General features: G+C 37.4%; 19 protein-coding genes and 3 long non-coding RNA genes across 52 annotated transcripts; 5 read left to right on the top strand and 17 right to left on the bottom strand.

The window, feature by feature from the left end:
* Positions 1–6,852: 6,852 nt before the first annotated feature.
* On the top strand, positions 6,853–9,198 carry LOC131311775 (uncharacterized). Of its 5 annotated transcripts, XM_058339348.1 has the most exons (4): positions 7,507–7,658; positions 7,758–7,827; positions 7,951–8,068; positions 9,130–9,198. In XM_058339348.1, the coding sequence occupies exons 1-4, from the start codon at positions 7,548–7,550 to the stop codon at positions 9,173–9,175; spliced, it is 345 nt and encodes a 114-aa protein (XP_058195331.1). In that variant the 5' UTR covers positions 7,507–7,547; the 3' UTR covers positions 9,176–9,198. The 5 variants fall into 5 exon arrangements, 2 of the variants coding, with proteins under 2 accessions (XP_058195331.1, XP_058195330.1); XR_009195574.1 differs by lacking the exons at positions 7,507–7,658; positions 7,758–7,827 and adding an exon at positions 6,853–7,496; XM_058339347.1 differs by having other exon boundaries at positions 7,533–7,827.
* A 3-nt stretch (positions 9,199–9,201) lies between these two features.
* Positions 9,202–12,779, top strand: LOC131311776 (uncharacterized). Of its 3 annotated transcripts, XR_009195577.1 has the most exons (4): positions 9,526–9,553; positions 9,639–9,734; positions 9,824–9,920; positions 12,181–12,779. It is a non-coding gene; the product is annotated as an uncharacterized LOC131311776 (long non-coding RNA). The 3 variants fall into 3 exon arrangements; XR_009195575.1 differs by having other exon boundaries at positions 9,202–9,734; XR_009195576.1 differs by having other exon boundaries at positions 9,523–9,553; positions 9,639–9,920.
* Positions 12,780–15,865: 3,086 nt separating this feature from the next.
* LOC131309921 (probable WRKY transcription factor 3) lies at positions 15,866–24,464 on the bottom strand. Of its 2 annotated transcripts, none has more exons than XM_058336634.1 (4): positions 23,797–24,464; positions 20,344–21,059; positions 20,072–20,230; positions 15,866–16,482 (listed from the first exon to the last, which is right to left on the bottom strand). In XM_058336634.1, exons 1-4 carry the CDS (start codon positions 24,256–24,258, stop codon positions 16,413–16,415), a joined length of 1,407 nt encoding a protein of 468 aa, XP_058192617.1. In that variant the 5' UTR covers positions 24,259–24,464; the 3' UTR covers positions 15,866–16,412. The 2 variants fall into 2 exon arrangements, with proteins under 2 accessions (XP_058192617.1, XP_058192616.1); XM_058336633.1 differs by having other exon boundaries at positions 15,866–16,462; positions 23,797–24,462.
* A 6,273-nt stretch (positions 24,465–30,737) lies between these two features.
* Positions 30,738–34,777, bottom strand: LOC131309922 (cell division topological specificity factor homolog, chloroplastic). The gene is made up of 2 exons (XM_058336635.1): positions 34,598–34,777; positions 30,738–31,549 (listed from the first exon to the last, which is right to left on the bottom strand). The coding sequence occupies exons 1-2, from the start codon at positions 34,682–34,684 to the stop codon at positions 30,956–30,958; spliced, it is 681 nt and encodes a 226-aa protein (XP_058192618.1). The 5' UTR covers positions 34,685–34,777; the 3' UTR covers positions 30,738–30,955.
* Positions 34,778–48,781: 14,004 nt separating this feature from the next.
* LOC131311385 (uncharacterized protein At5g01610) lies at positions 48,782–53,541 on the bottom strand. The gene is made up of 3 exons (XM_058338824.1): positions 53,272–53,541; positions 50,613–50,667; positions 48,782–49,398 (listed from the first exon to the last, which is right to left on the bottom strand). Exons 1-3 carry the CDS (start codon positions 53,371–53,373, stop codon positions 49,019–49,021), a joined length of 537 nt encoding a protein of 178 aa, XP_058194807.1. The 5' UTR covers positions 53,374–53,541; the 3' UTR covers positions 48,782–49,018.
* A 2,588-nt stretch (positions 53,542–56,129) lies between these two features.
* On the bottom strand, positions 56,130–61,237 carry LOC131311727 (chorismate mutase 1, chloroplastic). Its single transcript, XM_058339289.1, has 6 exons — positions 60,944–61,237; positions 60,217–60,439; positions 60,019–60,105; positions 58,488–58,631; positions 56,712–56,804; positions 56,130–56,625 (listed from the first exon to the last, which is right to left on the bottom strand). The coding sequence occupies exons 1-6, from the start codon at positions 61,129–61,131 to the stop codon at positions 56,389–56,391; spliced, it is 972 nt and encodes a 323-aa protein (XP_058195272.1). The 5' UTR covers positions 61,132–61,237; the 3' UTR covers positions 56,130–56,388.
* A 1,675-nt stretch (positions 61,238–62,912) lies between these two features.
* LOC131310972 (uncharacterized) lies at positions 62,913–76,816 on the top strand. Of its 11 annotated transcripts, none has more exons than XM_058338266.1 (4): positions 62,913–63,175; positions 64,612–64,786; positions 67,129–67,568; positions 76,324–76,816. In XM_058338266.1, the coding sequence occupies exons 2-3, from the start codon at positions 64,646–64,648 to the stop codon at positions 67,516–67,518; spliced, it is 531 nt and encodes a 176-aa protein (XP_058194249.1). In that variant the 5' UTR covers positions 62,913–63,175; positions 64,612–64,645; the 3' UTR covers positions 67,519–67,568; positions 76,324–76,816. The 11 variants fall into 11 exon arrangements, with proteins under 11 accessions (XP_058194249.1, XP_058194247.1, XP_058194246.1 ...); XM_058338264.1 differs by lacking the exon at positions 76,324–76,816 and adding an exon at positions 68,425–68,954 and having other exon boundaries at positions 62,937–63,175; XM_058338263.1 differs by lacking the exon at positions 76,324–76,816 and adding an exon at positions 68,381–68,954 and having other exon boundaries at positions 62,937–63,175.
* LOC131310971 (xylan glycosyltransferase MUCI21-like) lies at positions 69,427–72,829 on the bottom strand. Its single transcript, XM_058338257.1, has 2 exons — positions 72,124–72,829; positions 69,427–72,085 (listed from the first exon to the last, which is right to left on the bottom strand). The coding sequence occupies exon 2, from the start codon at positions 70,588–70,590 to the stop codon at positions 69,601–69,603; it is 990 nt and encodes a 329-aa protein (XP_058194240.1). The 5' UTR covers positions 70,591–72,085; positions 72,124–72,829; the 3' UTR covers positions 69,427–69,600.
* Positions 76,777–77,753, bottom strand: LOC131309407 (xylan glycosyltransferase MUCI21-like). Its single transcript, XM_058336049.1, has 2 exons — positions 77,716–77,753; positions 76,777–77,662 (listed from the first exon to the last, which is right to left on the bottom strand). The coding sequence occupies exons 1-2, from the start codon at positions 77,751–77,753 to the stop codon at positions 76,777–76,779; spliced, it is 924 nt and encodes a 307-aa protein (XP_058192032.1).
* A 151-nt stretch (positions 77,754–77,904) lies between these two features.
* On the bottom strand, positions 77,905–80,081 carry LOC131310974 (uncharacterized). The gene is made up of 3 exons (XR_009195356.1): positions 79,872–80,081; positions 78,970–79,189; positions 77,905–78,086 (listed from the first exon to the last, which is right to left on the bottom strand). It is a non-coding gene; the product is annotated as an uncharacterized LOC131310974 (long non-coding RNA).
* Positions 80,082–82,215: 2,134 nt separating this feature from the next.
* LOC131311572 (xylan glycosyltransferase MUCI21-like) lies at positions 82,216–84,742 on the bottom strand. The gene is made up of 2 exons (XM_058339065.1): positions 84,349–84,742; positions 82,216–83,445 (listed from the first exon to the last, which is right to left on the bottom strand). The coding sequence occupies exons 1-2, from the start codon at positions 84,506–84,508 to the stop codon at positions 82,238–82,240; spliced, it is 1,368 nt and encodes a 455-aa protein (XP_058195048.1). The 5' UTR covers positions 84,509–84,742; the 3' UTR covers positions 82,216–82,237.
* Positions 84,743–108,367: 23,625 nt separating this feature from the next.
* On the top strand, positions 108,368–116,619 carry LOC131310581 (uncharacterized). 2 transcript variants are annotated; one of them, XM_058337678.1, is made up of 5 exons: positions 108,368–109,026; positions 111,758–112,009; positions 112,416–112,651; positions 112,852–113,674; positions 114,247–116,619. In XM_058337678.1, the coding sequence occupies exons 2-5, from the start codon at positions 111,808–111,810 to the stop codon at positions 116,364–116,366; spliced, it is 3,381 nt and encodes a 1,126-aa protein (XP_058193661.1). In that variant the 5' UTR covers positions 108,368–109,026; positions 111,758–111,807; the 3' UTR covers positions 116,367–116,619. The 2 variants fall into 2 exon arrangements, with proteins under 2 accessions (XP_058193661.1, XP_058193662.1); XM_058337679.1 differs by lacking the exons at positions 108,368–109,026; positions 111,758–112,009 and adding an exon at positions 109,065–110,812.
* A 1,700-nt stretch (positions 116,620–118,319) lies between these two features.
* LOC131310580 (pentatricopeptide repeat-containing protein At2g03380, mitochondrial) lies at positions 118,320–120,773 on the top strand. The gene has a single exon (XM_058337677.1). It carries the CDS (start codon positions 118,455–118,457, stop codon positions 120,573–120,575), a length of 2,121 nt encoding a protein of 706 aa, XP_058193660.1. The 5' UTR covers positions 118,320–118,454; the 3' UTR covers positions 120,576–120,773.
* A 2,364-nt stretch (positions 120,774–123,137) lies between these two features.
* Positions 123,138–127,437, bottom strand: LOC131310579 (putative pentatricopeptide repeat-containing protein At1g69350, mitochondrial). Its single transcript, XM_058337676.1, has one exon. The coding sequence runs from the start codon at positions 127,103–127,105 to the stop codon at positions 124,757–124,759; it is 2,349 nt and encodes a 782-aa protein (XP_058193659.1). The 5' UTR covers positions 127,106–127,437; the 3' UTR covers positions 123,138–124,756.
* Positions 127,438–128,863: 1,426 nt separating this feature from the next.
* LOC131310578 (clp protease adapter protein ClpF, chloroplastic) lies at positions 128,864–135,779 on the bottom strand. 2 transcript variants are annotated; one of them, XM_058337675.1, is made up of 9 exons: positions 135,618–135,779; positions 133,951–134,397; positions 133,765–133,824; positions 132,953–133,047; positions 132,627–132,799; positions 131,393–131,505; positions 129,958–130,003; positions 129,707–129,747; positions 128,864–129,335 (listed from the first exon to the last, which is right to left on the bottom strand). In XM_058337675.1, exons 2-9 carry the CDS (start codon positions 134,302–134,304, stop codon positions 129,183–129,185), a joined length of 1,035 nt encoding a protein of 344 aa, XP_058193658.1. In that variant the 5' UTR covers positions 134,305–134,397; positions 135,618–135,779; the 3' UTR covers positions 128,864–129,182. The 2 variants fall into 2 exon arrangements, 1 of the variants encoding a protein (XP_058193658.1); XR_009195266.1 differs by having other exon boundaries at positions 129,271–129,335; positions 129,842–130,003.
* Positions 135,780–150,179: 14,400 nt separating this feature from the next.
* On the bottom strand, positions 150,180–160,323 carry LOC131310577 (uncharacterized). 5 transcript variants are annotated; one of them, XM_058337671.1, is made up of 15 exons: positions 160,129–160,323; positions 156,956–157,347; positions 156,129–156,206; positions 155,702–155,757; positions 154,885–155,004; positions 154,710–154,780; positions 154,360–154,453; positions 154,012–154,221; positions 153,410–153,661; positions 152,831–152,939; positions 152,575–152,642; positions 151,670–151,757; positions 151,513–151,587; positions 151,329–151,420; positions 150,180–150,506 (listed from the first exon to the last, which is right to left on the bottom strand). In XM_058337671.1, exons 2-15 carry the CDS (start codon positions 157,265–157,267, stop codon positions 150,431–150,433), a joined length of 1,701 nt encoding a protein of 566 aa, XP_058193654.1. In that variant the 5' UTR covers positions 157,268–157,347; positions 160,129–160,323; the 3' UTR covers positions 150,180–150,430. The 5 variants fall into 5 exon arrangements, with proteins under 5 accessions (XP_058193654.1, XP_058193655.1, XP_058193653.1 ...); XM_058337672.1 differs by having other exon boundaries at positions 156,956–157,319; XM_058337670.1 differs by having other exon boundaries at positions 156,956–157,299.
* Positions 160,324–170,145: 9,822 nt separating this feature from the next.
* Positions 170,146–172,900, bottom strand: LOC131310576 (uncharacterized). The gene is made up of 4 exons (XM_058337669.1): positions 172,580–172,900; positions 171,289–171,378; positions 171,088–171,184; positions 170,146–170,477 (listed from the first exon to the last, which is right to left on the bottom strand). Exons 1-4 carry the CDS (start codon positions 172,791–172,793, stop codon positions 170,339–170,341), a joined length of 540 nt encoding a protein of 179 aa, XP_058193652.1. The 5' UTR covers positions 172,794–172,900; the 3' UTR covers positions 170,146–170,338.
* Positions 172,901–178,548: 5,648 nt separating this feature from the next.
* LOC131310575 (remorin 1.4) lies at positions 178,549–182,167 on the bottom strand. 2 transcript variants are annotated; one of them, XM_058337668.1, is made up of 6 exons: positions 181,707–182,167; positions 180,765–180,862; positions 179,834–180,103; positions 179,219–179,582; positions 179,041–179,122; positions 178,549–178,944 (listed from the first exon to the last, which is right to left on the bottom strand). In XM_058337668.1, the coding sequence occupies exons 1-6, from the start codon at positions 181,730–181,732 to the stop codon at positions 178,753–178,755; spliced, it is 1,032 nt and encodes a 343-aa protein (XP_058193651.1). In that variant the 5' UTR covers positions 181,733–182,167; the 3' UTR covers positions 178,549–178,752. The 2 variants fall into 2 exon arrangements, with proteins under 2 accessions (XP_058193651.1, XP_058193650.1); XM_058337667.1 differs by having other exon boundaries at positions 179,219–179,615; positions 181,707–182,143.
* A 4,340-nt stretch (positions 182,168–186,507) lies between these two features.
* Positions 186,508–192,113, bottom strand: LOC131310574 (uncharacterized). Of its 2 annotated transcripts, XM_058337666.1 has the most exons (9): positions 191,748–192,113; positions 191,501–191,566; positions 191,281–191,386; positions 190,578–190,620; positions 190,247–190,319; positions 187,747–187,834; positions 186,966–187,022; positions 186,801–186,879; positions 186,508–186,688 (listed from the first exon to the last, which is right to left on the bottom strand). In XM_058337666.1, exons 1-9 carry the CDS (start codon positions 191,816–191,818, stop codon positions 186,675–186,677), a joined length of 597 nt encoding a protein of 198 aa, XP_058193649.1. In that variant the 5' UTR covers positions 191,819–192,113; the 3' UTR covers positions 186,508–186,674. The 2 variants fall into 2 exon arrangements, with proteins under 2 accessions (XP_058193649.1, XP_058193648.1); XM_058337665.1 differs by lacking the exon at positions 186,508–186,688 and having other exon boundaries at positions 186,699–186,879.
* A 10,138-nt stretch (positions 192,114–202,251) lies between these two features.
* On the bottom strand, positions 202,252–208,232 carry LOC131310573 (putative SNAP25 homologous protein SNAP30). 4 transcript variants are annotated; one of them, XM_058337663.1, is made up of 7 exons: positions 207,885–208,232; positions 206,883–207,060; positions 205,406–205,950; positions 203,752–203,845; positions 203,426–203,553; positions 203,222–203,319; positions 202,278–202,581 (listed from the first exon to the last, which is right to left on the bottom strand). In XM_058337663.1, exons 3-7 carry the CDS (start codon positions 205,838–205,840, stop codon positions 202,485–202,487), a joined length of 852 nt encoding a protein of 283 aa, XP_058193646.1. In that variant the 5' UTR covers positions 205,841–205,950; positions 206,883–207,060; positions 207,885–208,232; the 3' UTR covers positions 202,278–202,484. The 4 variants fall into 4 exon arrangements, with proteins under 4 accessions (XP_058193644.1, XP_058193646.1, XP_058193645.1 ...); XM_058337662.1 differs by having other exon boundaries at positions 206,883–207,057; XM_058337664.1 differs by lacking the exon at positions 207,885–208,232 and adding an exon at positions 207,734–207,752 and having other exon boundaries at positions 206,883–207,057.
* Positions 208,233–208,926: 694 nt separating this feature from the next.
* On the bottom strand, positions 208,927–212,737 carry LOC131310572 (UDP-glucose 6-dehydrogenase 5-like). 3 transcript variants are annotated; one of them, XM_058337658.1, is made up of 3 exons: positions 212,522–212,737; positions 212,370–212,418; positions 208,927–210,628 (listed from the first exon to the last, which is right to left on the bottom strand). In XM_058337658.1, the coding sequence occupies exon 3, from the start codon at positions 210,615–210,617 to the stop codon at positions 209,175–209,177; it is 1,443 nt and encodes a 480-aa protein (XP_058193641.1). In that variant the 5' UTR covers positions 210,618–210,628; positions 212,370–212,418; positions 212,522–212,737; the 3' UTR covers positions 208,927–209,174. The 3 variants fall into 3 exon arrangements, with proteins under 3 accessions (XP_058193641.1, XP_058193640.1, XP_058193643.1); XM_058337657.1 differs by having other exon boundaries at positions 212,370–212,737; XM_058337660.1 differs by lacking the exons at positions 212,370–212,418; positions 212,522–212,737 and adding an exon at positions 211,616–212,363.
* Positions 212,738–219,828: 7,091 nt separating this feature from the next.
* Positions 219,829–237,509, bottom strand: LOC131310571 (uncharacterized). Its single transcript, XR_009195263.1, has 3 exons — positions 235,675–237,509; positions 220,351–220,412; positions 219,829–220,050 (listed from the first exon to the last, which is right to left on the bottom strand). It is a non-coding gene; the product is annotated as an uncharacterized LOC131310571 (long non-coding RNA).
* Positions 237,510–238,493: the final 984 nt, after the last annotated feature.

The following is a 238,493-nucleotide window of genomic DNA, read 5'->3' as shown; positions in this document are numbered from 1 at the left end:
CAAGATGTTGATTCGCTTGCAGCGGTAGAGGATTTTATTTAGTAAAATTTGTAATTCTTTATTTTATCGATTTTTATTTAGTTGCTTTGCCAACTTTGCACTCATTGTGGGAAGCATACACCAGTTATTATTAATTATCTCGTTTATGCCAAGAAAATCATTGAGATGGTAGTCAAATTGGCAGCTGTACTTGTAATTTAAATCATATTGTTGGCCATTAGGACCTTTTAAGGAATATGATTGTTGCTCCTTGTCATGTATTCTTCTTATTACCCATCTGATTCTCTCTCAAAACATTGTTATGGGGAATTTTTTTTTTGTGCTATTATAAATGTTTTTCTTGCCCTATTTCTTCTGCGTTTATTTTCTATGTTTGCTTGCCTGATAAAAAAAGGTGCAATTGACGTCATCGATGCAGATTTTAATTACCATATGGTTTTACAATTTGACGATGGCTATCTTGTCAATATTCAGGACAGTGAAATAAAATAATACTGAAGGGTAGCATCATTAGATTGGTGGTAATGAAGTGGTATGTTTTCATGGTGACGATTCCTCGTGGAGGCGGGGGGCTTCGGGACAGCAGCGAGCTACTGGGCTCAGTTTCTGAGTCCACTCCAGTCTCGCTCCGATGATCGGAATCGTTTACTTTGTAGAACTCGTCGAGTAGAACAACTATGCAAAAAATCAGCTTAATTGGATATCGTTAAGTGCCTGATTGGAACCTTTTTATCTTGAAAAGAATGGATCCGAAACATATATAGGGATTGATTTGGCACTCCCCATTGGGAGTGCGGTTATCAATTTGGGGAGTGCCAAAATCACTCTCCTAAGAGCATCCGTAGTGGACTAATCAAAATTGAATAATCAAAAGCTGCCACATCACTTTTTGATTATCCATTTAAGGGGTTGCTAAAAATTAACAATATAGAGGTCCACAATGGTATAATCAAAATTTGGTACATCACTTTTTCAAACTACAAAAAACTAAAACTGTTAATATAGAAAACTTTTATTTTAATCGTTTTCAAATTAATAATTATTTATTAGAAATACAAAGTAATTTTTTCAAAACAATTTTTCGAAATCATTTTCTGGAAAAAAAAATTTCAAAATAGTTTTTGAAAAAAAAATTTGAAAACTTTTTTGTTTGAGAGAGAGAGAGAGTGAAAATGAAGGAGAGAAAGTTCTTGTTTAATGATGAGTATACTTGATTGGAAAAATGTGTGGTTTACTAAATTTGATTATTAACAAAAAGTTACTAGTGTTAGTTATCCAATGGCCAAAATTTGATTAGTTGTTAAGAGGTTGCTAAGTTTGGTTATTTTAATGTGAGCACTTTTATGAGCAAGCATTCTAACCTTAATAACATTTTGATTTTAATTAGTCCACTGTGGATGCTCTTATTATTAGCAAACTGCTCGGATGAAGTCCTTCCCGATCATTTTTATTGCTGATTTCTCGCGGGTACCGTTAAAATCACGTTTTGAACACATTAATTTTAACATTTGATTATTAGCAAACTGCTCGGTTGAAGCCATTTCCGGTCATTTTTTTTGCTGATTTCTCGCGGGTACCCTTAAAATCATGTTCTGAACACATTGAGCCGCTCGGATCATCGAAATTCAATCGAAAAAGGGAGGTCCGCATTTTATTAAAATGAGGTGGTCCTTACGGGAGACGGACTATACATATAGATAATTTTCAATACAGTTAATTATTTTTTTATACCAATTATAGTGAATAATGGGATATGATGTAGGTCTACGCAAAACCTATGGGGTAAAGTGTAATTCTTTATAATGGGATAAGTAACTATAGTTTAAGTAGTTCTTAACTTCTTTTCCTAATTTATATTTTTCCTAGTTCATAAGCTGTTGTTGCACCGCTATTCGCCTCCTCCTCCTCTCTCTCTCTCTCTCTCCAGTCCACTCTCCACATCGATCATCTGTTTGTCTCTCTTGCTCGCACACCGGTAGGCCTCTCTCTCTCTCTCTCTTACAGCTCTGTGGCCTCCGTCGTTGTGGTATGAGTTATTAACGAGTAGCTTCAGCCTCTAGAAACAAACCCCCCCCCCCCCCCCAACCCAAAATATATATATATATATATATATATATATATATAAAATAAAAAAAGAAGAAGAAGAAGCTTCACGAGTGAGAATATTACTAAATAGGAGTGATATCAATCCCAAAACATTTATGCTTTGTTTGGAACTTAAGAAAAACTAAATGGAAATTGTTATAACGCTTCTAATTTTGGGTACGTTAAATAGACAATTTTATTGAAACTTCAAAATAGAGTCTGACTCATTATTACATCACAACCTCCATAAGAGTGCTTTCATTACAAAAGGGGAGGGAAACTAGGGTTCCTAACTACAGCTCCGCCTGCTCCTCCATACTAGCCAGCTCTTCAGCTCCAAAGGCCTCCAAGGTGTACAGCTCACTGATAAGCACTTAAGATTGCTTGATCGTGGTGCTTAAGTTCGTTAGTTAGAAGTGTTTTTAGTTATTATTTGTCGCTTTTATTCAATATTGCTCGTAAGGTAGTTTGTTAAGTGTTTCAGGCAAAACGCCCTTAAAAGGCGTATTTTGATTGCAAAGCCAACCCCCAAGTTAGTTCAAGTATCATCGCTCGGTGGAACTTGTGCCAAAGTGACCAAAGAACGAAGGCAAGAAGCCTCGGGCAAGCCATTGATCGTCGGGTGTCAAGTTCTGGAGGCTAGCTTTCCTTTCTGAAGATAAGCTACGCGTATCGATACAGATTAAGGGCCGTATCGATACGCGTTGGTTAATTGGGCAGGCAGAGAGTTCCGTATCGATTCGGTCATAAACTGTATCGATACGGGCGTGTTACGGAGAAATTGGTCTTCTCAGCTTTGCGATGTGATATTGATACTTTGCATAATCTGTATCGATACAGGGAGCTTTCGGCCAGATATTTTGTTACTTTTTGGACTTTCTATTTATGAAATACTTGCCTTTAATAGTATGTTTTTAGATATTTGATAAGCGAGAAACCCATTGTGTATAAATAGGGGCTTCATCTCTCTCTCTTGGGATCTAGCTCATTATTAACTTTAGTTTTTCCTCAATTAATGTTCTTTTAAGCTTTTCAAGAGTAATTTCCATAGAACTCAAGTAAATTTGTTCTCGTTTGTTAATTTCTCGTTAATTAAAGTTGTTCATACGACTTGGATCTTTTACAATATCAAGTTTGTTTTCATTTTTATCAGTTAAAAATCATGTCTCGTTTTTATGCTTTCTTTTATGTTTTAGCTATGTGTGAGTAGTCGATAGGACAAGTCTCGGGGTAATCTTTCCCGAGTACTTAGGTGGTTACTTGGTTCTCAAGTCCTCGAGCTTAAAATCATGATTTTCGGAATTTCATTAACCTAGTCATTTTGGTCTAAACAAGGGGTGTTAACTCCTTAGTATGTCATTTAGTCAAGCGGTCTTGGCAAGTGGCATATTGAGGGCTCGTGGCCTCCTATGTGTTAGATACATTAGCAAAATAGGTTGTTTTAATTTCGATTTATCAGATCTTTCTATAAACGTAGTCTTTTAAAGCTAAATTCTCCGGGCGTGAGCACGCGGTCGTGACTCTTGCCTAAGTTAAATTGAGGACCGGTAGCATCCTTTGTTAAGGGTTAGACGATCCCTAGACTTGCCTCTTTTAAGTTAATTAAGCATTTTCCTAGTCTTTTGCCTTGGCAATTTTCACCGTTTCAAAGCATCGCTAAGTTGGTCGTCTTGAACGCTGCATTCTACCATTTTAACCTACAATTCGATTAAGCTATCAAGCTATCTTGCGAATTCCCTGTGGTACGATCCCGGTCTTACCGGTTTATTATGCTACCGACGATCTAGCCCTACGCTTGGGGTTTTTCTCAACTTTATTTAAAGGCGAGGTTTGAAGGCTAAGCACTCACCTTGATCATCTACAAAGTCTGACACATTATACCAGCATTGCCACCAGTATAATATGTCAAGGTCACCAAAGGTAACACCATGAGCTACGAGAGCTCAATAGAATTATCCATACCCACTAACCCTTAATTTACAAATAATAGATCATAAAATTAACGATTTCCACATAATGCATGCATATTCGACAAAATAGCTAACAATGCCACATCCACATTCACTTATCTATACTAACGTTGGTGTCCTTGATTTTTTGAGTTTCTCCTATGTGACTTCTCGTGGACCGTGTCACCATTTTTATACCAAATCAACATTTCTAAAATCGTTTTTAACACACCCAATCTCGGCTCCGCCGTTCCGGTCTTCCGAGTATCCTCACAATGGTTCTGCCGCACCGAATTCCCATTGGCACACAAAAACATTGAATTTGGCATTGGCTCCTCTCCATGGATAACCAATCCACAATTCAAAACCCTCGGTTTCGCTGCTCCGGGTTTCCGAGTATCCTCACAATGGTTTCATCACTCCGGGTTCCCATGTGGGTTTTCGAAAATCATTAAACCAATTGCGTTGGCTCCTCTCCGCTGATAACCAAATCACAATTCATCTCTCGGTTCTGCCGCTCCGGGTTCCCGAGTATACCACAATGGTTCCGCCGCTCCGGGTTCCCATTGATTTTTCGAAAATACATTACACGCTCACTCCTCACAATGGGCTACCAAGTCCGGCCACATTGCAGTTTTCAAAACATTTCTCTTTTGCAAATCACATCATTTTATTAACCACACCCTAGGTGTCATATTTCTACTTTCTCGATTTCCGTGTCTCGTTTTCATGTAATGACTCCGCAGTAGGACTTTTCATGTACGTAATCATAAATCATTCATTGTAATCTTGAAACTAAACTAGCAAGATCATCCAACTCTATATTACTAATCATGCTCAAATCCCTACTTAAAGCATAACGCCATATGTACGGACACCTTTGGAGTGAAAATCACTTATGCTTTACCACAAGACAAGTAATACAAGCAATTCATACAAGTTTCTATTTATACTTAGAATTAGAGAGTGAGGATAAACTACATATACTTAGAGATAATGAGGATGGAGAAATCTACCATTCTTCTTGGCGATAGGTACGGCTACGGAAAAAGTAAGTACGTTGGACGGAGTAACTTCTTATGGTGAGCTTCCGGTAGCTTCGAAAGAAAAAGGTTTCTCTCGAAACTAGATCTTGACTAAACTACTTAAATTTTATGGATCGAAAGGGTGGTCGAGTGAGGTTTGGTGGTGGTCTTGGATGAGTTTCTTGAAGAATTCAAGAATAACTCAAGAACTAAGTAAGAACAAAGTAAGAACACAAGCTTTTCTAAAGAGAGAAGTTGAATGAGTGAAGGTGTGAGTTGAATGGCAAATATGGGATGCTATTTATAGCCAAACTAACTTCTATTACCCAATGAATAAATTTTTTTCTATCAATTATTGTCCAATGGTTAAAAAGGCAATTATGATAGATATGGTCTTATCTTGTCATAGGAGAGGTTGCTTTCAAGAAAAAACAAAGGAAAGTCTAGTAATGGGTTGTCAAATAGTACTTAGGCTTGAGTGTGAAGATGGTAAAAGAGGTAGCTTGCTTGAGTGATCAAACACATGAACACACTTCACACACACACACACACTCACTCTCTCTCTCTCTCTCTCTCTCTCTCTCTCTCTCTCTCTCTCTATGTATAAATATAGACACACACACACACACACACACACACACACAAATATATATATATATATATATATATGTGTGTGTGTGTGTGTGTACTTAGAGAATTTAGGAAAGTAACTTTGGTGGATAATTTAGGGATAGGGCTATAAGTCTTAGGTTTGTATGCATGATAAGGCTAAGGTTGCTTCTTTTAGAAGCAAAACAATGACTTCTTTTAGTATGACTTGTCTTGTCAAATATATATACACTTTGGTAAGTCTAGTCTCCATTATCCAATGGTTAAAGAGATAAGTAAGGTTGATATGACTAGGTTTACTTCTTTTAGAAGCAAAGTAATGGCTTCCTATGGTCCAAGATTCCTTTATGACTTGTCTTGTCAGATATATATACATAATGACAAGTCTAGTTGCTATTATCCAAGGGATAATATTTTTTCTAGCATTTATTAACCAATGGTTAAAGGATAATGATGATAGGTATGGCTTTGATATGTCTAATCAAATCTAGGTTCTTATTATGGCAAGTCCTTCTCCTATTACTCAAAGGACAAAGATTACCCTAACAACTATTGTTCAATGGGCAAAGAGAGAAATGATGGAAAGGAATATATTTTTGGAAGAAATAATCTTTTGAAAGTGATCTTTTAATGGAGAGAAAAGACAAAACACTTTCTAGGAAAGTGATTTGACCAAGTAAGCATAATGATGACCTTTCTAGGCCAAAAAGGTTCACAAGGGTTGGAGGGGTTCATAAGGCTCAAAGATGGTCAAAAAGATCCATCTAAGGTTAGGAGAATGTAACTAGGTTAAATGGTAACTAGGTTTCTCTAACCAATTGGTTGGAAACTAATTCTATTAGCCAAGTAGGATTTCTAGCCAAGAAATATAATTTAAAGATTTTATTTAACTCGTTAGGAAAATATACAAGTGTTTTTATAAGCATACTTGTCTTTAGAAAATGATTAAATTGTTCGGTGCGAAAAGATAAAATTTTATAAGTCTCAAATCTAATTATGACGGATTATTAAAGTTAAAAGAAAATTTTAAGAGCAAAAATTCAAGTAATTAAAATAAAATTCAAATATATAACGAAATTTTTATTTACCAAAAATCAGGGTCGTTACAATTGTGCTGTGCACAATTCTAAATATTTCTCTCCTCTTTCTTTTCAAACCAAATAATGGAAGACAAATTTTTTCACTACTACAATAATAGATAAATACCACACTAAGGAGGTTCACAAAGATCACAGTTTTCAGTGAAAGCGTGATAAAAAATTGTATGCTAACTTTTTTATCTCAGTTTAAATCAAAAGCTGAGATAAAAAGTGGTATTTGGCCACAGAAAAGAGCAAGATAATAGATCTCACTCTTGCGATGAGATAAAAGAAAAAAGACCTCATTCTTACAGTGTGATAGAAGAACTTAGCGTGGAATAGCCGCGGAAAAGAGAGAGACAAAGACCTCGCTCGTGCTGTGAGATATAAAAAAAAAAAGACCTCACTCTTGCAGCGTGATAAAAAACTTTGGTGCGAAGAAAGGGCGAGATAAAAGATCTCGCTCTTGTGGCGTGATAAAAGACTATGGAAAAACTCAGGAACTTCTGAATTTTTTTGGCTCATTTAGGCGCGCTTGGAAAAGGAAAAGAAATTGAAAGGGTGCTCAAAACGACGTCGTTTCACGTTAGCCCAAAATAAGCCCTAGTTCCTCTCCACTCACCCGTTGAAGCTCTCCAGTACACGTTGAAGCTTCATCCTCCCACGCTGCCGCCGCCTCTTTGCCCCCATCCTCACACGCCGCTGCCGCCGCCTGTTCTCTCTCCACCACCACCGTGAAGGAAGAAACGGTGCGCTCCCTCTCTGTGATTTCTTGTATTCCTCCATTATCCTTCTCCAAAATGTCTTTTGATTTAATCATCGTCCGTCTTCCTTTTCGTTCGTGCCCGCCTGATCTTCTTTTCACCCTGTTTTTGGTGAAGGACGCTTCTCCGAGGCCGGTCTCGGGTCTGGTACCAACTTTCGGTTACAATATAGTTGGCCTCTCCCAGGTATCTCTCAACGAGGGTTCGAATATCACCTATTTATTTGTTACACTGCGTTTTTTGCAGAAGAATAATGCAGGTGTCGCCGACACTTCTCCCGTCAAGCCCCTTGTCGGTATGCTCCACTCCGACTCGGGTGAGGCCACCGAGTCAATGCTTATTGGGTGTGTGTGTGTGTGTATTTTTTTTTATTTACGTATTCCTTAATTAGGATGCTAAACGGGGCCATATTGCATTTTTTTACGTATTCCTTAATTAGGAAATTGGGGCTTTCTGGAAAGAGTGAAACGATTTCAAGAAGTGAAGGAGAAGAACCAGACCTCGTTGGATGCTTGTGCTTGGTTTCACACAATTGCAATTCGACGCCATTTTTTAAGGTTCTGCCTTTAGCTTGTGATCGATTTTCCCCTTTCTTAATTCTGTTTTTATCAGATTTGGTTGAAATAAGATTGTGGAAGAACAGTTATGACGAAAGGTCTTTCATGACTGACCGAATTTTTTGGGCAATTCATGGAGATTCTTGTTTGCGATTCAATTTGCTACTTTCATCTAATTTTCCAATTTGGGTAATTTAGGGCATGACCCTTCTTGTGTTGAATCATTTCTGCCTTCATTTTTTTAAGGAAAGTTTGAAATTGATTGAAGGATTTACCAAAAGACATATCCTTGTTAAGAGAAATCTAACTGGTATTTGTTTGTTATTTTAAGGACGAGTACTAGTGTTTGAAGAATATACTGCCTAATAATACTAATCGAGCACATAGATTTTTTGTCTTTGTTATCGTGGAGGGGGCTGTAATGGGGAAGAAAAGGAAAAATGGTTGGTTTTGCTGCCTTTTGGTTTGATACTAATCAAGCACGTAGATTTTAAGGGGAATGCAACTGGAGGGCTTTTGATGGGGTGGAAGAGCTAGTGTCCTTAAAATTGCATAGTCGAATTTTGTCTTGTTCATGTAGTATGTTCTTGGGTGTTGACGTGGTGTTCATCTGTCCTTGAACCAATTGTCAGACTTCTTTAAGAGTCTTTAGAGTAAAGAACAAATATGTGCTAGTAAGGGCATTAAAAAATGTCCTAGTTTATGTTATTGAAGTTTGATTTCCTTTGAACGAGTTTTGGTTTAATTTGTTTTGTAATCCATGTGCATGAGAAATAGAAAACGCATTTCCGTCCTTTTCTTTGGTGTTTTTTTGGTTCTCTTTTAGTTTGTTTTTTGGCCATCCTTTGTTTGACAATCCATGTGCGTGAGAAGAGTACTCTCATCTCATCCACATTCCCCAACATCAAACCGTCATTTCTATTGCTCACACCCTTTACTTGCCAAAAGTTCATACAATATGCTTGTATGAACTCTTCAGGTTCCTCCCTCTCTTTCTCAAACAAGTACATAGTTTGTTTGTTTTTTAGCATGTGTATTGATTGTTTCTTTTGGCATTGAAGGTTTGGCATGGTCGGTGGACAAGAAGAGATTGTAGGATTGCTTTAGATTCTTGAGGGATGTCACTAAAGTTGTTGAAAATAGTATTTGATATCAAAATGGGCCTTTATGCTAGTTCATGGGCTTATGTCTAGGGGGAAGGTTGGCCCTTTGTTGCAAGTTTGTAATGATTCTTAGGTGGAAAGGGAAGCCCATAACTGCAATGGACACAATTGTCATGTCTAAATGGTTTCTGTTAATAAGTTAGCAACCACAAATCTCTTTGATTGAGGCTGAAGTTTTGGAATAGTTGCAGTGGCAGATCAGTCTGATGAAATACTTAACCTAGCCTTATATCAGTTTTTTTGCTCATTTGGTATTATATTTTGCTGCAAAATCTCCTTTATTCTTACTTATAGTCGAATTATTAATTGGAAAACAGTTGAGGTATCAATGCAATCTCTCTCTTTTTGGCTTTTTTTGGAATTGTTTTTATGTTTTTTCTGATTGAAATTATCGTATTTGTCTACAGTGCCCGAAACAACCTACAAACGTGGAATGTGGGTTCTATGTAATGAAATACATGAAAGTTTTGATTAGAGATGAGAGGATCTTAAGCAAAGGAAATGTGAGACTTATTTTTAACTTGTATTTCTTTATATTGCTTTATGAATAGAACTGTTAACTTGTAAGTATTTTTTTTTCAATCTATTGTAGTTCAATGGAAAAAAAACTTACACGAAAGCCGAAATTGATGAAGTGGGAGCCGAGTGGATGAAGTCCGTCATGAACGAAGTATAATCAGCTTATACATGTAAGTTAGCTCTTCGTTTGTTTAGATGGCTTTGATCATGAATGTAGGTTTTAGCTTGTTAATTGTGTTGCATTGGGAGTGTTGAGATTAGTTTCAAGCTTTGGAAATGTTGGTCATTTGCTTTGAGCTATTTTATGAGCTACTATGTGTTTGCAAAACATGTTATATATTCTCTTTATTCTTTAACATGTCTATATGAAGGCCTCATGTGGCAAAACTATGGACTTCACGTTCCGTAAATGCTCACTTCTATTTCTTGGTACTTGCGTAGTTGCATGAAACCCTGAAGTCTCATGTGTGAATCAATTTTCATAGGATGGTGTTTAGCTATTTGAGTTTATTGTTGGTTGAACCACCAACTGTCATTCTCTCATCCTTGAATTCAGTTCTGGATTGTAACGCCTTTATGTGTTTGGATCAAATAGCTTGGAAGTTGCGTCTATTGGATTCTGAATGTGGTCTGAACATTCATTTGTCTATTTTCCAATCAGATCGCGCAGAAATTGCAAATTTGCATAAGGAGTTTAAGTCTTTTGAAGATAGGCTGGAATTGTGTTTCTCTTTGTTTGTAGATGTAGCTTTCTGACCACGATACTTTCAGTTGATACCGTGCCCTCATGGACCATTTCGTTGTTCTCTGCTACTTGTTTTCGTTTCCAGTATCGTGTTGAACTAACACACTTGGTTGATTGGATATAAACCAACCGATATTATACTTTTTTGGATAATTCAGATGTCTGGGCCAACTTGCGCCATATGCCAGTCATTAATAGCATCACGTGTTACAATTTCCTGCACTGTTAACTAATGGGTGTTATGATACGGCATTGCCATTTTATGCGGCATCACGTTCAGGGGACCAAATCAATCAATGAACAGATTATTATCGTGAATGCGTCCCATTTATTGTCCATCAATTGATGATTTGGTATCCCACTTGAGAACACTCAATTGATTCCAACCCCAAATCCACTTAACATGGCATACAGATATTCGAAGGAACCCTAAAAAAATAGGAAGAAAGTGTATGCAGAGCTTTCCAATCTTGACCTTACTCAGGGGCAAAGGTTTAAGGCATGTGTGCATATAGTTTGCGCGGAGGAAAGGCTAGACAACTTTTATGGCATTCCCCCACATGAAAAGCTAAACTGGGTTCTATGCCGCTTGGAAGGGGACCTCTATCCACTAGTGTGCTAGTGTTTGTTGAATGGGAAACAAAAGAACTTGTATATTTTGTATATGTTGTAGTTGGGTTATGTTTTTGTATTATTAGTTCACCCCCCACCCCTGCCCTGCTCTTGGGTTATAGCCCTTGTGCATGGTTAATTGGCATAGTCTTTGCCAATTTTTTTGACTTTTAATTAACTCCATGATGGAAGTATGATAAAACTTATGCAGCCGGTGATGCATTTGTGATGAAACTTGTAACCAAATATGAAATCCAGACTTAGCTGTTGTGATGGACACGGATCCAAACTATGTATTTTGTGTTATCAGATTTTCTTCTTAGAAACTGCTGCTGTTTACTGCTGTTGTCTTCTTTTTTTGTTAAGCACTGCTATTTTCTTCTTAGTATTCTGTTTCGTCGTTTGATTTGATTGTAGGCACCATCTACTGGTAACATCTGTGTTTTCTGGCTAAGGAATGCAGCCTTTGTATGAAATAGATATTCCCATGATTGTGTATCGACTTCGACCCTAATCTGGATTAGATTTTGGTTCTAGCAAATGCATGCTTTTGAACATTTTTACCTGGAAGAGTTGATGATGTGGTTCTAATTTCGGCCGTTGCTTATTGTATCGGTTACTATCTAATGTGACGGGCAATACTTCGCAGGCAATTTCTAGTTCACCAGTATATCGGCCATCTCGGATTATTGGCAATAGCACTTCGTCTACTTGTTTTCATTTGAGCTTAAACCAGTCGTATCTGTGGTTAGTATTCATGGTAGCCATGCCTTGTCCTTTGGTTCTTCAGTTGTTGTTTTCACTTTCTCTGCCGTGGTCCATTATGTTTCTTGTTGACAACTGGGTAGCATTTTGGATATGGCACATTCTCTGAAAAAGGAGATGATTTTTTATTATGTTGATTTTGCTGTTGCCATGATGTTGATGTGAAGTGCTCTATTAGCCTGCTACTCTATTTGCCTACTGCTGGTTCTACTTCTCTAATTGATGCTGCTACTTTTTGCTTGGAGTTCTTGATCTTATATATGCCTGAGTTTGGTTCTAAAGATATGTTTTCTGCTGGATTAATTTAGGCATGCTTTGAGAATGACGAAGTGCTTGAAATTGGCTTTTGAGAATGACAAAGTGCTTGAAATTGGCTTCAGAGAATGACGAAGTGTTATTCGTTGTAGCATAGGACATAACTTCATGCTTGTGGTTCAAGTGTTCTTTGTCATTTTTTTGTTGAAGCTTTTGTTCTGTATTTTTTATGCATTTTCAGAAATTTGATTGATCTTATATTGAAAGTAGGCTTTCTGGCACGATGTTTCTATCTATGATATGTTTTGGGCAAGATGCAATATCATTTATGCATATTTCGTATGGCAAAATCTTTTGTTTTGGAGAAGATAGCTATGGGCTGAATACATATTTTACATGTATTTATTATTGGTTAGAGATTCGGGCATTTGTTAAAAGCAAAAAAAAAAAAAAAAAGATGTATCTTTCAATCACGTTTCTAGACTGTGATGATAAGAACATTTAATCACGCTTTTGGACGAAAACCGTGATCGAAAAATCATAAAAGATCATGCCTAACTATTTTCCATCTCATTTTTTAGACATGAAAGATCACAGTATTTGGTGGTGATTGTATCTACATATAATCACGGTTTTTCAAGAAAAGTGTGATAAAAAAACCCAGGATGGAACACGCCAATGAGTTTCCATCTCGGTTTTGGGTAGAAACGATCACACCTTGTGGGTGTGATTGTTTCTATCTTTCAATCACGGCTTATAACAGTGATAAAAAAGTGTGACTTACAATCACACTCAGATCTATCACGGTAGCGCGAGTGTGATGGAAAACTAACAATCACTGCCAATAGCTGTGATTGTTATGCTTTATTGTAGCAGTGTTTTAATTTTTCCTTCATTTATTTTCTTTTCCACAAGTTCCAATTACACCAGAAGTTGTAACGTACTTTGAAGACGTCTTTAAATTAAACATGGTTTTATTTGACATGTAATTGTTGAGTAATAGTGGTAGAGTTTTGAATTAACTACTACGTGAGAGTTTAAGAGATACCTAATTTTAAACTACCATTCACCTGTTGTGTTAGTTGTAAAGACTACACTGGTTTTGTTTACGACTGATGAGGAATTCGACCAATTATGTATTTCCAAACCAATAAATTGCACCAAACCAAACCGCCTAAATACAGAGTGGTTCGGTGCATTTTTTTTTGATAGTATCGGTTGGTTTTGGTACCCAATAAGTAAAAATCGATTAAATCGGTTCGGTATATTTTTTCCATAAAACCCAGCCAAACCTAACCGCACGGTTTTCATCCCTAATACTTAACCCGGGCTGTGCTGAGGTTATAGATGCAAATTCTTAGGGAGAAGAAGTATTATTACCCTAATACCCTCATTTGAATGATTTGGGTGGGAGTTGTGACTTGTGATGGTACTCCTAGATATCTGACATGTTTAAAGAAATGCACACCTGCAAGTAGTTAACGGCATTTATTTATTTAAAGCTACTAGTTTTCATTCTCATATATTTTTCTGATATTTGTGTAAAAACAAGACAAAAGTGTAGTGGTCGAGTTTGCATTGAAAACAAAAGTTTCTGACCACAAAAACTTTGCAGGCCCATTCTGTTTAATTGTTCATAAATAAAAATTCAGAAACTATTAAATGGGTCATCGACATGGATAGATATCTCAACTAATAAAGTGTGACACAATCAGTGAAGAGGCTGAAAAAAAAAAAAAACAATTAGTGAAGAAATTGGAAAAGGTGGGGACACTACCGCTTGGATTTTTTTGTACTCTGTTTTTAAGTTTTTAATTTTAAAGTCACGAGGCCTTATGATATTGCATACAAAATGCTCTACAATGTGCTGCTATAGGTACATACACTCATGCACACTTTAAACCCGTCTTGAGTTCTACAAAAAAGATTCGAGCCGCTCATTTTATTCAAAATAGTTTGTTTAAGAAATTAACTCAATCTGACATTGGTAAAGGCGTTTATGAAACATCCACTTTTGCTACACAATCTAGGCCTTAATTCTAAAGCAAAGTTGGATGTTTCGTAAACGTCTTTACGGACTTTGGGTTGAGTTGATTTTTTACAAGAACCATAAACAAACTATTTTGAACAAAATGAGCGGCTCAGATCATTTTTATAAGACCCAAGACGGATCTAAAGTGCGTATGTACGTAGTGTATGTACATGAATGTATGTACCCATAGACTTTCCGTTCTACAATAAGGTATACATCGGTGTATATAAAAAAAAAAATCATAAAATGAGAAAGAAAGGCCTCCGAGAAATAAATAAGAGGTTTGTGGGGTTTGCCTTTGGTGGTTTGTTTAGGTTTGTGGGTATTTTTTGTTAGGTTTTCCTCGGATTTTTTCTTGCTAGTTTGGTTGGCTTTTTCTTGTTATTTTGTTTGGCATCTTTTTGTTCTTCTTCGATCTTGGATGGTATATGTCGATGTTTCCTGACTCCGTTTAATCTTTGTACTATTCTTTATAAAGATTAATAAAATTCTTTTTGCTAAAAAAAAAAAATGGTGGACACAAACCTCTATGCAAGCGGATTATAACAAACAAAAGCAACAAAGAAAACCTCCAAATGAGAGGTCGGAGAATGAACAGAAGGGGGGGGGGGGGGGGAAAGTCCTCTATCTTCATTTCTTTGGTTTGCATAGCTCCACAAATCCGCAGTTATACCAAGACAAAAGATGGTAGCCTCCACCACCAATGTAGATTGAACTCCTCTTGAGTGGTGGTGGTCTCTCGACGTGCATAAAACGTGATCAATGGTGTCTAGGACTGGCCGCGGAACAGATCTGAGAAAAATAACGATAATGTGGCGAAAAGAGGACGGAAGGAGGGGAGGAGCATGGAAACCATAATCGCGAAGGAGAGCGATTAGTTAGGGAGAAATTGCTACTTTCTAGAGACATCTTTTTGAGAAATCTTCAAAATAATATTTTTACTAAAAGTTTTCAAAACTCACTAAAAAGGAAGTTTATTTTCATCCTTTCAATAGAAAAGTTTTAACACACTTTTTTTTTGTTTTAAAGAAATGCAAGAAACTCATGCAGTACATGTTTAGAGAGTTACAGAAAGCCAAGGCAGAAGAGAATAGAAACCCGTTACTTTGGATCAACTTAGCCAAGCATCTAAATAATTGCACCATCCAGCAAATTTTCGGAGAAAAGTTCCGTTGAAAAATGAGAACTTAAAAAAAGACGTCCTATCTTTCTGTTGAATGGTCACTTTATTGTGCGAATTTAAACATATTTAGTTAAATAAATGGATACAAATGGAACTTTTTAAATCTTCATTTGCCTTTAATTTCACCTGCCCCAAACACAAACAGTTGGATTTAGCATTGAACTGACAGACAAGGAAGAAAAAGGAGTGTGCGAATTTGTGTAAACCTTGGTTTAAGAGCCTATATAATTGAGCCAAGCAAATGACCCTGCTGCACTCCACGAGGGAAAGGAACATGCTACTCCCCATAATTTTGAGGATTTTTTGTTTTTGGAAATTTTATAACTTTCCAAGTAATATATAGTCAAAATTTGAATTTTTTTTCAGTTCAAATTGAAATTAGGAGGCATAATTTCCAAGGGAAGTTTTCGCTTTCCAATACATGGAACCAAGGGGCAGATAAAGAAAAATTTACGAACACTCCCCCTAAACTAAAAAACAGGGGGAAAAAAATAAAATAAAATAAAATTGAAAGAGAAAGAAAGAAAGCTAAACCCCAAATGCCTATTCTCAATAGCAGTACAAATAATCATTACCACATCTTTTCCATACAACAAATTTATATCTGTTGAATTCGACCTTTGCTAGTCTAAGCTGACAACGTTTTCGTGTAACCTATCTTCTCATCTCTATTTCTTTCTTTCTTTCTTTCTTTCCACTTTTACATCCTTCCCTTTGTTTTTCTGCAATTCCAGACTATAACTGTATCCACAAGCATAAACACAGAGCTAACAAAAGAAACTTAGAGCTTCGGCATGGATTCATGCGAAGCTTTTGTTCCCCGTGTTCTCACGACTCTTTCCCAAGACTCTAAGTTAACTCTTCTTTAAACTGTAGGACTGCTATAGGCTGCGATCCGTTGTTTCCGGATATTGTTTTTCTTACTGAAGAATTATTGTCCGATCTCACTGCATTGTGTGGCATACTAGTGTTGCCCGTGTTGTGGCTGCTGTTTCTAGCTGCCGGAACATCGTGACTATGTTTGCCCTCGTATGTGGTTATGACAGCTTTAGGGTCGGTTGCAGCTCTTTCTACGTGCTTGCGGACATTGCACCCTGGGCTTGTGCACTTGTAATAGCTCCTGCAGATAGCAATAAGGTGCTTCAGAAAAAATAAAGGAACCATGAGCAGAATGCAGTGGCAGTTGACAAAACACAGCAAATATAGAGCTATGATCACGAGGCTGTTTCTAAGGACCAATACGAGTTCTGAGAAAAGAAAAGGTTTCAGTTTACAACCCGTATCAATTAGGCCCCATTCCACTAACCTTCTTAAAAAATAAGTACTTTTTTTACAATTTTCAAACTTAAAAATAATGGGCTTACGAAAATAATTTGCCCATTATTTTTAAGCTTGAAAATTTAAAAAAAAAAGTACTTATTTGGGTTTCTGGAATGGGGCCTTATTCTACTATTGGACTTGAAACATAGCCTTGAAAGTTCACTGCCATGATAAGAGAAAGCATCCAAAGCTGTAACTTTACGGAAACTAGGACTATGCAACAGAAGACGGTTAGAAGATAGAACTATTTTGTGAACCGAAGCAAAGAAACTGGGAACCCTTTTCCCGGATGATATTTTGGGAAACTAGATAGGATGAAACACCAAAGATATATTATTCAAGAAGAAGCCATAGAAATGCAGCCAGGCTTGGATTAAAATCTAGTGTGAAGTAAGAAAGCACCTAAAGCTATTAGCATTCAGCCCGAATCACCAGATACAATGATATCACATATGGGAGCACATTTGATCTGAATGAATAATTGAATTCAGACAGAAATTGAGAAATAGAGAGAAATATCTGACAAGTAGAACACGATTTAAGAAGAGATGGAAGGATATCAGGAAAAAGAACAAAAAAAGAGAGATGGAAATTTACCCAAAAAAAAAAACGAGAGATGGAAGGATATGATCTATTATCAGCATCAGATAAGGTAATTAAAAACCCACAACACTACCACACAATGTAGTTCCAGAAGGCAACCGCAATGCATTCAGTGTAGAACTGCCGAAAAGGTGCTCACATGAGGGAAGCATCAAGAAGGAACCAATTCCAAAATTTGAACTACACTGTGGTCTCTTTTGAATCCTGGGTGACGAACAAAATTGATTGGACCAAAAACATTTGGCCGCATCCACAGGCATAGTTGTCAGAATCACACGATTCACAACTAGATTTGTCATTTGATTCACGATTCATGCAAAAACGATAAGAATCTATATTGAATCAAGGGTTAGACAAAAACAGTGATAAATTGTACAATTCACGGTTTTACGATTCGATTCGTGCAAATATAACAATTGTTGCTTTCGACGAATATGAAACCACTTTTACCTTTACTTTCCTAATGGAAAAGCAAGGATAAAAGATCATAGTGTGTTAAGTACGAAAAACCTGTATTCCCACGCAAAATCTGTCAATCATCTGTTGATTAGTGTTTCTGTATTTATTCTGATTCGGAACATATTGTCATTTGTTAACATAACCATTCTTTTTCTCATTCTTCCCAACCACTAAAATAATCATTCCAAAGATATTTAAGGCTAAGATACCTTATACCCGTGAATTATCTATTTTTATTATGGTGAAATTTTCGTTATTCCTTAGATGGTAATTATACAAGTAGTAGTGCATATTGTTGAGGATAATATCCTACAGGAATGCGAATTTTGAGGAATTGATGATTTTAATTCTTGTATCCTCTAAATATAGACTGTGGCAGGACTCAGACGACAAACCCACCTATGTTGCCATATAAGCCAGTTTCTTACCCACTAAGCAACATTGCTCCTAATTGAGAAAGAACCCCACTCTTGAAAATGCATGTGTGAGACACTATGTTGGGCACAATAGGTTAAATGTCGACACTTGCCAACACGAACACATAGGCAAGCAAAATGAAATACATTGTTTGGACACACGTGCATAGATTTCCATCCATCACTTGGTTTTTTAAGGTATGGAATACTTGATTAATTTTACCTCATTTTTACAGAGTTTTTTCTGTAATCCACGACTCATGTATCTGGCACCAAAGATTCATAGATATTTTGCCTCATGTTATACAGTATTTTCTATAATCCATGACTCATATATCTGGCACCAATGATTCATAGTTGTTTCAAATGTGTGTCACGTGCCTAGGTCCATGCTACTTGGGTGTTAATAAGCCAAACAGGGTTACCAAGGCAATTAAGGCATAAAGCTTTGTAGATGGGAGAGGTCTTGACTTGAACGGATAAAAGCAAAGGGTAATTGAAGGGATCTCCTAGAAGCTCTTCTAGAAATGCTATGAAGTGGAAGTTAAAAGTCTGACTAAAGAGATGAACACCCACTAGAAGCACTGTGCGGAAATTCCAAGTTGTAAAACAGTAACTTCCCCTAGAAGCTGCTCCAAGCAGATTCAAACGCCACTATTAGTGCTCATCACCAAAAATTTAAGGAACTGTGCAGTGTGCACGTAAGCACGCGTAAAGGTCTCAATCCGGACCAAAGCAATTCCTTAAGTAGAGCACTTGCATAAATATCCTTTCAGTTCCAATTAGGGATCCTAGTGCTTTAACCATCATCCCCCACTTCTTTCCTCTAGTTTTCCTTCTGATTTAGAGATAGTTTTCCTTCTGATTTAGAGATTGCAGAAAAACTTGGCAGGGCCAGATGTGATACCACAACCAATCTATGATGTTTGTTAGATGAATCTTCAAGGTTTTAAAGTAAGATCTTATAGTTTTGTTTGATTAAAGTATTATGCAAGGTTTTGGTTCTGTACAATTTAATGACTTCTCATTAACTCGTGAACGGTAAATGCTTTAATTCCGTAATTATCTAACTGGTTTTGTCACATTTTGAATCAACCAGTTAGGAAGACCATTAGATTGAGTCGAAAGCCTACCAACGCATAAATGTTCTAATACGAGGAGAGAAAATCTTTATCAAATCACAAAGTACATTGTATCATCTTATGATTAAGATTACCATTTTCCTGATCTCACACCGGTTATATAGAAAATAGATCATCAGCACATGTCATAGGCATGTTGTGGGTGGATCCTTGATGCCCTAGCATCCTCCAAACAGGGTTTCAAACACACCAATTCTCAGCATACAAACAACCACATTATTCTCTAGTCGCCATGGCATATCATAATTACCAATTCTAGGCTTCTTACATTACTTTGAATCACAAAACACTCGCTTATCACACAAGTAAACCATTTGCTGTGATATCTCCTATATTTATTCGTATTTTGAGATATATCAGCATTTAGCACTAAGCAGAAAACATTTCTTGTTATCTATCCAAACATAAAATTTGGAGACGCAACTCCCTCGCTCCCCTGCCCTCACTTCTTGAAACTATGTCTTATGAACATAACTACTAAGATGGGGAGATGAAAATTGAGTTGATTATGGTCTACCAACAAATACATGGATAAATACATGGCTATGGTTAACTACGTGGAAACCAAAAGGTTAACAATGAAGCATATGGTTAACTACATGGATTAAGATATGGAAACATGGATTTGTTGTCGATGGGTACAATTCTATGAAGTGGTATAAGGAGATGTGGACCTAGAATCAACTTGTATGATGATGTGAAGAAGACAGTACTAGAAGATTATCACATTCACAAGAACACTTTCCCCATTACAATGTATGAAAAGACCCAGCTGGGTAAAAGTATTACCTTGGATAAGGATTCCCTTTAACAACTTTCTGTCCATACTTCCGCCACCTGTAGCCGTCATCCAAAAGGTCCACTTCACTGGTTGTCTGAACAATGATTCTTGGTTCTGCAAGTGCACGGTGTGATAAAGCTGGCTCTGAATCCCTCATCTCTGTATTCCTAAAGAAATCGCGGGGGGGGGGGGGGGAGAGGAAATGCAGCAATCAAGATAACATGACAAATTAAAACGATTCCCATATGAATAGCTCGATAAATAAAAGAACAGAGTTTACCTTCTCTTTGCTTCAGGCTCAACTTCATCCCTTTCATCGACTCTAGTTTCAGCATCACCCACTTCCTCATCGTCACTTGATCCCGACACATGTTCAGGTGTGGCTTGGCTGGATTCCTCATCCTTCATAGAGAATGAAACAGCAGGTACCCCCTCTCTCAATCTATTCGCAGTCTGGCCTTCCATGACCAATTCGGAATCTCCCTGGTTATTTGCATTTCTAATTAGATTTCCAGTATCTTTTGCACCCTTCCTACTTTGAGGTGGCTGATGGTTGTGCTGTCCCTTGTATATAATCTCAGTTATTTGGCCATCAAGAGAACGCTCAACCTTCTTCTTGACTGGACATTTTGGATGCGTACATTTGTAATAACTTCGAGGATACTCGCTGCCTTTGACCTGCTTCTGTCCGTATTTCCGCCAGTTGAAACCATCATCGGCAGGTTTATCAACAGTGAAGGAAGAAGGTTGGGATCTATGATCAGAATAAGAGAGGTCAGATGATTCCTTTGTGATGCTATGGTCAGGCATAGAGGGAGGCATATGCTGGAGTGTTGTCGCAGCAGAAGTGAAGGATGAATTTTGTGGCAATGATGCAGCTGGAGCTGCTGACGAAGAAGAACAAAATTCTGTGTGGTTGTGCATCTGGGATTGAGCTTGTGCAGCTTGAGCTGTGAGTTGCGCCAGGACCTGCTGGTGGGATACTCCAAAGGGACCCTACGCACCTCACACATAGCAATAATAAATAGCTGAAAGCGGTCTCAAATAGGGAATTGAAGAAGTAAATTACAAGTCTAGCCAGCACAACTAACAAGCCTCCATGAGTATAAGTCATGAAACAACCTCCAACGTATAACAAATTAACAACCAACTAAATATTGTTTTATCACTGGATTAAGTTTGATTCCGGTTTGACTACAAGTACTATTTAAAAAAAAAAAGGGGGTCATGCTAACCAAGGCAGTGACTAAAGTAAGAATAATGCTAAAATATTTATGGCTTTATGCTTTGTTCGGTTCACAATTTGGGAAAATTTGGAAAAGATTTTTGGCGTAATAAGTGGAGAGAGAAATTAGGATAATAATGGGAGACAGGGGTAATGGGTGGAGAAAGATAGATAGAGAAATGAGAGTAATGATTGGAAGGAGAAATGAGAGTAATAATTGGAGATAGGGGTAATGAGTGGATTTGGAATAAGAATTTTTTTTCCAAATTTTGAACTGAACAAGGGCTTTGCATTTCAATGCACTTTTTACTTATCTCAAAGCACTTCTACAAATTACTTGTATACTTTTCACACACGTCAAGGTGCTTTTTACACATTTATTGTGGTTATCCACCACCCCTTGGGCAGTGGTTAGCATATCCTTCAAAAAGAACCAGTATCAGCTGGACGCAAAATCATACGGAGTATATATCCACCTAAGGTCGAATTTTCATTAAATTTTGCCCGAAATTCCTATATTTATTTCGTCCCAAACCTTTCACTTACACATCATCGTCCTTGTGTTCTTACTTGCTGGTCACTTGTAACACAACTGGATTGTCAAGTACGGTAAAGAAATTTTGAAGCTGGATGGATACCTTCCCTATGATCATTAAAACCGGATACGGCAACTTACACAAGGTGGTCGATGGAAGGTCCAAGTTCGCTTTTCAGCAAGTTTCGTCCCCTTCTAATCAATCAAAATGGCAATTCATATGTTCCTAGAGGGTATCTGCAAAAGGGGGTCAATCTAAGGCCCATTTAACCTTTCAGCAAGTTACATCACCTTTTATCAAGCTAATATATTCCTGGTCCCTGGAGGATATCCAACAAAAAGCAATACGCATTCAAGAGATTGGCTGCTCCAAGAACGGTAAACCCAAAATGTACTCATCTTAACTTCTAAGCAAAATGACTGAAAAGAAACAATACACTGGATCTCAAAAATTCTACCATCCTTTGCCGAATGACAGAGATCCCCAGCAAAGGATGGACATACAATCTATTCTAATTAGGTAGATGAAAAAATAGAAATAAAACCCTTTGTGCTGCTAGATGTTACTTGTTAGAGCAGCACTCTCTCTAGATTAAATACGATCCAAAGGCCATTATTAACTAGATATTTGAACCATTCCATTTGTGTAACCACTCTCCAAAAGGAGATCAGTCAAAGGAGATTTGGTTTCTAAGTCAAGTTACATGTCATTGATACCTCATTAATCATATGCCTATAGAACTAAACCTTTTCTAGGCACATGGGTGTTGCGCAAGCCGTAAATTCGCTCGGGTGTCAAATTGTCGCAATTCTTGTTTCAGTCTCTAGTTCTATACGTTTTGAGGTTCGTATTTCTGAAATGGGATAAAACAACATCCAAAACCAATGGTAGATGCGGTAAAGTACAAAATAGTTCTCTTTTATCAACCCATTCAAGAATTCTATGCACGTATATATCATCAGGATTACAATAACAAGACATTACATCAATCATGTCAGGGGTCACAACAACCAACCAAGTTCAATAGCCAACAATTCAAGAAACAGTCACACGATGGAGAAGAAACCACCCCTATCGCGAACTGGGATTGCTCGCCAGCTAATGAAGATACCAAAGAGTCTACTTAAGAAGTGGATGAGAGCGCAGCAAAGGAGGTTTTGTTAAAAAAGAACGATCCCATTAAGTGGACAGAAGAATGACCTTTGAATGGAGAGTGAACAAGGTGGGCTAGCCCTAATTGTTTAGCTTTAACTTACTTAGAACACTACAAATCGGTACTTGCGCTAAACTAAACATCTCTATCTCTCCCTCTCTCCTTGTTAGATGGAAGAGAGGTACACCAAAACAACAAAAACAAGAAGAAAGAGAGAGAGAGATTTAATTGTGCTTCAAACAATTGAACTCTTTCACACATCAAACCAATTCAAAAGTACTAATTGGTTAGGCTAACCGTAATTGACTATGTTAAACTTACTTAGAACACTGCAAATGGGTAAATGTTACTCCTATTTGAACAATTGAACTCTTCACCCAGCAAACCAATTCATAACCACGTAAACACATCCGAAAATACAAATACAAATACATATACACATCCACTTATCCACATCCTCAATTGTTTCCCAATATCCTCAATTGTTCTAATCCAAACAAACAAATTAAACAAAACAAGCAAGGTTGAATCTCACAAGACCAAACAACACTGGAGGTTTGCCTTATCATTAACTTCATGCCCTGGGATTATTACTCGGGGTGCACACAAGCTGGCCGAACATTGCAATTATCAAACACAAATTAAACCAAAAAAGCCAGGTCGAATCTCGCAAGGGCCAAATTTTCTAAACCTTGGCGCCACATGAGGTTTGCCTTGCTCGTTAACTTCATTCCCCGGGATTATTACTCGAGGTGCACGCAAGCTGGCCAAACATCGCAATTGTCAAAAACTAATTAAACAAAAACACACAATAAATACCTGAGCGGACGAGAACCACCCCGGTGAATCAAGCAAGCTCGCCGGGCTCAACCCGAGCGGGACAGTAAACATCGCCGGCTGAGAAACCGCCAGTTGTCCCGGCCGGTTCACCTTGAACCGGAAATCCGCATCAGAATCCTTATTACCCTCCGCCGGGGCCGTCGACGGAGGAGGAGGGAAGCTAGGTTTACGGCCGCCTCCGGCGTCGGCTGGGGAGGAGATGGCGCCGGCGAGGAGCTGGGAGAAGGAGCGGCAGTCGGAGTCCGGGTCGTTATCGGCGAAGAAGTTGGATACGAGGGTCATCGGGCCGGGGCTGGCGCCCGGCCCGCCGCCCGAGAAGAGGCTCTCGATGGAGCTGCGAGGGGGCAGGGTGATCGTCGGGCGAAGGAGGGGAGCTCCTCCTCCGCCCGACGACGATGACGACGAAGGTCTTGAATACGATGACCCTTGGTTCTCCGCCATTGGTTTTGAAAATTTCACTTCAAGTTATATGGATTGTTGGCTTCATAATCTCTCTCTCTCTCTCTCTCTCTCTCTCTACACTTTAGTCTGGTTTTGAGGATCTGGAAATTTTCGCAGTAGAAAGTCCACGCAGAGGATACGGGAGATGGAGGAGGTCGTGAATTTCTTTTCTTTCGGTTGCCGTGGAATTGAAAATTGAAACCCCAATTATTATATTATAATCTTAGGTGTAAACTATAGTTATGGTCCTTTGGTTTTGGTATTTTTTCGTTGGTTCTTGTAGATTTTGTAATTTTATACTAGGGAGCCCTACCATTTTGATAAATTTAGTGTGTGTTCCCCTAATAAGTTCTTTTTTTTAAAGGAGTTGTATTGCGAGAGAACTATCTGTCTTGTAAATCGATAAATAAGTACTTAAAAAAATAAGAATCTTACCGAAACAGGTCCTTAAACCTCTCACAAGTGTTTTTTGTTTTCCAGATAGAAAAATTTCAACAAGCCCATCATATCACTCAAATTGCTAATTGCACCGACGGTTTGTGCACCGATGGTGCATAGATCAGTATACAGGATTCACTTTGGATCCCGCACGGCTAATCCGAACCTTTCAATAATTTTAAATAACTTTTCTAACGACCCCATGAAAAATCAACTTAATCGGATAAGTGTATGTGTTTGATCTAATCTTCTAATTTTTTCATTCAGATTATAGGAACGGTAAAAACCATCAGTTCCCATAGAAGGGTTCGATAAAAGGATCCTTATAATAAGTTTGAGTGTTTGTTTATTTATAATATTTACATGCAAGACCTCCTCAATATTTACATGTGAGACCTTCACAAATTACCTATGGTGGAGATTTCGTGCCCAACTTCTTAGGTGGTGTTCCACTTTTAGAAAAAGTTTTTTTTTTTTCAAACAAATGTAATTTCAAACTCATATATAATGAAAATGAAAAATATTTTTTCAATTTTTTTTACACCGTTTAAAAGATCTTAATGAGATTTATCAAACAAGATCCATATTGGTAGGAAAATTATTTGCATAAACACATGATTTTTGAGCTTGAAATTACCTTCTTTTTCTAAAAGTTCTTTTTCCAAAAAATCGGAACACCTTAAACTTACCAGGAATCAAGTGGGTCGAACATTCATTTCATTCAACATAATACTTCCACATTTTTCATCAAGATTCCAAATTCAGAGAACACGCATATTTTAGACTAGAGGAATTAAAATAAAATCTAAGTAAAAGCATAACAACCATTAGTGTAGTCCATGATTTATCTTTTATTGGAGTTGATTTGAAAATATTGGAATACCCTCAAGTTGGTCACATGAGTTGCCTTTGTTACTACGTATGCTCAAGTTGGTCACGCACATCACTTGTTCTATTTCTCCAACTATATTCCATGACACTGTGTGGTCATGATTTCAATCATCAAAGGAGAATTGAGAACTAAAGATAAGCAAATGAAGTGATACTGAAGATTATTTGGCTAGCCAAGATTTCTTAAGTACATTTAGGTAAAAATGAATTACAAAACTTATTGAGGTATCAAAAAATGCCTATTTCTGGAGTCCTATGTAAGGATCAAAGACTTTCAAATTAATAATGTCAAACCATCTCACCCTTTATCCTGCGCTTTGCCATTCTTGACAAATCCTATTAATAAATGTTCCTTGTTTTAATTACCAAAAATACAAAGTAAAATTTTAGTAAGACTACAAGGACTAACAATGTAGTTTTCCCCCAAAATGATCTGTATTTAAATTATCCGGACAGTTATCTACTCGACGACTTCCAGAATTACGGGGTTGCCACTGCCGTGTTCCCGGAGTATTGGGCTACTACCGGACAGGACAAGAAAAAGGATCATTTACAGTTAACCACTTAAACATAATTACAGGCTTTTCTCCGGGTCCATTTGATCAGGAAGAAAAATAAAATGAAAAGTAAAATTGATAGAAAATGAAGTGAAAGATTTTTTCTCACATCCGTTTGATTAGAATGAAAGTTTTATAATAAAATAATAGAGAAAAAAAGATATTTTTGTTTGGGGGGAATAAAATTGTTGAAATTAGAAGAGAAAATGTGGAGGGAAGAGGATAAAGAAGGAAGTTAGGGTAATTGTTACTGATTTTCTAATATGTGGAGGGAAGAGGATAAAGAAGGAAGTTAGAGTAATTGTTACTGATTGTGGAGGGAAGAGGATAAAGAAGGAAGTTAGAGTAATTGTTACTGATTTTCTAATTAGAAGAGAAAATGTGGAGGGAAGAGGATAAAGAAGGAAGTTAGAGTAATTGTTACTGATTTTCTCGAGAAAATAAAATTTTCTTGCACATTTTGTGAGAAAAAACAAAGCAAAATCTCACGCTTTAGAGGGTTGTACATGAAAGTTTACTTTCTAACACTTTTCTAGGATATTCTTGCTAGATCTCTCCAGAGACCAACCTTAACTCAGGTTGCCGTTTAGGTTGGTGCGCGCGGGGGGGGGGGGGGTTGGTTTATTGCCTCCTCTCCTCCCACCCGCTCTCCTTGCCTCTCCTCTCTTTTTTCGTCGTGTTCTCCATGACCACTAGGTTGCGGGGGGCGGTTCGTTAGGACGACGAGGGTTCCTTATGTCGGCTCCGCAGGCGGATGGTGGCTCCTCTGTCCCGTTCATCTTCCTTCGTCTCCAAATTTGTTGTTCTTGGTCCGACAGCGAGTTTAATAAGGTGCGTGGTTGGTGTAAGGGGGTTTTCCTTTTTTCATCTGCTTTTTTCCGTTTTCTTTTCTACTGGCGAGTTTCCCCCGTTCGATTCTGTACCAGTCTAGATGCTCCAGATCTGGTGAGTGATGATGGCGGGCAAATAATCCGGTGCCTATTGAGGAATGGTTCGGTGTTGGTGGTCTTTGTGTAGCTGGATGCCTGTTTTTGGAGCTGGTGGGTTTCGGTGGTGGTGTTGTTGGGGTTGGTGGTGATCTGGTGGTGTTTGTTTGGGTTGCGCAGCAGTTTTGGCTAGAAGAAGACATGTCTTCGGTCATCGTGGTCTGGTGGTGTTCGTTTCTCTTCCTGTTCAGGCTGGTAACCCTTATGGTTTGTCCAGGAGACCTATTAGATTTTAGTTGATTTGTTATTTTTTTGCTTTCAGATTTCAGTGATGCTTAATTGTTTACGGGTTTGAACTGTGGATCTCTTTAGGTCATCTGTTATCTAGATCGAGATCGGTTCTTATATACCGGCGTTATCGCTGGGCCTGCTTCGGCAGTAGGTACCTGAGATCGACGTTTAGGTTGCTTTGGTTCTTTCTTGTATCTATTCTGGAATCTGTTTGCCCCGGTGGGCTTGTGATGAACGAGCAAAAAATGATATTCTTGCTAAGTGAACTAAAAAAAAGTATATATTTTTTCTCTTTCTTGCATTTTTTATCATTATCTCGCTAATTCAACGAACCATTAGGAGTACTACTTATATTTGGAAAATGATAAAAAGAGCCCGTGGGCTTTTGTTAAGGTTGAAAAATTATATTAAAATTGTTGAAAAAGTACAGGAGTTACGAAAGTGTGTAAAAAAGTGTAAAAAATGCTTTGAATTCGTGTGTTTTTTTTTGGTCATTTTGAGTGCACATTTCTATAGTTTCTCATCAAAGGAAAATAATTTAAGATTTATCTTCGTGATGGATGTACTCCTCCTATTCATACAAAAAGGGAATTCAGCTCCTCAATAATTTTGTGATTGGAATAAATTTTGCTAATTCACTTTACTTAAACTTCATTCTATCTTTTTGATTTACAGGTTCTTTCGCAATTCTGGAATCCAAACACAGCCCACAAAAAGGAATTGAATGTATTGTGATTAACTAGTTTTCCTTTTTCCTAATCATTTTCAAACATAACTTTGGTATTTATGGTGTGGGGTAGGGGGAATTTAGCTTCATCACCACCCAAAACAAAATAAATAAATAAAAATTGGCAATTGGGTAGTGGGTAGTTTTCGTGGGTGCAATGGCAAATAAATGTCAACGATTTAAAATTTTGGCATAATGTGCTGGTCTTTTGGGTGCTGGCCACTTGTCACTTGTTTTATTCAAGTGTTTTTATCCCCACGCAAAGCATAAAGTTCGTTCAGGGCACGTAGTAGGGCCATATTTGAGAGAGAGAGAGAGAGAGAGAGAGTAACTTCTTTCTAATAAATATTGGCCAAATGAGCAAGATATAACACATTAAATAATTGTTCTCCGTGACGTCATCCGTTTCAATTTCGCGGAGATCAAAATATTTTATCCGACTGTTAACTTCAGAACTAGTCGAGATATCCGTAAGCTAAGCTGAACATTTGGTTATTTAAAAAAAAAAATTCAGGGCTGAAAAAAAAACACAGTGATATTGGGAAACTACAATGAACCCTCTCACGTATAGCTATTTTGCACTTTCTTCAAGTGTTAAAATTCTAAACGGGATGATCTGTTCGATTACCATCATTTAGTGGAACGCAACCCCTCCCGTCACCCCACCATCATTTAGTGGAACGCAACCCCTCCCGCCACCCCACCATTAGATTTTTAGAGTGAAATAAAGGTCGGATAAAGAGACAGACTTATTTATGACCGCTCAATAAGAAAGAGATAATAATTCATATGGGAAACTGGCTAATATCATCCTCCCATGTGCATTACATAATTCCTTTGATGGCTCCTAAATGAACAACCAGTCCACATCACCGTCCAATTCGATTCTTAATTGAAATGCGTACCTACACCAAATTTTTGAATGCCCACAAGTTGGACAGAACTGCACACGACTAGACAATCACGATTCATAAAGGGTGGAAATAGAATCAAGCATGTCCCGTTCAGGTGGAATGAGAGAGATCTCTTAACTCTTTAGTCTCACGATGACACTAACCCATCAGCTCGAACTCACAACTTTGCCCTTAGAATCCAATCGCAAGGGGTCAAGCACTTTCAGAAGTCGGCCAACCTGGTGCAATTAGCATCGTCAAAACAACTGGATTTCATTTCAACACCTGCCTTTGGTCTAGCATGCCCACTCATTTCCCTTTCCTAAAGAACACTAAAAATAGCCCATATTCATGCACATACTCTGCCTCAGTTATTTTCCTGTTGACAAATGACAAGAGCGTTCGGGAACTTGTTTCGATAATCTCCGGACAAATGTAGATTTCCATCCCATATATACCAAGTAATGAAGGGGCTATTTATGGCAAGATATGGAATTTGTTTTAGGAAACGGAAACACATAACCATAACCAAAAAGTACAAATGACCCAAAAGGTCCAAACAACAAGAAAAACAACAAAATACAAATTCGCCAAAACTATTAGCTGCAAATTGGAGACCACTGATCTGCTCGTGGATGTTTTTAACGACCAGTCCACTGTTAATGCTAGGTTTCTTGACCTCTTAATCGAGAGTCCAGTCAAGTCAAGTCAGTCCCAGTCCATGGTTTATGTTAAGACTCCTTGCAAGACCGCAAAGCTCAAGTCAATAAAGTCAGTCCATGGTTTATGTTAAGACTCCTTGCAAGACCGCAAAGCTCAAGTCAAGATGTTAGTCAAGCCAACCACACAACACCAAGAATGTGGGCCACAAAGTTGGAGCAAAGCAACCCAATGACAAGTCAATACCAAGTAGTTTGCACAATGCTTGAATGCCAGAAGGAATCAACCAGTTTCATTACCAGCAGGGAATAAGGTTACAAGCAATAACAAGCCAATAACAGAAGGCCTATGAGCTAACAACGCTGACGCAAGAAAACATCACACGCCTCACCCCCTTCCTTATATATAGCACTCTAAGCCACTTCAAATCTAACAGGAGAAAACATGGGATACGCTTGAGGAGACATAATGAATCTGCAGAAATTCTACAAAATTCGATAAGTTACAAGACTTAACCCTAATTAACCAACTGGAGTTAGCTCAATTGGCCAGGACTCTTGCATCTGACTAGGAGGTCAGGAGTTCCGAGTCTTCCCACTCGTGTGTCGGTGTTCTTCTGTTGGGATTATTTCTTCCCCTAGTGGGGGCTTGTAGTTAGGTTGAGTTTATAGTGGTTGAGTTGTTGGGCTTATCTCGTGGACTCTTACACAATTGATGTAGTGTCTTGTTATATGTACTTTGTAATTCATACATGATGTAATGATCTTTCCTATCGATTGACAACAAAACAAAAAAAAAACCATAAAAGCATGCACATACCATGCTTAAATCTGTGTGCTCTTTGAGCATGCACACATTGATGTAAACTCGGTTTGTTTATGAAAGCATATGAGTGTGAACCAATGAACAAGTACGTATTTTACATACATGATTGGAGAAGGGCATGCCATGCAGCACATACCATATAGTAACAAGATTACAAAATAGTACTATATTAAACCAGAAAAGCAAATTTAGTAGCCTTTGTCCGCATAAGAAAGATATATGTTTGTGTGCAATTATATCAGTATATGCATGTATGTATCGGCTATCCATATTATCTAAGCATCATATATGTCGATATAATCACCATTTTGAGTAAATGTCAGTGCTAGCAAATTCATCAATCACCTAACAGCAAAAACATATACAACCCTAGTACTTTGCCAGAATGGCTAAAAGCCTGAATATCTGTCCAACACAATAAGTAATTTCATGCTTTTCCAGATGAGGATCAGGCATCACCATATTTCGCACATCAAAATCACTGAAATTTTAATCCGGAACATAGAAATCAAACTTGACATCAACAGAACCAGACGTTTCACCACTATCTTTGTACTCTATATTCGTTATGGATCCAATCTCATCATCACCTTGATACTCTGGTTTTACCCGCCGGACGGGAACTGAGACAGAATAAATAGTTCCAACGTCTGATTCAGTAGAGACACTAAGCTGAACTTTATCTTGTGACTCTATCTCCACAAAATCTGATAGAACATTCACAATGTTGCTCACTATCTTCTGCTTTGCTTCCTCACTAACTGCACACCGGTCAGAGAAGAGAATCATCTTCAATCGTTGCTTGGCAACATTTGCATTAGACTTCCTTCTAGATGTTGGTGTTGGGAACATTATTTTCCAGGCCAAGTTTAAGCGTTCAAAGAAACTCATGCTTACGACATTAAGGAGAAAGCTTTCCGTTTCTGGGCTAACGGAATTGGGGGACAGCTTATACTCGCCAGTGATCCCAAAAGGTCGTTTAGAATTACAGCGCATGCTATGGCTATCAAGTACCACATGGGAACATTTTGGTGTGATATCAGAGACACCGGATGCTCCACGAAGGAAACCAGAAAAGTCTACCTGAATACATCAGAACTATTATTTCGTAAGAATAATATGAACTACAATGCAATGTCATCGTAACCTTAAGTGAAACTTGAAAGCTCTTGATTATGTTTCAACAGATCATCTTGATAAATCTGGCTGTATTTCTGCACATTGGAAATGCACTCACCCTACCAGTATATGGTCAACTTTCAATATCACACGAACTGCAGTTATTTCATTTTTCATCATCCTATATAAGTTGCTTTTTCTTAAGCATTTGCATGAGAGACCTTCTTGTGAACACAACTGATGGTATCTTACTTTTTGTGAGTGAAAACAGCATTTTCCGAATCATAACTATTAGTTTTACATGCATAAGAGAAGAATCAAACCCCATTAAAGCCACTCAAATGTTTCAACCAGAGTTCATAAGTGAAAACCGTGTCAATTGGTACTTGCCTCTACATCACTTCCTTTCTCTGATTCTATATCAAATCCCAGGTCCATATACTCAAAAAATAGCAATTACCATACTGCTATAGCCTATAAGGCCTGCCATGTTATACAGAACGAAGTGTTGGGTTACAAATAAATAGTGCACAAGCAAGATGAGTGTATCTAAAATGAGAAATTTGAGATAGATACAAGAACATTCGCGGAATGGTAGGGGGCCTGATAGAAGATAAGATGAGAGAAAGTAGATTAAGATTGTTTGGACGTGTCTATCGCAGATCGACCAATAGGGTGGTTAGGAGCAGTGATATGGCTACAGTTGAGGGCAACAGTGCATGGGTAGAATGAATTGGCATTAGCGATGGTAGTTTTAGCTGACACAGCCATCGGTTCATATAGCTGACCGTAATTGAGTGGGACTCAAGGCTCTATTTGGTCTGGTTTGGTTTAGCAAACTATTTGGCAAAAGGGAGCTAAGAGGAGCAACTTGGCAAGAGCAAGGCTAATCAAATCCGATTCCGCGTGCTATTCTATCAGCCCTCACCCTGTCTTTACTTGATAAGGCTCCTTCAATAGTACAAATAGCCCAGCTACACTACTGCCATCCATGCGATTGAAATCTCGAACTTAGACCCTTCATGCATCTCACTCTTCTTTGCACTTCTATTTCGTTGTCTTATCTAATCCTTTCTTTCTTTTGTTATATTCCCAAACAAACTATGAATGTTGCATATATTATTTCCTTTCTTTTGTTAATCTTTTCTTTCTTTTGTCTTACCATGTGACCATTTTTAGACAGCTCCGGCCTCTATCCTACTATTTCAGGAAGCTCCTTTAAAACCTTGGAAGAATGAACACCGATAAGTGCTGTGGTAAGGAGGAAAAACGGTAACCTTTACCATTTTTTGGCAAGGAACGACTACAATCCTTACTCAAAATTCCAACCAAATTTATGACAATCTGAGTGGAAGGTATGAATTGAGTAAATTCGTAAACGGTAGAAGCAGAAAATTAAAATATGACAAGTTTCATGTTTGGGAAGTCTGGAATTGGAGTAAATAAAAAGGCTATCCCTTGATTTGGGCACAGAAATTAGCAAAACTCATTTTGCTATGGGTTTTGGGTAGGGATGGGCATCGTGCCATGTCGTGTCATCGAGGGTTCTTGTCAAGATTCTCTCAACCCTAACCCGGTCCTTTCATTTGTTGGCGTTTATTGCCTTGTGTCGTTTTTCGTCCGTGTCGTGTTACGGTGTCATGGCAAAAGATTAATCTATAATAAAAATATCAAATATATGGAGTTAGTTGATAAAAAAATTCCTCTCAAGAGCTAACTTCATCAAACCAATCCCTTTTAGGTATGAAGATTCTCATAAAAATATTTCTATGTTTCAAGAGTGATACCTATTTTGTATGTTATTTTCCCTAACTAGATTGACTAAAGAGCAGTTAAAATGATCATATCAACCTCAAATTTGAAACAAAATGCAATATTAACCCCAAAAACAGAAATTTACATAATTTTGTTTCGCTGAAAGAAGTCACGTATCACTTATCAAATCCCTACAACCCAATTTGAAATGTTGTTAAAATCAATAATGGAATAAACCATGGGTACCTCCAGTTACTTCTAGTTACTTGGGTTTGACCCTAACCCAACTTGTTTATTATCTATGTTATCGTGTCGTGTCATAATCATATTCATGTCAACAAAAGGCAAACCCTAACCCACTAATCTCGTTTCCTGTTCAAGTTATGAATTATGATATAGATTATGATATTGAGTCGCGCCAAACTTCCCACCCCTAGGTATGGGTAAAAGGATGGCGATGGGTTTAAGTTGTTTTCACACAGAATTTCGGCTTAATTCAAAGAACGGGTTATGGACTAATGCTTGGAGATCGTAAGAGATCTTAGAAAGGAGGCATCAAAGGGCTATATTTTCATCTGCCTAATCAGTAATCAGTGTTAACAAACAAATTGATAAGGAACCTTCATTGAGCAAACAACTGACTTCTAGTTAAAAACCATAAAAAAAAACGTAAATATGACGTCCAAAGATTTGACAAAAAAAATTAACAGCTTCAGCTACCAACCAACTATTGAATTTTCTGGTGGTGCCACAAGTTACGACCTAAGTCACATAATGCGCGTGCGCGTGCTTGAGCAGATGCGCAAGTGTGGGCGTGCAAATGCCTTTTAAAAACCCTAAAGTACTAAAATTTGCAAGAACGAGGATTGAGAGTGTGAGCGTAGAATAACGGAGCGGAGGGCCCTACTGAAGAGGTCAAAAGCGAGAAATACAAAAAATGAGTGCCACAAAAGGGAAAATGCACAAGCGAAAAACTATTTAAAGACTAGATACACCTAATTATGTATACAAAGCACGCCAATCTATTTCTTTTCATTTCGGTAGGCAACCCATATCATGAAACTATATTTGGCAAAGAAATTCAGCATTGGAAACTCAGACAGGTTATCGAAAAATCCAAAACCCATAACCCCAAATCAGCTGGTAAGCTAACATAGAATTCGAAATGACGATCAAGCGAGTAATTGAATAGTAAATTAGGTGAAGTATAAAACAATCTATAGAGATAGTGAACTGAAAATGGAGAAGAATTTAGACCTTTGAAGGGGCCAAAGCGCTTCGAAGAGGGTGCGTAGGGTAAGAGCCCAATGTTGCGCACACCCTCAGATCTCCTGAAATCGCCATTCTCGTACTCTCTCTCTCTCTCTCTCTCTCTCTTCAGGGTTTCATTTACTAGCTTTTATCACTCCTATTCTGCGTTAGGGTTCTGTTTTCCGGTCGGGTGTTTGTTAGAACATCGCCAATCCAACTCTATTTCTCCAAAATAGAGAATGGATGTGACATATTGAGGGAGAGATTTTATAATTTACTCTCTCTTTTTTTTCACTTTTTGTAGTTTTTGAAAGAATTTTTAAGGGACCCACCGTCCTTTTTAGAGTTTGGTCCTCCAAAAGTAAATTCGGTCCTCTAAAAATGGAGGATCAAAAGTAAATTTAGAGTACAAAATTCTTCCAAACTCTAAAAAGGACGATGGGTCCCTCAAAAATTCTCCCAAAAAGTACAAAAAGTGAAGAAAAAATGGAATAAATTACAAAATCTCCCCTCAATGTGTTACATCCATACTCTATTTTGGAGGAAATGGAGATGGATTGGAGATGCTCTAAGCGACGCCGTTTTTCTTTGTCGATTACTAGCGACGTGGTTTATAAAATTCATTTGCAAAGGAAGATGCTGATCTCCGCAAGTATTGTGAACTGCCGAGTTATTTACAACCATAAATTTTCTATACGTAGCCTGTTCTAAAATTAATCACTTTCGAACAAAAATGCCCTTTAAAAAAATAAACAAAAACACCCCCAATGAAATGACTTCGTTTTAGAATGTCAAAGGTCATCTTATCATCTTCCTCCCTACTCTTCTTCCCCAACCCACCTCCCACTGTACAAGAAACAGTCGACATCACAGTGATATCGATCGCCCTCCCCAATGTTCAACAACAGCATACCAATTTCCCTCTCTGATTACGACTCCGATGACGTCGCCGGAAAAACGAAGCCCCGAGTCTGCAGAGTCCACAGAAAAAACAAGAAATCACGAGGCAAGAACGAGTTGGCACAGCAATTCCTCAAGGAACTACTGAGATGGTGGCCCGTCTTGCTCTTCCTCCCCTTCACCGTTCTCCTCGTTTTCGAGGCCTTACGAATCGACCGCAGATTCATTCGTCAAGAAAAAGCCCTAGAAAAATTCAGATTCATTCGTCGACTCGCATTTTTTCGCCTATGAACCCAGTTCCATCGCACATTAGCAAAATGCGTTATACGAAGCATGACGCATTCGGAATTTGTGTTTTTAACAGTCAGAATCTGCATTTTCAAAAAAAATAAAAAATACATGACGCATCTTCAAGATGCGTTATAAAGTGTTTGGGTATTAGAATTTGAATTTTGTAAACATTTTCAAGTTTTAAAATATGAAATTGTCTAAATTTTTCAGAAATGTGTATCCGACTACGTCGGAGAATTTTTTTTGAAAATTCCGGATACACAGTGGTGATGGGTGTGGTTGTCACGACCTAAAATCGACCCTGGAAGTCGTGACCGGCCAAGCGGGTGTTAAGCCGCCGAAGGCCTGCTCATATTCTAGTTTAGGGATTTCTAACATCGGCGTCATTTTAAGCAATAGAATTCAAGTATGCGGAAGCGTAGAATAAATAACATAATCCCAGAGCTTCTAGGTGTACAAATATAATAATTACAAATCATTAGGCTACACACTATTCTCCACGGTTATTCTAGCACCCCATTCAGTCCACAACTTGATGTCTATCTTAACCTGAAAAATTGGAAAAGGTTTTCATAAGCCGAAGCTCGGGTGAGAAACGTATACCAAAGTTACAAGTTTGACCATGAAAGTACCCCACATTATGAAACAGTTCGAAGCAACAATCGAAATATTTCATTGAACATCCAGTACATGAATTTTAGCTCGTAAGCTCATTTCTTTGGTCCAAGGACCTTTTCATTTCATTTCTCTTTCAACTTTTGCACTGTTGAGCGATAATATCATTCAACGGTATTTTTGCCAGTCGGTTGGGGAGCGACCCCATTGAAGAGTGGTAAGATATCGTTACCCGGTGATGCCTGGCTGCATCTCCTGCCTTATTACTTCACGCCACTAGTTTCTTTACATGTCCCCTAGTGCTCGAAACACCGTTTGAATGATTCATATTATCACCAGCATGTACTAACAAGAAGTGAAATTCAAGTTCCCAAAACATAATGCCATGGTCTATATTAACTGTAACACCAAAGATTTAATAAACAGGCCATCGCATGTATTTTACTCAACATCACCAATTAAATCAAGTAAGAGGATCGAATTCCACACTTTTCAGCAAAAACAAGCAATGGCATTTTATCCCAAAATTCAGAAAAATGCATGTAACTAAGGTATGCGCAACTCACCAAAAAGGATGCGTCTAACTTGACGTGGCACCGAATTAGTCCAAGACACTGGTACCTATACAAAATGTATCACAAATTACTATTTGTTACAGTTGAACTTAGGGGTAAACTAATTTCCAATTCAGGCCAACGAATTAGCAACGAACTGTTTTTATAACTCTAAATGAAAATATTATATTCTTTAACTTAGTATTCCTTCTGAAGCAATGGGTACAAATACGTAAGTCTGGAATAAAATTCCCACAGCTTGTTAGGTTAGAAACATAGGAATTTAGCAGAGTCTCAATTTGAGGCTTATAACAGTCAGCTAATAATTTACTTAAATCAATTTAGGGTGGCGAGTTCCGGAACCAAACTCTTTGCCGAAAGGGGTTTCATTTGTGTGAAAATTTCAGGGGTTCGGGTGCTACGTATGCGAGAGAAGAAAAAGATGCTGTAAAAAGGTGAGAGAGAGTTGCCGAAGTGGTGTCGATCGAGTTGGTCAGCAGCCATGGCCGCAGTTCCTCGGTGCTATACGCGTGAGTGTGTGAGTGTTACAAGAGTTTTGCTCCAATTCTATTTCCTCAGTAAAAAACAGATACATATGTCCTATTCCTAACCATAAAATAGATTAATGAGTGAGAATGATAAATAGATTAATGGGTTAGAAGGATTACCAAAAGGAGCTTAGAAATCCTCCAAAAAGCACAAACGGGACGGTGGGTGGTGGTTCTCGACAGAGAGAAGTGTACGTACAGGAGCCTTATTCTCCCCTTCTTACTATCCTCCTTTTAATCTTTTAAAATGATAATACTTATAATAGTCATATTTATTCTTGAGAACTGCTATGTATACCGATGGAATTGTAGGGATATCGTACCGACCGGCGGCGCGGGGCCGTCTCCGGCCACCGGACGGCCGATCCGAGCCGTCCAAAAATTTTAAAAAAAAAAACCGAGGGGACCACGTGGGAATCAACGGCATCCGATGTGTGTAGGGTGCTTGATCTAAACACCTTATTTTTTGTGTATAAATATACACAAAAAATAAGGTGTTTAGATCAAGCACCCTACACACATCGGATGCCGTTGATTCCCGCGTGGTCCCCTCGGTTTTTTTTTTTAAAATTTTTGGACGGCTCGGATCGGCCGTCCGGTGGCCGGAGACGGCCCCGCGCCGCCGGTCGGTACGATATCCCTACAATTCCATCGGTATACATAGCATTTCTGTTTATTCTTCGGTGGAGTAGAAGTGAAACAGGTGAAAAGATATTACACCTGTACTTCCGTAGCACTGCTCCGTGACACGTAGTGTGGTGTGTCGGTTCGGGCTCGTCGCGATTCCGGTCCGTACGCGTTCGGATTTCAGTTTCCAAAAATTCTCAAAAATTCAACATAAACTAATAAAAATACGAGAATCAACGTGGCGGTGTCCGACTTTTAAGGAAAAATCCCTTCGTCACATGACTCTTACCCTGTAGCACATGGAACTCAATTGTCCCATAGTATTTACAAAATTATATCAAGATTCTCACATCTATTCAAACCACAATTCACTTTGCATAGTCTATCAAAATTAAGTTAAAGTGTTGAGTTTCTATTCGGGCCACGTGACTTTTATTTTAAAAGTCAGGATTTTACATTTCTCCCCACCTTAGAAAGTTTGGTCCTCCAAACTTGAATATAGCCAATAATAATCGAATAAGCAATGCATCTTCCCAAAGCTTGAGTAACATTTTTTTTTCCTCTTTTGCGAATTGCATAGTCAGCTTTCTTGTATCTTGATCAGCTGCTGGTTGCCTGGTTCAACACGTTTGGCACGCATCATTTGCAAATTCGCTCGATTTGTTCCTGGTACGTTGTCCTCTTCCCATCGTTGCTCTAAGCGAGGCATATCTAGATTCTATAACACTTCTCGTATAAAGCTTCGAAGAACATGTAGCTTATAATTACTATTGATGTAGGCGAACTCTGTTGATAGTCAATGCTTCCTTTGACTTGAAAATTGTCAAACGAACTTGCATCGATCAAGTCTTCTGGACTTAGAATCATTCGCTCGTAAGTGATGGAAAATTTTCAAATCGAAACTCAGAATTTAGATATCAATATTCGTACGATTACTTGGACATGGAGTTCAAAAGGTTGAGGTAGAGAGTAGTTAGTACTTAGGCAAATAGCTACATCTAGTACTTATTGTGAGGAATTTTTTTTTTTCCCCCTATTGTGGCTTGAACTATCATCACACATGTGATCCATTTCTTATTCTTCCTTGCCGTTTTTCCTATGCTTTATCATGACTTGTCGTCATTGTGCCCAAATCTTTCTATCCCATCTGGAAAGAGTGAGGATTGGTGCCGTCGCATCTCCCTGCTTTAGCTTTTAGAGTTCTTTTTCATGTGTCTATATCCAAAGCTTTCTACACTTCTTTTTCCCCCTTCGATAGTAACATATTCTTTGAGAGAAATCTTGGAACTTCTAATTGTATCCAACGAGTAGAGAAAAATGCAAAACTCTTATCGCCATTGTTAACAAGAGCCTCGACCTTTCCTGCGTTCTACCAATTTTCCCCTCTATCACTCGTTTCCCCTCTATCGCTCATTGGAACATTAAAGAAATCGATGAATCAAAGCACTAATTTTCATAATAGCCAAGAATTCAAGAAAAAGAGTGGTACTTCTTGGCGGACATGGGTAAGTTAAATGGAGTTCAATGATAACATAGAATATATTTTGAAACTTATCAAATGGGGCATCAAGCACGAATCTAAACATGCTACAAAGTTTGAGAATGAATAAGGCCCATGAATAAGGTTCAAAAGCAAGGGGCATGGAAGAAGAGCATGATCAATTTTTGATTTGTGCATTCAACTCACATAAGCCAAATAAAACCAAGTTCACAAAAGAGTTTGAAAGGAGCTTGAAATAGAATTGCAAAGAGTCTAGGAATTAATCAAGGTACTCATATGCACATCTTAGAATATATGATAAGGGTTGAATAGAAGTATTTCTGAGGTTTCACCATTAAGATTCACAAAAAGCAAACGGAACAAAGTCATACAAAGGCTCAAAAGAAGACCACAAGGGCTAATTGAATCAAAATTTCACAATAGAGTTCAAAAGCAATAGAATCGAAGTTTTACATCATAGTTCAAAGGAAGTTGAATATGAATTTTGTTGAGAGTTTAGAGACTAATCTAGATATTTTTCTTGAAATTGCGTCGGCCTAACACATTTCAAACCAAACATCCAAGACTAGTCATCTAATAAAGGCAGAAAAATAATTTGGAGAACAGTAATCAGTTTTCAAGGGCTGCACAGTGCAGTCAGAGAGTAATAGCTTTCATCTTGCAATGTGATGAGAGCTGCGAACAATTATTGGAGTTTAAACTTCAAACAATCGATGGAACAATTCTCCTATTTCATTCTAGAATAAAGAACAACATTAGAGAATTACTTTCAAGAAGGTGGAAGCAATGAGTACGATTCAGATTCATTTGGATCACGCTCAATTATAAGAAGTTCAGTAGAGACACAATGCTAAGAAATAGGCAATGCTGATTTGAAATATGCCCATCAAGTTCATATTTGATGACAAGAAACACAAAGAAGGAACTGAAGTGGCGCAACAAATGAGATTCATCAATAAAGAGTATTGTATGTCACAAATAGATTGAACAAAATTACTTTATGTCAAGAGGACTTCTAACAATGTTCACACAATGAGAGTCAAGCAAATAGGCTTCATCTATAATGAGTGTAATCTTATAGCTCTAGATTCTTGGACAGGTACACTTGAGAGCCAAGCTTCCAATGCGCACTCTGATTATCTTTCTCCCAAGTCGTTTCTTCTCCCTTTTTTTTTTTTAAAGATATAGTTAACTCAAGTCGGCTCACATGAGAATTTAGCATCCTATCTCACCCTTTCCATTAGATATAAAATAAAGTCTAAACGTTGACTGCTTTCTAGGACTCGCATCTCATAATTCACACAATCTATTCTTTGCTTCTTGTGTAGTTTGTGACCATATTTTAACGTTTCACATCACCCATATTCACTAGAGCCTCCTTCCATAAAGAGTGTTGGGTCTAAGATCATCACTAAACAAAGGCACGATGCCATTCAGTGTCCAAAAGGATTTCCTCAGTGCCATTTAGACCACAAGGTAATTTGACATCAATTATTGTCTATCTCTAGACACTATTTCTAAATATGAGATCAACTTAAAGGTAGAACAAATAGAACACCAAGGCACATAAGTTGGTGCAACTATTGTGTAGGTGACTCCTAAAGCTCTGGGTTTTAAGAAATCCGTAAACTAATGCTCTGATACCACTTCTGTCACGACCTAAAATCGACCCTGGAAGTCGTGACCGGCCAAGCGGGTGTTAAGCCGCCGAAGGCCTGCTCATATTCTAGTTTAGGGATTTCTAACATCGGCGTCATTTTAAGCAATAGAATTCAAGTATGCGGAAGCGTAGAATAAATAACATAATCCCAGAGCTTCTAGGTGTACAAATATAATAATTACAAACCATTAGGCTACACACTATTCTCCACGGTTATTCTAGCACCCCATTCAGTCCACAACTTGATGTCTATCTTAACCTGAAAAATTGGAAAAGGTTTTCATAAGCCGAAGCTCGGGTGAGAAACGTATACCAAAGTTACAAGTTTGACCATGAAAGTACCCCACATTATGAAACAGTTCGAAGCAACAATCGAAATATTTCATTGAACATCCAGTACATGAATTTTAGCTCATAAGCTCATTTCTTTGGTCCAAGGACCTTTTCATTTCATTTCTCTTTCAACTTTTGCACTGTTGAGCGATAATATCATTCAACGGTATTTTTGCCAGTCGGTTGGGGAGCGACCCCATTGAAGAGTGGTAAGATATCGTTACCCGGTGATGCCTGGCTGCATCTCCTGCCTTATTACTTCACGCCCTAGTTTCTTTACATGTCCCCTAGTGCTCGAGACACCGTTCGAATGATTCATATTATCACCAGCATGTACTAACAAGAAGTGAAATTCAAGTTCCCAAAACATATTGCCATGGTCTATATTAACTGTAACACCAAAGATTTAATAAACAGGCCATCGCATGTATTTTACTCAACATCACCAATTAAATCAAGTAAGAGGATCGAATTCCACACTTTTCAGCAAAAACAAGCAATGGCATTTTATCCCAAAATTCAGAAAAATGCATGTAACTAAGGTATGCGCAACTCACCAAAAAGGATGCGTCTAACTTGACGTGGCACCGAATTAGTCCAAGACACTGGTACCTATACAAAATGTATCACAAATTACTATTTGTTACAGTTGAACTTAGGGGTAAACTAATTTCCAATTCAGGCCAACGAATTAGCAACGAACTGTTTTTATAGCTCTAAATGAAAATATTATATTCTTTAACTTAGTATTCCTTCTGAAGCAATGGGTACAAATACGTAAGTCTGGAATAAAATTCCCACAGCTTGTTAGGTTAGAAACATAGGAATTTAGCAGAGTCTCAATTTGAGGCTTATAACAGTCAGCTAATAATTTACTTAAATCAATTTAGGGTGGCGAGTTCCGGAACCAAACTCTTTGCCGAAAGGGGTTTCATTTGTGTGAAAATTTCAGGGGTTCGGGTGCTACGTATGCGAGAGAAGAAAAAGATGCTGTAAAAAGGTGAGAGAGAGTTGCCGAAGTGGTGTCGATCGAGTTGGTCAGCAGCCATGGCCGCAGTTCCTCGGTGCTATACGCGTGAGTGTGTGAGTGTTACAAGAGTTTTGCTCCAATTCTATTTCCTCAGTAAAAAACAGATACATATGTCCTATTCCTAACCATAAAATAGATTAATGAGTGAGAATGATAAATAGATTAATGGGTTAGAAGGATTACCAAAAGGAGCTTAGAAATCCTCCAAAAAGCACAAACGGGACGGTGGGTGGTGGTTCTCGACAGAGAGAAGTGTACGTACAGGAGCCTTATTCTCCCCTTCTTACTATCCTCCTTTTAATCTTTTAAAATGATAATACTTATAATAGTCATATTTATTCTTCGGTGGAGTAGAAGTGAAACAGGTGAAAAGATATTACACCTGTACTTCCGTAGCACTGCTCCGTGACACGTAGTGTGGTGTGTCGGTTCGGGCTCGTCGCGATTCCGGTCCGTACGCGTTCGGATTTCAGTTTCCAAAAATTCTCAAAAATTCAACATAAACTAATAAAAATACGAGAATCAACGTGGCGGTGTCCGACTTTTAAGGAAAAATCCCTTCGTCACATGACTCTTACCCTGTAGCACATGGAACTCAATTGTCCCATAGTATTTACAAAATTATATCAAGATTCTCACATCTATTCAAACCACAATTCACTTTGCATAGTCTATCAAAATTAAGTTAAAGTGTTGAGTTTCTATTCGGGCCACGTGACTTTTATTTTAAAAGTCAGGATTTTACAGTGGTGTTCGGTGGTGGTGGTGTGTTCAGCAAAAGAGAAGAGAGAAGAGAAGAGAAAACTGAACCATTTTTGAGTTTTAATTTTTTTTGTAGGACTGTATCCGAATAAGGCGTTTCTCGTAGTTTTTGTTGATTTGAAGAACTGTATCCGAAGAACGCATTTTGAATGATAAAGTGCTGTACGTATTTCTGTTGATTTGAAGGTGGCGAGTTTTATTTCTCACAGTTTCAATGTTTCGTGAAGGCGGCGGTTATGGAGGTGTGGTGGTGGTGGGTGTAGCGTTCGTGAGGAGAAGAGAGAACTAGGAGAGAGAGAGAGAGAGAGAAGAGGGGGGGGGGGGGGTTTAGGAAATTTGTTAGGTTGCATTTAGGAAATTGTTATAAGATTTGTGGATTAGGTTTAGAACAGACTACGTATAGAAAATTTGTGGTTGCAAATAGCTCAGCCCATTGTGAATTGTATCTATATTCACATTAATGATTAACTTATATAGCACAATTTTTTGGTTTTGTTTTTCTTGAAATATTTTTTGCATTTTTTAGTTTTATGCCAAACTTTTATATGATTTTGGTTCGTCTCGACAAGAGAAATCAGATAAGTAAAAATTATGACTGTTACACAAGTATTTTGGAAATGTAACGATCCGGATTTTTGATCCAATTTTTTTTTCTAAATATAATATTATTAGAATTATTTTCTTAATGCAATTCTTTTTTTTTAAATACAATTATGCATGCAATATATATATGCATTCTTTTTAAATTTTTCTACACATACATGCGTGTATGCACACTCCTCCCTCACCTCAAACTCCTTCCGTCTCTCCATCTCCTACTCAGTCTCTACTTTCTCCTTAACCCTAAAACCAAGCTAAATTTGTCCATTCCAAATCCCATGAAGCCAACCTCATTAAATTCACTCTTATCCTCTTCTACCAAAATTCTCCTATAAATACCCCACCCCATTGACCCACGAAATATTTACACCACAATATTTCCCACGCCCCACAAGTCCAAAAGAGAGAAAAACCAGAGAAAATCAAGTTTCAATCCATAGAGTTTTAAAGAGAGAAAGAAAGAGAGAGAAAAATGGGTTTCGTCCCAAGACTCAACCGAAACTCAATTCAATCATCCCGATCACCTCCTACAACCCAGAGCATCCTCAAACAAGCCTCAATCCGATCCCAAAGTCTTCTTCCCCAAAATTCAAGATTTGTTTTTAAATCAATGCGATCCGATTAAAGGTACTATAATCAATTCCAACCTCTTATCTAAGTATATTTAGTGTTTATATGCTTAACCCTATGTCCCAAACGAAATATATATAATTTATTGCGCGTTTTCTGCCATATTTATCAATTTGATATTATTTTTGAGCCCGACACTTTATATGTAATTATTTAAAAAGAAGATGACCTTTCTGATATTTATTTTACAATCCATATGATATTAGTATTATAAAAAACTACTGATCTGATATTATTTTCTTACAATGTAATATCAACTTAGTATAAAACGTATTAATTATATCAATTTAATTTATTTGGTAGATTGAGTTGGTTTTAAATGTTTCGAAATAACTTTGCGACCTTCCAAACATCATTTTTGACACCCGAACTATTTTTCCTAGACTTTTCACACTTGAAAGATCATAACTTGTTAAGATCATTTTTTTTATTTAATTATCTATTTATTGAATTATTTATTAGTTATCTATCAAGTTTACTAACGAAAAATCTTTGCGACCTTCCAAACAACGTTTTCACACCCAAACTAATTTTTCCTAGACTCCTTGCATCTCAAAGATGATATCTTGTTAAATTAATATATTTTTTATTTAATTTCTATAGCGTTTCCAATCAAAAATTTCTTACGACCTCATAAACCTTATTATTAATGCCCGAGTAATTTTATTTATACTCCCTACATTCTGAAGATGAAATTTTGTTAACCTCAACATATTTTAATTAATAAATTATTTATTATCTATTTACCTCACTTTCGGCCACTTTACTTAACGTCTTTATTTAAAATAATCCCGCGACCTTCCGAACCCAACTTTTGATACTTAACTGGTTGCATAGGACCTCTCGGACTCTTAATCAGGTCACGTTAATTATTTTAATATTTTTACCTAATTAATGCATTTAATTAGCTTTTAATTAATCTAATTACTTAGAAATAATTAATGAGAGCTTAGAAAAATATATATTTTAAATTATTTTAAAAAGCTCTTACTCTTATTATCATCTTGGCCATACAAGATTAAGGGCAACGGCCCATCCATAAAAAGTTGCGTGATTTCATTACTTATTAATCGTTTTAATTATTATTGATTAATTGCATATTGTGCCGATACTTGATTTAAATGCTAGATTGGACCCTAGAGATATGTGGTGGTATTGCGAAATGGAATTCATCTAGACGATGCTAGATAATGGATAAACTGGAAAGTTTTTTATTTTTAGATTGCCTGCAGGCGTGATTTTGAGATGTTATGAAAATGAAACTGGCGGGTGTCCAGTAATAAATTAATAGACTGGCGGGTGTCCAATGATGAAAATGAAACTGGAACTGGCGGGTGTCCAGTGATGAAAATGAAACTGGCGGGTGTCCAATGATAAATTGATAGACTGACGAGTGTCCAGTGATGAAAATGAAACTGGCGGGTGTCCAGTGATAAATTGATAGACTGACGGGTGTCCAGTGATGAATTGATAAACTAACGGGAGTCCAGTGGTGATTGTGAAGTGGTACATAAGATAAGCGAACCCTAGTCGTGATTCAGGCATGATAAGTTTTCCCCTTGTTGTAGTTATTGGGATGCATACTCGGTACATAACTTAAGTGCATTTGCGACAGCAAAGGGAAATGATCTCATGGGACTGAGCATGGCTAGCGGTTGGTGAGGAAAGATCCTGCGGAGGAGATCTTAGATTACACGTCAAGTTAATGGATAGTAAATATATGTGGAACAAACTCTGTCTTACTTTTTCGCACTACTATTATCTTGTTGCTTGTTAACTGTAAAGTAAGAGGGGTGGTTGGGTTGGATTATTCTACTGGGTGATTTATCACTCACGGATACGTCTGTATCCTGGCAAATCGTTTGCTTCGGCAATCAATTTGCCAGAGGGCGCAGGATTCACTGAGAAGATTCAAAGATGGTACAGTTCGACACGGAATGAATATCAGGAACGAAGATCGAGTGTGTTTCGGATTTGTATCAAGCCTAGAGTCAGCTCTGAAGTTAATGTATTTTGAATCAGTAAATTTATCTTGTGACTGTAATAGCTAAACTTTATTTTGAAAAATTATATTTATTTAGCAAATTTTCTTAAGATTTTATTTTATATTGCTTCCGGAAAGTCGGGGCATTACAGGAAATATCCAAAGAAAAGCTCAAAAGTCAGATTTTGGACTTTTTCTTAGATATTTTCCAAATTTCTCTCGTAAAAGTCATAATTTTTTATTTTTCCGGTTCCTCTCGTCAAGACGGAGCAATATCATATAAACGTTTGACCGAAAAAAATTTAAATAAAGACAACCAAAAAATTATTCTGCATAAATTAATCATTAGCGTGAACACCCCAATATATCTAATACATAAAGGGAAAGGTGATTTTAGTGTGACCAATTTTTGAAACCCGTCACCAAAGTGATTTTTGTATTGTCTCTAGGTTTTGTAAATTTCATCGGTCATTTTTAGAGACCAGAGGCATGGCCCAAAGTATTTAGAGGTCCTAAGCAAAACCTTTGAATGGGGCACTACATATTTTTAGAATTAAACAACACCACCACAAATGTTTATCATATACCAAGTATTTTGGTCCATGTTGCGCACATTAAATGCTTTGGTTCTGGCGGCTTAATTGGTGGCCTTGTACCCTCCTTGACCTATTAGGTTCAAATTACAGCACTTAGCTACAATTGCGTAGCTTGGTTCAAATTGGATAGATTAAACGGTTTGGCTCATCCGTTGGATAGCCCTAGCAACTATAATTGCATAGCTTAGGTTTTTTTTTTTTTTTTTGCGAAAAGACACTTTTTGCCAAGATTAAAACTTGGGACATTCATTAAGGTATGGAATTATCTTACCGTCGAACCAACAAAGGCACTTGTTTTACCCTACGAACAAATAATATACTCCCACCATCCCAATTTGTTGTGTTTGTTTTCTTTTTGGAACTTCACAAAAAAATTGTCTATATCTCATAATCTATAATGTTTTTATAATTTCAAAATCTTTGTTTAAAATGATTAATTGAGATCTCTTAAACAAGATCTATATTAAATTTATAAAATCTTATACATTAAAAGATGTAGACAATTTTTTAAGCCATACAAAAAAATATAGATTCAACATTTTGGGACGAAGGGAGTATATACCTATTTACAATTGGCTCTATTTTGAGCCCAAAATTTGGAGGTCCTAGACCGCGGCCTCTTGGGCTTTGGCTTAGGGCCGGGCCTGACCATAGATTCTGGCGACTGGATTTTGGGCCACCAGTGACAGAATGAGAAGTAAATCACTGTTTCTTGAGAATTAAAGATAAAGATGACACATTACCCAAAAAAAATAAAATTAAAGAGATAGAGATGACAACGGTGGCGGGCCGGCGGCAACAAACAAGGATATCGGCGAGAACTGAAGACTGTATTTTTGTAGCAGGCATTTAGGTTTGCAGTCAGATCCTGTCAAATTTGGTCCGGATCAAACTGGTCGAGCCAAACTTGACCGGATCCGATCTCGTTGGGTTTTTTTTTTGGCTCTGTACCTTTTAAAGTATTTTTCTGCCTTTTTGTTTGCTTATGTCGCATACCGTGTAGTTTCATTTGCGTGTAATTTTTAGTTGATTTCCAAAAACAACATAGATGGACTTGGCAATATTCTCTCATGTCTGACAACTTCCAGTTCTGAGTCGAGTCGACAGTTAAAGCAATTTTTTAGTTTCATGAATTTAAGGGGCTGGCTTGATGAATGAAATATAACTTTCCTTGAGCAGCTTGCTAGTTCAACAGTACATTTTCGAGGAATGGTGGAACATGACAGTGTGAAGGGATAGGACAGGAATCAGGATCAAAGAAGCGGTTAGATCGCATTTTTAACGAAACAGCATATCTCATACGATGCAATGAGAATGCTGCATTGCACACTACTGTAAATGATTGTTTCATTTCGTATGATTATTGGAGAAATAAATCTAGCTTCATTATCTACTTATTTGACTGAAGCTAGATATTGTTTTTCGGATAAGCCTTCAGTAAATATAACCTGCAAGCGCTTCCGCATTCCAAATCTGCAGCAAACCTTAATACTGTCATTTGAGAGAATCATACTTTCATACCACTCATGATATCGAACCATCCAAACAGAGCCTTCATCTTGATAGAAAGAAGGGAACAAAACTGAGCCTCCATTTCATCTTGGTTTCATGGTCCATTCCAACTCAAAATGACAAGGTGAGGCCAAGAAGCAATAGGACCATAAGCAGCTAGAACCATGACAGCAATTCATCCAAACATCGTTAAACAAGGACAAAAATGAAATACCACAACCTATTAAGGTCATTCACCAACCTACTACAGTGGAGTCCAGATACTTCAGCCTAATATTCCAAGCTCAAAATTCTTGAACTCTAACAGCATGTTGAGGTGTGTCATAAGCATTCATAGGTCTCGATTTCTTCACACCAGCCATGAACAAAACCTTATCGGATTTGTAGCCCTCAACTGCCACATTTGTGACCTTAACCCAAACTAGGACCTTGGTCTTCATTCCTTCTATGCCCGTCAGTTTTCCTTTCAGCAGAATGCCCTTTACCCGAGTTGCGTACCTTATAGCGGATGAGTCTTTGAAGGTGACCTCACAGGCAGAAGGCAAGTACACAGTCAGCTTGGACTTCGACTCATCAAATTCGTAGCAGGTTATGTTCTGGGGGAAAAGGCCTGGTGGCAAGTTGTATTCCCGGAGAAGATCAGGCAGAGTTTTCAGCTGCTTTCCTGCAGAGAAAGAACAAATAAATGTTGTAAAAAAAAAATGCTGGACGAGTTTACTTTAGCTCAACTCAGTTGTGCACAACATCCTTGATTTCATGATTTGGTACCTGCTGAATACTCTAAGGGTACTAGCTACGAGAAATCAAAACAATCGTCTCAATACTATTGATTTGAATTGATTTGAGACTCAATACGTCAGTCAAATGAAAGGGTCAAGTTGTTCAAAATAAACTCCAACATGTAAAAGGGAAGGTTCCACCATCTTGTTGATCCCCTCTAGATCCTTAAACCATTCATTCAGCCATATATTTACCAGTTCCAAATCCCAATAGCTATCGTTAAACCCATCATCTATGGTAACTTCTGAAGCACCGTCGCTCCTAAAGGTCACCATATCCATCTCCGAAACGGGGGACACAGGGCACACCAGGGACATGGCAAAAAACTTATGGGACATGCCACATGGCATGCCCATCAAAATTAAATTACTCTTAACTTTTTTCAGGGTGACATGGCGGGGACGTGGGAGGGACTCGTATCAGGACACGAGGAGGGTTAAATATGAAATTTTTAATTTTTTTTTTGGGGGGGGTGCAAATGTTTATTACTACAGATATTTTGGGTAAAAGTGTGATAGTATATATATGTACATACAGATATAATCATGCATGCTTGATGCTTCCACATATAACTATATTTCCACTGGTTTAAAAGGAATATTATTTATTTGTTTTTGTTGTGTTCCCTGCTTTTTTTGTGCACGTGTGCCATTTTTTTTACAAATTCCGTCTCATGTCCGTGTTTGCGCTACATAGATGGTAAAAACTTGGAAACACCACCTTATGTAGGGTTAATTGGTTACTGGTTAGACAGTGAGCCAAGTATGTGCATGTATTGCAACTGTAAGGATGAAACATCAAAACAAAGCAACATGAATACCATGTTATCAATAATGTCAACAACCACTTGCCCCAAAAGATTAAGCTATTATGGGATAGGCTTTACAATGATATCTAAAGCTCTAGCCCTCGACCCCTCACTTACCTGTGACCTCATCTCAGGTCTGGAAAGACAATTTCTATTGCAAGATGATGCCAAAGACATGATAATGCCCCGGATAACTACGTATAAATTTCGATATAGACCATACTTTATGGTTATTGCTGAAGCATATAGGTTTACTTTACTAACAAAAGATCTACTTCGTGTTTCCGAACCTTTTAGCTTGTTGAAGATCCATTTTGCTTTTTCTTCAACGGTGCTTGAGAAACTCTGCAGTTATAAAGTACTCATTCAGTAAAATGGGCGTTGGCCATCAATTGCAAACAAAATAGAATAACAAAGAAAAGTAAGAGGAGGAAATCACAGAAATCATGAGTCATGTATGGTTAATGAGAAAGTGACCAGAGGCGTTCCTATATCCAAAAGACACTACCGTTCTTGGCATATGCTGAAGATTATTTACCCAAAGTTGTACAATGCACATAGGAAATTGAGCCCTCCTGCGGCTGTTCTAATATTTTGAGGAGAAAACCACCCAACACCCCCCTAATTTCAGTAAATTTTCATTCTTTTCTTTTGTATGAGCTTCTATGATTCCCTCTTTCTGCTGTTTTAATCTTCCTTCATAAGAGAAGAAATAAAAACATCAAGAAAGATGTTTGACCATACCCCTCAATATCTCGCTGACGCAACTTCGACCAACTTATAAACAACAATCTAGCATGATGCTTGCCAGTGTGGCTCTCAGTGTGAACTACCACCATTGCGGCGAATTCAGCCCGTCAGGATTCCACTCTTTCCGCTATCGGTATTATGCAACTTCCCGTTGTTCTTCCAATCTTTTCCTAACCCCAAAGCTAATGCTTGAATAATGGATTAGTAGAGTAATTTACTATGCACATTTGGAAAATGGAACTCATGAAAAAGGAACGAGAAAGGAAGGGAAAGCAAGTGAGAGAGAATTTCTAGGGAAAGTAGGTGTTTTCCTTTGTTTGGTTTCGCGAATAAAAAGAAAGGTAAATGATAAGGACAATAACTTACCTTTGTTTGACCTCCATCCCCTCTCTATAAAGTTGTAAGTTAGGGCGATGTGGCAGGCTATGGAGGGCGGGACAGAGAGGGGGGACAGAGGATCCAAGTCCCAAAGAAAGAGAGAAAAAACTAAGGTTACTAAAACAAACAAAGAAAATTGGAAGGGGAAGGGAAAAGCATAAGTAAAAGAAAGAAGAAAAAGACATTACAACTATTTTCCCTTCGACTTTTTTTCACTTTCAACATGAACCAATCAAAAGAAGGCAAATTACAATTTCCTTTCCTCTCTTTTTATCCAAAATTTCCAAACAAAACCTAATAGGAAAAAGAAAATTATCGAGAAACCAAAGAGACTAACTTCTTCATTTCATCTTTTCCTTTGTCTCCATGCATCCCTCCGCAAATTGACGGTCCAAATAAAGCCTAGAGGTTGAAATGTATCCTCACCCGGAATGCCATCGCAACACTAAATAGATGTCTAGAAACCTCTGGTTAGTCAGTACAACTAAACATTTGAGTTAAATTTCTAGGGAGCATCACCTACTATGTTCTATATCTCAAAATAGCTATTGATAGGAAGTTCATTTTTTATTTTTTGGGTAAATAACTATTGATAGGAAGTTGCGGAAGCAAACTTATAGCTCTGTGTTATTTATCATACATTCCATTTACGACATTGAGGCTTATCATTGAAGGCAGCCAAAAGTTCACAAAATGCTTCCATCTCTGATACTGTAACTTCAGATTGTTTCTCATCCAGAAGGTGATTTTTCTTTCTAATTAAAAATGGTTTCGTACCGTATATAGGACATACAACTCATCACTTGCTTTAGTTTGTTAATACAACAAGACAATATTGAACAGGTTTAACAAAACAGTTGACCTAAAATTTCCTGTGTATGAGGTATTGATAGTGCACTGGCACCATCTTGTCCTATCTGTGGTCCTTTTTGATCTTCCATTTTTTTGTTTATACCATTCATTCTGCTCAACTTCAATCTAAGCTTAATAGCAGCACTTGCAAATTGGTTTCTAAGCATAATAGTAGCTTCCTCAGACGGACACTTATGTATCTCAAATCCCATTTCAACCTTTTTCCCCCTTCTGTCGAAAAACTACTTACAGATCTCCCAAATCTATGCAAACTTAGGGTGGCCAACAGCACTCCATTGTATGAATAAATAACACCACAAAATTATCAAGTAGCTAAAGCTAAATGAAACCACATAATCAACCAGGGGTGTGAGAAATTGGCAACGTAAGTGATTTGACAATTGGTGTCTAATATTAATGAAACCTTCCAAAACCCCTTTTTTCCCGATAACTCGGGTGTCCAGGCCAACTTACGCTAACCTCAACGATTCCTGGGGCCCAATCCCACTGTCACTTGCAGGGAGCCCAATTTAAGCTGAAGCAAAGCTCCATATGGACTGGCCCCTAAGAAGTTGATAGTAGCACCTAAGAGGTTTCGAACCTGAGACCTTAAGAAGGAGCAAACCCCTAAGTCCTAAGCCTTGAGGCCCTTGACCACTAGGCCAACCCTTTGGGATTAAGCTTCCAAAACCCTTGTATCTCATCAAACCCCATCTCCACCTTCTGTTTCTCTTTTGCTAAAACAAACTTACAGTCTACAGATCTCACAACTCTGTCGCAAATTTCTGACGGCCAACAGGACCAATGTATGATTAACCAGAAAATGAAGAACATATATCAAGTGGGTAAAGCTAAAAATCCAACATTATCAAACAGGACCATATCAATCAACAAAAATAACAGATAAAGTCATAAAGAAAATAGGAAAAATCACGATGGTAGGAGAAAGGAAGACGGAGAAGTGTATACATTGAGGTCTTCAGAGATGTTGGAGAACTCTTCCTTGGCTTTCTTTGAGAGCCAGAACCCACCAGCCTTTAGGCTTCCAGCTTTCACCAGAACTTTCTCCATTTCCCTCTCCCTCTCCCTCTCTCTCTCTCTCTGTGTGTGTGTTTTTGCGGTGAGAGAGATAGAGATACTGTGCGTTTGAGCGCGATGCTGAGAGATGACGAAGGGACAAAAATACAGCTACCGAGCACTAGAAAGCGGCTCTCACAGTGCCCAATGAAAGGATCCTGCTGATACATGTGACAATTTTATTTTATTTTTTGGCCTTTACAATTTCTTAAGCTGAGTTCCACTAAAATTTTTGGATTTTTTTCTTGTTTTATTTTTATTCAAAAAAAATTGTGTTTGTTAATTTTGCGCTTAACTTTTGAAGATTATTGATTTGTCTCGTCTAGATCAACAAAAAAGTAAAAAAAAAAAGACTTTTACCCAAACATTTGTTAAAATGTCTAAGATAAAGTCATTTTTCGTCTTGACGAAACAAATCAATAATGTACAAAAGTTAGGCGCAAAACTTATTAATTCCCATTTTTTTTAAATAAGAACAAAACAAGAAAAAACCTAAAAATCCCACCTTTAGCCGAACTTATTCATACTTGAGATTCATTGTGTGTTTTTATTTATTTATTTATATGCACTGAATATTTTCCTTTTATCTCTGAGAGTGTTACCAAGGAAGGACAAGTTTGTAATATCACATTATAATAACGAATAAAAACTTATTTTACAACAAAAGGGATGAGTCAAAATTACTTCATTGGAATCGGTCGTTAAATTTCAAGTTTAGCATGTATGAAGCCTCCCTTATATACTTCAATATATTCTTCACAATTTAACTCGAAGATGAGGTTTTGAATTTCTAAGGCAATTAATAGGACATTTTGACGTTAGAAGAGATCTTGAATCATTTAAATCTCCATGTATTAATATTTCAACTAATCGAAATTAAAATTAATGCAAAAATTTTAAATTTCATACACTTGGAGTATTTTATTTTGACATCCGACAAAAACTAGTTACTACAGTATCTTGGACTGTTTTTGAGTTAGTTCCTAATTTCTAGTACAAGCAAATGGTCATGTGCTATGAATTTTTATTTTTATTATTATTTTTTTCCGATCAAACGGAAATTGATGTGCTATGATTTGACACCCCAGAAATGTTGAGCATTTTTTCTTAACACAACACAGATAAATGAAACGAGAAATAATTACTCACGGATGAGCTATGAATAAATTATTTGCAGTATGACTCAATATCGCGAGTCCAAAAAGAGTTTTAAACGGTCCGAATTTTAATCCTAAACACTTTTGAACGTGTGAGATTGGACTCCGTAAATACTTTTTTCATGGCTCTTCCAATATTTCTCAAGTGAAATTTCATTGTAGTATTAATCAATCACGCTTTGCTATTACGCACAACTCATCCTTTACTTGGAAAGATTTGATTCGATTAGCTTTGTCACATACAGTAATTCTCCCTTTTTATGCCATTGATAATTTGACCTATGGGTGAAAAAAGTGACTAATCTCATCCCAAGATGAACCACTCAAATTTTCAATGCCAAGCTTCTTCCAAATACTATAAACAACACAAGTGGAAAAAGGATGAAAGAAAGAAAGAAAGGAACAAGTATCTGCTTTACTACATCAGAAAGGAAAGAAAGAGTGGTATAGGACAATGTGACTTTGTTAGAGGCATATGTCCTACTATATGTACACTTTCAATGATGCCATGATCAAAAAAAATTGTTCCAAGATCATACTGCACATGGTGGGGTCAAGATGATGTCTTTTTCCACTTCTAAAGCTAAAGTTGATTCTGGTTACCTAGAGCTGTACCCAACGTTTAGAATTTCGTACCGACCGGTATCGGTATTAAATACCGTACTTGTCTAATTTCTTTCCGATTGGTATTGGCCTATACCGAATGGTACCAGTCAATGCTGAAAAGTACCAAACTACTTTTAAATTTATTTATTTGCTATTACCGGTCAATACTGGACTACTTTTAAATTTGTTTCTCTTTTTAACAAATGTATTTATTATGCTAAAGTCATCGATGTAAAAAAAATACACTAGTAGCGATAAATCCACAATGGTACCCAGCATCTCATTGATACTGTTGCGTACCACCAGTAAAAAACCGGTACTAACTAGTAAGGAAATTAGAACCTTAGCTCAATTCCGCTCTACAAATTTTGAAAAACACCTTACCGGTATTCAATTAAGCTACTTTTTTTTGTAGGTTAGTAGGTACCTGCAAATAAAAACATTTCAGGAATAATGAGAGGCTTGGATCATATTGGGACCCAAAGTGGGCCCAACAAAAAAATCATACTGTATATGCATGATATGTGCACACATCTTTACTGCTATAAAAAATGAGAATCGATACATCGACTAAGCTACTTGATTTCAACTCGTTAAAAACTCGTTCAAGATCAAGTTTTGGTGCAAAAACATACCAGGTTTGAATAATTTTTGAAACTCGTTAAGCTTTCAAAACCAAGTTTCAACATACTACTAAGGCCTCGTTCTAGAACTCAAAAAAAGCCCTTATTTTTTAAAAAGGCAATTTCAAGCTCAAAAATGAGGGGTTTATTGAAATCTAAAAATATGCACTATGGATCTTGTTTGAAAGATCTCATTGAGATCTTTTATACGATGCAAAAAAAATTGAAAATTTATTTTTCATTTACATTATTTTTGAGTTTGAAAATGTGAAATAAACTGCTTATTTTTTAAGAAGGTTTCTGGAACGGGGCCTAAGAATCTGGTGTTTAACAAACTCAAATTACTCAAGACCGACCCCTAATCAGCTCAAAACGCATTTCAGATCAGCTCGCTTGATAAACAAACCAAGCATAAACGTATTGTTAAACTCCTTAACTCATGCGAGGACAATTCACCGCTGGGATTGTCCGGCTTGTATATCAAGCCTATCAAAAATCTGCTAATATGTCGACTGCTGCGATTCATACAAGAGCATTTTAACCGATTCCTCCTCCAAGTAAAAACAAAAGCTAATTTCTATCCGAATAAAGTGAAAACTGAGATGAACATGTCAGCCGAAATTTTAATCCAACCTTCTCAACAAGTATTCGACCTGAACTTCCTTTGTCAGAGGCATGATCCAATCTCCATAAAGTTTGGCAACCAAACTCGGCCTGATTTTGTACACTGGATCGGAAGCGTCATCTTCTTGACTGATTCTTACCTCGACGCCATACGTTTTGGCTTTCATCTCCACTCTTGTCTTGACTGCCGCCTCAACTGTTTCGTATGTCAACAACTCCATTAGCCGAGAACTGTCCTGCAATTGAAGGAACAGATGAACAATCCAAGATGACAAGTTCAGATAAATGAATCTGAGCTCAATTGAAGGCAGCGGGAATATACTTGAGCTCTAATGGCAGCCTCATAGCTGGAGGGGGATTCTCGAAATTTCACCTCTGCTACAAATTTACCATAATGGATTCTCTTCGAGAGTGCCTGCAACGAGGAGAAGAACAAAACGTCCAATTCATCCACCAAGCAAAAAAGGCTGTGAAGATAGCATTACAGTTTGCGTCTCGGGACTAGACCTTCGATTCTGAATTTGCCAAGATATTGGTCAAAACATTGGCTTATCCATGGCCAGATCGTGACACTACTGCTAAAAACACAATAAAAGACTGATGCTAGAAATACACTACAAGATTGTCAAATACAGAATTGTATTTTGGCAGATGGTCTAACAATAGCTTTCTGCATATATTGTACAACGACAGAAAAACTAATGAATGGCATGGTCTTCTATGCCAAGAACTAAAGAAGCACATGCACATACCACATGTACCAAATTCAACACAGGAAATGAAAAAGTGAACGTAGAAAGAGATAAAACCCTATGGTTTTGGTGTTCGGTAGAAATTTTTATGACATAACACTTTAGAGGTTGAGCAGAGTAATTTCCGTGACTCAGAGGAAATCCATGACAAGCACAAGCTTTGAATTTTCAGATGAACAAGTCCTTAGAACATACGGACGAAACTTATCCCTGGCTTTATATAACCAAGAGCATCATTCAGAAAAAAGGTTCACATAATTGCTGCAAAAATTTCAACAAATATACATGGAAACAGTTGAAGTGATTCTCGTATGCATGTCATTCAAGGGACGTCTAGCTTGTTGCATCCAGGAGGACCAGGACTAAACTAAAGGGGTTGTACGGCTGTGTTTAATGAAATCAATAAGGGTTGAAATACATTTCTTAGTACTCAGTCTGGTGGACCATGTGCAGAAATCTTGGTTTGTAAAAGGACTAAAACAAAAGAGTGGTATTAATTCTATTGAAGATAATCTCTTTTAACATAAAAATGAATCATTGAGAATGCCAAGAAGGCAGCAAGGCGCAAACACAGCACATACCAGAGCCATTAGAAAATTAAGGTCCCTGCTAAAAGCTCAAACGTCATTCAAATTTACAACAAATACAAAGTAGGGAATATTTCTTTTAGTCCCCAACGGAAATGCTTGAGTACATCGGCCTAATCAACGACCTTCTCTATGAACTAAAATAAGTAGCCTGTATATGGTGTATTCTGGTACATCAAAAGTGCTACCATGGTGTCTGACAAAACGATACCTTGAGGTTTATTACTAAGAAGTGATGATCAGATGGCAATTCTGTGATGTTAGCATGGAGAGATTATTTTGCAGAATATCCACATAAGAAAAATGGCTAAGAAGTTCGAGAAAAATATGGAAGAAAGGCAAAAACAGTAAGAAGTTCCAAAACACAACCATTTAGTTCAAAACATAATTTCCAAATCCACTTAGAACGAAGGCAGGATTAAAAGAAAACAGTTGCATTACGAAGAAGTGATGATCAGATAGCAGCTCTTTAATGTTAGTGTGGAGAGATTATTTTGCCGCATATCCGCATATGAAAAATAGCTACGAAGTTTAAGAACAATATGGAAGAAAGAAATAAAAAAAGACGAGAAGTTCCAAAACACAACCATTTAATTGAAAACATAATTTCCGAACCCACTTAAACAAAGGCAGGAAAAAGGAAAACAATTGCATTGGACGAATTAACACTAGTACTGCATTCTATTACTTATATAGTCGAACTCAACTAAACCAATTCATGATAGCAAAGACCTGCTGTGATTAAGTTCTTTCACATACCTGCAAGCAAATTGTGTCGCAAGTAGCAGTTGATCCACTGTTACCATCGTCTCCCGGTTTTACCAGTCTTGGAAGAAGATCTCTAAGATACATATTCCAAATTTTTCTGTTTATGTTGACTGAAGCAGCAGAAGGATGCAAAACCTATCAAATGACAGAACAAATGGCAATATACTATTAGTAAGTGACATTAACATAAGATTTGGCTTCACTGCTTCAGCCCATTAAGTAATACAATAATACTTTGGTGACCAACTTTGAGTACCATGTTTTGGATACCATGTGATGTGTCACCAATATATTGGTGGAATATGCTTCATTTGTTATGTAGTGGAGCACATTCTACCAATACTTTCATGACGCATCACATGGTACTCAAAGATGGTTACCATAGCATTGCTCTTGGTGGAATATGCTTCATTTGTTATGTAGTGGAGCACATTCTGCCAAAACAAATGAAGCATATTCCACCAATACTTTTGTGACACATCACATGGTACCCAAAACATGGTACTCAAAGATGGTCACCATAGCATTGCTCTAAGTAATACAATAATACTTTGGTGACCATCTTTGATACCATGTTTTGGATACCATGTGATGTATCACCAATATATTGGTGGAATATGCTTCATTTGTTATGTAGTGGAGCACATTCTACCAATACTTTTGTGACACGTCACATGGTACTCAAAGATGGTTATCATAGCATTGCTCTAAGTAATATTCCTCTATCCAAATAAAAAACTATGAGTTAATCAAGAAACAAATAAGCTTCAAGCAATGTTTCCAATGTATTGTAAGGTGTGAGAGAGAAAGCATCTAAGCATATTCAATCAAAACAAACAATCCTTGTTTAGTAGGCAAGCGACACTGCAAACTTTGCGATAAATCATGTGGTTCCTTGTCTTTCAAATAGTGATTGAATTGGTCTCACCTTCAGCACCAAATTAGGTGTCGTCGCAATCTCCCTAACAAGCTTAAGTTTGATACCAATCAACACATTGAGTAGATAGCGATAACTAAAAAAGTGAGTTCGGTATTATTTTTTGTCAAGTCAATTATGCAGTCACACCTACTCTTTGCAGAAGGATTTATTGGAGACATCATTTAAAGGGTCTACAAATATTCTACTATGAATTCACAATGGAGCATTCTCTTGTCAATAGAAGTTGAGTGCATTAGGTTTTTCATAGAATGGAAACTCAAGTTCACAGTACTTTTGACTAATGCAACTTGGCTTTCAGTTTCACTTGTTGATAAAGAGAATGCCATAGCCATTCAAATTAATTCAAATAGTTACTTATTTATATTAAAATTTCTACAAAAAAACAGGTAAAAATGCATGAATAACCAAGTGCATTCTTATTTCTTACTCATGCTCATCGAAGAAACCAGCATATTCTGAAATTTATTTCTGCTATTGGACTCAAATAAATACCACAACCAGTAGTAATGTAGGATAAAGTAAATGGAGATTTGTTCTCGTAAACTTCTAGAAAATAAATTGTGCTTATGCAATGGCAGCTACCTGTGGATACTGCAAAGGTGGAAGCATCGGCTCAGGTAACTCGGTTGGGAAGAAAGGATGCTCATCTGGGCTCTTATATCTGCCCACCTAATTTCAAAACGAAATTCATTTAGAAAAATTGACAGCACGTTTCTGGTTTCTCACTTGCTTTGTTCTTTTCAACATCAAACAAGTCCTCTCTGGTATAAATTAAACAACCTGAGCATGAAGCTTTTCAGTTTCTCGAAGCATGAACTCCACCAAAGAACCACGGAACCCATCCGTAGAGAAGGCATTGTGATCATATGTGTCTGGATTGTAACAGTATTGAGCCCTCTCCAAAAGACCAAAAATTATGCTATCCTCTTGTCGGATAAGTGAGCGTCTTATACTCTTTAGAGTCAAAGTCTCACTTTCATCCACCCTTTTCTTCCTCGTATAGCTTAACATGAGATAGTAAAATAAAACTTGCATAAGCCACATGTTATTCCTCAAGTGATCCGAAATGATATGCACTACAGTCCACTTTGATTTCAATTCATGAAAGAAATTTCATTGAGCAACTATCAGGGGCGGCTTGAAACTTCCTCTCTTTTTTTTAAACCTGCAATTTGGTTTTTCCTTAATATTGTTGGCACTAAATCAATCGCACGAAGAAAAGGTAAGAATTAAGGCATAGTTTCCCAAATGTGCTAAAGGTGTTAAAATTAGTATTAAAAAACAAAATCCTTAACAAAATCCAAAGGGGAAAAAGTAATTTTAGCACATTTGGGTAACTACCCCTTACTTCTCTTCAAAAAATAGAACCATGAAGGTCTTATTCCGTATCACACGAGAAACACATTAGGATCACCACATTGACATGATCGTGATCTTGATTCGTATGTATAGTTTTATGGAAATTTATGGAAATAACCAAGAAATTCTCTTCTTTTTTTCGCAATACCTGATGGGAGACGACGAAACTTGAAGAGGGCGATACCCTTTTCCTTTCGTCGCTGTATTTGATTGAATGGATTTGTGGGTTGTGTTAAGATTCGTGTTCAAGGCAGAGTGCTGGACGGGTCTTGAGGAAGATGGTGACTGGGGCCACAAAATGGCCCGAATAGCAGCTTCTGAGAGCTTAGCCTCCATTAACAATGATGGTGTGATACAGAGAGTGAGAGAGAGGTTGACTCAAGAATCAGAGCAGAGAGACAGGCGGATGCCACTGTATAACCAAAAGATTTCGAATTTCAATAATTCTAAGCCCGTTCTACGACAACTTCTTAAAAAATAAATATTTATTTCATATTTTAAACTAAAAAATAATGTAAATAAAAAATAATTTTTCAATTTTTTTTACACCGTATTAAAGATCTCAATGAGATTTATCAAACAAGATCCATATTGAAAGGAAAATAATTTGCATAAACACATGATTTTTGAATTTGAAATTGCCTTCTTAAAAAATAAAAACTTATTTTTCTTTCCGAAACGGGGCCTAGCACCACTCCTGCAGGCTCCCGTTGTTAAGAGTGGTGGTATGTGAATAGGTGCGTAGACGAGTGTGGTAGTAAAAGGACTCATCGAATTTATGGATTTTATTTGGGTCTTTTGTTTTTTCTCTTTTCGTTCAGTTTTATGCCATTTTCACACATAGAAGTAATTTAAAACAGCATTTGCTACTGAAAATCGTACTATTGAGAGCATTTTCGGGAGGTTTTTGAAAGGGTTTGGAAAATAATTTATGTATAATATTTTAAACAAAGGCTCTGTCTGTTTCGATGTAAAATATTTTTTTCGAATAATAAATTTTAAACTTTTATTTTTCGGTATTTGGTTAGCACTTGAAAAATATTTTTAAAAAAGAGACAAAGGCTCTGTTTGTTTAGGGGTAAAATGTTTTCCGGTAAAATATTTTACCTATTTTCCGGTGTTTGGTTGTGTAAAAAATGAAGAAAATATTTTACAATTCTATTAATTGGATGAAAATGACTTACCCTTAAATTTTTCGTAAGTTATTTTTCGAAATGAACTTGTTACCCTCTATTGCAATTTTCATTACTCAGTTTCCTCAATCGTGAGTCCTAACCTACGTTCAATTTCAATATTCTCAGATCTTTCCATCGTTTAAGCCTCCTCTCTCCCTCTAGTAATCAGATTTGATGCGTATGTGCTTTGCAAATAAAAACTTGTTATTGAAGCATGAAAATAAACTTACATTGGCTCAGATTCTTATCACATTAAAGATTATACGACGAGATCATCATGAGAATCCAAAGGCTCGTAGGGTCCGTTTGGAGCCTAATTTTTTATTTTTTTTTTGCATTGTGAATTATAAATTTTAGATTTGCCATAATAAATTATAAATCTAGTGAAGTTTGTAGGAGATCAGATAGGTGCGAAATAAATTTTGCACACAAATTAGTATTTTAGAGGATAATGCTCAAAATAGATTATGAATTAAAAAAAAAGAGTCCAATGCTAGTGTTGTGCCCGTTCAAGATTAAACATCATGTTACGTGAATTCACATAATTTATAAGTAGTTTTTTTTCCCCTTTCCACCCACGTACCTCCCCTTTTATCTTTCCATTATCGTACTTTAAAAAATAAAAATTCTAATAAATAAAAATTGATGGTTTGGAGACTTTTCAAGGCTCACTATATTTCCTTAATATATTGATAATTTGATGGATAGATAGATAGGTCCAACTCTATAGGTCTTTGGAACTAGAAAAATAACAACAAAAAATTACAGCAGTAAAAACAAATAACATATGAGGGCGACTTCGGAATTATGATAAAAGTTTAGAATTTAATTTAATTCTTTGTGAATTATTGATTAGTCAATTAAAAAATTATTTTTTTCATATTTATCTAAATATTTTTAAAAATATTAACGATAAAGCGGAAAAAAGAAGATAAAAGCGAAAAAAGAAGCAGCCCTTCCTGGAACAGGGCCTTAGATTATCCAACAAGAAGTACTGCTAGTTCACTTCCAAACCTCATCGTACTTCCACTTCACGATTCGAGTCCAGACTCAGAAATCAGAATTAGCTATACTTCCACCTCCCGGACCCTCATGTTCCTTTTTTACCGATTTCCCTCTATTTCCGAAATGCTTGTGCTGATCGCAGATTTGAAATCACCAACTCCTTAACCGATAAGCTCCAATTTTCGCCAACCCATTGCCAGGTGATGCACGAATGCCCTGATTTTCCATTGCTTTTAACCAAATGTTTGTGCAATCCCTTAATCCTTAGTTATCTTGTTTACACATCCCAACCTTAGATTTAGCTATTGAATTTCTTGTTTTTTGGGGGAAAAGAATTTCTTATCTATTTGTTTGTCTTTAGTCTTTAATGTTAATGCTCACAAACCCGCAGTTGATTCCATTTTCCCTAGTTCTGTTTGGTTGTCCATTTATCCCTTTTGGTTATTTTTTTTTTCTTTTCTGGAAACACTTTTGTTTCGATTTGAACGTAATTACCTGAAAGTTCTTGTTTTTATTTTATTTTTTAACAGAAGGCAGAAAGAAAGGTAGGATGAGTTGAAGATAAATTGGGCATACCCAATTTAAAAGACTCAAGTAGATAAATCACAAAATAAGTTCTAAGTATAACACAAGTTTCTAATTAGTTTGACTTGGAAGATGCTTTTGACTTCAAAAATTCATTTCTTTTGGGTGATATTTAGAGAATTTGGTTAATGGGGAAATGAAAATGGATTTCCTTACTGGCATACTTCGAAGAGAATTTATGCGGAACAACAAATTCAGCAAAACATGATAAAGCCTGCTGGATGCAAAATAGTTTCTAGTAATTCTAGAGCCTAAACATTGCCCTCGTGCACAAGACATGATACACTTTTGGTTGGTTACATGACGGAACAACTATAACGACGGTATACATGTCATAACATGTTGGGAAACTAAGAAACCAACCATTCATAAACTTGAGCGTAGCTGAAATGACGATGGTAAAATGAACCATATTAAGACAATAGGAATAGGGTTAAACCCCAAGGGGTTGGCCTAGTGGTCAAGGCCTGGCATTTAGGCTTTGCTCCCTCCTAAGTTCTCCCTTGCCAGCAACTCTTCGGGCCACCTCACTCCACGCTTAAGTGTGTGAGGGGTTGTAGGGATTAGTCCAAGGTGCGTGCAAGGTGGCCAGAGACACCCTGCATTCAAAAATATAAAAGAAAAAAAGAGGGATAGGAGACTCAGTTGTTCTGGTCATATACAGTAACTCGTAGATGCGACAGAATGACAAGTGCTATGATTAGTGTAGATGGCATGGGATGTCAGGATAAAGAGTGAAATAATTTTTTTGGGTTAACTGAACATGTAGCTCTTGAAGAAATAATGAATAAGACCCAGACTGGTCACCCAGTTCGCTTAGATGCAAGGCTTAGTTTGGTTTGGTTAATCTGTTTAGTGATAGTCATGTGGAGATACATTTTTGTTCTCTATCATTAGTTTGGGAAAGTAGTACTGCTGGAATTTGAGTTGTGGTTCAATCAGTTTACGAGGAATATAAACCCCTAGTTTTTTGTGTTACATTCAGAATCATTTACTCATTCCCACCTTTGCAAGGTGACAAAATACTGATATCTTTAAAAATGATCTGCAGTTATAAGCTGTTTGACAAGAAAGCGAAAATTGTGATGGATGAGGAGATGATTTTCTTGGACAATATTATGCCAGTGGAGATTGCACTTAAAAGGGAGCTAGAATACAGGAGGAAGGTGGAGGCTTGGCGAAAGCAGCAGCAAATTGATCCTAAGATTGATACTTTGCAATTGGAGGTGAGGTGTATGAAGAATGGCATCTTGATATTGTTTTGCTTATGAGAAATATGCCAGCTTGAGGTCTATGAATTGGAGGACTACTCCCCTAAATTTTATTCTTATCAATGCAGTCTGATACAGAAATATGGCATCTTGCTGATGTTATGCTCCCTCTCTTATTTTGGCTCCAAATTATTTAGGTTTTATTCATTGGCATCAAAATTATTTTCTTCAAAGTGGCGATGTTTTCCATTGATCTCTAAATACTGAACATTTGTGTCACTCAAGTTTGTATATCTGCTTCTAAAAGGTTGAATAACCAATAATAAGACATGTACAGATGCATGTCCAAAATGTGTCAGGGAGTGGCTATCGAGTGCTGGTGCCCAACACTGATTTAGGAGATCTTCTTAGGCTTGGGCCTGTTCTAGTGACAGAGTTAAAATAGTCACCATGTTTAGTGTTGGAATTAGTCTATTGGTTATCCGTCTAAACAATTTCTAGTGTTATAGAGATGGAGCTCTAGAGATATGGAGTTTAATCTTTGTAGTTTGTTTCCAAAGACTAACAAATTCCTTTTTGCTGAAAAAAAAAAAATTAACTTGTACTATTGCATTTTTGGCAATGGTATCTTGGGATGTGTGGAAATATCTCATGCATCAAGAATCATGACGTCTCGATGAAGTAATTGGGGCTAACTTCATGCTGCCTTTACGAATTGGTTTGGTTGAGTTTGTTATGAATTTGATAAATGATAATATTGCTCTTATTTATTGGGTTTAGTTAGTTCCTAGGATGACTATTTGATAACAAAGTTGTGCCAATTTCATGCTGCCTTATGCCCTTTGCTTCCTGTTTATTGAGCGCAAGTCAATTTTTGACACAACCCCTGTATTACTCACTCCTATGTTACATTCCTACCATTTTTATCTTACTATGTTTAGGCACAATCTCTATCCATTGCTGAAGTTTTTTTCAAACAATTGCTGCATAATGAAAAAGAACCACGATAGATGTGCATTTTTCAATACTTGTAGTGCCTACCTTGGGTGCAATATGGTATTGGTATGACTTGTTTTCAGACTCCTATTTCTATCTGAAAGATGTACCTACTTGGCATTGTTTGATAAATTATATTGACTATTTGGCCTATTTCCTAATAGCTTAAGCTTCAAAGACATTTGGTGACCTTACATGCCATAAGAGCTTTGGATTCTGAGAGGCCTTGGGCAAGTTTCAACTCTCTCCGTCTGCACTTGTTACCCGTTTGCACTGCGTTTTGACTTCCATTCACTTGTCACTACACATGAATATTTGTATCTCCATGGGCAAGATGAGGTTGCACGTAAGGGAGGGTGTTGGATAGCTTGATATACATTATTGGTGGATAGATTTCATATATCTATAGCATTCGGGCAAATGGTGATCTTACAGGCCTGACATCCAGCAGTTCTACTTTGCTATAACTAGTTCACAATTATAGACAAGTAGTTTCAGTAATAGACATGTTATAGGCATTCAACTTACCAAATGTGGAGTCTGCTATTTCAGCTGTCTCTCTTTGCCCTATGATGGTTTATTCCATATGAGATTTTGCTTCTTCATGGGTGTTGACAAATGGATGGCCTTGGTTTTGTGGATTATTTGTGGTATCTGGCCATTATGAATCATCATTAGCCGATCTTTTTAAGTGAACATGGAATGAATAATAACTGTTTCTAATGTTGTTAGGTGAGGTATTAATGGAGGGGTTATTCGAACTTTCTAGGCCCTCTTTCCTTTAGTGAAAGTTTATTTACACATCAGGAAAGTTGGAGAATGAATCGTACTAGCCCTTGTGGAATTTTACTTGTTAGCTAGTATTTGTCTTCTAAACTTAGAAGCAGGAAAAAAATTGATCTGATAGGTACAAGCAATTGGTGAATTAAGGAGCGGGGTTGAAGGACATACTGACGTTACATTTGGGAAGCTTGTCCCACCCATGGAAAAGTAGTCCCAGAAATTATTCAGCATCAAAATCTGATTTCTCCAAATAAAGTAATATTAGAAGTTTTTTGGATGTTGAGATTTCTTGTATCTTCTGAAACGAGAGTATGGTTAATTTTGATCTGTCAGCATTTGAGTCATTTTAAGGCTTGTGATTGTCTGCCTCTTGGAGCATGATAATGAATATAGCATTGATGCGGCAGCAAGTTGATTTTCTCAAATTATTTTGTTTAGAGTTTCTCTACGTCTTCAAAGTTTGTGTTGTTTTATAAATTAGTAGAACTGAATTGATTGCTAACAATGATACTCTTCTTTCTTTTTTCTATCTTTTTTTTTTATATTTTGTTTTCCATGTTTGAATTTTGTAATTTCAGGGGCCTCCTCCAAGTTTGGCAGGAACGAAGAGGAAAGCACCGCCTACTAGCTCTCAAGGTTCTTGCAGTAAACAAGCATTCCAAAAACAACCTGCTGGCCTTGTTTGCATGGTGTGCAAGGTGTCCTTCTCAAATTTTTATTATCTCAAGAAGCATTGTGAAAGTCAAACGCACAAAGAGAAATTATTACAGATGAAAAAATGGGGAACACCTTTAAGCAACCCTCTAATGTGTGAGCTCTGTAATGCCCGTTGCTCAAGTGAAGTTGTATTAGAGGGTCACCTTAGTGGAACAAAACATGCTACTGGCCTGAAAGAGCTTGAGAGTGCAAAACTGGGAAGAGAGGGAGAGGCTAAGCTGCAAATTTTCAGTGAAAAGCACTGGAATTGAAGATGCATTTTTGGAGAAAAGGTTAAGGCCTGGAATTTTCAGATGGCTAGGTATTGACACATCCCTCGTAATAGTCTTGTCCAAGTACTTCTTTTCTTATTTGCTCCTTTATTCTCTAGATTTAAACTGTTCCATGGATAAATCATTATGCCATCCTTGATCGACTGTAGTTGCAGATTTTATCTTTGATTGTCTTGAAAATATGCAAAAGTTGGATCAAATTATTTAGATGTAGCTCTTAATGGATCCTAGAAGAACCTTTAATATGGTTTAGATGCAATCCATTTTCAGTCTTAAAGAAAGTTGAGAATAATCTTTTGTTGACCTTTTCCATCAAATTAAGCGCAAGTGCAAACCAAATTCTACACTGTAAAACATTAGAGAAAAGGGTGAACACTTTTGTAGACATGTTTCTATGAACCTGGTCAAGTATTACCAAAAAAATGCTACTGCCTTCGCTCCATTTTGTTTGTCCATTTTACCTGGATCAATAAATGATGTATTTTTGTAAATACTTTTCAATTTTTTTTCCACCAATCAAAAGCGCAAATTGGTGGGAAAAGAATCAGAAAATTCTTCACCATAATACAATGTTCCTTGATCTGATTGAATGCACGACTGTTGAAATTGGCCAGACAGTGGGAATATAGGGGTAAAAATGATGTTTTTACCAATCCATACCGATTAGAGTATTTTTATTGTTATTCCCATAATATTGTCTCCTAGGAGAAAATAAATCAAGTATGAAGCCTGAGAATAGAGAGAGTGAGGTTTTCTTGAGAAAAAAAATGTATAGAACATGTTTCCTTGCATATCTAACTATTATTTTGCTTCTGTGTTAAGATTATGTTACTGTATTCAGACAATGCTACTTGTAGAAGCCTACCTGATCTTACAACTTTTCAGAGCACATGGCACACCGCATAAACCATACCATACCATATCTGTTCCTGCTCCTCTTACTGGAACGATCCCTTCTCGGTGACTTCTGCTAGCTGTAGTCGTAGTGGATACTTCACGGGAGTCTTGGATATTACCTATATGATTACCTTGTGCTTCTTGTAAGCTAATCACGAGCTTTTAAAAACATTTCTGCCGGTCAGCATGAACTGCGTGAACCATGACCTAGGCTGAAGGAACAGTAGGCGTCTTAGTGCTGCACCATGTACCCTTGTCTAAATAAAGAGCCCTTCTATTATGTACTCTTATGTTAAAATTGTTTTCCTTTTAGTAGGTTCTTACAAGGAAACATTGTGAAATGTCTTCCAAGTTCTAGATTGTGCTTGATATCAAATTGTAAGAAGTATTTCAATTCGAGGATATGGACTAGTTTGGTTTAAGTTACTACTTATAGATGGTGTTCTTAACTGATTATAATTGTAAGGATGATACTCTGAATGCTCTAGAAAGTTTCGAAAGAAGTTTATTTTTTATTATGAGTTGGACATTATAACTCGTGGCTATAGTGTACTTTGATTGCATCTTAATAGGATCGTTGGGGCATACTTCACTGCTGGAGCTGTGTTTGGGTGAACTCAACTAGTAAAAGCAACAATAAATGCTCCAACAAAGTTCGTAAATTATCACTCAATACTGAAACTATAATAGCTATTGCACAGTATGAAGGTCATATATAAGTACTTCTCACTTGGTCCAACTACTTTATAAAGTTTTAAAACCCGTCTGGAACTCAAATTTTGAGTTTTATGGAGTAACTTTTGATTAACTCAGTTGTGTCTGAAGTCAAAATGGCTTTCAGCTATTCTGGTGAGTAATGCACAATTTGCTGGTGAGAGCGTCCCTGCTTGTTTCATTTTGCCTGAATACTAAAACCGGACAACATTTGGTTGTTGAAAGATGAAAATACTTCATACTAAATCCACAAACAGTTCATACTACTCTCTACTGTGAATGAAAATACAATGGACGAAACAATTACTCTCAGGATGTTTTGTGAGAAGCTCTTATGTCCAGTACCATATCAGTTTCAGTCCTCTGTTTCTGTGATGCTGCTAAACCATTCTTTAAATTTCTCAATCGATAACTTTAGAACTTAACTCTTGTAACTTCTCTGATTTTGGACTAGTGATCAGCATGTGAACTTTCTTTCCGCATGGATATCTTCGCCTTTTCATATGCCCTCTCCAAATACCTCCCGAACCTAGCCAGGTTTAGAGTTACATTTTGATTCATGTATATTTCCCAGTTTGACCAGTCATTCATCAACATACCTCCTTGATCGTTTGGATCCAACAAGTCCTTTGGTAATTGATTAGCTAAGCTGCTCTCTTCAATGGCAATGTCATAGACTATGTACTCTAACCCCAGACGTAAAGCAAGCTTTCCATAGCATATGTCCCCCAACCAACTGTTTCTTATTGGCACAATTTGCATAAACACCGCCCCCGGTCTAAGGAACAGCTCATTTGTTAGTCCTGCTCCATGAACTCCTATCATTACATGGCTACCATGAAGAACCCTAAAAACCTCTCTCATGGGGGTACCTTGAGTTGGCTCAAAAACAACTACATCGAACCCTACATTCTTTGCGGCTTCTAGGACCTTATCTTGGTTTAGAATCACACGGTGGGTGCTGCGGCCAATAATCACCAACTTCGGCCGGCTTTGGGGTGGCAATGTGTAGCCTTGGCCATACGTAGTTGTTAGAATGGCGTGGAAGTCAAGGACGGTCTTCGGTTGGGCCCCACGTTGTAGCGTGGGGTCTACGGTCATCGGACCGTGTGACATTAGCCCTACGATCGCCATTGGGAAGCAATGGGTGGCCGTCTCTTTGTCGAGGTTGATGATCGGATGGCGCGTGAACCGTGCGATTAGCTCGCTGTACTTATCGACCCACCAATCGCTGCAATTCACAATTGCGAGGATGACGTCTCGATCATTGAAGAACGAATCAACGGTGATGAATAGCGGGATGAAACCTTCATTGAAATCGTGGAAGACGTTGGAGGTGAACCCACCTGCACTGAATATTAGGGCTGGGGAAGTGTGTGTGATAGCACAGGGGGATTGGAGTGGGGCTGTGGTGAGGGTGACCTCCCTGACAGTTTCCATGGCATTGTGCTGCCATTTGCGTGGGTAGGGGCGGATCGTTTCTGCCAATGGTGGTGTAGAGTTTGTAGGATCAACTGCAGATAAAGTCGCAGTCGTCGGATGCAAGACAGATGGACGATTGATGTAGCAGAGATCGTACTCAAAATGAGAACGATCACATGTGATCGACCATGTGGGCTCCGGGCTCTCCCATGGACTACTTCCTTCTTCTGTTTCAAAATCTGCAAATGTACAGAAAAAGAGTTTGAATCATGCAGTTGGGAGTGAAACAAAAGAGTCTATCGTGAAAGGAAGGAGCTCTGAAAACATAGTTTAAATATAGGTTTGTAACAATCTAACACTTACGCAACATACTTTCTGCCAATTATGTGTTCATACATGTTAGAGATCATACCTAGTGTTCTTGCTGGATTTGTTTCAAACGATCCGAAGATCAATGTGAGAATGATGTCAAGAGCAAAGAAACATAGAAGCGGTGCTAGACATATAGTTAGTGTTTTTGTCCGTTTTCTCTTGCTTGTTATGCGCGCTCCGGGCATGGTTGCTGATGAATAAGTTGATGTGAAACTACTGGCCATCAAGTTTTTGATTGCAGACTTAGAATTCTTTTAGTGATCGATACCTGTAAACATGCCGTGTCTGTTAGAAAACAAGAGAAAGTTGCAATAAACATTATGCGTTTATTGAAGGATGTAATAGGTGCTAGAAAGCATAGCAATAAAAATATAAGTAGGGCATGCCCTTCTTCAATGTTAGAAATGAATATGAAAAAGTTTATAACAGGCATAGCGAATCAATTGAACTAGAAAGAAATTTTCACCGAAGAATGATCTTTCCTTCAAGCCTTCTGGACAGGTAGCAGTGGTCCTGTGCCTGGATAGACCTCCCTGGCCCGGACAATCTAACTGATTCCGATAGAGATTCAGTGTTTGTTGAAGGGTGTTTTAGGTTTTAAAAGTTACTATGATATCAAACAAAAGGAGTGCATGAAATCATTCTGGTATTGTAAGAAGTTGACTAAAAAAATTCTAGACTTGAACTAATAAGCCTTATTAAGTCTGGAAATCAGATCCCAAAAAGAAAAAAACCTGTTAATATTTTAATTCTCTTATGGAGAATCAACCTAAAGTGTTCTGAACTCTTCAACAAAAAGAGTTGTGAATTCAAGCAGTAAATTGTATTTCTGCGGGTTTGGATATAAATAAGAAATCTCACAGTATAAGGAAATCTGGGTGGCATAAAAACTAACACAACCAAGGAAGCTAACCTGCTTGGATTGCATAAACATATGTTTTGTTGGCGATGTCCTCCGATGATAGTTCATGCACCTTGCAATTTCTTCAATCTCGCCGTTTCATTGAAGCTTAGTTTTGAAACCACCTTCATTTATTGCTTAGGTTAATTAGTAAAGCAGTTAAATCTCATTAACCAATAAATCAAATTTACCTAGCATCATTAAATGAATAGTAGTCTCTCTCTCTCTCTCTCTCTCTCTCTCTCTCTCTCTCTCTCTCTCAATCAATCAATCAATACAAACATTTATATGTACTCCATCTCATCCCTCTTATGTTAATTATGACAAGGTTGTTTTTCCAGGTTCGGGTTTTTTAGAAGGATACTTCTTAGTTAAGTTTATTGTAAATACTTTTTTGTTTATTCCGAAATGAAAATGTGGAAACTCATTAGTAATCCGAGACCAAAAGATTCCCAATTCATTGAGCCTTTCTATTTAATCAAATAGAAAGTTGTGCTCTCAATTCTCTCGAATGGTGGTTTTTCTTCCCTTTGTGGGAAATTCTTTCGTTAAATAACTCCAATGAGAAGAAAAAAGAAGGCGGATTGTTAAAGTTGAAAATTCGCGTAATCCTTCTATTGTTCCTAGAGATATCAAGTTTTGATTTTCTTCCTACACAAAACATGTTGCTAATGATATTAGATTAGTTACTTACAAAGGCAATTATGCTTTCAACAACTCCATGTTGCATTTATCCAAATGCCCTTTATGTTGTGAAAAACCGTTGCGAATTCCTCCTTACGTTATTAGAGCACACCCTCTTCCTTCCTTTTAAATAATCCACTTTTTCCTCATAGTTGAAAGTAATTGAACTTATTTTGATGAGCTTGGAAATAGTTTGAAATTGTGGTCTTTATGTTAAAAATGTGCTATAAATGACTTGGAATATGTCAAATTTAAAAAAATTCACAATTAGGAGATACTTAAGGGCAAGGCTGCTCTTTAATGCACAATTAGGAGATACTATTGAAGTGAGGGCACCCTCACGCTTATATACTTCATATTGCTTTAGTACCCTGTGCCATATCCGTGCTTCTTAGCCTGAATTTTCCTTTTTCGCACTATAAAATTTACTCTGTGAGGAAGGGGCTACAACCTAAAACGTGGCACATTTACTACTCCGCTACTTGTGATCTTGTTTTAAACATGCATTACTATTGTTTTCTCTCTGGTATAGAACGGTAGTAATGATTTCAAGATTTATTTTGCTTCAAGGTTGGGGTCTCCAACATTTGTGAGCCGAAATTGTACTTTTGGTTTTCTACTACTTATATAACGAGAGACAGGTACCTGTTTAACAAGGATTTGGAATTCTAGTCCGGTTACGAGTTGAGTTGACCTTCTCTTCTATTTAATGAAAAAGACCACCCCTTGTTATTTTCCTTTAATCAGAGATTATTCAGGTTACTGGGAGTAGATTTTCTGGTCTTTTCTTTCACATTATGTTATACTGAACTAGTTGGAGCAATCATTCTATTTCATTTTGGATGCACTTATTGAAAACACCTAATTAGGGGGAGCAAGACAATTGAGAGAGTTAGTGACCAAATCTAGATATCAAGCACTGAGCCCGTCATAACAATAAAATCTATGCCCAACCTGTGTACATAGGCCAGTAAAGAATAGATTGGGTGCAGACCTAAGGTTCAAATTAGATGGACAAAGTAATTCTTGTCAAATGCACAAACTTCTTGGTTTTTAGGCCGATTTTAACCACTAACCCCTAGTGGGCTTGGTTTTTTTCGTTTCTATCTTCTTTTCCTGTTGTCTCGTAATTTTGGCATTCCCTTCTGAGCATTTGGTGTATTGTTACATTTATTATTGCAAGAAAACGAGCATTGCGAATTTTCATTGAGGAATGCAGTTGGTAGATAATAGGAGTTAGGTGCTTTCTAGAACTGCCATTTAAGGCAAGTTTTATTACCAAAAGAGAACAAGAATACAGGGGAAATAAAGGGGCATACCCCCGGAAACAAATGAAAGCAGGACAGATCCAAGCTAAGCCAATCCTACGCTATACAGCAAAATCAAAAGGAGATTCTCTCAGAAATGTTCCAGGCCCTTAATAGATCCTTATTTACGTCGTTTCTTCCTACTTTCCTCCAAGAGCGCACTCTATCCCTTACATCCTGAACAATCTGCTCTATACTGCCTTCAAGGTTGGGGAGCTTATTACGGAAAATACTTTCATTTCTTGCCTTATACAGAACCTGTCATGGCTAATTTATACAAAGCTGAGGGCAAACCATTTCTCTTCAGGTGATGAATTGCCCAGGTTATCTCCTGCTCCCAAACTTTTGGGCTTCTATGAATGCCTAACTTCTGAAGGATAACCCCCATAGATGATTCTATCCTTTGTTTTTTTGATAGGCTGATTCTATCCTTTGTTGAGAGCCTCCCTCAGCACACAAGCCACGTGATAAAGGCCTACCTCAGAATCCTTTGCTTGAACCAAACCATAGAAGCCCGAGCCTCCCAAGCCGTCTTTACTGAGAACATGTCATTAGAAGCAGGGATCCAAACCACAGAGTCTTCTACAGAAATATTAGGCCTCAGGTTGTGGGGAGTGCTCCCCATAATCTGCGTGATAGCCCTATTCCTTTGCCTAGGCCAATGCCAATCCCCATTAAGAATGATTGAGGAGACTTTTGCAAGGAGGGAACTCCCTACATTCCTAAACTGTAGCCTCTCCAGATACCTTATAAAGAGGGCCTACAGTATGCCAGTTGTCCAGCCAAAGAAAGACGATGTTGCCATTTAACGCAAGTTTGTACGAGTTGTGCAACATATTTTGTTTGTATCTTTAGTCAAACCCTTTGTTTCAACATTTATGTGGGACTTGAGCTGATGAAGCTAACTGAAGTTGTAAAACAGAAATCTGAATGACCATATACAAGGAAACTCCTACCTGCGTGGATTGATGAATCCAAACGGTGAAGCATCTCAGCAGTAGTTGACACAACTTGAATTATTTTCGACCACCCTTTATGTAAATGTAGCTGAGAGTTTGGCAACTCTATTAAACAGCTAGGTTCTGTAACTACCAAGTTATTGAACTTATAAAGTTCAGGTGTAAATGCAAACAAACTCATTAAATATCTCTTTTATTGCAAGGTCTTGTTATTATACCTCTGGTTTGTCAAAGGACTTGTACTTGTGACTGTCAAAAAGAAGAATACTATGTCGATTTTTTAGATCGAATAATTTTTTTAAACTGTTTTCGCAAATGATTTCTTTTTCTTTTTCTGGTAATTGAGTAATTTTATTACCAAATTTTTTTTTTACAATGTAAGTTCAATACATGCATATCAGGATGCGACCTCTACTAACACTAGAAAACCTAGCACAAAAACACTCCTCTTACAAAAGAGGTATCACACGGTTCACACCTATAGAATAAGCAACAATTTCAAAGGTAGCGTATCATAGAGACAATTCCTAACATCATATGAAACTCAACTCTAAGGTGGTTTTTTCTTCATGAATAGTTGAGTGGTCCTTCCTCTTGGATTTTGGAGCGAACTAATTAACCTCAATTGCTCTTTGGCACGGGCATCCTTCACTTGATACAACTTATCCTTGAGCCTCTTCTTTTTTTCCTCCCTAGTTAGAAGAATATCAACACCAAGGGGATCACAACTCAATGAGACCTCATCTTGTCCCTCAAATTCCACAAAGGAGAGGGAGCATCTACCTCCTTTGTGGACCATAGTGGAGGATGAACAAATAGTTTTTTTTTTTTTGAACGGCAAAATTTTTTATTAATCTTCGAAGATGTTACGAAGAGCAAGGAGAGAGGCAACAAAGAGCCCAGTCCGAGACCTAATCCCTAGATTAGCAAGACGCCAATCTAGGGGCTTGTCCTGCTGTGTATGGAGAAATGTAGAGCAATTATACATTTCACTGCAACAGCATCAAAACATTTAAGAAGTTATAGTGTCATTTCACTGCTAGTATTTTCTTTGAAAGAAGTTCTATCTTAGCGTTCGCCAAACAGTTCCAATTCTTCATAATCTGTTAATTTTCATGCGTACATCTATTTAAATTCACCTGGGATTTTGATCTAGCTAAGCCCTCTCCTCCTACTCAAGATATGGAGCTTTTTCCTTAGTTGTTAGCCTAGTTGTTATACATTCTCCCTTGCATCAAGGAGCTATTTGCTATGGTAATTTTTTGGCCTATGGAGCTTGGAAATTTAGCAGAACATGCAGTGATCATATGTGATTCGCTACACTCACACAAAAACCATTTTTAAGAGAGTATTCATGTTACTGCGACTCTTCCTCTTTGCAAAACTGAGCATACAACTATCCTTTTCCATGGCTACACAGCTAGTACTTGAAATCACTGTAGTGTCACACACCCATGGAGAAAAAACACAAATGCAGGCACGTGCGTGTATGCATATGTATTCTGACTGTTTAAATGCCTTGTTACAGATTGGATGTAAACAAGATCTATCTTACGGGGATAAACCAAATTTGCAGAACCTTTTGGTGCATGGATCAATGGATTATGCCGGCTTACCAAGGTTCTGCGCGGTAGGCTTCGAATCGCTTACCATGTGGCCAAACAGGTTTTAGAGATTCCTGTTCTCGATAGGGTCCTTTTTATCGCTTAGCTCATCCTGCTGCAATGTGTTTGTTTGATTGGATTGCATTCGTTATGTGGGTTCATTTGCCGGTGGTTTGTTTCTGTTGTACTGGGTCAATAATCTTTGAACTCTGGTGTACTTTTGCATCCTCCTGTTGTATAATGAAGCTCTTTCTATTTTGACAAGCTAGAGAAATGAAATAGGAAGTGTGCCCATAGGTGTGTGGGAGACTGCATAAAGTGATCAAATTGATTTCTGGAGACTGCACAATAACCACTGTTCCAATCACTTTCTTCTTCTACATATAACCAATTTTGAGTTTTCTCCCGATTATTTTCAACTGTTGTCTCATTTTGGAGTAATAATTCACTTTCAAGCTTTCTTTCTGCATGAATATCTTGGCTTTCTTATAAGCTCTCTTTAAATATTTCTTGAACCTAAGTTCGTCTAACTTGATTTTTTGGTCCTTGTACCATACCCAATTCTCTAGGGTTCCACCTTCTCTTGCCAACCTTTCCTTTGTAGCTTTGTCCATTCCTAATAAGCTCTCATCCTCTCCAAGGTCATAAACCATGTACTCTAGGCCCAACCGAACCGCCATTTTCCCGTAAAACAGGCTGCCGAGCCAGTCGGATTCTTTTGGTGCTAGCTGCATTAACACCGATCCCTTTCGAAGGAACAACATGTTTGTTAATCCCGCGCCATGCACGGCTATTAGTGCATGGCTACTATCAATGAGCCTAAAATCTTGATGCAGTGAGGTCTCCCTGCTTGGCTCGTAAACAACTGTGTCAAACCCCACCTCCAGCGCGGCTTGATAAACCTTGTCGATGTTCAAGATCGTCCGAGCGCCTTTTCGATTCAGTAACACAAGCCTTGGTCGGCCTTCCAACCTCCAGGGTAGCGATGGTGGCAGTAGTGGTGGTGAGTAGTCCACGTTAGTTTCATTTCGTAATGGTGCATGGCTTTTGGAGTATGTAGCCGCAATGAACGAGTGAAAATCGTGTAGTGTCTTGGGATGGTGCCCGCGTTGCAATGTCGGGTCCACGATCGAGGCACCGTGTGATATGAGCCCTATGATCGCCGATGGGAAGCAATGGACGGCCTTTTCTTCATCGAGGTTGATGATCTGGTGGCGCGTGTAGCTTGATAATAAGTCGATGTAGTGGCGGAGCCACCAGCCGCTGCAATTGAAGATCCCGATGACAAAATCGTGATCAGGGAAGAACCTATCAACGGTGATAAAGAGAGGGATGAAGTTTTCATTGAAGTCATGGTAGAAATTTCCAGGCCACGCCCCTGCGCTGAATACTAGGGCAGGACTATTGTGTGTGACGGCGCAGGAAGCGTTCAATGGGGCAGTGGTCAAAGTCAGCTCCCTTACATGATCAAACGGAGTATGTACGAAGTTATGCGGATAAGGGCGGATTTTCTCGATCAATCGACGGGTTGAGTTGGTTGGATCTGCTGTAAAGAACGTCGCGGTCGTTGGATCTAAGGTGGTTGGACGGTTGAGATAGCATATCTCGTAATCATAATGAGTCCTGTCACAGCTGATCGGACTTGTGGGCTCTGGCCTCTCCCATTCTTGTTTCCAGTGTTTCTGTTCTATATGAATTTTTAGAAAATACAGAAAATAAGAGTTGGTCAGTTAGTGCATTTTTAATTTCTTTTCTTGGGTGGGTAAATTTCGATATTTTCTTCACATGGGTAAGTTTCTTTTCTTGGTTGTGGGCAAAACATTTTTTTTTCATGGTCTGGGCAATACATTTTCACGTTCATTAAAATCATCTTTGACGAATTGACACACAGACAAACTGAATTGAACGAAATAAATTGCGAACAATTTTTTTTTTTACTACTTCCATCCCAGAAAGATTGTTTAGCCCGCAAAACGAGAACTTAAATAAAATATATTTTCTTAAATTTTTTCGCAAGTTACTCAATATCAATAATTTTTTTAGTTTATGCAAAGAAAAGTCGGGATTTTTATTTTGATAAAGAATACTAGTACTATATTAAATTCTCGTTTGCAGGCTGGACAATCTTTTTCGGAGTGAGTATTTTATTATACACTTTTCCTTAGAAATGTTGTCCATCAAAGTTCTTCAAATAAACTTTCTTGCAGTTTTTGACAAAACTTTTTCAAAGACACAGAATCAAAAGCAAATGCTCACAAATATTAAGTAAAATCTTTTTTCAAAACAACATACAGAACAAAAAATTTTATGTTCTCACACACACATTTATTTATTTATATATTCTTGTTCAATTCATAGAAAATGAAGGGATTTTTTTATTTTTTTTATTTTTTTTGCATTATCCCATTTTTCATATATTTTATTTTCCCTCCTCAAACTGAATATCCAAAGATATCCTTATAAGTCCTTTTGAAAGTCTCAAAGGAAAAAACTAAAAAATAAAATAAAAACAATTAATACTCCTATATATAAGCATGCAAATAAAGAGAATTAATTAAGAAGTAGTGTACCTTGAATCCTTGTCGAATAGTATGTGGTTTTTACTCTGGAAAATTTACTTGTCATGGCAAAAAGGAAGAGGAAAACTATTAGACCCCAACATATGACTACTGCCAAGATTTTGAATTTCTTCCACAACTGAAATTGCGAAGAAGCTAATTCAGGCATAATTGTCGAAGGCTTTATTCAGTACCTCGTGAAAAGCCTATGGGGTCCCCGGGCATTTCTTTTCTGTAATTAGATAGAAACCAAAGGAATTAATCAAGAGTCTAAATATTACTCTAGCATTGGGAAATACTAATAAAATACCTTTTCTTTTCGTCGAGCGGTGGAAGAATACAAGTATAAGAATTACATGACACTAGAAACAACTCCACGATCACAATAAAGCCCAACGGCCCAACCCAACTACTTACCCCATTAGGAGGAGAAACAATTTCACAAATCACCGTAAGACAAACCCAACTATTAGCCCTATTAGGGGGATAAATAATCCCAACAAATACAAATGCCTCCTAGTGAGAAAGAGTCTTGCCCGAAGCTGAAAATCGGCTTTTAAAATTTGATCCAAAAAGCACCTCATTTCTCTGGAATCAGATTTTAGATTCTTTTTCATATCTTCTAGCTAGGAATCCTTAGAATCCCAAATCTGTTGATAATTCGGGTTACAATCTTTCTTTCTTTTTAATAAAAGCTAAAATCTCAATATTCGCTTTTAGAATTTTTTGCAAACACGCACAAAGACATTTAAAAAAAAACACAAAATAATTGAAAGATATATATCTAGCTACAGAGCCTCCTGATGTGTATGGATTCCACGTGCAACTTGAACTAATTTTCCCACAAAGTACCCTATTTCTCCTAGCGAGAGTTATGCAAACTAAAAATTGGAGGTGCAGAAAAGATGACTTACCTGTATGGCCTAGAAAAATCTTTGACAGAGGAGTCCACCCCTTAAACGTGCCTCTGAGAATGATGGATTGAGTTTTGGGGGTTAGATCAAGAAACCCTAAAAGTTGAGGCCATATGGAACAATCCAAAACCATAGTTTGGATCTAGCACAAGGATAAAGTTGGGGGAAAATAAAAAAGAAAAGAAAAGAAAAGAGGGAGACTTCCTAGCTTGTGGGAGGTAAGTGAATGGAGGGGGAAAAATCTTATTAAAGAAAAGCCCCCCTTAACTCCTTAATTTCTGCACACTCTCTACATTTTTATGAACCGTTGTGTGTTAAATTGCATTAATAATCCGCAATTTAATGCATCAGTTTAGTATTGGGAAAAAAAATAATCCTAAACGACAAGAGATGATGTGCTTTTATGACACACACACACACAACGAATAATAAAAAATTATCTTTCAAAGATGAAAAGTTGTTTGACGTGAAATGTGTAATCCTTCTTGAAATTGTGACTAATACAATAGAATGTTTTTCGCTGTGTTTGGGACACAGATTCATGGAGATAAAATGGAAAAGTAAAGGGAAATATGAGATGATACGGGATTGACAAAACTAAATTGATTGTGTATACTATCTGTATTTTTACTTTTCTACGTAGACTCATCACAAAATCGCAATCCAAACACAACCTTAACAAAGTTGACCTACAAACCAAGACAATGTCTAGAGTTATGAAAATTAACAAAATGATGACACTAACCTGAATGGTATTCTATAAGCATAAGCCTATGAGGGTACTGATGCATGGGTCCCTTAATATTGTTGTTGATGCACCTTGCAATTTCTTTGCTACTGTATTATTTCAGTTTGAGTAAACTGTATAGTGAGAGTTTTATAAACACCTCATTCAATGTCTTGGGTTTGTTACCAATGCATTTCATTCAATAATGCAATACTAATATACATGTACAAACTCATTAAATGGGGAGGATCTATTTTCCTTCTTCTTCTTTTTTGGTTAACGAGTAAGATTATATTAATAAAAACTCAGCAACACTTACATGACAGAGTACATTCAAATATCTGGGAGAGAGCCAAACTAATCATCTAACTAATGCAAAACGAGAAAAAATACAAGACAGTCAATATCTTTCACCGCAGCCTATGCATCACGCCTAACGTACATTCTGTCGAAAATGAGATAAAGTGGCGACATATGTGAAAACGTGGACTAGTGTTTTCATTTTTATGAACCAATTTTAGTAAAATTTAAACAAAATCTATGGATTTTTTCAAAGACTTCCCTGGGCTGCTGTCGAGGAAAGGCATACACAATTTACATTTCTCTTCTTAATTTGAGTTTTAGAGGAGTTTGTGTTAACAATTTAAGAAAACATTGGAGTAAGTAAAGGATCTCGTGTTCGAACCTCGCTTCTACATTCACTAATGTCCATTTGGGTATGGCAGTAGTTCTATGTAAGCCTGTGCAAAAAACCTGCCTACCCGACCCGAAGGGTTTCGGGCGGGGCCGAGCATGTGGTTCGGACGGGTACGGGTTCAATTTCTGTAAAAAAATCATATTTCGGTTTGGGTTTCAGGGTGGTGCGTTTCTTACCCGGCCCGACCAAAACCAACCAATCGATAGAGATCAATTCGGTTTTTGATCGGACCCGACCCGTCAAATCAGGTTCGCGGACGGTTCCTACCCCTTTTCGGTTCGGTTTGCGGGCCTAAGATTTTTGGATATGTCGGGTTCGGGTCCGGGGTCAAACCCGACCCGTGCACACCCCTAGTTCTATGTATGTATGTAAGAATAGATTATCGTGTTTGTTAAGTATTAGTATGGAGTCATAATGTTAAACGAGATGTATATGGTATGTCGCATATATTTATCCACTTGAATGCATATTCGAGTTAATTAAGTACGACCCTTTGGTACTAAGTTCCTAAAAACACGAGCCAAGATCTATCAAACATTGCACATACCCAAATCCAATTGATTTACGGTTCGATTCTGTTCGTTTGGAGTCCTAATTCAACCAGTCTTATTACCCAGGGGAAAGTCCATATCTAGCTAACTTGATCCATTTACATCTTTGGTAATTTGTTGTTTTTTATTTTGCCGTACTACTCAATTATACAAATTATACAGAAAACTGATATTTTTACAATTCTGTAGCCAAATAAAAGAACAAATCATTTATAAACTGGATTTCATAAGAGAAATTCAGGCACTATGGAATTGTAATTTAGTACAAGGTAAAAAAAACTTCCCAGTTAAAAAAAAAAAAAGAAGGGAAAAAGAACTTTTGGATATTTTGAGGGGATCCTTCAATTTTTGCGATATTACAATGCTGTGTAAATGACCTTCATGCAACTTGCTAACCCTCTCTTTCCATGAAAACCCTTGCCTTTTCATTTGCTTTCTTCAAGTACCTCCTAAACCTAACAAGATCCAACTTCACATTTTGTTCCACCAAATATATATCCATGATTTCTTTAGACCAACCCTTCCTTTGAAGAGCCAATGGATCCTTTATCACCAAATCATCCTTCCCATACTTCTCCCTCAAGCTAGTCTCCTCCACACCAATCTTATATTCCATGTATTCTAACCCCATGTCGTTTGCCGGCTTCCCAAAGCACGCCCCCGCTATCCACTCCACCCCTATCGGCACTACCTGCACCACCACCGACCCTGGCCGTAGAAACAACAGGTTAGTGAGTGCCGCCCCGTGGACCCCCACCAACACATGACTTGAACTTATCAATTTGTAGATTTCACTCAAAGGAGTCTCAACTTTTGGTTCGAATTCAATGACTTCAAAACCCTCCTCATCTGCCGCATTCCTCAGCTCAGCCTGATTCAATATCACGCGTCCCATGCTAACATTGCTACGGGTTGCTAACACGAAGCGTGGACGGGATCTTGGGGAGTTGGAAATAGGATAGATAGAGGTGGTTGGAGGATGGTTTGATTTCTGGCCATAGGTTTTGTCTAATAATGCATGGAAATGCAGCAAGGTCTGTGAGTTGGGCATTAGTTTGGGTTCTATGGTCATGAACCCATGAGACACTAGGCCCACTATGGCAGAAGGAAAACAATGGGTGGCTGTATCATTATCAATGGTTATAATCCGGTGCTTGCTGAAACTCTGAAGCAAATCTACATACCTCCGAACCCACCAATCACACGAAGTAGAGATCACGAGGACCCGGTCTTCATCCTTGGGGAAGACCGAATTGACGGTGATGAAGAGAGGGATAAGGCCATCATTGAAAGCATGGAAGAAATTTCCTGTGCATAAGTTGGATCCGGTTACACTGAATAATAGGGCCGGGGCGTTATGTCGGACCATGCAACGTGGGCCTATTGGGCCTGAGGTGAGAGTGGCCTCCTTGATTCGGGCCATCGTGGAGGTCTTCCGATTTCGAGGGTCCTTTTCCAGCAAGTTTGTTGGGCCCAAATCATAAAAAGTGATAAGTTTTGGATCCAGCACAGTTGGGCTGTTGATTGAGCAGAGATTATAGCTACCATAAGAGGTGTGGCAATTGATTGGGCTTCTTGGAATTGGGGAGTGAATAGTTGCTGAAGAAGAATGTAATAAGAAAGAAGGATATTGATTAAACATATTAAAATAGAGTTTAAAACTTAATTAAGTATGCTAAAAAAGGTTTTAACTATCAAAATCATAAAATGTGGTTTTTTTTTTTTTTTAAAGAAATTTTTTAAATGACTATGAGAGTGTTGTGCCACTTCACATGTGGCAAATTAAGTGACAACCAAGTGATGAACACACTATACTCCTTACACTAGGTGAGGGTTCAACCCCACCAATTTCATCCCCTTTCTCCTAAATTAGTACGTAGTACTAGTAAAATAAGATTTATATTGTTAAAAAAAAAAAAAATTAACATACAAAACTCCAAAAAAAAAAAAACACCCGGGAGGCCTTGGCCATCCCAGCCCCTTAATGGCTCCGCCATTGATCGGACCTATGGGTTCGTTCAATTTTTTCAATTGTCTTTGTGAAAGAGTCACGGGGAAGTCTATGTGACGCCTATAAGTTGACCACATTTGAATAGCACTTTGATTAGTATATCAATGAGACGTAGACTTTATGCGCACTAATTACATGTGTTGTGCGGAGCCCGACGACATATAATGTAAGAACGCGATGTTACCCAAATGTAGCCACTCATCCTAATATTAGTCTTCCATCGTAAGTTTTAAGCAGCCCTACATTTACTTTTTAAGTTTTCAAATTCTGAAAGGATTAGAGGTACAACTTGGGATTTCCCTACATAAGTTTCTCTAGCACGAACTTTCTTTTCCCTAACAATTCAAACTAAATACTAGAGTTTAAGTCCCATTCAATATGGGTCGGCTACATAAAACTATTTTCTCCATTGCTAATGTTATTAATTACGTACTATCTCACATAGCAAGTGTGTGAGAGAGAGAGAGAGAGAGAGAGGTGGGAAGCCATACCTTCATCACTCCTGGTTTGATTTGCCGGGCGTAGCCTGGAGATTGATGAGAGAGTAAGCAATGGCGAAAAGTCATAAATCCAGATCCAAGGTTTATAAATGAAAATAAGTACGACGAAAACAAAACAGAACATCACAATTTTTGAGTCATATTCATTCATTTTTCTTCACATGATCAGTCACACCAACATTGGAAAATCCAACCCAATGGGAAATTTGACAAGATTTTCCACTGCAAGAAAATATAAACACCGTGAATTAAAATAATCTTGGCCTTCTCATTTGAATTTTTTTTCCGAGCTTTTCACGTGAATTTCGAATTTTGGTTTTTCTACAAGAAGTGTTTACGCTAATTACCTTGGTGCAAAAATAAATTTAAAAAAAATGAACACAAGATCTCGTGAACTGGACAAGAAATTGAACCTTAATTAGAAAAGTATCATAAGAAAGAGAAAATGAGACAGCAAAAACCTATGCAAACGAAAAGAAAAACAAATTACAAGGAACAAGCTAAATTAATTTTAAAAAAAAAGCCAAGAACAACCAACAGAGGCCACAGAAATGTAACTGTGCAATTAATAGGCTCAATTAAGAGAGACATTTATTTTTTTGAGGATCAATCTCAAAGTAATCCATTTTTTTTTTTTTTTATAACTCGGTTTCCTGCTTAATGGGCCTATTAATTTGGAGGACCAACCTCATTGACCCAGGAAACTTAATTAAAATTAAGGCAGACCCTTGTAGTGACTCTTTTTTTTATTATCGGAAAATGCCCAAAGGGTTACAAAGACCCAAAATTCGGACCCTCCATTGAAAAGAAAGATCCTCAACTTTCGGATTATCTATATGGATTGGGTAGGATCTGACCAAGTACAATGAAGCAATACCCGAGGGAAGCAAAATTTCCGCACAGGGAGCAGAAAACTCTACTAAAGGAGATAAACAAGAAAAAACTTAGCTGCTACCTAGGATCGAACTACTTTTTCGTCGGAGTTGGTGCCAAAACACCCTAAAAACATCGCAAACTCAACAAATCTAGCCCTCCTGAGGAGGTTTGGATCGGAGCCGAGGGAGGTGGATTGGGTCCTCCATCACTGTGACCGATGGAGGTTGGATGATGGAGGCAACGGAAGGCATCGAACAAACGAGATCACGAGGTGGAAAGGGGCCAACGAGTTGTGAGAGGGGAGGGGAGGTGGAGGCGGTAGCCCCACCCCCTAGCGGTCCGAAATCTTATGTGTTGAAAAGTGGTGTGCCCCTGTGCGGAGTGCATTTGGGCCATTAGATGATGTGAGCTTTTTATGTTTTAAAATTTTTATGTGATCCAACAGCCAAAAATGCACTCAGTACAGGGTCACACCATTTTTTGGCACAAAAGATCTCGGGCTCTCCCAAGCTGCCGCTCTTTTTTTGGAAGAGATAGGGTTTAGAGAGAGTGTGGCTCACGTAGAAAGAAAGCTGAGCCTCGTAGTAACTGTCCCAACACAAAAACTGATATAAAGCACGTAGGAAGGAGTTGAACACCAGACCAAAGGCTCTATGTGACCCTTGGTTGCCGGGCAAGTACAATTGCACCAACCTTTGGGATTCATAATGACCACCTGCTCAGCTTTTAATGCTCCATTCTAAATTCTTAGTTCTCTTTCTTTTTTTAAAAGTTTCAAAATATTAGTTATATCTCTTAATTTATAATATTTTTTATATTAAATATAGATCTTGTTTGATAGATCTCAATAAGTTCTTTTATACAAAATTTTTAAAATCACTAAAAAGATTATAAATTGTAAGATATAATAAATTGAACACGCACTCCCAAAGAGAACCAACAAATTGGGACGGACGAGGATTCTAAAGTACCAAGATAGAAAAAGAAAAAAAAAATGCAGCCTTTTGCGATTGACACGTGCAGGTCATCCGCAGGTGTCACATTGAATGGCGAAACCCAGTTGTTAACAACTACTGAGGCTCCGTTCCGGAAATCTTCTTAAAAAATAAGTACTTATTTTGTCACTTTTCATTCAAAAATAAGAAGGGTCATTCCACAAAATTCAAATAAAAAGTTCCTTTCACATTTTCAAACTCAAAAATAATGCAAATAAAAAAAAAGTTCAATTTTTTTTGCACCGTATTAAAGATCTCAATAAGATTTATCAAACAAGATCCATAGTGGTAGGAAAATTATTTGCGTAAACACATAATTTTTGAGTTTGAAGTTGCCTTATACAAAAAATAAGACTGTTGCTATAATAATAGGTGCCGGCGGAGGGAAATTGTGCCGGCGGTCACCGGACGGCCGATCCGAGCCGTCCAAAAATTCTATAAAAAAAAACGAGGGGGCCCTCACGGGAATCAATGGCATCCGAAGTGTGTAGGCTGCTTGATCCAAGCACCCCTTTTTCGTGTATATATGATCAAGCACCCTACACGGAAAAGGGGTGCTCGGATCAAGCACTCTACACACCTCGGATGCCGTTGATTCCCGCCCAAGCCCCCTTGTTTTGTTTTTTTAAAATTTTTGGACGGCTCGGATTGGCTGTCCGGTGGTCGGAGACGGCCCGGCGCGGCTGCTGGTATGATTTTCCTCCCCGGCCGGTCGGTACCTATATAAATTCTTTCAAAATAAGTAGCAGCCTTCTTATTTTCAGGAACAAGCCATTTTATTACATAAAAAATAAGTTTTTATTTCGTTTCTGGAACGGGGCCTGATTTTGGAAGAGATAAGATAGTACTGAAAGTTGGTTTGGGAATTAAAGTTGTGATTCCGTGGGTTCAGATAGAGGGAGAGTATGAAGGGATTGTTGAAGACGAATTCTGCTTTTTGCGACTACTCTAAAAATAGATTATGTTTGCGATGTCAAACTTCCGAACGCCAAGTTTAGGAGAGAGAGAGTAAAACTCATCAGTCCCACTTCCATTTCGAGAACCGACTATAAGTAAATGATAGGGAAAAAAAAACTAAAATGGTCCATATAGTTTAGTGTTTGTGTCAACTTGGTTCCTGTAGTTTGAATTGACTTGATTTACACTCTGTAATTTCTATTTTGTTCCAACTTGGTCTAATTACTAACTGCTGTTAGCCTCCGTTAACCGTAGACACAAATGGGTTCATTTTCTAGTGAATTACTGAACTCTTTCTTCTTGAACCTCGCAGACCTAAAGCCTTTTCTTAAAAAGCAAAACAGAGTCACTTTTTTTTAAAATTGGGTTCTCTGGCCTGTATTCTTTTTTCTAAAATACTTGAATTATTCTTTTGATATTCAAGAGGTAACCAGACACATTTAAACTCTATGCCCGGTAGAGATAAGTTTTTTTCTAAACTCCTTTTATGGCCTGAACTATAGCTAGATCTGATTCTCTTTTATCCGGAGATATGTAGGCAGCTTGATGAAAGCTCGGTCCCTTTTGAAAATAAAATCCACTTCATTTTCTAAAATTCAACATTTTTCAAAAATATCCGAACCCCTTTTATAGAACATAAAACTCCTTATTTTTCATTTCTTTTCAAGAACCACGTCGCAATCCATAGGAATCGGATCACTTATTCAGGCCTTAATCTCTCTCACTCCTTCCCCCCGAAAGCGAACGAGACACGTTTCGGTCGAAGGTAAAATCCCGAGTGCGACAAATGGAGAATGGAAGCCGTGAAAAAAAATGGAGAATGGAACAATGAGGCTCTGTGTTTTGGTTCAGAGGTATATTAGGGTAAAGTGAGAATGACAGATTACAATTTTAACCCTAGAAAAGGGGCTCATTCGTATCTGGGGTTAACGGAGTCTAACAACAGTTAGTAATTGGACCAAATTGAAACAAAATAAAAATTACAGAGTGTAAACCGAGCCAATTTAAATTGCAGGGACCAAGTTGACACAAATACTAAACTACAAGGACCATTTCACTAAATAATACTATCAAGGAGACGTCTGCTCTGTCATTTGGCAGTAATTTGCAAGGCCATTTCGACTCCACTTACCTCAATCATTGAATTGGTTTACATTATGGAGCTCGTCGAGTAAAACAACCTCCTAAAATATCAAGTTAATCAGATATCGACTAATAACTAATCGAAACATACCTAATTTCAAAAATAAAAATGAACTGGGCATACTAGATACTTGGAAGAGTCCATTTTTTTCAACATAAACATTCTCCAATCAGATATTATTACTCCATATAAGATAACTTGATTTTTCAATAACTCTAACACACAGTGACACAGATAAACAACACAAATCTTACAAATACTGCTGATTGTCAAAAACAATAAGGATCCACACCTTACTCCAGGATGCATTTCCCTTGTTACCCTCGACTCTCTCTCTCCCCCAAAACCCAAATTCAACTCCCCCAAATCATCTCTCTCTCTCCTAAAACCCATATTCGTCAATCCAAAATCAATTCCCCCAAATCCTCTCCCCCCAACGTGGCCAAGAAGAGATTAGCTAAAATATACATGTATGTGCATAGCTTTATGTACATAGAGATACAAATGGCATAAAGGAGTTCATTACCAGCGAACAAAAGCAAAAGTGAAATTTCCATTTCTCTCGGTTTATAAAATGACAGAGGTTCAAGAAAAAGAAAATAACCCACCCAAAACTAAGTGATTTCAGGAGAAAAGAAAAGAAAATGTTTTGGTTTCTAGCTAAATCACTCGTTTCGATTGACTATTTTGGTGAGAAATTGAGAAAAAAATATAGAAATGAAATGTTTTGACTGGCTTCTCCCTTTTCTCACCCAATCTCACAAAAAATAGTGAGATTTTGTGAGAAATGGCTCCCCTTTATTATCTCACCCTTTCTTACCATCCAAATGGGCTGTGGCAGGTAAAAATTGATTTTTACAACTTAGCAGTTTGATAGAAAAACTTTTTATTCTCTGCAAAGGAACAGCGGGGAAGCTTTTATTATCTGATGGTGAGTCGACTCAGTCAAAGTATAACGTCCCAAATTTTGGAAACATTAAATAGAGTCTGGCTCAATATTACATCATAATCTTAACAAAAGAACTTTTATTCAACAAAACAAGGGGGAACTAGGGTTTCTAGCTACTGCTCTGCTTGTTTCTCCATCCTGGCTAGCTCCTCGGCTCCAAAGGCTTCCAAGGTGTAGAGCTCACTCTGTTCGTCTATAAGGTCTGACACATTATACCGGTGTCGCCACCAATATAATATGTCAGGGTCACCAAAGGTAACACAGTGAGCTACAAAAGCTCAATAGAATATCTTATACTCTCTAACCCTTAACTTACAAACAATTGATCACAAATTCAATGATTTCCACATAGTCCATACATATTCGACAAAGCAGTTAACAATGACACATTCACATTCATTATTCAAACTAACATTGGTGTCCATTATTTTTCGAGTTTCTCCTACGCGACTCCTCGTAGACTGTGTCACCATTTTCCACATTTCATAACCATATCAACATTTCCAAAATCATTTTTAACACACCCAACCTCGGTTCCGCCGTTCCGGTCTCCCGAGTATCCTTACAATGGTTCCGCCGCACCAGGTTCCCATTGGCACACTTTGCATTGGCTCCTCTCTGCGGATGACCAAGCCACACTCCCAACCTCAGTTCTGCCATTCCGGTTTCCTGAGTATCCTCAAAATGGTTCCACCACACCGGGTTTCCATTGGCACACAAAACACACACTACACAATGGGCTACCATGTTCGGCCACATTGCGGTTTTCAAAATATTTCACTTTTTCAAAACACGCCTTCACACCCTAGGTGTCATGTTTCTAATTTTCTCGATTTTCGTGTCACGTTTTCATGCATAGACTCCGCGGTAAGGCTTTTCACATACATAATCATAAATCGTTCATTGTAATCTTGAAACTAAACTAGCAAGATCATCTAACTTTATATTATTCTATCATGCTCATATCCATCATAAGATCAACATACGAATACTTCTAAATGATAAAGTCTTATCTTTTGAAAACCATTCTTTCTTTCTTTGTGGGAATTTCAAAACAACACATGTTTATTAGAGTAAGAGTTGACTATTCCAACATGCTCATACTTCCATTAGCAAAAATAAGTTATTAACTATCATGCATTTCCAAACATTATAAGTGATAGATAACCATATATATGAAGAATCTACTGATACTTTCAACATACGGTTCTACGTTATACGTTGAGTTTAGTGGACAAGGGACTCTACGTTATACTTGGAGTTGGTGGACAAAGGGACTCTACCTTTCTTCTTGGCGGTGGTTGATGACTACGGAAAGTAAGTAGGTGTTTGGGTGGAGTAACTTCTTACGGTGAGCTTCCGGGAGCTTCGAAAGAAAATGGTTTCTCTTGAAACTAGTTTGTGACTATAACTACTCTACTTTATGGATCGAAAATGTGGTTTGGGGATGAGTTTCTTGAAGAACACAAGAAGAGCTTCAAGAACAAAGAAAACTAAGCAAGAACAAGTAAGAACACAAGCTTTCTTAGAGAGAGAAGTTGGAGGATGAAGGTGTGAGTTGAATAGTGAATGGGAGGGTGCTACATACAGCAAAAACTTGAGCTCTCTCACTCCCTCTCTTGGCCGGCCCTCTCTCTCTCTCTCCCATTCTCCCATGGATTTGTTCCATTGACTTGTCATTTCAAGCCTTTAATCAAGATTCTAGCCTTTCCTCACTTGTCAATCCAATTTTAGGCCAAATCCTAGGTTATTATGAAGGGTTTATGGCTTGTCTTGTCCTAGAAAGAGTTTACTTGTAAGGAAGAACAAAATCATGGGCTAGGTTTATGGCTAAAGTAGCCTAGAATGGGTTGGCATGTCATAAATAGACTTAAGGCTATAAGGTAACTTGTGTAAGTGAACAAAAACACACCACACACTCCACCTCTTGCCCTATCTCTCGGCCTCCCTCTCTCTCTCTCCCTCTCGGCTTCTCTCTCTCCCCCTTTTCTCTCTTTCTCTCTCCTCTTGTACTACACACACACACACACACACACACACATATATATATATATATATCTACATATATGGTTATCTATGAGTAAAAATAAATAGTTTTAGGTCTAGGTAGTCTTAAGTCTATTTGGAAGAGAAAAAGTCATGGGGAGTTTTCAAGTGACTACTCAATGGAGGAAATTTTTTTAGAAAGTGTATCTATGCATGCATAGGCTCATCTAGGCATGCTAACATAGCTTATGAAGTACATATATACATATATATGAGTATATATGTGTGTCTATGAAAGTAACTCTAGGATAATTAGGTTTTAAGGCTATACCTTAGGTTTGCATGCATGACATGCATAAAGATGGCCACATTTGGAAGCAACATGATGGCTATGACTTGTCTAGTCAAAGTTATACATATATATATTGGCAAGTCAAATGGCCAATAACCAAGGGATAATAATTCCCTTAGCATTTATTAACCAATGGTTAAAAAGGTAAATGATGGTAGGTATGAGCTTGAATGACCATTCATGGGGTATAATGATTACCCCTAAAGGTCTAAGGGTTCAATTAGGTTTGGGAGGGGTTCATAAGGTTAAAAAGGTCCAATTAGGGTTAGGAAAATGTAATTAGGTGAATTGGTAGTAAGGTTCCTCCAATTAATCGGTTGGAAACTAACTTTACTAGTCATGTAGGGCTTTTAATCAAGAAATGAAATTTAAAAGACTAAAATCTAATTATGATGGATTATAGAAATTAAAAAGGAATATTAAAAGTAATATTAAGTAATTAAAAAGAAATTCCGATAAATAAATAAAATTTTTATTCATTAAAAATTCCGAGTCGTTACACGGAGAGTCAGGCCCGTTTGGACAGATCGAGGTCAAGGTATGCGTGGGAAAAAGAGAAAAATAGAGAAATTGGGGAAGGTGATTTAGAAGAGAGGTTCTCGTTTTTTGGGTTTATCGTTTATTTGGTTTCACAGTTTAGATTATCTTCATGGGGTATAGAATGGTGGGAGAGATGGACGATTGGGGGATAATCACCGATTTTGGGTTGAAAGAAGTGTTTTGGGAGAGAGAGAGAGAGAGAGGGTAATGAGGGAAATCCATCCTGGAATAGACAGGTCCCTCTTTTTTTTGACACATCATCAATATGTATGAGATCTGTGTGGTTTATCTGTGGCTAGACTTCTTGTTGATTTTTAGTTGGTTGGATCTCTTCGACAAGCTCTCCAATTTGAATGATTCCAATTATTGAATAAAACCCAAAATAGAGTTAAAAATTGACCGGACACCACATTCTAATCCATTAGGTCATTTCAGTAAAAAAAAAAAAGAAGGGAAAATGACGGTCCATGATGTATTTTGATAATTAATACCCACCATAGACATGTTGAGAATATTTGTTAATGCTAAAAATGTCATTGGCAGGTATTATTATCAAAACACATCCTTAGGCCATCCACAGCGGTATAATCAAAAAAGAATAACCAAAAGTTGACACATCAGCTTTTGATTATTCACTTAAGAGGTTGCTAAGCTTAACAATGTTAAGCTATTGTTAAGTTTCACTATGGTCACTTCCAGTTCATAATCAGAATATGGGGTCCACTACAATTTCATTCTCTCTCCCCCCTGTTTCCCGTCATTCACTTCCCTCCATTTACGTTTTTTATGAGTTAAAATATATCGATTCCCTCTCTTAATTTTGAAAAAAAATCGGTGACTTCCTTCCCTCCTATTATGATTTTTTCATTCTTTTTTTTTTTGGGGGGGTGGGTAGTAGAAACAGAAAAGAAGAGTGAAACACCTTAATCCGACGACGATAGATTGAATTGTAGATGATCGAGAGATATGAGTTTCACTTTTGGAGGAAAAGAAAGAGAAATAATTTGTTGGCGAAGTGAAAAAGATATAGAGTAGCGAAAAAACTTGGCTACATAAAATTTTTATTCTTCAATTTTATTTTTTAACCAAAAAAAAAAGAGTGGGCGAAGAAGGAAAGAAGAAAATACTAGTTGAAACACGTATGTATACAAATTTTGAAACTAGTTAACTTATGTGATGTAGGATTCACAAATTTGATTATTGAAAAAGGTTGTTAGTTTTGGTTATCCAAAGTCCAAAATTTGATTATTTCTAATAATGTTGCTAAGTTTGATTATACCATTGTGAGTAATCTTTTTGCACCAACATTGTTAACTTTAAAAACAATTGGCATTTGATTATACCACTGTGGATGGCCTTAGAGCATCCACAATGTAATAATCAAAATCAAAAAGTTGTTAAAATTAGCAATGTTTGCTCAAAAAAGTGCTTACATTGTAATAACCAAATGTAGCAACCTCTTAGCAACTCATCAAATTTTGGCCTTTGAATAATCAAAACTAGCAACCTTTTTGCCAATAATCAAATTTAATGGTTCCCACATTTTCTCAATCAAGTATACCCATCATTATATAAAAACCTTCTCTCTCAACAATGTTTCCAGAAAATTAATTTTAAAAACAGTTTTTTTTCCAGAAACTTTTAAAAAAATTAAAAAAAAAATTATAAGTGTTTTTATAAAAAAAAACGGATTCTAACAGTTTTTCAAAAAAAAAAAAAACTATTTTTTTTTCACTAAACTATTTTCTTAAAAAAAACTGTTACTTTTTTTCAAAAAGAGTATTCAAATTATTGTCAAAAAATTTAGTTTTTAGAATTTTGTAGTTTATAAAGGTGATGTGACAAGTTTTGGTTATCCAATTTTGATTATTACATTGTGGACCTCTACCTTGCTAACTTTAACAATGTCTTAAATGGATAATCAAAAGATGATGTGACAACTTTTGGTTATCCAATTTTGATTATTACATTGCGGATGCTCTTAGACGTTATTTTCCCAAAAAAAAAAAAAAAGACGGAAAAACAATCAGGTTAAACATGGCCCACTTGAAAATAAGAAAGAAGATGGTCCCTAAACTCGAATCTGGTCCGTAAAGCCCACCACATTGAAACCCTTTAAAATGTGGCCCAAACTATTCGTATCAGGATCAAATCTCTCCTTTCTCTTTTTCGAATCATCAGCGTGTTCGGCTTAGCTTGCGTGCCTCAATTAACCCTCTTTTTCCATTCGGTCAAAATTAGACCTTTCCCGCTAGGAGTTTGGAACTAGAAAATTCACAAAAAATTATCAATTGTGTAGAAAGTAAATCAACCATCTAATTCGACGAGAGCTTGGGGATCAAATTTCACCGTCAAGCACCAAATCTGGTGATTCCTGTTTAATCAACGCTGGGCCCACAAGAAGAAATCCATGTCCTTATCATATCCAAGCGACATATAGATTATAAAAAACAGAATAACACGTCAACTACCAAAACAAATTTTAAAAAAAGGTTACTTTTATTGACAGCCACTGTGTCAATAAGTTTAAAAAAAAAAAAAAAACCGCATAATTCAAAACACATTTTTCTCTTTTCAATACACTTTCATAAGTTTTAATGTTTTATACACTTTTTAACCTTAACGACAGCCTTGCGAGTTATTTTTAGCATTTTTTGTTTATAATAATGAAAAATTGAGAGGACAAAGCAAAGATCGCCAAATAAATAAAAAACACACCTAGCTAGGGGTCGCCCCAGGGCGGATGCTCAGGCTTTTGGAGTACTCTTTAAGGGTTGTGATTCGTTTCCCCACAAGGTGAGTATCCTGAAGTAAGCGGGGAGTCGTGACTGGTATAACCGCGCTAGCTCTTTCGTAGATTTGAATTGTGCAGTCGGGTCCATTTAGTGGCCTGACTGTAGTACTAGGAAAAGACCAATGAAACCTGTAGGAATAAGGAAAAGACCAATGAAACCCGTTGATGTAACGTGGGTAGGTGGACTACTATGCGGATTCAACTCATAAAATTTCATACACAAATTAAATAAATGCACAGGCAAGAAGATTTAAGGGGCATTTAAGGTCAAAATTAATGAAAAGTTGAAAACCCGCAGTTTAAAATATTTTGGAAATAGTAGGGGTCCGAAATGGTAGCAAATGAAAATCAAATGGTATTTGTCTATAGTCAATCTTGAGAAGAAAATGAATAAAAATACAGATCAAATGAACATTAGCAAATAAATTTATCAAGTTAAATTATTTTTTCTTTGTCTAGTTAAAGATGAGAACACATGGAACTAATTTACTCACAGAAACAGTTTTAGCATGAGAATGGTAAATTCATCTTTCACAAAACTAAGTTCGGAAAAGAGAACCGCAAAAATAAACATAGAATGTCGGTAAATCATATGGAGTAATAAATTTAGGAAAATGATATTGACACTCCAAAAATTGATGCTGGCACTCCAACATCAGTGTAATTCCAAAGCACTTTCATTTGTTTTTTGGAGTGCCTACATCAATTTTTGGAGTGTCAATATCATTTTCCTAAATTTAACCCCGATGAGTTTGGCAGGCATCATAAAGCTAATAATTGCTTGTCTTCGGCGAGATCGGATGTTGAATTTCCACAAATGTCAAATGTTTCAAACTTTGAGATCTTGCAATCAGTCGAAATGCATGTAAGTTGGTCAAAACATCGAACACCGAAGTCATTCCCTACAAAAATTATCTTCATATGTTTAAAGTGAGAAACTTTTGTGTATCTCGAGGATACCAAGCCCCTTGGTATGCCCTCCGGTCAATTTCTCGTTTTTCGACCATTTTTCGATCACATTTTGATGATCGGCTCCGTTCATTTTGTAGAATTAGGTGAGAACTTTATTCATACCAAAAATTGCGTTCATCGGACTTTATTTGATACATGATCGGCACACGTGAATATTAAAGAAAATCAAAACCGGGTCCAAAAATATACTGAATCAGAACCCAATTTTGTTTTTTTTTTTTTTGCGATTTTTTTTTGCGATTTTCACATGTGTCGACCATGTATCAAATAAAGTCCGATGTACATGATTTTTGGAATGATTAAGGTTTTCACCGAACTCTACAAAATGAACGGAACCGATCATCAATATGTGATCGGAAAATGGCCGGAAAACGAGAAACGGACCGGAGGGGATCTCCTTCTCTCTACCAAAAACTCTGCCTACAAGGGGGGTGGGGGCTCTCCTCTCTTCTCCTGGTTGAGCCTCTCCCCTCTCTGTTTTTTTGCTTCGACGACCTGGGTTCCAGCTCTCCACCCTTTGTCAGGTGTTTTGCATTGAACTCTGGATCTGGTCCATTGCCCTCCGTTGTGTGGAAGGGCGTGGCATTGGGGACCCGCTTCTCTTCGTCTCCGGCCGGAGATTTCTTGGCTCCTCTAGTGTGTATAGCGGCTTCGGGTGGTTTGGATGGTTGTGGCGGCAGTCGGCGGTTGGTGGTGCTTGGATGCTTGATCTGTTTGAAGTTTGGAGGGGTGTTGTTTCTTTTTCTTTACTCTTTTTTGCAGGTATTTTAAATGATTACTCCAAAAATCGATCGACACAGTAGCTTGGTGGTTGGAGATGGTGGTGCTGTTTGGGTCATAGCCAAGGTCATGGATCGTCTTTTGTGTGCTGATTTCGGCCGGTGATCGTCCAGTGGTGCTCTGACGGTGACGAGGGCGATTTTGGTGAGACTTGTCGGGATCCTTGTCTTCTTCTTCCTCCTCTCTTTTTTTGGCCCCCCCACCCTGGATTGCTGCCCAATTTTTGTTTCTGCGCAATTATGTCACCTTTGCTCTCATCACGGCTTGTCGCTGACTCCGGTGTACTCTTCACTGGTCGGATCTCTCTTGTGTTTTCCGACGTATACCTAATGGTATGAGTAGTGGCCTGCCGGCGTCGGTCTCCCGCTGGGTTCATTTCTTGGGTGTCCCCGGTCTCGCCTAACGGCTCCAGTTGAGCTTCCGCGGTAGTGGTTTGGGTCTTTGTTTCAGTGCTTGTTTTTCCAGTGATGGTGGTGGCCGATGGTGGCCAGGTGGTGCTGGACTTGACGATCCGATGGTGGTGGTGGTTTCTGTCTGGTGGTGGAGTTTGTGGTGGATGGGAGCGGGTGATGGAAGTTGGTGTAGCAGATTATGCCTAGGGTTTTGGGTTTTCTTGTTTGGGCTTAATGTTTGTATTTGGGCTTCTAGGCTTTCAGGCGTTGTGTTTTATTTGTATATTTGGGTTTTAGACCCTCAGGTGTTTTGGGTCTTGCCCAATCTAGATGTTTTTCCAATTTTTGATTGGAGTTTCCTTTCCCTTCCCTTATTAATAAATTGCTACTTTTGCCGATTAAAAAAAAAAGGGCTTGATATCCCTGAATACACAAAAGTTTCTCGTTTAAAGTAACCTAGAAAGTGGACTCACGACCTCTGTTTTCAAGTTGGTATGCTATGAAGATATAAATCAAACAATTACTATGGTAGGTGGATTCATTTCACAATTATTATGGTTAAAAAAATGCATAGGCAGAAATTTAAATAGCTTTTAAGGTTTTCTCCAATAATACATATTTGTGGACAGATAACCTATATATGGGACATAATTTTATTACAAAGGAGACGTTTCCACAATTGATTGGGACATAAGGCTTGGTTCGGTTTGGTTAGACGTTTCCACTAAATTTTCAAGACAATATGTTTTGTTAGGCCTAACTTACAGTAATTTAGCTTCATCAAATTTCACTTCAGCCCATAATTTAATACCGAAATCATAAATATCCTAATTTATATTGATAGATAACACAAATTAAACTTTCCCACAATTATTTACAAGTAATAATTTGTCATTATTCCAAATAAATTATTCATTCAGATATACATGCGTAGCTCTTTGCAAATCCCAAAAGGGACTTGGAATTTGGCCAAGTGAGAATGAGAAAACAACTAAATTAAAGGACTTGTCCTCCAAGAGGTTGCAAGTTCAAATCTCACAAAGGCCAAACATTTTCCAAACTTTGAAGCAACTACAAATTTTTCTGATTTTTAACTTCAGAGCCCGAAATTAATTCAAGTGAGCTTTAAAATCGGTTTGACAATTAATTGTATTATTATGCAATCCTTTGGTAGATTATTACAAAGGTATTATTTTTTATATCATGCAGTAGTGGGGATACATTCAAAAGTTGCAACAAGGGTATTATACATCAATCATGTGAAATCCATAATATATAACTTGATTATAATAACTAAATCAAGGCTTAATACGAAAATATTCCAATAAACAGCCAAATAGGGTAAGAAATAAGTTAACAACGAGATACTTTTATATAAGAGAAGATTATTAATAATCAATTATTGCATTTGACTTCTTGACCTCCTGGTAGAAAATGTGCTGGCTAGGCTAGCCCTAGTTTGGATGGGTATCATTTTAGTTAACCAAGGTTAGTTAAGCTATTTTATTTTATTTTTTGATCATTAGTTAAGCTAGTTCGAATCTCTGCATTTAAATAGAAGTTTTAATGTGAGGGTAAAAAACTCCCCGCGCTCTCAATGTTTAGAAAACCAAAAACAATTGCGAAGATGTTTTTCCGAGTGTTCATCAAAATGTAAGGCCCTGTTTGGACGACTTTCGAATGGCATTTCAATTTTTGTATTCTCGTTTTTGCAGCATTTAATGAGGGGTTTTAAGCTTTTCAACCAAGGTTTTTTAAAGTAGTAAAAAAATTGCCTAAAGATGAATGTAGAAAAATAGTTGGAAAAAGTTTATCCAAATTCCATCAATAACAAGTAAAATTAACCAGCACTTCCCGTTATAAATCCCGAATAAGAAAGAGAAATGACCTTAATTACTATTACTAAAGAGAACCTGCTAAGATAGTGTAACGGTTTAAGGTTGTCACTAAAATTAATGTAGACTTGAAGGTCTTGTGTTAGAAGCATAATAATTAAAGTAACGTTTAGATTTGTGACAATTCCAAACTAATACTCCCCTTTTATCCCGATACACTTATTTTTCTTTCGTGTGAATCGTATCATTATTCATGCGTCAAATAGTGACTTAGGGTTTGTTCGAAAATAAAATAAAGAAAAAAGTAAAAATAAAATAAAATCGTTATCATCGTTTGGTCTGGAGAGAAAGAAAGGATAAAATAGCAAACTTAAGTATTATGCACAGTAGAATTTTCTTCCCATTTTCTTCTCTCTTACTTTTCGTGAGTACCAAACACAGTGATTCATGTCCTTGGAGCATCCACACCGGTAGCCATAGTCCGACTATGGGTACACCATTAAATTTGGTGTACATCAAATGCACATCACGTAGTGTGGGACCTACCTCAGGATTCCACGCATTTGATCGGAGCCGTTCAATATGTTTAAAATATGATTTTAAAGATCTCTAAAAAAACATATGCTCAGTCGAATCTCGGTAAGCTCAGTCGAAGCTCTTACTGATATCTGATTGGGGTTATTTTTTACACGGATCTGCACAAAAATATTTTAAGCAAATTGAGTGTCTCAGATTATTTGTGTGGAATCCCAAGATAGGTCCCACTCAGCACAATATACATTTGGCATGTACCAAGTGATGTACCCATAGTTTTATTACCGTAGCCATTTATGGCAAAATTTCTTGCCATTTCTTAGAACAGTAAGTCTGTCCACACAGACAAATCCCGCATAAATTGTGCACAGATTTTGCTGTGGGGTCCATCATGGGTCTCACATAAACTATCCAAACCGTTCATTAAATGTAAAATATTTTTTCAAGGGTCCTTACAAAAAATCAGCTCAATCCGATACTAATAGGTGCTCGATCCAATTATTTAACTTTTCATTATCCGAAAATCTAAATGAAAAGTTAGATGATTGGATCGAGCACCGATAGATATCGAATTGAGTTGATTTCTTGATGGGACCTTTGCAAAAATATTTTACATTTAACGCACGGCTTGGATCGTTTGTGTGAGATCTGTAATGAGCCTCATAACAAAATCCATACACGATATGTGCGCAATTATTTGTGTGGTTAGCAGCGTTGTTCTTAAAAATGGCAGAAAAAAGTGGGAATTGGGTGCCACACCCATAATGTCAAACTCCTCTGAAATTGGACCCTGCCAGTTCCTTTGCCAATTAAGGCAAAATTGTCATTTTTTAGATTGTGAGAGAGATGAAAGAAAAGAAAAACATGGGTGCAACACGTCTGTCCATTATTTTTTTTGGCAAAATGACACTATTCATTGTATAAAGAATAAGAATGACAATGACAAAATGACATCTATAGGTTTGGATTCTCTCATGTAAGATTTTTAATTGCACGACGGCACTACACCGTATTATTACAATATCACTATGAGGTCTAACATTTACCCGTAGTTCTCGAGATACGAACAAATACAACTCACGCTGATAAAAACAAAAAACAAATACAGGTTACACGTACGGCCCATAGATAGGTCTAAAACTTTACGGTCACGAGCTTAGACTTACAAGCAACGGCAGACACGGTTATCGTTTGAAACATGAGAGCTAGGCTGTGTCATTATCAAACTTTGTTAATCACAAATGTTAGAACTAAAAGTTAACAAAAGGAGTTGGGGTCGCGAGTCAATTATAAGACTAGTTCAAACTTTCTAGATATATTTTATAATTTTTTCTTTTTTTGGGGGTCCCTAATGAAACATACGTTAGACTGGATGTGGTCCCTAAAACATCCATATAGTCATTGTCAGTGGAAAAAATGTGACACTCAACCTTTCCATATAGTGGGAGATTAATTTGGCTTTATAACTAGATGTCAAGGGTCCCCCTAATGGGTTCATGCGATGGACCCATATTAAGTCTAACGCAACTTATGGAGTGTTTGAGAGCTATTTTTTTTTTGAGATTATGGATTTTTTTATCAACTCAGAAACATATCATATTATATATCATTATAAAAAGGACACTGTCGGTCCAAAATACAAAAAACAACAAATCAAAACAACAAACAAATACAAAACATAAAAAACAAAAAAGCTGGCTGGAACCAAAATGCTGGAGCCGGACCCATCGATCACACTCGTGAGGGTGGGTGGAGTGGCCAAGGGAGAGGCCAGGTAAGGGTAGAGCAACTCTCAAGATAGACCCGCCACATCAACTTGAGCTCGTTCCCGCCGCAGGCTGAAGGGTCGAAGCCGCTGACTGACGCCGCTATTGTCACCGCTGAGCTGGTTCCAAAGACCCCGATCTAGAACCTTAGATTTGGCTCCTAAGTTCAAAAGTGATGGAGAGTGGGAGATCTTATCTCCTTAATGAGAGAGTCTCAACCACCTTGCAACAATGGGCCAAGAGAGGAGAGGGGACAAGTGGAAAGAGTCCGGAGATAGGGGATTGAGAGGAGGGTAGGAAGGAAGATAATGGGGGAGGGGGGAACAAGAAGGGGGAAAGAGGGGTGGAGGGGTGTGGGAAGGGAACCCACCCCAAACTCTCTCTCTCTACCCTCTCGAACTTGGGATTATGGATTGTGAGTTATAAATTGTGGATTGTAATTAAAATAGATTGTAAATTTGTGAAAGTGTTTGGATGATAAGTATATAGGACAAAGTCTACTTTCACTCCCTATGGTTTGAGTCATGTGTGAAACTGCGAATATACCTTCTTATGGTTTAAAAGTGCGCACATAACCCCCTGTGGTTTTGAATATGTGCGGATAGACCCCTTGTTGTCATATTTTCCATTCCTATTAACGAACGCAACATTAAAAGAATGATAAGCCATCATCTTCTCCCTTGATTCTTCTTCTTCCTTTAATCTAACCAATCTATCTCCTATACCCAAAATTGGATCCGAACCGCTGATATTTTAGAATTTGACGAGTACTACATCCATTCCAAAATTCAAGTCGATCAAAAAAATGAAAATCTCATGGCCGAATTGAATTTATTATGAAATTAAAATTAAAATTTTGAATTTACCAAGGATTAGATCACTGAGTTATTGATGCCTGATCGAGATGTTTTTTTACAAAGATGTTATATTCTTTATTTAATACATTATGAAAGGCTCGGATTAAATTCTAGAGGCATGTGAGATACACCTCCGTTAGTATGGATTGAAAACATGACGGCAAAGGGTCTATCTACATATTTTAAAACCACAGAGAATCATATGCACACTTTTAAACCATAGGGGATGTATCTGCATATGGCCCAAACTATAGGGGTTGAAAAGCAGACTTTGCCCTAGTATATAGAGATTATGCGTATGTGAGACTGTTTGGAGTATTAGATGGAGATTATGATGTGTGTGTGTGTGTTTTTTTTTTACTTATGATGCTCTTTCCAAAAAGGCAAAAATAATCCAAGTGTTTATTTTTTTGTCTTTAGTGAATATTTTTTTATCATTTTGATTATTTATATATATATATATATATATATATATATATATATATATATATATTAGATTCCTCTCATGGAGATAAAGTGATAAACCAATAGTCCACAAGAAATTGACGCAAAACTGACAAAAGAATATTCTAGCTTCTTTTTTAGGCCAATTCGGCCCTAAGGGTGTCCAACTGCCAAATTTTTTCTCCGTCCCAAAATATTTGTCTATATTTTTCTATTTGGACCTCTTAAAAAACTATTTTTAGTTCTACTTTAAAATATTTTTTATGGACAATATGAATTTTATTTGATAGATTTCATTTATTTCTATTGAAAAAAAATGTTAAAATTATAACAATTTTTATAAATTACAAAATGTAAACAACTTTTTGGAAAGTTTAAATAGTGAATATGGAGAATCATTTTAGGAGGGAGGAAGTAGTAATTTGCTGTAAAATTTAATTAGTTTCGATTTAGCAAACTAGTGACGCGGATGTTTTATGTGATGAAAAAATCTTTTTTAACTGCGAGTCGTGAATAGATGTTTTAAGTTCTATTAAAATCCGGACCGTCTAGAATATTTTTGAACAGTCACAATTAATTGTTGGTGTAAATAACTTGTTCACGGCTGAGCCGCGAATAAGTTTCTCTCTTTACGTTTTAAACACTTGAATATTCATCAAGCCAAAAATGATGACTCCTCCACCCAGTGGAAAAGTGATGATAGACTCCAAAGCAGCGGTCGGTGGTGTTTGCGAAGTTTATTTGGGTGATTTTGAATAAAGTTGTTCTCATGACTCCAACGGGTTGGCTTTAGTGGTCAAAACTTTAAGGATTTGTTCTATTCTATTTGGTTTGGGTTTTGAAGAAAGTTTTTGGGTGATGAGTGAAAAGAGATGGATAGAGAAATAGGGGAGAAAGTTTATTGGAAACTGTGTGCCTCTAGGAGTTGAGTTTGAAGACCCCAAACCGAACACAGTAAATTAAGTCTCAGGTTCGAAACCTCTAAAGTGATATAAACTCTTTTGAGGGTAGTCGATATCTAGCTTTGGGGTCTCCGAAAATGGGCAGTGAGATTTGTCCTCTAAAATTAATCGAGATGCACGTAAGCTGATTGGACACTTAAATTGTAAAAAAAGAAAAAGGAGTCAGTGATCATGAATGCACTTGTCACAACCTGTTTATGCTTTTGTGCCGAATTTTTTTTGAAATTGCTTAAGCAATTAGTTTTGACTCTGGAGATATGTGAAACACCGTCCAAAAATATGTGAAACTTGTAGAGAGTCGTCTCATGTGTACCTTTTTGTTCTTTTATAAAGAATGTTCTTCTGTTGAATGTCATTTTTCTATTTCTCCATTTTGTCTCGACTAAAAAAGATGGAAAATAAAAAAATATACCAAAATTGAAAATAGTCTAGTAAATAAAGCCCTCCAAAACTATAATTTTTTATTTTTTTATTTTAAAACTTCGTTGCTGATGCCAAAATTTGACAGATATTTTTTTACTTTGCTTTTTTTTTTTTTCGTTGAAAGGAACCAGATTAAAAGATGTACCTAAAAACTAACCTGAAAAACAAATATACTAGAAAAAACCCAACTCTAAATTGTTGAAAAATCTGCCATATCAACCAAAGGCATTTGTTGATGTTGCCCTCTGGACCTCTGCGACTTGATTAGGCACTGTTGGAGCCCCAAATAATTAGCAACTCGTAAATTAAACTGAATCAAGTTTCACGAACGGCAAACCCAACCAAAGACATTTCAAACACGGCCTTAAGTTCATGTAAAGTGTATTTTATTTTTATTTTTATTTTTATTTTTATATTTGGTGCAAAATGAGGAAGATTGGCATTTTTACAGTGTTGGATGTCTTGTGTATTATACTCGGAGCCCTACATATATATGTGTATATGTATATATATATATATATATGTGTGTCCCCAGAACCGCCCCGATATATATATATATATATATATACACACACACACACACACACACACACATGCAGTTGGGTTCAGGTCAGGTCTCCCTGACCAAAGCTTTTGTCCGCACTTTGTTTGTAAGCCGTTGGATGTAATCCAACAGCTCTCCTTTTAAAACCAAATTCGCGGATCTAAACCTGGTTAAAATATACCGGGTCTCCTCTATTCGGGTCAGAATCGTTCCTTTCCTCATCCCCGTTCATTCTACGCGAACAGAGAGAGAGAGAGAGAGAGAGAGAGAGAGAGAGAGAGAGAGAGAGCCAGGCGATTGAAGAACAACGACAACAGATCCGAAGGGAGAGGGTGAGGCAAGCGTGAGGGGCCAGTCTGTGGCTCCCCGGAGAGGAACCAGTGAGTGGTTCTTGGAGAGTTTTTTCATCTTTGTGCATATTGTATGAATATATATCGAAGGGAGTTTTTTTCTGAAATCTGTGTGTGGGTTTGTGTGTGTGGTGTCCCTCCGGTTCTAACATCTCTCTTTCGTTTTTATAAACGGGGACCTATAGTGTAAGGGTGCACTACAGGGGTGTATTGCATAATCTGAACCGTCCATTTTTACAATCAATGGACGACACAAATTGTGCACTATTCTATTGTAGTGCACCTTGTACTACAGGATCCCGATTCCTCTTCTTTTTTTTTTTTTACATCGCATGTCCCTCTCTTGTTCCCACATCCTCAAATCTCTCCTCGCATAGGCGAAAGGGACATACCGTATATATATTATTTTTGTATTTCTATTGGTTACTTAATGTTTGTTTTTTTTTTTTATCCTCATACTTAATGTTTGTTGATTCATGTATCTTTGGAATAAGGTTGACCCTCCTACCAAAACAAATTATTAAAAAAAAGTGTGACGATATTGCCAGGAAGCATATATTGGTTGGTAATTATTATTATTATTTTTTTGTGAAAATTGGTTATTCGAGTCTCTTTTTTATTCCTCCAAATTATTACGGAGCACCTATATGTTTTCACGATCGCAATATTTCAATTTATTCACTTCTTATGTGTGGCATTATTTTGTATTGTGGGGTAAATTAATATGATGAACCTTACGTATATACATGGTGATTGTTCGATGGCTAGGCATTTGAGGTGAAATACCTTTGGTGATATATATTTTCTTTATTGTGTTTGTTTTAACGTCTCAAGCCAATGACAAAAAAACTATGAATTATTTAATTTGCTCGTTTTTATCTTTTTTCTAAATTGTTCTACATATTCAACCTTTTGAATGCAAAAACCATTTATTAAAACCATTTAATTCAACTCTCATTGTGTTAATTCAACACTTACGGCAAATTATTTTTGACAAAAAATACAATATTCTATGACTAAATTTGGAAAACACATATAATCACAACCCTCTTTCACGAAAAGAGATTGGCGTTGGAAGGTCAAAGTAATGGTGTCGTGACGCTAGTGGGCATCCATCAGATTATCTCTCCGTGATTTGCACCGTTCATGTCGTATGGCATGTCGTAATCGAACATAAATATGGATCACGTGACCGGATCAAATTTATTTTGCGATAAAGCGGATAAAATATTCTTGAAATCGTACCTACAGAATTATCATCACGCAACTATCGATGTTTAATTGACCTAATTTTTTTATTCGTTTATACGTGAATTGGAAATTTTGTAATGATCTCACAAATTCATGGGTTCTTCCAATGGGGATTTGAAAACAATACATTTGTATTAGAGATAGCAACTTGTGCACCGGTTTGAATTGACTATACATGCAATCATGTTCAATTCCATCTAAAAAGTAAATATTCGTTTGTTCAGGAAAACTGTGTTATCCTGATCTTGAAAATTAAATACTTCGGCGGATTTTTTTTTATTTGACAATACTCAAAAATACCCATTGAGATCTTTTGAGAGGTGCAAAAAAGTTAGGAAAATATTTCCGAAAATGCTTCTTTTAAAAAAACCAAAATAAGGCTAAGTTCCGCTGAGATTTTTGTGTTTTTTCTTATTTTGTCGTTATTTAATTTTTTTTCGTGTTTGTCAGTTTTACGTCAAATTTTGTGGATTATTAATTCGTTTCATCGAGAGGAATTAAAAAAGTAAAAAATTTATGACTTTCACCCAATTTTTTTTCGAAATATCCAATATAAAGTCCAAAAAACTCCTTAGCGGAAACTCAAACTAACATGACAATTTGTACTAAGAACCAACTAAAATGGTACGGAAGTTATGTGCTTTTTAAGGAGGGTACTACATGGTACTCACAACATTAGGCTCTCTGTAAGAAACAGAGGATCGACCAACCAAATACACACAACTACACAAGTACAAAATCCCCTCCCTGTGAATCTTTCCAACATCTAGGGCATTAAAGTAAGGTAAAGTAAGGTAAAAAAGTAACCCTAAACATAAGGAGCGATGATATTCGCACCCCTTTCTATTTTTTGCTACTCCAGTATTTTTAACAATGCACTCCTTTACAGTCAACATTCTAAAATTCAATTGGATTACCAAACTTCTATTCTTCCCCTATTTCACGAATTAAAATTAGTATCATGCGATGCAAAATGAAATTCATCATGGTCTAATTTCCTAATCACAAATATACATATTGTAGGTCTTGGTGTATTTATTCTCCGCGTCAAAATCAAGTTGATTAGACGAATCATTCTCCGTGTCGAATCATTTTTTTTAGAAGATAAATGAATTGTCAAAACCTGACCGTTCATTTTTCTTACGGTGAAGATGCTTTATTCAACACACCGATGTCGGGTCAACTTATTTTCTCTAAATAAACACATTGAGAGTTGCATAATAAACGGTTCAGATCGTCAAATCATATCGTGATGAGTCTTATTTTGGGTTACATATAAGGATCCTATGAGAGGGAGTAATTATTTAGTGCCCTTGGGACATCACGTAACAATGCACCGAGCTTTTTTTTGTGTGCATATTTTGTGATGGGGACCACACAAATATGTGGTGGAGATAGTGCACCGAGCTTTTTTTTCCGCACATTTTGTGGTGGGGACCACACAAATGTGTGGTAGAGATAGAGTTTGGAGTACCACGTGACTCCAAGGGCATTGAATACTTTTTTCATGAGAGGATCCTTAATCCTAACAAATCATAATCACCTCCGCCACCGTCCTTCTCTTTCACCTTCATCACAACCCTCCCACTTCAAATGCTCATCAGAGAAATCTTAAGAGAGAGATAGATAAAGGTGTTGGGTGATTGAGAGAGGTGGATGCAAAGAGTGGTGGTGGCCGGGGGTGGAAGATTTGGTGAAGAGCCTTGCCCAAGAGCAAGCACTTTATTTTCTTACGGTGATAACTAATTTTTTTGATTTGACCTTTCAAGTTTATATAACATTTTAAAATCAACATATATCTTGGTCAATTTATTCTTTAAAATATGAACGACTTTATTTTAGGGGAGTGATTTTGCCACTCCCCAAAAGTTAACAATTTGGAAAGTGGCAAAATCAACCCATACTGATTTGTTAACAATTTGGGGAGCGGCAAATCACTTCCCTTATTTTAAGGATTCGTCTGGCCCCCGGGTCGGCTCTGGTTAGAGGGTGGTGGCTTGGTTTGGATTTGAAGTTTTTCTTTTTTGTTTGGAACAAGGTTTGGGGCTTCAAGATATAATTTGAGAATTCTACCAAAGTCCAATAATTCAGTTAAAAAAAACAAAACAAAGTGCAATAATTGGTAGAAATGGAGACAATCAGTGGGTGGAAATAGAATCACCTGAAACCTGATCCTTCCCACAGTGCGATGGGACCACCATTGTCTGCTATTAGCCAATCAAACAATTCTTCAAATGGCAAGTAAACTAGAAGCAATTATGCAATAAAATTAATCTCATGACATATTGAGATTAAGAAAGTATTCAAGTTTGTTGTTATTAGCAGGCGTGTATAATCATGTGTATCTATTTTCTATACGGGCCTTATTTAATTGTCATTAATATCTGTACCAAAAGCAATGAAGGAGGAGAGAATCTAGAAAATGCCCATTTCTTTTTCGTTTCCTCAAAAGCCCAGAAGTTTATTTAAATTGGAAAAAGAATCAGAGAGAGAGAGAGAGAGAGAGAGAGAGAGGAGTGAAGAAAAAGCAGAGAATAAAAAAGAGACCGGATGTTGACAAATTTCATGTCACTGTTCTTGGAAGGGTCGTTTGTTTGTGTGGGAAGATTTTCTTATCTGGGATCTCTCTCTCTCTCTCTAAAAGAAAACTCTTCTCTCTCTTCAGGCACTGGCCCCATCAGATCGAAAATCTCCTCCTTTTCTTCAACCCGACGACGATCTAAGCATCTTTGAAATTGTGTTTCCCAAACACCCACTTTGTGCTTCTCTATATTTATGAAGTTTTCTTCTTCTTCTTTTTTTTTTTGGTTTTCCATTTTTGTCTTTTGTAGTACCCCAAGTCTATGACTCTAAATTTCCAATCTTTTTTTTTTTTTTTTAACTTACTGGGTTTTTGGAGTCAATTCTTAATAATTGAATCCATGGTTGCTTCTTGAGGAGAGCTGATTGCAGGATGTGGGTCTGAGGTAAATTCTACTCACACTAGTTGTTAATTAGATTTATGGGTGTGATTTGTTTCTATTATTGAGATATTACAGTTAATTGGCTTTTTAATATTTCCAAGTTTCTCTTTTTGGGTTTGGTAGATTATTGGATTAGATTGAATGGAACAAAGGTTTTGTGCACTTTTATATATATATATATATATATATATATATATATATATATATATATATAATATAAATCTAGGGAGATACTTTGCTTTGTTGTAATCTGTTCATTTGGTTTTCTTTGTTGATCAATTTCATGGGTATTTGGATTTGATGGGTCATCACCTATACGTGGGATCAAGAATCTATCTTTATTAATTATTATTAATCTGCACAGGGAAAAGTTGCAATTTTTCCCTTGTTCATGGTTGGATTTCTAGAATACTGTGTGCTAGTACTTCAGTTAAATTTCACTGGAAATGCTTAGAATCATCTGTTCATCTGTTTATGCGCATATAATTGTGTTGCTGCTATTTCTGGTGGTAAATTGATTCTACACGTCGCCTTTGCTATCTGAATTTGACCGAGTGGTTCTGATTGCATTAGTTAATTTCACGATTCATTGCAAATAAAAGAAAGATCTTTATTTGAAGTTTGTGTTCGATTTAGTTTAACCCAGTTTCAAGAGAAATTTTCCCATTGACAACCTGTTTGTGCCTTTTCAAGAGCTTTACTTCCTCACTCTTTTTTTTTTTTTTTGGTAATTTATTTAAGCAGTGGAAGAAGGTTTCCGGCCAATATCTGAGATCTAGAAGGCCTGGACTAGAAAGTAGTTGTGCACTAGCTCTTTCTCTCGACCAAATATTGTTGCTTGCATCGTGTTTAACCAAAATAGGATGGCATTAGTCAATTCATCATATGCATCTCTAGATTCATCGCTAGATTCGCTCAACCTATATACGTAACCGTGTTAGATATTGTTCTTCATTTATCATGAACTTTTAGCCATTGGGTAGTGGGCCAAACAATGATTATTAGGCTTCCACATTTTTTAAGTTAAATAGTGTGCTTATCATCTAATGCCATTTACTGATGTGACAGCTATGCATGTGAGGGAACCTGATGATAATACATGTCTTGTTCTACTGTATCCGTGTTATCTATGCCATAACTTTATCTTAATACTCTAGTATGCGACAAACTGTGCTCCGTGTATGCTACATTTCCTATTACATATAGAAATGCATTGTACTGTCATGACTTTTAGGAAATGAAGGAAAATGTTGTGTGACACTATTGCGTAATCTGATCCTTAGAAGGCACATGTTGGTGTAGTTAAAAAGTTGCATGAATGTAAACAGCAGCGCTTTCATATGCGCTTTCTATAGTAGTTGTCAAATTGAGAATTGCATTGTGAGTTGTTGTCTTTGGTAAGCTGTTGTTTTAGACTAGTTGCGTGTTCTTCCTCGTTGGGAGGAGTTATCTTCTATTTATGCTTGTGTGTTCCTTTGTTTTTTTGCTTGTGCTGCATTGCACTTCTTTTCTTTTCGGTTGGAATAAAATGGCGTGCTTACCCAAAGAAGATGCATTTGATTGAATTCTTTATGTGCCTGCATTGTTTTGGAAGAGAAACTTCACTTCGATTTTTCTCCTTCTGATCCCCTGATGGCCTTGACTAATATTCTTGATATAGACCCACCAACATGATTACTATTATGACGGCTGATGCCAAGTATGAAACTGTTATGGTATAGAGATAATGAACTAATTTGACAAAAGTCACCAAAGCAATAGCAGGGCTAGACTTTGCGACTTAGCCAAGGTTATCTCCCTGTTGATGTATTAATTGTGGTTAAATGCATTTGCTTTTTCATGTCTCTAAGCATAGCATCATAGTAATGTAATGTGTCCATATTGTCTGAATCCTGATTTCTGGTTTAGTGGGACTTACATAAATGATATATGCCTTATTAATGGGCATGCAGAATTGCATACATTGTGGTGGTTATATAGTTTAATTAGTATATTGGCCAATGATGTGTGGAGCTATCTGGTACTATAGGTGTATGAAAATTTCCGAGTACTACTTATGCATGCTATTAGAATCAGTAAATCTACTTGTGCATGCTATTAGAATCAGTAAATCTTATGAGCAAGTGGTAAACCTATGGATCTTCAAACTAATCTATATTTTACAATTGACAGCTCTAATATTGAAAATACTTGTGGGAGTGTGTGAGATGCATGGCTAAGCCAGATGCATTGTAAAAGAGAAATAAGAGATGATAAAGGTCAGTTGGACTTCGGTGTACGGAACTGAAATCCTGGGTGCGTAGTGCAAGTCCCTAAACCCAGCCTTTCAAACTCTTTCTGGGTCATGGAACTGGCCTGTTACTTAGAGGTGGACATGGTTTTGGTAGGTGAAGACAAGGAGAGACGGGTTATGGAGGAAATGACTTCAAGTGCTCTTTAGAGACTTTGCTTCTTTGAATATCGTTTGCATTTATGGACCCATGACTCCCATCATATTAGAAGTGCAGTTTGAAAAATAGGAATGGCCAAAGAAGTGCATTAAAAAGAATAATTTTATGTGGTTTGTTATGCTGACATATAACTAGACATCGATTGTACTTTCGATTTTGAAGACGGCTAGAACTTCTGAAAAGCAGAAACAATTTCATGTTTCTGATATATCCACCTGTGTATGCCGTTGGCTTCTGATATATCCACCTGTATTGAAGTTATGGTGTGTCTGGAAATCCTACAGCAACTGAGGCACAAATCCACATCCTTTGGCCTGGTGCTACAAAATGAGAGATGAAGTCCATTCATGGTATCGGAGGAGAGAATGGAAAGATGTATGAGTACAATGTAGAAGACCGTTGTAATGCCATGAAACCAAATCAGGATGCTGAGACAATGTTTTGTCTTTCAAGCAAGGAGGGGAGTTCTTGCTGGGAACAGTGGGCATCTAACAGAAGAGGCTTGCATTTACCCGAGGAAGGCAAATGCGAAATGAGTACGTTTGCCGGTGGCCTGGTTAAAAATGATGTTTATTACATTGAGACTTAATATTACTCCTTCCGTCCCACTTTAAAGAACAATATTATACTCTAATTTGGTGTAAGAAAATAAAAAAATAAAAAAATATTTTTTGGGGGGAGTAGAATGAATTAGTGCACATTGGGGATGTTGAAATCGCAGTGTTTATATATCAAAATGATACATTACTAACACTCGAGTTTATTGATTAGACGGCTGCATAAAAATAATTGTAGATATTTGCTATCGATCCCCTCTGTTTTGTAATTCTTTTTCCCGAATCTAGGCTGGTCATCATATAGAGATCTAAAGTGCTTAGTTCCACTAACTATTAGTCTTAAACAGCTGAAAAAACTAACCCTTGTTTCTTGTTTGATTGGCAGGAATGGGAACAAAAGTGCACTGCGAAAGCTACCTGCCTGGATATTATTTCTCCATGAGGGATCTCAATGAAGATTCTAGTAGTAACTGGCCCCTATTTTATCAAGATAAGACTTTAGTAAATGGGCAATATTGCAACAACTACTTGCCCAGGACTGTCGGAAATGCATATCCAGGGGACCATAAGGATGCCTTAAAGCAGACGATGCTCGAGCACGAAGCCGTATTCAAGCATCAGGTCTACTTTGTTCTTTAGTTTCATATTTGACATAGCAATTTGATTTACGACTTCACAGATTTCCATTTTACTTCTAGTAATTAAAGGGCCTTCACTTGTTGCTCTTTGACAAATCGAAATCTTGTTGCTCTTTGTTAGGTTTTGAGTGCTCTAATCTTTTGGCAAAATCTTGAATAATTTGATTTCTTGTTGGCACGCAGGTGTTTGAACTCCACCGCCTTTACATAAGACAGAGGGACATGATGGATGAAATTACAAGAAAGGAACTACAGAAGCATCGGATATCAATGGAGACATCATCGTCATCAAGTCCATTGGTGTCTCAAATACCGTATGAAGATGCTTGGAGATGGCATAAACCCAGCATCCCCTTAGCGAATGCTGGTTCCGCTAGACCATCTGTTTCTGTTGCTGAAAACATTAGTTCTCCCCTGAGTTGCACAAAAGCAAACAGCACACTAGCTGGTCGGACTCCGTCCCAAACTGGGTGCAGTTCAAAGGATTGCGAGATATTGGAGGTCAGACCCTCCAAGGTTAGGAAAAAGTTGTTTGATCTTCAACTCCCGGGTGACGTGTATATTGATACAGAAGAAGAGAAACAGTCCCCGGAATATAAGATATCTGACATATCAGGAAATCCTCGAGGCAATATTCATAAGATTCCTTCTGAGAGCAGTGTAAAGTCAAATTTTGGAAGTAGTGCGAAGATCGATGGTGATGGAGATGCTTCAAGATTTGGTTCCTGTTCAAGGAACTCTTTTGGTTTGGCTGACTTGAACGAACCAGTTCTGGCTGAAGAAGCAACTGTTCCTACATCTGTTGATTTTATAGGCTGCACTGCCCGTCATACGGAGATTAAAGATGTGGATTTAGATGCTAAACCAAAGTCTCAGTTTCTTCTAGATTTGTCAAACAAATTCTTGCAGACCTCCCAACATGGAATCAACACCGGGACTCCTGGTAATCCACAAGTTGAGAATAAAAGAATCACGAGAGAGAGGTCGCCCTACATGTCTGAAACAGGTAATGATTTTTCTTGAACTTGGAAATAGGTTGGCCATTCATTGTAAGTTCTCATTTTCGACCATCCTTATTTGGAAAAGAGAGAATTTAGCTAGGAAGTCTTCATTCTATAAGGATTCAGAGAAGCTACGTGTATTTGTGGCATTTATGGCATAAGTTTGACGGAGTAAATGATTCTAGGAGAGAGAGTAATATCTCAGGCTTTGGCAAGTAAATTTATGTGGCCCACCCATTACCATCTATCATCTTTTGGGCTATGTTTGAATCTTGAATTGGGGGACAAATGGATTTGTAGAGGTCCAGAGGGCAAAAAACCAAGTGGGAGAAAGATAATGAAACCTATCCCCTTTTTACCTAATCTTTTGCCCTTACGTAAATCTACTATAAATACTAAGATCCAAACATGGCCTTAGGGAGGCTGAGATCTGGGGAACCACTAAATTTCAAGGGTTTTTTTTTTTTTTGCAATTAAAGAACAAAGGTAGTGCCAGCGATGCCCATTTGACTTTTTCTTTCTTCTTTCTTTGGGTTTAGAGCTGATAATATTATGTGAATGCTTTCTTCATCTACAGGACACAGTAAAACTCATCTGAATACTTTTCCCCAAGGTCTCCAACCGGATAAGTTGCTTGTGTCTCCCCAACGGGCACGTGCTACACTAAACGAAGTTCAGCGGCCTATGGAGATGCTCCCATCTGATTATAGCAGGGGAGGTCTGTGGAGAGAGAGCAGAGTTCACAGTTTGGAATTCTCCGAAAGAAGTGATTTCTGTAGTTCTAACCATCTGGAACCAGATGTGGCTTCCCGTTTTCCCAGTCCCTACCCATTGGTTCATGCTTCTGATTCGAACAACAATTTTTCCCACTCCATCTCAACCTGGGGAAAGCGGGATATTAGCTTGACTCAGAAACTGACATCAAGTCAAACACTCCCACATTTAGATCCGTTGGGTGCCATAAGTAGGAGTTCTCAAGCATCTGCTCAGAGCCACGAGACTTTTATAGAGACATGGCATCTGAATAGAAGTTCTGGGTCAAAACCCATTTATGGCAGTGGACTAACAAACTGTAATGGGTTTTACCACGGGTCATCATCCTGGTCCAAGGACTTTTCGTCTCGTTTCTCTTCAGCTGGTTTTGATTATTCGAACGGCAATAAGGATGATAAACTAGCTTCTGAACGTTCTATCAATTACGGTGCCAAAAGCTACTTAAAGGGCTATAATGATGTAGATATGAAGCCGGTAAAAGACTTGAACTTGAATGCATGTTCATCCATTCTTGAAGACAGGAAGTATGAGGGCAATCTGGATGTTTTGCCTTGGCTTAAAGCGAAGCCTGCTAAGGAGTGCACCAGTTCAAGGTGGGATTCAAATTCCTCGGGACTCAGTTTCTTACAAGCTGATTCCAACCAATTTTCCAACAGAAGTGAAAATGGGAAAGGTACCTCTCAACTTTGTACACAGAAAATTACTTTACCTTCATGTGACTCTGAGGTCGGAGCCAAGAGGAATGAGGTAGGTGGCTACCGGGTTACGGCAAAGATTCTTGGATTTCCCATTCTGGACAATTCTTATACCCCTAAGAAAGACTCTTCGTCTGTTGGCTCCACTACTGCATCCCTTCAATGCCCTCCTCAATATGAAGACGTGAAAAATGGATGCAAAAATGGAGGAATTGACATAAACGTGGCTTGTGATCCTGAATCTGGAGCACAAATTGCTGCTGAAGTACTTGTTATAGAGGAAGGAAGGGATGAAAAGGTCGCCAATTTTAGAACTCACATTGATTTGAACTCTTGTGCGAGTGAGGATGAAGTAACATTAGCACCCTCTTTTGAAAGCAGCACCAGTGTTAAAGTCAAGATTGCAGTGGATATAAATCTTGAAGCCAGCCCGGTTCCAGAGTCTGACGAAGACATTCTGCCGCAATACAACATTGAGAAGCCTCATGAAGGTTCTGTCAGAATCGCAGCCGAGGCATTAGTTGCTATTTCTTCCTCCTGTCATCTTGATCGTGTGGAGGAGGAGACTGCCACTTGCCTATCTGAAGCTCCTACGGCGGATTACCTCCTTCAGTTTGTGGAGGTGGTTTGTTCTTACGTAGATGATCTTGAAAGCAAGTTTGGCTCCAAATCAAGAGGTGGAGACGATGAGTTGTGTGACGAGTTTGATTACTTTGAGGCCATGACGTTGAATCTGACAGAGATGAGGGAAGAAGAGTATATGCCTAAGCCTTTGGTTGTTGAAACCCAACAAGTGGAAGAAAACGAAAGTGTTTCACCACCAAATCGACCACGAAGGGGTCAGGCAAGGAGGGGGAGGCAGCGGAGGGACTTCCAAAGGGACATTCTTCCGGGTTTGGCTTCTTTGTCGAGGCATGAGGTAACCGAGGATCTTCAGACGTACGGTGGATTGATGAGAGCAATGGGGCATTCTTGGAATTCAGGGTTGACCAGAAGGAACGGCACCAGAAATGGCGGTGCCGCCAGGGGAAGGCGTCGTTCTGTGGTTGACACCACCCCAGCTGTGGCAGAAATTACGGTTTGCGCCACCCCACTGATGCAGCAGCTGACTAGCTTTGAAGTTGGACTGGTGGATAGAAGTATAACTGGGTGGGGCAACACCCCTCGGCGGCCCCGCCGCCAGCGATGCATACCGGCTGGTAATCCGCCGCCGGTTGCTTTAGCCTAATTATGGGATTAGGATTTGGTTAATACGTTGAGGATTTCATATATAGAGATAAGTAGGAAAGTGGGAAGCTGGTTTTGTGGCTTCTGAAGTGAGTTTGTTGTTAGTTATCATGGGATTTGTCCTTGTACCTCTTCTTTATGGGCCTTAATTTGGGTCCCTCTTTATTTTTCTATTATTGGGTTACAGACATTGTACTTGATAAAGAGATGTTGCATGATTTCTTCTGGGTTATATATAGAAAATAATCCTACTATGTGTCAGTGTGCCCTACTGCTTTTGGAGCATTCGTTTCTGGGTCCCAGGAGTTATTTTCTGGTAATCTTGGATGCAGTTGCTCACAATGTACTACTGTAGCTTTTTGTTTTGAAAATCCCTCAATTAATTGACTTTTTCTGAAACAATTGATTATGAAGCTGCCATCAAAATGATCTATCCGTCCCCTTATCTAATATACTACCTCCTGAGGAAAAAATGGAGGCGTCAAGAAAAAAATGGAGGCCGACGCGATATCCTAGAACTCTTTTTTTTTTAAAACCGGATGCCCAGTCCTAGGAAAAAATGGGCACCTCGACTAATTCCGGTTCCTGAAGTTAACGATCCGGCAAACCCTAGTGGTTTTAAGATTTGGAATGTTTGATCTTCGTAGGATTCGAAATTACGACCTCTTTGGGGGCACGCTATTTAGTTTTTTCATGTTCGCTTAGCCAAACCCCTTGCGGTTTAATATTTTGTAAGTCTCAACGTGGTGATCACCTTAGCAATTATCAGGTTAATTGGATGTTAATATTAATGTTGGATAAGAATCACATTTTTTTTTTCTCAAATATTGTGAGGAGTTACACTAATCTACATTTAGGGAGAAGGGAAAGGGGATGTGGGGGTATAAATCATCACCGAAACTCTACGTGCCTAATTCGAGGGTCAAACCCGAGATCTCCAAGTTGGGAGAGTCAACTGGGCTAGTGCGGACTGGGAATAAGAATCACATCTGAACTACAAAGAATAAATGGTGTCGTTATAATTGCTGACTGATATTTTCAGAGATAAATATAAGCTTTTAAAATTAGTTATCAAAAATTGATTAACCTAATTTTTTTTTGTACAAGTGATTTATTTCATCGGATCCAAGCTTGAACGCGAGTTTCTTTCATTAATAAAGCTTTTAAATGAAGGTGAGTTTTGAAGTTAATGGTTTTTTTTTTTTCTTTTTCGGTCCTCATCGTTTTTTTATGAAAAGTTGAAGTTAAGTGACCATTAAATTTACCACTTTCATTATTAAAATTTTTGATTTAATTGTGCTCAAGTGACTTCCATTTTACTTTTACTTTAACTTCACGAGATACTCCCACTGTTTTGGAAGAGTTGTATGCCTTCGAGTCAAACTAAAAACTTGTTCTTCGAATACACTTCCGTCTTCTCTCAAATTTGGCAAATGCCAATTCTTTTGTCATATAGAATAAAATTCAGGGAAAATTGCTATTTTTAAGATTGAGAGCGAGCTTGATTGAAAGAAATAGCAAAACGCGGGTGCAACATTTTCGCTAATTTTTTTAGTAAAATGACACAAATTATTGTCCAAAAATAAAAATGGCAACGAAAAAAATGACATTCATGGGCGTGAATGCTCTTATCTCCACCTTTCTAATGTTACCCAAACTCAATTCTTCTGTACCGAAATTTCTCTTATCTCTTTCCGGTGCATTTCCGGCAATTGGATCGAATAATTTTTTTACTAAAACATAAACAATCTCACATAATCCTTTATTTCATTTTTTTTATTCTGTAGTGGGTTTATTTCTTGTTGTGATTGAGTTGTTAAATTTGGTTGTCTCGTGAACTCTCACAATTAATGTAGTGTCTCGAATTTGTACTATGTACTTCATATCTGATATAAAATGATCTCTTCTATCGATTTGAAAAAAACAAAAAAAAATCCACCCAAAATGCGGGTACATGAATTTCTTGGTACAAAGGATTCGAGGGGATGCTACCCGCCCTTTTCAACTTTAATACTTGCCCGCGTTTTCCACAACCAAAGACACAAATCGAAGCCATCAAACCCAGCCAGATGATAATAAGAACAAGAACATGAAACTCATCTCACTGTTTCGGAAAAACATCTCTCACATCCGAACCCTCCAATCTAGAACTATATCTTCCTCGCAAACCCATCACCAATTTCCCCAAACCGACCAAACCCTTGCTTCAATCTGCTCCATCTCTTCAAACCCATTTTTTTCCCTTCTGGGTCTCTGCAAATCCGTCTCCTCTCTCCGAAAAACCCACTCCTTGCTCGTGGTTCACGGCCTCGCCTCCGACCTCCTCTTCCAAACCAAATTGGTCAGCTTATATGGTTTTTTTGGCCGCATCCAAAGCGCCCGCTTGGTGTTCGATACAATTCCCGATCCGGATATTTATTCGTATAAAGTAATGATCAGATGGTACTTCTTGAATGATTTGTACTTTGAACTTGTTGGGTTTTATAACTGTTTGAGGAAATGCCTCAGAGAATGTGATAATGTTGTTTTTTCGATAGTGTTGAAAGCGTGTAGTGAGTTGGGGGATTTTGATGGAGGGAGGAAGGTGCATTGTGAGATTGTTAAGGTAGGGAGTCCGGACGGGTTTGTGATGACGGGTCTTGTTGATATGTATGCCAAGTGCGGAGAGGTTGAATATTCTCGTGAGGTGTTTGATGACATTGTCGATAGGAATGTGGTTTCTTGGACGTCGATGATTGTTGGGTACGTGCAGAACGATTGCATAGAGGAGGGTTTGGTTTTGTTTAATCAGATGAGAGATGGGTTGGTTCAAGGTAACCAATATACTTTCGGGAGTATAGTCACCGCATGCACAAAATTAGGAGCATTACATCAGGGGAAGTGGGTTCATGGGTGTTTGATGAAGAATGGTATTGAATTGAATTCTTTCTTGGTTACTTCTCTGGTAGATATGTATGTGAAGTGTCGAGCCATCAGAGATGCTCGGTCTCTATTTGATGAGCATCATGTGATTGATCTTGTCTCATGGACAGCGATGATTGTTGGGTACACTCAGAATGGCTATCACGATCAGGCATTGGAGTTGTTTACAGACAAGAGATGGAAAGTCATTTTGCCCAATGCTGTTACCACCGCAAGTGCACTATCAGCATGTGCACAGTCAAGCAATTCAAAGTTGGGTAGATCAATTCACAGCCTTGGGATTAAGCTTGGTTTAGAAGATCATACTGTGACAAATGCTCTTGTAGATATGTATTCAAAGTGTCGTTTGATAAAAGATGCTCAATTTTTATTTGAGAGGTTTTCTGATAAGAATTTGGTTGCTTATAACTCAATTATCTCTGGGTATTCCCTAAATGGCTCTGCCTATGAAGCGCTGAAATTGTTTCATCAAATGAGATTGGAATATGTGGTGCCAGATGCAGTCACGTTGGTAACTGTCCTCTCGGCTTGTGCTTCCCTTGGTGCTCTCCCAGTTGGTTCCTCTCTTCATGCTTACTCTTTAAAAGGAGGCCTATTATCATCCAGTGTTTACGTTGGCACTTCACTTGTCAACTTTTATGCAAAATGTGGTGATGCTGAATCAGCGCGCATAGTTTTTGATGGGATGAGAGAGAAGAACAGAATCACGTGGGCAGCAATGATCGGTGGTTATGGAATGCAAGGGGATTGCGATGGTTCCATTGCACTCTTTACTGATATGGTAAAGGAAAACTTGGAACCAAATGACGTCATCTTCACGAGTATTTTATCTGCTTGTAGTCACACAGGAATGGTTGGAGAAGGGTTGACGTATTTCAACTCAATGTGCCAGAAATACAATTTTGTTCCATCCAGAAAGCATTATGTATGTATTGTTGATTTATTGGCTCGTGCTGGTAGGCTTGATGAAGCTTGGGATTTTATTGCAACTATGCCAATCAAACTGGAAGTGAGTTTATTTGGAGCTTTCCTCAATGGATGCTATCTCCATTCGAGGTTTGACCTTGGGGAGGCGGCAACAAAGAGAATGATAGAGTTGCATCCTGATGAAGCTTGTTACTATGTGCTCATGTCCAACTTCTATACTTCAAGTGGAAGGTGGAACCAAGCTAATCAGGTAAGGGAGTTGATGAAGAAACGAGGGTTGATCAAATCCCCTGGGCGTAGCCACGTAGAAATGGAAATCGAAGAAAATTTTCCTCCTCTAAGAGTGGCATCTCTTGCTTGAAAGTTGCATGATTCATTCCAGAGGTTGATTGGTACCCAACATGAAAAATTGTGAAGGAACCAAGTTGTAAAAGTTTATCTTTGCCATGGCTTGTGATTGACGGATTTTGGTTATACATGTTGGAGTGAATTTGGAAGTGTAAAAACATTTCGACTTGGAGTTGATTTGTTGATATCAAGGTCATTTGCTGCAGACTAAGCATTCTGTCTTCACTCGAAATGACATTGAAGTTCTCATGCATCTTCAAGCAATGACGACAAAGCATTGGTGTGTATTGACATGACGTAACTGCAGAAGTGAATTGTAAAGTGCTGACACCCCAATTTGGAAATCCCGGATAACTTTTAAGTCCCCAATGATGATAAACAAAGAATGAATTAAACCTTTGGAATGATATAAACCTTTTGGAGCGCTACCTTTCGAAAACCATAGATAAGTGGCCGATAAGCTTTCCAATGATGAAAACGTGCCTTGAAAGCTTCAAATAATGCTTTGTACTCAAAAGAGTGAGAAAACACCTTTGAACTAGGTATGAGAGTGCCAAGTGACACTTAGAATGAGTGAGTACGTGTTTTGGCCATCGTGGCACCAACGGTCTTCGGTTTAGTCTGCTTTCAGCCCATTTTTCAAAAATCAAACTTCCTTAATTTTATGGTGGGAGTCCACCATCTTTTAGTACATTCAAAACCCTCTTTATCAATATATAATAAGCCTTAATTTGATTTGAAATGAGGGAGATACAAGGATTTTGCCTAAACGACTTATTTTTCGATCACCTGAGGGTAAAATCATCATATCTTTTGATGTACAAAATTATTTTTATCCAAACCACTTGGGTTAGAAAGTAGACTTAACGAGCTTTCCAACGGTTCAAAGAACACCCAAAATCGAGTTTTGGAGTGTCCGGGGCGGCCTTGCAAAGTTTGGTCTGTTGAGCAGTCAACCGTACCGTACGGCGGTCAATTGTGCCGTACGGTGGATATATTTGTACCGTACAGTAAAGTTTTTAACCACCTTAACTTAAGTCGGTTGGGATGTGCCGTACGGTGGACTTTAAGTGCCGTACGGTGGACCTACTTTTGGTCAAAAATGTCAGGAACTTTGTACAATCGCTTGAAGACCGAAATTCTTTGTGTGCACACAAAGTATGCTTGATATCCAAGCTATTTTTGCTCCATAAATACCTCCCCCTGTTGTTAGACAAGGATATACATTTTTATTTTGAAGAAAAAGAGAGAATATACAATTTTTGGAAGAGAAAAAGAGATAGAGAATACAATTTTTTGAAGAAAAAGAAAGAGAAATAAGACCAAAAATAGTTCAAAAATGCTTTGAAAAATCCATACTTGTTTTCATACCTATTACAAATACCAAAAGCAGCATCCTCTTTCAAAAGCCATTTTTCACTTCCCATTTCAAAAAGACAAGCCATTTTTTCACTCCTTTTTACCTTCAAAACATAAAACCATTTAAAAAATAACCCAAAACCAAGTCTCACATCTTGCCACTGCAATATATCAAAGCTTACCTACTCACCCAAGTTCACACCAAAGGCCACTGTATCAATCGCAACTATCCAAAGAAAGGTTTTCGCTCCAAAAGGTATAAATCTTTTATCCACTACTTGTCTCTGTAATCTGAGGGGAACCACATGGCCTAGACTGGTTCCTTATATCAGCCCTGGGCCTAAATAGTTCCTTATATCAGCCCTGGGCCTAAATAGTTCAAACACTACAAGAAATTAAAGTTGGAATCCCTTATACTTTCACTGTATGGCACACCGTACTACCGTACGGTAGAGGTTTTTCAGGGAACAGTTCAGTTTGCAATTTCTTTTCTTTTTCTGATTTGATATAAGATATCATGCTGTTTCATGTTATGTCTTAAACTCATGTCCTGTTTTAAGCAAATACATGCCACGCTAGCTAGATCCATGAAATTTGCATCAGTCATGTAGCATGATTTGACATAAAAATTGCTTATTTGATACATGAGCATGTATGCCTGTTAGAACATTGAATGTTAAATAGCATTGTTTTGAAACTGGAAACCATAGAATATGTACCGTACGGGACTAACATCTACCGTGCGGTGGAATTTTTGTGTGGAACAGAATGTTATTTAGTTATCTTTTGCGATTAAATGATCGTATTCCTGCCATGCCTGATTCCTGTTTATACTTACATATTTCAGCAATTTAAGTTATTGATGTGATATAACTGTTTGTGTAGCATTAAAAGTTAAGCAATAAAATGATTTTCAAATCCCACAAATATTAGTAGACACCAATTTTATCGGGTGAGGGGGGTGCTTTTCCAAACAAAACCTTCCCCTCTCGTAACCTGGCTCTTGAACCCAAAACTCTCTGTTTTTAGACCAAAACCTTTTTAAAGGGCCAAAAGAGTCACATTTTTCAAATAAACGGTTTCTCGGGGTTAATCCTTTTCAAAACCCAGGTGGTGACTCTCAAACGAACCAACCATTTTCCCTTTTTTTTGTAACACTAAAAAAATACAAAAAGAGAGACGGGAAATTTTTCCGGGCATATAGCCCACATAAAGCTGGAAGAAAGCTTAGAATGCGAGCGAGCTCCAGCATTCATGACTTGTAGACAGAGAAGAAGAATCCAAGAACAACTTATTTTTTTGATACTCTTCTGCATTATTTTTGCCCTCGTTTATAGCTACCCATTTTTTTGTGATATTTACTCCAGTTCTGAAATATAAGTTACAGAAGTTTGTGACAGAATCCAAATTCAATATACATACGACTGTTGTAATATCAAGGGTTCATTTGTGCAAAAAAGTGCAAGTGAATCACTGGTGACCTAACCTAATGTGCAAAAAGGTCAGATCGTCTTTCTAGAAAGGGGAGATGAGGGTCATCCCTGAAAGCAACTACACGAAGCCAAGTCCATAAGCTAAAAGACTTCGAACCTATTTCCATAACAATCAGGAAACAAGTAATCAGACCTCGTAGGATCATTCCATCCAGAACAAAGCTTCCACCTTCATGGCCCAAATAAAGCTCCTTCCATACTTGTTAACCAATTAAAGTGAAGAAACAGCTCACAGCAAAAAATAACACCAGCAGGATAATGCAGCTGTACTGTCATTACAGAACGGCAGCAGAATGCAGGCAATCAAAGACGTAAATACGAGAGCAGACATTGAGATAAGTAAGCGGCACTACCCGCAGAAATAGCCATAAGCTGAGCAATTACAAAAATAAAGAGCCAAGAAGTGCACCACCATAGCAGAGCAACCTTGAAACCAGCTGAAGCAACACTTCAGACATCAAACAAACATACCACCAACACCAACAATGGAAGTGACAACTACCAAACAACCCCACCATTAGTTTCCCTTCGCTGCTATGCATAGGTCAGAAAGGTAAACCATCTAAACCAAATAAAATTCCCTCAATGCAGTTGGATCCTATGGAAAGATTCAGGTAGATTCCATGATACTGCAGCTCACTTATCTCCAGACCTGCTTTTTACCTCTAAGTGTTGCCTGTCCAGTAAAAAGGCCACTGTGGATCCCACTATCCTCTGGTCTTGCTTTAGACTGAAAGATTCTATTATTTCCTTGCTTCCAAATAGCACACATTGTAGCCGTGAATCCTAGCTTTTTAGCAGTAACAAAAGCAGACTTAACCCTCAATACTTCATTTGCCATGCCCTTTTTCTACTCGGGCTATGGGGCTATATGTTGTTTGAAACAAGGTTTTACAATAACATTTCTTGATTTGGCTAGCTAAAAATATCTTCCTCCACCTCGTGGGTTCAATGATACTCCCCTAAGTAGTCGTCCCCATGTTGAGCCACCTCAAAAGGGTCTCTCTGCTTCCTGCAGCAAGAAATGTCATCCCTTTCAAACCATTTACTCCTCAAGGAATTTGGAAAGCATTCCCAGGCTTTCTTCGTCTCATAAAGAAAAATCTGCAATCTGCAATCTCTATAGCAATGTCGGGGCACTGACTCCCACACTCAGCCATTTTGAAGGAATAGTGAATCCATGCCAATTTGAAGGCCCTCAGATATGCGAAGGAACTTTTCAAGATCGGCCTCAATATTCCCACCCATGATTTCTAGCATGTTGCTATGAGCTATAACACTTGTTCCTTGGGAAAGTAGTTGTTAGAACTAATTGGAACTTCATTTCTCCATTATTACAGTCTTAGTCACCTATTAAGCTTTGTAAATCTTCCAGTAAGGTGTAAATTTCACTTGCTTGTGAATGATACTTATCATTTGCTCCAAATCTGTGAACTGTCTTATCAATTTCAATTGTACTGTACCCCTGGACCTTCCTTAGACCCATATTGGTCATCATCGATCTTATCATCCTAAACTCATCCCAATCACCTCCTTCCGCAAAGATATTAGACAAAAGAGTATAATATCCCGTATCATCTGTCTCTAAATTTAAAAGGTCTCTTAGGATACTTTTAATCATGTCCATCCTCCTATAACTTCGACACCCGTTCAGAAGAGCACCCAAAATGCTTGCATCTGCAGCAAATGGCATTGTGTTAACAATTCTATATGCTCCATCGAGATCGCCAGCTCGACTCAGAAGATCAACCATGCAAGAGAAATGTTCAGACGTGGGATCAACGCCAAAGTCCCTTATCATTGAGCTAAAATATGACTTCCCTTCATCCACATATCCCGCGTGACTACAAGCAGATAGAATATTTGTGAAAGTAACTTCATTTGGTTTTATTCCTGACCCTACCATCAGCTTGAAAAGTGAGATAGCAGGACCAATCTCTCCGTGCATTCCATAGCCGCCTATAATGGCACTCCAGGACACCACACTCCTCTCTAACATGGTATCGAAAATTCTCTGTGCCATTTGAAGTTCTCCGCATTTTGCATACATGTCAGTTAAAGCTGTATTGATATATGTATCCTTTGCTACACCACATGTAATTAGCTTATGATGAACCCATTTTGCCTTTTCTAAATATCCTAAATTTGAGCAAGCTTGAATTACAGTCAAGAAGGTCACTTCATCTACTTCTAGGCAATTTGAAAACATATAATCGAAGAGACTAATTGCTTCTAAAGAATTACCGTTTTGAGAAAACCCACAGATCATTGAATTCCATGTTACTACACTTCTCTTTTGGTCCTCGTTAAATATCATGAATGCTGAATCCACAAAGCCACATTTGGAGTACATATCCATCAGCGAATTCTTCACAAACTCACTTGATATACTGGTTTTAATGATATGCCCATGGATCTGATGTCCAAACCAGGACAAAGAGATATCTCCACAAGCAGAGAGAACACTTGCTAAAGTAAATGAGTCTGGCAATATTCCTAGACTCTTCATTTGCACAAATAGCTTTAAGGCCTCCTTTGAAAGCCCTTCCCGAACATATCCAGATATTATCATGTTCCATGATATGACATGCTTCCCTTGAGTTTTATCAAAGATCTTCTGACAATATATAACATTCCCACAGTTAGCATACAAATCTATTAGCATTGGTCCCAAAAGATCACAGCCCGTGTCCATAGCTCTTCTAACAACAAAACAATGAACCGATTTCCCTGCTCTAACCCAGCCAAGCCTAGCGAAACAAGATAGAATTCCCATCATGGTCACTTCATTGGGTTGCACATTGGACTCTTGCATCTCAACAAAAGTGCGTAATGCTTCTTGATAGCAGCCGTTCTGATTGTAGCATGTAATCATCACTGTCCATGAAGAAGTACTCCTTAGAATAATGTAGTCAAAGATCACTTCAGCGCTATACAAGTCGCCGCATTTACCATACATTGCAATGAGAGAATTATCCAATGACCCATCACTTTCAATCTCCTTTCTCAAAACATAACCATGAACCGATTTCGCTTGTCTCAAAATTCTTACTTCAGCACAGGCCTCCGCCACACCTAGCATAGTAACCGTGTCCGGTTCTTGACCTTCCATGATCATCTCACAGAACACTTTCAACCCTCCACTCGCCTCTCCATTCTGCACGTAACTCGACACAATCGAACTCCACGAAACAACATCTCTAACAGACATTCCATCGAACACCTCACGAGCATCGTCTAACCTACCGGCTTCACCGTACATACTAAGCAATGAGGTCTCAACAACAGAATCAGACTCAAACCCACATTTAATTACCCTCCCATGGACCTTCTGGCCCATACCCAGATCACCAAATCCAGAACAAGCTCTTAATACAGAAGGAAATATAAAGTTTGTCATACGGGTTTCATTACTATAAACCATATTATTGTAAAGGGAAATGGCTTTTTCAAATAAGCCATTCCATACGCAGCACTTGATGAGTACACCCCACATGAAAGAATCTGGGTTTGGGAAGTGATCAAAGACGAGTTGGGCAGGTTTAAGGGTACCCATTTGGGCATATGACTCAATGAGTTTGGTTGAAGCGAGTGGGTCCTTGTGGAGTCCGGTGACAAAGAGGTGGGCGTGGAGTTGAGCTATGGTTCTTGAACTTGTGCATGATCTGAATAACGGCATGTAAAGTGTCATCCTTTGTGTTTTTAAACCAGTATATTGAGGTTATTTGCAGAAAATTTCAAGCAGATTCAGAACACCATTCCAAAAGTGTTTCTTGGGGAGAGAGTTCCACTGTGTTTGCTTTGTGTCTCTACACTCTTCATTCATTCTCTCTCCTATTGGATGGTGTCGTCACCTCCAATTCTTTTTCCATTTTTCCTCCGGAGCCTCTCATGAAATTCACCGCCCGCAAAACACTGAAGCAAGGTGATTAATATCAGGAGTAAATGCTACACGTGCATATAGGAGTTGCACAGCTGGGTCCGTCGGGTACCAAACTAATGATCCATGTCGTTTATTAATCTTAAAATATTTTTTGAGTTTTTCACGAAAGATCAATCTAATGAGAATCGTAAGTGCACGATTCAATTTTTATATATTTTATTCTTAGTTTAGGATCATGAATCATGAATAAAAGTTAGACAATTGAATTAAGCATTTATGGTTATCTAATTGAGTTGATTTTGTAAAGGCTGACTCAAAAAACTATTTTAAAATTATTAAACGGCATGGATCATTTGTGTGAGACCCAAAAGTAGACCCCACAGACCCATCTGTGCACAATCTCTGCACCTCCTATTTGTATGTGCCAGATTTCTAATATTGGAATTGGATCCTCTCCGGTCCTTAATTTGGACGGTCCAAATCTTGATCGTCTATTGTCGCAATCAATGATTCGAATTTGTTTAAGAGAGTAAGAGTCTGTGAGTAAACCTGAACCATTGATTAAGAATCTCTAAACAAATCCGAACTATTGATTTCGCCAATGTATGGTCCGGAGTTGAACTTTCGTCATCTTGTACCGGAAAGAATCTGATGAAAATTTATAATGCACACATATCTAAAGAGATTCTATAATGCATACATATCTCACTTTGTTTTATAGACAAATTGATTTTTGCACTCCATATTTATATAAATGCACTCCAAAAACATTTCTTTTAGAGTGCATTAGAAATTGTGACGTGTAATTTTAAGGAGTACTAGAGAAGACGGATTGTAGAGTGCATATTTATAAAAAAATATGAAGTGCAAAAATCATACCCCAGCTTATAATGTACACACATCTCATAAATTTTATGTCCTCTTTATCCCCTCACAGGGAAAAGAGCCCAGGAATATTTCCATTCTTGGCCTTCTAAATTGCTCGACCCAATAATTCATCAACATCAAGCATGCATTTTTTTTTTTTTGGGGTTATGTCTCCGTGAAAAAAAGAAAAAGAAAAATAGAGAGCGCTGCTATGTCTGGTCGCCCGTCCTCCACCTCTTTTTTCTTAGCAGACGAAAAATTGTTTTGTTTTGCTCCAATATTGGAATTTAGTGGTCCATTTTGCTCCAACAATTATCTAACTTCTTAACTTGCATCTATATCAAAAAAGCCGGGATTGTAGCTCAATATTGCATGCAATCATAATCCGAAGCTACCATCTTCTACCTCCACAACAATTCAATATTGCATGTTTGATTACGAGAAAAATACAGAATGAATATTCAACTGAGATCTATAATATCATCAGACGAATAGTGAAGAGATTAATAATATCACACCCCGTAGCATTATACATCCCACACTAAGTAAGATTATGTAATCGATGCATGCTTAGTTCCGACCATCGGAATGGTAATCAAACATCAAAATATGTAGTAGCACCTTTCTATATGTACTCCAATTCGATGCTCACATATGATCAAACAAACGGATCTTAGAATAGTTCACGAAACGAAGGAATTTGCGGTTGCCAACAATGAGACTCAAATTCAAAGCATAGAATTGTCTGCTCTTTCTACATCAATAATAAAACTTCCTTCAAGTTTAGATGCTTTCTACATCCGAAACAAAATGAACATCCATAGTCACCAAAAGACCAAGCTACATATCTACAACTGATCAGCTATTTATGTGATATACAACTTGTAAATACCAAATCATAGGAAATTGGCTCACTTTGAAAAACAAATAAGAAAACTGAACTTGTACAGAATTCTGGCAGTCACAAGGTTATCTTGCTCTCCAAAAGCCCAAATCATCAGAAATCAAGCAATACCACTCACGAATCACCCCCATTTTCTTCCGGTTCATCATAGGGGACCTCATGTCGAGGTCTATCGTACTTCTCGCGCAGCTGTTTGATTGGGATGAAGTCTCCAGCTGCATCCATACCGTAGAATAAAAAGGACATGTAAGGATGCTCAAACCTCCCCTACACATTGTTAAGAACAAGGCAAAAACATAGTAAGATATGTGATCACAAACAGTTTGGCTTATTTCAGAACCAATTTCGCAGGACATTTTTCTAGTATTTTTTTTTTTTTTTTGGTAAGTAGTTTTCTAGTATTTGTTCAATAACGTAGACATTTTGCGGAACATTAAGAAGTTGTTTGTATTTCTCATAAACCATTTTTGCTTAGAAGGTAACATATGAGAGCTAAGAGTGCGGGAAGTGTGGACGATTCAGAACGAATGAGAATGTTTTTGTTTTCAAAAACTGTTACTAAAGTGTTCTCCAAAACTAGTTCTGAAAGCAACCACCAAACAGGACCAATTGTTAGCTCAAAAGACGATTATATTCACCTTGTCTGGTTGATCAGGGGCCAGTAAATTTTCCTCAGCAACTGCAATTCAAGAATCATTTACATGGAAAATCAGGTTATCGGGCACAGAAGAGATTTACAAAACTGACACGTCCATGGCAAGAAAATGTCAAACCTTAGCACCGATGGAACCAAGCCTTTGTGGGTCAGAAGATACGCAAATAGAGGTGATGGGAAGAAAATAGGTTTAATCAAATGGGAGAAGATTAAGACCAAGATCCGGCTAATTACCATATACGACTAGTAGGTCAGGCTCCGAATATACATCAACCAAGACCTGCAAAACAATAGGCCAAACGAAGTAAATATCATTTATCTTCCTTTGCCCGCAACAGAAATGTTAAAAGGCATTCACAAATAGGAACAGATAGACAAGATGAAGACGTCAATGAAGAGACACATATATGAGATGAGCACACAGGAACACAGAGATGATAGGAAGACACAAAGTAAGGACAGAACACTGTTGCTGCACTAGAGATCAGATTGAAAGATAATACACAAGAAAATCTACAAAATCATCAAACTATTGTTTATATGTTCTCTATTCCACAACCAAATCCTGAAAGACTCCATTATCTATCTGGCCTTTATAACCGTGAAGATTATTATGTCACCATCAAAATCAGAACAAGTTTTCTCATGAAATTATAAGAATCTGAAAGCATGCTTTCCTCAACACCAATGGGCATCATATCTGGTACTCATTGATCGTTGTTTAACCATCAACCCACGGAAGAGAAGTGTGTTGCACGTATTTGGTCCACGTGTTTTACTCAGTAGGGCTTGGGGATATTGCCCATCGGTGTCCTCGCATAGTAATGATGGAGCTAATGCCACTATAATGGCACAGTTGTACAGAAACCAATGATGCTTTTCAAGAGGACCATTTGTAATAAAAAAATTGCATATTGTTTTGGAGGGGGTGGCACCAATTGAAGATAAATTGAGAAAAAGCTCGGTTAATTATTATGCAGGTTGTAAGGAATAAGGACTATTTTGTCAGGAACAAGCTGAAATGAACAAGAGAATTCCTAAACATGTGATGATCTAGACTGAAGGTATGTAAATGATATCATTCTGCTGTTCCAAAATCTTTTGAAGGCGCACACTCAAAAAGTACAGACATCACCAACAAGTATAGATATTACTACTTTCACTTCCTCTAGACCTGTTCAGCATGCTGATACACCAAGAGACCAATACAAAAAAATTTAACATAGAATGAACTCATTTTCATTGCTATGTATCAATAAACGGAACAAGAAGCACGGCAATTACATGTCCCAATTAGAAAACCTGCAATCCCCTGTTTGATATGCGCATGCGCATGGGCGTGGGTGCGTGTAACTTTTACAAAGTTTTCAGAGCAAAGTAAAGAATTTTATTGCCCACATAGCAAAAGGTGTGGTCCCACACATTTGAACTTATCTAAAAACATGCTCAGACACCTGACATAAGTAAATATTTCTATAAAGGAAAATATGCAAAATCACTTCCTTCAAAGCTTGGATACTAAAAGAAGGTGGTTGCAAAGCAAGCCCAATAGTGTTTCATAAAGGACAAGAGAGCAATGCACTGATAACAAGCTGAGAAATACCGAAGATAGAGTTCGTTCATGCAAGCACACTCATAAATCAAAAGAAATGGTTAAGACAATTTCAACCTGATAAAATGGCTGGCTAGGACCACGAGACAACTTTTCGACTTTCGCAATATCCTTCCATGAACTTGATTCACAGCAAAATGGATCCATTCCACAAATAACACCTCGATACCCTAGTATAATGAATCAGTTCCTTATAATGCGATCTAAGAATAATATGAAGAAAATTTTGAAAAATATATAATCAAAGTGTTGTCCATGACACACGCAGGTAGCTACCAAAGACTTCGTGTGGTAAAGGAGTTTTGTTAGTGGAAGATTACCCAGAAAAAATTCCTACCCAAAAAAGGCTAACAATGAAGAATATGTCAGCTTAACAGAATAGACCACATTTTCAGAAAAATCAGCTTGCATGCTAAATGTGAAAGAATATGCAAAACAAAAAAAGCCTGAACTCTTATAAAACTCCAAGCGGGAGTATTAGAGAACACCCTACCTTCTTCAAAGAAGAGGAAGACGGCCATGGCTATGTTTTGGCTTAGAGGATTCTCTGACGACAAAGAAAAATCTAAAGTTGCATTGAAGTGTTCTCAACTATTCTTCGATTATATAGATGTTTAAGTTAACTCTTTTCACTGGAGAAAATCATATGAACATCTACCTGTTTCTAATAGGTCGTATGATGGTAGTATGTTCTTTGACACTTGATCTAGCATGCTGACATGAAACCAAAAACCATGTGGTCTGTTGGGGTTTCTCACCAGAACAAATCTTTTAAAACTCCTGATCTCAAGAAACACTCGGATCCTACTATATAGTATTGAATGTCTTAAATGTTCCAAAAGTGTCCATGTAATTGTACAGTTGTACCCAACTTTGGGATATAGATACCAATATCCTACTATTTAGGAGTTGGGAGGTGTCTGACTTATGGAGTCTGGACACACTCACCTATTTATCGTACCCAATTCCATGTAATATTCTAACAACATTAAGTTGCTATCACTAATCAAGTGCCTTATTCATGTATGGTGCCAAACACACAGCCCATACTGTCGTCCTTGACATAGCCAGTGGACACAGATGCAACAGAATGAGACAGTTGCTCATTGTATAGACTGTATTCTGATTGCTGATTAAGATAAGGAACTGAAGTCTGTTGATTAGAAAGGCCCGCAAATCATAACTTGAGCATCTTAATTGCAAAAATTCACTAATAAATATGATGACAGAAAATAAATATTATTCCCAAACAGATCAACAATGAAGTTGCAATGGCAGAACAAATATCTACCGAATATTTTGTGCCCCACTTTCTGGCCCAATCGAAATGCATACTGAGCATTTCCATACAGTTGAGCTGTTGCCGAGGCGGCAAGCGACTCTGCCTCCAGCTTAGATATTTTATCCCGTAATTCAGCTGCCAGTCCATAATTCTCACTCTGAACTGCATTCTGAAGGTCTGAACTGCATGTACAGAAGTGGAAACTATCTCACAGATGTTCCGCTAGAATAGAAAGAGAATCTAAAAGGTGAAACATGTAACTAACACAGTTAGAAAATGGCTTGAATCTTCAAAACCACAAATAATATACAAGACACACAAGATATTAGACTCACCGCAGCCGTAAGATACTTATAGCCATGTCTTGTGCTTCACTCTTAGAGTTTGATCCTCTTCTTCCTTCTTGCAGCTTGATAACCTCAGTTTCAACCTTCCAAGGCAAAGAACTATAATTTATTAATATGCCACAATGCAATTTGAGAGCCATTTTCCAGCAAGTGGTAATGGAGACAAGTACACAAGATTTGCTTCACAATAATCACTCATCGCCAATCACCAATTGCAATGGCCAGATAGTAGCTTTAATCAATAGTTTAAAAGAAGAACAAGAAACATAAAAAGCTGTATTGCCATAATTTTTGTTAACTTCGAATGAAAATCTACCAACAAACAAAAAAAGCACCTTAAAACTTGAGGAAGAAAGCTTGTGAAGGGTGGGCCTCAATATGGGTGGTACAATATGTTAGACTTGTCCCACATCGCTCATCTAAGCCACCCAAGCTTGGTTAATATATTCTAGAGGCTACTCCACCTATAGCCAATTGGTTTTAGGTTGGAACCCTCCAAAAAATCTAACATGGTATCAAAGCTAGGTCTTGGGTGGCCTCACCTCTCGTGGGAAAGTCTTTGTCATCTCTGTCGCCCGAGTCAGTCAGTTAGCTCCTGGTCTGTCACCTCCACGTGCATCCGGGCTGCACGTGAGGGGGAGTGTTAGACTTGTCCCACATCGCTCATCTAAGCCACCCAAGCTTGGTTAATATATTATACAGGCTACTCCACCTATAGCCAATTGGTTTTAGGTTGGAACCCTCCAAGAAATCTAACGCAATATGGTGAATCAACCAAGCTAAGCGTTAGTCAATCTAACCTCAGTAAGCTTGTTTCTCAGATGTTGAGCAAATTCATAGTCCTCCAAGTTCAGAGCACGCTGCCAACATAAACAGAGAAATATGATAAACAACACTCCAGTGGATGGGATCGGGGGTGATGGAGGGGTTGTTACTTCATGTAAATGGCACAATAATTAAAGGAAGACGTTGTAAAAACATCCAACCTGCACTTGAGTCGCCAAGTCGAGCTGAAAAAAGAAAATCAGTATATCCTCATTGGCGCTTTCACTTCGCTCTGAGCTTGCTCCTGATCGCTCTGAGCTTGCTTCTGATCCCTGGTCCCTTCCTCTAAAAATCCAACCAGCTTCAACCCTCAAATTTCGATCTCTCGATAAGTCAGAGGGCCTAATGAAGGGTAATTTCTGTGCACCTTGATACCGAAGGCATGGACTTCCAACTCCAAAGATTCCGTGGATTTGCTTTGTTAGCCTCAAATGCTTCCCTAAAAATTGGGTAGATCCGCACCAGCTATTACTTCCAGAGGGAGGTAGAGTGCTTGCCGATAAAACTTGCACCATTTCTACACTAAAATAAAATCCCCTTCTTTCGTTTCCCGTTCCTTTGAACAACTACCCTACCTTTTCCACCCTCCTTTTCTACTGCCTCTGCATCTGATGTATACATGTAACACGGAAATGCTCAGCCATATTTTATTTTACGAAGTTTCAACAGGCAACAATGGCGTAGAATTACGTTCTTCAAATGAAATGTGATTATGCAATTATTGTCCCAAATATTCAAATTAGATCAACGTTACTCGAAAGTTCAATGATTTGAAACTTCAATGTCAGAATCTTTAAATGTTCCACAATTCCATAAATTCCAGTTAGTTGAACGCATAGTCCAATTGTATGCAAATTTTGGGTTTTGATGGTATTACTGCATAAGCCAATGCGTTCATATGTGCAGTTAGGGCACACTAAAATGCATCAATTTCCAAAAAAAAAAAAAAACAAACAAACAAAACAAACTTTCCTTTCTGAAATCATAACCCTTTAGAGTTTAGACATCACAGATACATGCCACAGTTGCCACTATATTATTTTGAGCATATACTAATAACTTCAACGCATAGAGTTAGCTAGATTGCTATTCCAAATCAAACACAGTTTTACGCAGATGAAAATATTCCAAGGTAAAACAATTAAACAATATCTAACATGAGTCACATGACTAAGAGGGATTGCTCCTGCAGTTACTGCTTGGACAACTTTTGGACTTGCTAAATCAGCTTTCTAACTACAAAATCAACGTAAAATCCTAAGCCTAAACCAAAACCTAAAAGAAACAAAATCGATGTTTCGGATTGCAAAAGCAGAAAGAATGAAATATAGATACAGATGAAGTAAAAAGAAAATAGGAGCCATTACATTGATAATTCAATTAAATCAAAAATCAATCACAAAACGATGAGAAAACCCCCAGAAGAGCAAAAATTATTCAGTGCCTGTGGGGCACACCGCCACGGCACCGACCGTGGTGGTGCCCCAAACCCCTCCTCCAGTACACAATCTTGAGAGGTACAGTACTAGGTCCCCACCTGGGGCACCAGGTGGCGGTGCCGCAGTGGCACCCAATAATCTCTCGCATTGGCAGAAGACAGTACGAGAGTGAATAAAATTGATGAGTTCTAAAAATAGGAATTAATGGGCGATTAATTGCTAGCGTGACCTATCTGACTAGATTCGACTAATTGCTATGCACCGATTAAGATTATTATGCCTCGAAGCTTCAAGGTGGCCGATTGCCCGCCTAACGTGACGTATAGAACATTGGTAAACATACAAAGATATAGACGTATATGTATATGTATATATGTGTATGTATTTACCTGATTTGTGAGTTTGCCAGAGAAAAGTGTATGGAAGTCTGAGTAGCACAGTTCAGTGATGAACGATTTTGGATGATCCAAAACCCAACCGTTCAATTGAGGGAATAGATTCTTCCTTTTCCTAACGTATAAATGCTGCAGAAGATATTTGGGTAAATTACAATGGCTCCCCTTGGGTTTCTGACAATGTACCGACGTCTCCTCTGGTTTCGAAAATTATGTCACCTCCTCCCCCTTACTTTTGAAACTATTTTATTTCCCCCGTTTGTGACGTTTGTCAAATATGACATCACACCGTTATCTTTAAACGTAAAAAGACTCAAATATCCTCAATGGGAAATAAAAATTAGACTTTACTTACCTTCCTTTTTACAAAAAGGCTAATGCTAACAGTCGCATGGAAGCGCTCCTTAACGTCAAATTAAAAGTCAATACAGTGTATTCTTTTAAGGATTTTTGAAAAATAAGTATTTATTTTTAATTTTTAAACTTAAAAATGATAGATTTATTGAAATAATTTTTTATGCAATACGAATCTTATATGATTGTTCTCAATAAGATCTTTTGAACGGTATAAAAAAATTAATTTATTATTTTTAAGTTTAAAAATTATAAATAAGTACTTATGTTTTTTAGAACAATTTAGCAGAGGGCGCTGCTATTTGCAGCCCTATAATTTTCTCCCATAGTCTACTACATTTCGGTAAATGGTTGTTGAAAATCATACATAACATTTCGGTAAATAGCTGTTGAAAACAATATTATATTTCGATAACTACATGTCGAAAATATGCTCAACTTTCGGTAAACAACTACCGAACATACTTTTCGATAAATAGTTGTTGAAAAAAATATTATATTTCGGTAATTGGATGCTGAAAATATATCTCAATTTCGGTAACTAATTGAAAATTTTTAACGGACTTTGGAAGAAAATAAAGAACTGCGAATAGCAGCATCATTAGCAGATTACTTCCGAATGAAATGTCAGAAGGTAAAGAAGAAATATTATAAAATTACCAATAACCCCTCCAACTTTTTGAACATTACATAAAATTCCCCTTTAACTTTTCACACTTCGTCCAAGGACTCCACAAATGTCTCTCCTTTTCCATGATCTCTAAACCTACTTTTTACCCTTATAATTACAATTCCTCTATGGTTTTAATCAAACTTTTTTATTTTGATTTACATAAAATTTTCATACAATTTTTTTTTTGTATTTTAATTTGTCTGAATGAGAAAATTTTAAAAAGTAAAAAATTAGAGGTGTTCATGAAAATGGGGATAATTTCTACACCGATCCAATTCGGTTCACTGCTACAGTGGTGGTCTAGTTATGGTTCTGAAAAAATCAAAATTGATTATTTTGGTTACTTTATGGTTAAAACTGAACTGTACCGTATGATTGGTATCTTATGAACTATAATATTTTCTTGTTTTACGGTGGAGTCATGTAATCTGACTCTTTTAAACTTTGTTGTTTTGTATTCAATACTGTAAGATAACCATAAATGCATAGGTGGTGGTGGTGGTCCTTTGGCAGTGATGGAGGTCCGATGACAAATCAGATCAGTTGGATCGACTTATAATTCATATTTTGGGTTGCAAAACATCTTGCCCTATGCAAGTGAAAGTTGTCATTGCGGAGTTGATTGGTTAGGATTTGTGATTTTTTTTATTCGTAGATCTGTTAATGTAATCCTCGTGTTTGCTAGGTTATGACATTCGTACTTGAGAAGCTAGATCTCCAAATTGATTATTGGGTCCTTTGTGGAACAATAATCATTCTCTTTTATGTACTCTTTATGTTTTTTTTGTGATTAATGAAAGTTTCCTACCATGTTGACAAAAAAAAAAACTAAAGAAAGTAACCAATTTTCTTTATCCAAAGCTATATTAAATAAATGACAAATGACAATGAACAGATTTAAATTTTGCCAAAAAAAAGGAGTCCGATTATAGCTTTGACACCCTAAATGACAATGGGTGGGGGGAGGAAGTCCGCTCTTGCTATGCGAAATTTTGGCAATACCAAAAGGTCCAAAATGCAGGTGGCCTCAAGTTGCCCAACAACTCAGTCCCATTTATTAACACAAGGAACAAGAAAATTTCAGGGAAGGATAAAAATAAAATAAAGGAAATTACTGTTGACACATTAAAAAATACCTTTATTTCCATCTGCAAAAATAATAAAAAAAGGGCTGAATTATGTTATAATGGAATATGTAAGCACTAACACATCCATCTCAATATGAGAAGGCTATTTCGTTCTGATAATGATCGAATTAAAAATTCTGAATTAATAGAATATGCTAATGTGCAAGAACAATTGAATCACTGGACCATTCCTCCAGTTCGTCATTCTGTTATATACAGACATGGAATGTTTGAATTAAAGAGTAGTATGGCGATTAAAATTGTTGAAAGAACAGAAAGCCTGGAATTAAATGATAAGATAATTAATCTTATGGATCGCACTGATCTACTTGCACACATGCAAAATTATAGGTATGTTCATATTGGTTTAGTGCAAATTGCTCTTAAACCTTTAACATTACTAGGAATGGACACCTGCTTCAAGTCACTTTGCGTGATGGAAGGTGTAATAATTGGAGATCCTCAATTATTGGGGCAATTGAGACCAGCTTAAGTCATGGTCCTGTTTATTTTAATGCTTTCCCTGATTTATCTCTATCTCTTACTGATAGAAATATAGGAGAAGCTTTGAATAGTAGAATCCAGACTAGAGGTTATGATTTCTTGCTTGGATCCGAAGTTATTGCTGTAATTTACAGAATTTATTACAAGGTTATGAATACTATGAATCCCAGGGTACGAATGATGCGCCCTACAGATAGAACTGTTTTAATAGAATCTAATATGTTGACATCAAATGTTGCAACTAATAGGTTGATTAATTGGGAAGAAATTACCTTCCTTGATAGTTGGACTATGCCTAATGCGGTTCCTCCTAGACCCATTAGTAATACAATTGAACAAATAGTTCAAGATAATGATGGCACTGTTTTCTTAAATTTTAGAAACTCTCAGGCTGGTAGTTATGCGAGAAGTTTGAGTTCTCGAAATAATCAAACTCCATATAGAGTTAGCATACCAACTACTAGTCGACATTCGACATCGGAGATTCCAGAATCACACCATCCTGTGGAGGATGACAATTTGATTGGGATAAGATTGTCCCAAAACCAAATACCTCATGGAGTTTATACTCACCAGAATAACACAGTAGAATCACCTACTGCTAGTGAAATGGCGTTTAGTCTTAATAATGATAATAGGGGCTGAACTTAGGAAGGAAATTAATGCAGAATTTCAACTCCCAAAATATAAAGAGTTTAGGAGTTGGTATTTCAATAAATATAATTCTGGTCAATTACAAAAATTCAAGAATGAATTTTATGATTGCCTTGAAAGCCAACAAAAAATTATACCTTTCACTCAATGGTTTTATGGAAGGTATTGGCTTGAATGTGATAGATCCATAAATGTTATACAGGATTATCATAGGAATTGGAGGTCTATGACGGGAACTGTGATTCGCGCAATTCATCCTCCAACTATACCTTTGTCTATTGAGGGCAATTCTGAGTCTGATCAACCTTTGGAAACTGCTGCTTTTGTTAGACCTACAAGCACAGATCCAAATGGTAAAGTTTATAAACAGAATAATCATACTAATGCTTGTCTTAATACCATTGGAGACCAATTGGTCAGAATGGAAGAGCAGAAAGCTCAAACCAGAGAAGATATTAGACTAATAAGTCCTAAGACCGGAAACAAGGAGGATGAGATTTCACCGTCCAATATTCGGCCACCATTACCAATAACTGGGTTTAATCTCACAAACCCTAATAAAAATTCTGATTTACTTAAAGAATTACAAATGAGATTTAAGGGATTAACCCTTAATGCTATCTCTGATGACCACGACCAGGAGATGTCTTCTCAGGATGTGGTAGATTTAGAAAATTCCTTTCTCCAGTCTCAACATGAGACTATTAATAAAATTCAATATCCCAAAAATTTTCCTTATAGAAGAGCTGATAGGTATTATTATCCTAGACCTACTCCACAGGATATGCTTTATGAGGAATCTGGTTTTCAAAAACAGATGTCCTATAGTGGCAGGACTATCTATGAATGGAACATAGATGGTATGACTGAATATCAAATTTTTGGTGTTGCACATCAAATGATGATGTATAGCACAATTTGTACTAATAATAAAAATGAGGACAAGGAAGTCGCCGGTTGGATCACAGTTGGATTCACTGGTATGCTCAAAGGTTGGTGGGATAATATTTTAACCACAGACCAAAGACAAGAAATTTTGAATGCAGTTAAAACAACTGAGACTGGCACAATAAAACAAGATGCTGTTTATACTCTTGTCCAGTCAATAATTTTACATTTTGTTGGTCATTGGGATAACCAACGAGAAAGAAGTAGAGAGCTACTTCAAAATTTAAAATGTCCAACGTTGACTCATTTTCGTTGGTATAAAGATGTGTTTCTTGCTAAGGTTATGCAAAGAATTGATGCTAATAATGAGCATAGGAAGTCAAAATTTGTTGATGGTTTACCTTATTTCTTTGCTGAGAAAATCAGGAAAAAATTACGAGACCAAAATAATGGTTTATCTATTGATTATAATAGATACACTTATGGCCAGCTTATAGCCATAATTATCCAGGAAGGATTGACTTTGTGTAATGACATAAAGTTGCATAATCAATTGAAAAAACAGAACCTAACCGGTAAGCAGGAGTTAGGGCAATTTTGTGACGAATTTGGTTATGATCTTCCCCAATATTCGAAATCTCATAAGAACAAGAGTAGTAATAAGACTACTCGAAAATATTCTAAGAAAAACTATGGGAAAAAGAAACATAAGGATAGGGATGAGCCATCAAGCTCAAAAAATCCTAAGAATACTGTTAGAAAGCAGAAAAATGAGGGAAAAAAGAAGGTCTCTGCCAAATGTTTTAAATGTGGCAGATTAGGTCATTATGCAAACAAATGCAAGACTAAAAAGAAATTAGAAGAACTTCAATTGGATGAAGGGTTAAAGCAGACCCTTTACAAGCTTTTAATTGATTCTAGTGATTCTGATTCAGAAGATCAGATTAATGATCTCTCTGAAAATGAAGATACCTCTTGTACTTCTGGAGAGGAAGAAATCACTAATGATTGCAATTGTAATGGCATTGAATGTTCGACTTCTGATGATTATTGGAAGGCGATAGTAGAAATGAATGGTCTCAGTGTGAATGTTCTAACTGAGAAACAACAGGGTCTCTTAGAGGTTATTGATCAAATTGATGATCCCCAACTCAAAATGAGAGTAATTGAAACTTGTATATCTTCAATGAAAGAAGAAGAGGAAGAAAAACCCCAGCTTCCTAATGAAAATTATAGTTTAAAAATTATTCTTGACAGATTAGAACAGGTGGATAATTTTAAACCTATTACAATTCCTGATTTGAAGAGTGAAATTAATACCCTGAAAGCCGAGATTCGATCATTGAAGACTTTCCAGAGCAAAGCTGCTCAAGAATTTTATGATATAAAGACAAGATTAGTTGTCCTGGAAAATAAGGGCGAATCAAGCAAGGTTGATGATTTGGCCTATTTAAATTCCATAAACAAAGTGGTTTACCAAAAATGGCATATTAAGGTTAATTTGGTAATCCATAAGGAGTACACTATCAACAATATCATTGCTTTGGTTGATAGTGGTGCGGATATGAATTGTATCCAAGAAGGAATTGTTCCGACCCAATACTTTGAGAAAACTTCTCAAAGTCTCACTAATGCCAGTGGAGAGAAAATGTTAATTAAATACAAACTCAATAATGTTTACATTTGTAATAAGGGAGTTTGTTTGGAAACAACTTTTCTATGCATTAGGAATCTTCAACAGCAGTTAATCCTTGGAACTCCTTTTTTATCTATGTTGCTTCCCATGAAGACCAGCACGGCTGGAATAACTGCACAGGTAGGTGATCATGAGATATTTTTTGAATTCGTCTCCCCACCTGTTTACAAGGAAATAAATGATATAATGAGAAAAATTTCTCATAAAGATAAACAAATAAATTTCCTCAAAAAGGAAATTCAAATAATGAACATTGAAGAGGTCTTACAAAAACCTTTTTTAAAAGAGAAAATTTCTCAAATTGAAGAGAATTTTAAAAAGGAAATTTGTAGTGATATCCCAAATGCTTTTTGGGATAGAAAACAGCATGTTGTTTCATTACCTTATGAGAAGGATTTTAATGAAAAAAAAATTCCTACAAAAGCTAGACCTTCTCAAATGAAACAAGAATATTTGAAATTATGTCAAAATGAGATTGACAGTTTATTTCAAAAACAATTGATTAGAAAAAGCTATTCTCCTTGGAGTTGCACAGCTTTTTACGTAAATAAAAATGCTGAAAAGGAACGAGGTGTTCCTAGATTGGTTATTAATTATAAACCATTAAATGAAGTTTTAATGTGGATTAGGTATCCCATTCCTAATAAAAAAGACTTGTTGGACAGACTGAATAAGGCAGTCATTTTTTCCAAATTTGATTTAAAATCAGGTTATTGGCAGATTCAAATTCAAGAATCTGATCGGTACAAAACAGCATTTGCTGTTCCATTTGGCCATTTCGAATGGAACGTTATGCCTTTTGGTCTGAAGAATGCACCTTCAGAATTTCAAAATATTATGAATGATATTTTTTATCCCCATGCTGATTTTGCAATCTGTTACATTGATGATGTTCTAATATTTTCGGAGAACATAGATCAACATGTTAAACATCTTAAAATTTTTAAAGATGTGATAAAAAGAAATGGTTTAGTTGTTTTTGCGCCTAAGATGAAATTGTTCCAGACTAAGGTCAGATTCTTAGGACACAATATACACCAAGGGAAAATTATCCCTATTGATAGAAGTATAGAATTTGCTTCTAAATTCCCTGATGAAATAAGGGATAAAACTCAATTGCAAAGATTTCTAGGAAGTCTCAATTATATAGGAGACTATTATAAAGATTTGGCTCAGGATTCTGCACCATTATATGACAGACTTAAGAAGAATCTTCCTCCTTGGTCTGAACAGCATACTAGGGCTGTTCGAAAGATTAAATTAAAAGCAAAGCAATTGCCTTGTCTAGCAATAGCTAATCCTGATTGGGAGAAAATTGTAGAGACAGATGCCTCAAATATAGGATACGGAGGTATTTTGAAACAATATAACATCAACTCTAATAAAGAAGAACTGGTAAGATTTACCTCTGGTTTGTTTAAAAATGCTCAAACCAATTATAGTACAATAAAGAAAGAAATTCTTTCTATTGTTAAATGCATAAATAAGTTTCAAGATGATTTACTCAATCAACAATTTTTAATCAGAGTTGATTGCAGTGCTGCTAAACAAGTGTTGAAACAGGATATTAAAAATCTTGCTTCAAAACAAATTTTTGCTCGTTGGCAGTCTGAATTATCTGCCTTTGATTTTGAAATTGAATACATTAAGGGAGAAAATAATTCTCTACCTGATTTTCTTACCCGTGAATTTTTGCAGGGATGAATCACAATAATTTTGTTTTGCAAAGAACAATATTTTTGCAATATCTGAAATTACAAAGGGCTGTTTTCAACTCCCATGTTGAGATGACAATTTTAAAATGGCCTCATAATCGTAGTAATGTTCTACGATGGGTTCATACCAGAGAAGCATTATTACGGCATTATCAAAAATATGGAACTGATGATGATGAAGACTGGGATATGGAATTTCTCCAGTTGACAATTGATAGGCTTCAATCGGAGCTAACATTATTATCTACTGCTTAATTTTGCAGAATGAACAGACCACCAGATAGAGGACGTGGTCGAGGAAATTCTTCTCGTGGCAGGGGTCGTCCAAAGGTGACCCAAGCAGAAGTAGAAGCCTACTTAAAGGCTCAGAGATTGCAATATCCGTCTCTGCAAGAGGCTAATTTCGCCTCACCATCATCACCTTCAATGGCGGAGGTCGTTCAAACTGAAGAAATCTTCAGAACCTCAGAAATGACTGAGACAATTATGATCCTGGAATCTCAGGATGAACAATTCAAAGATGATCCTTGGGAAATTAGGTCCCGATACATGGATATAATGGGATATCCAGTTCCTGAAGGAAAATATCGTTTTTGCTATGAGCAAATGCTTATTCAGACAGGATCAGTGGAATTTAGCCACACCTTCGAAAAAGTGGATCAAAAGAGTGGTCCTATCAGTTATAGCAAAGCCATAATAAAGATGGTTATTCCAGTTCACAGATGGGGAATTCACCCACAAAAGTCAAGAATTTTGACTATGAAAAATGAGCATGGAACATCCACAGTCCAATATAATTATTGGGATTATATTGAGGCTTGGCCCAAAGCTTTCTATTATCAAAATCCCAAGAAAAAGCATTCTTGGTTTTTTAAAATATGTCCAAAATCTGTTGGACAAAATGAATTTCCAAATTGGTTTATATCTTGGTGGAACAAATTTGGGCCACATCTGGATTATCTTCCGCAAGAATTACAAGAGGAAATGGAGTCCTTTATGAAATTTCAGTCTCAATTATGGGGACCAAATATTCCAAAAGGAAAATTATTTCTTCAAGCAATAGCATCTTGCGGAATTCCATGGATTTGGAGATGGGATATCCAAGTTGCCAAAGACAATTTTGGCTTTCCAATCCTGGAACGTTTTTATCAGCATAAATGGTGGAAAGGGCTTCAAATCGAGGAGCAGCTGTCAATAATAAAATTGAAAAATCAAGAGCTAGCCAAGCAGGTTCAGCAGAGGGAGAAACCCTCAATCAAGAATCCATTCTTGGAAATTTCGGCCCAAATAAGAACCAAAAATCCATCCCTAACTGATGAGGAAATTGTTATTAAGACAATGGATTATATAAAGGACCAATTTTTACAATCGGTAAATCAAGCTTCAGATGATGCATCCATGACATCAGCCACCAGTAATGAAGCTGACAATAATCCTTTTGCTTGTCTCGCTGGCGAATCTCAAGACCCCTATGAAGAAGATCAGCATGAGCCCACATTGGGTGACTTCTGGGATAGTATGGTTGAAATTGTGACAACACAATCTAGGAAAGGAAAAGAAAAACGGGATAAATAATGGATGCTTAGGCTTCAATTCAAAGGTACTCAATAATAGAGTACATTTTAATTTTCGGTGAAAGGCTCAATAATGGAGTGTTTTCAAAGTTACTCAATAAAAGGGTAAGTTTTCGGTGGAAAGGTTGTGCATCAATTATTTCCACAGTTGTACAGTTGTTTTGTAATAATTTCTTTTCCTGTAGAGTCCTCTATATAAAGGACGCGTCTGTTTTGTTTTGAGTAGGTTTTTTGGTTTTGCCCTCTCTCTGTAAAAACCAAGCTCTGTGTCTCTCTCTCCTTCTTGTAATATTTGCAGTCTCTTTCCCTTAATAAAAAGATTAGTTCTTTCCTGATCCTTTGTACTGTTTTCATTTCATCCCTGCAAAAATTCACGGGTAAGGAAATCAGGTAGAGAATTATTTTCTCCCTTAATGTATTCAATTTCAAAATCAAAGGCAGATAATTCAGACTGCCAACGAGCAAAAATTTGTTTTGAAGCAAGATTTTTAATATCCTGTTTCAACACTTGTTTAGCAGCACTGCAATCAACTCTGATTAAAAATTGTTGATTGAGTAAATCATCTTGAAACTTATTTATGCATTTAACAATAGAAAGAATTTCTTTCTTTATTGTACTATAATTGGTTTGAGCATTTTTAAACAAACCAGAGGTAAATCTTACCAGTTCTTCTTTATTAGAATTGATGTTATATTGTTTCAAAATACCTCCGTATCCTATATTTGAGGCATCTGTCTCTACAATTTTCTTCCAATCAAGATTAGCTATTGCTAGACAAGGCAATTGCTTTGCTTTTAATTTAATCTTTCGAACAGCCCTAGTATGCTGTTCAGACCAAGGAGGAGGATTCTTCTTAAGTCTGTCATATAATGGTGCAGAATCCTGAGCCAAATCTTTATAATAGTCTCCTATATAATTGAGACTTCCTAGAAATCTTTGCAATTGAGTTTTATCCCTTATTTCATCAGGGAATTTAGAAGCAAATTCTATACTTCTATCAATAGGGATAATTTTCCCTTGGTGTATATTGTGTCCTAAGAATCTGACCTTAGTCTGGAACAATTTCATCTTAGGCGCAAAAACAACTAAACCATTTCTTTTTATCACATCTTTAAAAATTCTAAGATGTTTAACATGTTGATCTATGTTCTCCGAAAATATTAGAACATCATCAATGTAACAGATTGCAAAATCAGCATGGGGATAAAAAATATCATTCATAATATTTTGAAATTCTGAAGGTGCATTCTTCAGACCAAAAGGCATAACGTTCCATTCGAAATGGCCAAATGGAACAGCAAATGCTGTTTTGTACCGATCAGATTCTTGAATTTGAATCTGCCAATAACCTGATTTTAAATCAAATTTGGAAAAAATGGCTGCCTTATTCAGTCTGTCCAACAAGTCTTTTTTATTAGGAATGGGATACCTAATCCACATTAAAACTTCATTTAATGGTTTATAATTAATAACCAATCTAGGAACACCTCGTTCCTTTTCAGCATTTTTATTTACGTAAAAAGCTGTGCAACTCCAAGGAGAATAGCTTTTTCTAATCAATTGTTTTTGAAATAAACTGTCAATCTCATTTTGACATAATTTCAAATATTCTTGTTTCATTTGAGAAGGTCTAGCTTTTGTAGGAATTCTTTTTTCATTAAAATCCTTCTCATAAGGTAATGAAACAACTTGTTGTTTTCTATCCCAAAAAGCATTTGGGATATCACTACAAATTTCCTTTTTAAAATTCTCTTCAATTTGAGAAATTTTCTCTTTTAAAAAAGGTTTTTGTAAGACCTCTTCAATATTCATTATTTGAATTTCCTTTTTGAGGAAATTTATTTGTTTATCTTTATGAGAAATTTTTCTCATTATATCATTTATTTCCTTGTAAACAGGTGGGGAGACGAATTCAAAAAATATCTCATGATCACCTACCTGTGCAGTTATTCCAGCCGTGCTGGTCTTCATGGGAAGCAACATAGATAAAAAAGGAGTTCCAAGGATTAACTGCTGTTGAAGATTCCTAATGCATAGAAAAGTTGTTTCCAAACAAACTCCCTTATTACAAATGTAAACATTATTGAGTTTGTATTTAATTAACATTTTCTCTCCACTGGCATTAGTGAGACTTTGAGAAGTTTTCTCAAAGTATTGGGTCGGAACAATTCCTTCTTGGATACAATTCATATCCGCACCACTATCAACCAAAGCAATGATATTGTTGATAGTGTACTCCTTATGGATTACCAAATTAACCTTAATATGCCATTTTTGGTAAACCACTTTGTTTATGGAATTTAAATAGGCCAAATCATCAACCTTGCTTGATTCGCCCTTATTTTCCAAGACAACTAATCTTGTCTTTATATCATAAAATTCTTGAGTAGCTTTGCTCTGGAAAGTCTTCAATGATCGAATCTCGGCTTTCAGGGTATTAATTTCACTCTTCAAATCAGGAATTGTAACAGGTTTAAAATTATCCACCTGTTCTAATCTGTCAAGAATAATTTTTAAACTATAATTTTCATTAGGAAGCTGGGGTTTTTCTTCCTCTTCTTCTTTCATTGAAGATATACAAGTTTCAATTACTCTCATTTTGAGTTGGGGATCATCAATTTGATCAATAACCTCTAAGAGACCCTGTTGTTTCTCAGTTAGAACATTCACACTGAGACCATTCATTTCTACTATCGCCTTCCAATAATCATCAGAAGTCGAACATTCAATGCCATTACAATTGCAATTATTAGTGATTTCTTCCTCTCCAGAAGTAGAAGAGGTATCTTCATTTTCAGAGAGATCATTAATCTGATCTTCTGAATCAGAATCACTAGAATCAATTAAAAGCTTGTAAAGGGTCTGCTTTAACCCTTCATCCAATTGAAGTTCTTCTAATTTCTTTTTAGTCTTGCATTTGTTTGCATAATGACCTAATCTGCCACATTTAAAACATTTGGCAGAGACCTTCTTTTTTCCCTCATTTTTCTGCTTTCTAGCAGTATTCTTAGGATTTTTTGAGCTTGATGGCTCATCCCTATCCTTATGTTTCTTTTTCCCATAGTTTTTCTTAGAATATTTTCGAGTAGTCTTATTACTACTCTTGTTCTTATGAGGTTTCGAATATTGGGGAAGATCATAACCAAATTCGTCACAAAATTGCCCTAACTCCTGCTTACCGGTTAGGTTCTGTTTTTTCAATTGATTATGCAACTTTATGTCATTACACAAAGTCAATCCTTCCTGGATAATTATGGCTATAAGCTGGCCATAAGTGTATCTATTATAATCAATAGATAAACCATTATTTTGGTCTCGTAATTTTTTCCTGATTTTCTCAGCAAAGAAATAAGGTAAACCATCAACAAATTTTGACTTCCTATGCTCATTATTAGCATCAATTCTTTGCATAACCTTAGCAAGAAACACATCTTTATACCAACGAAAATGAGTCAACGTTGGACATTTTAAATTTTGAAGTAGCTCTCTACTTCTTTCTCGTTGGTTATCCCAATGACCAACAAAATGTAAAATTATTGACTGGACAAGAGTATAAACAGCATCTTGTTTTATTGTGCCAGTCTCAGTTGTTTTAACTGCATTCAAAATTTCTTGTCTTTGGTCTGTGGTTAAAATATTATCCCACCAACCTTTGAGCATACCAGTGAATCCAACTGTGATCCAACCGGCGACTTCCTTGTCCTCATTTTTATTATTAGTACAAATTGTGCTATACATCATCATTTGATGTGCAACACCAAAAATTTGATATTCAGTCATACCATCTATGTTCCATTCATAGATAGTCCTGCCACTATAGGACATCTGTTTTTGAAAACCAGATTCCTCATAAAGCATATCCTGTGGAGTAGGTCTAGGATAATAATACCTATCAGCTCTTCTATAAGGAAAATTTTTGGGATATTGAATTTTATTAATAGTCTCATGTTGAGACTGGAGAAAGGAATTTTCTAAATCTACCACATCCTGAGAAGACATCTCCTGGTCGTGGTCATCAGAGATAGCATTAAGGGTTAATCCCTTAAATCTCATTTGTAATTCTTTAAGTAAATCAGAATTTTTATTAGGGTTTGTGAGATTAAACCCAGTTATTGGTAATGGTGGCCGAATATTGGACGGTGAAATCTCATCCTCCTTGTTTCCGGTCTTAGGACTTATTAGTCTAATATCTTCTCTGGTTTGAGCTTTCTGCTCTTCCATTCTGACCAATTGGTCTCCAATGGTATTAAGACAAGCATTAGTATGATTATTCTGTTTATAAACTTTACCATTTGGATCTGTGCTTGTAGGTCTAACAAAAGCAGCAGTTTCCAAAGGTTGATCAGACTCAGAATTGCCCTCAATAGACAAAGGTATAGTTGGAGGATGAATTGCGCGAATCACAGTTCCCGTCATAGACCTCCAATTCCTATGATAATCCTGTATAACATTTATGGATCTATCACATTCAAGCCAATACCTTCCATAAAACCATTGAGTGAAAGGTATAATTTTTTGTTGGCTTTCAAGGCAATCATAAAATTCATTCTTGAATTTTTGTAATTGACCAGAATTATATTTATTGAAATACCAACTCCTAAACTCTTTATATTTTGGGAGTTGAAATTCTGCATTAATTTCCTTCCTAAGTTCAGCCCCTATTATCATTATTAAGACTAAACGCCATTTCACTAGCAGTAGGTGATTCTACTGTGTTATTCTGGTGAGTATAAACTCCATGAGGTATTTGGTTTTGGGACAATCTTATCCCAATCAAATTGTCATCCTCCACAGGATGGTGTGATTCTGGAATCTCCGATGTCGAATGTCGGCTAGTAGTTGGTATGCTAACTCTATATGGAGTTTGATTATTTCGAGAACTCAAACTTCTCGCATAACTACCGGCCTGAGAGTTTCTAAAATTTAAGAAAACAGTGCCATCATTATCTTGAACTATTTGTTCAATTGTATTACTAATGGGTCTAGGAGGAACCGCATTAGGCATAGTCCAACTATCAGGGAAGGTAATTTCTTCCCAATTAATCAACTTATTAGTTGCAACATTTGATGTCAACATATTAGATTCTATTAAAACAGTTCTATCTGTAGGGCGCATCATTCGTACCCTGGGATTCATAGTATTCATAACCTTGTAACAAATTCTATAAATTACAGCAATAACTTCGGATCCAGGCAAGAAATCATAACCTCTAGTCTGGATTCTACAATTCAAAGCTTCTCCTATATTTCTATCAGTAAGAGATAGAGATAAATCAGGGAAAGCATTAAAATAAACAGGACCATGACTTAAGTTGGTCTCAATTGCCCCAATAATTGAGGATCTCCAATTATTACACCTTCCATCACGCAACACATTAAAAAATACCTTTATTTCCATCTGCAAAAATAAACAAGAACATTGATCCCAATACATTTATTTCAAGTAAACTAAACTAAACTAACCATTACAACAATACAAAGAATGAAATTTCACTTGTACTATACAAACAAAATACTTAAACCCATCACAACCCCAATTCCCTTACACAAACAATAATAAGGAAAGCCAGCAATCCGGTAGACTCTGCTCAATCACTTACTCCAATTCTGAAATGCAACAACTATGTTCTCTGGTATACATACTTCGTTCTCGAGTCCACAATCAGACCTTTCCCTCCATTCACTTCCAAATCGTGCCTGCATTTCACACATAAATTGGGAACTTAGCAAATTTTGGTTGCCATTCTTTTGCCCCTCAAAATTGGAACTTGCTAGGGGCAATAACAAGAATAGAAGGGTATGCACGACAGATGGCAAAACACCCTATCGTGTATAGTTACCACTTATTAGACAGGACTGATCCAAATGGGAAGGGTTTGGGGGAGCACTAATAGGGTAGCGTCGGTAACAAGAGTGGGTAAGTTGAGCCCAATCGGATTTGGGTCGAGTATGGGAAAGATACCCCCACCCAACCAAATTGAATGCAACATTACATGTATAACATTAGCATTAAATGCATGTTTAACTCAACAAAGCATCTCAACTGGGGGACTCCTACATATCACTAGGAGGTGAGGAGTTCGAATCTCCCAACTTGGGCTAATAGTGATAGTGGGCTTGTTTTCAATTTGATGTAATTTTGACACTTGTATTCTCCTACTGCTTGAACAGTAATAAAAGTTACTCAACAAAGCATCTCTGGTCAGAACCAAATTTTTATGGCCAAAGCTATTTTTTTGGCTTGCTACAGTGCTATTTTGCTAGTTTTCGTGGCACCGCCCTATACTGATACGAAGCGCTGAGGGGGAATTAGAGTAAGGGAGGGAGGAGCGTATGGAAAATCTGATTAAAGTTCGGGTCGTGTATGCAGGAGGTATAACTTAATAGGGTAACTCCACCCATTGCCGCCCTTGCCACCCCTACCAACTATCCATCCATATAAGTGTGGAGCCCAATCATATCTTTGACAAAACAACTAAAAATAGCAAAATTGTAGAAGAGAAGTAGAGAGGACTCAACTGAAACACAAAGTCGGGGATGGTTAGCTGTTCGCGAGGAACATATTTAAATAGCTGCAAAAGGCGATCAACATATACGACTTTTTTCCACACCTAGGTGAACAATAAACAAGACAACAAGCTCAGTGAATAAAAGTAAAAAACTAATTGGATTCATATCACTGAACAATGAGGAGTCGACATACCACACTATCCACGAACAGTTGCATAGCCAAAATTGCAGCCTTCAGTCCAAATGTCGGGTGAAGAACATATATTGCCTACATTGCAAATGGGAGGTTAAGTTTTGGACAGAAGAAATGCAATTTTCCCATTGGATGGAACAACTTGGCCATCACATACATGAAGGTTTCGCTGATGTTTGCGGCCAAGTATTTGCTGTAATCTCCTCAGCCATCCAAGGTCTGGTTGCCTAGTCCAAGATGCAGGTCTCAAAAGGTGAAGAAAACAAGAATTGTCTATAGAGGGAATATGGCAAACAGAATGTCAGGAAGTATAAACGTCCAACAATCACTAGATCGCTAGTTGCCACTTTTACCATCATTGTAAGAGAATTGAGGTGGGAAAAAATCACTGTCCCCCCTTGATTTTGGCATAATGCTTTTATGTACATGTGTGTGTGTGTTTCTTTGAACTTATGCACACTCCAACGTATTCAGAGAAAACAACCCTTCAATTGGTCAAAGGGCTGTATTAAGTTAAATTAGTGAACATACTTTCAAAGGAAAATTTTGGTAGTTAATGACAAGATAGTAGTACATCTGAAGACATGATGTGATTTGCATGAAAGCTTTGCATTATAATGTACTAGTTAAGAAGGTGCGCAAACCAATCCACTCATTGCTTTGACCAATAAACCACGAAGCATAAACATGTTTCATAACTTGCTATACAACATATCATGGCACTATATTATTCTTACAAAACTTGATATTTGTGGTCACAAATTAATTCGATTGCAAAAAGGTACTTAATAAAGGCTTGAGAGATTTCCCTTGGCAAGTGTAAAAGGAGGTAAATGCAACTAAATATCTATTATGAGCCACACCAAGCCAAAAAACAATTACACGCCCCCTTCACTTCTATTTTAGAGCATGAACTACAAATTGCACTAATAAATCTTCCCGATTTAAGTAATCTTGGCCGCACGTCGATTGAATTGCACATAAGTCAATAGAAGGATCAAGTCTATTCCAAAAGATGCTACAAAGTGGAATTCAACAAGAAGAGAGATTTGCTATACTTACATCTGTAATGATGCTGCAGAATGGAGGTAGACAATGGTATAAGGCTTCTGTTTCAAGGACTCGAACTCCTGAAATTCAATATTGTGAATCATTCACCCTACTTCTGAGTAGAACAGAGTTGTACCACCACCACCACAATTTAAGACAAATGCAACAACAAGAAATGCACGTAGGTTCCACCACTGTCACTTCAAAGGATGTGAAATATTAAGTCAGTTGCAATAACGCCAACTAAAGCAAGATGCAGTCCCTTTACCTTTACTACATATAGCACGAATCGTTCCAGATCAAGACATCGCAGCAGAAAATGTGCTCCCACAACCACCATCACTGGACGACCCTCACTATCAACCCCCTCACGGTACCTGAAATAGGCAACATAAATTCTTCTTGACCATTTGAACCCTATTTAGCATGCTTGAACCAAAATCATTGAAAAATCAACAGAACTTCTGCAGGAGAGAACTTTGCATAACAGTTTTCTTTGAATATGCTTCCTCTTTTCCTACTACAGAATTTCAATACAATAAATCTTGTAACCGTCAGAATAGGCATGTCCAATATTATGTCATAGCCAAACCTCAATGGCAAGGGAGCAACTAAGAAAGAGAAAGACATCCAGAAAACAATCCACATATCTCATCATGACAAAACAGCTTTCTCCATATTCTATTGGTTAAACTAATCAGCTTTTGGAGAAAAAATATTTTCAACATTCATAACTTCATTTAAGGTGGCGTATTGTTCATATTATTGAAACATTGTTTCAAGTTTGTCTTTTTCTTCATTTCTTTTCCTTTTCGAGAGAGAGAGAGAGATTGCAACATATGCTTACACAATCTTCATTTCCGCAATTTCAGAAAGGTTAACATAATTTGTTTTAGCAAGATATTGAGAATGAATGGAGTATTCTTCAGCAGCTGACAATGGAGGCCCTCCAAGATCACCATATCCAAGCATTTTAGCACAATTCCACCCACTCTGTGCTTGAGCAATTTTTTCCCATTGTTCCTTGCGTCTTTCATCTGGATCCTTAATCAGGGACATGAAAGCTGGATCCAAGTACGAATCCAGATATGATGAGTTCCTGTTCAGAACAATCTTCGAGTAAGTTCGGTTGACTACAAAAGGAACAATAAATGCACGATAAATTTCATCAAGCCAGAGAGATAAAGAAGAAACAAAGGAATGTAGAGTATGTGCAAGCATATGGAACTCCACAACCACAAAAAATAAAGTTGTTGAACAAGGGCGGGCATGATAACTGTTGATGGCAAGTGCTCTAACTTCCCATAGCAACAAATACAAAGCCCAAACATAAGCAAACAATCTTTACAAATTCATACTGGAAAAGAGGAAAAAAGAAGCATAGGAGATGGGACATAGAGCATTATTTTGAGGTATGTAAGCTTATCTCGAGCTTTCAAGTATACTGACCGTCTTGCCAACCCAACATCACTGACAAGAAGATCCATTGATGCTTGAAGAGGTTTAGAAACAGTCATTTTGACATCAGGCAAAGGCCTTATTCTGATTTTACGTTCATCTATAACAGTCTCGCCATTTTCATCGCCAACATCTGCCGGAAGTTTTGAAATGGCCACTTCCTCCTCATGTTCATCCCGAGGGAAATAAAGTGGAAGCAATCTACATTTTCAGGTTCAAGGGAATATTCCATTCCAATCAACAATAAAACAGAACTATACCAATCAAATGACATATAAGCCCCAGAGAGGTTTCATATGGACGTAGAAATTACCTTAAATACAAACAAAAATGACATACCGTTTGTATATCTCAATATCAGTTGTTGTCATAGTACAGAAAACAACAGCAGCTATCTTGTCTAGCTGTTTTTCGAGAAACCGTCTCACAGTTCCTAATTGTAGGTGTAAGCAAAAGAGAGGTAAATGGTAAGGCTGAATGGTGGACTATAAACTTCGAGATTCTGTTAAAACAAAATATCTATTACTACATGAACAACTAATGCAATCGCCGTAGAGGTACAGGAACAAATATCCGTACAGGTACAGGAACAACTAATGCAAGCATACTCAACATTTTGCACATGCACATGACGATGTGAATGTCATCAAAATAGAAGAACTGCAATAGGATATGGGAAAGTATCTCACTTATTGCTACATGAGCAGCAGGTTCACGAGGATAATTTTTTGCTTCTGTATATATACAGCCCATGGCAATACTGCATTGACAGATGATGTTAGATAATTCCAGTTCGACAACAATGAAACCAAAGAGATAAACAAAGACATGGTAAATACAAAGGACATTGGTCTATCAACCAACCTTTGAAGCCCGTTCTCAATCAGAAGTTCAAGGCAAGACCGATAACAGTGGCTCAAAGCATTCTCGGCAGCAGTATGATATTTCACTGCATACTTGGGACCCACAGTGTGGATAATCCTCCTAACAAAAGTAAATTGTAATCCAGTCTTAAGACAACGAGATCAAGTTTGCTCTTGTTGCCATCAATACTCATAAGTGCATGAACTAAGCAAAAAGAGATAATACATTCTCAAGGATGATAAAGTAATCAGTGCACCGTGAAAAGCTTAAAGCAAAAAGCAGAAAGCAGAAAGAATTCTAGTTTGTTACATGCATAAAAGCAGCTCTCACAAAAAAATAAACAGTTATTACGTAGATTGACGCGACCGCTGCACCTCACATACTAAGGTATATACAAAAGAAAATGGAAGCATGCTCATACACCATTTCAATTTTGGAAAAGTATGCAGACACACTGCAAAAAGGACAAAAACAGGCATCTGAAAAATAACTGAATAGAGTCAATTTCTTCTCTAAACAACTAGTACTGATTACTGAGTAAGCTCTAAGAGAACAAAGTCAAGGAACAATAGAAAGACAATGTCCAATGATTTCAAGAAACAAAATAATGGTAAAAGCTTCCTTCAACTGCATAATAGTCCAATATTAAATTCCTCATTTCCAAAGCACAAGGGCAGGTAAAGTAAGTGCAGGATTGAACTTTTATAAGAACTGTACTTTCGACGATTTACTTGTTTTGATCAGCATCAGTGCGACTACAAAAAATTAGTCCTACGAAATACAAACGATTACTTGGTAGAGCTAAACCACTACTCACCTTGCAGGAAGGTCATATGCATTAGTAACCTTTGCCATCCCTGTGCGGCACCCACCCTATCAAGAAATAAAGGACACCATGTCATTCAGATATTTTTAGCATTAATAGGTATCACAAGGGCTTGGTCTAACTTGTGAAAAAAAATTGCTTCGTATGAAAGTTGGAAGATTGAAACCGTCACTCTCACTTAATGACACAACCTTTTGTTTTAGGCCTCATCATTACTCTATAAATTTATCTCTGCAAATCTTATTAGCAACTATCTTTTAATCCATTTGGCAAAGCATATCTATAGTCGGTGTTCAAAAGCATTAAGTTCCCTTCAATTGAAAAAACACATCTCCAATTAACATTTTGCCAAAAATAAAGAAATCAGGATCAAAGGGGGAAACACATAAAAAGGTCTCCTGATATACAAATAGCTTACCAGTGCTGCACATTCTTCTGCAAGACCAGGACCAGCTGCAGCATGCAAACCAGGGCTGCTGTGTGCTTCATCAAGATTCTATAACCACCGAATTTGAAAATAACTCAGAAGAAAAAGATAACGGCTTTGTTCGTTTTCTATTTTAACTTTGTTTTGTTTTTGTTTGCTAATCATTACTCTATTTTTCTCTTCAATCATTATCTTATTTCTCCAATTATTACTTTCATTTCTCTCTATATCTATCTCTACTCATTACCCCTCTCTCCAATCATTATTCTATTTCTCTCTCCACTCACTACCAAAACTAAAATACCCAAAGAAGGAAACCAAACAAAGCCGTTACAATTCTAGGATGCATGCTGTGGTCCCTATGATGCAGTTATTCTGCATGCAAAAATATTCATTGCGAACTTCGGAAGCCCAGATGAGTTATAGACTTCATGATGCGAAGGCCCAAGATAAATAATTAGAACTTTGATTTCATAAGCTCAGTTAACTTATAGACCAGATGCAATGAAACCTATACAATGCAAACATTAGAGACCATCAAAAGAAACCTAATACGCTGCTTTCGCACTTTTAACCAAATTCACTGAATCAGCAGCCTACACTTCAAGCTTTTATGGCATATTCTAACATACCCATGAACAGAAACGGGCTTTTCTAGTTGTTTCCCTTTGACCACCCAAAATAGAACTGAAGTAATCGTTTAAGGTGTCTACAAATAAACATGTTCCTGTCGTGCAATCAATCAATAAACATTGAAGATGAACTGTCGTCACATCATATCATAACTAACAGTTATAGAGAAAGTTTTCGCTTATCACCTCATTTGTGGAGTTAACAACAGCATCCGCCTCAAGATTCCAAGGGTTACCCCTCCAAAGATAAATCTTCAAGTTGATTTCATGGTCCACTGGAAACCTAGACACCGTACCATTTCCACTACTCTTTGCCCCTGATGAAGAAGCCAAAGGGTCGGGGAAGCACAAATTTGGAAAGCCGGGATCTTCATTCTCAAATGAGAACTTGTACTCGGCATCACTCCAACGTGGTACTTGGTCCAATGTCACCACTGAATCCCCATTATCCGTTGGCAATCCACCTCGGGTAGTGGTGGTAGCCACAGGCCGATACATGTTCACAGCTCCCAATTAAAACCTTTATTTCCCTGAATTGGCGCCACAATTACTGGTATTCCTTCAATCTCTTAGCCAAACTGAAATTTCAGAAACATAAAATGCCCCGTTTGTTTGATGTAAAATGTTTACAAAATAAACTTCAAAATTTTTTATTTTTTGGCTGACACTTAAAAATTATTTTCAAAAATATGACAAATTAATATAGGGAAAGAAGGAAGATTTAAATAGTAGAGAGATCTGAGAATATTGGATTTGAATATGGGTCAGGAAACTGAGCATTGCAGCAGAAGACAGCAGATTCATTTCAGAAAATAACTTATGGAAGATTTAAGGGGGAAAATAACTTATTGAAGATTTAAGGGTAAGTCATTTTCATCCAATCAATTGAAAATGTTTTATATGTAAAATATTTTTCTTATTTTTTACACAACCAAATACCGAAAAATAGGTAAAATATTTTACCGAAAAATATTTTACGTCTAAACAAACGAAGCCAAACTCAAAGAAAGAATGTACATCTTTAAGTGGGAGTTTCAACTTTCCTAAGCGCCCCTGTTCAGTTGTCAGGAAAGGAAAGTAACCGATTATTTAACTTCCTGCATAATGTTTATTGCTTATCCTACAAAAAAAATGCACGATTTTACAGGAATCTTACTTTTCAAGTTCCATCGATAAATGAACATCTGTATATTAGGCCCCGTTCCAGAAACCTTCTTAAAAAATAAGCAGCTTATTTCATATTTTCAAACTCAAAAATAAAGTAAATGAAAAATAATTTTTCAAATTTTTTTGCATCGTATAAAAGATCTCATCAAGATCTTCCAAACAAGATCCATATTGCATATTTTTAGATTTCAATAAGACCATAATTTTTAAGCTTAAAATTACATTCTTAAAAAATAAGGACTTATTTTGATTTCCGAAACGGAGCCTTAGTAACTTGTTTGACAAAAGTCTCTCCTAAATGACCACACAGAAGAAAAATCTATTCTTTTTCCTTCCCTTCCCTTCCCTTCCCTTCACTTGCGCAAAATACTTGCCACCTGAATGGAGCCAAGAAGATAAGCTCTACTGCACAAACGTAATAAACCCACATAGAAAATTGGGATGACAAGTTATAAGTTTAGGACGCTGCTATTCGCAGCCTTTAATTTTCTCCCATAGCCAGTTAAAAATTTCCAATTATACTCGACAGTTAGTTATCGAAATTGAGATATATTTTCAGCATCCAATTACCAAAATATAATATTTTTTTCAACAGCTATTTACCGAAAATGTATGTTTGGCAGTTGTTTACCGAAAGTTAAACATATTTTTGACATGTAGTTACCGAAATATAATCTTGTTTTCAACAGCTATTTACCGAAATGTTATGTATGATTTTCAACAACCATTTACCGAAATGTAGTGGGCTATGAGAGAAAATAGAGGGCTGCGAATAGCAGCGCCCAAGTTTATAACCATGACAACCGAAATTTCCAAAAAGAGGTCACTTTTTGAACACTAGTTAGCACAAATCACACAATTCCACCTCAATTTCCTCAAATCAGTCAGAGAAAGGATCAGCCCGGAATTTCGCATGATCATTTCAATCCACTAACCCCGTAAAAATCCCATACGAAAAATGCCATAATAATGAATCTAACTGTATTCCCCAAAAAGTCGGATTTACAGGGGTCTGAAGAGCAAGGAAACCCCTTATTACATACAAAATCAATACAGAACTAAGATCACCAAAAATAACACCTCAGGTCCCTGTACCGACATGTGCCTGCACCTAGGGTTGCAATCAAGCCGAGCCGAGTTAAGCTTTGAGCTGCTCAAGCTTGGCTCGCCAAAATTGGGGTAAGCTTGAGCTTAGCTCGAGCTTGAAACGAGCTACCAAATGTGGGCTTGAGCTTGGCTCGCAGATACTCAACAATCACGCGACAACAAAGTGGAGCAAGGGAAAGATGTAGAATTGTAATTATATAGGAGATTCTCTCCAACAGTTTCATAAATTTTTCGATGTAGAATTGATGTAGAAGGCCTGGGTGGGAACTGGGAACCTCTTCAATTGTCCCACATCTAGAGAAAATGTATTCTCCCACCATTCCTTGTGCAGCAAAGCACACCACTCCGTTTGACGCGTGGGTTTCAAAAAGCTTCCACATGGCATCTTTCCGTATTCATTTAATCATCAGTTTAAAGAACATTTTGTACAGATCTATATTCAATATATACATACGTATGTGTATATGTCTTGGCTCGCGAGCTCATCTGAGTCGAGCTATTAGTTGCTCAAGCTTGGCTCGTTTATTTAGCTAGCTCAAATACTTTGGCTCGAGCTCGCTCGTTTTATTCCAAGTCGAGTTTGAACGAGCCCTTCTCGACCCAAGCCTTGAGCGGCTTGTGAGCAGCTCGGCTCATTTACATCCCTACTTGCACCTTTGTTCCCATGCAATCCTGCGGCTAAAATTGCACAAACAGAGGTACAGGCACAAGCACAATTCCAGTAGGTTTGAGTACAACAAAGATCCCCAATATAAAACTTTTGCAGCACTCATTAGAAAAATTATACAATTCAAATTCAACACCCCTAAAAATGTCAAAGCAACCTAGAATTATGCATTGCCAATTCGAATTACGCACTATAAAAAAAACAGAATTGAAAAATCCAGAAATATGGAATCCAAACCCAATACAAATACTATCCACATAAATAAATACAAACCCATAAATGTAAGCATAAATCAACATACATAGAACCCTAATTTGAAGCTTGGGTGATTTGAACTTGTCGAAAGGAGAGAGGAGGGGGGATACAACAGGTTGAATTTAGAGAGAGAGAGAGAAGAGGGGGATATGTATGTATGTACCTTTGATTTGGGAATTGGGGTGTGGCGCGATCGGCAAAATGATTGAAGAGACTGGGGAACATTTGTTGGACCTGATGAGCTTCGCCAAACCCATTTGGATCAAAAAGTGGTGACCCCAAAATGGAATTAAATTTTATTTAGGGATTCTTTTTGTCCTCTCCTGTGTTGTTCTGAGTATTGACTCGTGTTATCGTGAGAAACACTTCCGTCTGTTTTCTAAAATTACACTTCAACCCCCATAACATGTCATGTGATAGGCCATGTATCTTTGCCTCTTTGGGTCGATTTTTTATTTTCTAGGTCTGACTCTCAATTCGTGTTTTACGTTACCCCTCTCAATTCTCTTTCTCACTAATTTTAGTACAATTGCATACATTTCTAAAAGACACTTTTTCGTTCTCACTCTCGCTTACGATCAAGCACACGCATTGCGTAACTTAGGTTATGTCAAACCGATCTTTCATACCTATCGTTAAGGTAACCCGAGGGGGAGCTCCATAGGTTATCTCTCTGGAGATTTCCAGCGTTCTCCGGCAACTTTTCCGGCGAGCTCCAAAAACACTACCTGAGTGGAGATCGGGCTGTTTTATGCATAGGGACGAGGGTTTGAGAACTTTTCTCCCTCTTTGGTCGAGATCATGCTTTCCCTCTTGTTTCCTCCATAGATTTTTAGGCAAACTACCCCCTCAATAGTCTCCTTCCCGATACTGTTGTGGGTGGTTCCTCATCAAGTCGTTCATTGGACATTCTGGCGAAACTTCGGCGAAGTTCAGACAAAATGGACAATTTTGAAGACCGAAATTCCAGTGATGCTCCGGCGAGTCTTGTTTTTGTTACTGTTACTTGGTTTTGTTTTATTTGTCTTCTCTCTTTGTTAGGTTTATGAGCCGTGTAACTTGTATCGGTGTTTTCATCAATATAATTTGCATTTGGTTGTCCTCAATAAAAGAAATATATCTTCATTTTGTTGGACAACTCTGACTGATAACAATGACCTAAGCCTTTGATTTCATATATATTTCAGGGAAAAACATTTTCATCAAAATTCCAAATTTGACGACGGAATAAATAGTACATTGTTCTAGGAAATGTATAACAAATATAATTTTGAACTTAAAAGCCTCCTCTTTTTTTTTATACTAGTATATATAAACTACAATTTGCTTGCCTGACTATTGATCTTTGTTCAACTGAACTTTTACAGAGATACTATCTATCTTTCTATCTATCTATCTTCTATCTATATACTATAGAAATCTGTGTGAACCTTCAAAGCCTCCAAACCCCAAATTCTTAATTCTTAAAATTTTTGATTTATTTTTATTTCTAAAAATTGTGTGTATGAGAGAGAAAGAACATGGGGGATTATGCGATCACAGAGAGAGAGTGTGTGTTAAACTGTTGTGTTTTGTTGTTTTCTTTGTTAAGTAAAAAAGAAAACGTGGGAGTGGAGAGAGAGAGACAGATTTAAGGGGAAAATACGAGAGAGAGAGAGAGAGAGAGAGAGAGAGAGAGAGAGTTAAACTGTTGTGTTTTGTTGTTTTCTTTGTTAAGTAAAAAAGAAAACGTGGGAGTGGAGAGAGAGACAGATTTTGGGGGAAAATCTGTTTTATCCAACATGTTCTCCTTGTTATCAAAAATCTCTTACCATTACAAACTAGCACTGTGCACAGGACAAAAAAATCACAATAATATTTTTCTTAAACGTCTATTTGCTCTCTTACTAGCGTTGTGCATGAGACCAAAAAAATCACAATGATATGTTTTGTTAAACCATTTACTCTCTTACTATTACAAACTAGCATTGTGCACGAGACCAAAAAAATCACGGTGATATTTTTAAACTATCTTGTTATCAATTAGCGTTGATAGAAGAGAATGGAAAATAACACCTAGCGTGGGAGATGGAGGGAGAGAGTTGTGGGGTTGAATATGGAGGAAAGATTATTTTATGCTCCTGGAACACGGTCACATGATACTTCAAATTTATGAGATCAATGCTAGCGTGCATCGACTAGGGGACCGAAACTAATATTAAACTATTTTTTAACTAGCATTGTACCCGTTCAATATACGGGACATAATTAATTTTTTAATCTTATGCTTCCAACAGGCACAATTGGGAAACTTAAGGCGTGAAGGTTTCAAAATCATAGTTTTGGTTTGTAGTGGAGCCCGAAAAATAAAAGCCTTGGAGGAGTATGGAGCCATGCCAGTGGGAAACTCACTCTGTCCCTATCAGTATTGGTGTACAAGAAGGCTGAGCAGACCAAGACTGCTACAGGCTGTAGCCTACAGCGAATCCTGGAGCAACATATTCAAAAATTAATTAATTTCACCAATTAAAATAAATATTTATTACTTATTTTTTAAATTAAAGATTATGTTTTTTTGAGAAAATGACAATGAAAAGATGAATAAATATTTAAAAAATAAGAACCTTAATGAAACGGAGCTACTAGAAATCATAAGACGTTTGGTGTACAAAATTAGTATAAAACTAATATTCGTGTAAAAATGGTTTAAGGAAAAAACTAATCTTGATGGGAACGTTAAAAACATTCAGACGTGGGTTCCGCAATTTCCTTATTAATTGAACACAAAAAATTGCAGAAAAGTTAAACTAGCACGAATTTTTTTACTTTTTCCAACAACTGAAGGGGGGCCATAATTGGTTTTGAGTGTCATGGTAAGTGCTTGACAATAAGGAGCACGGCCCGGAGGGTCACGTGCCCCTGGAATTTTATCACCTACTCTCTTTTTTATACACTTATTCAAAAAAATTTGGAAGAATCAAAATTTTTGGGTACTAGGTTTATTGTTTATTGTGTTATCATGGGTTCCCAGCTAAATCAATGGACTCCTTCAAGAATTAAATGCTCGTTTCACCGAGGAAAATATCGAATTGCTACTTTTTATGGCATATTTGAATCCATTAAATTCATTTTCTAGCTTTTCAAAGAAAAAATTAATTTGCCTTGTTGACTTTTATCCAAAAGAGTTTTCTTTGGTAGAGCTCATGGTACTCTTTGATCAACCTAAACGTTTATTTTTGACATGCAATATGCTATTTACTGATAAATTCTCATGATTAAAAACTCCTCAGGTTAATTGTAAAAAAAATGGTAAATAGATATTTAGACTTTTGTGCTTATGTTTTGAAACTATTGAAGTACAAGCTATTGCCCAATAGAGGATATTTAAATTTTTGTGCTCAGAATTTTTTTGTTATATTTTACTGTGAATTTTTTTAGTTTGTTGTGAAAAGGTGCCCCTCTAAACGGAATTCCTGGCTCTGCCACTAACAATACGGACACCCCTCCGATCTTGGCTCCAAAGCAAAAAATTATGGGTTGCAACTGAAGCGAGCAGAGCAAAATAATGGATTATCCATACTTTAGTTTGATGATCAAGCCGATCTCAAACGAGATTGTATTATTGATAATCAGTTTAGCCGATCTCAAACGAGGTTCAAATAGAATAGATCACAAGCTAAGCTCAAGCTGAGCATAAGGGTTTTCAAGTTTAATAATATATTACTTACCGAGCTTTAAAAGTGATTAAATTTGATTTATTTATGTAACAACTTGAACACAAGACAGACTCTAACAACTGAACATAGCATCGAGGCAACACAGAAAGAGATACTCCGTATTATTGTGTAGGGAGATGCACATACGGTGATTCGAAATTTCGAATGCTGCAAGGGAAATCGAGTGTCAAGGCCAGCTTAGAGGCGATCATCATGGACTCTTTGCTTTTAGCGAGTACTTTTAATTCATGTTTGTTTAGTTTTGTTTCACGTAGTTTTTTTTTGGTAATTGATGCATTTTATAACCAAAAACCAAGAAAACCAATGGGAAAACCCAGAAACAAAGGTAACCAATACATGGGAAACCTACAACAATCTGCAGGAAAGAATCAAAACTCTAATGAGGGGGAGTTCGCAGAATTCTAATAGGAAGATTCCAAAGTTGACATAGCCTTGCATTTTCCACTGAGTTTGGAAAATGTTTCTAGGTAGAAACTCGAAGCCTCAGATTTTCCTCTAAGCAAGCAAAAACTATTTCAGAGCTCCGCAGTCTTCCACCAAATACCCTAGAATTTCTCTCAAGCCAAATGTGGTACACTGCTGCAGCAAAGGACAACTTGATAAGAAGAGCTCGAAATGAGTTACTTTTGCAGTGAGCCAAAATCCAATCCAGTTCCATATCAAAGTTCCCAGAACTTCTAATAGTTTGAAACTTGGTCAATATAGACTGCCAAATATGACTAGAGTAGGAGCATTCAAAGAAAAGGTGATTGGCAGTTTCATCATGTTGCAAACATAAGATACAATGACGGTCAATAGGCATACCCCATCGCTTTAGTCTATCTCTGGTGGGCAGCTTGTGAAGGCAAGCAATCCACAAGATAAAAGCCCATTTAGGAACATTTTGAGAAAACCAAACAAGAGAAGACCAGGTTACCTTAGGATTTTTGTTTCTGATAGCTTCCCAAGTATGTTTAGTTGAATAGCTACCTGAAGGGGAGCAAGTCCAAGTGGCCACATCCTTACCGTCCCCAAGAGGAAGAAGAGAGGTAGGGGTGGAGGATTGGATCAGCTGAATGACCCTATTGCGTGGTCTAGGCCAATGCCAAGCACCATGCTCAATTACAGAACTGACTTTGTCATAAAGAGATGAGCCAAGCTTGGACACAGTTCTATCATCAAAGAGTTTGTACAGAGGGCCTTTTAGGTGCCAATTGTCCAGCCAAAGGAAGGTAGACTTGCCATTGCCTATAGTGTGTTTAACAAAGAGCTGACCCAAATCCCTTAACTTCATAAGTTTCCTAATTGTCCAAGAACATTCGATGGAGATAGGCATGTACCAGATGTTGTGATGTTTGATGATATAGCTATGCACCCACTGGACCCATAAAGTATCTTCCTTTTTGCTTAAAGCCCATAGGTGCCTTAACATGGAGGCTTTGTTCCACATTTTCAGAGATTTGAAACCCAATCCCCCCTCTGCTTTTGGAGTACAAACATCCATCCACTTCACTTTAGCCCTAGCCTTCTTTAGATTAAGCCCTGACCAAAGAAATGCTCAGAGTAAAGCTTCCACTTCTTTAATGACTTTCTGAGGGAGAATAAACAAAGAGCACCAGTAAGCTTGCATGCTGAAGAGAACAGAGTGGATCAGAAGAGCTCTACCCCCAAGAGAGAGGTTTCTATTTGTCCAACTTGCTATTCTTTGTTGGGTTCTTTCCTTAAGCTGTATACAATCCTCATACTTCAACCGTGTAGAGATGAGAGGTACTCCAAGATATCGCACAGGTAATGAGCCTTCTGGGATGGGGAGTATTCTGAGAATAACAGCCTTCATCTCATTACTAACACTTGAAAAGAAAATCTGACTTTTCTGCAAATTTGGCTTCAACCCTGAGGAGTGGTAAAATTCATCCAATACATCCTTGATAAGTTCAATGGAGTGGCAGTCAGCACCAGACAAAAGGAAGAGGTCGTCGACAAAAGCTAGAAAGGAGATGGAAAGGTCCTTGCATCTGGGATGATAGGTGAAGTGCCTTTGGGGAATATTCCTTTGCAACAAAGCATAAAGACCTTCCATGACCAGCAGAAAGAGATAAGGAGAGATAGGATCACCCTGTCCAAGGCCTTTTTCCCTTTTAAAGAAACCTTCAAGCTCCCCATTAATGACAACAGAGTACATAGCAGAAGAAATGCAAGTTTTGATCCAAATAATAAACTGAGTAGGAAAATCCATGGCTACCATGACTTCAAATAAAAAATCCCAGTCCACGGAATCAAAAGCTTTCATCAAGTCAATTTTAATAGCATATCTAGGAGGGCCACTGTCTCTTTGATAATTCCTAACTAACTCTTGCATCAACAAAATGTTATCTGAGATGGACCTACCTTTGACGAAGGCAGCTTGAGCTTTATTGATGATAAGGGGTAGGATAGGCTGAAGTCTGTTAGCCAATACCTTTGTAATGGTCTTATAGAGGACAGTGCAACAGGCTATTGGCCTGTACTCCTTCATAGTTTGAGGGCAGCTTGTTTTCAGAATCAAAGTAAGGGCAGTAGTGTTAACATCTTTAAGGAGGAAACCAGATTGGAAAAAATGAAGAACTGCAGCAGTTACCTCTTGGCCCACCAAACTCCAATTCTTTTGAAAGAAGCTAGCATTGAATCCATCAGGACCAGGGGATTTATCACCATTGATTGAGAATAAAGCCACTTTCACTTCTTCAGGTGTAATAGGGGAAACTAATTGAGTCTGAAAGGCAGGAGGAACAGTGTTGATAAAAATTAACTTTTCCCCTTGCTATTTCTGGTCAAATCTAGTACCCAACATCTTATGATAAAACCTCAGAATCTCAGACTTAACTTCAGCAGGAGTATCTAGTCTAGTCCCATCCTCTTTACAGTTGGATAAAATTTTATTCCGCATTCTGTGACTAGCCACTTTCTTATGGAAAAACTTCGTATTATTGTCACCCAACTCAAGCCATTTAACTCTTGACTTTTGTCTACACCACGCTTCTTCTGCAGTACTAAGCTCATTGAGAGATAACAGACAGAGTTTTTCATATGCTAGAAGAATAGGATCTCCAGTAGAATTGGCAATACGGGTTTGGATAGAATGGAGCTCATCTCTAGCAAGCAGAACCTTCTTTTGAATATCACCATAAAACTCCTTATTGAAAGTCCTCAAACAAGGCTTAAGTCTTCTCAATTTTTTGTAAAGGACCAACATAGGAGACAAGAACTCTTCTACTGGGTGCTCCCATGATTGAAGGAGGAGAGGAACAAATCCCTTATGAGACATCCAAAAATTAAAGAACTTGAAAGGTTTGTGCCCTCCTTGATAAGGGAGAACAGAAACAACAACTGGACAGTGATCAGAAATACCTGGAACAAGAAAAGCTGCCTCTGATTCAGTAAACAAGCTTTGCCAATGAGAGTTGACAATAACTCTGTCCAATCTACTACTACAGTGATCATGACCAGTTCGTTTGTTTGACCAGGTGAACCATAAGCCTTTAGAGTTCAGATATTCCATTTCAACGTCCTCCAAGCAATTGTTAAAATCTAAAGCATAACTTGCATCAAAGTGAGTGGGATCAGATTTTTCACTATGTCTTCTAACAGTATTGAAATCACCAACAAGAATCCAAGGTTGATGCCCAAAAGACCCAAAGCAGAGTCTCAAATCATCCAAAAGCTGCCTCCTTGAACTGGCTTGATTACTACCATAAACAATTGAGATGACAAAAGACTTCATATCAAATTCAGCAGATAAAATGATCATTTGGTCTGAGGAAAACAACTTTCTCACTATTGATCCCTGTTTATTCCAAGCCACCACAATTCTAGCAACAGGACCAAAATCCCCATTGTGAACAAAATCCCAATTAGAAGGAAGGCAATGTAACATAGCACTAGCCATATTTTCTTTCCTAATTTTAGATTCAACAATCCCTAGCAGAGATAAACTATTAGCAAGGATAAATTTCCTAATTTCAGCTTGCTTAGTGGGATTATTCAACCCCCTCACATTCCATGAAGCAAACTTTACCATTTATGTTTTGTTTTTTTGCGTCTCTTCCCTACTCCAAGGTTTCCCCCTTCACAAGCCTTCTTTGAAGATTCTCCTTCCAAAACAGATAAGGCTTGAAATACAAGATCAGGATCTTGTAAACCCACATCAAGAGCAGGTAAGAAATCAAAGGCTGCAGATCCCTCTTGGTTTATGCAAGGCCTAGGCTCTGGCAAGGTTAAAGAAGTAACATTATTTTCAGCAGCAACAACACTAGGAGCAGGAGAGGTAGGTTTGTTCTCATCCCCACATGGTGAACTAACCATCCCTTTCTCACTTTCTGTAGCATCATCATCGATCAAATTATCAGTCTGCAAGGATAGAAATTGATTGGAACAGAGAACAGTCACTACTGACTCCTTAGGGGCAACTCGATCTCCAGAAATGTCAAGAAAAGTATTAGGATCACCCTCAGACCTATTGCCTTTCACAACCCAAACTTTATGCTGAATGGAATCCTGAGCTTTGCGAGTAGCCTCCAACTGAATTGGAGGTTTAACTAGCTTACTGCATTCTGAATGGCTAAAGATATTGCATGAAACACACCTTAGAGGTCTCCAAGGATATTTAACACCAACCTTAACTATCCTTCTTGTTGAAGTAATAAGATCGATAGAGTGAGGCAAGGAAGATTGAGCATCCACTTCTACACAAATTTTCGCATAACTAATTTCGACTAGTTGATTCAGTCATAGCATCAGCATATAGGGGTTTCCCAACAGCGCTGGCTAGATAACTAAGACCTGCTTCGGTCCAATACTGAAGGGGAACATTATAAAGTTGAATCCATAGAGGCAATTTATGTAACCCTTCCTTTTCATAATCCATCTCGGAATGCCACTCTTGCAGTACCATCAATCGTTCAGCGAAATGCCAAGCACCAATCTCAGAGATTTGTCTATAAGCCCCTTCTACTCCAAACACAAAGAAGAAGAAGCCCTTGTCGTTTGCTAGAACGTCCTTGAGTCCATAGTCACGCCAATTATTGAAAGCAATTGACTAAACTAACTTGAAAGGGAGTTTCCTATCAACAAAATGCCCAACTATGCAATCTCTCCACTTCTCAGAGCCCTGAAGCTCAATATGTTTAGGGGGGGAGACCCGAACTGTTTCCCCTTCCACTTCAGGAGGAAAAAATTGCAAGTTCATCCTAGGGCAAGCCTCACTAGGTGGAGAGACCTTATCCTTCCAGGACATTCCTAAACCTAGACCACCAACTGATTGATTGCCTTGATCCTTCAAAGAATCAAGCAACTTATTCTTGGCGTCAAGTTCATTACGAAGCGACATCACCTCGGTCGAAAGATTTTTAATCTGTTTTACCGTAGGAGAATCAGTTGCTTGGACTTCGAGATGATCATTGTTAGAGATAGTAAAACCTTCCAAAAAAACAATCAAATTGACCTTACTAAACGAATTGGAATCTCGTTGTAGCAAAGTCGGAACAACTGGCTTCGAAAGCCCTAATTTCGAAGCAGAAGTAGTACAATGCAAACCTAAAGGAGGAAAAGCAGAATTAAAGTCATTACCAGAGACCACAGTAGCCATTGCGAGCAAATGAGAAGAGCAGAAAACCCTAGCAAGAGGACGACGAGAAGGAGACACCAGATTGCCACCACTTTCTAGAGCGAGAAGCTTTCCCCATCGCTTTCTAGATCGCCACCAGAAGCTTTCCAGTTCGCCACCACTTTCTAGATCGCCACCGAGTAGTTTATGTTGTGGTCTACTGATTTGTTTTGTGTCAAAGTTGTTTCACGTAGTTGTAACATGGTGAATAATGCTTTAGCTAAATACACCCTTTCCCTGGCTTCTCCTACATCCTGACACAGGAATTTTCTGAGTTGGGTATGTACGGAAGGGAAGCAGTTTTAGATGTTCCTACTTTGCAGTGAGTAATAAAAGTTTGCTACCGTTTCACAAAAAAGATACAGACACTAACAACTTTGATCGAGACTTCGTGCAAACTGCTGGTTTCTCAGTACGAGGCTTAGACTCTTCCAAAGGAAATCGGCCAATTTTATTCCCTAACTAGTTCTCTCTCTTTTATTTTTATTTTTTTCAAACATAGGAGGTATCCCCACTCCTAAACGGGATGAAACTAATCCATCTAGGGCCGGCCGCAAGGGATTAAAACCTACAGAAAGCAGTTAGAAGCAACTAGTTGAGGGGGACCACTGGACACGATCATGAGGCTACCCACATGGACTTTCACCTCCCAACTAGTTGACTTACCCTGAGAATCGAACTCAAACCTCCAGGGTGGGAGCAAACCCGTTGGCCAGTGGAGACAACCTATCCATAACAGTCGGAACGTCTGGCCATTCACTAATTTAACTCGTCTCTCTCAACTTTAATACCAGAACTTCATGCAGGTCCCATGTAATGATTCTAATGAAGCTAGCTAATACTCTAAGCAAATAGATTACACTTTAAATTGCAATCTCAGGAATTCAGAAAATAACATAAGAATATATTCGATTCATCATAAAAACATGTTACAAAGTTTATGGAGGAAAACATATTACCATATGAAAGTGAAAACAGTTTCGGAAACAATGGATTTATCTCTACTGCTAATCTATGACAATCTACAACTGCTTCAGTCACTCAACTCCAACCTTCTGCTTCAACATGGCAATGAACTTGTCTCTGTCGTCTGGCGTCATTCCCTCTGCTGAACAATCTCCAACTCCCCACTCTGCCCCACGAAGGCAGTACTTGTCAAGAATTTCTTGTTTGTTCCTGAAGATTTTCGTAACAATTTATAAATACTACAACATGTCATATAATATGAACTTTTCCCTTGAATAAATATCCCAAACAACAAATTTCACCAAAAAAAAAACTCTACGTCATTCCACTAAGAATCCAGATTTTCAGTCTTCAGCTTCCCAAAATGGAAGATAAATTTATTTTTTCTCATCAGTAGCATAATAACTCTCCAAACTACTATATTCTTCCGGTCCTCCGATTTTTATTCTAAACTACTTATTTTGGGTGAACTTATTTTAACCAAACACCGTTACTTGAATATATAATCCAATCTGATGCTCATAGCTTGTCAAACAAAGGAGCCCTTTGAGTTTAAGGTATAACTATGTATCAAAGCTGCTATTAATGTAGACAACAAACAGATTACTAAAACCTCCAAAGCAAAGTTAACCCAATGAACCGTTTTAATCTCAGAACTCAACTTCCTCTTAGTCAGCTTGGCTAACTTAAGTCAGTTCAATACAAAAAGCTCAAGTTTAGCTCTAATGCAAAGCAGAAACCATTTGAAGATTATGGGGAGATCAACAATTCATAACTGCACCAACCAAAGTCTAGAACTCAACCCAGAAATTGAACTTACTTCTCTTTGTTCAGCTTAGACTGTTCAAGTAGCTTTTTAACTATAGGCGATTCTTTGATTCTAGCATCATCTTCAGCATACTTTTTCTGATTTTCTTCTGCAAGAGAAGAAAAAAATGGAACCTTTTCTTTTTTAGCTATCTCATAATTCCAGTTCATAAAGTACCTAGCAATTCTTCACAAAGGTAAGTAGAGATCAAACCGTTAAAGCGATTAAGAAACTCAATCTTGGGTAATTCAGGGCCTGGCACTGATTCTATACCAGGGAAACCTGACATAAATCCGGCTTTAGCTGCAAAAACCAAGATTTCAAATGATTAAACTATTCTCCTTTTTTGCATTGTTGCAAATTATAAACCACAAACGCCCATGAAAATACATAATCATGAATCCTTCACGCACACAAACAAAGACGGAGAGGGTAAATTCAAGATTCCAGGAAACAAGTCGGCTCCACTTATCACGCAAATGGTGTTGTGGGGATGCAAAAGGTAATGGCATGCAATGTGAGTACTCAAGACAAACTAACCAAAAGAAATAGGATGATTGTCAGTTTTTCTGGTTTATCTATGCGTAGGGCAACAAACGAATCAAGCCATTCCTGAACGGCTCTGTACTTGGCTCGGTTGTGTCTCGTTCAAACTAGTTTACTTACATTAATGAACAAGCTCAACCTTAATATTTAAGATCGATTGCTAAACAAGCCAAGCTCGTATTTATGCATACGTATACTTGGATATTCACAATTCAGAATAATACTTCAGGGAAGGTTGAACTACAATTGCTACCCACAATATTGGCACACACGCACTTTTATAAATGTGATGCACAGCCCTACAGTAGTATGATAAATATAAAAATTCAATGCAAGAGTCCGGAACTAAAAATCTAAAACAAATTGACACCATTCTCAATATGCGAACTCATGTGCATCATGTTCATCGACGTGCAATTGACAAGCATTGGTGATGAGAGAGCTATGTTTTGCACGTCTGTTACTGAAAGGTGCATGAAAATTTTACTTGCGTCACCCCAAGGGGTTGGCTTAGCGGTCAACGTCTGGGACTTGGGTTTTGCTCCCTCTTAAGATCTCAAGTACGAAATCTCTCAAGTGCTATCAACTCCTTTAGGGCCAATTTATACAGAGCTTTGCTCCGGTTTTAAATGGGCTCCCCACACGTGACGGTGGAATTGGGTCTAGGATTAGTAGAGGTGCGCGTAAGATGGCCAAAATTCCTGAGTTATAAAAAAAAAAAAAATTGTGTTTGTGAACTAACTAAGGCCGGTGAATTAGCTCAAGCATGACTCTAAGCCTTGCCGGCTGCCGCACTTGACTCAAGCTCCGCTCATCAAGTTTTTCTTCGGCTTGAACTCGAACTCCTTACAAATGTTTAAAAAAAACTGAACACTTTAAAGCTCGATTCATTTGCAGCTCTGTCTACGAGTAAATTACACAAAAGATAAAAAAAGAAAGTGGGGGGAAAGAGGGTTACCTGGATTGGAGAAGAACAAAATCGCAATCGAAGCAGCAAAGGGAACAACAGACTTCTGGAGAAAAATTGGTTCAGACAATTTCGCAAACAGATTGGAAGGGCAAACTCGCTTGGCCTTAATTCGTTGGAATCTGTTTTGAATATGTGGAAGATTTCTGAATCGGTGTGGAATAGTGGAAAGGTCCAGTTGAGGAGAGAGTGAATTGGATATCATGGCAGTTGATCCCCACTCTCTCCTCTCTCTCTCTCTCTCTCTAGAAAGAAAGAGCGGGCTTAAAACTGGCAGGGAGAGATGATAGGAAGTTGAGAGAGCAGAACGAGCGGTCAGTGCTTGGTCTTTGAATATCTAGTTATATTTATGACGTGTCGCCTGTTCATTGGTAATTTGGTCATACGTAACTTGCAATGGAATCATACGGAGATTAACTTGTTTACGGAGAGTGTAAACTCCAGGTTTGCACCCGGCCATGTATGGATTCTATCAATTGTTTATCGTTGTAATATTTTGGGTTTTGGCTATCGATTTTATTAATCAAAATTTAATTTTTAATATACTTATCGATATTGGGTCAAGTTGATTTTTTGCATATATACATTACTCTGCGGGTTCTACGAAATGAATGATTCACATTATTGCGATAAACTGTCGACAAGGCCACACATGACGAGGGTGCAAACACCGCCACATGGTCACGATGGCGGGAAAGGGGTCTCGAACCACGTGGCGGTCTATCAAATGTGTGGCGAAACAATATTATGTTTGTGACCACTTCTAAGTACCAGTACCACATTTAAGTACATTCGACTACATTTAAGTACCCGTACCACATTAGAGTATGTTGGTGACCACATTTAAATATCAGTACCACATTTGAATATCATATTTTAGTTATCATGTGATGTGTCACTAAAGAACAATCTGAAGTATTTTTTCTCAGCCACGTTCCAAGTTTCTTCCGTCAACGGTGAGGTAAGTAGTAAAGATTATTAATGCCTTTTGATTTCCTCTTTACAAACCCAACATATATGTATTTCGGCATGGAAAGGTACGCATCTCAAGTGTGTTATACATCTGAGCGTGGGAGGAATTATAGTGATGACACGGAGTCTGGAGATGTGGAATTTAGCTGTGTTAAACTAAATGCTCATTTAACTAACCAATTGGGACTAGTTCAGTTAGCCGGACTCTTACATCTCACTAGAAAGTCAAGAGTTCGAATCTCCCAACCTGCGTGTGAGTGTTCTTCCCGTAGATGATCTTTTTCTTTGTTTTTTTGTTTTTACCATATAACGGGCTTATTTCTTGTATTAGTTAAGTTGTTGGGTTTAATTGTCTCGTGGACTCTCACAATTAATGTAGTGTTTCAGGTTTGTACTTTGTACTTAATATATGATGTAGATGACCTCTTCCATCGATTGACAATAAAAAATAAAAAATAAATTCAATGTCCATTTGTTCAACCTTAATACTTACAAAAATCTGTTCTTTAGTTAATAGGAGAGGGGATATGTCTAGGGGAAACCGAATTTTGTGGGCTTTGCTTGTCAAATTGCATGCCTTTGTGCTTTGTTCCTTTCTTTCTTGGATGTGGAAGCATGCCTATAATGCTTTGCACACACTGTGAACTTGTATACATGTTAGGAGATTTTTAGGGTTTACATGTGATTATCCAAAGAATTAGGTCGTGTTCGTTCACTGAGGTTGTTTTTGGATCAAGAATTTGTGCAAAGTTCTGGTGTGGAAAATAAAATGCAAGGGATTTCTCCACACAACTTTAAGGTGCATTTCCCCACTTTTTTCCTTTTCTGTTAACAAGCCCTTCCTCAAATCCTTGATCCAGTTGCAGCCTAAAAGTATGATATTGCTTTCGGAGGTATTCCATGTAAGAAATATTTTAGGGCCCACCTAGTCACATGTGTGATTATAGTTTGTTGTCCACTTACATTATATGTAGTGGTGGTTTCAAAAGCTTTTGACTTTCCACTATCTCCATAAGTGTGTTTCGATGATGGAAGGAAACTATAAGGTTTTCTAAAGAAGATAAAAGGGTCCCTAACCTAGTATCTATTTAAGTCTTTGACATCCATCACTCAAGGCACTCAAGTCATGCATAGGTTAGAAGACACCTAAATCTATTACGTGTGTATTCGGTGTTCAACTTGAACAACAATGGTTAGAGGTTAGTTTGATCTAATTTCCGCTGAGTATACCGGTATGGTATTGGTATTATTTATCTTACATGTGGTATCAGAGCAACCTCTAATCCATGTTGTTTAGTATACGGATCTTAAAGTTCCTGCATATGTACACATGTTTGATTTATCCCGTTTGCGGTAGGACATGATCAGACGGCGGTCATAATTAAATACTTGAAAAGTGATTTCTGTTTTGCTCTACACTCTTTGGTCAGATATGGTGAAACAAAATATGATCGCATACGGTTGGTGGTTTGTGGTTATGATCGTTCCTGTTCCTTCGCATGCTAGTTTGCAGTAATGTGGTCATAAAGCTTTTTATATTTCATGTATCCAGTGGATCAAATTCTCTGACTTTTATATAGTACTTCATTCCAAGATCTTTCACAATTACTTGGTGATAGAAGAATTTGGTCTCACACGACATGTATTTCATGAATTTGCTGCTATTTGTTGATTGTGAAGGATAGTTTGGATTGAAATCACTGGTATTCCTTTACTGGTCTTGGAATATTAAGAGCCTAGTTTTGCTCGACTATTAACAACAAGAAAGAGCAATTTTCTATTGCGTGATATTTCGGGACACCGCAACTATGGGATCTAGGCATTAAGATAAATTCAAGTTTAGCATGTGCAAACCTATTTGGTTCTACGTGGACGTATTGGTTGATTCTGCTTATGGCAAGAATTATTTGGGCACTTGTTCTACCAATATGCCTTGATGTTTTCTGCATATTCAGATTATGTACACTAAAGTTTGATTTCATTTAAGCCCATCTTGCTTACTATGCATGATTGCGATCTGTGTTCGAACTTTGATCATGAGATCGACTCACGGTATCGGGACTCAGGAGTGGATGTTATTGGGGTTTGTCCCATTAAAGTCTGGTTCATGCCTTTTAGGATGACTTGGACGTCGTAACATTTCGAGATTAGCCACTGCATCTTGAAATATTATGGTGTTCATATTAAGAATTGTCACGTGGATAGCCATTGGGCTATATGTGTTTAAGTTATATGGCATCTACCATTAAGTTCGAATTAATAAGATTAATCATTTTTACTCACAGGAGAATAATTAATTTTATTAGTTTGTTTGGAACAAAGTGAAAAATTCCACATGGAAACAGAAAATTCTCCCATTATTGTGCGTTTTATGTTGATGTTTGAAATTTGCTAGTCTTCTTGTTGCAGTGAAATAGATTCAGTGCGTGTTGCAGCCTTTGCCCACAGGGAGGTTTGAATTTACTTTGTTTGAGTTAAAGATGAGCATAAAAGTTGAAGTTAATTCATGAAAATAAAACCCATGCGAGGAGGTTGTTATTTTTGTGATTTACATTGAGTAAGATAATCATTTGAAAGTCGAGAATAAACTTTTCCTATGCCCACAGGTATGGAGAATTCGTTCTCATTATTTTGATCATTTATCTTATTCATAAAGTGATGTAAATTCATGCGTGATGCATCTCTACCCACAGGTAGGTTAGAATTTACATATAAATTGAAAATCATTATTTCTTGATTGTTGTAGAAAGTTGCTTCTCGTATTCCACTATAAAGTTGCGGAAATTAGATTGATTGTCTAGAAATTCACTTTTCTCCGATGCAGGGGTCATGATTTTGCGTTATGTGAATGAAGCGTCTATAATCACATGATCAAGTGCGCAAAATAAAAGTTGAACATTAATAGTGGAAGAGATTTAACCCCTTAGGATTAATGTTCAAAGTAATATATCCATTTGGAGTTCTTTCTCTATACTAGTGATTTAAGGACTATTTGAAGATCCAATATAGTTTTGGCTTGGATAGCATCGGGAAAAGAGTTTTGCCCAAGAAAAAAAAATAAAGTCTCTCTCTTATATTAGCAAAATAAAAGTTGAACATTAATAGTGGGAGAGATTTAACCCCTTAGGATTAATGTTCAAAGTAATATATCCATTTGGAGTTCTTTCTCTATACTAATTATTTAAGGACTATTTGAAGATCCAATATAGTTTTGGCTTGGATAGCATTGGAAAAAGAGTTTTGCCCAAGAAAAAAAAATAAAGTCTCTCTTATATTAGCAAAATAAAAGTTGAACATTAATAGTGGGAGAGATTTAACCCCTTAGGATTAATGTTCAAAGTAATATATCCATTTGGAGTTCTTTCTCAATACTAATTATTTAAGGACTATTTGAAGATCCAATATAGTTTTGGCTTGGATAGCATCGGGAAAAGAGTTTTGCCCGAGAAAAAAAAAAGTCTCTCTCTTATATTAGAAAAAAAAAAAAGAATACTCCGTAAAGTTAGTGGGAGTATATACATTTTCCTAGGCTATATGGATATTGGTCAAGGGTTTACTAGATCAATTTCCAAGTGAGCATGATATGAAGTACTAGAAGGCTACAAATAAAGGTTATAAGGTACGTATAAAGAACCGAGAATTTTTAAGTTGATTTACATGCATCACAATCATATCTTAAGTTGCTATTTTCTATGAATGTAGAAATTAGTGGGAGCTTTGCATAAAACTAGATAGCATGTAATAAAGGGTCTCAGGTTGTCGATATTATATTGAGACCATTACTAAGTTTTTTCGGCTATAGTTTCTTCTCTAAGATAAAGATAAAGGTCGAACAAAGAAATCGATGCAAAGTAACTCGTGAGGAGAGAGACTGTTCAAAAAACGCTTTTCGTGACCATTGAGCATAAAGTATTGAGCTAATTCTTGCCGGCAAAATAGTGTATGTCATGTAATGGATATATGACATGTTAGCTCATTTTATAATGTTTTCTCTCATTTGTTGCTCAATTGGGATTTGTCACACTATGAGTGTTCTTAGAGAACGGAGACGTACATGTGCACATAAGGTAAGAAGTACGTATAAAGTTTATCCGTTGGGATAAATAAAGAGGACCCTAAATGACTACTAGTTAGTTATTTATCAAGTTTATCTTATTCGGTATTGTCCGGTACTTGTTGGAAAGTGTCACACATTGTAATACATGGAAGGGAATGCCTATTAGTTATGGCAACACCGCTATGATTCATGTTTGATATTTTTCAATGGAGTAGGAGGTTTTCTAAATTCAAGGATATGGGCAATTTCAGTTACATGGCCATATTAAAGTATTTATCACTAACGTAATACACATGTGTCTCGTGGGCCAATGGAAGAATGTAAAAAAATATTTTAGGGCCCACCTAGTCACATGTGTGATTATAGTTTGTTGCCCACTTACATTATATGTAGTGGTGGTTTCAAAAGCTTTTAGCTTTCCACTATCTCCATAAGTGTGTTTCAATGATGGAGGGAAACTATAAGGTTTTCTAAGGGTTCCTAACCTAGCATCTATTTAAGCCTTTGACATCCATCACTCAAGGCACTCAAGTCATGCATAGGTTAGAAGACACCTAAATCTAATACGTGTGTATTCGGTGTTCAACTTGAACAACAATGGTTAAAGGTTAGTTTGATCTAATTTCCGCTGAGTATACCGGTATGGTATTGGTATTATTTATCTTACATTCCAAACCCGTAACCATGGCAAAAACGACAAATGAGTTGTTTCTGATTTGGCATTCGGAAGGGTAGGTTAGTTGTTTCTCATCGCGAGACTAAATCCTGGAAATTGTTCAATCATTCTTTTAGCACGAATGAACCTTTAGTAGACAGTTAATGAAAGCGAAACGTCTGTTACAAGTGCGAAATTGAGTCGAAACTTGGCTTTGCCAAGCAAAACCTTCTCAGACCATGGGAGGTTTTTTCATATATCAAGTAATCTCCCACGAGCAAAATGATAATCTTGCTGTTAGCTTTATTCAAGTTATAAAAGTATGGGACTGATTTACAAAGCTGGCTTAACATAGCGCAATGAATCAGGGGAGGAATCTCTCATCCTACCATATCAGCGCTACTGAATGCGTAGAGATATACAAGAGTACTTTTTACAAGTTGTTCGTTGACCCGGGAAAGGACCTTGGATTAGTGACAGTTAGAAGCACAAACACGTCGGTGGAATCTTCCCTGTCGATCTGATTTTATTTGCTTTCTCTTTCACCTTGAACTCCTCATTCCTTCGGTTTTCCTCTGCTTGGGCTCGTGCTCCTCCTGAAATTTTATCAATATTCTCCATGTCACTACGGTAATGTTTCATCGCTTTTGCTCTCCTGCGCTCCAGTTGGCTCTGCAGTTCAAATAAGTAGGTTATTAGTTCTGACTTCTGAGCCACCAACTTTCAGAGTGTCTGTCTCTGTCAGATTGTAGGGAAAATGAAGCAAACCTCGGTTTTATCCCTTTGGCGTTTGGCTTTTGCTTTCTTCTTACTCTCCCAGTCAAGAATTGTGGTACTCAACTTATCATACCTGGAACTTCTTTTGTTAGTGCCAATACAAAAACAATTTTCGCTTGCGGGAATCTGAAATTGTAGTTAAGGCTCTGAACTTTAGACATATATTTACCGTTCTTCGATCTTGGCCATCTCGGCGTTCTCCCAAGCATCCGCCTCCGTCTCTTCGATTCCAGGTCTTGTCGAACTCTGCCTTTTGAAGTCTGTTGGTTGGAATGCAGGTGGTTTGGCAGATGGGAGCTCAATCTTTGGTAACACACTTTCAGGCTTTCGACTGGCAGTGGTGTCCAAGGGCTTATCTGCAAAACTAGCAGTCTTTTTTATCGACGGAGCAGGATGAACAGCTTTTTCAGGAATGGCAGTGGTGTCCAAGGGCTTATCTGCAAAACTAGCCGTCTTTTTTATCGACAGAGCAGGACGAAGAGCTTTTTCAGGTATCTTTTCATCTTTCGCCGCACTCACTGGCACTGATTTGTCTGGAATTTCCAAATTTGTCTTTGAAAGCTCATCTGGTATAGACAGATTTGTTCAGATGCATTAGGGGTTTTCATGAACTTGTTTAGTCTGGTTCTACAAAAACCAAGAACCAAACCAGTACCTACGGTCTAAAAAATTCAAAACTGATGACAGTTCAGACCGAAGAAGAACCAAACTGCTTCGGTTCCACAGTTCTATGCAAAAAAATGCAATGATACAGAAATGCTAGCTCATAACTCAACATCCTTACCTGAGAGCCGTCTGGATATTCTACCAGAATATCCAGTTTCTCGTACCCTAGTACTTGTGTCTTCTGTTCTACTCTTGATCTTGGTTAAAGAGGTATCAGCTCCTTCACTCTTCCTTTTCTGTTCTGCAATGCTAAACTCTTCAAGCAAGTTGATTGCATACGCAGCTGCTGCAACTGCAGCTGCGTACTCACACCCGTTGCTGGAATCGAAGTCCTGACTCGTTTGCCTAGAAAACTGTCTCCGCAACCAGGTCTGAGATTTTTTCTTCTCTGCAAAATGCACCATTATGTCGTTTTTATCGCTTTGAATCTCTCTCTCTCTCTCTCTCTCTCTCTCTCTCTCTCTCTCTCTCTCTCTCTCTCTCTCTCTCTCTCTCTCTCTCTCTCTCTCTCTCTCTCTCTCTCCATATAGAAGTTTCACCCATAGGCCATAATGTAGTATATGTTAATTGGATGGTTGAAAAAGACATGTTCTTGGACTTGGGCTTAGCCCAAGTGGTCCATCACCTGTGATTGGTTTCAAAAGATGTGCGTTGGAGCTGATGAGCGGTGTTGACCCTTCGTAGAAATCTAAGTTACTGATATAATAACACACTATGAAAAAAGAAAATAAAGACATTCTTTTCTTGGTTTACTCTGGATTTCTAAAAAGTGAGGCATACATAGTTTGGAAAATACACGCCGGAAATTTGGGTAACGCTCTATGCGAACATAACTTATCTATAGAAGATGGATAAAATATGACTTTGGACGGACTCCTCAGAAATCGAAAAGTCCATCACCTTGGTTCATAATCACGAATTTGGACTACCAAATCATTTCCTAAGTATTCTGCTTCAAAAGGTTATACGATTCGCGAAGTGACAATAAAACCCTGCCTCCCCTTTCTTGGGCTGTATACAGAGGAATTGCAAAAGGATTTGTTGTGTACCTCCTTTGAAGGACTGAATTTTTTGTGGTTGTAAGCTTCGATCTCTGTTGTCGTTAGATTCTTCTTTGTTTTCGTCTCCTACGCCGTAAAATCTTACCCTGACACAGGAGGCCAGTGATAAAGAGTCATGTAAAACAGATAGCAAAGCCGGTAAAGGAAAAAGCAATGCTGAATGGAAAGTTGCTTGTTCCTTGGGAAATTCCAGATGCAGAATATCAAGTGATCAGCTTTGTTTTCCTTAGCATTTGGTTATGTGTTATCCAATTTTATGTTCATTTCCATTTGGCTCTTAGACTGTGTTAGAATGTAGCAATTGAGGATTTTGCAAGGGAAACAGAAATCTAGAAAAACTTGAGAAAACGATGAACTTTAGAAATGATTTTCTTTTGACATTCACTCCATAGGATAAATCCATGATCCAAACATAACCTTACAAGTAAGTTAATCAGACTAGATTCCAGCAATCCGTGCCAAGAATATCAGGTTGTGAAAAGTTTGACCCCCCAGCATATCTAAAGATCTACGGTGTTATAGTTTTGATCGAGGCAGTGTTAATGAAATAAGAAATTTTCTATTGTCGAATTTCTGAAAAACTCGTGTTTATGCAGTGCATATTGGATTTCTGTTTTGTGTGTGAGAAAGATTTTTTTTATTTTTATTTTTATTTTGACATGTACATGTTTTCATTAATGTTTTCAAACAGAGATATGGGGATTGATACATCGGCTGTGATGGTATGGCCACGCACCGGTAGACCTCCAACAGTATCGAAGGTCCAAAATCCCGACGCGACCTTCCCGACGCTTTTTGACATGCATGATGCATGGACAAGTAGTACCTAAATTAATTTCGGCATGCATGTATACAAAATAAATACGACTTGCATTGTCATCTACAGCTATAAATATATGATCTTTTCCCCTTTGAATACCGGAGTACTACCTCGTTTGCCGAATCCAACTCTCCATTTCTCAACAGGTCTCTTTTACTCCAGAAAGCCTCTTTCTCCCGGATGAATGATTTTGTTGGTGACCCAGCTGGGTTTGCTGTTTATTTGAAGGAGATTAACCCACATGGAAGCAAGAAAGATTTGTTAAAAGAGTTGGTCATGGGCTAGCTCTGTGAGTAGTAGAACAGGGGAGGCAAGCAAAGGTTGGTGGGGGGTTATGCTTTGCATGCAAGGCCTGGTTTGAATCTCCAGAATGGCTATGCAGTCAAGAAAGGCATTCTTTTTGGTCCTTTTTCCGGAGGATTTTCCTCTCGAAAAAGTTACATTGGAAAGTGGAGTGAGGTTCTTTTTCTCACCTGAGGTTTTGTTGTGGTCTTGACTCTTGGAATGTGAATATAATACAAAACACTTTAACCCTCGAGATCATATGGTGTTGAAGGCTCGAGACTTAGAAGTTTATTCTATTCAGGTACGGATTCAAAACTTTGCATTAGTGGAGGCACACATATTAGTAAACTTAATCCGTATGTTTATAATTCCTCAATTAACACATTTTTTGCTGGTAAAATAACAAACTGATGAATATATTTGTAATTTCATTACCTAATTAGCATAAATGAATGTGTTTTGAACAAAAAAAAAATGGAGTGATAATTTGGCGCTCAAAGAAATAGATCACACAAATATCCTCATAATGGAAGTTTAGAGTAATTCATTGGAACAGTATCACAAATTTATCGGATATAATTGAAATATTCAAGAAAATTAATATCATTCTACAAAATCGAGTGGGGACTTGTACACGTCCTTGGTTCTATTCGTCTCAAATTCAAAACTTTGCAGGTGCTATCAACTCATTTGGGGCTAGTTCATATGGCCCATTGCTTCAACTTTAATTGAGTTCCTTGCAATTGGCCAGTGGGATTGGGTTCCCAAAATTATTTGAGGTGCGCGTAAGCTGGCCCGGATACTTGAGTTATAAAAGAAAATACAAAAAAAGTTGGAAATTTAATCAATTAGTTTCAATGATTCATTAATTTTAACTAAGATCATATGCTCTTTTTGAAGAATACAGAAAAAGAAAGAAAAAATCGTGTCATAACTTTATTTATTCCTTTTTCAAAAAAAAAAAAATTTTTGAAGTTCAGTTTTTTTTTTTTGTTAGAATTTTCTTTGGAGCCTTTAGGCAAACTAATGTTTCAATGTTGGATTCTTAAATGGTGAGAAGATCAAAAAAAGAAAAAAGAAAAAAGATAATCAATTTGATTGGTACATGAATTATTTTTGCTCTAGCCGACCCTATATCTCTCTCCCTCCCTCTCAACCCAAGCCACCACAACTCCTCTTCTCCCTTCCTCTCCCTCCTTGGATTCCATACATGTGTGCAGCGGCAGGAGGGGAAGACCATGGTACTATTCCGACTCACTTTCTTTGTTTTTTCCTTTTTTTTCTTCCGTCTCATTTTGTCTCTCATTTTACGAGAGCTGTTAGTTTCGTCTTAGGACTAATTTTGTCTACAAATCGGGTTCTTTCAATCAAGGTTGCTTCTCAATGATATCTGTGCTTTAGCGTTTTATCTCTACACAATGTCTTTGGCGGGGCAACTCGTGGCGGCTTGACAGATTTGTAGTTCTTGAGAGTTCATTGGTGCATTAATACTCTTAGTTGGAGTGCATCTGATAATCTGGGTATTTGATGTCTTTTGTCCTTAACCTCGCATTTTTTTTCGTTTGAGACTCCTAATTAGATGTTAGGCTGTTTAAAATTGTCGTTGTTGCGTCAGGCAATGCCTAGATTAGGATGAAAGACATCGATTATCTTGTGATTTACACGTTTTATATTTGTTAGATGATTAGTTTAGCCGTATCCAAGTTCTTGTAATGATCTCCGTTTTATAAGTGTCAATGGGCGTTAATCAACACTCCCTCCGTCTAGATTTAATAGTCCATAATTCAATCCTAACCAGATAAAAAATAAGTTATATTTTTAAATTAGGAATGAATTTTATATTAAATATGGATCTTGTTTGATAGATCTCAATTAATTTTATAAGACAATGTTTTCAAAATTACGTAAAATATTATAAATTACAAGATATAATCGATTGAAAAGTAGCACAAATTTTCAAAAAAGACTATTAAATCCGGACGGAGGGAGTACAATTTTTCCACTTTTGACCCAAAATAAGAAAGAATAATTTTTGCTACTCTGTTGTTCGATTTTTGGACTCGTATTCATAATGTATTTAACGATCTGATTGGGCAACGTAAAGCTAAAAGTGTGCCAAATAGCAAAAAGTTAATTAGTGTTTCGCTTCAATGAGGTCGTATATTCAAATCCCACAAATGACAAGTATTTCCTTTGAATTTTTCTTAAGAAGACTGGGGCTTAAAAAGAGGTTGGCCAGTTTTAGGTGACTTTTTGGCTCAAATAGAGAAGGGTTTTTTTTTTCTTCTCAATATTATACTCTTATGAATGGGGGTTAACAGCTAATTAGTAAGTTAACAATTAAAGGGGGTTCAACTTCTCTCGATAGACTCAAACTCCCAACCTTCCCCTTGAAAGTCAAGGGTAATCAGATGGGCTAAGTGCCACGTCTTGGAGGAGGTTAACATATACTCCCTCCGTCCTAATATACTTGTCCCAGTTATATTATAACTGGATTAAAAAAATTAGTTATATCTTTAAATTGGTAATGAATTTTATATCCAATATGGATCTTGTTTGGTAGATCTCGATTTGTTATATAATACAATGTTTTTGAAATTACCTAAAACATTATAATTACAAGATATAATCGATTGAAAAGTGGCATGAATTCCCAAAAATGACAATTAAATTATGACAGAGGGAGTATAAATTTTTCCCAATTGCTAAGTTTGAAACAAGCCTTTGGAGGTTGGATTAAGTGTGGGCCTATGCCCGTAAAAGCACAGTTTTAAGTCCAAAGGAAAATAACGGTTCAGGATGTGTTTTGATAATTAATATCCGCCAAGAACATGCTAAGAACATTTGTTAATGTTAAAAATATCTTTGGCGGGTATTAATTATCAAAATACGTCATTGGTCGTCATTTTCCCTAAGTCGAATGTATTCCCTAAGTCGAATGTACTAAGGGCCATTTATGAAACTTAGAACAACCCTTCAAAAGTTGTGAAACAAGAAGATCATTTCATCTCTCTCTTCTCTTTTTTCCTCCCTTTTTTGTTTTTTAATTTAAATTTATATAATCAAAATTTACATATTTAGCTCCTTAAAAACACTGCTAATTTTGTAATTGTTAATTAACAATGTTTTCAATCCCATAACCACGAAGCCCTAATTTTTAACTGTTAATTAACTGTGTTTTTAGTCCCTAACTCTAATTTTTAACTAGTAATTAGTTGTATTTTTATCCTATAACCCTAAATTTTAACTGTTAATTACTAGTGTTTTCAATCCCCAAACCCTAAATGCTGATTTTTTACAATTAAGTAGCAGTGTTAACTGTTAATTCACATGTTCAATTTACAAAAACCACATGCTCCATACACAAAACACAGATCTGAACCAAAAAAATATAAAAAATAAGGAGGGCGGCAATAGGAGGAAAGGATGGCTGCTACGTGGTTGCAGCAATATGAGGAGAGGATGGCGGTGACGATAGGAGAAGAGGATGGTGGCGGTAGCCGGTGATGGAGATCCGGATCGGGACGTTGGCGAGGCCGGGGGCTCGACGCGGGTTGTGGAGGAGATCGGGACGGAAGAGGAGGAGGAGATCGTGGCGGAGGAGGAGGAGATCGCGGTGGCGGCGGCAGAAGGAGAGGATGGCGGCGGTGCGGTTGCAGCAGGTTGCGGAAGAGATCGGGGCGGAGGATGAGGAAGAGATCAGGGCGGTGGCTGCGTCAAGAGGAGAGGATGGTGGCGGCGCTGTCGTTGGTGCGGGCGGGAGGGAAGGAAGGGTGGCGGCAGCAAGAGGGCAGATACAGCGGCTAGGGGGATCTTTGGGAAGAGGAGAGGAAAATAATGAGGTTTAGGTTTAAGTATTTATAGAGGTGGGAATTGGGGTAAATTTGTAAAATTACACCTACATGATCTATAAGGAAGGAAACACACTTATCGTGTATAGAACTTGGCCGGCAATGAAAGTGAAAAATAGGACCGACCTGAGTCCAAGGTACTAAAGGCCCATTGCTGTTTCCACGCTCAATTGAGATTGTAGCGTTCTAGCTTAGTTTAATATACTTTAATCTATCTAGTCAATCTCTAACTGAGCTTCAATTAAGTTGATCACAAATTAAGCCAAGCTGCCTAACATCAACTTTTTCTCTTTTTTCCGTTGTTTTAATTGTACTGTAAAATTATGGAGTAGATCGTTGCATACAAGTTTATCGAGCCAAGTTGGACTTTTGCATGGATAAATGTGGTTTGAAAAAATTGTGAGGATTTATAGTTACTGCTGCGATTTTTTCTGATTTTTTTTCAATAGTTAATCATTCATCTTTGCAACAAGTCTCAAAAAATGTAATAAAAAATTCATTAGGGACCAAAAAAGTAAAATATTGATGGCAAATGTTAATAAATAGCCCAATGGTAAGATAGGAAAAGGACAAAAAAACACACTTTATTAGACGTTAAAGTGTAATGAAAATTGTCAATTTTTTCTCTTCTTTTTGTCTTATTGCAAACCAGTAGACTGTCAATAGCATAACTTAATTTTAACCAAGAGTCAAAAAAAATACCCAATTTACAGAAAGACAAATATTTTTTGGAAAAAGATAAAATTTCAGTTTCTTTAAATTAGAACCATCCAAAAAAGAGCATAATACTATCACTAGTACTACAAGTCCACAACAAACGACTGGAGTTTGGAAACAAGAAAAGTAGAAACAATTTTACAAAAAACCCATCGAACTCTGCCGGCGATCTGAAAAGCTAATCATCCCCCCAAAACTATGGGCGAAGCCACCGCCGAAGGTGTTTCAGATTCTTGGAGCTGCACCCACGAAGATAAACAGCCAAGAACGAAATGAGGGGGAAGATCATAGGGGCATAAAAAGAGAGGACAGATGGCAAGTAAAAGAAAAACTAAAAATGCTGCAAACTACCTCCTCCAATTGTAGCTTCAGGCAGCCGCTCGATTGAATACTTGTGCTGAGTGATGTACATAATCGGAACACCAGGGACCTGTTCATCAAGCACCATATTTATGCACCGCAATTAACTCACAACTAGATTAACCAAAATGGGAATGAATTACATCACTATTATACCTTGCGGATCCTTCTCTTCAGATCTCGATCACATGTAGCAACAATGTAGCATTTATGCTGTTTCCAAACAAACATTTCACGCAATTTGGTCAGCAAAAAGAATAGCGAGGGATGCAACAAAGCAACCTGGTTACAGCCACAGCATTCCCCATGGAGGCCAAAGACCATGGCAAACGTATTTCGACTTATATTAAAGCTTATGATAAAGCTTAGAAATGTACTATTCCAATTCGTAGGGGACAGGGAATCAACTAAAAGTTCAAGGAACCCCACAAATAAACGATGTGTTTTGCAACAAAATACAAAGTCTTCCATTGATTTGGCAATTGAGAAAAATATTTATTGGGGAATGTGGAAGCACCCTCTGTCCATTTTAATAAGTCCCACCTTAGGTCCTAAGCTACATAACCATTTTGCAACAACCATAATGACAGATTTGGTCAACATAACTACCACACAATAACCTTATTACCACAAAGAAATCTAATTCAAAACTTCCACCTTTTCCTTTTTCTAGTAAAAAAGATGAATTGCTCCTAATCGTTTTCTTCGTAAGCCATCAAACTCTGTCCCATTATTTTCGTTTTTTTACCTTCTAACTCACACATTATATCTCTTAGACTAGTAAAAAATGAAAACATGGTACAGCAGATAGATGGAACTTGGATCCAAATCACATCTGACTGGTATGCTAGAAACATAAATAAACCATATCTGACTTATATGCTAGAAACAGAAATAAACCCTATCAGATGTATATGTAGGACACAGACCATCATACCTGGGTAACTCTATCAACGATACAGTCATCAGCATAGGTTCCTTTATGAGTACAGGGGAGTCTGTCAAACCGAGGATCTTTTGCAATCCTGTTGGTAAGACAGTAACAAAGTTAGAGCTTATTAGATGAGGCTTGCTACATATGAAGCACCAATACTTCCAACTACTTTCCATAATCGTTAGACACTCGGGGGCCACACAACACACTAGGGACACGTGTCCAATAAATTTGATTATTTTTAAGAAGGGGACACACTGGGGACGCTTTGGGGGCACATGTGCCTCAACTTCAAAACCGATGGAAACATGAGAGAGATTGATTCATAAATCATAAGATTGAAAGATTACTTATGGATTACGATATTTCAAAAATATAAGAAAACAAGTGCGAATAAATTAATTTTGACCTAATTAAACCCATGTTTGACTTGTAATATCTAAAAAGGAGACTATAAGAATTATAAAGATCTTATTTGTTTTGGTTGTTTCCAGATGGAATGTTCATATGAATAACTGAATATCAATCCTATCATATATGTACATAGTTTTTGCTGTGCCCCTGCCGTTTTTGTGTCCTTATTAAGAATTTTCGTGACTCGTGTCTTTGTCACTGTCTGTGACCGTATCTGTGCTTTTAGGTCACTGCTACCCACAAAGATCAACATAGCAGAAAACCTCAAGGCTTATCATCAATAAATTCCTCGATATAATCATAAATCATAAAGATACCACTTATGTGAAAATATTGTAAAACAAGCCACTGGAAAGTTGAAATGATACTAGCATAACACCCTGGCTGAAACATATATACTCAATAATGGACATTAAATTATGCTTGTAAAAATTTGAATACCTGCAGAAACTAAAACAATCGAACTGTATATAAATTTGAACCCTACTTTCGCATAACCTGAGAGTTTCAATGCTAATGCATTGTAAAACCATGGGGAATATTGTATAATCTACTTATTCTAGCACGGTAAATGCGTGTTTCTTCATTTTAAAGGTTCTAGGAAAAATTCAGTTTGACCCCTTGTGGTTTGGCTCATGTGCGGTCACATATGATTATCAGCACATAACCCACCTATGGTTGTTGGAGTAATGTGCACAGTTCACTTCTGTCAACGGAACATGTAAATGACTTAAATACCCTTCTCTTCTTCCCCCCACACTTATACAGATCCACATACATATATAACCACACACAGACAAGCGTACCTATCTTTACATACATGCACACATTGCACAGACATATACGTGTATATATACATATATTAGCACCATACTGTATACGTTCATGCATAAATTATGTCATATTAGAGAGAGAGAGAGATCTAAAGTTGACGTATGTGTAGGTTTATGTACGCATGAAGTTCTGATTAACTATATAGTATATATTTTGTTCAAAAGTTACATTTTATGTTCATATAAATTAGGAATTTTTACTGGTATATGGTTCAATTGGATTTGCAGCCATGGAAAGAACCCACTTGTTGAATTCAAGCATTTCTGACCAAAAGCACTAGTTGAATTGAAGCCATTAACGGGACCCACTCTGCAACCACCCAATTACAGTCTATTTTCACCTTCGGATTGTCCAAAAAATTTCACTTTGTAGTTTGCACGTATTGAAATCGGGTATAGTAACAAGAAGGGAGTGAGTTGAAGGAAGATCTCTAGAGAACAGGGGTAGATTTTGATAGAGATACATGCACTGTGTATATGTGCAGTGAGAGAGAGAGAGAGAGAGAGAGAGAGTCGTATGCGTGGGGGATTGAATCGAATTTAGAGAAAACCCAAAGGATCACGAACTGTGCAGAGTATCCTTTTGATCTTATCTTCTGATAAAAAACTTCAATTCTGAAACAAACCTAAGCTTGAATCTGGGATGCACATCCAATTTCTTGTTCGATAATTTTTGCCCAATAAGCCTTTAGAAGAAGAGGAGTTCCCCGCTGATTGGCAATACCAGCAGCTATGTAATTCTTTCTTCCTGTAATTCATTATTTATACTCAAATGTTAATAATATGGACATTTTGATACAAATCGGTGAGTTAGGTCTGCATATCTGTATATGCGTGTGTGTAGGTGTGTTGTAGGAAGATGAAGAAGAGATGGAGGTGGAAGACTGGGAAGAAAAAGAATGGCACTTTTGTGATTCTAAAGATAGATAAGGGTTCTTTCTCAAAACCAGCGTGAGTTACACCTCCAGTTAATTTGGATGGAAAATTTGACTGTGCACATTCGTCCAACAACCACAGGCAGGTTATCTGCCGATAATCATATGTGAGGGGGTGAAACCGCACACGAGCCAAACCACAAGGGGTCAAACTGAATTTTTCCCTAAAGGTAATATTGCAGTCATATTAGCATAGAAATGCATGTATTGGATGGTTTACATGGTTTCGCTTCTATCCTAAGTACCTGATTGAAGAACAAGCAAAAACAAATTTCCCAACTAGAGCCAAGATAAGTATCCTAAAGAATCATGGGAACATACCTCAGTGCAACGCGATACTTCTGACCTAGTTTCTCAAGTTCTGCCATCACACAATCCGTAATACAAGGAGTACCTGTGTTACCAAAAGGGTAGTAGGAGACAAGTTTAGAGTTTAAGAAAATGCAAGTCTTCAATTGCTTAAGGACAAGAAACAACACATAGCAGCAAAAGACACACAAGCGCCACTAGGCAGTTGAACCCTGGAAGCTAAACCACTATGTAATGACCTCAATTATAACTATGATACTGTTAGGCTAACGGCTACCCCAAGGACTTGGCCAGAAAAAAATTTGACATACTCGTGACCAAGAGTAAGAAAGCACAAACTTACATTTCGCATATAAGCAGTCCATCATTCCTTTCTCCAAATCCAACTACACCAAGAATATAATGAGAAATTATACGAAATAATGAATAAATTAGAGTCATGTCAAGCTAACAAGTTAAAAACTTAACAAAAAGACCGTCTAATTTAAAACAAACAAAGTTGAAGTAAACATCTATAGAACCCAGACTATTACCACGATTTTTTCAAAAAAAAGAATAGTCTTATACAGCATATGATGGTAATTTATGCGAATTTAAATTAACAACAATTTGCAGAAATCCACGGGGTTGCTAACAAAACTGGAAAATAAGTGATACAGAATCCTGCGATTATGTGTCTGTTTGATCTGCTTCAGCAACGATGGAGATGAATTGCATTCAAATTGAATCAAACTAACACATATCAGCATAAACAAGCCTTTAACTATAGACCATTTGCTTCTTCAAGTGGAAAAAATCGTCGTTTCTATTTCTGATAGATAGGGAATAATCTCATCTTTTATTTGAAACCCTCTTTTCAATGGATAGAAGTCCATTTAAAACAAAATTATGAGACACTTTCTTCTCCGAGCGCAGACACAATGGGTAATTACATTCAATTGTTTTCCATAACTGCACCACTAATCAAATGCGGCACCCGAAAGAATTATCAAGCCCACATGGTCAAATTAAGAATGCACACAGAACGACACTATCCGAAAACTCACTTTATTCTGGATAGAAAAATTGATGAAGTTAGTGTCAACCAAAACCCGATAGGGCGGTCCCAGTGCAGTGTTATGCTTGAAAAAGAGAGCAGATGAAACATATGGCCTGCACCATATAAAACAATAGTTGTTGAATTACTTACCTGTAAAAATATCTTTTCATTCCAACACATGTGCCAAAAAAAAAAAAAAAACTGTATTAAAAAGGAAGGGCGCTTACACATTTCTAGGAAGATTTTCCTGGTGCAAATCCTTCTTTTTAGGGTTCAAAATCACTTCTTTGAGCCTAAATACACAGAAAGTGCGTTAATTGAAAACAATACACAAATCAATATATGTATACATGCGTGCCTACACACACACTCTCTACAATTTCTATCCACACACACACACGCACACGCACATATATATATATATATATAGAGAGAGAGAGAGAGAGAGAGAGAGAGAGAGAGAGATGACCTTACTGTTTAATTGCTTTAGAGGTGACGAGCTTCTTCATAACCGCGAATTTGGGTGCTTTCTTTGCTTTTCCCATCTCTCTTTGCCTGTGATTGAATGAACACCAGCGTTTTCCAAACAGAATTCCAATATATCAGAATCCTAGACCCTGATTCAGAGAGAGGGAGAGAGAGAGAGAGAGAGAGAGAGAGAGAAATTTGGCCTACGGTGGTTGTTTGGGTTAGGTTTTAAAATGTTTGGAGAAGAAGGGTAAATTACCTGATTTACCTTGAGATTTCTAAAACTATGGGAACCTCGTATAAAGTTTCTTAATTTACACTTCTCACCCCTTTCCGAGTTGTCGGAATGTCGGATAAACAGAGTTAACTATGTTGTTGTTTTTTTTTTGAGGGAGGGCAAGAGGGTAATTTCACTTACTAAACTCACCTAGGCAATTGCTGACTAGGGAGAGGTAGAGTGAACCTTTTAACACACACACAGTTAACTATGTTGTTGAGATAACTAAAATACCCCTTATGAAAAAATTCAATACCAAGTCGCAAAATCAGAGCTTTGGGAGATAAATCAGATAAGGGAGTTTTTTTTAGGACCACTGGAATCCTCTTTTTAATCTAGAAAATGAATTGATTTTTCAACTTTTATCACCAATTATCCTTTATTCCCTGGACATAAATGTACTTTCAGTCTTTCACGGATATCTTTACTTCTTTTATAAATAGCAATACACTTTTTGCACATAAAACATTGCCCACCGGTAGAGGTTAGCATTTTCTGTTGATAAGGGCATCTCCGCAAGAAATACTAAGGGTGGGTTTGACCAATTTTTATTTGGACTTTTTTATTTTTTGTAGAATTATAGCCTTACATGAATCCTTGTCGGTTTTACTTAAAAGCTTTGTTGGATAGCTTATTTGTCTTGAAAAGATGAGTTAGAAAAGTAAGTAATTTGAGTCAAACTTTAAAAACATTCGTAAAAGGTACAAATAATTAGAAAAACTCTCTTTTGGATATTTTTATCTTTTTTAGGCTTTGACCATAATTTCTAACTTTTTTATGTTTCCTAAGGCGCTGCTATTCGCAGCCCTTTATTTTCTCTTATAGCCCACTACATTTTCGGTAAATGGTTGTTGAAAATCATGTATAACATTTTGGTAAATAGCTGTTAAAAACAAGATTATATTTCGGTAACTACATATCGAAAATATGTTCAACTTTCGGTAAACAACTGCCGAACATATATTTTCGGTAAATAACTGTTGAAAAAAATATTATATTTCGGTAATTGGATACTGAAAATATATCTCAATTTCGGTACCTAACTGTCGAGTATAATTGAAAATTTTTAACGGGCTATGGGAGAAAATAAAGGACTGTGAATAGCAGCGTCCGTTTCCTATCATCAAGATAAATGGACAAGCAAAAAAAACTCAACGAAAAACTAAGAAAATACTATTTTCATTCAAAAAGTTTTCGAAAAGAAGTTTGCTCTTCAATTCATCTCCCGTAACACCCCGATTTTTTAAGAAATTTCGGAAGCATTAACCCAAAAATACACTGAATTTTACAAACTATTAAGCCCCTATTTATCCTTATACAAAAATTACAATTTCAAAATAATACAAAAATCTATGTATATTTGTTTAATAAAAGCAAATCCAGAGTGACTCTAGTTTTGACACGAATTCCAAGCAACGTTGGCCCAGACTCCGTTCCAGGGAGTCCCACCTATATCAACTGCTCCATTGTGAAATCCTGCACACTCTGGCAAATTGAACGCCGAAGCAAACGATTTGCCAGGATACAAACGTATCCTGAGTGATAATTCACTAAGTAGAAATCCTAAAACCCAATACCACAATATGCAGATCAACAATATAATAATTCATAATACACAAAAGGTACAGAATAATAACACATCGTCTTTTTCTTTACTATCCATCATCTTACATGTAATCTAAGGATCATCTCCGCGAGATTCTTTCCTCCCACATCCACTAATTACAATCGTCTCATGGGTCCACCATTCCTCTTACTTATCCTGCACCAGGGTCCTAGTTGAGCGCACCTAAGTTATGTATCGAGTATGTTCTCACTTAAGACCATAACAGAAGGATCGAGTCATCCCATGACGTATCGTACATTAGGGTCAGACATCCACTATCTCACGTTAACTATAACCGTCTCATGGGACCCATTCTCTTTCTTAAAGAGAAACTTCCCATGACGTATCATACATTAACGTCTCACTAACTATAACCGTCTCATGGGACCCATTCTCTTCCTCGAAAAGAAACTTCCCATGACGTATCATATATTAGCGTCTCACTAACTATAACCGTCTCATGGGACCCATTCTCTTCCTCAAACAGAAACTTCCCATGACGTTTCATACATTAACGTCTCACTAACTATAACCGTCTCATGGGATCCATTCTTTTCCTCGAAGAGAAACTTTCCATGACGTATCATACGTTAGCGTCTTACTAATTATAACTGTCTCATGAGACCCATTCTTTTCCTCGAAAAGAAACTTCCTATGACGTATCATACGTTAACGTCTCACTAATTATAACCGTCTCATGGAACCCGTTCTCTTCCTCGAAGAGAAACTTTCCATGACGTATCATACGTTAGTGTCACAACACTGGGCCCCGCAGGTAACCTATTTCAACACAGGGCCCCATAGGTTACCCTTGCCATCGCCATGGCTTAATTCACAATCCACGCAGTACTCACACTTTCAACACTTTACCATTTTTCATTTACTTATCATCGTCTACATGATTCACTACTCGTAACCACCCCGGGAACCTATTTGTCCAATCTACCGCCACAATAAAATATCACACGGTTCAACATTTCAACTAAAAGTACTAACAATACATAACCATACGATAAAATTAATCATGTCATAGAATTAATCATGCGAGTAACAAAATAATATTCAGTCAAACAATTAATTACTACACTTAAAATTTAAGTCTATTTCTCTCGTTTAGAAATTTTATAAAACATTTCTACTATTTAAACATTTTCTTTAACTTTCATATTATTCATAGATTTTACAAACTAATTTTTATTGGAAAATACTTATTGCTAAATTTAGTATTTACTAACTATATTAAATATTAATATGAGATTTTTATAACAACAAAATTATGCGAGGCTATTTTAGTCAATATTTATTAGAGTTAAAGATTAACTAATATATAATCTAAAAAATTTCTTGTTTACAATCTAAATAAATTTTTACTAGTAAAATATTCTTGTGAATATTTCATAAACATTTATCTATCCCAATAATTTATTAAACACGTAAACGTCCACTCAAATACAAATCAACAATGCATCATCAATACTAATTTCACAATCAAACACTTGTTAAACAATAATAAATTTTCACAGAGTATAACACTAATCATTCTAGCACAACCGGACTGAATTTTAATATAAACAGGACTAAAAATAAATTAACAATTTAACAGCAGATCATCATCTTTAATAAACTTTAAATCTAAGTCCTAACTCTATTAAAATGCAAATTAAGGTTTCGGGTTTCCAGAAAATTACCTCAAACGCGATTCTAAGTCCGGATAAGTGTTGTACGGTGTCCGTAGATCGCCATCGTGGTTTTGAAATCTCGAGACAGCGTCCGGCGGCACTCCGACAGGGCCCGCAGCAGCGGTGTGCCCATGAAACTCACGGTGTGCACACACCTACAGCCACAACTCTCTCTCTCTCTCTCTATCTCTTTCTCTTTCTCTATTCTAGACTCAACAATAGAATTGAGAGTAAAATAATATACTGGTATTCAATTTTCGGATTTATGTGGGTATGTATAATAAGAGAGAATAAGATAGCAAGAATGTGAGAGGATAAGTGTAAAAGTGGTGGAATGAGGAAGGAGAGTGATACTGATAACGATAAAAAGATAGGGGACAAGTGCCACATTTGGAGGGGGGTTTTCAATTCTAATGTATGTGGACGCATGTATGTACATGGTGAGAATGTATCTAGATGTTTTTATGTATAGAATGAGATAGAGAAGTGGAGAGTTAGTTTGAATAGAGTTCTACTTAGGGTTTAGATAGAAAAGATAAGAGATGAATATGAATCACTGATTCCCTGTATATCTAAAGTTTAAATACATATCTTATACAATAATGCAAATAATATCAATTGTACACATAATAATATATTTTAATTATTCAATCTAATTAATTATTGAATTAGAAATTTAACAATATAAATTTGTATTAAAAAAAATTCGGGTCGTTACAACTCCAACTACAAATCTCAGTTTCTAATCTTTCTATGTTAAAAAGTTTAACGTTTTTTTTCACAACTTACCCCCACATGCACCAACATTCAAAATTTTGCGAAAACGCAAATTATCATTTCAAATATTCACCAAATATATTCATGATTTGTGTCAAATGAAAGGTATTGTTGTAACCTTTTCATTAGTACTTACAGATTTAATAAAAAATGATTTACTCTTTCAAAGTTATAATACGTCATAAAAAATAGCAAATCCGTTTTGAAAATAGAGAATTGGAGATAATTATCTCTCCATCTTTTTTTGGTGCCTCCATTTTTTAAAACTATAAATGAACTGAGTCTCCATTTTAGATACCTACATGAAGTGTGATTGGATGAATTTGATTCTCTATTTTGAACTATAGAAGTATGATGGGAGACTCTCTATGTAAACATTGAATTCGATTGAGAGAGGGAATTTTTAATCCCTTGTCTTTCCTCTCACTATCACCACACCCACCTTGGGGTGTCTTAGACTCAATCAAAGATTAACTATATGTTTAGTTTTCTTCTTTAGTTTGTGGACTTTACTTTACAATGAGTTTAGTTTCTTCTACTAATAAAGCATTTCATTTTATACTCATGTCATGTTAATATTAATTTGCAACATATGTCGAAATTAGGGGTGGCAATTTAAACCCAGACCCATTAACAAACTCAAACCCAGCAACTAAAAAATACACTCAACCCAACTCATTTATTAGTTGGGTAAGAATGGGTCCAAACTCAACTAACCCATTATTAGTTGGGTCTTAATTGGGCATCAATTGAGTCAACTTAAATGACCCAATGGGTCATGAAAGTAACCCACCAAAAATTCTCATCTCTTTACCGAACTTCACTGGGAATGAAGGTACCAAATTTCATTGGGAATGAAGGTACCAGGTCTCTCTCTCTCTCTCTCTCTCTCTCTCTCAATTCTTTTGTGCTAAATTACATGTGTCCAAAAATATTTTGAACGGTCCGAATTAAAAATCAATTGTGACCGGTAATAATTATTTTGACCAGTCAAAATTGAAAACACATCTCATCCATCGATTGCGCGAATGGACTGATGAAATTGCGCTCTGCTGTGAATAAGTTTTTCTCATGGTAGTTCCGCATAGGGTTTGGATTAAAAAGTTAAGTGACTTATTTTTTTGTCCTTATTAAAATTTTTTTGCATTTTTTTATTTTACGTCAAACTTTTGTGACTTATTAATTTGTTTCGACGAGAGGAATCGGAAAAGTTAAAAAATTGATCGAAACTTACAATTTTTTGAATAAAGATAAAAATAAGTCAATAAGACAAAAAAAAATTTACTTATTATTGTCTTTTTGAAAAAATTTATGATTTTCGATCATAATTTTTTACTTTTTTGATTTTTCTCGACAAGACCAATCACTAAGTCATTGATCTAATTATCTAATTTTTCATCCAGATTTTAGGATTGGGACCGTAGTAGGCCCCACATCACAATCTGTACGCGATCTATGCATAGAAAGTCTATATGGACACACTTGTTGATTAATAAATGGGTTAAATGGGTTGGGACTCATTCTCTTCCTTTTAACCCAACTAAAAAATGAATTGGATTTGGTCTATTTTCTAGCGGATGAGTTTTTGTTTATTAATGGGTTGGGTTCAATTTGTCACTCCTTGTCTCCTACCTAGTATTTGATTGCTAACCACCAACTCATTTACAATCTAAGATGGTACCAAAACAAGCAATAAATCTTGTGTTTGAGCCTCACCATCTGTCTAATGATTAAAATTTGCACGTATTTAGCCCGCTTATAAAAGTGAGTCTAGCTATATGTGAGGTGGCGTGTTGAGAGTATAAATAATAAAATTGGACCTTTGCTAACCTTAGCGATCCCTTAAATGGATAATTAAAAGATGATATAGCAACTTTTAATTATTGACTTTTGGTTATTCCACTACGGATGCTCTAAGAGGTAGATTCGCCAGGTGAATAAATAGGAAAAACCTTAATCCGCATTGAGGAAGTTTTACAATCACAGCATTTTGTGGGAGAAATTTTGCAATAGTTGTGGGCGGTTAATTGTATAACTATTATCCGTGTTCTATTTTGATATTTATTTTTAAGCGTCTGTATCGATTCTTCATGTGACTTGAATTTTTTATTTATCTTATTCGGGTGCAATAGGGCTTCTTCTTTTTTTTTTTACTTATCTATAACTACAGTAATTATGTTTTGTTTAGACCCTGTTTGTTTTAGATTTTGAGGAGGATTTTTCAGAGCAATGAATGGAGGAAGATAGATAGAGAAAATTTATTGAAGATCGTGCTCAAGGATTTTGAGTTTCCCAGACGAACAAGACCTCACATTTGAACATTATTCCCACTCCTTTTGTCAAAAAAAAAAAAAATTGTATACAACACTTTCAAAACTAGGTTGGCATTGGTCACCCTAGGTTGGCCTTCGTAGTCGATTGCGATTTTAATGGAACGTCGTCAACTGTGGGACTACTGCGATAGCTGGACGTCGGCAGATAACATGCAAGGCTCTGACACCTGACCGTCTGATCAATTTATCGCTGGACTCAAATCCTTCATTTGTTTGGATGTGTTAGCTATCTCTCTATGCAAAGCCGGCCCCAGGTTAAGCCCCACAAGACCTCAGGCTTGGGCAACCCCCCACCATGGGGCAACGAAAAAAAAATGTAAGCCCAATGTAACCTTAATTTTATTTATTTATACTTGTATGCCCTTCTATTTTCTATGACTTAATAGTAAGTGAACAATCAAGTTTGAGATCGAGCTTGGACAACCCAAACATCAAGACTTGCACTATCTCCATGCGTAATAGGTCGATATAACAGTTGTATTAGTTAAATATGGTAGCTTGTATTCTCCATATTAATGAATTTCTTACTGATTTCTTTAAAAAAAAATACTTTCAAAACTTCCCACCCATCATTTTCAAAGTTAGTAAACAGTCCGCTTCTATTGGATTGGAAGGTATAAATAGTACCAATCAAAAACTATAAACTATAAACTGTTTAAGAATAGTACCAATCCAAAACTTCTCCCAAAACGATCTGTGCATGGAGTATGTACTCCATTGTCTGTGCAGCTAGCACAACTCATTAACAAATATTTTCAACATATTTTTAGCAAGTATTAATTATCAAAACACGTCATGGGCTATCATTTTCCCTAAACTTTTCCTAGTTGCTAGTGAAACAAGAGAAAATGACGGTCCATGACGTGTTTTGATAATTAATACCTATCAAAAACATGCCGAGAATAATTGTTAATGCTGAAAATGTCATTGACAGGTATTAATTATCAAAACACGTCATTGGCTGTCATTTTCCTATGAAACAAGCCTTTGAGGTTGGATTAAGTGTGGGCCCATGGCTAGTAAAAGCACAGGCTTAAGTCCAAGGTACTAGAGCCCATTTATGAAACATAGAGAACCCTTCAAAAGTCAAAAAAGTTAGGATACAAGACTTTGGTAAAGAAAATCAAATGGTCCAGATCCACTTCACAACATTGTGAATCTCGATCATTCATTTCATTTCATGAACGATTTCATGGACCAAAAGAGTCATCACTCCAGTCTTAGTGCTCTAACTTAAGTTTCTTCTTTTAATCTATCAAGCCAATCTCTAGCGAGCTTCAATTAAGTTGATCACAAATTAAGCCGAGCTGCCGAGCATCAACTTTTTCCCTTTTCTTCCGATGTTTTAATTGTATAATAATTATGGAGTAGATCACTGCATACAAGCTTATCGAGCCAAGTTGGAGTTTTGGAGGGATAAATAAATAGATTTATGGCGTCAAAGTAAATAAGCTTGTTTCATACTCCTATCCTAGTAGAGATAAAAAAAAAAAAAACGAAACTTCCAATAATCAACCATAGTTTCATGCACACTATCAAAACAAATACAAATAGACAGAAAATCACGGCAAGAGAGAAAAGCTATAAATCTTGTTTTCATTTATACAACACCAAGAACTATGCATGAACACACTTACTACACACTATATAAGGACCATTTTACCCCTCAATAAAAACCAACCATTGAATTGGCATGCATCTTCCCTTCCCACATTGAAACACCACCTCCAAATTTAATGAAACTCATGGACTTCTCTTGGTTGAACTCCCCCACCTCCCAACCCCATTAAGGCCATAATGAAATGACAAAAGAGAAACAGCATTACACATCTTCTACTGCTGTATACGAACTATTTCCAACCTTGTTTTTGCTGATTCCACCGAATTCCTCTCCACTCACCCTTAGAATCACACGTCAGTTCAAAAACAAGACTGGAAATAGCAACCTCCTTGCAAGAAACAGAGGAAGCAAACAAAGAAATCCCTTTCGGATGTTGCACAAACCATTTCCAAGCTTGTTTTTGCTGATTCCAGCGAATTGTCCTCCACTCTGTCTCTCAGAAGTCAGAACCGAACATGTTAGTTCAAGAAAACAGGTGTGGAAGTAGCAACCTCCTTCACAAGCCACAGTCGAGAAACAGAGGAAGCAAACGAAGAAACCCCTTTTCTTTCTTACTTACTGCACAAAACTATTTCCAACCTTATTTTTCCTGATTCCACCAAGTTTCTCTTCGCTGTCGATTAGTTAATTCCAAAAACAAACTTGGAAACAGCAATCTCCTTGCAAGAAACGGCCAAGAAACAGAGGAAGCAAACTGCCGACAAATACTAACTCCCTTCTACACAGACGACTACTACTACTTCCCATTTTGTTTTTTGCTGATCCCACCAACAACTCTACTTCACTACCACCCAAGACCGGACAATCAGTTCGAAAACGAGCGTGGAAGTAGCAATCTCCATAACAAGACAAGGTTTCAGTAACAGAGGAAGAAAACCAAGAGCTCTTATTTTTCTATCTATATATATTGAGGACTAGAACTATCATATAAGAGGAAAACGAAAAATATCAAGAACGAGATGAGTTCTTGATTATTAAGAAGTGGGTTGTTTTTTTTTAGTTATGAAGAGGGTTGGGACCGGAAGGAACCAATCTCTTCTCCACACCGTATCTCGGATCGATTTCATCTAGCGGTGATGGCGGTGGAGGCGGTGAGAAGGGCGGTGGCGGGAGGTGGCGGCCGATTCTTGGTGGCTCGTAGCAAATGGTACGTGGGTTAATGAGTTGGGTAGTTGATAATGATGATGAGAATACGAGTAGAAGGAAAAACGTCGCAATTTGAAGCCAAGTAATGGGTTTCATTGTTGGAGAGAGAGAGATCTTCATTGGGTGCGATTATGGAGAGAGAGAGAGAGAGGGGAATGTGGTTAGAGAGAGAGAGAGGAGTTGGAAAGGGAGAGGTGAGAGAGACTGAAGCAGATAGAGGGGGTTATAGCAGAGGCAGGGGACACATGATGAAATTACTGATTGGGAGAGGAAAGCGATTTTTCTGGAGTCGGCAATTGAGAATCTGGTCATGAAAGGGGTCACGCTTATTTCGAGTAGTGTGCGTATCTCTACATACGTACATATATATATACATACATATATATCAATTCACTTACATAAAATTCTGGTATCAAGTAACGTAACGGTGTTGATGATACGGCTATATATCTAACAATATCTTTCGACGATATATCGGTAAACAATGGTACCGAATGTCCAAAATCTCATCGTGTATATGATGCACAAAGGCCAATTTTGGACCGAGGAGGGAAAGGTCATATTTTATCCTGGCGAAATGAGACTCTTTATTTGTGTCTTTCTCCCTTAGACCCTTAACAAACATGCTCTACCGGTTGCAATGGACCTCAATGGGCTCCATCGAAATATCGTTTTTGTGATTTGAATCGTACCTTATAGAGTCTTGCCGTACAGGCGAACACTACATTTCTACGAAGCTCATTGAGATGCACTACGCCACTTTTACGGCGCGCATTACAAGGATCCCTTGTACTCATTCCATTTCATATTGAAAGTTCACCACGAAAAGTCGTGTCATTTTTCAAATCAAAAAATCAACTAATTCCGTGTATAATTTTTCGAATTTTTTTGCACCAAATTGAAGTACTACTCAAGATCTTTAATATAGTGCGAAAAAATTCAAAAAATTATACACAAAAAGTAAGTGATTTTTATTTGAAAAATAGCAAGAGAGGAAAAGTCAGACTCTCAATATGGAACGGAGGAGTACAATTTACATGGCGATGGAGATGGACAACAGAGAAAAAGAGAAAGAGAGTGCTTTGTTTTTTTCTAATACTAAATTAAATGTGAAAGAGAGCGATTTTACTTACATTTTACTGGAAAAAAACGTAAAAATAATCTGCTTTTAGCATTTGTTGTACAGAAGGTAAAATCCCAGATGTCAACAGGGAAAATGGAAAATCAATTAGGAGGAAAAAGATTGAAGGGGTAAAGAACAGTTGGTGGAGCAATTCTGGAACTTCTGGCCAAGTTTTTGTTCACTAGCCAACCAAACGACGTGCGCGTTGATTTGCACCTTTGACTCGAGAGTTCAGTTCCTCCACATCGTCGTGAAGGTGATCAAGAGCCTTATTTTGCCTGCATTAACACCAGGTTACTCAAAATATTTATGTGCTAAACAGTAATTTCATCAGTACAAGCAAACTGAAAAAGCAAAAGTAACACTGAATTCGCGATGCACATCAATCATCATCTTGTTATTAAACGAAAAAGGCTGGAAACACTTGACACAACTGGGAGATGTATTTTTGGTGTTTGAAGACAACCATTTAGCCAAACTCAAAAACTTCTTTTAAAGGTTATCAGTTGGATATTGCTTTGAAAGCCAAATTCACTTGGGTTGTGTTTGATGCTTTGAACTTTGAAGGGAAAGAAAAGGGAGAAGAAAAGATTGGGGAAAATTTACATACTGTTGACGGTCATTTTCCGATAACCTTTTAATTCAGTACACAATGGCTCCCCAAGTCCAAGATCCAAACACAGCCTTAAAGACCACAGTCCTCTACACCTGTGACAGTTTGTTTAGCCCATACCATGTGTGGAAGCAAAATGAGGGCCACTTCACTCAGATGCCTTTTAAGCAAAAAACGGAAGTATTTTCGATGTAACAAAGCTATTATGTTTCAGTTTACAACTGAAAAGTGAAAACTAATAAGAAAGTGGCAAAGATCAATCCAGAAAGGAACCATTATAATGGGATAGAGAGAATGCAACTCACTTGTTAAGTTCAGTTCCCATGCCAACGGCCATACCCTTAAGGTCACCTAAGATGTCGCTTAGATCGGACAGTGCATCGTCTTGCTTCGCCTTCTCCAACTGGTTTCAACAAACGCAAGGAAAATGAGATCAATGACTCAACGAGTGCAAATTTTGTTCCTCATAGACTTGAGAAATCAATAATCACAGACACGTATTGACGTACCTCAACTTGCTGTAAGGCGTTTGTTGGTTCAGGAGGAGGTGTCCGAGAAGCAGACCGTCCCTTGGGTGCTGGAGCTAAGCCCAACTTTTCCCGCTGCTCCTTGCTTTTCTTCTCTTTAAAATATTCATCTGGTGAACCGCATAACAATATATCAAATGCAGGAATAATCTCCAGGTCAATAGGCCATGCATCTTAATCACATTTCTTCACTTCCTCATACAAACAACATATGGTGCTATCACAGTTGCAAACAAAAGAGAAATTGGTAAAGGAATGGACCAAACTACGCATGAATTAAATATGGGTTAAGAAGGGGGTGCTGAAACCTTTAGAGATTACAGGCCCTGAAATATCTCGCGTCTTCTTTGGCTTCCAAGGCATAGAGAACATGCCCCCAAGATTTCCCAACAACTTCTCGCCCTGAAATTAATGTGCATCGAGAAATTAACGTGCATGACTATCAAAGATGCTACCTGTTGGTCAATCACTAGTTAAAGACAGAGAAATCCAGAAAACTAATGAAAGTGAAAATCTAATAGAAGGCTAACCATTGGGTTATATAGGCACTCCCTAAAGAACCCAATAAAACTTGAGGTCCAAAACTATCCTTGGGAAATAACATAACCTGTCAATGAAAACTTTTAAAGCATTCCAACTCAAAACTAACTGGTGATGACAGTAGAGGCTGCCAGTCTCACATACTAGTTTGGGATGTAGTATTTAAGTATTGTGGAACAAACTCTTATATATCTTCTCCTCATCTGCCTTTATCGAAGGTTCTTTTGTTGACTTAGTAGCTACAATGCCTAAAGAATTGTGAGTAATTCTTCCTCATTGCTTGCAAAGTGATAGATACAGAAGGAAAGAATGAAATAAGCCTATGATTGAGATTGAAAACTTGCAATTAATGTCAACATCCCAATCCAAGGAACGTTCCTAAAGATGCATATTTGATTCCAAACAAATTTGGCTGCAAGACTACAGTAGCAGCATAGAATAGATTCCTTGTGGAGCTCTCTAATTCCTGATTCTCATCTGAAATGAAAGTGGCTGAAGAGTGAACATGATTGGTATAAAACCTTGTAAGGTTTTCGTAAGAAGCTCTACTAGAAGAATGCTATAAAGTCAGTGCTACAACCTCATTTCAAGACTCTTTTTATAGTCCAGTGAAAAAAACAGAGATGCATGGAAGGATACACAGAGCATAAGAGAAAATTTTGTATTTTGGTCGTTACACGCACAACTGAAGCAAAAAAAGCTAGTATAGTCCAAAAACCAGTTACACATACACTGCAGATGTAACTTATTCGGTCTTAAGTATCCGTGAATTGATGCACTTGTGGTTCTAATGTAAGAACGATATCCCAGTGTTCATAATTGTTTGATGTCTAGACACACACTTAAAAGCAGAGTTGTGCTCTATATAAGCCTTCTTTAAATTGTACGGCAAAGATAAATGACCAAAACTGTACTCAACCACATCAAATGTTACCGAGAAAGTACCAAATGAAAAGTTTTCATTCTGTTTCAAGCAAAAATAACCTCCAAGTTTTGGGGGTATTTGGGAGCCAATTATCTTTAAGATTTTGGTTTCTGGATCTTAGATCATGAATTTTTGGATCAAAATAAGAATCTCTAAAAGTGTTTGGATGATATAGGCATAATATATTTTTGCAGAATAGTGGGGTAGAAAACAATATTGAGAATCCGAAAAGCTCCTCTCGAGGTTCTTTTTGGATTTTGCATTCTCGGGTTCATGACTGATAATGCATTTTGGCTCATTCCACAACCAGTGGCCAGCCAAACAGCTAGAATACAAAAATGCAAGATCCATACTGCAAAATACATGTCTTTTAAAAGAGAATTCCACTTTTGTTCCAGAACCATCCATGCAGCTACAACACTAATAATCTACAGAATTTCATTTTGCTGTTGTCCAGCAACATTTAAATAAAATTTTGTGAGAGAAAGTGATGTTACCTTCTGCAAATCTTTGTCCATATCAGTGGCCATCACGTGGGTGCGATGGATTTGCTCACCCTGCTGATGCAAAGTGTCCAGGGTCCTTGTGGCATCCTGTCTGATATCCTCTGCAATTTTCAGGCAATTGTTCACTGACTTAGAAGTATCCTCAGCCCTGTTCACAGCATAACTCTCTAATTCTTGCACGGACATGCCATCCAGGTCTTCTGAGTCACTATAACCTTTTTTGTGTTTGTTCCTAACTGTCTTTTTCCGACCATCATCATCGTCGTCAAAAGGGTTGGACTTGCAGTTTGGAGTAAGGAGCACGGGTTCAGAAGAAGTTCTTCTCCCAATTTTTCTCTTCGCATCCGATTCGGTATCAGAGTGAAAAGGGTTAGAACTTGAAGGGTTAGAAACCTTATTGCCCGGTGATTTCATAAACCCAAACATCTTTGAGGATAAGAAGATAATATAGACAACAAATGAAGGCAAGAACTCGGTTCAAAGGAAAGATATCAAGAGAGTACGTGATGGCAGGGTACGAAATCCAATAATTGCATCTGAGGAAATCCAAATGAAAAGGAAAAAAATCCATTAGTAACAATGTACTTTGCGTTCTTTACAGATTAACAGCCTTTGTGTTTGTGTGTGTAGAAGTAGCATCTCCAAAATAGTTTTGTCTCAAACATACAAAAATCGATCAGACACTGAAAACTAACTGCAAAAGTATCACCTTTTACGGATCTTGAAGTAGGAATTATCATGGAAGGAAAACATGTGATGCATAGGAAATAGAAGGAATTTGAACAAAACTAATTGAATCTTTGGCTCTTAGAATCCCCTCCTTAGGTTGGCAATTGTGTGCGACAAATAATTATTCATTTTTAATCTTGCATGCCATATTGAGTTGAGACAAGTTTTTACTTTAGTTGATGTTGAGAGTTAAAGTACGACGTCATTTATAGTAAACCTGTTCCAAATCTTCCTATAAGAACACTCACAAATTTGCTTAGGCCTATGGATACTTGGGGTACTGAAGATCTCCCAGTGTGATTTCATCTTTCTACATTCAAGTTGATGAGCTTTGATGGCGATTTCAAAGCTAATGGAGAGCTGGGGGGAGGGGAGGATTGTGAGGGGTATACCTAGGCTAAAGTCGGAGTTGATGATTTGAGCTAATGTTTTTCAAAGTCTGCGGTTAATTTCGATAGGCTTGAGGAGAGCTCGCGGATTCAAGGGTTCTGTGAAGCACAAGAAGCCACGAATGTAGACATGGCAAGGGAAGCTTAGGTCCTTAGCCCTCCGAATTGTGAGAAAGGGAGAGAAAAGAAAGGATTGCAGTATTCCGGTGAGATTAGGTGCGAAACAAAATGAAACCCGTGAAGATTCATCGTTTTTTCTTTACTTCTTGTCCTTTCTCACTATTTCTCATTTCTTTCGGTCATCCAAATAACTGAAATAATTATGCTATTGCTACCGTTTCTTTTCTCACCATCCAAAGAGGCTGTAAAGGTGTGGAGACGGAGTGGTTTTTACTTTAAGATCCCTTGTACCACCATTGTGCTGGTGATTGTTTCACTCCCATGATTTTTCTCCTGCATTTGAGATTTTCCACATGTATTCTTGTTCTTGGTTGCTTATGTGCTCATTGTTGACTCATTGATTAACTGCTATAGAGTAGAGTAAAATAGGGTTTGATCAGTTAATTAGACATAGCAAATCAAACCCATTATTCACTATAAGAGCAATTTTTTCAGGGAATACAAATGTAAGAAAGAAATACGGGTTCATCTCCTCTCCATACTCAATCCCTCCATACCCCTCCATGGCTCCATATTCCTACTTTGTGAGCCATCCTAGGCCCACAATCAAGATCTGGACCATCATCTCGTAGAATATGCAAAGGAAAACATGTCTGCAAAAACCAGTTTGATCAGATATTCATAGACACATGAACAAGTTGCATTTTGTCATGTAAAATGAATGGTAAATATATTCTCAACTTAAACCATAAAATTTACAGGACAATATGCAAGTTATTCACATATCTATCAATATCCGATCAAATTAAATTTCTGCATGCATATTCTTCTTTGCCTTTTTTGGGACATTAACGGTTGAGATCATGTTTACGTACTCGGTAGAAAGGACTACAAAATGGGAGTATGGAGAGGAGATGATCCAAGAAACACATGCATACAGATAAATTAATAACTCGCAAATTTATGAGTGAACAAAAAACAAGCACAAATTGTCAAAAATAATTCCCAGATGAGATGAGGCGCAATTAATAATGAAGGTGAATCAAAAAGCAAAATAGGACCAAATTTATTCGGCTCGCACCCAAATAACACCTCCAAAATAGGAGTCCTATGTGTTGCAATTGGGTATGCAATCATGTTGTCTAAGCAAATAAACAATTAGAAATGGCAAAAGGGTTTACAATAAAGACCCAGAACTCAAGGAATTAAGAGAGGGGATGAAGGATGATTACCTGAGATAAGAAAAGAAAAATGAGTATGAGCGAATTAAACTCAGAAATGGATGAGACATTCACTTGTGTCCTATGCCCAGAGAGAGAGAGAGAGAGAGAGAGAGAGAGAGAGAGAGAGGCAGATTCCAAATATGGGACTGTAAGGAGTTTTGTGGGGCGGGAAACAAGGTAGACCCGTGAAACTGAATTAACAAACTGATTTCATGATGTGGGCTTTCAAGGCCGATCATTTTGTAACAGCCTTCTGCTTTGTTTCAAACTTGAGGAAAAGAAAACAAACGAAGAGGACAGAAAATACAGTAGAAAATAGGACGACAGAAAATAAAACAAAAAAACAAAATTAGAATGGTGCACAATATAAATTTTCTGTTATTTTCCTCCTATTTTCCTTTCTCTTCTTTTCTCCCATTTTCTTCAAGTTCTAAATAAGAGCATTCATTTCTACTTAATGGTTGGCCTCCAACATGGGTATTTATTTTCTTCCTTCAAATTGAAAAATCACTTTTCGTTCTTCATATTGAATTCTCCAAAAAATGGAGTGCATTCTTCATTTTATTTTATTTCTGCACTTTTAAATGTTATACTAACCCCTAGTATTTTAATTCATTTTCATCCAATTAACATATTTGAAAAGATATTAGTTAGACCTTTTTAAACAAGACAACTCATCAATATATTTTGGTGCTATTTGAAAATCTAGAAGTAGGGAGAGAGAAATCAATCTCTGCTTCACCATTCTCATCACTTTCTCATTCAAATTGAATCCGGAGTTTTGTTTGTCACAACCAAATGTACAGAAAACACGTCAATGTTTCGCTTCGTTTGAGCAAAAGCCTATCTGTGAAGAATGTCGCTAGTGACCAGAGGCGAACCCTAAAAGATTCAGCAGCCAACGAAGGTATTGCCAAACATGAACTTATGATATCAAAGAGAACCACCTCAGAAAATTTTAGGGTAACCAATGATAAATTTCACAGCAATGTTAATGCATAGTCAAGCGCAAATCAGACACAGAAAGACATTTCAAAAATTCATTGAAGCATTTTTAAAATTCATTGAGTTCTGAATTTATTGAACTAAACAATCAAAGAACAGCCTTAAAATGCGCATACTGAATTACCTTCTAGAATTCGCATAAACGAATACATAGTCTACGAAGATAACTTAAAAGCATTAAGCTAATGTTTTGCCTAGATGTTCTAATAAACTAACCGATTTCCATTTACTATCCATTTACTAATTCTAACGGTGACTGCTCAGAAGCCATTCCAGCATATAGATTCACGTTCTCTATGCGATGGCAGGCATGTCCTTAAGCCACTGATCCAATGGCTTACCGATGGAGTAAACAATGAAACCAATTTCCCTAAGCTTCTTCGCGTCGACAACGTTCCTACCATCAAACAAAAACGCAGGTTTCTGCATATTATCATAAATCCTCTGGTAATCCAGCGATCTGAACTCATCCCACTCAGTCAAAATACAAACAGCATGAGCATCTTTGGTCGCATTATATGCATCCCAAACAACACTGAGCGACTTGATTGCGGTAGGACTGACAGGCTGAAGATGAGACGGGTGATCCCAATCAAACTTGTTCATTGCAAGATCCCTTTGAATCTGGTCTTCAGTAACTTGTGGGTCGTATATGCTCAGCATGGCTTTATCCCCCAAAAGCCCTTTACACACATCAATGGCTGGGGTCTCCCTCGTATCACCAGTATCCTTCTTGAATGCAAATCCCAGAATGGCTACTTTCTTGCCTGAGACAGTGTTGAACATAGAGGCAACAACCCTGTTCACAAAACGGGTCTTTTGGTAGTCGTTTACTTTAATGACCTGTTTCCAGTAGTTTGCAACCTCAGGAAGGCCATTGCACTCGCAAATATAGACCAAGTTCAGTATATCCTTCTGGAAACAAGAACCACCAAAACCAACACTAGCATTTAGAAACTTTGGCCCGATTCTCGTGTCTTTTCCTACCGCATGCGCCACTTCGGAGACATCAGCACCTGTTGCCTCACAGAGAGCTGACATGGCGTTTACCGATGAAATCCTCTGTGCCAAGAAAGCATTAGCGGCGAGCTTGGACAGCTCAGCAGACCAGAGATTAGTGCAAATAATCCTTTCTTCGGGAACCCAATTTGCATATACATCTTTCAATGCTTTGACTGCCTTCTCACCTCCTGGGGTCTCCCTACCTCCGATGAGCACACGATCGGGATTGAAGAGGTCAACTATTGCAGTTCCTTCTGCAAGGAATTCTGGGTTGGACAGAATTTGAAAGTTGATCCCCTTGCTGTTGTGGGTCAGTATCTTTTCTATTGCCTCGGCAGTTTTAACAGGGACTGTTGATTTCTCGACGACGATTTTGTCAGATTTTGACACTTCTGCAATCATACGGGCAGCACTCTCCCAATATGTAAGATCGGCAGCTTTTCCGGCTCCAAGGCCTTGGGTTTTGGTTGGAGTGTTAACTGAAACAAACACAATGTCTGCTTCTGAAACATGTTTTTCAACTTCAGTACTAAAAAAGAGGTTCTTCCCTCTGCATTCCTTCACCACTTCATCGAGGCCTGGCTCATAAATGGGGAGGTGGTCACTGTTCCAAGCAGTGATTCTTGGTACAGAAATGTCAACAACTACCACTTCAATTGACGGGCACTTTAGTGCTATCACAGCCATGGTGGGCCCCCCAACATAACCAGCTCCAATGCAACAAATCTTCACCATTTTTATTTAGTCTGAAATGCTCCAAAGCATAAAACAAGGTGAACATAATTAGAAGAACTCCATTTAAAGGTACATACATGTGTATCTTTCAATAAGCAAAAGATAGATCTCAACATATGTGGTTTTCTTTGCCAATTATAAATTTGGTCGGAAAGTATAAAATTCAAAGGGTTAATTCAGTGATAAATAATTGTGAAATCAATTTGCAACTAAATTTGTGCGAGAAACATTTTTTTGTAGAGACGCGTGATTCCCATGCATGTCAAATACAATCACTGGGAAACATGGTTACTAACTATTCTAGGTAGGTTTCCAGCAAGTGCCAGAGATGTATTCGTACTATGTCATAGTACTAAACTCAAACTATTTAGAATGAATGTCATTATGTTAATACTTAATCGCCGATCAACTTGCTGCATTAAGGAACAGGTTAATCGGTTAATCAAAATTCTTCTAATCAACACATCTTTCCTCTCAATAGATTCCATTAGTAGATGCCAACTTTTGTGAAGTAGTAGAAATTATGAAATACCCCTTTTCACCCCAGATGGATTGAACAAAATTGTACACTAATGGACCCCACCTAAGGATGTGGCTTCTGAATACTGCCAATAGGAGTAAAAATGCATTTAATGTAACCAAAAACCCCAAGTAATTGGTAAGAAGGTTGAGATGAGACGAGTTTTAAGATTTTAACCCTATCCAACAAGTTGTCCATATATACAAATAATCAGAAACACCCATTCCTCACAATCAGAATGAAAACTCACTTTCAAATACGTAAAGAACAATTTTATATTAAATGAGACCACCACTGCATTGCTGACACATGTTTTGAAAATATAAGAAGTTCCAAAAATGCTCAAGCTTGCCGTGTCTGCCAGATATGCCAATCTCAACAATCTTTAACCGAGCTAATCAAGAGTAGATCTCGAGCATCTAGAAATTTTTAGATATCACAAACCAAACGAGCCGCATAGCTTTAAAAAATGTTTAACCTTGGGCCGTTTACGTAACAAACAGACCATGAATGAGCTATTACTGAGTGAACACGAACTCTAGTAGTTTGGCTCGTTTATTGGCCCTAAATCCTAATACTCAGCATCAGCAAAAAGTTTGAAGGTACTGCCGTATTCATCAGATAAGAAGGGAAATCCAAATCGAGTATCCAGGAATGATGATCACACCAACGGAGACAGATCAGATGCATAAGGAAATCAGATGTACAACAGCAATGTGGTAGTATAGAACACAATCCATATTCCCTGATCTTCCAACTATCCGGTTTGCACATATGACAATAAAAAAAACAAATGAATTACTAGGTTAACAAAGCAGAGACTGCTTGATTAAACAAGCCCTTCAACTAGTGATTCCAAATGATCCTTCCATTTTCAGAACCCCAAATAAAACATCTAAGAATTTTTTTTTTGGAATCGACTGTTATTAGTAATGCCCTCTCACATCTGGTCTAGTGGGTCCCACATACGTGTTAGCCTGTTAGGGGAGCATTCCAATGTACAAATAACCGTTGTATCTAAATATTTCCACAAATCAGATCTAATCCGAAACATCAAGAAATCTGTCCCTTCAAAAACATCAAGCCCATCAATAAGACCACCAAATACAAAATGACAAATGTATAAGCCACCCGAGGGTACCAAATCTACGAACCATCAAGTACCCACAAAAATAAACCCAACAGAGAAATATACACACATATACACGTTTAAAACAGAAACCAGGCATTACCTTTCCTTATGATCGTGGGTTTCCAACAGGGCAAAGATGGGATCAAGCACTGCAATGGGATGTGAGAGAGGAAGTAAGAGAGAGAATGGATCTGAGAAATCCTTACAATGAGAGTTGTGCGGATCTAGGAGGAGAGTGAAAGAGGGTCTAACCTCTACAGCCGAAGAATGGGGAGATCCACAAGGATGTATGAAAGAGAGAAGCGATCATCCTTGCAAGTTAAACAAGTCACGTTGAAGACGTTTCCTTTCTCTTGGATGAGACCATAACCGTGCAATCTTTACCCCTAATCACATAATTCGTGTGTGCGCGTGTATGTCTGCAAGAGCGTGAACACGAATTTCGAACTACATTTCTACTACGTATTTAAATCAAATCAAGAATCATTTTGCACAAGATTGTGTGGGCACTTAGAAGTCATGTAAAAACGATCCGAACCGTTCAAAAATTATAAAATAATTTTTTAATTGATCTTAAAAAAAATAAAATAAAATAAATGATCTGATCCAAACCGTTCAAGATTATTTTAGAATTTAGGGTCTTGAATTCTGAATGGAAAATGGAACAAATTAGATCAATTACTTAAAAAAATCCAATTGTGCTAAATTTTTCAAGATTAATTAAAAAAATATTTTATAATTTTTGAACGGTTCGAATCATTTGTGCGGGACTTCTAAATGGGTCCCACACAATCATGTACAAAATGGTTCTTGATTTGGTTTTGGGTTGCAAATGCAGCAGATTATTTTGAATGGTAGAAAGAAACAAGTTTAGAGCGCCTCCGGTCTTTCTTGGAGGGCGGAAATCAAATTTCTTTATTTATTAGTAAAATTTATGAGAGTGCGGATCAGGGGGTTTTCAGCTTATTTTTTGTCTTTATTTAAAAAAAATTGCATTTGTTAGTTTTTGGTTGATTTTTTAAGAATTATTGCTTTATCATGACGAGAAAAATCTAAAAAATAAAAAATCAAGATAGAAATTCAATTTTTTTAATAAAGACGAAAAAATTGGCTTATTGGCTTATTTTCATTTTTATTAAAAAAAATTAGACTTTGATAGTAATTTTTTTACTTTTAAATTCCTTTCGTCATGACAAAGCAATAACTTCAAAAAATTAATGAAAAATTAACAAATTCAAAAAAAAATTTAAATAAGGACAAAAATAAGTCACCTTGACTTATTTAGCCTAAGGAGGCCCAAGGAATGAAAGCTAGAGCTCTAGATATTTTGTAATTTTTGAAGATGATATAATTTTGAAAATTTATGTGACTAAAATCTACCTTCACAGAGACTTTTTCCACACATACTATGCACAGATTCATGTGTGAGTCCCACTCTAGATTCAATACAAACGATTCGAGCCGTTCATTAAATATAAAATATTTTTTCAAGGGTCCTTGTAAAAAATCAGCTCATTCCGATACCTACAGGTGCTAAATTCAATCATCTAATTTTTCATTATCCTGAAATTAGAATGTAAAGTTAGATGATTAAATCTAGCACCTATAAGTATCGGATTGAGTTTATTTTTTGCGGGAGCTATTGAAAAAATGTTTTACATTTAATGAACAGCTCGGATTGTTTGTGTAAGACCCGTAGTGGGCTCCACAACAAATCTATTCACAAAATCTGTACATTTTTGTTATGTGTGTAGCATTATTGCAAATCTAATAACCTCTGTTCAAAAATAATAATTTTTCAAAAAAAAATCTAACTAACCATAAATTGTTTTTGCTACTCACACTATCCCAAACAACCCAAAACACGTTTCCTTCTCTTGGATAGAGTTTTTTTTTTTTTCGACAACCATTTTATTTTCGAGACTTAATCGCTCATTATAAGTTCGTTTGAGATAAGTTCATTACGAAAACAAATCAAGCTTGAATATTTTGTTTGGAGCTTGTTAAACTTTCATACCAAATTTGAACAAACTACTACTTACTCTTTTAATTCTCAATATTTAAAAAAAAATAAAATTAACCTACTTAAGATTGGTGTAGACACCCCAATTTGGAAATCCCAGACACCTTTTTAAGTCCCCAATGATGATAAACAAAGAATGATTTAAACCTTTGGATTGATATAAACATTTTGGAGCGCTACCTTTCGAAAACCATAGACAAGTGGCCAATAAGCTTTCCAATGATGAAAACGTGCCTTGAAAAACTTTAAACAAAGCTCTTTGTACTCAAAGGAGTGAGGAAACACCTTAGAACTTGGTATGACAGTGCCAAGTAACACTTAGAATGAGTGAGTACGTGTTTTGGCCATCGTGGCACTATCGGTCTTCGGTTTAGTTTGATTTCAGCCCATTTTTCATAAGTCAAACTTCCTTATTTTTATGTTTGGAGTCCACCATATTCTAGTACATTCAAAACCCTCTTTATCGATATATAATAAGCCTTAATCCGATTTGAAATGAGGGAGATACAAGGATTTTGCCTAAACGACTTCTTTTCCGACCACCTGAGGGTAAAATCGTCATATCTTCTGATGTACAAAATTATTTTTATCCAAACCACTTGGGTTAGAAAGTAGACTTAACGAGCTTTCCAACGGTTCAAAGAACACCCAAAACCGAGTTCGGGAGTGTCCGGGGCGGCCATTCGAAGTTCAGTCTTTTGAGCAGTCATACCGTACGGTGGTCAATTGTGCCGTACAGTGGACATATTTCTACCAGACGGTAGAGTTTTTAACCTCCTTAACTTAAGTCGGTTGGATATTTAGTGTCGTACAGTGCCGTACGATGGACTAACTTTTGGTCAGAAATGTCAGGAAGGCGGTAATCAGTTGAAGACCGAAATGCTTGGCTTGCAAGCCAAGTTTGCTTGATTTCCAAGCCATTTTTACCCTATAAATACCTCCCCCTATCATTAGACAAGATACACAATTTTTTTGGAAGAAAAAGAAAGAGTGAGATATACAACATTTTTGAAGAGAGAGAGAGAGAGAGAGAGAGAGAGAGAGAGAGAACATTTTTCTTTGGAGAAGAAGAGAGAAATTCAGTTTTATCAATCAAAAACAGTTCCCAAATGCTTAGAAAAATCCATACTTGTTTTCATACTTCTTTCAAACACCAAAAGCATCATCCTCTTTCAAAAGCCAAGTCCAAAAATCATTCTTTGAAGGCAACCCACGGTTTAGGTCTCGCACCTTGTCATCACAGCGTACTAAAGTCCACAAATTTGTTCAAGCTCGTGTCAAAAGACTTTGCAATTGTCACAGTTTTCCAAAGAAAGGTTTTGCTTCAAGAGGTATAAATCTTTTGTCCACTACTTGTCTCTGTAATCTGAAGAAAAATCACTAGGTACAGACTGGTTCCTCATACCAGTTTTGAACCTATGATTTAAGCAATCGCAAGAAAATAAAGTCGACACCCCATATATCTCTACCACACACATAATACTGCCGTACGGCAGAAACTCTTAAGGGGGGACAGGTTCTGTTTTCCATCTCATCCTTTCTCCTTTTCATGATTACTAATATGCAATGAAGTACTATTTTATGCTTTAATAGTAACATATGCCGTGCTAAGTTGTTTTTGATTAACAAAGCATTTTAGTTTTATATTCCCTTTTGAAATAAGCATTAGTTATTTCATGTATAAACCATGCATGCATTCTGTAATTATCACATGCCAGATAATCTTGTTTAACCTTGTTTTCAAACTGCGGACCATGAGAACCAGTGCCGTAGGGTGGTGTTTGCGGTGGAAAATATTCTTTATTTACTTCTTTCGTTAAGTGTTTAATCAAAGCATGCTTACCAATATTTGTTTTCTGATATAACCTGTCCACATGCTAAAGCTGTCCTTTGTGCAATATTGACCACCAAATCCAGTGCCGTACGACACACCCTTCTACCGTACGGTATTGTTCTCGTGGAACAGAATGCTAATCCTGGTTATTTTTTGAATTAATTGTTTACATTCCAAGCATGCATGTTCATGCTCATATTTGCTGCAATTGAATTGTTTACATGCTATAAACTGTTTATATGGCATTAAAAGTTAAGCAATAAAATGATTTTTCAAATCCCACAAGTATTAGTAAAGACCGATTTTATCGGGCGAGGGGGGTGCTTTTCCAAACAAAACCTTTCCCTCTCGTAACCTGGCTCCTGAACCCAAAACTCTCTGTTTTCAATAGACCAAAACCTTTTTAAAAGGGCAAAAGAGTCACATTTTTCAAATAAACGGTTTCTCGGGGTTAATCTTTTTCGAAACCCAGGTGGCAACTCTCAAACGAACCAACCATTTCTCCTTTTTGTAACACTAAAAATACAAAAAGAGAGATGGGGAATTTTTCTGGGCATATAGCCCACAATTGGATTGATTAAACCAATGTTCGAAGCTGAATATGTGACTTTCACACTCCCACATTATGTTGATTTTGGTTTTGATTTTAGGTAATGAGTGGCGAGAGATAGTGAGAGAAATAATTGAGAAAAATTTTATTGGAGACCGTTGAGAAAAGTCCAAAACCAAAATCCCCAACCGAAGAAGCTCGCTCTCTCTCTCTCTCTCAATTGGGAAATCTTCAAGGTGTAAAATATTTGGAGATTTAGTGATAGGTCCACTATAGACATTTCACAAGCTCATAAGTCCATCTAATAGTTTTGTAAAGCCACAAGTCCACACATCCTAAATCCTAGGGTACCCAATGAAAGTGCTTAAAACCCAAAATGAAAATGGCTAAACCACTAAAATCCCATAATAGGAAAATACACCCTAAAACCCTATAAAAGTGCCTAAACCCTAGGGTATCCCATGATAGGTAATCTACCCTACCCTAGGGTTCCCTACCTATAATAAAAAAAAATGCACCATAAAATCTTATGAAAGTGTCTAAACCCTAGGGTACCCTAAAATGGTTTGAAACCTTACAAAATTAATATGTGGACTTGTGGGCTTAGGAAATTTACATGGACCTAAAACTAATTTTCTATAAAATGGATTATTAAATAAATTACGGTTTTAATGCACTCTCACTTTCTTTTTCTATTTTTTTTAACGGCGCTCTTTTTCTTTTTTTCTTTTTTTTTCTTTTTCTATATCGATCACATCTTTGGACGCACGGCTTGCACAATTCCATTTTAAAAGTTCGAATGCTTGTGCAATTTGCAAGATTGTATTTTAAATAATAACACTAAGGCCCACCACATGTAATTTGATAACCTCTATAGAGCTAATGACTTCATCGATTGTAAAAAAAATTAGTGATAAATTTTACTCTCCGTTCCATAACTTCAAATAAGTACTTATTTTTTAAGAAGATAATTTTAAGCTCAAAAATAATGTGTTTAATGCAAATAATTTTTCTACTAATATGGATCTTGTTTGATAGATCTCATCAAAATCTTTTATACGGTGCAAAAAAAATCAAAAAATTAATTTTTATTTACATTATTTTTGAGTTTGAAAATGTGAAATAAGCTGATTATTTTTTAAAAATGTTTCTAGAATGGGGATTGACAATAATGATAGACGACATTAACGATTGATGAGATTGACACAACTCAATGCACAAATACGATGGTGACAAGTTTTTTTATTATTTATTTTTAACACTTACTCCTATTTGTTTGTTTTTCACAACCATTTGACCAATTTCCTTGGGGTTTACAATGGTGACAAGTTGACAGAATTGCAAAGTGCAAATAAGCAAAAATTGTTACTATTTTAAAGTATATGAGAGACGATTTGGCAAAATGAAATTAACAAATCAAATGGAGTCAATAAAAGACGGTAATTAAGAATAATACATGTAGATGTGAAGGTCTTATCTATTAACGACATTGTGGACGTATATAAATCATATAAGGATAATTAATGACAATCAAAGGTGATGAAAACATAGAAAAAAACTAAATCTTCATCTCCATTGCTTGCTTGTTGATAATAGGCGATGTTAGAGACAGGGGCAAAGGCAATAAGATATGAGTGGGTTTTTTTTGGTCAACGAAAGAAGCATATCCATTCATAAAAGTCATACAGCATCTACAGATTATCACTGGAATACAAATCAAGTCATATGGCAGTAACATATTCTCACCCGAATATAGAGATACAGAGACATAGCCAAACCTTAAAGCTAATGATATACAGGAAAAGCAAAAAGACAAAACTGATGTCTAACGCCTAAGTAAGAGCCATCCCTCATCTCACACCGCTATTAACAAGGATCGGCATAAGTGCAGCTATAGTGCCTAGACACTAGATGTCTCAGAATGGCGGAGCTCCATATCAAAAACAACATCAAAAACATATGGAAATCAACAACCTACCGGATTAAATTCGGACAGAAATCGGACTAAATTCCTTTCATTTCTCAACAGGACATTTTATATTTATCACTCAATTTTTGCTATTCGGATCCAACTTAAATATCTGTGATTTGCCCTATCTTATTAATTATCCTAATCTATCAAAGTTATCTTTGTTGTTTTCATTGTTTTTTTTGTTTTTTTTAATATGGGTTGGTTTCCAAAAGGACACAAAAACTATTAAGGGAGAAGAGAGAGGAACTGATTTTATAATTTAGGATACAAATAAAAACTCCCAACATTTTTTAAAATACTTGTTGAGAGTGTGTTATGTGACTGTGGTGGGCCGAATCGAATTGGGCCTGTGGTTGGCCCACAAAAGGGAAGCGGGCAGAGCCAGAGTTTAGACTCTCCTGGCTGGACGCGTATACGTTGTTTGGGCTAAGACCTAGTATGGCGAAGAAGACAGCAGAAAGGAGGTGGGCCGGACCAAGGGGTCCGACTCACCGGTTTACAGTCCGATTCACTAGCTCGGCGTCCGAGCCTTCAGGTCGGACTTGTGGGCTGGGCTGGTCGATCGGGTCGGTTTGACCTGCGAGGAGGCCAAGTGGAGGTTCCTCTTGTTGTTTCTCGAGAGGCCTAGAATGTCGAGGAAGGAAGGCGGTTACTTGTGACGTCATGGGCATGTGTCATGCGTCACGATCATTCCTAACTTGGTGAGCAAGTACGTTGGCCTATATAAGTGGAAGGATAAACCCTAGAGAAGGTATGCAACCCTACATCTCTCTGAAAGTACTCTCTCTCTCTCTCATGTATTCTAATTTGCTCGTCAGAGGGGCGAGAGGCGGCCAACCGCCTCACACCTTGGTGCAGGTTCGCAACGGAGCAGAGGAGGGGCAATCCAGAGAAGCTATGAAGAGAAGCCACCACCCACAGTGACTGATATATTAGTAAAAGTAATACCCAAGTTGTGGGTTAAGGTATGTTAATGTTAATGTTTTTTAACGTAAAAGAGGGAATTAGTGCTTTGTTTGATGTTTTTATAGGAATGCCAAAGTGTATAAAAATAAACGAAGTCAAAAGTGTCACACCCCACCCCAGGCGAGCACTCAAATGAGTCCAAACCGACGTGAGGGTGCAGCATCATCCAGCAACCCATTCCTAAAACTCAAGTTCTAGCAACTAAGTTAATCAACAGCCATTTTATTGATAACACAAAACATATCGTTCTTACAAACACAGTGGAAGTCTCAAGAAAATATTAAACTATACAATGAACTAGATATTAACATAGGCTGCAACTACAACCCTATCTACAATATTTCGCCAAAACTCATCCAACCTTCCCGACATGCTACCCTAAACGAGGGTACAACCACACGATGATTAGCAGTGGATATCTACAACGCCTGCTAAACTAGATTCCAAAATGGAATCCGAGAGTGTTTATGAGACATGCATGCAATTCCATATTAAACGTACAACTAAAGATAATCTCAACTTGCTAAACAATTATCAAGAAAATTAAAAGCAACACCGGGCACACAGCCACTAAATTAAGGCATAAAAGCCTTTAGGCATAAAAGCCAATCACCGGGCACACAACCAATAACTTAAGGCATTAAAGCCTTTTGGCATAAAGCCAATCACTGGACACTAAGCCAACAATCAAGTTCAATATTCAATATAGAACAACATTTATGAATCAAACACTCACCTCGTACTCCAAAAGAAAGTACTACTATGGTTTCGGTGCTCCTTGATACACCGACTCGTCACCTATCCACAAGCCAAACATTTAGTATAGAAATACTTGAAAGGCTTAATAAAGGTAAACATAAGTAAGTTCACTAATTCGCACCCCAAACCAAGAATCTCACAAACACACTCTATAGCAGAACCACCAAACGAATTTTGACTATAGTATTCTATAGTTAGAATAACTTAAAGGGCTAAAGTGCATTTTTTTAAAGAGTTGTGCATGTGTGCCGTGTGTGTTGATGAGGTATGTGTGTGTGTGTGTCTTATCAAAAAAACATAAAAAAAAAAAAACCCCAAAGGAGGTTCTGTCTTCTACGTTAGAGAGAGAGAGAGAGAGAGAGAGAGGGCAACGGAGGAAGAAAAAGAAGAAGAAGAAAATTTGGGTTTGGTTGAAGTGAAGCTTAACTAGGTATTTTTCATCTCTTTTAAGTGTTGAATTTCATGTTTCTCATGCTAGGTTTCATGTTCTACATCTAGTATGCTCTTGATTGGAGTTATTAGAGTTGGATTAAATCCATGGGAGAGGGCTTTAGAGGTTGGACTTGGGTTTTATTCCAGAAAATTCGTGCATCTTATGATTGTGCTAACTGTGATTTTTTTGCAAAATGATAATCTGTCCTTTTTTGACGAATTTTTCTCATCAACACGCCAATTATGCTATTTTCTGGTGATTTTACTAGAGATGTCTCTATGTGTTTATATTATGCTGTAAAAATTTCATAATTTTTTGAGGAGTGTGGAAAAAGATAAAAATCATAAACCGAGCTGCTGTCAGATTCTCGTATGTGCAGACAGCACAGACACGTCTTGAGAAAACGGACATATCTCCTAGCTCGGGTATTGGTTTTACGAACCGTTTCTTGATTCTGAAACTAGACTTACATAAATTTCTGAATATGCAAGGTTTATGCCTTAGTTCCTTCTAGGAAAAATTAGTTTTTGTTCTGAAGTTAATGGTTTGGTAATTCTGAAATTCTGGGCAGCTTTTGGAGCTGTGTTCTTTATCAATTTTATCATAGTTGAATATGCTTAATGATTATGGAATTTTATGGGTCTTAAACCTTGATCAGTTGGTAATGTTTGGGTGTTTGAATCATTGAAAAATATTGAGTAGGTGATTTTTAATGAGCTTTCGAACGCAGACTGTTATGCTGGAAACTTTGATTTTTGCTTTAATTGGGTAACTTCTTTTGAGCGTATCTTTGTCATTCGGACTTTGATTAAGGCAAATTTTATATCGAGATTGATGTTCTGAGAGTCTACTCTCCAATGGTTGTAGTCTCGAAGTCTAACTCTGAATCTATAGAATACTATAGTCAGAATTTGTTTGGTGGTTCTACTATATAGTGTGTGTTTGGGAGATTCTTGGTTTGGGGTGTGAATTAGTGAATTTACTTATGTTTTACCTTTGTTAAGCCTTTCAAGTATTTCTATACTAAAATGTTTGGCTTGTGGATAGGTGATGAGTCGGTGAATTAAGGAGCACCGAAACCATAGTAGTACTTTCTTTTGGAGTACGAGGTGAGTGTTTGATTCATAGATGTTTTTCTATATGGAATTGAACTTGAATGTTGGCTTAGTGCCCAGTGATTGGCTTTATGCCAAAAGGTTTATGCCTTATATTATTGGCTGTGTGTCCGGTGTTGCTTTTAGTTTCTCGATAAACTGTTACAATTTGAGATTATCTTTTAGTTGTACCCTTAATATGAAATTGCATCCATGTCTCATAAACACTCCCCGATTCTGTTTTGGAATCCAATTTTGCAAGCGTTGTAGATATCCACTGCTAATCGTTGTGTGGTTGTACCCTCGGTTAGGGTAGCATGTCGGGAAGGCTGGACTAGTTTTGGCAAAATATTGTAGATAGGGATGTAGTTGCAGCCTATGTTTATATCTAGTTCAATGTATAGTTTAATGCTTTCTTGAGACTTCCGCTGTGTTGTAAGAACGATATGTTTTACGTTATCAATAAAGTGACTGTTGGTTAACTTAATTGCTAGAATTTGAATGGTAGGATGGATTGGTGGTTGATGTTGCACCCTCACGTCGGTTTGGGCTCATTTGAGTGTTGGCCGGGGTGGGGTGTGGCAGCTTGGTCAGAGCCTAGGCTTATCTAGATTCTGAGAGTCATTGAGCGAGTAGTGATCTAGCAGTGGATTTAGGAGTCGATCATATTTTGTCGAGTAGTTTAGTGTTGGTTTGTCTAACAAGATAAAATAGTATATGTTATTGCAGTTGTTAAATTGAATTGCAACAGGTAAGGAAAATGGAAGAAGAAGCCTTTTCCTATCCTGAGCAAGCTGATCCGACTGCTGGGGTTGCACTGGCAGGAGTTCAAGTAGGGGCTAGAGATATAGATAGACTTTTGGCGGCTTTAGCGCAGTATGCTGAACAACAAGCTGCACCTCCGATTAATTAGAACGTTGGATTACTAGAGAAGTTCAAGAAATTAATCCAACAGAGTTTGAGGGTACTTTTAAATCTCAAGAGGCAGAGGATTGGTTGAAAACGGTTGAGAGGGTTCTAATAGCTATAGGAGTTACTGATGAACAGAAGGTGACCTTAGCAACCTTCACTTTGAAAGGGCAAGCTTTAATATGGTGGGAGGGAAGTCAGAGGTTACTCTCAGCCCCATTACCAAATGTTGAGCCACTAGTGCCACAAGTAATCACATGGACGAGGTTTGTTAAGGCTTTTAATGATCGTTACTGTCCTGAGATGTATCGTTTCCAGTAGGAAGCCGATTTTATTAATCTTAAACAGGGGAGTATATCGGTGGCCGAATATGAAGCCAAGTTTAATGCCCTTTCAGCCTATGCTAGAGATATGGTAGATACTGAAGAAAAGAAGGGTAGACGGTTTAGAAGTGGACTAGAGGAAAATGTTCGAACCAGAATGACGTCTTATAAAGAAAAAGAGTACGCGGAGTTGATTGAAATGACGAAGAAGATTGGCAAGGATGTTGAAGAAAGGTTTAGCAGACGAGAACAATCAAAGAAGAGTAAAATCGAGGCAAGGCAGGCTAGCCAGGGGGGAAAATCAGGCGGGTTTCAACATTTGAAAGGTCAAAGTGAGGGTAAACAAGGTAGTCAAGACTATGAGGCAAGTAAGCCAAGTTTTGGCAGGAGGAGTAGTTCAAGTGGACGTGGGACTCCTTTTTAGTGTTATCGGTGTGGATCACCCGATCATCGCATGAGAGATTATTCAAAATCGGGGAAAGGGTTTAAATGTTTTAGATGTGGAGAAATGGGACATATTGCAACTCATTGTACGAAACCGCAAGGTTCAGGTGCATCTTCTAGTGGCAGTGTTCCGGTTGGCTCTGGAACGAGTTTTTGGAGGGTCTGTTGATTGAGGTGGTGGAACGGGTGGACCTACAGCATCGGGGAGAGTGTTCGCCATGACATAGCAAAATGTTCAGGCAACTCCGAATGTGGTGACAGGTACTCTTATGGTTTGTGGTGTTAATGCACAAATTTTAATTGATCCTGGTTCTACGCATTCTTTTATGTCGAACTTGTTTAGTGTGCATTTGAATAAGCATTATGTGTTATTAGACACTGCTTTGGCGATATCTACTCCCGTTGGAAAAGTGGTGATAGTTGGGGTATCTTTTCCCAAGTATGTGGTGAATATGTGTGGTAGGAATCTAGAAGTTGATTCGATTCCTTTAGTAATGTCCGATTTTGATGTTATTCTAGGAATGGATTTCTTATCCACACATCATGCATCTTTAAATTGTTTTAATAAAGAAGTTGTCTTTAAAATACCGGGTGAGTCAGAAATTAAATTTTGTGGTGATAGATAGACTTCTGTAACTAGTATGTTATCTGCTTTTAAAGCTGTTAGTATGTTGAGGAAGGGATGTCAGGGGTATTTGGCCTATGTTGTTGACACGAAGAAGAAACCATTAGAGTTATCGGATATATCAATTATGAGGGAGTTTCCGACTGTTTTTCTAGATGAATTATCGAGAATTGTGCTTGATAGGGAGTTGGAATTTACTATTGAATTGATACCGAGAACGAATCCTATTTCTATTCCACCGTATCGAATGGCGCCAGCTGAGTTACTAGAATTGAAAATTCAATTGAAAGATTTACTTGACAAAGGTCTTATTCGATCGAGTATCTCACCGTGGGGTGCACCAGTTTTATTTGTGAAGAAGAAAGATGGTACTATGCGTATGTGCATTGATTACAGGCAGCTGAATAAAGTGATGATACCGAATAAGTATTCGTTGCCAAGAATTGATGATTTGTTTGATCAGTTGCAGGGAGCGACCGTCTTTTCAAAAATTGATTTGAGATCGAGATACCATCAGGTTAAGGGGAAGGACAATGATGTCTCCAAAACGGCTTTTCGAACAAGGTATGGCCATTATGAGTTTCTTGTTATGCCTTTTGGAGTGACTAATGCTCCAGCGGTATTTATGAATCTTATGAATAGGGTATTTGAGCAGTATCTAGATTTGTTCGCCATTGTGTTTATTGACGATATTCTGATCTATTCCCGGACTAAGGAAGATCATGAGCAACATCTGAGAATTATATTGCAGACTTTACGAGATAAGTGATTGCATGGGAAATTAAGCAAATGCGAATTTTAGCTTGAAAGTGTTGTGTTTTTGGGTCATATGATCTCTAGATATGGCATTTGTGTAGATCCAAAGAAGGTGGAGGCAATAGTGAATTGGAAAAGGCCGACTAATGTTTCTGAAATATGAAGTTTCCTTGGTTTAGCAAGATATTATCTTATATTTATTCAGGGTTTTTCCTCTATTGTCTTGCCTATGACCAAATTGACTAGCAAAGATGTAAAGTTTGTGTGGTCTAATGACTGTGAAGACAATTTTCAGGAGTTGAAGACTTGGTTGGTATCTGCGCCGGTATTGACTATTCCGATGGGTACCGAGGGTATGGTGATTTACTTTGATGCTTCTCATCAAGGTTTGGGTTGTGTTCTTATGCAACGAGGTAAGGTTATTGCTTTTGCTTCAAGGCAATTGAAAAACCATGAACATAATTACCCTATGCACGATTTGGAGCTAGCGGCTGTCGTATTTGCACTTAAGTTGTGGATGCATTACTTATATGGAGTGACTTATGAAATCTATTCCGATCATCAAAGTCTTAAGTATTTGTTTACACAGAAGGAGTTGAATTAGAGGCAGAGAAGGTGGATGGAACTAATTAAAGATTATGAATGCTCTATTAATTATCATCCAGGGAAAGCGAATGTGGTTGCTGATGCTTTGAGTTGGAAGACTGCAGCGAGAATGGCTTGTATCAAATGTTCGAGGGTTATAAATTTTACTAAGCTGAAGCAAATGGGTATGGAGTTCTCTTTGAATAGTAATGATATTTTTTTGGCACAATTCAATGTTCAGCCCTTATTTGTGGACTGTATTTAGGATGGACAACGTGATGATCCACATATGGAAGAAATCTGAAAGAAGGTAGTTAAAAGTAAGACTTTTGAATTCAATATTTGAGATGATGGTATGCTCTTGTATGGACATAGAATGTGTGTTCCAAATAATGCAGCTCTAAGAAGAGAAATCTTGGAGGAGGCACATAGTTCAGCTTATGTTATGTGTCTAGGAAGTACGAAGTTGTATCGTGACTTGAGGAAGTTTTATTGGTGGGTTGGCATGAAGAGGGAGATTGTAGAATTTATGACTAGTTGCTTAACATGTCAATGGGTGAAAGTTGAACATCAAAGATCGGGGGGTCTATTGTAGAAACTTCCTATATCGGAGTGGAAATGGGAACATGTAACAATGGATTTTGTGACAGGGCTACCGCGTTCTAAGGGAGGTTATGATTCGATTTGGGTTATTGTGGATGGATTGACAAAGACGGCTCATGTCCTACCTGCCAAGACCACATACTCTACAGATAAGTACACACAAATTTATGTCAGTGGGATTGTTAGATTGCATGGAACGCTTTTGACTATTGTTAGTGACAAAGATCTGAAGTTTACTTCTAGATTTTGAGTGAGTTTGCAGCGAGCTATGGGTACTTCACTGAAATTTAGTATAGCTTTTCATTCTCAAATAGACGGACAATCTGAACGGACCATTCAGACTTTTGAGGATATGCTGAGGGCGTGTGTTCTTGATTTTATGGGCAGCTGGGAAGAATATTTGCCGTTGATTGAGTTTGCCTACAATAATAATTATCACAGCAGCATTGGCATGCCACCGTATGAAGCTTTATATGACAGGAGGTGCATGACACCAATTTGTTAGAACGATGTTGGTGAGTGACAGATGTTGACTCGGCAAATGGAGCAATTAGGCGAAGATCGGATGCTAGGCCTTGAGATGGTTAAACAAACCATTGATGGAGTTCAAATTATAAGGAAGTGTTTAAAAATTGCCCAAGATCGTCAAAAGAGCTATGCAAACAAATGAAGAAGAGATTTGGAATTTGAGGTGGGTGATCGTGTGTTCATTCGTGTATCGCCTTGGAAAAGGGTTGTTCGCTTTAAAAGAAAGAAGAAGTTGGCACTGAGGTACATTGGGTCGTATGAGATTACTAGAAGAGTAGGGGCAACGGCTTATCAATTAGCTTTGCCGACGAAATTGGCACAGTTGCATGATGTATTCCATGTTTCAATGTTGAGGAAGTATGTGCCGGATTTGACACAAGTGCTAAATAATATGGAACTAATGGAACTAAAGGAGAACTTAACCTACGTGGAGGAACTGATTCGGATTTTGGAACGAGGATAGCGTGTCCTTCGTTCAAAAGTAATACCGTTGGTGAAAGTTCAATGGCATAATCATTTGGAGCGGGAAGCTACATGGGAGACGGAGGAGTCTATGCGAAAGAGCTATCCGCATTTGTTTGAACTTGGTAAGTAATTTCGGGGACGAAATTTCCTAAGAGGGGGAGGGTGTAACACCCTATATATTTGAGGCGTTTTAATGTTACATTTAATAACTTAAAGGGCTAAAGTGCATTTTTTTAAAGAGTTGTGCATGTGTGCCGTGTGTGTTGGTGAGGTGTGTGTGTGTGTGTGTGTGTGTGTGTGTGTGTGTGTCTTATCAAAAAAAGAAGAAACCCAAATGAGGTTATGCCTTCTACGTTAGAGAGAGAGAGAGAGGGAGAGACCAACGGTAGAAGAAAAAAAAGAAGAAGAAAATTTGGGTTAGGTTGAATTGAAGCTTAACTAGGTATTTTTCATCTCTTTTAAGTGTTGAATTTCATATGTCTCATGCTAGGTTTCATGTTCTACATCTAGTATGCTCTTGATTGGAGTTATTAAAGTTGGATTGAATCCATGGGAGAGGGTTTTAGAGGTTGGACTTGGGTTTTATTCTAGAAAATTCATGCATCTTATGATTGTGCTAACTGTGATTTTTTTGCATAAAGATAATCTGTCTTGTATTGACGAATTTTTCTCATTGACACGCTGACCATGTTATTTTTTGGTGATTTTACTAGAGATGTCTCTATGTGTTTAGCCTATGCTGTAAAAATTTTAGAATTTTCTGAGAAGTGTGGAAAAAGATAAAAATCATAAACCGAGCTGCTGTCAGATTCGCGTATGTGCAGACAGCACAGACACGTCTTGAGAAAACGGACATATCTCCTAGCTCGGGTATCGATTTTACGCATCGTTTCTTGATTCTGAAACTAGATTTACAATCCTTTCTGAATATGCAAGGTTTATGCCTTAGTTTCTTCTAGGAAATATCAGTTTTTGTTTCGAAGTTGATGGTTTGGTAATTCTTAAATTCTGGGCAGCTTTTGGTGTTGTGTTCTTCATCAATTTTATCATAGTTCAATGTGCTTAATGACTATGGGATTTCATGGGTCTTAAAACTTGATCAATTGGTAATGTTTGGGTGTTGGAATCATCGAAAAATATTGAGTAGGTGATTTTTAATGAGCTTTCGAACGCAGACTGTTCTGCTGGAAACTGTGATTTTTGCTTTAATTGTGTAACTTCTTTTGAGTGTATCTTTGTCATTCGGACTCTGATTAAGGCAAATTTTATATCGAGATTGATGTTCTGAGAGTCTAGTCTCTAATGGTTGTAGTCTCGAAGTCTAACTCTGAATCTATAGAATACTATAGTCAGAATTCATTTGGTGGTTCTACTATATAGTGTGTGTTTGTGAGATTCTTGGTTTGGGGTGCGAATTGGTGAACTTACTTATACTTTACCATTGTTAAGACTTTCAAGTATTTTTATACTAAAATGTTTGGCTTGTGGATAGGTGACGAGTCGGTGAATCAAGGAGCACCGAAACCATAGTAGTACATTCTTTTAGAGTACGAGGAGAGTGTTTGATTCATAGATGTTATTCTATATGGAATTGAACTTGAATGTTGGCTTAGTGCCCGGTGATTGGCTTTATGCCAAAAGGCTTTTATGCCATAAGTTATTGGCTGTGTGCCCAGTGATTGGCTTTATGCCAAAAGGTTTATGCCTTAAATTATTGGCTGTGTGTCCGGTGTTGCTTTTAGTTTCTCGACAAACTATTACAAGTTGAGATTATCTTTTAGCTGTACCTTTAATATGGAATTGCATCCATGTCTCATAAACACTCCCGAATTTCTTTTTGGAATCTAGTTTTACAAGTGTTGTAGATATCCACTGCTGATCGTTGTGTGGTTGTACCCTCGCTTAGGGTAGCATGTCGGAAGGCTGGACTAGCTTTGGCGAAATATTGTAGATAGGAATGTAGTTGTAGCCTATGTTTATATCTAGTTCAATGTATAGTTTAATGCTTTCTTGAGACTTCCGCTGTGTTGTAAGGACGATATGTTTTGCGTTATCAATAAAGTGACTGTTGGTTAACTTAATTACTAGAACTTGAATGGTAGGATTGGATTGATGGTTGATGTTGCACCCTCACGTTGGTTTAGGCTCATTTGAGTGCTGACCGGGGTGGGGAGTGACAAGTTCAGAGTTAGACTTCGATACTGCAATCATTAGAAAGTACACTCTCAGAACATCAATCTCGATATAAAATTTGCCCTAATCAGAGTCCGAATAACAAAGATACGCTCAATAGAAGTTACACAATTAAATCAAAAATCACAGTTTCCTACAAAATAGTCTGCGATCGAAAGTTTATTAAAAATCACCTACTTAAGAGTTTCCAATGATTCCAACACCAAAATATCACCAATTGATCAATGTTTAAGACTCATATAAACCCATAGTCAGTAACACACACAACTTTGATAAAATTGATGAAAAACATAGCTCCAAAAACTGCCCAGATTTCCAGAATTACCAAACCATCAACTTGGGAACAAAAACTAATTTTTCCTAGAAGGAACTAAGGCATAAAACTTGCATATTCAGAAAGGTATGTAAGTTTAGTTTCAGAACCAAAAAATAGTGCGTAAAACCGATACCCGAGCTAGAAGATATGTCCGTTTTCTTAAGACGCATCTGTGCTGTCAGCACATACGCGAATCTAACAGCAACTTGGTGATTGCGCCCATTCGATAGTCGTTGAAATTTACCAAACGGCCGTCAAATTCAATTATTTATTAACCGGACTACAACTAAAGATTTGCATAGTATAGTGAGGAAGTCCGAGTCGATCCACAGGGAGTTCGAATATAGCTTGTTTGGATTATATGTAAGAGTTTGCGGCGTTTAGGCGGCCAACTTTTAGTTTTCTTTTGAAAGGTGAGAAATACCCTTATGAAAAAAATTAGAAAATGAGTTCAGACTAAGAATTAAAGGCGGCAAGGCAATGGAGTTTCTAACGCCCGTAACTTAAACCATCTAACAATTCTCAACGAAAACACGGTTGAATCGCACGGCATAGGCTATCAACTGGAAGATTTAGCCATGAAAATGGTTAGACTTGATATAGAGTTTGAACAACAAGCTTAACACAAGGCGTGACATTGCTCCTAGAACCATGTGAGCGAGCACATGATCACCGTAGATTAACAACGCCAAGACTTGCATTCAAACTAAATATCAAGGTCAAGAACTAGAAGCATGGTTTGGAAAACGAGCAAGTTCTTTGGTTCTTTTGGCAAACACGGGGTGAGACATAGCTCACGAAACCATATGAGGGAGCATATGATCACCGGAGGTTAACATCGACAAGTTTTGTTACATAAAAGGCGAACCACACACATTTATAAACCAAACCTCAAGTTCTAAGATTGAGAAAAGCAAGATTAACTTAAGTCATGAAGCATTAATCACCCCGGTGCCAAGCCTAATCAACTACTCACACATAGCAAAAAGACTAGAAAATATGCTTGGAAAGGTAAACATGATTAATCGATAAAAACGGAAATAAACTTGATTTAAAGAAGAATCTAGTCCGTAGCTACAACATTAATACACGACAAATTAAACGAAACCAAATACGTACTTGAGTTCTAAGGAAAGCAAGCTTGAAAACTTGAGCAACAACAATGGAAAAAGACTACCCTAAGCTAACTACTCTTTCCTAGGAGAGAGGAGAGGGATATTTATACAAAAACCAACTTTCTCTCTTAAAATATCTTAAAAGGTTACTACAAGTAGCAAGTTTCTAAATATGGAAGGTTGAAAAACTGTGAAAAGCTGTTAGTAAGCAATCTGTATCCATTCAACCAAATTTTGGTTGTATGGATACCGAGCTGTTAAGCCTGTGTTGGGAATTCTCCGTAGAGGAGTTGTATGGATACAACCAAAACGGTGTATGGATACGCTGGAAGCTGTCCAAAAGATAAGGTCACTGTATCGATACAACCAAAACGGTTATATGGATACCGAGATGTTAACCCTGTGTTGGGAATTCTCCGTAAAGGAGCTGTATGGATACAACCAAAATGATGTATGGATACGCTGGAAGCTGTCCAAAAGATAAGGCCACTGTATCGATACAACCAAAACGGTTGTATGGATACAGCCTTGTTAACTGCAAAAATGGCCTCTAGCTTCAAAACTTGGCACCCGACGCTTCCGAACTTCACCCGATGCTTCGTATCTTGCTCAATAGAAAACGGTGGCACTTCGCCACTTGGTCTTGGAAGCTCGGACTCCCTCGAGGCATGTCCATGGTGTTCAAACGCGTCTTATTTATACGAATTACTTGAAATACACAAAAACCTACCTTACATGCAGTATCAAATAAAAGCTAGATAAATGCAAGTTAAAACAACATAAAATGGGACTAGTCGCACCAAATATCTACAATATTGGGTGCTCATCACTTGGTTTATGATATTTATCTTTTTCCACACTTAATAGAAATTTCTAAAATTTTTACAGCACAAGCTAAACACATAGAGACATCTCCAATAAAATTACCATAAAATAACATGGTCGGCGTGTCGATGAGAAAAATTCGTCAAAACCAGAACAGATTCCACTTTGCTCAAAACACAATTAAGCATAACCATAAGATGCACCAATTTTCTGGAATAAAACCCAATTTCACCCTCTAAAACCCTCTCCCATGGATTCAATCCAACTCTAATAACTCCAATCAAGAGCATACTAGATGTAGATCATGAAACCTAGCATGAAAAACATGAAATTCAGCACTTAAGAAGATGAAAATTACCTAATTAAGCTTCAATTCAAGGCTAGCATAATCTTCTCTAGGCTTTCCCCAGCTTCTTCTTCTTCTCCTCTCTCTCTCTCTTCTAACGTAGAGAAGACAGAATCTCCTTTTGGTTTCTTCTTCTTCTTTTTTTTTTTTTGATAAGATATAATACACACACACCCCTCACCAACACACATGCACAACTCTTTAAAAAAATGCACTTTAGCCCTTTAAGTTATTAAATGTAACATTAAAACACCTCAAATATAAAGGGTGTTACACCCTCCCCATCTTAGAAAATTTCGTCCCCAAAATTACTTACCAAGTTCAAACAAATGCGGATAGCTCTTTTGCATATAATCATCCGCGTCTCCCTTGTAGCTTCCCGTTCCGAATGATTACGCCATTGAACTTTCACCAACGGTATTACTTTTGAATAAAGGAAACGCTCCCCTTGCTCCAAAATTTGAATCGGTTCCTCTACATAGGTCAAGTTCTCCTTTAGTGAATTGGTTCCGTATTATTCAGCACGTGTGTTGAATCCGGCACATATTTCCTCAACATTGAAACATGGAATACATCATGCAATCGTGTCAATTCTGTCGGCAAAGCCAATTGATAAGCCATTGCCTCTACTCTTCCTGTAATCTCATACGACCCAATGTACCTCGGCGCCAATTTCTTCTTTCCTTTAAATCGAACAACCCCTTTCCAAGGCGATACACGAATGAATACAAGGTCACCCACCTCAAATTCCAAATCTTTCCTTCATTTGTCAGCATAGCTCTTTTGACGATCTTGCGCAATTTTTAAATGCTCCCTTAAAATTTGAACTCCATCAAAGGTTTATTTAACCATTTCAGGGCCTAGCATCCAATCCTCGCCTAATTGCTCCATTGCCGAGCCAACATTTGTCACTTACCAACATCATTTCAACAAATTGGTGTCCTGCACCTCCTGTCATATAAAGCCTCATACGGTGGCATGCCAATGCTGCTGTGATAATTAACTATTATTGTAAGCAACCTCAATCAACAGCAAATATTCATCCCAGCTGCCCATAAAATCAAGAACACACGCCTTTTGCATATCCTCCAAAGTCTGAATGGTCCATTCAGATTGCCCGTCGGTTTGATGATGAAAAGCTGTACTAAATTTCAGTGAAGCACCCATAGCTCGGTGCAAACTCACCAAAATCTAGAAGTAAACTTCAGATCTCTGTCACTAACAATAGTCAAAGGCACTCCATGCAATCTAACAATCCCACTGACATAAATTTGAGTGTACTTATCTGTAGAGTATGTGGTCTTGACAGGTAGAAAATGAGCCGTCTTTGTCAATCGATCCACAATAACCCAAATCAAATTATAACCTGCCTTAGAATGCGGTAGCCCTATCATAAAATCCATTGTTACATGTTCCCATTTTCACTCTGGTATAGGAAGATTCTGCAACAGACCCGCCAGTCTTTGATGTTCAACTTTCACTCGCTGACATGTCAAGTGACTAGCCACAAATTATGCAATCTCCCTCTTCATGTCAACCCACCAATAAAACTCCCTCAAGTCATGATACAACTTCGTACTTCCTGGATGCATAGCATAAGCTGAATTGTGTGCCTCCTCCAAGATTTCTCTTTTTAGAGCTGCATTATCTAGAACACACATTCTATGTCCATACAAGAGTATACCATCATCTCGAATATTGAATTCAAAAGTCTTACCTTTAACTACCTTATTTCTGATTTCTTTCATATGTGGATCATTACGTTGTCCATCCCGAATACGGTCCACAAATAAGGGCCGAACACTGAATTACGCTAACATAACATCATTGCTATTCAAAAAGAACTCCTACCCATCTGTTTCAGCTCAGTAAAATTTACAACCCTTGAACATTGGATACAAGCCATTCTCGCTGTTGTCTTCCGACTCAAAGCATCAGCAACCATATTCGCTTTCCCTGGATGATAATGAATAGAGCAATCATAATCTTTAATAAGTTCCATCCACCTTCTCTGCTTCAAATTCAACTCCTTCTACGTAAACAAATACTTAAGACTTTGATGATTGAAATAGATTTCACAAGTCACTCCATCCAAGTAATGCCTCCACAACTTAAGTGCAAATACGACAGCCGCTAGCTCTAAATCGTGCATAGGGTAATTATGTTCATGATTTTTCAACTGCCTCGAAGCAAAAGCAATAACCTTACCTCGTTGCATAAGAACATAACCCAAACCTTGATGAGAAGCATCAGTGTAAATCACCATGTCCTCGGTACCCATTGGAATAGTCAATACCGGCGCAAATACCAACCGAGTCTTCAATTCCTAAAAAACTATCTTCACATTCATTAGACCACACAAACTTTACATCTTTTCTAGTCAATTTGGTCATAGGCAAGGTAATAGAAGAAAACCCCTGAATAAATCTCTGATAATATCCTGCTAAAGCAAGGAAAATTTAGATTTTAGAAACATTAATCGGCCTTTCCCAATTCACTATTGCCTCCACCTTGTTTGGATCCACACAAATGCCATCTCTAGAGATCATATGACCCAAAAACGCAACACTTTCAAGCTAGAATTCGCTTTTGCTCAATTTACCATACAATTGCTTATCTCGTAAAGTCTGCAATATAATTCTCAGATGATACTCATGATCTTCCTTAGTTCAAGAATAGAACAGAATATCGTCAATAAACTCAATGACGAACAAATCCAGATATGGCTCAAACACCCTATTCATAAGATCCATAAATACCGCTGGAGTATTAGTCACTTCGAAAGGCATAACAAGAAACTCATAATGGCCATACCTTGTTCGAAAAGCTATTTTAGAGACATCATTATCCTTCACCTTAACCTGATGGTATCCCGATCTCAAATCAATTTTTGAAAAGACGGTCGCTCCTTGCAACTGATCAAACAAATCATCAATTCTAGGCAACGGATACTTATTCCGTATCGTCACCTTATTCAGCTGTCTGTAATCAATGCACATACACATAGTACCATATTTCTTCTTCACAAATAAAACTGGTGCACCCCACGGTGAGATACTTGATCGAATAAGCCCTTTATCAAGTAAATCTTTCAATTGAATTTTTAATTCTAGTAACTCAGCTGGCGCCATTCGATACAGTGGAATAGAAATAGGATTTGTTCTCGGTATTACTTCAATAGTAAATTTCCACCTCCCTATCAAGCACAATTCCCTGTAATTCATCTGGAAAGACATCCGAAACTCCCTCACAATCGGTATATCTAATAACTCTAAAGGTTTCTTCTTCGTGTCAACAACATAGGCCAAATACCCTTGACATCCCTTCCTCAACATACTAACAGCTTTAAGAGCAGATAACATACTGGTTACAGAAGTATATCTATCACCACAAAATTTAATTTTCGACTCACCCGATATTTTAAAGACAATTTCTTTATTAAAGCAATTTAAAGATGCATGATGTATGGATAAGAAATCCATTCCGAGAATAACATCAAAATCAGACATTACTAAAGGAATCAAATCAACTTCTAAATTCCTACCACACATACTCACCACACACTTGGGAAAAGATACCCTAACTATCACAACTTCTCCAACGGGAGTAGATATTGCTAAAGCAATGTCTAATAACACATAATACTTATTCAAATGCACATTAAACAAGTTCAACACAAAAGACTGCGTAAAATCAGGATCAATTAAATTTGTGCATTAACACCACAAACCATAAGAGTACCTGTCACCACATTCGGAGTTGCCTGAACATTTTGCTGTGTCATGGCAAACACTCTCCCCGGTGTTGTAGGTCCACCCACTCCACCACCCCGACCAACAAACCCACTAAAACTCGTTCCACGGCCTGTCGGAACACTGCCACTAGAAGATGCACCTGAAGCTTGCGGTTTCGTGCAATGAGTTGCAATATGCCCCATTTCTCCACATCTAAAATATTTAAACCCTTTCCCCGATTCTGGACAATCTCTCATGCGATGATCAGGTGACCCACACCGATAACACTGAAAAGGAGTCCGACGTCCACTTGAACTACTCCTTCTACCAAAACTTGGCTTACTTGCCTCATAGCCTTGACTGCCTTATTGTTTACCCTCACTTTTACCTTTCAAATGTTGAAATCTTCCTCCACCTCTATAAAACCCACCTGAGTTTCCCCCCTAGCTAGCCTACTTTGCCTCGATTTTACTCTTCTTTGATTGGTCTCATCTACTAAACATTTCTTCAACATCCTTACCAACCTTCTTCGCCTTTTAAATCAACTCCGCATTAGTCTTTTTCTTTATAAGACGTCATTCTGATTTGAACATTTTCCTCCAGTCCACTTCTGAACCGTCTACCCTTCTTTTCTTCAATATCCACCATATCTGTAGCATAGGCTGAAAGAGCATTAAACTTGGCTTCACATTCGGCCACCAACATACTCCCCTATTTAAGATTAATAAAATCTGCTTCCTGTTGAAAACGATACATCTCAGGACAATAACAATCATTAAAAGCCTTCACAAACATTGCACATGTAATTACTTGTGGCAGTGGTGGCTGAACATCTGGTAATGGGGCTAATAGCAACCTCTGACTTCCCTCCTACCATATTAAAGCTTGCCCTTTCAAAGTGAAGGTTGTAAGGTCACCTTCTGTTCATCAGTAACTCCCATAGTTGTTAGAACCCTCGCAACCGTTTTCAACCAATCCTTTGCCTCTTGAGGTTTAAAAGTACTGTCAAACTCCGTTGGATAAAGCTTCTTGAACTTCTCTAGTAATCCAACGTTATGATTAACCGGAGGTGCAGCTTATCGTTCAGTATACTGTGCTAAAACTGCCAAAAGTCTATCTATATCTCTACCCCCTGCCTGAACTCTTGTCGGTGCAGCTGGATCAACTTGTTTAGGATGGGAAGAGGCTTCTTCTTCCATTTTCCTTACCTGTTGCAATTCAATTTAACAACAGCAACAACATATACTATTTTATCATGTTAGATAAACCAACACTAAATTACTTGACAAAATATGGTCGACTCCTAAATCCACTGCTAAATCGTCACTCGCTCAACGACTCTCAGAATCTAGGTAAGCCTAGGCTCTGATACCAAGCTGTCACACCTCACCCCGGCCAGCATTCAAATGAGCCCAAACCAACGTGAGGGTGCAACATCATCCACCAACCCATTCCTAAAACTCAAGTTCTAGCAACTAAGTTAATCAATAGCCATTTTATTGATAACACAAAACATATGATTCTTACAAACACAGCGGAAGTCTCAAGAAAGCATTAAACTATACAATGAACTAGATATTAACATATGTTGCAACTACAACCCTATCTACAATATTTCACCAAAACTCGCCCAGCCTTCCCGACATGCTACCTTAAACAAGGGTACAACCACACGACAATTAGCAGTGGATATCTACAACGCCTGCAAAACTGGATTCCAAAATGAAATCCGGGAGTGTTTATGAGACATGGATGCAATTCCATATTAAACGTACAACTAAAGATAATATCAACTTGCTAAACAATTATCGAGAAAATTAAAAGCAACACCGAGCACACAACCTAAAAGCCTTTAGGCATAAAGCCAATCACCGGGCACACAGCCAATAACTTAAGGCATAAAAGCCTTTTGACATAAAGCCAATCACCGGGCACTAAGCCAACAATCAAGTTCAATTCAATATAGAACAACATCTATGAATCAAACACTCACCTCGTACTCCAAAAGAAAGTACTACAATGGTTTCGGTGCTCCTTGATTCACCGACTCGTCATCACCTATCCACAAGCCAAACATTTTAGTACATAAATACTTGAAAGGCTTAACAAAGGTAAACATAAGTAAGTTCACTAACTTGCACCCCAAACTAAGAATCTCACAAACACACTATATAGCAGAACCACCAAACGAATTCTGACTATAGTATTCTATAGGTTCAGAGTTAGACTTGAGACTATAACCATTAGAAAGTACACTATCAGAACATCAATCTCGATATAAAATTTGCCCTAATCAGAGTCCGAATGACCAAGATACGCTTAACAAAAGTTACACAATTAAATCAGAATCACAGTTTTTGGCAAAACAGTCTGCGATTGAAAGCTCATTAAAAATCACCTACTCAAGAGTTTCCAATGATTCCAACACCAAAACATCATCAATTGATCAATGTTTAAGACTCATGAGAACCCATAGTCAGTAACACACTCAACTATGATAAAATTGATGAAAAACATAGCTCTAAAAACTGCCCAGATTTGCAGAATTACCAAACCATCAAATTCAGAACAAAAGCTGATTTTTCCTAGAAGGAACTAAGGCATAACCTTGCATATTTAGAAAGGTATGTAAATCTAGTTTCAGAACCAAGAAACAGTGCATAAAACCGATACCCGAGCTAGGAGATATGTCCATTTTCTCAAGATGCATCTGTGCTGTCTGCACATACGCGAATCTGACAGCAGCTCAGTTTATGATTTTTATCTTTTTCCACACTTCTCAGAAATTTCTGAAATTTTTACAGCACAAGCTAAATACATAGAGAC

This window comes from Rhododendron vialii, chromosome 12a, assembly GCF_030253575.1.
Source record: "Rhododendron vialii isolate Sample 1 chromosome 12a, ASM3025357v1".
Classification (NCBI taxonomy): Eukaryota; Viridiplantae; Streptophyta; class Magnoliopsida; order Ericales; family Ericaceae; genus Rhododendron; species Rhododendron vialii.
The sequence above is the reverse complement of the archived record's forward strand: the minus strand, read 5'-3'. Positions and strand labels throughout refer to the sequence as shown.

Coding starts and splice junctions, on each gene's coding strand:
- LOC131311775 (XM_058339347.1), top strand. CDS start 7,548: ATGTCTTTTGATTTAATCATCGTCCGTCTTCCTTTTCGTTCGTGCCCG. Junction 7,828..7,950: donor TATGCTCCACTCCGACTCGG/GTGAGGCCACCG, acceptor TTCCTTAATTAG/GAAATTGGGGCTTTCTGGAA. Junction 8,069..9,129: donor ATTCGACGCCATTTTTTAAG/GTTCTGCCTTTA, acceptor TTGGCATTGAAG/GTTTGGCATGGTCGGTGGAC.
- LOC131309921 (XM_058336633.1), bottom strand. CDS start 24,258: ATGGCGGAGAACCAAGGGTCATCGTATTCAAGACCTTCGTCGTCATCG. Junction 20,231..20,343: donor GAGCCTGAAGCAAAGAGAAG/GTAAACTCTGTT, acceptor CGATTTCTTTAG/GAATACAGAGATGAGGGATT. Junction 16,463..20,071: donor AAAGGGAATCCTTATCCAAG/GTAATACTTTTA, acceptor TGCTATCTGCAG/GAGCTATTACAAGTGCACAA.
- LOC131309922 (XM_058336635.1), bottom strand. CDS start 34,684: ATGGCGATTTCAGGAGATCTGAGGGTGTGCGCAACATTGGGCTCTTAC. Junction 31,550..34,597: donor GCGCTTTGGCCCCTTCAAAG/GTCTAAATTCTT, acceptor TGATGTATTCAG/GTAGACTTTTCTGGTTTCCT.
- LOC131311385 (XM_058338824.1), bottom strand. CDS start 53,373: ATGGAGAAAGTTCTGGTGAAAGCTGGAAGCCTAAAGGCTGGTGGGTTC. Junction 50,668..53,271: donor ACATCTCTGAAGACCTCAAT/GTATACACTTCT, acceptor TTATAACTGCAG/AGTTTCTCAAGCACCGTTGA. Junction 49,399..50,612: donor GATCTTCAACAAGCTAAAAG/GTTCGGAAACAC, acceptor CTTTCTCTGCAG/GAAAGCAGCTGAAAACTCTG.
- LOC131311727 (XM_058339289.1), bottom strand. CDS start 61,131: ATGGAGGCTAAGCTCTCAGAAGCTGCTATTCGGGCCATTTTGTGGCCC. Junction 60,106..60,216: donor CTGAAAAGCTTCATGCTCAG/GTTGTTTAATTT, acceptor TTTTGAAATTAG/GTGGGCAGATATAAGAGCCC. Junction 58,632..60,018: donor CACCTTTGCAGTATCCACAG/GTAGCTGCCATT, acceptor GTCATTTGATAG/GTTTTGCATCCTTCTGCTGC.
- LOC131310972 (XM_058338258.1), top strand. CDS start 64,601: ATGATCTGCAGTTATAAGCTGTTTGACAAGAAAGCGAAAATTGTGATG. Junction 64,787..67,128: donor TTGATACTTTGCAATTGGAG/GTGAGGTGTATG, acceptor TTGTAATTTCAG/GGGCCTCCTCCAAGTTTGGC.
- LOC131310971 (XM_058338257.1), bottom strand. CDS start 70,590: ATGGAAACTGTCAGGGAGGTCACCCTCACCACAGCCCCACTCCAATCC.
- LOC131309407 (XM_058336049.1), bottom strand. CDS start 77,753: ATGACTTCAATGAAAACTTCATCCCTCTCTTTATCACC. Junction 77,663..77,715: donor TCATCCCTCTCTTTATCACC/GTTGATAGGTTC, acceptor CTTCAATTGCAG/CGGCTGGTGGCTCCGCCACT.
- LOC131311572 (XM_058339065.1), bottom strand. CDS start 84,508: ATGAATGAATATGACTCAAAAATTGTGATGTTCTGTTTTGTTTTCGTC. Junction 83,446..84,348: donor TCAAACCAGGAGTGATGAAG/GTATGGCTTCCC, acceptor ATTCTTCTTCAG/CAACTATTCACTCCCCAATT.
- LOC131310581 (XM_058337678.1), top strand. CDS start 111,808: ATGAAGTCCATTCATGGTATCGGAGGAGAGAATGGAAAGATGTATGAG. Junction 112,010..112,415: donor GGAAGGCAAATGCGAAATGA/GTACGTTTGCCG, acceptor TTTGATTGGCAG/GAATGGGAACAAAAGTGCAC. Junction 113,675..114,246: donor GCCCTACATGTCTGAAACAG/GTAATGATTTTT, acceptor CTTCATCTACAG/GACACAGTAAAACTCATCTG.
- LOC131310580 (XM_058337677.1), top strand. CDS start 118,455: ATGAAACTCATCTCACTGTTTCGGAAAAACATCTCTCACATCCGAACC.
- LOC131310579 (XM_058337676.1), bottom strand. CDS start 127,105: ATGACACTTTACATGCCGTTATTCAGATCATGCACAAGTTCAAGAACC.
- LOC131310578 (XM_058337675.1), bottom strand. CDS start 134,304: ATGGTGCAAGTTTTATCGGCAAGCACTCTACCTCCCTCTGGAAGTAAT. Junction 133,825..133,950: donor ACTTGGCGACTCAAGTGCAG/GTTGGATGTTTT, acceptor TTATGTTGGCAG/CGTGCTCTGAACTTGGAGGA. Junction 133,048..133,764: donor TGAGAAACAAGCTTACTGAG/GTTAGATTGACT, acceptor TTGCCTTGGAAG/GTTGAAACTGAGGTTATCAA.
- LOC131310577 (XM_058337671.1), bottom strand. CDS start 157,267: ATGTATCGGCCTGTGGCTACCACCACTACCCGAGGTGGATTGCCAACG. Junction 151,758..152,574: donor TCTGCAGCATCATTACAGAT/GTAAGTATAGCA, acceptor TCACCTTTTGAG/ACCTGCATCTTGGACTAGGC. Junction 151,421..151,512: donor AACTGTTCGTGGATAGTGTG/GTATGTCGACTC, acceptor TTGTTCACCTAG/GTGTGGAAAAAAGTCGTATA.
- LOC131310576 (XM_058337669.1), bottom strand. CDS start 172,793: ATGATATCCAATTCACTCTCTCCTCAACTGGACCTTTCCACTATTCCA. Junction 171,379..172,579: donor TTTGTTCTTCTCCAATCCAG/GTAACCCTCTTT, acceptor TGGTTTTTGCAG/CTAAAGCCGGATTTATGTCA. Junction 170,478..171,087: donor TCTAAGCTGAACAAAGAGAA/GTAAGTTCAATT, acceptor GAAAATCTTCAG/GAACAAACAAGAAATTCTTG.
- LOC131310575 (XM_058337667.1), bottom strand. CDS start 181,732: ATGGAGAGTTGGATTCGGCAAACGAG. Junction 180,863..181,706: donor AGTTGGATTCGGCAAACGAG/GTAGTACTCCGG, acceptor CTCCTGTGTCAG/GGTAAGATTTTACGGCGTAG. Junction 180,104..180,764: donor AATTCAGTCCTTCAAAGGAG/GTACACAACAAA, acceptor TGCATTTTGCAG/AGAAGAAAAAATCTCAGACC.
- LOC131310574 (XM_058337665.1), bottom strand. CDS start 191,818: ATGGGAAAAGCAAAGAAAGCACCCAAATTCGCGGTTATGAAGAAGCTC. Junction 191,387..191,500: donor GAAAATCTTCCTAGAAATGT/GTAAGCGCCCTT, acceptor TATATGGTGCAG/GCCATATGTTTCATCTGCTC. Junction 187,023..187,746: donor TCGTTGATAGAGTTACCCAG/GTATGATGGTCT, acceptor GTTTGGAAACAG/CATAAATGCTACATTGTTGC.
- LOC131310573 (XM_058337661.1), bottom strand. CDS start 205,840: ATGTTTGGGTTTATGAAATCACCGGGCAATAAGGTTTCTAACCCTTCA. Junction 203,554..203,751: donor AGGGCCTGTAATCTCTAAAG/GTTTCAGCACCC, acceptor GCGGTTCACCAG/ATGAATATTTTAAAGAGAAG. Junction 202,582..203,221: donor ATGGGAACTGAACTTAACAA/GTGAGTTGCATT, acceptor GTGTTAATGCAG/GCAAAATAAGGCTCTTGATC.
- LOC131310572 (XM_058337657.1), bottom strand. CDS start 210,617: ATGGTGAAGATTTGTTGCATTGGAGCTGGTTATGTTGGGGGGCCCACC.